Genomic DNA, 288,358 nt, shown 5'->3' on the forward strand with positions numbered 1-288,358 from the left:
CCATTGCAAGTACGTTTACTTAACTGAGCACCATTAAATATTCACGTAGACTTTTCAAGCTGAAAGGGTTTACGCGAGGATACTCGGCAGAGTAGAATATTTATATCGCCTCCATTAGGAAGAGAAATCAGTTTTCCTTGAGAAAAATATGGTTTAATAGAAAAGAAACAATCTGTTTTAATACACTTACCTGTACACCTCACCAAAAAGCCTCTCTGAAAGTCTCTCTCGGCTGACCCTTTCATTAATTGCCATGGTATATTACCACGGGAAAGCTTTAATAGAGTGGTTGATATTTTCCGAGGGGGCGACAAGCGGGAATCGTGTTCCGGAAGAGAGTTAATGGCAGCTTTCATTTGAAGTTTGCGGAAGGGGTGAGGGTACTAAGGAGAGGTAGAAAGAGATGAGGGGGGAGAGTGATAGAGTGCCGAAGTACCGCATAAACTAGAACTCATTCTTGTTGCCTAAGTGGCTATTTCCGTTTATTTTTATAATGAAAGGAAGTAACCTGCTCTACATATTTTTCCCATTTTATTGAAAAATATCATCCGAAGTGACTAATTTATCATTATTATAGTTAATCACGATCATCAAGTGATCGGGGGGGGGAAGATTTATTTTCTTATACGTTTCATTGCATAGCGTGATAGTGGCACTTGTGCATTCATTCCGAAGTTGGTCTCCGTTTTAATGTATCTGCTAAAATTACAGCGATCTGCAATTACAGTGAAATCTTAACGTCGTTTTAATAGTATGAATTGTCACCCACTAAGAAATCATATTCTTTTTTGTAAAATTGTCACTTTAGGGATTCTATTTTTTGATTCGGAAAGGAATTTCATCTATCTACATATTCTAAAGGTTTTGCATAAAAAAATCATGATAAAACACGAGATTAAAGTTAACTTTCCCCATTCACCAATACGGACAGGTCAACTTGATAAAAGTGTGAACGATCTTTAGAGCGAGTACCATTTATCGAAACTCGAACAGACGCTGCAACTCTAGGGAACATATGGTGGAGGAGATTTCGGTTCCAAGATGCGCGATTGGAAGGGGGGGGAGGGACGCGAAGGGACTCGTCGAAATTGCATCGTGCCCGCTCGGTGGCGGCGGCCTCCCCTGACGTTCGATTTTACGCCGGGCAACGCGGTGTGAGCGTTTACAATTTCCCTCTGGCCAGACGTGAGGAGGAGGAGGAGGGAAGAGGGAGGATGAGGCTTGTGCCGAGGGAATAGAAGGTGGAGGCTCCCGACAAACATTGGTTCGGACGAGACTTTGATGGAGGGAAAACGGAGACTCCGAGGTGGCTTCCGTCGGGGAAATTGGAATTTAAGGGTTGATTCACCACCGTCTTTAATCCCAGATGACAAGAGGAAAAGGAAGAAAGGTTGAAGAAGGAGGAAGAAAAAAGGAGTGGATAGCCGCGTGGATTTTTTCCCTTGGAAGGGGAGGGGCTTCAACCCCCGAAAAAAATGAAACGAGAATGGGTAAGGAGGAAGAGGTTTACCTGACCAAAAAAAAAGAAGAATGAGTAGGGAAGGGGAGAGAGAAGATAGGACGAGGACAGATTTATAGAGGGGGCTACTTAATAAAAACTCGAGATAAAAAAATACGCCGGAGCAATGTAAGGAAGGGAGGAGAATGGTGAAGGGTTTCGGTGGAATTCAGGTGGTTGGAATGGACTGCGATCGTCTGAGTGGTCCGTCCTTCTCTGTGTGTTCTTTCTTGTGAGAACGGAGAGGGTGGGGGGGGGAGTTGGGTGAGTTTCGTAGGATTCCGGATATTTGAAGGGAGTCCAGGGGGGATGAATGTAAGAGCGGACCTAAAGGGCAGTCGGGAGCGACGAAGGACGCATGAGTATGCTCCGGAGAGAGTCGAAGGGATGGGAGCAAAAAGTGCTGAATCCTCAACGCGCGGTTTGTGATCCCGTCCCCGTGTCTTTCCCCCACACAAGGAAAACCTCTCGCTCCTCGACGCCTTCAGCACTCCTTCTCTCCTTCTTGTCTCCTCCCATTCCACGCGCGAGAAAAAGGGCCATAAGTCGTGCCGTACCCGGCACCGGCGACCTTTAAGGAGGAGTAGAGGGGGGAAAAAATGAGAAATTGGGGGATTTCTCCTCTCCATCTCCCTTGTCCTCCGTGTATGCGTGTACGTACGTGCGCGCTACGTGTGCCCCGCCGCTATTTTCTCAGCGAGCACGCCAACTCACGCGCGCTCGACACGCACACACAACCTAATTCCACTTCTCTCGCCTCCCATCGGTTCCCTCGCCTCCCATCGGTACCCTCGCCGCAGATGGGATGGGAGTTTTTCTTCCTCCGAGCAATGTCGTCTGTTTTCTCCCTCGTAAGACACAAGACTCCACGGGAGGAGGAGATGGGGTTGGACGATGCTTTCCTTTTACGGATAGCGAAGGAAATTTTTTTTTCGGTTCTTTCGTTTCACCCGTGGGACGGGAAACGTGAAATGCTGGTGGTCCCTTTCGACTCCCCCACCATCCCACACGGGCCTTGTTGTTTTTGGGCTCCAAAAGAGATTATAATCTGTCGATGGCACGTTTTGTTTTATTAACCCCTTTACGCCGATTTGGTCTCAATGTAGTGTCGGCGGTACAAATTTTATTTGGCGTATTGTTTGTAGCAGAGAAACATACGATTCGATACCTTGTCAATGTTGGACTTTTGGCGATAAATATTAAACGAGTAGACGTGTCTTCCCTCTGAAGTTTTCTGGTGCCAAGGGTTCATTACTAATTCCATGGCTCTATAAGGTCTCTCTCACAAAATTGCTGCAGTGGTAGCAACTGTTATAACATACGTATTAATTTTTTCAGTGCTTCCAAATCCTTTTAATGAAGTTTTTGAGGTGGAAAATACTAAATTTAAGAAAGCTCTGAGCAAAAACCGGTTTCGACTCTTTCAAATCTTCTTGTACACTATTTATTTAATGCTCATGCATTGTTTAATAAGTTTACTATATTTTGATATCTTCTCATGTAAAACTACAAAATTTCAGTAGAAATTTAATTAACATTTCCGTTGAAGGGTTTCGTTTTGTAGGATGACTTTTGATAGCTGAATTTTCCGAGAAAGTATAAGAAAAGGTACTTCTTGAACTCTATCACCGATTTATTTTTTCTTCCCTTCAATAAAAATTAAACGGTTAAGAAATTGCCTTATTAGGGCATCTCACGTGTCTTATTAATGTTGAATCGGTCGTATTTTCAAAAGAAATACTTAAAAAGAGTAAGTAACTTATTTGCTTTGGTTAATACACATTACTTCTACACAGTCATTTTACAATATTGAATAATTTGAGTCATTGTTTTCATTGGAAACACACTCATAAAAATATCTCCCTTTTTCTCTAAGTACACAATTGGACAATTTATTCAATTAAAAGGGGCAATAACTATTTAATTAACCGAGCACAGTAAACGTTTACTGTTTGAAGAGTGGAATAGTTTTGGAGTAATTTAGATGGACGTAGATTGATAGGGTCTGATTTTGTACGTCATTGATTTGGGAACCTTACTTTATTATTTATAAGTTATGAAGAATAGGAAATATTTTTTTAAACATGGGAGAAAATAACATCAACTATCAAGGATAATATAATACATTAATCCAATTTTATTCCAGCGCTTGCTTGTGAAACGCTACAAAGTGCTAGTTCTTACATCCAGCGTGTTTCAAAATTACCTCAGTTTACCTCTAGTTACTTTTACTCTCTTGCGTGCGTTGTCCAGATCTTGCACAGCGTTGAATTTCTACTTTCCCTGCGGAAGGAATTGAGAAAGTTGTGTAACATTCAGATGGTTCTCTCCGGAATTCCGCTAAGAGAAAATCAGACTGCAGTCTCCATTTAGGGAAAGCTCTCTAGCTACGGATAAAATAGTTAATTGATCGTCTGCGCTCAAGTTCAACCTCCTGCTCAAAAATTCGTCCTATCGGTCCTGCCGACCGACGGCCGACGTCGCGTCGCGAGAGGTCGCCGAGTGGCATGAACTCCCCGCGAGGACCTAATCAGCGTGCTCTCTGGTGGGGGACAGAAGTGGGAAGAACGAGATGGAGGACGGGAAAGGAGGAAGGAGGTGTTAAGTGACAAATCTTCCTTTTTGACCGCGCCGAGGGGAAAGGGGACGCGGGGCGGCGACACCTAAGACGGGCGCCCGGCGAGACACGCGCGAAAAATTGCATGGAAAGTGTCCGACCGTTTTTAAGGAAGGGATTTTTCTCGCGGAAACAAGAAGGAAAAAAAATGTGGGACGGAGACGAGACGGCGAGGGGAAAACAGGTAGGTTCTTAAGAGAGGAGGGAGGTAAGTTGTGTGAGTGTACAACGACACGGCGTGATGCGACGAGTGTGTTTTCTCAGTCGGTGGGAGAAAGCCGAGGAGGCTAGGCAGGGGGAGGGACAGAAGGTGGGAGGGGTGTTGGTGTTCTGAGGGAACGGGCGAGATGAGGCGATTTTTATTTCCCGAGTGAGCTGTCTATGTGGTCGTTGTTCCAAGGTAGTCTTGGAGGAAAAGGGAGAAGAATGAAGAGAGGGGGCGGGGAGGGGGGATAGGACAGAGGGGAAGCAAATGACATGGCTCTCGAGATCCAAAGATAACGGAACTGACCATGGAGAGGGAAACCGTGGAGCATATTGAGTGATCATTGTGAAGATCAAAGAAGAATTCGAGAGAGGATTGATGAAGAAGTGGTCGTCATTTAATATCTTCGGACTGCTGTCTACAAATAATAATACATGGATTATTGATCGAACTCAAATAGATATCCATAGGAATGATTGGTCATGTTTTAACTCGCATTAGCATGTGAGAGTTATTTTAAATAATGTTTTGGACAAGGTGAAATTCAGGAAGAAATGAAGAAAATCGAATATGCATGAGGAAAAAGAATAAAACCAATGAATAAGCTGCTGTAGGAAATTGCAAATGCGAGTTTACTGATTCATTTATTAATATTATAAAAGATGAAAAATCAAGGCACTTTTTGTCAGCAAGTCATTGAGTTAACGATATGTGAATTACACATTCCACTTACGGCTGAAACTCTTGCTTACCTCTGATGGAGAGTATGATTAATGAAGAATTTAAAGATCGAAACAAATTGAATAATTATTAATGGGCAATCCGGTATCAGCATAGGGAAAGCAATAATACTTATTTATTTAAGAACACTGAGATATATAGAGAAAGAAAAGAGAATTTATGAATTTTATGAAAGAGAGAAAGTACATGGAAGTCATCGATTAGCCTGTGGTAGTAGACCTGCCTACAATGGAACCGTGAATCAAAATAAAATCATATCATTGCTTCCCTCTTAAGAAATATTCGTTTGATAATATTTTTAAATATCTTAGCTTCGGTGCATACCTTTCAAATATGTGCGCCGCTACTGGTTAAAGTCGATGAAACAAGTGTATTAATGCAGTGTGTTCAACTGTAGAATCATGCATATCTATTTCACTACAATACGGGTACATGAATCTTTATATCCGTTTCAATACTCGAAAAAATTGTTCGTGTTCATGAATATGAGTTATTTTGTTAATATTTTATTCGTGTTAGTCTAATTGTGTCCCGAAAATTATCTTGCCCCTCGCACGTTCTGTGTCACAATAAAAAAGCTAGATATTAAATTAGATATTAAAAAGTCGAACCCATAAGAACTGGAAGTTCGATTGATTTTGAAGGAGTATGAAGTGAGTAATTATATTTCTGTTTCGGAAAACTCAAGTGAAACCGGAAATATTTTCCAAGAGCTGCAATTTGTTAATCTCATTAAAAATACATGGAAATCTTTTTCTTAACTTAAGGACATCTGACTGTAATAATTTCGGTTAAGTAAAAATATAATGCGTTTTAAGTATCGGAATATGTCGTATGGTCATCGATGGAATTAAGAAACGGCTAAACAACGTCTAGCCAACATGTGGCCTGTTTCAAAAATCTGTCGATAAATAAATTTCTCCTTTAGCGACAAAGGCCACAGCAATTCGCGATTTTCGTGGAACTACCTAACATTAGATCATTTTCCCATGAATAACAAAATGATAGACTCAATAGTCTCCGACACCCGAAGAGTTGGCTTTGGTTGTACTTGGAGTGAAATGGGAGGGTGGGAACACGTGAGGAGAAGAATGGGTTTGGACAGGCCGAAGGTTAAGAAGGGCGTAGGGTCACGACGGGAGGAGAAGAAGCGAGCGCTTCTTAAGAGAATCCGAAGGAGGGAAGGGGTTGAGGGAGCGGGCAGGTGGGGAAATCTCAAGAAGCGGGCCGTGTGGGGTACGGGGCGAGAGGGTAACGGGGGCGGGAGGGCCGGGAGGAGGGGTTAGGGAGGGGTGGGACGCTCCTAAAAGATACACATTAGAGGGCGGATGGGAGACGGTGGCGAAGGGAGAGATTTTAGGGCAGGAAGGAGGGTGGGGGAAGTAGGGGAGGGAAGAGGGAGAAGGAAGGGGGCGTCCTCTGGTGATTAAGTGAGGAAGGATAATGAGGCGAAGGGACGCGATGACAGGTGGCGAGGAGGAGCTGCGAGTTCGGAGTGGAGGGAGGGTGGCAGGGGGTGAGGGGTCCGCGCGAGAAGCTGGAGATGGGAGAGAGTGTGAGGGTTGGGGATGGGGGTAGGAGGTCCTTCCGGAGGCAATAGAGGGGGGAAGGGAGCGAGCGAGGAGGAAAGGGGCAGGACGGGAGCGAGGGTCCGTGCAGCGAGTGTGAACACAGGGAGTAGGAGGAGGAGAAGCCGACGTGTGTCCGGTTAATAGCGGGTTCAAGTGGTGAAAAGGGCGGAGTGGAGAGATACAGAGAGAGAGAGAGAGAGAGTGAGGAGGGCGGTGATGCCCAAGAAGGACGGAGTTTCTTTTTTTCCACCACGGGTAGAGAGAAAGAGAGAGAGACTCGAGGTGGCTTCCCAGACGAGTATTTTGAGAGAGAAAGAGAGATAGCGCAAGAGTACAAAAAGAATATACACGCGTTTCGCCCTCTTCGGATCATTCTTCCCCTTTTCCCCACCCTAAACGTGTCCTCCGCCGCAAAGCATTGAGCACATTTTCCTTCACGTGGAGCGCAATAAATATGCTTACGTTTGTAGATTCGGCCTGCTCTCCTGCCGCCGACCACTCGCGGTGGAGTCTCGGAGGTTGACCCCGTGACGTTAAGAAGAGATTAGGGTGAGGGAGGGGGGAAGGGGAGGGAGGGGACCAGACGTAAGAATATTCTGCGCTTAAGAGAGAGACCACCCACTCGTTGATAGCTCGTTCCGACACGAAGGGTCTGTTAGACAGCTCCCGAGGGTAAAGGGAGGAGAGAGCAAGTACGACTTTCTTTCGGCGGTTGCTGGGAGACACTTCTTTTCCGAGATATTGCGGAATGTTTTTGCTAATTGACGGAGAAAATGTGCGTGGAAAAGAGTTTGTGTGGAAAAGAGTGCAAACCAGAAAAAGTTCAGTTGTTAAAATGGAGGAATTGGGACGATTGATTCCCAGGAAGGTGCTTCAGATGGGCCTTTTATTTTTGAAGATGTAATCTCATACTTATACTTGTAGTCCATATTTGTTAATTAATTTTATCGTATAAATAGGTGTTCAAACAATATTTTATGCGCTCATTATACTTCAGGAGCAAATTCGGAAGGATAACAACCAAGAGCAAGAGAATCTAATAATTTATTGTTGCAATTATAGCTATAAGAAATACAATTATTAAATATTTATGACGGAAATGTCTCTCAGAAGTGGTTCATTTTCATATTCATTTCTATTAACTTAAATGAGTTAATTCTTATCGAAATTTTCTATGTCATTGTGATATAATTAACCCTGTAAATGTTCTGGAAGAGTAAATTAATCAGGAAATAGTGAATTTTATTGGAATTGACTTAGTGCCTGCGTTTATGAAAACTAACTCTAACTGCAAATACGACTAAACTCAAGATCGCAAAGTCATGAGCCAACAGTAATGTGGTTTGGAGTTAGGATAATATAAATAAAAGAGCTCCCAGCATTTAGAAATCTTTTGCATACCGTTAATAAATTTTAGTGAGATAGTATGGTCACTGCCTTGAAAGAGAATTTTGAGCAGTACTTGGAAAAATAACGTGCTAAACACCAACTAGGGAATGCTTTGCTGGCAGTATATTCGATAGCTTAATTTTGTTTAGCCTGTTTAGTATACGTACTCGTATGTGAGGTACTGCCTTTCCAAATATCAGTTCAATGATCTAAAGTCAATGACTCTGCTTTGGATTGGAAACCATTTAAAGTGTACAATATATTTTTCTCTTTCTTATTATGGCCTCCCAGTTAGCAGAAAATTCAATAATGGCGTGAATATTTTGTCTACTATCATATATTAGCTGTAGGAATGGCTCGTAGAAATATAAATACTTAAAAAAAGATAACTAATTAGAAACCAAAATTTGGTGCGCATGAGCGGGGGACTCCGTGAATTTGACAGTTTCCATATTACTAGGAGTTCTTTGAAAACAAGTTTTTGTCTTGTATGTTTGCTTTCCATTTATCGCTTTTTCTATAAAATTTCTGGGAAAGGACCGTTTATATTGTTTAGAATCATTCACGAGCTGAACATTTTTCCTGGGTGATGACGGCATGATGGTTTCAGCTAAAATCATTTCTCAAATACCTACCTATCGTGCCTCAAGGCATTTATGACTGTGGCCTCATTTTGGTGTGAACGGTGTTGTCCTAAATTGGGTAGGTCATATATGTTTTCTCTTGGGGAGAACAAGTTGATAGGTATGAAAAAGAACTTTTAAATCCATAAATTACTTTCCGTTTAGTCTCTTAATATTTTAATTCAAAGGCCTAAATAAACTTGACTAGAGTCTTAATAATAACCTAGATCTTCGCCAGGTGGACAAAAAACATGGCTTTTTAGCTTGTTCCAAGGAAATGGTTAAAAAAATGGATACTGGAGGGATTTTCAGCGATGAAAAAAAATGTATATAAATTTATCGCCGGTTCCTAAAGAATGTATTTCATTTTCCATTCAATATGCATACATACTTCAATCGATTCATTCCTGTACACCCTTCGTCTACGTCCACGTTCCTCTCCTAACTGAGAAGAAATCAGTTTGTCTAAATTTAATTTCTGGAAGTTGATTCACTTTGCAAATATGACACTATTGTCAAAAGCAATGTTTTACTTGGTTAACACTGTAGATTCCAAATACTTGCATGGATCATCATTTCCAAACGCATTTTCAGAATATACTTTAAAATTTAGAATAATCCTATCCGTTCATCTTTCGAGAGTTCGCACTTAAAGACCTTGTAACATCTTCACAAGATATAACGGATCTAAGCCCCGTGGCAATCTATCTTCGCGGAGTCAATGTGTCGTTATCAGGATCTGTCTCTCTCCAGCACGAGCCACCTACCACACCTAATCTGCTAACATCGTATTTAAGTCATATCCGCAGCCTTTTCCTTAGATCCGAAGGAAGCCTCACGCTACTAGTTAATATGTTCTTTTTTTAGTAGAGTACATGCATTTTTCTTTTAAGTACAGTTATGAAAATATGGCGGGCATCCAAGAGAATTTTATTTACGAAGTTAAATCCCATTGGAAGAATGAAAGAAGTTAACATGCTTTCATTTCACTACATGTTAGTTTTAAGCTTTTTTCATAATTAGCTCTAGTCTTATTTTATATTTGATTATGAATTTCCCTTTCAGCGTAGGCCTATTACTCCATTCTGATAGTTATTACTTCTTTCAGTTTACAGCTCCTCCTTGTATTGTCTAAACCACCTTATCTAGTGTTCTAGTAGTTCTAAGCAAGTCCTATGACATTGGCGGACTATTGGGATAAGAAAAATTAATTTTGTAATTCTTAGTTGTTTTATGCTGAAAAGACCTAAGCAATGATATTAAATGTTCCTAATATTAATAGCACGTAGTATTTGTGAGGAAGTGACTTGAATGGACATTCCTGTACGATACAGAGATTACGATGATAATATCCTCGATGTGCATTATTTTTTTATCAGTTCTATTCCTCTGTGCCTGCAAAAGATCGTTTCTTGTGCTGAAAAATATTTTAGTTTTGGTTACTCCCGTGAGAAAAACTAAAGGCAACAGTAGTGACGGGTGGGATAGGCAAGCAATCGAGAGTCCCGTCGAAATTTTTCATGAGGTTGGCATCTTAAACCTTTCAATGTTATCGGCCACTGTAAACTTTTATTCTTGAAAAAAATTTCGAAACCACATTAGTTTCCCCTCATTTTGTATTTCATCAACCCGTTTGCCCGCGACCACTTTTTCTCATTAGACTCGGGGAAATGGAGAGGTCAGACCCAACGGCCCCGGCGACGTGGAGACGTTTTTATTTCCAAATCGTTTCCCCTGCTACTTTTCTTTCCTTTTTTTAAAGGCAATTTCCAACTCCTGCCTTTCTCCAGACCTCCTCGTCACTCCCTTTCCTCCGTTCTCACTTTCACGGTCTTTCCAGAATCCGAGTGATTCCCATCCCCATCCTATCTTGGTGTATCTCTCCTTATATCGCCCATCATTTTATCGCACATTCCTCCGGAACATCTCTTGCAGCCGGAGTATTTCATCTTTTCTCTTCATCCCTCCCCCTAGCCAAAAGAATTCATTCTTAACCCTCTCAACTTGGCCTAAGTCCATCGTAAATACATAAGCCGTCAGAGTTTCCTGCATTCAAACTCGAGAGATTTCCCCTTTTCCCCTCGGTTCCTCTTTTCTCATTTCTCTGTCTCCTTACCTTGAACCTTTCACTCCCAATGAAGTCATTGGTAGAGCGGATGCTCCCCTAATCTTCATGCTGACTACGAAATTTGGTCTTCGAGGTAGCTCTAGCCGTTTGATTGACTGAAGTCTTGAAAATGCACGGATCCGTTGCATTTTACTTTCACATTTCACCCTCTGGGGAAAGCGAGTCTTCACGAATATGAGGAGACATTAGGCCAGCTGATGCCGACCGATTCTGCAACCGTTCTCATTGTATGTATAATTTTTTTTAAATATTTCGGTTGCTTTTTTTGACAGTATATCTCTAAAGAAACGATTGCGTGAAGACCGTAAGGTGCAAAAATGTTATTCATGCCTCGATCAAATTTAATTGTTTACGGATTCAGAAACTAGAAATAGTCAAGGTAATAGAGAACCTCCCTAATGAAAAAGATACTTTTATCGAGAGCTTTATGCCTGATAATTTACACAGTTTAATTTAATTGCAGAGATTAATTTCTGGAATAGAGCTAAGCTGGCCAATGCCTTCAAATCAAATATTGATTTAAAAACTCAGCAATGACACCTATTCGGTTCAGTCTTATTCCTAGGTCAATCGGCATCACCAAGTGCGGTGAATTCGGGTCTCCTCAGAGATATTGGGACATTATGATTACAGAGCATGGGCCACACTCCTTTTATCAAGGGTGCAGTTAAATAATGGGCCAAAGAGAACGTAAAGTGGTCTCGGGGAGCTAGGAGTGGAACCAAGTGCGTTACTACAAGCATCATCAAGATTTACAGTACTTTAATTTAAAAGTGAGAACGCTTGAATCACGTAGTTAAAGTCAATGTCTTTTCAATATGAGTGAATTTTGATGGTTGTTAAACCCTAATGTCACTGTCATTACATCTGATTTCCCCTCTTGATTGTAAAAACAAATAACAATAACTTTTGACCAATTCTTCTTCTTCGCGCAATACGATACTTATATCATCCAAAACTGCTTACTACCTCGGCATTTTCACGACCCAAACCTTCCTCGCTTCACTTCCGAGAGTAGAAACTGGATGAAGAGAGTATTCAGCGTTACAAACTTTCATTTCTGGAAATCTTACCGCAGAATTATTTTCAAGAGGAGCATAAGGAGTGACCCCCATTTTCCTCTCTGAAAATCAACACACAGCGTCCACTGCGACAACCCCACTCAGCCGAGAGGGCACGCAAGGCCTCCTCTTCCAATGGCCATTTTCTCTTCTCTCTCCCAAACGGATTTTTATCTCTCTCTCTCTCTCTCAGCCACGAAATTCGTCCACCGGTGTATGGGAGGCGTGGGGAGGGACGTGGGTGGAGGTGGGTGTCGGGAGCAGAGGTAGTTGAAGTGGGCAAAGAGAAGAGGTCAATGCGTGCTGGTGGCTCACCTCGGTCCCGTCCCGTGACCCGAAACGTTGTCTACGTTGACCTAAAGGCCACTTACACCTCCTCTCCTTCTTCCCCACTCAACTGCCACTTCCACCAGCACGCCTCACCTCCACCAACTCTTGACGCCGATCCCGCCACACCCTAGACGGGGAGACTCCCGCGAAACATTTCCTCCGCCCTGCGTTAAAAAGAAAATAAAATAATGCACGGAGGAAAATTAAAATAAAGCGTCATTCCAGAGCCAATGGGACTCCACCGGTGTCTGGCCAACTGCCTTACCTTAACTTACCTTACCTTAATTCCTCCCGAATGGGTCGTTTTCTACCACTCCACGTCGCAGTGTGCTAACTTACCTCATGGCCAACTTCGATCCTCGATCGATAAAATTCCGTAAGGCCTTGTTTCAAAGTCTGAACGTAGTTTAAAAAAGTGGAATTTTGCAAATCAGCATCTCTTTTCTGGACATGCGGAATATTTCGGTATCTCCCGACTAATGTCCACGATCACTTCTGCAGTTCTATAATATAATTATATTATTTTAAAATATAATATTTTACTTTATTGAACTCATTAAATCTCTGTTTTAATAAAACCTGGACGAACAAAAATACCATGAGAACTAGGCCGAGAAAAACTTGCCTAAATGGAACAGGTGACCTCCGTATAGCAGGCGAAAGCAATCCCTTTACAACTCGAGTCGGCAAGGATGGAAGATACTCTGACTTCCTTCCTGACTTATATTTACTCTACTTATTTGTATTCGTTTATTTTCATGCGATACCAAATGCAGGCAAGACTTATCTCATTCTTATTTATGAGTGTCCATGTCTCTCTAAAGGTATGTTGCGAGACAAATGGCAGAATGTTGAGCGGACGGTCATTTTTCATGCAAAAAATTGGTGATTCGATCCTCGGCAGTGGTGCCTAGACGCTTAATTCGTATCACGGAGCATTTTATTCGCATGAATCGACAATTAATGGGGATAAACCTCGAGACATCACACACAGAACAGAGGGAAGAACGCTGGTGGTGGCGTGACTCCCGAGCAAGTCCATGGCGTCAGCCACTTTTCATCCAGTTTCTTTCCATTTCACATCCGATCGCTTTCGTTTTAATCAGCCTTCTCTTTAACGACTCGAATGGACGGAAAAGAATTGGTGGAAGAACATATGGTGCCATATTCATATATCAATATTGAAACCAGACTTCGGGAACCGGATCTCTCGTCAGGCGCTTCCGTCCTCTCGAGCGAACACGAAAATTAAATCCCGGAAAGAATGCGGAGCCGATCATTTTGAAGTGTTCTCAGACGCCATTACTTGTCCAAGAGTGGAGTCGTTAATTTTCGCTGTAGCCCCTGCAATTTTCTCAAACAAAATCCCTTTCCTTCATTCCATTCCGTATCATTCCATTCCGAAAGATCTCTTTAACACTCTTTCTCCCTCTTAAGAGTGAGTGCACGATCCGTTTTCTCCCTCCTCCTCCCTCATGCGTGCGTCTTCGAGTTTTTTTTCTCATATTTACACTGCTTTCTCTTTTCCTCGTGCCCAACTTGGAAAAGTCCAAATATTCCCCTGTTCTTCCATCCCAAAAGCTTCTCCTTCGACCGAGAAGCTCCGGCCACGTATCGTTGGTGCATCTTCGCCGTCGCGTGAACACGTTATTCCGAGCGTGTCGCTGTTGGAAAGAGAAACAAGGAGACGAAATCACCCGGACCCCTGTGATGACGCTCACTTGGAATCATTCATGCAAGAATAACCCCACTCCCCCATAACTCATCGTGGAAGTGGCGGAGGGGGCGCGTGATTAGGACGTGTACCCAGCCCCCCTCCCCAAACCTCCTCCACCCTCCTCTCACCCGAGGGTCACCGTCATCGCCGTTCTCCCCATCCTTGCCCCCTTATTCCATTTCGCTTCAAAGGGTCAAGGGTCAGGGGAGACACACGGAGCGAGACTTCCGGTGAGGGGCGGTCCGCGGGGAGCAATGACACTGAGCCGTCTGGATGTATCCACAAACGACCGCATGGATTAAATGCGATTTCGGAGAATATTTTTCGATGGATTGTTTTGAGACACGAAGGCAATGAATTACCTTCGCTCGTAACTCATGAGGGGGGGGGGGAGGTGGTTGTGGGATGGTTGGTTGGAAGGAGGGTATTCTCCTGCGCGACGACAACCCGAGAACGAAATGACCCATCCGATCCTAGCTTCGGCAAAAATAAATCCTCGTCCCGGTGACATTATCATTAGTTGTGCTATCTCCTCCCTATGGGTCAGGTTACGCCTTTTCGAGCCGGACGTGAAAATAATAAAATGAGACGCGAGGAAAATGATCCTCGCTCGAGGTAGGTATCCCCTTCGTCTTGTTCGCGGAGCAAGCTCCGGGGCAGACGTTGAGTCGGGCTGATGTTCGGCGTTGAAGGAAATTCCTTTTAATTCTGAGCGCATGTGAATTTGAGATCCGCGACGAAGGAATTCACAATGATAATGAATCAAGCGGTGTGCGGTGTTTTTATGGTGCCGTCTCATTAAATCCAAGGCCTTTGAGAGAGTCGGCAAAAATAACGGTTTGATTGCTTAGAAGGTACTCGTTGCATATAAAATGAAAATCAAACATGAAAGAATGTTTTGTTGTCCATTGAAAGGAATATTTTTTTAAGAAGCCAAAAAGATGCATTTATCGTAATAGATTTTATGCCTGTTTCTTCAAAGATATCTATTTAAAGTAATAATATTTACTACCTATGCCAAACTTTGAATTCTTCATTTCAATATTTTCGCCTACAAATACTCTTTCGTTATTCACGTTTACCCTACGTACCGTATTGAATTGCGCACGGATACGCATATTTCACGAACCGATTACCAATATAACACGTAATAATTATTTACCGACGAAATCAAGTGACACCTTTTTACGTACATCCCCCTCCTATCCATCGAGGAGCCTATTCATGCATCAACCGCTTTTATTTTGACTCATTTGAAATCGATCACTCCTCGTAAGGAACTTGAGGGATAAAGAATGCGCACCTATTCACCGGAAAGTTGTGGAAAACAAAAGAGGTATGCTCAAGTCAGCTCGGACCTACCTCTGTATGGTTCGGACCGTCTCTCAATAGTTCGCCGTATTTCACCCGTCCTCGGAACAACCAAATGACTAGACGTGCGCGTAACATAAATATTTCCAAATTCTTTCTACCTGAGGAATTCTTCCGGACGGGAGATCTTTGAGCCAGAAAGTGCTGATATTCCAGTCACAAGGGGAAGGGGGAGTGGAGAAGGAAAAAGGCGCGCGGGACAGAAAACATTCTCCATCCCTCTCCACTAAAAACACCCATCTTTCGGGTCCTCCTTTTTCCTCCCCCTCACCGTGGCCCATCCGCCGGGAATTATTACTCGGGGACCATTTGGTGGCCGAGGCAGGAGGAGGAGATGACTATGGAGGGAATAAGAAAGGCAGCTGCTGTAAGGTGGTGGTGAGGAGGAGGAGGAGGAAGAGGAGCTCGAAGGAGATACGGGGGTTGCGCTGATGTTTCCCCATGACCCTTCAACCTTCTTCGGGGTGACGACGGGCCTCGGTGTCCCGCTTTAGGACCGTCTGCTTTGCCAACTCGTTCAGAGGTTTTCCATATTTAACTCAACCACATCCCCTTCTCCGAGCCTCACCGCACGAGGAGCCATTTCCTTCCCTACCAGTCACTCCCTGCTGACGGCAAACCCTCGCCCTGGCTCCTCCCTCGTCTCTCACTTCGCCTTTCGTGCGATCCGGAGGTGGCTGTCGTCGAGCGAGGAAAAAAATATGCTCATTTACTAGTGGGAAACTTACTTTACTAACGGATGGGGAACGCGAAGCGGTTGACCTCCCTGGGTTTCGGTCGTTTCCCAATACCAAAAGGGAACACGCTAATGGAAGGAGAGGGAGGGGGTGAAAGGGTTATGTGTGGGGTTGCGGTCCCTCCGACGTGACTCCGTGCGGTGCGCAAGATTAAAAGTGGAGATCGTTTTTATCGTCGAGGGGAATAGCATAACATGATGAAGTCTCCGTCGGTGTGTCGTAATGCCTCTCCTTTTATGAAGTACGTTGCATTTATGGAGCCTGAGCTTGGAGTGGAATTGGAAGACGTTGACCATTCAAAAATGATGATAAATTCCATTAAAAAATAAGGAAAAATTATTACTATTACGTGAAATGTGACATGTAATAATGATTTTTTAAAATTATTTTCATAAAATCCGATATGTTGATGAAAACGGTGAACAGACCAATAATGTTGTATAAGGAACGCATGCGAACACATCGTGTTTCACCCATCTAGGATATGTCGACATGTAATACAGCTATACAGTGCATACCTTACGCTAATGTTTTTTTTAAAGCTTATATTTCTAGGAAAATAAATTAATTTTATACAAGTTTAAATATACATGTATATGTATACTTGATTGAGAGTTAAGTTCTTTTGTTCCGGCATACGGAAGAATTTAGCGAATACGATTGCGTTTAGAGGAAATCAGGGTAGTCCCAAATTCCAAAATAATTTGCAAAGGAATCCAAAGTGGCCACACATGCATAGTATTCCGGCCTGTCATTGTGTAATCTCCTGGAGTAGTGTCCTTAAATCTGGATTAATATTTCGAAAGAATTGTGAAATCTAAAGGAGGGACGGACGCAAGATTATTTTTGCTATCGCAACATTTCTTCTTTTTTTTAAATTCGCGTCCCTTTCCACTCCCTCGACCGGGTGGAATGGAGAGAGAACCGGAGAAAGGGAAAAACAGAGCCGGGGCAAAAAGTGGGCGGTGTTTGGACAATGGCCAAAAGTAACGAAGGGGAACGTATGGCGAGGGGAAAATGCTTGGCGGTCGGATTTAGAAAAAAAATCCGCTTTCATCGTTCGGGGAGAAGTCTGGGAGGGTGGGGGGCTCGAGGGTGGAGAGGACAGAGGAGGGTGGACCTGGGAGTGTGCCGGCCGCTTACGGTTTGACAAGGGTGGCCCGTTTTGCTCTACGCTGCTCAACTTGCGGAGCCGGGGGAGTAGGAGTAGGAAAAGGCGTCGGAGAATGAAGCGTGCGTGCGATTGCTCGATTGGAATTCCCCGCGAAGGAAAAGTAGTCCGTCTCCCTCACTCTCTGGTGTGATGGAGCGAGGAGGGAACGGAGGGAGGTGGTGCGGGACCAATGAAGAGAATGGAGGCGGCGTCGCAGCTGCCGCGAATGGCGTGCGCGTAAGCACACGCGAGGCGAGTACGGGTCCAGGTGAACGCGTGGACGGTGCACGCTTGGCCTCCCTCCCTCTCCCATATTCCCTGGATCCGGCAGACTCATACCTCCCGGCTCATTCCATTGGAAATTGCTTGCGTGATAGAGACGATCTCCGAACGCCTTAGAAATTACCGCTTTATAATGCGAAGATAGCATTATTCGGAAAGAAATTGCGTCCTTAGCATTTCTTGATTGTTTCACCGCAGAGAAATATGTATACGCGCGCTATTACAAGAAGATTTGCACTTTTAATGTCACTATGTCATTAAACGACCATGAAATTAGTATCTTACATAAAAATATTAAAAAAAAACATTTCCAACTTTTTGCTTGACGAATAGACACGTTTTCTTAATGGATCACCGCACCCTTCAAATTCCTATACGATATATGTTAATATTCTATTCTGCGTGTAAAAAATTCAATTAAATTTTTCAATCACAAATATTGTATGACTATCTTTTATGCCTTGTATTAGTGAAAGTTGCAAAAGCTCAATTATGAATATACTTTTCAAACGCTTACGATTTGAAAATGGAAACTGCATTGCAAATAAATTAGTCTAAAATGCTGAATTTGTTAAATAATATTTTAAGTACTTTTTAGATTTTTTTTACTTTCTGTGACTAAATAGTGAAGAAGATCTCGGGTGGAATGAAATTTAGATTAATTGCGAAATAAGAATAATTTCAGTTTTTTGAATTTTACTCTTCCTGTCCCGCATTACTTTGAACTATTCAAAGTGTTTAACAATGTAAAATTTAATACATCGTCTATAGCTATAATATATTTTATGCCAGTATCCGATTACTTGATTATACCAACTTTGCCTAGAGTACATCTACTTTGTCTGATATTTTACGTGTATCTTTTGTATGAATTTAAGGTCTTACTTTCATGATTTAGAATCCTATAAGCTACGCTAAAAAAGTAGTATTTTTACTTTTAGATTCAGTATACTGGGATTTATCTTCTGTTACGAATAAAATTGTTTAATGATCGGTTTCAATGAAGCAATAGTAAAAAAGAAAATCATATCTGCCTATTTTCATGCAAACATCGACTCTGGATTTGAAGTTGTCCATCACGTTTCTCAAGCGCACTTGTATTACATTATGTATCTTTTCATAATTATGTCACGAGGAAATACCTCCAACCTTGACGTCCCCTTTTGAATACTTTAAACAGTGACAAGCTTTTCATCGTATTAAAAATTCCGATTCCAATTGAACCCGTTTTATTTCTCCCGTCTCCTTCTCGTACTCTCCACTTCTCCCGTGCCGATCATTTTTTTTCTATCTCCTTACATTCCGGAGAACCTGAATCGACGAAAAAAGTTCCATTCTTGAGGAAGCGATACGAAGCAATTGATGCTGCTGCATATTTTAAAAGGCCAAGAAGCATTAATATTCATCCCAAGTACTTCCTTCGTCCATCTGCCGCTTCGTAATTTCTTTCTTCAATAATCGCCCGTTCCTTTTGCCTCTTTCTTGCTCTTACGCCGCGAAGTAAGTGCTCGATAATTTGCCAAAAGTATACCATGATCATATTTTTCTATGCTTCGTACTCGATCCAAAACAGAAACTAATTTACTAATAGAGGCAAACTTTTTGGATCTAGTCCTTATTCCATCAGCGACGATACGTGTGGCTTTTTATTGAGTAAACTGCCATTTAATCCATGGGTAAGAACATGACTCTGTTGATAAACTGTAAATTATTTTTCGCAAAGGGGATCGAGATGTTTCGGGGGCTACCGTACTAGCTTCCCACCTAGAAGGCCCGGGTTCAAATCCCGGTGGTGTTGAATATTTTTCAGAGGTATCTCGATCCCTACTTGAGGTGCTTTGTGGAGGGCACTTTGAGTGAGTACGACGTCCGTCGGATGGGACGTTAAGCTGTGGACCCCTTGGCGCCTTTCGTAAAGAGTAGGCTAATGCCAACGCCGGGTTTCTCACCACCCTTCATCCTTTCCTGTCCATCATTAATGGCGCAAATGACCTCAGATGTCGGCCGCCTCCCCTAAATATTAATACTACTATTTTTCGCAAATATTTTTCTAAAAGACATTTTGGACACTTATTCCAAGGGAAACTATTCGCTGCAAAGTTGACGATTGCAGTATTTCATCATTTTAGCGGGATAATTAACTTTAATGATTTTAAGGGCATAACAAATGCATGATCTTTATATTATAAATAGCGAACAGGGTTTTATGGTCACTGAGTTTGTCGGATCTTTGCAGATTAACATCCCTCAGTGAAACCATGGCCACAGAATACGAATTACAGTGTGAATTATCCCAGCATTTTTTGTGCCCACCAATGTGAAACAATTCCACGAGCCAATGCCTGAGGCTTTGTTTTTTTTATTTAGGGCTGGGAAGTGTTTGTATAAAGGAAGTGTTTTTTAAAGAAGGAAAAGAGTGCGCTAGTTTTGGTAGGTGTAATTACACCGCACTGTTGAAAAAGCGTTCATCAATTTGGGAAACAAAAATCCTCCAGTACACCTTTCTTATTTGAATAGGAGAAGAGACTTTCTCTATACACCGCCAAAGTCCCCTCACTTTTTCATTACACAATGATGATGCGGTATGAAGGCTAATCGATTCTTTTCGAAAAAATCGCCCGAAAGAACCCATATCTAAACAGCATCCACCATCCGAGCAACGGAAAATCATGTGTAATCAATAACCGGTTATTTAAATCGGGGATGAGTCAAATAAATGCTGTGATTGCGATTTTCCGTCTTGTATAATCCACACTTGAAAATTGCTTTTGCCCAAAAATGCCGCTGGCCCAAAAAATCAACCCCTCCCGGACATAAGTCGAAAAGTGCAATTCCCTGTTGGAGGAAATTTTATGGCACCTAAGCTACGCATCTGCTGTATAAGTGTAGTGTATAATGGATTGTTAGTCATGAATAAAACAAGGAGAAGGAGAAAACAAGAGATTTTATTATTTAATATCCCCTCGGGCAACATTCACTGATTCAGCAGATTAAGCGTAAGTGATAGAAGCTAAATGACATAGGTCCCAATATTTACACTCGGGAAACGTAGCTTTATCATTGATTTAATTTATGAAAAATTCATTTGTGTCTTTCAGTGCAATGTTTTACCTGAGATTACCCTAGAAGGGAAACTAAAGTGAAAAGAATCTGAGAAATATTAGAAATGACATTTCATTCGAAGTCACCTGGAAGATGTCGATGGAAAGGAGTACACAGAATTGAAGGACATAGGAGAGCGAAGGTTTTCAGATTGACATTCTTGATTGCTGTTGATTTGCGATGGTATCATACCATTAATATAGTAATGGCATCGCTTGAGTCCATATAATACTTCATTGTTTCTCTCATTCAAATTCTCTGGTTAAATTATCATTTCCATGGCTTCAATGCCGCTGTGAAATGAATTTAGTTGACACAATGCATGAAATCTTAAGGTACTGGAGAGGATACGTTAAGTTTTGCTCCGTCTTCCTTGCTAAATAATCCCGCCCTTAAAAACTATCCGTCTTCTCTGTCCTTCCGAAGGAAAGTTGTGCAATTTCAAAGATATCATCTCCACTTTTTCAACAGACCCCGCAGGTTTCTAGATACCCTCCCCCGTCCCCACCCATGCCCACTTCCTCCACAAATCCTCCAGAATCTTCCTCCGAAACTTCGGCATCTCATTAGCGAGGGAAACAAATAAAAGGTGGAGCTGAAAGAAGGGGCGGCTCGAAGCGGGAAAGAGCAGTTATTAATCTCCGTATCTTTCTCTCCCTCTCTCACCCTCTCCCGCCTTACTCTCCCCCGCTCCGTGCGTGCCATTCCATTTTCATGCACAGAAATGAATCCCTTGGGGGGATAGCCTTGGCGCGCGGCGTGCCCACGGATTCTGTCTATGCTCATCCGTTGTTCCTGTTTTAAAATAGGGAGATCCTTCTTGCCCATCAGTCTTCCCGTGAATGTTCTTAGGTTCATTATTATTGTGAATGAACGAGGCGGCCTTTCGGAACGAAGCAAAAGGGAGCCGAGCCGGCACGTAACGCGGGTCATTGCTTCTAACGAAAGCGAGTTAAACGTTAGGCGTTGAGGTCAAGCTGACAGAGAGCCGTCGTTTAGAAAAAAAGAGTAGTTCGAGGAATTCTCGTAAACCAGTCGTTGATTTGCATGACGGTTGAGTGCGGAATCGCTTTCTCTTTTCATGCGCGCTTTTTTTCCATCCTCCCGCTTTCGAAGAATGATTTCTTTATTTTAATCTATACTCTGTCACCTAAGCTTCAGTGTTACTCGTTCGTAAATTTCGGTTCCCTAATTTTATATCATTGACGTTAGACATCCAGGTATGGCAAGGCTGACGTACCACTGATTACCCAACGTCACCCTACATCAAGGGCCATAGCATAGATCATAAGACCCAATTTATTCCATGAAGTCATCGCTTTTCACCGCAATAACGCCGTCGGCTTCCGTCTTCTACCCCTGTCCGACACCCCCTCCTTGCGGCGAATTCTTCCAACCCCTCCCTATCGTCTCCAGGCAACCCTTTCCCATTGTCTATTTGCCCTTTCGTGGGAAATTCAGCCTTTTGTCTCTTTCTGCCACTTCGCATCCCGCCCATCCGTCCACCCACGTGAGCACACACCCTCTCTCATCCTCCCGCCCACCTACCACCCACGCACACACAAACCCGCTCCCGTTGTCCCGGCATCACCTTCATTCACCTTCCCCCTCATTCCCGCTGTGGAACTCAAAAGAGCTCCTTCCTTCCCCGAAAGCTTTCTTCGCCTTTTATCTCCAGCCGTTGCCGCGAGCGTCACTGACCTCTGCCCTCCCGCCCTTCTTCTCTTACCTTTCCGCTCGCTGGCTCTTCAACCCCTCCTCCTCCCTCCGTCCCTCACACGCCCCCACCACCGCTCCCGTCAGCCGCAACCCCTTCCGCGCCGACCTCTTTCTCTCTCTCCCTAATCCCCCTGTCCAACCCACACACACACACCTAAAGACACACGAGCCCTCTCTTCACGTTTCCTCCTCCTCATTCCCTCCCCCTTTCCGTGCGTATCATCTCCTCTCCTTTCTTTCTTTCTTCCTTGCCCTCTCCGGCCCCTCTATTCCCTTCTCCGCCTCCCCACCCATCCTTCTGTTAGGGCTATTGTCTTGCCTCGCTCGCTCCTTAGCGTGGCGTACTCGTCCCTCCCCCGCGACCTCCTTCCGTTTCAATAGCCGCCCACCTTCTCCCGCTCCCTCGCTACTCCCCACCCGCCCTCTCTCTCTCCTCCGCAGCGTCCCCCCTCTCAATTGTTTCGGCGTGGTTTTGTTGTTTTTCTCCTCTCCCGTCTTCCTTCCCGCCGCCCCCTCCTCTGTCCCCCTCGCCCATCCATCTCCTTCTTTTCCTCCTCCTCCATTTACGATCGCCCTCGACTCTTCCTTTTACGTCGTTCCTTCTTTTACGCCGGCACTTCGTCATCCCCGACGTCCCTCCTTCCTATATTTTGGAGGTGGAGTTAATTTGGTCGAGCCTTATTCTTTTTCGGAATTTGGAGTGGAGCGGTTTCTTTTTTTTTCTTCTTTTAATCTACTTTATTCCTTTCTCATAACTGAAAATTGGCTATTGAAGTTTCGAGGATCGGTCCTTTTAGTGATATTTCTGAGGATTTTCTTTCGACTGAATATATAAAAAAAATGCTCTCTGGTTGTGTTGGCGGTGACCCTAGTGATTCTGACTGATTTTCGTTTGGTGATTTTGTCATTATTGAAGTTCACGAAAAATCTATGATTTGGGATATTTGCTAAGACCTCTGATGACTGGAATAATGATATATTTTATTACTCCTTGTCCTCTGGTCAACACAGATGTATTTTAAAGTTGTTAACTCATGTTAAATAATAAATAGTAAATCTAATAATGGGGCTGAACACAATGACAATATGGTTGCTGCCATTAAGTCGTCAATTGAAGACATGGGAAGCTTCTCCCTTTATGGAGCTAGCCTGAAGACGTGAACTCGCGTAACCTTTTCACGGAAGTAATTCAACCCTTGTCTTAAATGTGGCATTATATGTACATAAATTTGATTTTTAGAAACGTTCCGGGTTTTACCCCAAAACTTCAAGTATGTGCTTAACGAACAATATCAAAACCATATTACATCATTTCAATAGATTGGATTATGAAATTTCTCCGTATTCAACAATATGGACTTTGCATTGTAAGCAATGGAAAAGTCAATATACAACATGTTATACACTTTTCCTTTCCTTGCCCAGGACATGTATTTTATTATTTTTTGTAAGAAAAGCGAGTTCTTGTTAGAATGCGTAAACGTTTTTCCCCCCAGCTTTGCATATCGAAGTGTTGCAATGAGCACTTATTTCACCTTAATCTGAAGTCATGACAAATTATGGGTTGGTGGAATGGCGCATGATCGGGTACTTACGGGGGAGTGAATGCGAAATTCGCGCCACCTCCATCCAGGGGCGATGAAGAGTCTCGTTGATATTGCCCATCATCTTCACCAAACAGACGAGCCCGGTAGGCAACTCCTTTCACGGCCTGACTTAATATGCCGCAAACTCCTTGGATTCATAATGTAACACATGCTAATAAAAATTAGGAGATAACTTTCCTTCCACTCTTACCCCGCAACTAGCACCGTTGCCCGGCTCCCCTTTCTCTCCCTCCCTCCCCATTCCTATGCAACCTCCCCTCCCTGCGAAAGATGTTTCTCACTTTTCCATCTCTTTTATCGATCTTTCGTTCATTCCTCCCTCCTAATAAGGCCCCGTTGCCTTCTCTTTATTTGTCCAAAAAGGTTGGTTGTCTTTCTTCTTCCCTCATTTGTCTTTTTCGACTTCAACGCCGCTCTTCCTTGTATCATTTCGTGTTCTATTTTTTTGCAACCCTTCTTTCACTGTCGTTGTTCTTGTACAAATTTTTCATCACCCAGCTACGTCCACTTTTTTTACAAAATTTTTGTTTTCCATCTTCTCATTCATCACCTCTCACGTTTCCTTTTTATCCGCACTTGAAATTTCTAAAGGGGAACTTACTTTTCGGATGTGCTCATGGAATTTGCAATCGAATGAAAAATAATTTACTTATTTTTCCGATATCTTTTTTCCTCTACTCGTGGTAGAATACCGCTAAGATTTATTTCTGATTTAGGTTTATTTCCTATCGAGTCCTTGCCTATATTCCGCAGTTTTCTAACCTTTTAAATGACGCTCGAAATGTAAGAAGGGAGATTTGGTCTCAATTTCGCCCCAATCAAATTGTTTTTCAATTCATCTCTTTCATCTGCGCTCATTGTCTTCCTCTGCCGCCTCCTAGCGCTCCTCCCTTCCCTACTACCCTCCTCCACCCTCCCGCTTTCAACTCCCGCCATATATTCTATCCTCCACCGCTTCCCCTCTCCACTTTTTAACCCCTCCGCCGTTCCATCATCCCCCTCTCCACCATCTTGGGCTCTTTTTATTTCCTCCTCTGGTGTGCCCACTCCCCCCTCCCAACCCCTTCCCACTGCGCAATCTCTCCTCGGGCTGCTCCGGCCGCCACTGACGTAGCCGCCGCCCGCCGCCGCTTTACCTCTTTGGCCCCCGGGGGCAGGGCGACTCTCGTCTTGACCATAAGAGGAATTGTGGCGGGCGGGCGAAATATCTCCGCATCCCTTTTACCTCTCCCGTCCCTCCCCTCCTCCCGCTCCACCTTACCATCGTCCCCCTTCCCTTTCGCCCCCCACTCCCCAGCATGCATCAGCCCGCGAGCCCTTTTACCCCTTCTCCCACTCCCCACGCACCGTCTTCCATTCCATCTTCCCCACTCCATCACCCACCCACTCCCTCCTTTCCTCCCCGAGTCGTTTCCTGTGCCTTCTCCCTTCTAAAGCTCACTCCTCGCCGTTCCTCCCTCTCCTTCCCCTGTATTCTCTCCCCAACTTCACCCTTCTTCTCCTCCTCCTCTCCCCTCCGCCTGTCTCACTCCCCACGCCCCTCTTCACCTCCACGGCCGCTCCCTCCCTGGAGGTCGGAATAGGATGGGCCTCGAGGTCAGGGCGGCGTCGCGACTTCTGCTCCTTCCCCCCTCCCACCCCCTCCATCTCCCGCCCCGATCCCTCTCCATTTTCATACCTTTCATCTCTCTCTTTCTCCCTTTCCTTTCCCTTCCCGACGGGTATTTATCCTCTCTCTCTCTCTTCACCTCGCCTATCTCTTTCCCCTCCTCGATCTCCCCACCTCCCGCTTACCCTCTCCCCCCCAGTCGTTTGACTGGCTCTAATTCTCTCATTTCTTCCCTATTTTCCCCCTCATCTGCCACGCTTTCCCTCCCACTGAGCACACACGCGTTTTTCCTCCTCATCCCTACACCTCCCCTCTCTTACGCACCAGTCGTGCATATGTATATCCATGTATATACATACACAGACAAAAATTACATTTATATATATGTATATATATATATATATATATATATATATATATATATATATATATAGACATGTTCTTATTAATCTCCTCTTTGTAAATGAACTCGTTGCTCCTCGACGGTGTCTGTCGGTGATTTTGAATGATAAGATGTTCCGCTGAACCTTTGGTAAACCTAAGCGTGCAAGTTCAGAGCGGAGTTGAGCTTTGAAGATGTACGCCAAAAGTGGAATTGTGGCGACGCGACCGTCGTCTTTCATAATTTTATTCATTTCTCTTCCATTTTTTCGAAAATACTCAGCTCGTGTGCGAATAAATTCAACAATTTAAATTAAGTAAGCTCCCAATGCGCCAATAAATTTGACAGGGTCTGAAAGGATGTGAAGGAGCATATTTTTAGAGAAAATTTTAAAATACTAACTAAGCTACCAGGTTCAATGCAACTTTCGTATCAAAGACGAAACCTCATTCCAAATACGTACTTACTGCAGAGATTGGGGATTAAATCAAAAACTGGTTAATGCAATACGTTTTATTTTAACGTACTCGATGCAAAAAGTTCACACCTGAGGGTGGCACTTCATATCTTTTTTCATATATTTCTCTATCTAGGCTTCTCTCTCCTGCCGTGTCTTCCTCGTTGGCCTCGTCCGATGTTTTTCTGCTGTCGCTTCATTCACGTTGACAGTATTTTATTGGCACGATACTGTTTTGGTACGCAAGGCGGAAATCTGTTGTTGCTCCACTGATAAAACGCTTCTTTCAGCAATGAAAAATTATTTCATTCCCTTGTTGCCGACCATTTCACTCTCGTGAGTTTAGATTTTTTTCAGTTTCATAAATCATTCGTTTCATAATTAATGGCGTATTAAGTCGGCCTTTGCGACCAGGCAGTCGAGTCGAGAAGTTTCTCGGGTCATGATTTTTTTTCCTTCACATCTTAATAATAATATACGAGTGGTATGATTTCAAGTCAGTTAGATATTGTTTATTATACCACTCCTAATCCAGAGTCCATATGTCATGTATTGCTGGTCGCCCGGTTATTTTAGTGGTCTTTTTCTCACAACGTTCTTGCACATTTTCTAATATATCAATTTGGCATTGATACTCATGAGTATTTCTTATTGTATTTTTCTTATATTTTTCTAAGTGACATAAGAACTCTTTACTTAAGGATCTTTTGGAAGACGTTTCTGAATATCCGCGTTCCAAGTTCTAGCTAAATTTCCTCCACCTGGCTCAGTTGTCACTAAAATTTCCAATTATTTACGTAAGTCACTTGAACTATCAGTTTGATTTGCGGAATTCTATCGATCCCATTTTTATTTTTTAAAGAACGTAATGCATTCAATCTCAAACCTTTATGCATCCCGAATTACACGTATTTTTTGGTTGGTCCGATTGAGATTAGCAGAGACTCGTAGTTTCCTAGCATAACAAATTCATGCGATAGGCACAGAATACTCACAAGTTAGGAACGCAGTGAAACGAATAATTCTATTGAGATTCCAGGGTGGATATAAAAGAGGGATCACGCTAGTGCAATGCCTGTGCCCTTTCCTCTTCCCGCGCCTGTGCCAAGGGTTTGACTTCACGCTCAAGAATTGTATCAGTTTTTATAGGTCATCCGGTTCCCACACGTAAGTTCCGTGGGAATATAGATGCTGAAAAGTAGGCCGTCCCTAAAAGATTGAATATTAAACTCATGACTCCTTAGCTTTTCTTGTCTAAGGCATACTAATTTTGAGAGCAGATTACTTCCCCAATCACTCCGCATTTGTCCATGTTGGTTTTACGGTATAACTCAACCGGAAACGGAGTACCTGCTATGCGTATTTAGTTCCAAGTACTATTCTTCCTAAAAGAAGAAATAATTTTAATGAGTTTCATCGATCGATTGCTATATTTGGTGCGACTTTTTCTATTCTTTCAGCTCTTGGAAAATTTTGGTTTTTTTAAGCGATTCTAAATAACTGGTAGATTGTACACCTGTAAGTTACACTGAGACTGAAATTTCGCTAAGCTAAGATTCTAAGGAGCAACTAGTGGAGACCGCATTTCTTCAGATATGAAGTTTTAAAAAATTACCTAAGGACCAGACAGAGTTACAAACTACACCAATGCAAAAGGTTCCCAGACGTTGATGCACTCGATAAAAGCTAAAAACTGCATCAAACCGATATTTGGATTGATAACGACTTAAGATTGCTCTATTTATTTTCTCTCCTATTTCAGCCAGTCAATGACGCCTTCAACTCCCTTCTTCCAACCCTCTCTCCCTCACGAACGCTCACAAATTCCGTCTCTACGCTTTAAACATATCGTCCCTTCCATTTTATGAATCATCCCCTTCACTTCCAAAACGCTTTCCTGCCCACAATCCTTTTCCCATCCGCCACATCATTATCCAACTCCTTCACCCAATCCACCCCCTCTCTCCGCGCACTTCCTAGACTCTCCCTCTTCCCCTACCTTCCCTCCCCGACACAAAGACCGCCCGGGGGTGCATGACCCCCCCCTGCCCCCCACGAACCTCCTCTACCCTCCTCTTTTCTCCCTCTTTGGAAGTAGAAATGCCTAAGGCGCTCCTCGTCACAAATACACCCTCCCTCCCAGCCGCACCCCGCCCCTATCCGCCATCTCAGCCCGTCTCTTTACCCGCCAGCATCCACCACCTCCGTAGAAACCCCTGTCCCTCCTCCTCGCCATCCCTTCCCCACCCAAAATGCCCCCCTCCTACAGCGACTCTCCTCCCCTCTCGGCCCTGGAGGGGAAAACAAGCGGCTGAAGAAAGGCCTGGAAAAACTTCGAGGGAGATATTTGTTGTGAGTGGGTAAAAGGGGAGGGTTTTTTGCGGAGGGTCTGGCGGGGGTGGAGGGTGTGGGAACGTGAGGAGACGAGGAGAGGACTCCGCATGGAGGGTGGGGGAGGGGAGAAGCAAGGTTAAAGGGTGAGATTTGGATTGGGTAGGGGTGAGGCGCTGGGATGCACGGGAGTCCCCGAGGGATGTGCGGGAGAGGGAAAGGAGGCGGGTGGGAGGATAATCGGCTTCGTGCGGATGAAATCGCAACCATCCATCGGATGTCCCCGCTCCACTCCACCTGCTTTCGTCGCTTTAATGGCCCATCGAAGACCCGACCGTTTTGTTTGCATTATAACTAAGGGGTCGACGTTGAAAATAAGTCGGAAACCATTTCTTCCTCCCTTCCTCGCCCTCATTAAGAGCGTAGTTGAGAAAACTGTTCGCTACGCTAAGCAATGGAAATTGTAGGGCTGCTTATTCAAAGTTAAATCCCGAGTGCTAATCCGTGGAAAGGTGATTCAAAGTCGAAACGTTGAAAAATTATTATTCCTGATGGTATTCTTTCGCGCACTGAGTTAACAAGAAATTAAAATTTATCAGAGCTAAAACCTTTACAATTGGGTGAATTCAATTCTTTCGCTGGTCTAATTGATTTGTGTTACTCATATCAACTTCGTTATGAATTTTCTCAGGTTCCGCTCTAAGTTTAAACATGCTTGCATTACATGAAATACGATAATGATTTTAGCTTTGCTGAAAAATGCCCCGAAACGGATTGACATATCCTAGGATGTAAGGTGTACCATAAATGCCCTATGGCAAATGGATAATGCATGCACATCATTAATATCGCAGGAGAAAATTGGTTTGGAGAAAAAGGATGAGGTGAACATTTAAAATGTGAAAGATACGGATTAGAGGTTGGTGAGGAAAGAAAAATATGCAAACGGGTTTAACTGTACGCGACGAATCAAAAGGACGATCGAAATGTAAGCGTGGCAAGGTGAAGAAAAGGAAGACGTGCTTGTGGAGGGGTGGCGAATGCGGCGGCACCGGTCGGGAGAAGGGTGCGGTATGTGGAAGTGTATCGGAGGGTTAAGCTGGGAATACTTATCGGAAAGGGGAGGGCGAGAGGAATAGTTTTTGCCGAAGGTGAAGGGATGGAGAGAGAAATGAGGGTTCATCACCGGTAGGCGCTCGAAGGGAGTCCAGTTGAGGATTGAAGTGGAAAAGGAGAGGAGAGTTTAATTCTGAAACGCACGCGTGGAGGATGGCTTGGAGGGAGAGAAAGAGGTATGGAGAGTCGTAGGCGATGGAGTACGGCGGGAGACATGATGTAGGACGGAGAGATATCATCAAACGGGAGAACTGGACGATATCATGGGTCTCTTTCCCAGATTTAGATGAGACGGACCGCAAGCCATCTGGTCTCTCCCTTTTCTCTCACATCAGCGTGCCTTCCTCCACTGCCTCGCCACCCGCACCCCCCAGCCGCGGCATACCTCTCCAATCCCCTTCATCGACACCCCTTCCCTTCGCACTCTCTCACCCTCGCCCCCATTCCGTTTCTTGTTGCTGCTCTCATCTTGATGTCACTGGTATCACCACAATCGGATTGCATTTTGTATCCTTTAGATACCAGAGAGGAATCTGACCTCAGAATCACAAAATATTGTTAATTATCCTTCGTCGTAATTCGTGCCATTCCGTGATATTTCTGGACCCATCGTGGGCAGCATTAATTCAGGATGCGAAAAAATATGAGGAAACGAACTTTGTTTCTCAAATACCGGCCATGAAACAACAAGAATATGTGGCTTTAGGAAAATATTAATTCGGAATCTATAGAGATGCGAAGTCTCAAAATTGGAAAGTGCTTAATGGAAAGATATCAATCATGCAAATCAACTTACTGAATTGAGGGAATGATCCCACTCGCCAACTACATTTGCAGAGCAGAGGACAAGGATAAAATGCATACACACACACTCACACACATGTATATATTATGTATATATATATATATATATATTTATATTTATATATGTATGTATATATTTATATATACTGAGTGTTCTTTTTATGTGTTCTTATATTGTTTGTGGCTAGCCAAGTTTTATATATATATATATATATATATATACGAGGGTCATCCGGAAAGTAGTACCCGTTCGTGAAATAAAGACACAAAAGTAAATATTAACAAACATAAAAAATTTTATTTGAAAGAGGATACTTTAAACTACTTCTCAACATAATCTCCAAGCAAATTAAGGCATTTGTCATAACGTGTGACAAGTTTCTGTATTCCTGCTGCATAGTCCTTCGCCGCCAGCTCATTGAGATACACGAGGGACCCATCTTGCACAAATTTTTGCATAATGCAGATGGTGTTTAACAATTTCATGAACAATTGTTCGAGAAACATTGGGAAAATGCTCACAGATGTCATCAATTGTGACGCGCCGATCGTTCCTCACGAATTCGTCAACTGAGCTCACCAGTTGGTCTGTAATGACAGACGGTCTCTCCGAACGCTCATCGTCGTGTGTGTTCCCCCTCCCCATGTTGAAGTTGCGACACCACCGCCGAACAGACGACTCGTCCATTACATTGTCTCCATACACCTCCTTTCATTGGCGATGAATATCACATGGGCGAACGTTTCTTGCATTGAGGAATTTAATCACTGCCCTCACTTCACAACTGGCGGCGTTCTCAATTTTTTTAAACATTGTAAACAATCACAGAAACAACACAGGCAATGCTAGCGTCACGCAACTTGGCTCAGAGAAGGCAGACAAGCCACTAAAGCTATCTGACCTCGTCCAGCGGCTACTCGCGTCGTCAGCACTTCATGCGGCACGAACGGGTACTACTTTCCGGATGACCCTCGTATATATATATATATATATATATAAATATATATATATATATATATATATATATATAAACACATAAAAAGAACACTCACACGTTATTTCTTGATAATTTCAATGGAATTTAGCTCCGTCTTCATCGGAATAAACAGAAGTACTGCGTATATACAGGTATACATATGCAACATATGCATATATATACATATAAGTATATACATATATATAAATATGTGTGTGGGTATATATATATATATATATATATATATATATATATGCTTTCGTAGACGTAACACGGAAGTGCCGAATAGTACAATACACAGTAACACACAATGTAGAAACACAAAAAAAAAGAAGAACACTCACACGTTATTTCGTGATATTTCGACGGAAACAATCCGTCTTCATCTGAAATTATAGAAGTAATGCTATATATTATAGAAGTAATGCTATATATTATAGAAGTAATGATCTATATATATATATATATATATATATATATATATATATATATATATATATATATATATATATATATATGAAGAAAGGGTGATGTGGATGCTATTGTAATGTTCCTCTTTGTGATCGATCATCGCATGCTGCGTCGAATTCCCACACGAGTGGCGACTGACTGTGCCCACCACCCACAGAGGACGGCGACTCTTCCCACGGACCCCTTCCCCATTTCCCTCGGGTTCCCCTTTTTTCTTCACCACCTTTCCGTCTTCCTCTCCTCTCCCTCTCTTCCCCTTTGTCTCTCCCTCCGCATCCGTGTCTTGTGGGTAAAGCGAGAGGCTGCGTAGCCGGAGGGAGGAGGTGTCGGGCGAAGGATGGAGGGTGAGGAGGAGGTGCCAGAGATGGAAGTCGAAGGGGGGGGAGTGGGGAACGAGTGGTGGACGGTGCTGGAGGGGCGAGGGGGAGGAGACCTGAGATCTGCGCGGTACGGCCGAGGTTCCGAGGGCAAAAGAGCTTAGGGAGGAGGAAAAGAGGAAAATCTGAAAGTAAAAATAATTGGGGTTTAAGGCTAATGACGTTTATACCTTGAGGGTGGTGTGTGGTGGCTACGGGTCTGGCCGTAGCTCTAAGTCCAGGCCAACTGGGAACTAGAATTGCTTTTGTGATGGATACAAAAGACTCACTGCGCACAACGTCATTTTCCCATGCTGACTAGTGCATATTTATGTGTGCGTGGTGACGTGTTAAAATTTGGGAAAGGACTCAATACGTCCTACGAAAAGTTACGAAAATATTGTTGGAAATAAATGAAATGTTATCTTCATGTTAAGATTTTTACTTGAGCCCTTTTCTCCTTCCTTTTTTTCTATCAATTTAAATTGAAATGAGAAGTTAAAGATAACCATAGGGGTTTTACTGTTGGTGAGATACAAAAATGATGATTGTGGTAAAGGTTTACTGCTAGCAAATCGGAAGGAAACTCACTCCTAAGAATTCATAGATTGAAGTTAGTACTAACTCTTTGTCCTAAAATACCATTGAATTATTGAAGGCGAAAGACGTTCCAAATAATGATACTAATTTTCGGGGTCCTAACAATGCAAGGTGGTGATGGATAAGTAGATGAGAATTTCGAGTATGTGTGTATGTATGTATGTGTGTGTATACATTTATGATAGTGGGGTCATCTATTTTCATGCTAGATGCATGTCCCTAATTAAAAAAATGCCAATTTCGCGCCCGATAACACATTTTACGTGCGCATATTTACTATCGGAGAACTTCCGGATAAAAATTGAACATTTGCATATAAACGGTATTTATACGCTGCTCGGGAACAGGTTATGCAGGAAAGGAGCAAGTGCCAAAATATATGCTTTATGAGGTAGACATTTTTATTAATCACTCTTCTTTCCAAAACATACGAAGGACCGCCCCACGTCCCACACCGACATTCAAAATAATAGCAAAATTTAATACAGTTTTACAGGCCATTTGTGATTATAAAAAGTGAACTACAAATGCCAAAACTGAGTTTTACAAACACATTAAGTTTGTAATCGGAAAAGCTTGTTACAACTTTTCGATTTTCAAAAGTTTCACGATTTTACGACCCGTAACAGATGAAAATTCCTATGAATCTCTAAATATATATCCCTTAAATTTCAATTGCGTAAGTCTTCCTCGTGACCCGTAGAATTTGAAATATATATGTGAAAAGAACACATGGAGCATACCTACAGTAGTAATTTTATAGGTTACTGATGACGTGTAGGGGTGAAAGAAACACTATTGTAAGTAAGGATATACGTAGTTGCTTTATGCATCCTGAAACTTAGATGGTAAAGCTGAGAGGTTTTCATCTTAGTCTATCCGAATGATTCCTCATTGTGCCGCTTCCATGTAATTATCCCACGCAGAATATTGAAGAAAAAACATTGAGTGTGAAAATATGGTTTGCGCCGACAAAACCGGTAGCGATTAAAAAAATGAAACCTTCACATCCCTCTGAACCAGACCGAATGAAAACCTTAACTGTGTCGGATCAATATTTTATCCTTTTCTCGGCGGCAGGAGAATATGGGCTAAGGCACTCTGGTCCGCATTCGGCCGGGACGGAAGAGGCCGGCGACAAAAAAGTCATCCGCCACTTCGAGGGAGAAGTGGAATGGGAGGTAGGAGGCGGGGGATAAGCGGTGGCAGAGGAGGGAGTCGCCGCGGCCGTCGAAAGTGTGGCCGGCGAACGAACGGGGTCGCTCCTCGGCGCGCGCCGCCGTACGCAGTGCGAGAGCCTAGCAGGGGGTTTGGCGAAGGGGTGGTGGAAAATCATTTCTCTCCCTCGGGTCTCTTCCCCCCCCCCCCCTCCGTGTGCCGCACGTCCCACACGAGTCCAGACCCGATTGCCACCTCGTTACCACGGATGGGTCGGAACGCCGGGTAGGCCGCTTCTTCCCTCCCCGACCCTTGCCACCCTCCTCCCCCGACCGCCTGCCCCGTCAGCCCCACGCCCACTCTCGTTACTCCACCCGCCACCCCCCGCGCCTCGAACAATAATCCATCTCCCGAGAAAAATCTCGCCCATCCACCCAACCCCCCCTTCTTACTCTCAACGACTGAGAGTCACTTCTCGCCTAGTGGGGGCGCCACCACCACTTCGCCTACCCCCACCGACCGCTCTGTGAGGGAGTGGGTGGGGCGGAGGAGGAGATGGGGGACCTTATTTCTATTCTTCGTTTCGAATGCATATATCATACAGATTTATTTATTCCTCTGCCCATTCTCGCTTCCTCTCTCCTCCCTTCATCAACCCGTCTCCGACGGCCTCGCCTGGGTCACCACTCACCGAATACTTTGCCCCCTGCTGCCAATGCTATACCCCAGTGGACGGTGGGAAGGGGGCGTAAGGGTGGGGAGAGGAATTTCTCCACCCCCAGCACCTCTTCCTCATCCTCCACCCCTTATTCTTCTCCCTCCCACCCCTCACCGCCCAGGGCGTCTCCTCAGCGGTCGGCCCACCCCATCCATCTCTCTCTCTCTCTTCCTCCCCTCTCCTCCCTTCATGCATCCTCACCTAACCCGCCAGTCCCTTAATATCCACCCCGCTCGGGATCTCCTCAACCCCCGGAGTCATCCACCTTCCAGCTTCACTTCGAAGAACTCAACCACCTCCAGTGCCCTCCTCTTCTCCCGGCGGTCCCTTCTCCTCTCACCACTTGCCATTACGGACACCCCCCTGGCCAAAACTATTCTCCTCCGGCCGCCGTTCCTTCTTATCCACGTCCTACGTGCCCCACTCCGACTTGTGCAGGTGCCCGCGTTCCTTTTGTTCTGGAAAACGAGAAAGTGCACCCTCCCGAGCGTGTGTGCGCCGTGACGGGAGAAGTGAGTCGCGAGGATGCCACCGTCTATTCTCCCAGAGTGTATACAACAAATCGAGGATCAGGGGCAAATTATCGCATTTTGCATGTATTTAACCGTCTATCAAGGAGTGTTGTTTCATTAATAAATGTTTCAAAATGTTAAAAAATCTTAAATGAACCACCGCCGATAAGTTCCTGTTTGAAACGACTGTTTTAATGGATCTTCATTATGATATGTATAGAAAATCAAGCCAAAATCTCCGTTGGATAATTCACAGGACGCTTTATTTTTTGTGCGAAAGGCTTTTGTAGTGAATTTTAAGACCAGTAAAGCATTTAAACTTTTGGTGACACAATGGGACGTTTGGGAAGGGATGATGATTTGATATCATCGGACAAAGGAGAAGGATAAACTGCCTCCTATACAGGTTCCGTTCCGGGGAGTGGTGAATTCTGGGAAGGAGCAAAGTTTCATTTTTCGAGAATGAGGAACGAGTTTTCGACCAGATGGTCATTCCAAGTTAAATCCTTGCTTGACCCATGAATAATGACTGATTTGCACCATAGTTCTCTCCTCCTGTGAGGTCAATAATTTTATGTGGACTTGTGGACAACGGATTGTTTGACTTTACACTCCGACTTGCGTTACGCCCTTTCGAACCGTGATTTTCTTTGCCGACCTAACGACGGCTCCGAATCTGACTTCCAATTGTTAGCTGGTCCGTTGAATGTTCATTTGTTTCGTTGAGATCATATCTCCGGCCAGAAGTTTTTGTGGCCAACGGGAAATGCGCTCATCACCCTACCTGACCCATCCGCCGACCCTGCCTTTCGTTTCTTATTACGCATCCTTCGCTCGCCGTTTTATCATTTCGTCATTTGACAAGGTTTAAACCGAATCTAAAACAAAATGTAGATTTTCGTTTGAAATACGTTTGGTTGAAATAAGCATCAGCGGATAACTCTGTTAAAGGCACTGTTACGGCATCTCCCGCAGTTTTTTTGAATTTTTCGCAGTTAATTTCTCATCAATAAGCGGCCGAAGAGATATTATAATTAGTTTATAAGTTATTTCTATACACTAACGATCTTAATACCGCGGTTAAACTAAACTTAGACTATTGTTGACTACAATATGGTATACTGAAATATTTCCTATCAAGGTTTACGCTGGCAAACGATGTAGATGCAATTTAAGAGGAGCGTTTTTCTCAACGAATTTTGCGAAGAAAAGAACAAATTAAAAAAATAATAGTATATACTAATTCCTTATGCTATCAGTCAAAAAGGAATAGCCGGAGCATAAGCTATTGTATGCGTAGGTGAAACCCTTGCTGAAATACTCTCTTGAGAGAAATATTTATTGGACATATGCAGACAATATGTCAGAAATTAGGATTGAAAAAATCTAATTAAATGTTTAGACAAGAAAAAAAGCAATTGGTATAATAAATGGTGTAATGAGGAAGGTTTAATTTATGAATTAAGTCGATTGCAACGGAATGAACCAGATTTGTGCAAATTTGCTATGATAGACTTTATATTTTAGCTCGATAGTTTGAAGCTTTGGACGTAAATTTGATGCAGGATTATTTTCTGAATCTCAAAAGGGTGAAAAATTAAAGTAACGATAAAACAGTACGATTTATTATGATCATAATACCTTGTGAGAGACACCAGAGCGGAAATTCAAAAACTTTCGTTTCGAAAAACGTCATCGAATCACAATACTTATCCTCGAAGCCTTCCATGGAATAATTCCTAAGAACAAGTGGCCTAGTTTTTCATTATTACGAGTCAACAGCGATGCGTGCACAATCACAATCATGACACCTATACAGAGCACCGTGTAGATGAATGAGCGATGATCATTTGAGTTTTTCGTTTTTGCGTTGGGAAAATGATATCCTAAAATGAGAACCGAAACTCCTGTTAATCGATCATTCACAGAATATTATTTTCACACACAGTTTCCGTTTTTGAAATTCGAGCATCATTTTTTCTATCGCTGAACACAAACTTTCGTGGATTATTGTATAAGAGTTTTACAAACATGGTTTACTGTACACTTGATATGGTGGAATGTTTTTCGTATGTCTCAATCGATCAAAGGATGTAAGGTCAGCTATTAACTGAACTATTTCAAAGATGCTGTATTATCAGAGTGCACTCCAAACTTATTAAGCTGAATGCTCAAAATTAAAACTAAACTACCTCGAACGGTCGACTGAAATAACTCCTTACTTAGTTATTTTTGCCTTTCCTACTTGTGTTGATCGATTACTACCAAAAGGGCAATGACCCTTGCCCAACAGAAATATGTTAAAATGAAATACTTCTCCAATGATGCCTTAATTAATGTTCAAGGAGCCCAGCACTCTCTAAATTATGATTTAAGGCACTCGCTTTATTCTCATACGTGACTCGGAGTACATTTTTTCTCAAACAAGACCAGCTAATGTTTTACAGGGCAGATGATATGCCATTATATACCTTTGCAATCACTTACGGCTCAAAAAAATTCGTCCGACTTTATGTCAAGTGCCCTTGCGGTGCTATAGGTTTTAATAGCCCCAAACACCCGCTGTTCTCTGAACAGAACAAGGTGGTCAAGCTCTCTTCATCAACGGCCAAAACCTGTTGTTTCCCGACGTCCGATTTTTTGCACTCGGTTCGAGATGGGAAAGAACTTTCACCCACGCCCTAATGGAAAGACTAGAGCCAAGCAGTCAGCATAAGGGAGGGAAATAGAAGGCCGAGAGATAGTGAATTAGCACCTAGGTGGTATCCATTCCACTCGCTCTCCCACAATCCACGATTCTTCGGCCACCGCCGGGTCCTCTCGCTCTCCTGCACGCACACTCGCCCTCCCCCCTTGGCCGGCGGCGATTAAAATTGGGGCTCGAAGACGCGTGACCAATTCACCTTTCGTGGTTGGTGTGGTGGTGGTGGCTAAAAAAGAGCGGTGCGAGAAAAAAAATAACACGGTTGGGCAGCAAATGCGGGAGAAAAAGAGATCGGACGGTGAAGAAGAGGATTGTGTGTAGGCAGCCGTAAAATTTATTGGCTGCGAGCGTAGAGAAGCGGGGAGAGCTGGGGCCACCTGAGGTGCGGTCGCAATCTAATCAGGGGAAGGTGGCGTAAAGTCGTCGGTTTCGGCGGAAAAATATCATCCGCGTCCTCTCCTTGCACACACACACACACACACACACGCATATATACCTACATGCACATAAGCATGTAGACCTGCTATATATTATTTCAACGGAATGGCTGTCTTTTGTGTCTGAAAGAGAGAGACGGAGGGACGTTTTTGTGTGGAAGGAAACGAGAAAGAGTTTGGGGAGAGGCGGGGGATATGTTCGTGGAAATCCCGTGGGGGCGTGCCCTTCTTCGGAGCGGGACAGTTAAAATGGGATGAAACGCTGTCTGGCGTTTCCGTGACCGGGGTTGTCCCACCCTCTCATGAGAGAGGGTGCAGTGGGAAAGAGAGAGAGAGAAAGATCAAGGAGGGCAAATGAGATTCGTTCGACGCATTATGCGGTCGCTGGGTGGTTAGTCCTGGCGTTTTACGGGGTAAGGTGAGGCCAGAAAGGACAAAGATTTCACGGTTGTCGTTTTGACATATGGTGACCGCTGGTAGAGAGGGGAGAAGGGTAAGATGGGGGTGTATGTGCTAGTTTCTTTAAGGGGGCAAAGGCGGGTGAGGTAAAAGAGGGCCGAGAATGAGTAAATTACGAGATTAGAGAGGGGGGGAGTCCTTGTCGCCTTGGGCTGAACTGAAGCATATTTTTTACCTAAGAACAGCCAACACTCTCGTATAAGCCATATCCACCCACGCTAATTTCTCCAAGTCGAGAGACTGAACACGTTTAAGAAGTTCCTGTTATTGGATAAACAACTTCATATTGTACGGCTGTGTCCATTGCCTACTTTAATTTGGTGTGGTAAAATTCAATCTAAGTCATAAAAATGTGCTGGTTATTACCAAATTCCGAAATAACTTTGGGAGGTTGGGTACAGTAAGCTCTAAGCAGAAAGATTACTTCACTTCATAAATTCCCGCACAAAACTTAATATTTCGAAAATGGTCAACCAATATGAGTCCCGTAGCTAGACATTTCTTAAGGCGAAGGAAAATCAAAAGAAAATTTTGTTATGAAATTGAAAAATGAAATTAGTGGGGTCTTTTTTGGGCCGTATAACGATTTTCATAAATCACCAATCAAGTTCAATCTTTTATTACACACACTGAATCACCTGTCAAGTAATAATTCCTGGAGGTTTTATCTACAATAAGGTATTGAGAATTTCGATCGAGATTAGAGTCGAAGGAAATACAATTAGAAAGAGTTGTATGAGGATGTTTGTGTGCCTGACCAGTCCTCTAAATCTAATTCACTAGCTCTAGATTAAAAACTGTTTATTTGCCATTTTACGGCTTATATTTGTGCGCCATATAGGTCGCAAGTCATCTGATTGCCCATTAAATAGTTCCCGGAGCGTTCAAGTCTTCAAGAGAAAGGAATTAAGTTTCCTTTCCCGAGGAGTAATTAATGGGAATATATTTTAATCTCTTTAGTTATCATATTTTTTTAAATTGCTGTTTTAAAAATTAAGTTTTATTGAAAATAATTTGGACGGCCGAGTCTCCCTTCTATATCTAAGGTAAATGGATTTCAATTTTTATTTTCATGAGATTTAAATTTGTGTGGTTCGAGTTCTCGGAAAGTGAAACATAAAAAAAGGCAAAGCTTTGGTCATTGACCCAAATGGAAAACGGGAGTTCAATTTTCAAGAAAATAGTTCATCGATACTTTCAGAACATCACCCTTGGAACCAGTAATGGTCTTATGCATCCTTAAGATTTGTATGGTTTTTCCACCAAAATATTTAAGGGTTGAGTATTGTTATACTTTCCACGAAGTGCATATATTTCTATCCTGTAGGATAGTCATATTTGCTGCCAGATAGTTCGAATATTCATATCCTCTATACGTTTCTATTTGGCATATTTCATTTCGTATACTTTTTTTAACAAAGTCAAAATAATTCATGAGTTTTGTATTAGAAGCTTATATGCCCCGCCACACACTACTTCTAGCATACACTCAGATTCCTTAAAACTATCACAAATAATTGACTAGCATATGCCTTGCATTATGCGTCAAATTTACGTTTCAAACCAATTTCCATCACGGGAGTGATTTTTCTAGCATAAGCTAATACTTGCAATAAAATGATACATTAACACGTTTTCCATTTTATTACGTGGCAATCCCTCTATGAGGATTAAGAAAGAGAGCGTCCTGTCAATAGTATCGGGGCGTGAATACCAGCTTCAAATTAGGAACTGCTTGTAAAGGAATAACCGAGGAAGGCTATTATATCTTTTCGTTGGACAGGAGGGGAATAAGTGGGACGTGGTCATTTATGTCTCCTTCTTATTCAGACCATCTCAGTGAGGCGATTTTGCGTCGAATTAGTGCTTACCGTCGGGCGTGCTATTTCATATTCGTTACTCCCGGACACGAAGATTCCACCCGCATGAGATTCAGAGAGCAGGACTGACCGGGTGTGGAGGGAAGGAGAAGGAAAGTGGAGTTGATAGGAGGGAGTCGGGAGGACGTAGCGGATGGTGGAGAGATGGAGAAAGAAAGAGATAAAACAACTTGGTAAGGATGAAAAAATAGACGAAGCCTTAAACCGACCGGATGATCTCCACTCCGAGGCGCCAGAGGCGACGGCGATCGCTGGTATTGCGTCGGGGAGTGGTCGCCGGCAGTCCGGTCTCTCTCTCCCCCGCCTCCCTCTCCTCATACTCCCTCCATGTCTATAAGTAGATGGGGAATAAAAGGAGCAAAAGAGGAGAGTACCTACCTTGCCGGCCGCCACCTCGAGACCATTCCTCATTTCTCCATCCCACCCGCCCCATACTACTCTTCCAACCTCAGGCTTGAGGGGCCTACGCCCAAGCCCCCGGGCAATTACCCTCCGACACATTTGCCCCCTCCCAACCCACATCCCCTCTGACTTGCCGTGCCCCCCTCCCTGTGCCTCTCCCATCTTCCCATCCCCTCGAATCAGCTCACTTCCTTCCATTCAGTCTCCTTCACCCTCCCTCTCTCTCCTCTCCGGACCACCTTCTTCCCCCACCAGGCACCCTTCTCTCCCTCAATTTACCCCTCCCTCCATTCCTCCTACCTTTCCCATCTTGCTTCGCCTCCCAGCAACACGTCGACGTCGAGTTCGTTCCTCAGGGCTTCCAATTGTCTCGTCGAGGCGACCATCGCGACCACCTAAAACCCTGAAATCCCGGACGGCCTTATGCATCGCGTTAAGAGAGCGGGTTTATGGTCGTTCTCATTTTTTTATTCGCTTAAGGTCTCTTCCCATTTTACCGCCTCTCTTACCTCCTCCCTTTTTCCCCGCATGAAATCCTCAGCCTTCCTGTAAAAACCGGAGACCGGATTGGTGCCGTGGCAAGAGCATCTGTTGGTTTCTTACTCTTCGGGTTGGAATCTCGACGGTGTAAGATTTTTCAGTGATATTCAGATCTCTTTTTGGATGACGCGTGCACATCAAGAGCAGCTTTCTTCCATGCGTTGTGGCGTGTAACTGTGGACTCAGCACCTTTCTGATGACGCACGCATGCCCATTTCGTGACCGGGTTTTTCACTTCGTCTACTTAAAATATTCTACATGTCTCTAAGCACTCCCGTATCCATAATAGTATAAATACCCTCGGTTGCCGTTTTCAACCTCTTATAGTAATCAAGCGAGGGTCCGAAAACCATGTGAAACTCTTCGTGGGTCTTGAGTATAACAGAGGAAATCTCTTCCTCAATACGAGTGAGTGAAGGGAGGGACAGATCAATCATCAACTACCTTAATTATGTCCTTTACACATGTTAGTTAACTTGCAGCTAACATCACTCAAATGAATGAATTGGTACTCGTCGTCAGCCAAAGAAACTTCCACAATAGAAAATGAATTTCAAGTTTTTCCCATTTTTTTATATCGGACTGGGAGAGGAGGTAGGATTGATGCTAGGAACAATAAGTAGTAACGCGATCACACAGATTGTACACACACACCCCCACATACACACACACGTGCGCTAAATGTGAAGCTTAAAAGGGGATAAAGAAGCGGGATAAGTCGATGTCAACTTGAATCATATTCAGGGGAGTTACGGCTGGCAGTGGAATATTGCGAATATTTGCGTGGCGTGATTTATGGATTTTTTCCGTATTGACCAGAAATAATTCCCCATGCGTCTCCAGGAAAGTTTACCCCTGTTCTTCGTTGCTTCGTCGTGATATTGACGTGGAATTCGCGCTTCTCACGCTGACCCATGCTCTAACTCAACCCGAGACCCGATCCCCCCCTCTTCCTTCCTTCCGCCCCCACCGTCTCTCCCGTTTCGAATTTATTCCTTAGCGCAGCGGGTCCGAAAATAAATTGGTCAATTATTTTCGAATAAACCGTTTCACGTCTTACGGGCGGGTGTTTCCACGCGGGACGCGCCACGTCATTGCCCGATGATGTAGCGCGGTGATCAAACGTAATGACGCGACGGTGGGATCGGGGCCTTCGCGGCGATGGTTCAAATGCCTTGAGTGTGATTGCTAACCGGACTCGTTTCGGCTGCGTTGCTTCTGACATACTGCCACCTCTTTCGTCGACTCATCTGGCAGGCTTGAGAGATGATAATCGGATCCAATGTTTCGGAGTAGTTTGGGAGAGCACGTTAGTGCATTACGCAGAGGGCAGAACACGGCTATGTTAAACCGCGAGGTGATCTCATCGGGACTCAAGGTGTGTATGACAATATATTTTCTGCTTTCCGCATTCGCTGGTTTGATCGAGGGAAGGATATCTTCCTTTGTGAAAAATGAATCATCGCCCCGAAGAGGTACCACAGTGAGGTGAATGGACGCTCACGTGGTTCGAGCTTCGTCAACGAGGTCGGTTCTCTTGTGGGTAATTATTGTACACATCACTCATCATCATCGAAGGCGTTTATGTGTATTATGGATCGTATTTCTAGAATCATTTGTCAATTAAATGGGAAAGAGGTACTGGTAGTGTATCGGTATGCGTGATATCTATAGGAAGTGCTTTTAATTAATTATGGCAGTGATAGAGGTTTCATTTTTTTCTTAGACAGAACCAACTACTTTGGAGTTTTTTTATCTGTTTTAGATTATTTTTCGTTGTATACTGCATTTGTTGATTGAGTGTTCTTTAAATTTGGATGGACGGGCGTTCTGGCTAGCTTATTTGCATGCGCTAAGTTGATTCTGAAGTCTTGAGCTACTCATTCTTCCGCTTCGCAATGGCATTTTCTTAATGAAAATAATGACCTCAGCTAGTTATGAATGAAAAGCTTCTTAAACTGAAATTATTGCTCATTATCTTTGTTTATCTTTGCCTTTTGTTCGCAAATGTTCTTTTTATCGCGCTTATGTGCTGATATTGGGGATTAATGAATTCTATGCGTATGATAGGTCTTCGGAGATTTACTTGGTTCTTCAGTGTAACATTTACAATTAATTACCCTTTCATTTGTGGAGGCAAATTAAAATATTGAATCGCATCCTTTTCCCTGAATATTCAGTTTTAAAGATTTAGTCAAGAAAGTCTCACTCCCCTTTATTTATTTGTAGAGATAATTTAATGGTGCATTCTCATTTTTTTGCATGAGCTCTTTTCAATTACGTAATTCAGTGATAAGGACTACAGCATTTAAATGGGCCTAAAAATTTGCTTAAATTACCCAAAATAAATTAAACCGACCTTAATATAATCCAAGAGAAACGTCTGTCCCCAAAAATAAGCTGGGTGAAAAACGATACCATTGATAAAATTTGTTATATTTAGCCAAATAATTTGACTTTGATCATGAGATTCATTCGTATTGCATCCCCGATGATGGCGGATTCTAGTGTCAACCGATTGAAACCAGTGAAACGTTTTACGAGTTTCAAATGAGAGAACAATAAAATTTTCGACAATTGTGATAATTCTGTACATTTTATCCTTTTGGAAAATGACAATTATTCGCGTAATTGGCTATATTGCGTATCGGCTATTGGTGTCGTGTTAGTGCGCTGATACAGTTTCTAGCATACCATTGGTAGGACAAACACCTTGTAAGCATTTTCAAAATCCGGCCGAATGTTAAAATGAAGCAGCCTCCAGCTTTGCGAAAATCACTCACCGACGACCGCTCCTCCGGCGTTACAGTTTGAATATTACAGGGAGGCATAGCAGAAGACGGTAAAAACCGCTCGCTCTGATATGGATAGATCCGTCCCACTCACCGCGTATCTCCGATGCACGTGAGGGCAGGTGATTCGACCGGTCGCCATTTTGCGGGCGTCCCCGGGGGCCAGGAGGACGGCTCCATACGGAGAGAGGAAGAAGATTGCTGCCACCGCTCTCCGTCCACCGCTGCCGCCGTGCATGCGCGAGGCATCATTAACTCCGTTGACGTCCTCCCGTCGTCATCCCAATCGCACCGTGCCCCGTTCGCCGGATGAAAGGGGCTTAAAGCAACAGCCGCTCATGCGAGCGAAGATCCCTTCAGCCCTCCTCCCTTCCCCCCAGTCTACCTCCGACCCTCCAGATCCTACTCACCTGGCAAGAACAATACCGATGGATTCGTCGTGCGAGTATCCAATGACTCATTTTACCTCTCATCACTCTTACTGAAGGCCGTGCGGCAAATAATCCTCCTGCACATCATGTCTCCGTGTCATCCTTGCTTTTAGGGTCTGAACGCACATTGAATTCCATATTGTCCATGACTTTCTTATAAGTTGTTCAATTTCTAGTTATTACATCAGCGAGGGCGGGAAATTTGTTTTACCTATTTATTTGCATTTTATGTATAAAATTCGGATGCACAATTTCTCGCGAAATAGGCGTAGCGTCAGAAAAGGCCTTTGGTGAGAGTTTTTAGTATAGGCACGCTTTTCTTCATAAATGGGAGATTTTTCAATTGGTTATTGCAGCAAAATGTACAATTCAAAATGTAATGTAAGCATTTGTAATAACTACAAATATCGTTTGTCTTTTCTATGGTTTTGCTTCTACACATTTAATTTATTCTTTAGGAAACTGCATAGGTGTATGCATCACTTTAATTTAAGGTAATTAGAAACCACATCTGTCATCCATCAGCCTGGTATCTGCAATTTAAAAATAAATAATCTCAATAATGTGGTACGTCGCGTATATTTTGAGCGACTTCTAATGGTTTTCATCGTAAGGAGGACGTAGGCTCGGTAACTTTATATGGTGACTGAGTTGTGGTATCTCTTTCTTGAGGTTTGAAATCATTACCTTAGAATATTCTTGACAAAAAGTTTCGTCATTTTTTAGGACAATCCTTAGGAGAAGGTTACACTTTGAGAATTGAATAAACCGTGTAACATATAAAAACTTTGATCTGGAGCGTAGCTATGTACGGCGCGGAAACGTGGTCATTGGAACAGGAGGATAGACGTAGATTGGAGGCTTTTGAAATGTGGGTGTGGAGAAGAATGGAGAAGGTGAAATGGACCAAGAAGAAAACAAATTAGGAAGTACTTGGTATGGTGGGCGAAGAGAGGGGTTTGTTGGGAGAAATTCAATGGTGGCAGGAAAAGTGGATGAAGGGGGTGTTGAGTGGCAGTGGGATGTTGAAGACTGTGATAGAGGGGAGAATGTTGGGTAAACGAGGAAAGGGAAGGAACAGGATAGGGATGTTGGACGGGATGAAGGGAGGAAGAAGGTACTCAGAGATTAAGAGGGACTTGATGTAGAGTAGGATGTTGTGTTTTGCTGGGAGTCACAAAATATTTATTAGGAGGTGTGTCCATCCAAAAACCTACCTAAACCGGTAGATTACCTAAATAAAAAATATATATATTACAAAAATATGTTTATATTGATGTATATATGTATTTGAAATGTGAATATATACATACATTTTTTATTTAAAAAATTGGGTATGAGGGAAAAGAAAAAGAGGCATGGAAGTTTATGAGACATTTATGGACGAAAATATGTATTTATATTAATTAAAAATAGCAATTTTCCACAAAAATAAAGTTAAAAGCGACCAGTTTCAATGTTACTACATCATCATCAGGTCCACCATATCACTCCTGAAACGTCTCTATATATGTATATATATATATATATATATATATATATATATATATATATATATGTGTTATATATATATATATATATATATATATATATGTATATATATATGTATATATATATATATACATATATATATACGTGTGTGTATGTATATATTTATGAAGTTAGCATTAGTGGACAAAGACCAAAACACACAAAAGAGATAAGAATTTGAAAACTAGTGAGTTTCTTTTCTTTTTTGTGTTTTTCTGTATTTCTGTCTTCATCCGCGAGTGCTCACTTCATATATGGTACATAATGATTCACATCCGTGAAACTTTCGCATAATTTATCTATATATACAAATATTGGTCCGAGTCGTGTCAAAATCCGATCTTGCAGACGCTAAGTTACCCATGAGGAAAATGAATAAATAGTAAAGCCGAATCATTTATTCCATTAATGGTGATTATATCTATCGACGAATTTGCAATTTGTGAGATCACATTCTTTTAGTCTTGTGTACCTTGGGTTTATTGCAGTATCACTTGTGTAAAGTATTCCTAAGAAATATTTTGCAAAGCAGGATCACGCTTGTTGTTCTTTACATTTTAGGTAAAAATATGTTCAGTTTAGCAATAAATGTTTGGTGCAAAAAAATAGCAGTTCCATTAATGTGCTCATAAAACCTTATAAAATTGAAGGGACCTCGAAGTGGGGCATTCAAGCGAAATATTTCTGAGCAGGTTAGGAATTTCTGGAATGGGTGAGCAGGACTCTCAAGGCAGCGTCAATGGGAACAAGACGAAGTGCAACGAGTCCACTGCGGCTCTCCTTCTACGGCCCCGAATTGATAGTCACCTCCCTTCGAGAAGCACGTCAGTTCTTCGCTCGGTCCGTGAAACGGTAGCCTTTACATCGTTCCTCCATGCAAACGATACGCTCGCTACGCCTTATTCTTTCCACCTCCTACTATTTTCCTACCCTCTCCATTTTCCTACCCTCTCCATTTCCCTCCCCTACATTAAGGGGGAGGGGACTGGTTATTCCTCGCCAAAGATCATAGTGCAAGGCGGAGCGGATATAAGTATTGCGGAAGGCATGGGTATATCGCCCCATGGCTCCTTATCTAAAATTCCCTGCCGCCCCTTGAAGCCGTTCCAGGAACCGCACTCAATAGCTGGACCATATAGCAAGTGCCCCATTCTTACGGAATGGTTTACGATCGCGGATCGCTCCCATCCTCGAAGGAAGGCCACTGACGGATTCCTGGAACTTAAAACACCGAGCAAGTATCGCCGGCGGGCTGTTATTTGCTCGCGTGTGAATGTGTTTGTGTGTGTATGCGTGCTTGTGTAATGGAACGGCATAATGCCATTGGCGGTAGGCTGCGGAAAAATCGAAGGCGAGGCTGCCTTCAGTTGAGCGGAGGGAGTGAGGGATTTGGATGGGTTGGTTGAGTGGGAGATGGGGGATTTTTGTAAGGGACTCCGTACATGCATGGACGGCGGTGTAGACAAAAGGGGGGAAAGAATGGGAGCGGCGAGAGGTGGAATGAATAAATAAAAATATAGATAAATAAACCTGTGCCGTCCGCCGGGCCGTGGCACCCGTATGGATGTGTGGCTGGTATGCGAAGAACTCCCGCACCGCCTTCCCACCTCCGCCCGCGACTTTATGAACGATGCATTGTTGGATAAAATAGGGAATATATGCTGGCGGCGTTAGTTCGACACGCCTTGTCTTTGATCTGTCGGGAAGATTGCGGATGAAAAGTGTTTCAACTCCCTCCAGCATATCAATTTTCAGTGTCTCTCTCTCTCTCTTTCTCGTTCTCTCCTTCTGTCTCCCTTTACCTCCCCTTCCTCCCTTCCCCACACATTCGCGAGAAGGGTGGGGTGGATGGAGGAGAGAAGGAGGGGGTGTTTGTATGTTTTATTTCTTTTTTTTCTCCACTCTTTCGTTTTTATCGTCCCTGGTTTTATTCGCGCGAAAAAAAGAGAAAGCTCGCGGAGAAGCGTATTTAAAATAGTCCGCCATCAATCAAGCGAGATGGTACCTATGGATAGTTTCCCACTGGTTTATTTAGAGCGAAGGAATATAGTACGGGATGGGGTGGGTGGAGCGATGAGGGGGAGGTGATGTTTAACTTGTTTTGGGGTGGGGTGCGTCCCTCGTTCCCGTAGCCGTCCTCTCTCATCAGTCTCCTCGCGGCGAAATCAAAATAAAAGTAAGCGCATCTGCCAGTTACGGTGCGGGAAAGATAAAAAGGAAACCAACAAGACGGAAAAATTCTAGTAGAGTCATTTGAGACCGTAAATGGATGAACATTTCCTTATCGCCCTTAGACCATAAAGGTGGCTTTTTCATCGTAGTCAGGAAGAGGCTACACGTCACTCGATATTAGGGAAAAGGTAGCAATACGCTTGACCACCTGCTAAAATTTAGTTCCAGATTTAGTCTTGCTACCACCTACATAGGTGTATTGGTATGCCCGTTCAATAGAAACAACAGCAACTCTTGATAAGTGTCAATTCTGATTCGTCAGCGTCACCCAAAACTCATTTCCTTATTGCCAAAGTATGCACACGTTATACATTGTCTAGGATGTGTTGAAACGTAATAAGAAGCATAAAAACATAATTTTATGCTAGAACCCTGTTTATCCTATAAATGCCGCGTTTGTGATATGTTTGAGTTAATGAAACCTTTGAATTAATACAATGTTTATTTTCCTTTCTCTCGATTTTCTGGTCGCGTGACCACAGCGTTTACGTTACCCTGTATCACCCCACCTGAATGAGGGGAATTACATGGCAATTAAAAAAATTCAATGCAACACTCTTGAGGATTTCAATTTTCTCTCGCGCCCCATCTACATTCCCTTTTGAAACCCATTCGCTTGCTTAATTTTGCCCGGTCGATTAAATTATTTAATTGGTAACATTGAGTCGGGGCTGCGGGACTTCCACTTACATGACCACAAGCTCACCCCAGGCCGTGGCGAATGCAAATCGCGTGAAAATCTCACCGAGTTGAAAGCATTTCAAAAAGCCAATCAAAACGGTTTAGCAATAGGCATTTAAAATTTGTGACCGCTCCATAAATCAGATTCCCAGCGTGTCTCCGTCTCGGCGGCAGTTTGTCTTTGAAATTTATTCACGCCACTCTACTTTTTAAATAATCGTGTTTACTCTTCATTTATCTTTTTCCACCGGGGACGAACGGTGCGTTTGAAACATTTATTCCGAATAAATTGCTTCGTATTTCTTTTTCCGTTTCCTTTTCATATCGTTCTTCTCCACTCATACCGCCTCACTCCACGCCCGCTTGAAAGCACTCCCTCCTCCCGTCTCCTCATCGCACACCCCAACCTTCCTCCTCCCCCACGCCGCGCACAGCACGCTCCGTTTGGAAACGGCGACACCTTGACCTCAACCTATCCCCGCCATCCTTCCACTCCACCCCGCTATCCTTCCCCTCCACCCCGCTCTTTCCCCGCAACTCCCACCTCATACCCTACGTGCTCGCCTACCGGAGACAGCAACGGCGCTGCGCCTACCGCACGGGCAACACGCGTATCAATCGTTCCCTCCATTTGCCAAATGGCTCTCTTTCTCCCTCTTATCTTTCTTCATTCTCTCCCTCACTCACCTTCTTCTCTTTCCCCTGACCCATCTTCCATATCTACCGCTCATTTCTCTAATGCCTCGGCACTCCCACCAGGAATCCCCATAACTTCCAACCTCAAATCTCATACTCACCTTAGACCACCTCTTGCAAACTCCCTCACCGGTCCTAAAGCCCCTTGCCCTCTCCAACCACTTTCTCCACATGACCCCCCTCACCAGAAGAGCCACCCACAATACAAGAAACCATCCTCAGCAAGCCCCGTTTACTTTTTCTCGAGAGCTGAGCACCTTCCATTTCTAGATGCATGTCTTTCTCTCTCTATTTCTCCCCTCCCTCCACCCCACCTCAGAGATAACTGAAGTCCTGGCAGCATTTTATGGACAAGCTATGAAGGTGGCTGTATCCGCCGGCGGTCATGTCCTTTTTTTCTCATTTTTTTTGTTTCCTCATCTGCATCCCTTACCCTTCTCTTGCGGGCTCGCTTTGCGTGCCCCACCCATTCGTTCTCTCACCCTCCCAGCTCTCAACTATCCCTCCTCTCCCCTCCGCCCATATGCGATCCGATGTTGCCACGTGGTGTCCCCTCCGGACTTTACCACTCTCGGCGTCGGCTGTGAGAGGTTCTTCCACCGACGACGACTCCCAGCTACCTCAATCTCTCTCGCTCGAAAATCGAGATCGCCGTCCGTTAAAATCCGTCTCGTCTCCGAAATGACCGAACGTCTCCCCCTCCTAAAAAGTCTTTCCTTGGCACCCCGAGCTCTCTTTCCGGAAAGTTCCAAGGGAGGATTGACATTTGCCGGCTTGTAATCCAACAATTCCCGTTGAAAGTTATCGGTCCAATTTTGACTTGATTTATGGTCTAAATGGACCGATCATGATCAATGGGTACATGAATGAGTGGATGAAATCCACCTAAAATAGGGGCGTGCCGAAGTCGGGAGAACATTAGAGTAATGGAGGCCACGAGGAGAGTATCCCTGTCCCATGGATTATTCATGTACTACTGTATAGGGGTATAGGTGAAAAAGGAGAAAATGTTCCTATTGTATTCTCGTGGAATTAGTGGTCTCTTTTGACATTCTTCGAAAATATTTGAAAACTGACAATGATAATAGCATTTTTAAAATAGAAATTGACCAGGAAAACCTAACTGCCACTTCTAGAAAATTATTGACTATACATGGTTCGGATACCTATTAGGAAAACAATTATAAAACGATTTTGATGGAGTGCTGAATTCACGCAGAGGTCCTTTGGGTAAATACGTACATAACAAACCCCAGAAAATTACGTCTTATTTATTATTTTTACACCTATGTGTATACAGATTAAGATTCATTTTGAATAATTTACCTATCCTTTGCTTTAAGAGCGACATATAATACATGTATGTATTAAAATAAATACAATAAAAATAATAATATAAATAAAGTTTTGAACTAATACTTAAGTAACGGCCTGAAAAATAGAGACATATTGCATTGTTCCTTTCAATTCCAGTTTCTACACAGAGCCAGTAATAATTACCAAATCATTTAATTAATGCTTCAAAGAAGATTAAACTTGCTTATATAAATTGCATGGTAATCGTGGATAATGGTCCTTAGCTGCCTTTTTCACCCTATTTCTAATTTTTCGACTTGACAGTAATTCTCGGCAACTTTTCCTGGTAGTACTATACCGTCTGCGGAGCACCCACTAGCATTTACTGAACGGAAACAAATAGCACAGTGATCCAACAGGCGACTGAGATTGTTTACTGGCTGGTGGCCTAGGCACGAGTCGGCGCGTGCTCCATTCATCAAAAGACAATCGCCTAACTACTTCCCCTTCAATCGTCTATTTCCACTCCCATCCCCCGCCAACCCCCCTATCCTCGTCCCTCTTCCCTTTTAGTCTCACCAGGTTCCTAATGCCTTTCAATTCCTTGATTTTCATTGTTGAACATCCGTTCGTTAAGAAACTTCTTCACTTTTCTCTCTCCCTCTCTATCTCTCTATCTTTTTATCTCTTCACCGTGCCACCTGTGAGAGCTCTCTTCCCTGCCTTCGGTGGCAATGCAATTTACTCGACCCAGGGACTCGAGAGGAAATAGAATCAACATGAGCACACGCGTTCATAAACTTAACAGCTGGTATGTCCTCGCCTCCTCTCCAAGGGAAGAGATAGAAAGTGTTCATGGGGGAAATAACTCGTGCTCCTTTGCGATGGAAAATAAAAGTTTTCTTTTTTTTTTAAAGGAAGTTCGCGCCTAGGAGATGCTGATACAACATCCTTCTATGGCAGGCAACTGTAACTTTGCCACGTTTAGACCGCGTCTAACTCACCGCGCTTCTCCCAACTGACATTCGATATCCGGTAAAAAGATTCGTGGACGATCTTAGGAAAAGATTTTACTCGCGAAAAAAAATTCACGGACACGATCGTCGCGAGAGAATTACGGACGTGAATTGGAGGAACGACACGGATCGTACTTTATGTCCTCCCTATAGGTAAATTTTTAATCTCTTTTCCTGCAATATAAAAACACGTCATGCAACGAATTTTCCAAACTCTGAAACCACCAAAACTTGGTGCAAATTCTGACGAAGGAATTTTGGAATTCCTTCGCAAACATTATTTCCTCATAAAAAAACATTTTATTCGACGAGCCAAGTGACTTACTATCTTCCTAGGCCAAAATATTGACGCTCTTTTGAAAATATGACGCAGACAGGTGTAACCTGCGCTTTATGTTCCTGTCCCTCGGGAAACCATAACCGTAGGTCGAGTTCGAGGCGACGAATGACCACCCTTGTAAAAGGTCCGGTTAGCTCGCTAATCTGACTTAGGACTAAGATTCTCACCGGCTTAAGTCAACGGCTCGCTTTCGGAAGGGCTAAAGTGGTGCAATAAAGTTACAATACTCTGTGGAACCATCGTCATAGTTTCATATCTCAAGCTTACATCTTTAGGAGATGGAAATATTTCTCCAGTATCTATCATCAAAAAATAGCCAACCTCTCACCCCCCTCTAACCACCTACTCCTCATCCCAAACTCTCCTCCAATCTCCAACCCCCTTCCCCCTTTGTCCCCCCACACCCTGTACCTCCACCAAGTTCAACGTCCGCTTAATCCCGCCGCCGCCGCTCACAGAACCACCGCCCCCCCCCCCCCCCCCGTCCCTCCCGCACAGCTCCTCCCCTCGCGGCCGCAACTCAATCTCTTCTCTGCCCCCGCCGCCGCACTCCCCAGCACCCCGAGCTCCTCCCCCAACGGGGCGGGCGGCGGCCTCTTCCTCCTCGGGACCACCTCCCCCGCCTCCCCCACTCCATAGCTTACACGACGTACCAAATCCCTTCCGAGGCGCAACACGTAGTTAAGTATAAAAGTCCACCCGACCTCGAAAAGAGATTCTAGTGGTCGGTGGGAGGCGAGTGTGGGTGGATTGGGGAAGGGCGATTCCGTTCGAGCGAAAACATTCTCCTTTTTCCCCCGGGACTCCATCCTCCTCTTCCTCTCAAGTCTGTAGCTCTCTTTATGCCCGTCTCCCTTAGAGTCGTCCTATTTCTTCTTCTTTTCAACCCTTCCCCTAGGGAGATTCATATTACCGAGTCTCAAGTTCAATTTTCAGTTCCGCCCTGCTTCCTGAATATTCTTCCCTCACCCACACTCCTTTGAAATCTATAAACAAATGAGCGGGCCACTCTGCCATCCATTTCCATGCGTTATCGGTACCCGTTCTTCGGTTTTGTTTCCCTCTTCTAACTATTGTCAATGTTATTACTATGCATCGCCTCATGCACATATTTCAATAAGAGGACTAAATTCACTCAATCAATCGATTCACGCTTAATCTTTATCTTGGGGGATAAGTATTGGCACAAGTAATGACTATGGCATTAATCCAGCATACCTGTAATGTATTAGGTGTACACATCTTGTCCTATAAATGCGCATATTTTGCCACAGTTTCCCGCGTTGTAAATATATGAAATTACTGGAATATTTGCCATTATTTTCATGCATCAATACGATTGGGTTAGCTGTAATATGATTTGTTATGAGAACATATTCCGCCACCTTATACTCGTACTACGGAAATTTATCTTTGCTGAAAAAATGAAATACAGTGAGTGATGATATGTTTTGTTAGATACACAAGGATAATGGCAGGCAAAAGTTTGTCCATAATATTGACCACTGTTTCGACTGGCCCACGCGTTGTCTCACCATAATATAATCTTGACCCTTGGCACTTAACAGAAATGAAGACCCTAAACTCCCGAGGAAACTAAATTTAAAGACCACAGACAAGATAAGGGGAGTGAGGTTCCTTGGTCGGTTTGGTCATGTGAGTTTGTTGTGTTCCTGGGAGTTTCCTCTGAGGCTGAAGGACCCTCCCAGGTCCTGCCTTAAAGGGACATAATGAGGGACAGCCGTGGGGACGAAAATAACGAAGAACGGAAAAATAAAACAAAGAAGCGGTTGAAGGAGGAGAGGACAAGTGTGTGTGTGCATGTGGAAGGACGAAGAGGAGGATTCCGTGGAGATTACAAGACTTAAAACTGGAGAAGCGAGTAAGAGAGGGAGTGGGAGAAGCCCGAGAGAGACTTTCACGAAAGGGTGGACTGGAAGGAACCGGAGGGGCGGGGGGGCGTGGTTCAGAAAGAGATGAGTGGGGTGGGGTGGAATCGTAAGGCACAAAAATTTGTGTCTAGGGAATGAGAGGAAGATGTAAGGTGAAGGGAACGAGAGAGATACACTAGAGGGAGTGAGTGGGTTTTAAGCCGCAGAGAGAACGGGGACGTAAGGCGAGATATGTGTTCTGGTCGACTCGGGTTAAGTGGGTGCGTGTGTGGGAGAGAGGGGGAGGAGTTTGGAAGGTTAGGGAATTGGGGGAAAAGGGTTGTGCTGCGGTCGCTAATGGAGCCTCGGGGGGGCGGGGGAGAATGGGGAGGGTAGGAGAAGTGGAGTGGGGGGACACGGCATGGGTTCTCGGGTGGCGTCGGGTCGCCGAGGCTGTGTCCAGTCCGGCGGGTTGGAGAGGGGAGAGGCGCGGTGATATTTGCGACGGGAGGGGAAGGATGAAGCTGTGGACTCGAAGGGAGGGATGGACCGGCTAGAAAGCAATCGAGAGGCGGGAGAAGAAAGAGCCCAACCTGAGTGTGGACGTTAATAAAGTTCTCACGAATAAATTGTGAGCCATCATACGTAAATATGTAAACTTGCTTTTGGGTGTAACTTTGCAGCGGGCATTTAATGGTGACTCGTCGGAATCAATATTAGGGCCCGGCAAATTTGAGTCTTTAAAATTACGTGTTTATCAAGATACGCTAAAACGCACATATTGTTTACTTAATTTTAATAACTACTCTACAATTTTTATGAGAAGTGGAAATAGCATCAACTTCGACTTCCCACTTCTGTTCTCAAACGTATACGGCCTCTGCACACGCCAGGAATTCGACACGTTTGTGGATGAGGCACAAAACATAGAAATGTGTGTTCCCTGTGGTGTCCCTGTGTTCAAGAGAGGATCATTTGCTGGTGAGCTCACTCTTTTCCTCATTGAAAAAATTCACACATCCACGCAATATCCCGCAGGGTGGTGTAGTCCTTACGATTTCTCCGCATGGAATTCCAGTTAAGATTGCGCTTTTATTGCGAAGCAACTGCAAGTATTTGTTACGAAGCCTCCATGCGCTCGATGATTCCTCTTCCTATTTCTACGGAAGTGGTGTGGTGCGAAGGAATATGAGCGTAAATTGGAGCGCTGGAGTCGGTGGGGGATGGTAGAATGGGGACGGGAGTGGTCGGTAGGGACAAAACCAGGACCCCTTCCCCGTCATCGTTAAATTCCCCACGCGATGGAGAGTTTTTTGACCACGTATTTTCGAATGTCCCGCATTATCAAGGTCCATCGAGAAACAGGGACAGGAAACGTGACTCCGCAGAGGGATGTAGGGTGGAGAGAGAGGGGTATGTGTGGCGAGAGCGGGGGAGGGGGACGCGAAGTTAGGTGAAGGCGAAGGTCTCAGGGGGGCCGAGTGGCGAAGCGGTTGAGTGAGGGGCGACGGAGGAAGAGGGAAGGAGGTCCTGTAGGAGAAAGGGGCGGCTTCTCCTTTTTTCTACCCTATCCCAAGGAGTTGCGAGAATGTTGAGGGATTGAGTTTGTTTTTCGTGTAGACGCGATTCTCTCTCACTTCACGGCAGATTTGGGTGGCTTGGAAGTGCTCGAGGTGGGATCTCGGACCGAATTTTAAGCCGCTAAAACAGAGAAGGGTTTGAAGTTCTTTAGCGGTTTTGTTGAGTAACGTGGGGAAGGCTTTCCAGAGGACGACTCATTGTTCCGAACCGGAACTTGCTCGTTGGCATGATGGAATTGAGCATGGGAGTGGAGTCCCGTTGTTCTGGTATCGAAAAAGCCGAAAGAGGTAGAGAGGTCCATAAGGGGTTAAATGTCTTCCCCAGAGCCGCCAAATTTGAAGGAACGCTAAAACTAACAACTCAATGGGAAATTTCATAAAGCAAGCTTTATAAATGCTCACACGAAAGTAACGACAAGAGGTAACGGGTCAATAATCCCTTAAAAAAATAACATGTATTAAAATACTAACGCCTACAATTTTTCGTTATCTGTTTTAATACCTTGCCGTATTTACAGATCATGCATGAATTACCAACCTGCTTGTGTTTAAATTCATATTGAAATGATTCCACCTAGTATAGCGAGTGACAACGTAGTTTTAAAAAATGAATTATTATTTGGGCGGCATCTCGTCCAATGGTATTGCCCCTATTAGATAATTTCGTGAGGTTTTCGAGGAGGGATTTTACTCAACTTCAAAATCAGTAATATGATTTCCTCTTGCGTGTAAGTTATGAGATAAAATGAGGCAAGTTCTTCCTTCACGTCTAGTGGAGCCAACTTTGGACTCTTCCAACGCTTCCAATCCAAGTCTATTTAAATAGCCCTCACGCGTCCGCCTCTTCACTGTTTATTCTGTATCTCTTTTACAGCTTTGGCGAGTTGCGAATCGAGACCATATTAGCATTGCGGCAATAAGTGTTGGTTAACTTGATGATAGCATCCCAAAAGTTATTATTAATGTTCAATGGAAATTTTCCCCGCCTCCACGATCCATCCGGACTCGTATCACTTAATTCGATGCACTCCTTGCTCCGTGTTCGCTATTTGATTTTTTCCGTCATCCTTTTAATCTCCTCCTTTCCTCCTCCCCTTCTCTCCCCTATCTTCCGCATCCAACACATATCAAGTGCCACCGTTTTTCTCTCTCTATCCCCATATTTGGCACTGCCCTTAGCGTCAAGGCACTTGTTCAATGGACTCCCAAAACGGATTGATTCGCAACGGAACAAGTAGGGGCGTTGGGCAACGTCGCCTCTTGAATATCCTGTTATGAGTCGGTGATAAGACACTGGCGGTTGGCTTAGAGGAAAATGTGGTTGCTATATTGGTGACTTTCTCTTACCTCCTGAGTAAAAAAAATGTTTGAAAAGGTTTATCAAATAGTTGCACAATTTATTCACATCTCAAAATTAAGGTGCCTGAAATAAATCCATGTCATGTGATTATTGAAATATTTCGCGACAGAATCACTTGAATAAAGCAAAAATAAATATTATTTGGGATTCACATATAAACAGACGAAGGAATTCATTTTAGAAAAATCTTCTAAGACAGACTAACAGTTATCATATGGTTAAAAATTATTTTGATTTGCAAAATATGCATGTGTAGGAGTTCCCGAGAATTACTTTTAGTGTTGTAGCTCAAATTTATTTTTGGACTTTTGTTCTTGTAGACCCTCATTATTGATAACCAGGAGTAGCACACAGACTATTTTATTTACGATCAGCCAGTAGATGTTTAATTGTCTTTCGGATAGTAATGTGGTCTATTGCTCAAATAGCATTATTTTCCTAGTAAGTAAGGATATCTTAACTTTATATTCCTCTGACATTTTTTATAAGTTACTACAGAGAGCTGTTTGTCTAAACCGCGCAATTTATGAATATCAAGTAGAAGATGATGATTATTATTCTTCCAGGAAGAAAATTAGGCTCTTATTTGGTAGTGACAACATTGCGCTCAAGACATCAATTTATCTTTGAAGAAGCGCTTATTTTCTTAATGAACGCTAAGTCTGACATACGCTTTTAAAAATATAAATGCATTTCATCTCGGTCCGAGTCGTAAAAAAATATGATGTTGTACCGATCATGATATTTACCAAGAAGTGTCTGTTTATTATTCAATGGAAATTTTTTATGCTCGCTGATTCATTACTGGATGGAACGAGCACCTTGTAAATTGAGCTCTTCAATCAAATCCCGCTCAAGGGAACATTATATTTATTTCAGTAGCTGACCCAGCCCTGATTCTTATCGAGTTTATTTCTTACCACAAATACCCGATACGATTGAGCACGTGGGTGAGCTTCCTTCTTTTGATGACTTTGTATTTTACTGCCTTTTTATGGCAGGATAAATTACAACTAAATTTTTATCCCAGGACATAAACTGTTGGAATGTATCATTATTATTTAGTGACAACTTATTCAATGTCTCCTATTTTAGCTCCCGTGTACTTAATTCACACTCGACATTTCTTTTTCTTCGTTCTTTGAAATTGAGATCAAAATACCAGCACGCGTTCATACTTAAACTGAAGAATCTTAGTACATTTTTCGTAACAAATCATCATAGGTAAATCTGATTTTTGAAGTATGGAGAGCGTCATATTGTTTTCAGGTGGTGGTATACGAGACATGCACGTATGCAAAATAGTAAAGTTACCTATGCCGGGAATACTTATTTTAAATGAGTCACGGGGTTCATTTTGAGTTTGGTGGCCCAAACATATTCAATGCAGCCAAGGAAATGAGGCGTTCAGGTTGAGAAATCCCTGTGGCAGCTTGGAAGAAAAATAAGACTGTCGAAAGTGTTGTTTTACTGCAGTGAGTTTTATTGCCGGACGGAGAGACGGGAATATCCTCGGCCGCCGCTTTTATGACCTGGCCCCTCGCACTCGCCTCCATTTCTTTTGATTTCAAATTTCGGTTCTCCCGTGAGTGTCATCGTAAGTCATAACTCTTACATGACCCTCGAATCATATTGATTCATTGCCTTTTTCCTCTCGACCACCCCCCCCCCTTTCCCTACCACACTCACCGCCGCCCCCTTTCGTAGGGGTGGGGTAATTCATGCTTGAATGCGGTCTGGGCCTCTGGGGCGGGTTGCGGGCGAAGGGGACAAGTAGGGATGGGCGAGGGAAGGGATTGGGTGGGGTGGTTGCCGCGGGAGACCTACGAGTGGCGGTGAAGGGCGGACCTTGGACTGGAGTGTGGATTTGCGGTTTTTACGCGCGGAATTTCTTCCCGGAGCGACTCCGCGGAGAGGGAATAAAAAGGAAGAATGAAGACCGCCGGTGAGTGATGCGTTATCTCCTATTTTGACCACCTTGAGTAGGTACAAACCCGACGCCCTCTCGAGATAGTTAAACTCCACGCATTAAAGTCTCTCCCCTTCCCCTCCTCCCTTTCTTTTCGCCGAGATGGTAGGGATGGGAAGGGAAGGAGGGGGAAGGGACCTTTAACGCGTGGGTAGAAACGAAATTGCTGCTTTGGTCTTTTGATGGATGTGTTGGGGAATGAGAGGGGTGGGTGCGTTGTGGGGTTTAGAGGAGATGCAAGGTGGAGCGGGGGAGGGAGAAAGAAAGACCGTAAAAAGTGAGGCATCAAAAGGAGTTTATCGAGTTAATACGTGTCGGATAGATATGGAAATCTTGCTTTAAAAGGAGATATTGTGCCGAGGTGAGTGCAGAAAGTGAGTTCTCCCTGAGCTCTAAGACGGGTCGTTATGTTCTTCAAGCGCTTAAAAGAAAAATGGGTAAGATACGGCCTTTCTTAGAGGTACAGAAAGCAACGTTATTTAAAAGGCGTAAGATTGTTTAAAATTCCAGTTCCACCTCCCGTGTCGTGGTCTTTCGTTCCTGAGCACACGATCATTGGGTTTAGATTGTCACTTCAAGCTGAGAATTCTATCAGCTTTTGATGATGGTGTTTTCATATTTGGCAGGGAACTATCTCCTTAGAACGACCCCACCGGGCCGGCGAGCAGGCGACAACATTTTCGTGTTAAATTTCAAGGCCAGAAACAGTGACTTTGGGACTAGGTGTGATGCGTATATGATTGTTGATATATGTTTTTGAGAAAGTTGCACACGTTGTGATTGTAAGGAATCTATATAAGACTAGCGATGCTTTTTTTAACGGCTTAAATACGGCTGAAACATTAGCATCGCGTCGCGTTTCTATTTACAAAAATCCAACAGAATCCAACAGAATTACTCTTAGATGACAATATTTGCCGAAAATGCATAGATTTAACTTAGACATTTAATGCATAGATTTAAGTCAGACATTTATTTAAATATCAACGTCTCCTAAAAGCTTCAGCCTTATGAGAAATCTTCCAATATTTCTTCCGATCATCAAACTTTGCTGTCGTGTTATTCGCGACGAATTTGTGGTTCGTACTGATGCACGTGATTCATAGAAGGAAAAATATATGAAAATAGTAATTAAAAATTAGACTGACGAGAGGCATAAGAATGGGAGTGGAAGGAAATATGTCAGTTGTTAATTCAAATAAAACTTTAATGTCCGTAATAATTTATAGTCGTTGAAGTTCGTTTACCTTTATAATTTAAAGCCATGTCAATTATTAGAAGAACTCTATGACCTCAACTTAACTAATTAACGGCCTTAAATAAATTAATATGTAGAAAGAAAACTCCGATGGCATAATAAATTAATTAAATATTAATAACACTTTTGGAGTTTTCTTTCTACTTATTTGTTTTGTTGTGCCGTAGAGCTCTAATAAAATAATAATTGAAATATTTCAAGAAAGGAAAAAGGAGAATATTTGAGTCTAGGGGTATGAGGTGGGGGAAGTGGAAGGCTTGGGAGGCAAAGATGGAAAATGAGCGGGTTGCATGGGAACGCCGTGTCCTTTGATTTGACGGCCAACGGGAAGGGGTCCCTAGGGCGACCTCGCCTCGCTCCCCAACACACCTCCCGCCTCAATAGCGCCCCGGGTGAGTGCACTGCGGGAGAGAGGACGGACGAGACGAGAGAGTGGAGGAGAAATGGGATAGGATCGGATGAGAGAAGGGAAAACACAGGCCAAAGAGCGAGGAGGACGGAGTCAGAACGAGAGAGGGAGAAAGAGAGAGAAGATACGCCCCGGGAAATTTAAGGCGTAGTGGAGGGGGAAGGGAGAGAGAGAGGGAGAGTAAGGCAAGAATTGGGTACGTTTCCCACGAAAAAGGGAAATGCTGGATGAAAAGGAGGAAGAGAGAAAGATGGAAAGGCCGTTGCGGTGGAGGAGGAGAGGGGTGGGGAACACGGAGCTTGATGGGTTTGTGATGGGGTGGGCAGGAAGAGGGCCCTGGTCCTTCCCTCGGAGGGTCAAAGCAAGTGGAAATGAGACGCGGGGAGTGTGAGGAGGATAAGGTTATGTGGGATGGCTGGACGAGAAGGGGTGCAGCAGGCAAGTACGAGAGTGACCAAGCGCTTCAAATTATTGCGGCGGTGGTGGAGAAGAAGCATCGGGGAGGACGCGTGGAGTGCGAGAGATGGGAGAAGGAAGGTTGAGGAAAGGGTCGTATGTTTGCGGGGGGGAGGGCAGGTGAGGGAGAGAGCTTGCTGCCTCTTACCCTCGGGGGAGGAGGGGTAGGGACCGGAGGTCGGACCACGTGAAGTTGTGTAGCATTTCCTGAGCCCTCTCCCTCTGCCGCCTTCCCACAATCCACCCATCACCTCACCCTTCCTCTTTTAAATCCACCCTTGCCCCACTCCTTAAACCTTTTCCTTTTTGAGGGATGGGGGAGGAAGAGGGAAGAAGACCCCGTGCTTTATCGGCCCGTCTATGTTTCGCGGTGGAGACGAGGAGGGTTACGACTGAGATAGACAGAGGTTGAGAGGAGTTTTGGGAAGGGGCAGTCAGACCGAAAGGGCAGTTACCGTTCGTCGGAGAAAAAATTAGTCATATTTTCCGTATCTTCCGTCTTCCTATGTGTGTGTTTATATATATATATAATATATATATAAATATATATATATATATATATATATATATATATATATGTAATGTGTGTGTGTGTGTGGGTCGCGGTAGTCCAGGGGGTAGAGCGTTGGACTGCTAACCAGAGGGTCCCGGGGTCGATTCAAGCTTTGTGATTTTTCGGGTACCAGATCTTTCCGCGAAACCATAACCGGCACAGGGTAAGGAACTGGCCCCCCTACTCTGATGTGTGAATTTCACATGCCGTGTAGGGCGAACTCTACCATCACCTACTAAACCGACCTTCGGGTTGATTACTGTGTTTAAGGTATGTATATATATATATATGTATATTGCATATATATATATATGTATATTGTGTATATATATAATAGTATATATGTATATTGTGTATATATATAATATATATGTATGTATATATATATATATATATATATATATATATATATATATATATATATATATATATATATATATATATATATATATATATATATACATGTACACCCACACACATCAATGCATACATATATTCACCTCTCAAATTATTGGAAGAGTGGTGAGTGTGGCGGGAAGAGTTTGCGAGAAATAAATATGTAAAGATTAAAAAAAGGCTTTGTTTTTCGCCCATTTAAGTCTGGTTCCGTCGTCGCCCGGTGGGAGTTGATGAGATGGTCCTTCTACGGCCGATATTCCCTCGGGGAAAGAGGCGGGTAGGAGGGGGAATAGCATCGCCTCCTCTCAAACCCTTAACCCCCTCCTCCGTTATTTCACGCCTCGTCCTCCTTCCACTCGCCACGGGTTCTTCCTGCACGTCCTTATTCTTTTGCTCTTTCCCGGTCACGAAGTATTCTTTTTATTTACGTGGGAAAGGACTGCGTCTGGTGCCGTGATTCTTTTTATTTTGACACCAATGTGTATATATTCGACAGTTTCTTGATGGGATGGCAAGGTGGGATATCCGATAGCATTCACCTTTCGGCGAACAAGGCTCGCCTGAAAGCTACGTCTTTCACGGTTGAAAGATCCCGAGTTCAATATGAACGAAAAAGTTTTTTTATGAGCGAAAAGCGATGAAATGGAAATAAGGTCGAATTTTTGCGCCAAAAACCATTTTAAAGTATGTCGTGTGAAGTATATGATTCTTTCCAAGCATATGTACGTCTAGAAGCACACGTGTGCAGAAAACCCCATGTGATCTCTTTTAAAGTTTAATGAAACCTCTTTTATGTTTTCTGAGAAGAAAATCCGTATTCCTGGACTTTCATTATTTATGATTAAGTATATTTCAGTATTCTGTAGTGTGGTCATTTATTTAAAAAATTATGGAACAGATTTGGTCCCTTGGTATTATTTCTTTCCCAATTTTAATGCTCTATAAAACCCTGCAACATAGCTATAAACAATTGTAATTTGACATATTAAGTCAAGAAAATTTAAATTTTCCTGCCTTTTGCAAAAAATTAGCGTTCTGAAGCATCATACCCAATGGAATTAAAAAATAATTCAATTGCTTGAAACCGATTGTGTTATTCAATCAGCCCGCCGAAATAGGCTGTAATGTTAGGCGGACGGAGTAGGTAAGTGTTGTTAACAAGCTAATTCTTTTTAGAATGCTTTTTCCTATTGCTGAGAGAGGGAGAGAAAATAAACCAAGTTCCTTAGCGCTCTTTCCATACATTTTCGCCTGTCGGAGAAAATATTAGATCCAAGGCTATCGCGGCTCGCCGTAAATCACGTCGTTCACTCAGCAGCCCTCTATCTCGTGTGTTTGCGCCCGCGACTAGGGTAGTCGCGGGCGCACTCCATTCTGATCGTTCTTTTCGCCTCGCAGGTAATTATCCCTATTCCCATTAACAATTCCCACCGTCTCTTGCCGCCATATTCCGAACCCCACTCCACATCCCCCGTTAATTCCAGCCGCTTGCCACCCTACTTCCACGCCGTCCCCCTTGACCGCCCCCGTGGGTACACAATGTATCCCAAGTCGACCCGGGAACGGAGATGTAGTGGAGGGAGGAGGGGATGGGGCGGGGACGGGCCGAGAGGTTGATGAGAGGAAGAGGAGGAAAAGGACGCGAGAGAGACGGGGAGGAGAAGCGGAGAGGGCCAATTTCTTCCCGCGGACCATATATCCAGTGAAGCGCGAGTAAACAACCCATTAAACCCGCCCAAAACCATTAAGGGAAGTGTGCTCATAGAGATTGGCGGGACGGGAAGAAGGCGAGGATGATGAGAGGAGGGCAGTGTGTGCGCCCATAAGTGTGTATGTGTGTGTGTAGGGAGGGAAAGGGCAGGAGGTCGTGGTGGCAAGCAGATGGGGCCGAGAGGAGCCGTGGGAGAGATGGGAGGGATGACGGAAAAAAGGAGGAAGGAATGCCCGGGGTGTTGCGGATGAGTGGGAATGTGGTGGAAAGGAGTTCCCCGCGGTGGTAGGTGAAGAATGGAAGGGGAAAGAAGGAAGGGAGAGAGAGATGGAGAGACGAACGAGGAGAGTGGGTGGCGGCAAGGTGATCATGAGAGTGTGAATCATGGCGTAATAGTGCGAGAGATGAGCACTAAAACGTGATGAAAAAATGCTCTTCCCCCACTTGTTGTGTGGGAAGTTCCGTGGGATGCAGTCCCTCTCTCATTCGCTCCCCTCGAATTTGTCTTTGGGTTATGAAGAGGTGAGGGAATAATCATGCCATTGCAAGAAATGTTTCACACGCCAGTACAAGGAGGAGTGGCCATTTTTTGAGGGGTAAAAGGAATATGAAGGCAACACCATCTTTGGGAAAGCTTCTCCCTCAAATTTCCGTTCAACATTATGTCACGAATTTGGGGATATTCTCTTGTTATGATATCCTTAAAATCTCACTCCTATGTACACACACATACTTTAAAAATAAAAATTGAATTATTATATTCTGACATACATATTGTATATTAGCATATTGGGACCATGAACATTTTACTTCTTCCGCCGTAGCAGTTTAAGTTTTATGTGAGTGAACAATTGACTTGATTACAAATTATATGTATTTCTATTCGTTTTTAAAGCTTGTCTTATTTCATTCTTTAAAACGAAGGAATCAGTTATGTATCTAGGCCAAGATATCTTTCGCGTCAATTTCCTTTTAGCCTTAAATGTATGTATGTGTGTGTGTGTATATATATTATATATTTATTTATTTATATTTATACACATACACATATACAAGTACATGTGTGTATCTTGTGAAAAAGTCTCACAGATGAGAATGATAGTTTAAACGAAGGAATGAGCTACCGCTAGCCAAAAAAAACCCTGAGAAACGCTTACAAAAGGACACTCATACGTATTCCAAATTTTCGGTAGGCAAACAACCTTCCTCTCGGAAAAGGAGCTGAGTTCCCTCTTTCCCGAGAGGAAGGTGGTATGTTTTTCTGTGTTTTTGTTGGCTAGCACTATCTCCCTCATTGGTTTAAATTATAATGAATATGTATAGATATACACACACACACACTTATTTAATAATCTACATAGTGGATCAGACTATCACACTTTATTCTCATGGGAACCGTAGGAGAAGTAGACGCGGCAGCGCGATAATAAGCCTGTCTGAAGGGTGTGCGTGTGTGATCATCATCCGGGAGCGTTTGGAGATTATAGAAGGATTCCGGGGGGCACACCGGAGGGCGAATATTTAAGGGACAGATGGAGAATGTGAAGAATTCGGACTTTCTGAGTGGTGGAAAGCTGGTCAATTTGGTGGTCCAGAAGTCAGACGGGAGATAAGAGGAGGTGATGTAGGGAAATGATAAATAAAAATAAATGTTAGAGAGGAGTAGGAGATTCCGTGAACCAAAAAAAGGACAGAAAATGATTTCCCTCTCCGAACTGACTTGAGTTACGTCGGCGAGCGAGGGCTTAAGTGGGGAAAGGTAGGGGATGGGGTAAGTTTAGGGGGAAAGAAGGTATAATGGAAGAAGGTGGAGAGGAGGGCTTAAGAACTGGACGTTTGGGGGAGGCAATAATGGAAGAGGGAGAGGTAGTTGCGGGGAGAGCTCAGGGGCCAAGGGAAGGGGGATGCTACGTAATTGACGATGTAGTAGAAAACAATCGTACTGAATTAATGACCTGCAATGAGATGGTGATTATTATTATTTGGAATAATTAGAAGAGATACAATTAGTGAAGTGATTATTGATTTATACATCACTTTAACTATACCTGTGTCTCGAATTATAAAGGTTGTACCTCTAAACAATCATCTCTTGCTTGGTTTTATCCATGCATCTGGTTTCTCATTTTTTTTTGCCGTGATGCGTTTAGACTGGAAAATAACTGACTGAAGCGACTTTGTTTTACAGCGTTTTCCAAGTCGAGCTGACTTCAAGGGCCTACAAGTAAATGCAGGCAACAATAGCTACGATGAAACATTTGAAATAAAATAAAAAATGTGAGGTTAAGTTACATAGATTAATAGTGATTAAACATGTATTTTTGGCGCAATATTTTGATCTACAATTAATAACAATAGTGATTAAGAAAGTATTTTCTAAAACTTAACATAACCCTGAATTTATTCAAGAATTTCCAAAAAGCTCACTGAACTTGCGGTGGCTCAATAAGCATGCGGTGCACTCTCCATGAACAATTCTACTTGTAAGAATTCTTTATAATCCATATCGTTAATTATTATTCGAAAAATACCTCATTTAAAAAAAAAAATTCCAACCTATTATCAATGTAACGAAAGTTAATAATTCTCATTTAGTTAAAACAAAAGTAGGGGCATACTATGAAAGATACTTGAGATGTGCAGCATTAAGAATAGACGTCGATCATGTGAGATTATTAATGGAATCGGAAATCCATTCAGGAGGAAATCAAAATCAGTTAGTGGAACTTAATCTCGAAGTCAGGCCCGCGATTCAACCCCCTCCCCTCTCTCCAACTTCTCCAACAAAGTGGGCAAGGGCAACCTACCGCGCTAAACTAGCCTGGCGGCTGGACAAGGGAGGCAAATGACGCATCCATCACAGGCTGGGGCATTCTGTGTGTGTGTGTGTGTGAATTCCAGCTCCGGAGTGCAATCCCTCACAACGCCCGTAAATGGTCACGTCGGGGGCAAATTTCGACATTGAGTTCGGGAATTGGCCCGAAGGTGGGTTGGTCGGTGCAGTCCCACGACCCACGGGAGAGTGAGAGGACGTGCCGGCCGTGCGAAAACGTGCGGCCGGGGGAATGCCCACGCTTCCGCGAAATTCGGGTGCGAGGGATGTTCAGGGAATAGGAGGGAGAGAGAGAGAGAGAGAGAAAGGGGATGGGGGAGTGACTTGGACGGGAGAGAGGGACGGGTGTCATTGCACGTTGGCCAGGGAGGTTGGAGTGGGAGAGAGGCGGAGGGGGGATAGCGGCTCCCGTGCCGCTTAATTGACGGGGAGGGGCGAGAGTAAGGCGGCGGGGAGTTAGGGCTGTGGGCTGTCGGGCGGAGGAAACGGATTTTGGGGCCGAGAAGGAGGAGAGAGGTTGGGAGATCCCTGTGAGGGCGAGGAGCAGCGTGTAGAGCTGAGAGATGGTAGCGGTCGAAGTCGGTGAGATGTATCGGGATTAATGAGATAAAATAATGGCAGGGCACTCCCTTTTTTTTCCTCGACCATCCTAAATCGCACGCCACTTCCCTGACCATAAGCCTTCTCATCCTTCCTTACGTCTCCTCCACTTCCCCCTCACCCATCCTCCCCTGCCCCTGCCCCATTCCTCGGTTTTCTGAAGACGTCGGGGCGATCTATCACAAGAATTGAAGCGCTTTGCGTGTTCAATCCTTCGACCCATTTCGTTCCACGCGTCGCTGAATCTCTGAGATATCCGACGAGTTTTATGTGCGTGGGTTTGTTTTTCTTCGCCGGTAATGATTCAATCAGATGAATTTCCATTTTGCTGCTAAATGGAGACGGCGATGCTTTTCGGATTCGATTACAGATTTTTTGAAAGAAGATAAGAAAGTCAATTGGAAGGAAAGAGTCAATTTGGAAATGAAAAAAAGGAAGAAAAAACTTCGCTAATCTCTGTGGTAAATTAAAAAGTAATGGAATTTCATGTTATCTTTATGCTACTACTTGTGAAGATGATCCTAAGTGTATAACTAATCTATTTGCGTTGAGACCACGAATGGCAATTATCCTAATCTATTGGCGTTGAGACCTCGAATGGCATAATTGACCCATCCTTCGAAATTTTTATTTCAGATATATTTGTAATTGCATCCAAACCGTTGTAATACACGAAGTTTTATTTTTTAAAAATCACAACTGGCTGCAACAATCACGATTTATAGTAGTTAGTTGAAATCCATTTTAAGCTCCTTTTACTTCAGCCTAATAATATGGGTATTAATCATCCTACATCTCAGGAGTAACATTTGTAATGTATTAATTGTACGTAGTGTACACCAATGTAATTTATTGATACAACCACGAACCAGGGCTATCTTGATATAATAAGTATACCAATCCTTGGCAAAGTTTGGTAATTTAATTTTTCTTACTATGTGTTGATATTCCCTTTAAATCTTAGTGTCATAACTTGACATTTGCAAAAGTTACGTAGCCAAGAGTACATCTATCTCTGTGTGTGTTGGCGATTTTTTACAATTTCAGAAATGGATTTAAATTTGCAACAACGAACTTGTATTAAATTTTGCGTAAAAAACGGATTTAGTGGCGCACGGACGTTGGAAATGTTGGAAAAGTGTTTCGGCAACGATTCTCTAAAAAAAACGGTCGTTTACCAGTGGCACGAGCGGTTCAGAAGTGGTCGTGAGTCAATCGAAGATGATGAACGCAGTGGCAGACCATCGACATCGAAAGTCGGTGAAAAAATTGATAAAGTAAAAGAAATGTTGGTCAATAACCGCAAATTAACCATCAGAGAAATAGCGGAGGACTTGAACATTGCCTATGGATCCGCCCAAGACATTGTGGTTAATGATTTGGGTTTCCGTCGTGTAGCATGCCAAAAGACCTCAATTTCATGCAAAAAAGAGACCGTGTTGACGTCGCAAAAGACATGATTTGCGAGGCTGAATCCGATCCCACATTCATCAAAAGGATCATTACTGGAGACGAGACGTGGGTTTATGAGTACGACACGCAATCCAGACATCAGGCAAGTGAATGGCGTTCACCAAATGAGCCGAGACCAAAAAAACCACGTCGTTTTCAGTCAAAAAAGAAGGCAATGCTGACGGTTTTCATGGATTACAACGGTGTAGTGCATCATGAATTTTTGCCAGAAGGCCAGACAGTAAACAAAGAGTATTATTTGGGCGTTATGAGACGTTTGCGTGAAGCAATTCGCCGAAAGAGACCAGAAATGTGGGCAGAAAACTCGTGGATTTTGCACCATGATAACGCACCGTCGCACAGTGCTATCATTATTCGTAATTTTTTGACGAAAAATGCAACAAATACCATCCAACAGCCACCGAATTCACCTGATATGGCTCCCTGTGACTTCTTTCTGTTCAATCGAGTTAAAAAACCATTACGGGGAACGCGTTTTAGCAGCCGAGAGGAAGTAATGGAAAAATCGCAGGAAGCACTGATGGACATACCGAAAACCGACCGTAACTTTTGCAAATGTCAAGTTATGACACTAAGATTTAAAGGGAATATCAACAACAGATGTACCAATTTAACAAAAAAACAGAACTCAAATCGGAACGATGGGAGCGCCACACGGTGGTTATTCCGGGAACTTTTTGATCAAGGTAGTATTCTATCCCGCTTCGACCATTGTACATGGGTCCCGCGAAAATGGAGCGCGGGTCCCACCGGTCCCTTCCCGCCTACCGCCCAAAGTACACAAACGCAGGCCAGCCGCTGTTAATTGAGATATCCAACGAGAGGGGCAAGGAAGAGGGCGGAGAAGACTCCCTCACTCTCTCCTTCTCTTGTTCACACTCGCTCACGCACACGCGAGCCGCACGAGTTCGGAATGAGTGAGGTGGAGCGAGTGAAGAAAGATAGCACGGGGGGGGCGTGCGGCGAAGGTAAACAGGGAGTGTACGGCGAGGGTGGAGGAGGGGGGGGGTTGAAAACAACCGTGAGTGAAAATGGCGAGGGGTGTGAGGGGGGAGGGAGGCGGGGCGTGCGTGTCCAAGGGCACAACAGAGAGGTTGAGTGTGCGGTGTGGCGGGTAAACACGGAAAAGACTCGGTGCATGAAAACTTGACTACCGTTACGTATTAATTTGTACCCGAATGAAGCGGTGGCGAATGTTACGGGACTGGGTTCACTTCAAAGGTTATCGGGTGAATTTAAATTGCGGCGTGTTTCATGGCGTCCAAGAATTTTTTATGCGTAATTTATCGTAATTTATAATATCAACCTGTTCGCTAATGAATACCAATTTCACATTGGAATTTTCCCGCATACCACCAAGATTCAACATCATATCAGAATGATGTCATCGCGTCAGTAGGCAGTGCTTTCAGTCAGTAAGCTCTCTTGAGTCTGAGTGCTGGCTGATATTTAATCCGGAATAATGGATTCAAATACGTTGGAATGCCAAAGGGTGTGATTGCAAAAGCGGTGGTAATATTTACAATTCGTTGGTTTTTGACAAAAAAAATTGACATTCTATTTTGTGCTCCGTACTTGCGATGTTTTACGGGGTGATGAATTTTGCGTTTAGGATAGAACTTCACCTCTAAACACTCATGTACCATCGTGAAAACCTGAAGAAAACGGGATGCAGAAAGATTCGGTGAACGTTAGCAACGAGAAAAAAAATCTCCGTTTAAGAGGGTCGACAAGAGGTGAAGGAAAATGACTTTTTTATGAAACACTCGGAGAACCTAGGGAGAGAGAGATGGAGGTAATGGGCATTCGGAGAAAGTGGAAATATTTGCATGGGATTCGAGCTGAACACATTAATTATTACAGACACACATATGCCTGTACGCTCTCTCGCACCATCACTACACCGAACCTGGGAGCCCATCAACCTGGGACGCGCTCTTGTTGCTCCCACTAATTGTCTTTTCGACCTAAGAGTAGCACTCACTGACAGAGAATGGGTGAACCAACAAAGGCTCAGGCTGAAGCGATCATTTTGAAAGTAGAAATCAACAACGCGGTTAATTGTCTCTTTCCCAGTGAGCGTGCAACAAATATTTTCCCTACTACTGTTTGCTGTTTTTTATCACGCATTTACTCAACATCTCCCTCCGCTGGAAATTCTGATAGTATAATTAATTGGGAAAGTTATCACTTTCACTAATTACGGACGTTTGGTTGCAGAACTTGAGGTGGGGTGTACCGTTCATTATGAGTGGGCACAAGTCAGAAGAGTGGGTAGTGCGACTGTTTTGCCTTCTGTTGAGTTTTGTCAAGTCTCATGGAAACGATTTTCAGCCAACTGAATTTCAAAAGCATCGCGGTTTTTATTCATATTACGAACGCGAAATCTCATTTAACAAAGCTCTCCGTTAACTGTTTCTCCGTCAATTCTTTTTTCGAAAACTCAGGGATGCGTCCTCACCGTTTGGATAATTATGCCGTTAAGCTTTAACTTAGTGCACGAGTGATGATAGACCCGCTGAAGCAAAAAGACATTCCACGAGAATTCCGCAGTGAATACCTTTTCACACAAGCAGCTCATTCTGCATGGTGCTCTCCGCATAGTTTGGTAAGAGCCGGTTTGCGGCGAGCACAAGGCTTTGCGACAGACATGGATACATCCACTTAAGTAGTTGATCTACTACTATAATCCCACCAATGTGACCGGAATGCCCGTAATAATTTATCCCCGTAAAAACCTCGTGAAAGATGATATTCCACTTGGGTTTGGACAGAATTGTTTTGCCATGCTGACTTGATACATTTCAATTAGCATTTGGTCCCCGTATTTTATTTACCTTCCATTTATTGAAACGGTCTCGTTTCATAAATCCAGCGGAGGAATATATCAGAGGAGGTTAATGACTTGAGAGATAAAGTGTGCACTCTAAAAGTATATTCCTATGCAATAGCCGTGAAAGGAGGAAAGGATTTTCATTTGGGTCGTTTGTTGTGGCGCAATCATTTTTCTGAGACAAGTATAAAAAAGTCGATATTCCACTACATATAAAGCATTATAATCATTGATCAGCTAACTTTATAACAGTACATTTATTGGCACACCGTGTCAATGACCAGTATTAAATATATTTACGGTAATTTCATTTCGAAAAAGCGAAATCAATCTACGTATTACAGTCACACAGCATGTAGAAGTAATTTTAGACCTCCTCAATGGTCTTGGCAAGTACCCAAGCCACCACACATCACGGAGTACGTTTGAGAAAAGATACTACCGAGGTATTACGTAGCTGGAGTCACGTTAAATAAACACTTTAATCCCAAGCGTGAAATCCATGTGTAGGATAACCGTAGTTTTCTTACACTATAATTCTTCCTTTCAGATTTGTCAAAATTAAAGAGCATTTAGGTATTTCTCTCCGCCATTATTCGTTTAACTGTGGTTATAACGTGAGCAGCCACATGAGTGCTATTTTAGTGGGCCATTTTAGTCGACTCGCTTTATGTATTTACTCAGTTATCTCTCCAATTTATTCGCTTAGAAATTCTTGTCACAGCTTTATATATTTATATATTTACCCAGTTATTTCCTCAATTTATTAGCTTAGAAATCCTTGTCACAATTAACTTGGATGAACTCTTTTGTTTTATTAGGGGCGAATGTGACCTTCGGAGTGGAGTCGGGGAGGAGGAGGAGAAGTACTCGGTGAAGCAGGAGAGGATGCTCATGTCATCACGGAGCATGTACTCCGGCGCGGGGCCGGTCAAGATGAGGTGAGTGAGTAATTGACCGCGGGAGAGAGGAGAGGGTGATGTGCCGGTTAGTTGCTCGTGCTCGCTGAGTCCTGAGCAACAGCATGGTCCCACGAAACCAATTTACCAATTGTCATATCGTTTAACGAGTCGGTGTTGATACCGGCCTAGACACGGATGATTCAAAGCGCGTACAAAGCGCCGTATATGAAATTACAGCCGTGATGCTTTTTCTAATTAATTCCTTTATACAACATAAGTTTCTTGTCACAGCAAAAATTGAATCAGAGTAAGACTATGTTGTGAACATTTTAATGTGAATCCATACCAATGGAAATTCCAAGAGTGCTGGCATGTATGAAGAGATTTTAGTAGAAAAATATCAAGCATATACTTTACAGGTCTCCTGATTGCTTGAAAGTAATTATCAATTTCTTTAAGCTCGATTTGAGCTCAGGGAGAAAAATATTCGCATTTTGCATCATTAAGTAGTCACCTTCCAAAGTTTATGTTTTGAATGATCATTAGTGAGCAATGTTGCAAAAGAGTGTTGCCTCAAAAATTAAATTTTATTAGTAAGTGAAAGTAGTGAAAAGAGTTGCCGTGAAGTGATATTACAATATCTTTCAAACTTAAGTTTTTCCAGCTATATTAACCCCTCTGAAATATTTATATGCTTTGTAATAGAGAGATTATGGCTTATTAAGATTTTTACTTTTGCAAGGCTTCTCTAAAGAGAGACTTTCCATGAAGAACTGCGCAACTGTATGTACGCCATTTAAAATGGTAGAAAAAATGGCCATCCAACTAGTAACATTTTAGTAATTTTCTAGCATTTTCGTACTGGTTTGTTCGAGTAAGAAAGACACACGGGGTAATTTTAACTTTTAATACGAATGATTGACATTGTGATTTAAAAACGTAAACTAATTAATTTAGGAAAAAATCTGCGTAATATTATCTTGATTCTATATATGAAATTGCAAAATAACAATTCAATTTTCCTTCATTTTTTAATAACGAATATTTGTATGTTTATGTATTAAAGAAACGGTAAAAATTAATGTTGTATAAATAACTAAGTTTTGAAATTTAATTTAATCACAAGAAATAAACGTTTGCAATATCAAAAGTTATGGAAATTTTAAACTCTGCGAAAAGTATATTTGAAATCATTAGTGATCAAGCTAAGCGTGCAAAAAAGCAAAGTTCAAATACTTGTTACGCAATATCTCGAGGGGCAATGAATTTTACATCAACATGGCCATGCTACTGTTTTCCGTCTTTGATATTAAATCAGCCCTAATTGATATTTACAACACCTTCATTCTCACAAAGATTAATTTTTATCGCCAATATTCATCATCATTCCCCAGAAAATTTGTTTTATCTAGTCCTATCTCTCATTAAGTGTTTATTATTCGAAAAGAAATTAAATAGAACTAAAATAGCTATATATCACGAGCGCATCATGAGTTTCTTATCGAAAACTGAACTTAAAACCATACTTACACTAAAATGATGTGAGTTAGTCCACAAAACACCAAGTGCAGCTCGCAGTTCCCAGTGAGTTGGTGTTCTAATCTAATTGATTTTTCTGAAATAAATCCCAGTGCATCTTCAACTAGACTAATAAGAACAAGCCCTAAATAATCAAGTTCGATACAATAGTACATAATCCTTATCCATGAGACGGAAATGAAAAAATTCAGGTTCGGAATTCAAAATCCCGGAATAAGGATTTGCACCTGAGACTATCGACTTAAACTGAGGATACCGCCCCTTGGATTACTTTAGAGGGAGAACTCCTGTTCACACCTTGTATCATATAGATTTTTTCGATTTATATTAATACTCGTTCAGGTATACATTTCGTGTTGTCATCTCCGGCTCCTCACACGCCCCTGCCTTTTTCTATCCGCCTCTCTCGCAGGTTGCTGTCACCCAGCATCTCACCTGCCACCTCGCCCACCATGTCGAACTCCTCATCGCCCACGCCCGCCCCCACGCCCCCCGCCTCCTCATCCGCGGCTTCTTCCTCCTCCACCGCGGCCGCCATAGCCGCCGCATCCGCGCTTTCCACATCCGCCCAAGCGGCTGCTGCTGCTGCCGCCGCTGCTGCTGCGGCCGCCTACAATTCGCACCACGGGGCAGGGGGTGCGGGAGGAGTCCCGCCCGGTACCGGGTCGACTCATGGGCACCATGGACATCACGGGCACCACGGTCACCACGGAGGCAAGGCGGCGGTAGCCGCGGCCGCCGCGGCAGCCGCCGCCGCCGCCAACACAATTTCTGGCATACCGTGCGTCGCAGCGGCTTCCAGGTACACCGCTCCGGTGCACATAGACGTTGGCGGGACGATATACACGTCATCTCTGGAGACGCTGACAAAGTAAGTACTTGGCGTTTTTCATTTTTCCGTTCTTTATTCGATCAAGACTTCTCTTAATGCTTCGGTGCAACGATCCCAGCGTGGAATTTTACAGCGTATTCTAAATATTTATGACGTAGTGACATTCTAATTTCTATGTTTTGTTTCTATTTATCAAATAGGTTCCTGAATTTACATTATATAGCACATAATAGATGTACGTTTTGTACTATATTCGTCACTTCGGTTGAATAACGTCGAACAGATCGAATACACCTTATATTACTTAAGAAAACAAAACCTCAATGGTGATATACAACTTATTTTATATTAACATGCTATGGGTCTTTTTATTATATGTTAGCTTTCATAAATTTATATTAGCGACATAGGTCCTTTTATAACCACTTCATATTTTCGACAGAATGCCAGGCTTAAGAAATATGCTGACGTTTTTCGTAATTCTTACGACTGGAAGATGCTCCCAAGCTGTCCTACTTCTAGTTCAATAAAAAGTCAGTTACACTCCCTTCATAAATTTAATTACTCCTCAGAACATAGATAATCATAAACCTTCAAAAAAGGTCAATGCTATCGAGATTAAGGTGTAACCCGTTAGGTAAAAATTCCTATTATACTCTTGATTGAGATTTTGTGGTTTACCTATTATCCGGAAGATAGTTTTTCAGATCTCTCTGACAGCCGGGTTAAGGTTGGTGCCGTTGATATTAAATTAATCATTGTTGTAAATCACGTTTCTTCCCTTCCTTTTACCTTATTTCTGGTCCTGACTCGCTCTGCTATAAAACAATCGCCTTATCTTCGGCTCCATGATGATGTACATTATTTATCCCCAATAGTATCGTCTTTAATTGCGCCCTCTTCGGAAGACGGCTGCATAAACGATAGATAGCTTCCGCCGCGCACCCACTCAGCGCAGGCTATTGACAGAGGCTTTAGCTGATACATTAGCCTCCCCATTCAGCCCCTCACATCTCTCGCCTGGCTCCTCCGGGTCCAGACTTTATCTCTCTCCGCCGAACCCCCCCACCCACACTCCGACCAATGCTCCCCGCCGACAACTACCGCCTCTAAGAACAACAACGGTCGGCCTCCAGAGCCTCATATCCCACCGATTAAAGGGTTCACCCATCCCCTCTTGCTCGACCGTCCCACTCCTCCACCACTCACTCCCACATCGTATCCCTCGCGATACGCGTTCCGATCGCGCTCAACCCTACTCCATCTTCATCCTCTTCCTCCTCACCTCCTCTCCTTCCTCATCCGTTGACTCTTTCTCCGGGGTTTGCTGTCCCCTCTTTTCTCGTTCATTCCCTTCAAAACCTCCCTCCCATCCACCACCCTCCGCGGCTTCCTCCTGGCTCCCTCCGCCTCCTCACTCCCACTCGATCAGCGCCGCGGCCATAAATCGCTCGGGAAAGCGTCGGTTAAATGGCCGCCCTGCAAACTGCGTCGTTATAACTTGTCCACTCAACGCCCCCGTGTCGCGGCGATAAATCACCACGCATTGCCCCGTGTGTGCGAATGTGAGACAGAGGGAAGGAGACCGGCGAAGGGAGGAAAGGGGCCATGGAAGGAAATGTGATGAGGTGGACCGCGGTCGCGGTGGCGAGTTGGGCGGAGTTTTTGTGCCTTGAAGGGTTATGAGTGCGTGTGGGTGGGCGTTAAGAAGGAGGGGGGGGTCATCTGCGCCGAAACGATTTTAAAATGGGACCGTGGGGAGGCTGTATTTCGCAATGATATTCACGATAGGAGACCACCACTCACACGTAGGCTATGACACGGAGGTTCTCCGAGACATTTATTTCTCCGTCCGCGGATACAATCATTCATAGGGTGAAATAATGGTTCTCCTTTGGATAAACCACAACATTTAATAACAATGACGATTGAAGATCCCCTAGGGGCCATTTTCCGATTTATTAACGTCTGCGAAGGGTTCACCGTATCTGGCAGTACTCAGTAATCAAGCACGGAATAAAACTCATGGAGATAGTGTAAATTGCAGTGAAAAACTCTGATTATTAAGACCAGTCATTCGGAACAAACAGGTAGCTAAGGAAGTAATGTGTTAAATCAAAGTGCATGTGTTAAGACCATTCTGTGAATGATTACTTGTAACGAGCAGAAAAGTTCTTGTCACGTCATCAGTACTCTTCTGATTACTAAGATAATGAAGATCGTGAGTCGTGTAATATCTTCCAAGGTTAGTGGTGTCGCGCGAACATAATGAATCCCACTGTGGCGAAAGACGGGTTCTTTTACAAAAATAATCTACGTCTAGAACCAAGTGAGCACTCTAATGCAATATCTTCCTGTATTCCTCCTATTAGTACCTACTGCTGAATGCAGAATTCGAGAGACTAGAAAAAACCATGCGGTCCCGGATCCATGCGTATTCGTATGGTTTCGTCTCCTCACGCGGAGGTGCAGTTGGGAACTTAACGGAAGCACACGAGCCAATTAGGACGCGGTCCAATAACTCGCACGTCACCCTCGGCGCTGGAATGAACAGAGAGGGTGGGTAGATGATGAGGAGTTCATGCCCCCGAGGGATAGCTCGTTGTAATAACTTGTTGAAGCATGCCGAACCCTGAAGGTCCCTTTCTACCTCTACTGATGATTAGTAGCAGAAAGAAATAGCGCGAACGAAAAATAGATGGTTCACACGATGAAGAAAGCAAAGTTGAAGAATGGTAGTCGTCGAGAAGGGGCGGACTGAGAGAGAAGAAGAAGAGAAGGAAACAAGAGAGGGATAAAAAAATGAATGGCGTCGAGACGGAGGAGTGAGGAGAGTAAGAAAAAGTTTCACGATTTCAGCGCTTGCTATGGCTTCGGAACCTCCGCTCTTCCTGGCTCAATTTTTCCGCATCAAATTCCAGTTAGGACTTGAGGGCTTAAGGGAATGCAGACCCGGCGCTCGGATTACGTGCCTTCCACCGCACCGACTATCTGGCTGAGGGTGGAAAGTTTTTAAGGAGGAACTGTTTTGTTATGCCACCATAAAACTCGGGAGATAATTGCTTCAGATTACGATATAAAGTAGAATCTTCGTTGAAGATAGCTCGTAAGTTCTTAGTCTTATCTTCTATGCATTACTGTGCGGGCCCCATAAAATAGCCGCGTTAAAAGAAGAAATAACCTCGCCCTTGCGGATGAAAATGGGTTTTATCTGAGGAAAATTGCATATTCGGTCGAGGATTTCATTTTTTTTACTTCGGTCATTGTTTTGATAAACGTGCACAGCGATGCATATCCGAGCGCGATATTTCATCGGCACCATTATAACCGAACCCCGTTCCGATCAAAGTGTCGCATTTCGCATTTGATGGGTTTTAGTTAAGCCGGTCGCTGCCACACTGTGTAATGGCGATAAAATGTGAATGATGTGGACTGTTTGCGCGTTTTGCACTTTAGGAGATGTATGAAGCAACGATATTTTGTAACAAGTTGCGCATTACGCTAGCTATCGCCACGCTGATTAATGGTTTTGCACGTCATTACTTTTTCTCCCCACCTCAGGCAACGATAAATGCAAACTGCATATGAGGCAACAGATAAATCTTGCAAATTCAATTGATTTGTCACTCCGCGTCCTATTATTCCTCAGTACTAATGGTGCATTTGCTACACTAGTAATTTTTGAGCATTTTTAAAATCAACGGAATCAATGTCTTAACATGCGGTTACTAAAAATGTTCAACAACTCTTATCTGGATCATTAAAAATTTGAGGAGCAATTTAATCGCTCAACTGCTACCAATACTTTGTGGTACTACATGAAATTCAATAGTTTTTTGTGTCAGTTTGTTGTATACGTTTAAATGAGCGATTTAATCAGAATGGATGCTCTGTTATGCAATCAGGTCCAAGAAAATTCGAAAATATCTGTCGACAAAAAATGATCGGACGTGATCGGAATCAAATCCAACGTGGACCACCAACTAATTGCCAATTTTTAAAATAGTTTAAGGAAGTATGAGGACAAAAATTTGATCCGTGACACGAGGAAAAGCCGTAATGGGTGTGTACAATGTTCATGTTCTCATGCTCGTTTATTTAAGCTCAGAAAAACCTTGGCTTAGCCACCCGCTGATGAAGAAAGATATCGTTCTCTTTTTATTCCTCTAGTGCCCATCTTCCCCCTCTTGATATGAACAAGAATAATAAAAGAACGCCCTTTAATCCATTCACTTTCTATCGGATGAGCCGTCGTGAGTAGGTGGAGTGAATATTGCGATGGGCGTTTTCCTCAAGGTGTCATTGAAGGGAAAGGAGATAAGAAAGCGCTTGGGCCATCCATCCAATCGACGCATCGAATCCAATAATCGACTCCCCAAGCATTTCAAACCGTCCATATTTATCTCCATTCATCATCTATGTTTCATCTTTCTTATATATTAATGCTAACGAAAGGTGCTTACCTATATTCTTCCTCCTTTCCCTTTAATTCCTCTTCATGTCCTGAATATTTTTAGGAGTTCGTCCTGGTCTAAAAGAAATTTCCTGCATATTTCTCACCAACTAAGACTGTGTTATATGAATGCTTTTGTATTGTCTTATTTTTTATATTTTTGGGGCTTTTTTGAAAAAATGCTGTTTCCAAACCATATAATTTAGCTTTAGAAATGGAAATATTAATTAAAATAATCTCTTTGAAATAAAAACATAAAATATACTTAGTCTAAAAATTTGTTCACTGGATTTGTTCCGTCAACAAATTAATAAATTGCCTTTCCTGTTAAGATAAATGATTTTAAGGTAAGGTAGAAACCGCTCTAATTTACTTCCTTTAGGAGAAATCACGCATCCGACTTTCTTAGAGTGAAAGAGATGATAAACGATTATGTAAGAGGCGCCGACTCGATAGCTTCGGAATTTTATCTCTCCTGATTGTCAGCGACTCGGATAAGTACTTTAGTTTCAGAAGTTTCACGTGGTCCTAGGGCAGATTCTCTTTCTCGTTTCTCTGACGAGTGGACTGGTGTATTTGCTTAGAGTTTACCAGCGACAGCGTGTGGTCGCCGGAGACTTCAACGCGCGGGTCTCTACCCTTCTCTCTCTCTCACCCTCCCATCCCAGTTCCCCCGGTCTCGTCTCTTCAACAGACCCTGCTGCCTACTTCCACTCGGATGAAACCATCAAGGTGGGAGTGCCTTCAGAGTGGTGGACCGAAGTGATACCGCAATCAGGGTGGCACGGAAGGGCAGCCGCGGCGGTGGGTGGGAGGACGGAGGGGGAGGAGGGGAGTGGAAGGAGGAGGTTTTCGGGCGTGGCAGATGAGTGACCTGGCGCGGCCAAATGCATGGGCGGGGGCCGTTCTCGTTGCCAAGGAGATGCCGAAGGGCTGTCAATATGAAAACCCGCGTTACCGGTCCTCCCCTATGGGGCACGGGAGTTGGCGCAGATGGCGACGGCGGCCTCTGGCTTATGGACGGACGTTGGAAGCCAACTTCGTGTTCAAAGTCTGAGAGGATATTGAATGGGAGGATATTTATCTCTCGAGGCGAGTTCTTTATTCAAAAAGGTTGCTCACCGTTGTTTAAAAGCGTGGTCGTAAATATTGTCTGTGCTTTAAAAAGCGTTGAGAAATTCCCTCCGTTAAAGAGATCGATATCGGATTAGTTGACGCAATGCATGAAATTAAATTATTTTCGATTATTACAACCATGAAAGGATTAGGGAATTTGGATCTTCTGTTAAGAGATCAATATTGGAAGTCGTTAAAAATGACTAAGGTCTGGGATATACGCGGGAAATGACCTATTCTTTTAACTTCCCTTCTCGAATATTGAATTAGGCTGGTCCCTGAAACTAGTAGGCCGAGCCATTACATATAATCATTTTGGTCTCCATAAAAATCAATTTCAAACACCTTCAAAGTACTAATGAAAAGGAAGACCTTAATTCATTTTAATGCACAATTTTGTTTTCATGCCGCTACAAAATAAAGCCTCTTGTATGTATGCCCTCGGGGATGATTTAGGAATTTTTATTTTCATCAAACCTATCGTAAAAGTAAGACGGAAGGTAAGCATGCCAAGCAAGACATGTCCGTGGCCTCTTTTTTATGCGGGGGATTGGAAACTAGAAGGGTCGATGGAACATAAATCCGTTGACAACATTTATTTTTACGATCCGATCGTAAACATCGAAAAATCGAGCAAATGCCCATGAGCACTCATGATCGCACAATGAGTGGGCACCACCTGGGGGAAGAATGTGTTCGTCCAGAAAGGTAAGGAATAGGGGGATGGGTAGTTTCCTTTCTCTATTCTGTTCAGCATACACCATAGATTAACTTTACCTCTCGAAATAATATTCTTCTAGAATTTAATGACTTCAAATAAATAAATTGTCGACTTATATACCTAATTTTAAATGATACGTATTTACATTCACCATTCTAATCACTGAGCGTCTGCAATAAAGAGAATCCCTCCACAAAAATAAAAAGAGTTCACGCAAAGTAAAAGTGCCAGACTTCTTCATAACACTCTTCCTTTGCTAATACTTCGAAGGTAAAACGTTTTATAATCAAACTTTGTTAATATTTTTCTGCTTATAGAAAATCCTAAAAGTATTTATAACGCCGCAGTGCGCAAAATCACTCACTAATTCAGGAGTTATTACTTCCCACCGTGCTCTCATACTAGCGAGTAGCGGAAGGAAAAGTGCATTGATCTTTGGGAGAAAAATGAACGAAGTGAACAAATGGCGATGGTACTCCTGTTGATACATGAAGAGGGTCAGGCTCCTCTCCCCACCCATCAAAACCACCCTGAGGAAATGCAAAGGAAGCTGGTAAGGAGGTGCCGTGAGGCAAATAAACCACACGTAGAAGAAAAGGTAACAAAGCTAGGGCAATAAAAAAGGAGTAAATTCGAGGCGTGCCGTTGCGTGTGTGTGTGCGTGCGTGTGTATTTAGGGACGGGGTTTCTTTATTTTTATTTTCGTGGACCGGACTCGGGGCCGAGCGAAAGCTAACGCCCATGCAAGCGGGCGGAAGAGGCGAGTACCCGGGTGGTGGTGGTTAAAAAGGAGAGCGGTTTAGCCGGTGGGATGAGCTCGGGATTGAAAGGAGAGAGCAAGCCGTGGGAGGAGATGGGCGGGAGAGAGCGGGGGCAGAAGGAAGGCGCGGAAGGTGGCGGGGAGGGATGTGTGGTGCGGCAGGGCCCACTCTTCCTGATGGGGGTTGGCGATGGTGGCTGGGGGGGGGGAGGGAGGGCGGAGAAGGTGACCAGTCTAGGGGCCGCTCGGGGTGGCGTATGCAGGGGATTGAAGGAGGGTGTAGGGAGAACGATAGGATGCTGCCCTCCTTGTAATGCTATCCTCGGGAGGGAGGGGCAGAGAGACTTTTTATGCGATGTAGGGGGAAGTGGATTTAGAAGGAGGGAAGAAAGAGGAGGAGGGGATGGTGGACAAGGAAAGGAGTTGGAGAGAGTAACAGAGGACGAGAGAACCCTCCGGGTGAAGGTGGTCAGAATGCGTGGGCGAAAAATGAACGTAGACCACACCCACACCGCACATCCCCCCCTTACTCTCGTTCTCCTCTCCTTCTTTCGTCTTCACTCCCTCGAACCTTACTCCTCTACACCCCTCTCCTGCCCCTTTTGTACCCTTCGCTCTCTCTCCTCGTTCCTCCACCTTCTGCCTTCATTCCTCCTTCCCAGTTCTTTGCTTCCTTCCTCCCTCCACCTCCGTGCTTCCTCGAAAATAAATACTAGAGGAAGTAATTCTCTCTATCCTTCCCATCCCTTCTCCACTCCACACCCAGCCTCGGGTCATCGCCGTGTTCGGTCCACCGGGCCGCGTGTGCAGTGGGCGGAATGGGGGCGAGAGACCGGGTGGGCGAGGTGCTATACCTCCGCGAGCTGCTGAGATGTGCTCAGTCCGTCGGGAGCGTGATGGTGCTCTTCTTCTGTCAAGAGAGTGGGAGACTAGGCGAAGATGATACAATCCCGCGGAAACATGGCCGGATCGAATGAGTATGAGTAAGTGAGAGAGAGTAAAAGGAATTATTTTAGGGGTTATTGCGTGAAGTACAGGTTAAAGAAGAAGCAGCACTTTCATTTTTATACCCGTTCGGGGATTAACTTAACCCTCCCCACGGTATCCAAAATAGAGATTTCCGCTAAACGAGCGTCAGGTGAACGTTTTCCATCTCGTGGAAAGAGGCGACACTCTATTGTGTGCGGCGAGGAAGGGATTATCCAAGTAATACCTGAAGCTTTAGTTACCTCAATAAGGAAAATAAACCAAACAAATGAATGCCTCCGAACCGATTTGAGTTGTGCTGCTGTTGAGGTTATATTTTATTTCAATTTTACATAAATTTGCCATGGAATCCTTTTTCCAGGCTCTCTTTCTATTTCCTCATTGAAATGAATACTCATATATTTCCACCGTCGGGCTACACTTCTATCAGAATAGCCCATTCCGCTTATCTATTGAAATTCAGACCTTCTAAAGTCTTCGAAGTTCTGAGAGTGTCGTACTCCGCACTCTCTTACGTAATATATGAGATACTAAAATAAGAGTCAGTTTTTTATCGCCCATCGTGTCATTTTGATTTACTTCCGTTATTGACTGCTTGGATTGATATGCTTAGATTTCAGGTTTATTTTTCAGCACCAAGAAAGGAGAAGTAGCCCGATTTTCAATCTAACAGTCACACGTTTTCACCAACGCAGTTTTTCCACCAAAATTTGATTCCCTGGGCGTTATATTATAGATTTCATGCCCTGCGTTCTACACATCGGTTATATCCGTAACCTCATGCATCATTTCCTCAATGAAAATGACATTAATGCATTTACCATGCGATATGTCAGTCCTGCAAGTCGAGATCCTCATTTCCAAGTTTAGAAAAGGGTCGAGTGCGCGAAAACTTCAGCTATCAAGCTTAATCAATTGCAGAGTACAAATTTATTGGTGCGACGGCATTAAATCCGAGTTTACCGGAGATAAATCCCCGATTAATCGTGAGCTACGAAGAGCCGATTGGGCGTTTTATCTGGAGAGTTAACCTCCCTCCCTCTCTCTCTCTCTCTCTCTCTGTAAGGACATGATTCACGGGGGTGACATTTTTCCCCGGAAAAAAATAGTATTGAATCGCAAGTAAACAGATTACAGTGTGTCAGACGAACGGCGCTAAATAATGTCGGGAGACCGGCTGCTCCCCCGTCATTATAGATGGGTCGAGATTTTGCTTACCCGCTACGCGCCGACGACGTGACAAATTCGCACAATTTTCCCGCCGCTACTGGTGTCATTCAGCATCGACGGGAACTCATTCCGGGAGTAAACATTGTGAAGGGAGTTGGGACTACCTACCACTCGGCAAGCGGCGGAGAAGGACGGGAGACGGAGATGGAGGGAAAAAAAAGGAATATCTCTATTCGTCGCGCCTTTTGTGGTCCCAACCAATCAGTCAGCGAGGTTTTCAGTCGGAAACGCGGGAGCGGGGAGGGCGGGGCACGGAAGCTTTATGTTTCCTCTATTTTTTTTCTTTCATTCCGCTTGACGCTAAGAAGATAAGAGCAAGCGACTGAGTGGTAGTGGGGCATTAATACGGATGGTAGCAACCTCCTCGATTTTAAAAGCTGTTCCATGCTGTCGCCCCTTTTGTAAGGATCGTACGTGGCGGCTAAGAGGTTTGGAGAAGACAAATCTTATACTTCAAGAGGTCTCTGGGGGGCTGGAAGGGTCCCGGAGCGAAGGGGAAATCGGAGGTTACTGGAGGACGTGGAATTCATCATATGCTTTTATTTTAAAATTTGAGATGTGAATTTGAGATGTGTAAAGCTGCGACTGAGCCCGTTTTCTCTTCCTGAAAATACCAAATTTTACAAGTATTCTCCCGCAAAAGAACCTAATTAATTTTCGTGGTCAAGAAACTTATCCGGAAGCTCTACATTCGGTCTGAAATTCGATGCTTTCCGTGGTGGTGTGAAGAAGATTTCGGCTGGTATTGTGCAGAGATGATTGATTAACTGTGTGTCATGAGATAAAGTTGAACGTGGACACAAAATAGAGAAGAGTAGTCGTTTCCTCTAAGAAAAAAATGAAAGAATTGAGCGTTGTCAATAGTCCATAAAATGAAAAAAACATGATAATTAATATGCTGTTAAACGCTTTAATATAAGTGACACGATAAGGGTTCACAAACGGTATATGTGTAATCAAATAATTGATAAATTAAATGAGTCAGCACTTCGTTTTTATTAGGTGGCATAGCTCTCATTTGGCTGTGGTGGAAAATCTTTTTCTTGGTCTCATTAAACTTCTTTTACACTTTGTAACGGATAATCGCATTCAAGACTTAAAATGAGTCCGGAAAAATCTCTGAACTCTCATGCAATGCCGTCCTATTCGAACATGAAGGGTTTATATGCTACCAAAATTCCACAGCCATGGAGTCGTTATAATGCGGAAGTATTACATCAGTCCAATTAACGGGGTGGGAAGCATTTCCGACGTGGTCATCACCGAGAGTGGAGAAGGGGGAGTTAATTGAATTCTTAAAATAATTCACTAAGAAAATAGGCGAATGATCAAATTTTAAAGGGGCCATTGTGAAAAATGGCTATCTTGTTGGCGGGGGTGATTGCTGGCCCCAGGCTATTGGGCAGTGGGGACGAATGATTGAACGGAAGACGAGCCCCGGGAGAGAAATGTATGACTCGATTTAGTGAAACAGAATGAAGAGACGGCGGCCGGTCGAGGATGATGGTGAAAATGGGAGGCATACATCTTTACTCTGGCCATTTCATTTGGGAGAAGGGACCAACGGGCGCTCAAAATTGAAATTTTGGTTTCTCAGCGTGAGTTTACCTTTGTCCGGTAGCGGGGGAAATTGAAGAGAGGGATAGAGAGAAAGAGAGAGAGAGAGAGAGAGAGAAGGGAAGAGAATGCCACATGAGGGGAATTGGTTTACTGCAGTGGCGTAATCATCTATTTTGGCGCCCGCGGTGGCAGACTGTTGATGTACGCTCCCACGGAAAAAAATATTTTCCTAAGGCTTATTGGGTTGGAGTAAAATTTTGGTGGGAGATATTTTAGCGAGCATTTAAATCGATATGAATTAATCAATTGTGTTGCATAATTCCAATTTATATGATTTTAATCGACATACTAATATACCTCTCGGTACATATTTAAATTTCGTCATTTTTAACTATTCATTTTTGTTAAATGTTTCCGTGAATAAATAGTGAATATGGAACATTTCGAATTATTGAATACGACTGCACACTTCTTGCCAGAATAACGAACATAACACCGAAGAAACACAAGATAACGGAGCATGTAAAACGGCTTGTGATCCGATTTCATAGTTTGGTCCTCGGTAACAAATCAACTGAAAGATCCTGCCCAGGAGTTTGACTATTTTGTATACGAGACCTTGATTTTATGAATTTTCCAGTCATTTTATTTGTTTGATTTCCTGCGTGAATTTTATATTTTTTGTTTATGTTATGTATAGTTTCTGCTGCCCAGAATGTTACCCACTTTCTGTATCCACTCCGAAGCAGCACAGATATCAAGCATGGTAATAAATATGCAACACCATTAATGTTATCAAAAATGCCTGTGTTAAGGTTTATCAGAAATAAATAACTTTATCTGCGCGTTTATCCCCAGCAACACACTTTAAATGTCGTCAAAAGGTATAAACAGAAATATAGAAGAAGAAATATTTTTTTCACAACTGAGAAAATTTAAAATCCAGCTGTGATAGCTTTCGTAACAGCCGTCCAATCAAGAATCTACTTAAAATGACACGAGAAGGATACATCAATATGGCCAAGGAAACCAAGCTTGATGAGAACGGTGCAAGTTATTTCACGAAAAAAATTATAAATTTTCATTTTTACTGAGACAGTGGACATATAACATGATGTACCGTCAATATATTGTTAAATTAATTTGAAATTTTTCGAAAGTTAACGCATTAAGATAGCGAAACTACTTTATCAATTTTAAAACTGAGAGCAAGTTATTGTTAAGGAGGTGTCACGTGGATCTTAGGTCAGCGTGACTGGCGCACCTGCACGCCAGAAATTTTCCCGCCTGCGGTGTTAATCTCATAGTTTGCACGCGTCGCACATGATAAATGTAAGAATTAAACAGCACTTCATATTACAGGAGATTTCATCTTCAGAAATTCACTACCTTTTATACGCTGTAGTGGGGCTCGCATGAAATTATTCACCATAATGAGAAAACCAGTGCACTCACGTGCCTCATCCTTCAATAATGGGATTTCAAAATAAAATTGAAGTCAATTTATAAAACTTGGCTGCCTCCATCTTCAGTGTCTCAATTAATCATATGCCCTTGGCTTGAGGGCTACTCTACTGGCTCCCTCGATCAATGTTTTAGTATCTTTTGTCTGGTAAAACCGGAAGACTTTGTGGTTGGGTCTTAAATCTTTTGATAATAACTCCCCCTATGCGACTACCGAAGCATATTTATTTACGCTGTTACTCCTACGAGGCAGGATTAGAAACATTTTTGGCACTCCTCAATCATCATTTACAAAAATCCTCTCACTTGAGCATTTCACAGCAGCTCTTCGCGGTTTCGGCACGGACCACCGTTACTAACACTAAGGCACGAGCTAAACTACCAGGTGCGTAGGAGTGATTTCCACGAAGCGGTGAGAGCAAACAGAGAGAGAGAGACGAGAGGAAAGATTGGGCGTCCACTTAGGCACCTTGCGGATTATGGGAATTAGTGGGGATTGAAGGGGCGTAATGAAAGGGTAGAAGGAAGGAAACTTAAAAGCGCGTGACGAACGGGGGGCGGCAGGAGGGGCGGTTGAAGGGTTCGAGCCAAAGAGGAAACGCGGGTGGGGACTTCACTGCCTTGTGTAAACGACACCGGGGAAGTCTTGAGGATGGGTGGGATAGAAATGGAAGGGATATGGAGGGATGAAAATATATAAAGATGAGCTTTTCGAGCCTTAGTTAAGAGGGAGAATGAGGATGAGAAACGACAAATGTAAGCCCGAGGTTAGGTGATTGTTGGTCTTCAGGTTTGAATGCGGGGAGACCCATGCGTGGGGAAAGGTTGGCTGGTGGAGGGATTCGCGACGGAGAATTCTTCGTGTCGCGTTCGCCGTAGAAGTGGCCGAACCCTCCTCTGAGGTGAGCAGTGGTGGAGAGAGAGAGAAAGAGAGAGAGGGGGGGGAACTCGAGGGTTAGGGGGAGGGAATCTTTGAGGGGAGAATCGGGTTTTTCACACGGGGCACCCGTGAGCTCTCCTTGAAACATCCTCCTTTTGGCTTTTCGGGTCATCATCATTAGTCATTTCGTCGGCTTCTCATGGCCTCCCCCCCTCTTCCCCGCACCTCCCTCCCTCCACCCACCCTGTCCGTCTTTTTTTTTACCCCCTCTTATATAAATGCTCGTTTTGCCTCTTGTCCCCGCTCGCTCCAAACGGGTGGATAACGAGCACCAATTGGAAAATGAATGGACGGCCAGGAAAAAGGAATGATGATGAAACCGCGGTCGGTGTTACATGGCTATTTGGATTCGTATGCGACACGCGATCCGTTGTGTACACGCTTTGAGAAACGCGCTTTTTAGTATCATCATAAAGGAAACTCGTGAATCCTAACTGGCGGTGAAATCGTGGGAGTCATGATACGTGGACGAGGATGTCATTCCACTCCTTATTTTTTTTTGCTTCATCATTTCATTTCACTTGCCAAGTCTTCCTTTAGCTTTTAAGGTTTAATGACTAGATGAAACGGTAATACTACGGGTATTTCGCTTTTCCTGATTCACTTCGGTCACGTCGATTTCAAGTAAATGTAACGTAAGTGTATTAGTTTCCACTGGAGGTGATTTTTTTTGCGAAAGTCGGTAATCTTTATTCGTCGACGCGTCGTGACTGGAGATACGTGGGATGGTCAAGATTGAAAGGAGTGCCGGCGTAATGCATACGGAACGCATCCACCGAAATCCGTACCCGTGGGTGTGATCGGGAAAACGTTCAAAACGAACTTTACCGTTCGGAGCAGCTATTCTGGAATGACTTCAGCATAAATACATATGGAATCACCTACATTTGGAATAAATTAAATTGCAGTAAATATAAGATTACTTAGGTCAGTTATGAATATTCGAAATATTTTAGAATGGAAAATTCAAAGCTACATACTCGATTAACTGCAGCATGTAATAGCACAACACGTCCTGCAAGTTAGCTACAATTTCACAGTCGTGTAATTCTTGCTGTTTACTCAAATAATTGATTTAGAAATAAGGCGACTTGGAAGAAGAGTGAGTTAAATTTCCGCTTACCTCAGGTTTTTTATCCAGGTGATGCCTTTTGGACACTACCAGCAAAAATGAAGCCTTTATGCGTTAACTTAATACGAGTCACGCACATCGGACACAGCGGCCCATCTCGTGACGACCTTTTACGCCATAGTGCCGAACCGCCCCCACTGAATCCCGAGCACCGCGAATGCCACAGGAGAATAAAAGCAGACCACACGTCCGAAAAAGTTTTTCGACTTTGGATTAAAGGTACTGATTAGATGGATCAAGGGCTCTTTTTATTGGGGAGGAGATGAAGATTCGAGGGAATGACGGAGGGGAAAGGGTTGCGCGGGTTTGAAGTCGGGAAGGAGTGGAGGAGAAGGGGGCTCATTGTGTGATAAATGGGGGATGGGTCGGAACACGAGTGCTTGGTTCGGAAGACGGATGGATGGAGTCGGAGAGAGGAGGCAGGCAGGTTGGAATGACGAGTAGGGATGTGGGGGTGGAGGAGGGGTGAGTGACACCGAGGCGAGGGAGGTAGGTGTTGGCGCCGGGGACCCCATGGGAACACCGCATGGGAAGGGAGAAGAGAGGCGGTGGATGCGGGGTGGCGTCGCGGGTGGGATTCGTGGAGTGATTGGGGATACGGGAGGCAGGAGGATGAGAGTGGGAAGCGAGAGGGAAGGGGAGCGATAGATGGGAGGAGAGATGGGCTCGCGGATGTGGTGAGAATTGTAGGATTCGCGTTCCCATTCACTTAGCGGTCTTACGCAGGAATGAAAACTATGAGTTGTTGAATTTTATTCATCATCATGTATAAGTACTCGTATTTCTCTTATAATGAGCCAGAATACTTCATAATATTTTTAGTCTAGGTATAGCTCATTCACATGATAAATTACATTCCGACGTTATTGCCTTTTCATTGATTTTCAAATTGGTGTACGTAAATACTGTTTAAATGTTCCTTTAACCCTATGTTTCCATCTAGATATACATATAGCAGCATTGACTCAAATATTTAGTTCAACTATGCACATTTTCATGAATATGATCCAAAGATTTTAAAAATAGTTTGGAACGCACCATCACTTTAAAAAAATGTAAAAATCATTTCAATATTATTACATCGCCCGTGTACTATTTTCCTTATTTTATTTCACTGCAGCTATTTAGCGTATTTTCACAGAATCTAAGTTCACGAAAAATTGAAATGAGTTTACATTTTTCTCAATTGATTCACACTTTCTTAGCTCTTAAGATAGAATTCAACGACTCATACTTAAGATCCACTAAACTCTTTGCCCTCGGTTTCTTTATTCATTCCGTTTTCGAATATCCTATATTTACCTAACGGAAAATAAAACTTGGTTTCTTCCACTGATTAATTTCATCAGTATTTTAAATATATATATTTTCCAGTATTAAAAATTATCTTATAGAAATGTATATCTGAATTCAAGTTGACTGATTCCATGTAAATTTATTACAAACCCAGTAATATTTTCAAATGACATAAAACATTGGTGGTCTGGTATAATTCACTGTTTACCGTTGTGTACCCTATAAATTAATTAGCCCTTGCATTCTTTGTCTAGGAATTTTGAGTTTAGTTTCTTGTCCTTGCACTTTTTAGCAGAGCATTCGTAAAGCTCATTATTTTGAACTCGGTGACTTTTGGCTTCAAAAATTTGTTAATTTGGCATAGAATCGAGTAATAAATGGGTAAGTTCGAGTCCCATTGCTGGCAGAATTCTTCAGTAATGATCAGGGATTAGCTTTTGAATTATGTACGTATTCTCAGGAGCATGTTTCTCACCAACGGTGGGTCAATTTTATAATGGTCTTTTGTAGGTTCCCCCATCCTTCTTCAAGATCGGCATTTCCTAAAACTGGAGAAAAATTAGCCAAAAATACGTCGTCGACTATCAATCGGCAACACCAATTGCATCCAAATAATCTGTGCATACGCTACCTTTCTTTTCCCTATAATATTGTGCATATAACTCGTCTTCCTTCTAAACTTAAAGCGTTTAAGAGCGGCATGTCACGTTGAACTTGGTTAATGCATTTCAACAATATAATTTTCGGGCCTGTCCCCTCATTCTCATGCTTTTCATTGAAGTGGGACCATAAGCTGGGAGGATGCGTGTAGTACACGAGAAAGGGCTCTTACACTTCTCGAGGGTGAGGTTTAGAAGTAAGAAAGACAAGGAGGGAGTAAGACGTAGTCAGGAAGAGGTGCGGAGAGACTCGGGAGGAGCGAGCGCGGGGCGTGGTGGTCTTAAGATCTCGGGATAAACGAGGATGGCGAAGGCGGGGTGAGAGAGGCAAGGCGTCGTGCGCCATAGGGTGAGAGGGCCCCCCTGGTATTCTCTCCCCCTCTGCTCCCCACCTCTCGCACACCCTCCATCGGATTTCCCTTCAAAATCACCCCTTCCCCATCATCCTCCGCCCACGCCCTACCCAGCGGTACTGGGGCTGGCCGCATGTATGTACCAGATTGGAAGAACCATCCTGTGCTTAGGCGTACCGTACGCATAACACAAATGCGCTCCCACGGATCCGTCGAGTGTTGTCTGAGGGCTCGGGATGTGGGAGGAGCTGAAGAACAAACGAGATTAGAGGGTTTGTGGGAAAGGGGATGCGAGGGTGGAGCGCATTTACCCAGGAGGTGAGAGATAAGAAGTCCTGAAGGAACTCGCTTTTCTCAACCTGAGCATACACCCCTGAGCTCTTGATCAGTAAGCTTTTACTCTTTTTATCCTAGGAGCTTTCAGCACTTTTCACTCCTAATGCCTCAAGCCCATCTGGTGGAATGATTTCAAGGCATTCTCTATTCAACCTCGGACTTCGAAGTGAAGTTCAACTGATTTTTTCCCGCTAAGGTTTTTACGCCTACACACTTTTTCTTTTCCACTTGAAAATTGCTTATAAACAGTTGAAAGTAAACTTAAAATACACCAAAAAATGTAAATTAGTACTCGTAAATATATACCATTTGGTTTTTTTTTAAGGTAAACCGGTATACCTTTACCTATTCGTCTTTTTTTACAGGGGATTAGAATTTTGATTTTAACTGTGTTGGTACAAGTTTAAGCCACGGATTCAAAATGAATTTAAATTTAAATATTTTTAATCAAAATATTATCACATGAATATTCTGTGTATAAAGTAAAATAATTCCAAAATTTAAATTAAGTCGATAAATAAAATACGATTAAAAATTATCCCAATTACTTTACCCATTATATATTTCTTTAGAAAACAATTAGAGGCTTTTGCAATCCAATCTTGTTGTGCCATCTAACATCTCTGAGGAAGTTCATTGATGTAAAAGAACTAGAGCATGCCATTTTTATCCAACAAAATAATCACTCATAAAAAATTAAACCAACCAGCAGCATACGAAAATTGATGCTAACGGATAACAATCTTTAGAGACGAGCCATGTCCTCTGCGGATGGCTAGATGTTAAGTTTATTCTGAGCTTATTGATACAAATAAATCAAGGAATTCTATTTTTTGCATTAGCTGGGAATGTTTGTTGCTGTCTCTGGGTTCAAATTCGTATATTTTCAAATAGTTATAGTTATGAGAGCCATTGAGAAATAATTACGGTGAAACATTTAGCTTGAGATAGTGAGCCATTATGATGTGGATTCTTCTTCTGGCAAGAATTTTTATGAATGAATTTGTATTCATTTTTAGAAAAATAATCCGGTTCTTAATGACTTCAATTAGGGAGATGCAATTTTCGGACTCCTACTTGTATTGTCCGCATCGGGAAATTCCCTTTTAAAATATACTACTTCGCCACTCTGCAGCCAGTGCTGGGGCTACTTTAATTCTTTTAACCATCATATTACTACGCTGAGGAATATTTCAAATGCTTTATCGCAGCGGGCTGTCATGGTATCGAGTATAAACGTTTAGGTTATATGAGCCCACGTTTTGCATCCAAAGTACAACGACCATCAACTAAATGCCCCTGAGTGTGACGTTGAAATTCTAAAAATATTTCGCTTTCACAGGATTTAAAGCTATTACTCGTTCTACGAGTATATAAATAATTTTTCGAAAATAATTTGAAAAGTTACACCTGTTAACTTAGCCATATGGAAAAAATAAAATCTCGAAAAAGGTCAGACTAACTTAAGATAAATAAAGCATGGGCACTTTCGTGTAACAGCTTGTAATAGCCCATATTCTTTTTTCATTGAATTTCTTCTGCAACTTATTACTGAATTACCTGTTCCATTGTTACTTTTAATCGAAATTTATATCGAACCATTAAAGCTATATTTTTAATGTTCCAGTCTGTGAATTAATCGTTAGATATAGGGTGCAGGCTAAAGTCCATATAGTAAGGAATTTGTATTAATTACCTAAGCAATTTAAATGAAGCGAATTAATGATATTATTTGAAAATTGAGTAAACATGACAGTTATTTTATTTAGTTCTTAATATGAAGATTTTTATACTTCCACACTGAAAAAATAATTGTTATTTTGTTGACTTTTGCGCCATGGATGAAGACATTCGACTCGAGTTTCCTCAGTATTTTCAACTCTGCGGCATTATTAACCGTTTGTTAGCAGGATGTAAACGCTTCATCGTCAATTTTGAAATTATATTCCATTCCAAGCTGTGCAACTTGGAGAACTTTGAGTAAAAAATACACTTGACGAAGTATTTTTGGGCTTGTCCCGCGGCACCTTGTCAATTGAGCAAATCCTCCCGCACGTGAAGACCACCGTTCACCAACCGCCTCCAACTTCCGTCGAGACCTGTCTCTTTATATAATCCACTCCCATCTTCAAGCTCTCTCTCTCTCTCCATCTTCCTCGCAATCGCCTCCCTCCCCGCCGTCTACCACTCAGCACCAAACCCCGTTGCCTAACACGAGCCAAAAAGTCTCTTACATGCGGATTCCTTTTGACGTCTTTCGTCTTCCCCAGCCCCCGCCTCCTTTCCCTCGATCCCACAGCATTCTTCCTTCTCCTCCGCCTCCGTCTCTCCCACCCGCTCACACACGTCCAACCTATCTCCCCCACCCTCTACCAGCCTACTCCCACTCCCCTCACTAACGTCCGTTTTAATAAATTGTCCGGTATGCCACCTACCGTTCTCTCTCCGGGGGCAGACATACCGCCCACCGCCTCCCACATCCACAGCGCTGCGACCCGGGGTTTTAGAAAAAAATAATAGTAGATATAAAAAAGGAAGAGTTTCCCATCTCATCCCTCGTCATTCTTTTCCTCAACCCTTCTCTCTCTCTCTCTCGTTCCCGCCCCCTCCCCTTCCCACCGAAGCCTTCTTCGTTCGCCTCCATACTCTCTTCCTCCGCGCAAGAGCTTACTTCACTCCTCCCAACTTGTTCCCCTCGCGCTGATTAATGGCTTCCAAATCGGTCCTGTGTGTTTTTTGAATTGGATATTTTCTTTCCAAACGGATTATTAATTCGTACATTTTGTGAACCAGGTTAGAGTACCACTTACGCCGAGGGAGTGTCTCGTGACTCCTTGGAATAGAGTCCTAAAGCAAGGAGGAGAGGAGCTGTGTTTGACCATTTTAGACATTTTTTTGTGACTAACGTTGAGACAAAACGAGATGAAGTCATCAAATCGGATTGGAGACTTAAAAAGAGATAAAACGGAGTTTTTTTTGGCTTCGCTATTCTGATTAATGATTGTAGATAGCTCTCTTAGACGGAACTTCATCAATATGACCAGCGATGCTGTGGTTTCAGGGGGTCTTCTCGCGGTAGCTCTCGCTTTTATATTTTATGAAGTGTCCTCATTTCGAAGCAAAAGATATAATCAACCCTTTACGTCCTGGAGGCACCATATGCATTTTTAAGCAAATAGAAAGCTGTGCTATGATGTGTTATTTGATCTAGAAACCCCCCTTGGAAAGAGCTTTCAGAGCATTTTCCCACAGAATGGAAACACGGGGAGAATGCTTGCGGAAATGTGATTTCTTTGCGTCAGCCACAGCTGCTGAATTAAATGTACGAGTTTATGACGTACCAGTAGAATAAAATCCATTTCCCTTCCCGGAGCAAGTTGAGCACAAATCTCTCGGAACAAAACTCGGACATGGTTATCTCTCAACCCCTCGCTTCAAACAGCCGCTATTCCACTCGATCTCACCACCAAAATGACTATAACGACGCAGCTAGAACAAATAATGAATGTCGGTGTTCGCCAAAATTAATTGTAAGAAGTGGGATCTGAGACTCTAAGAAAACTTCGGGTCCGCTTTCTAAGACGTAGCACTAGACCCGGAAAGTGGTAGGGGCAAATATGCCGATGATGAACGACCACGGGAGTCAACAAGTTCATTGAAAAAGAAATGCCCCATCCTCTTTCATCTTCCTCTCTCATTCCCCCGTCTCTGCCCTAACCCCGCTAATATTTTATATTTTCCCTCTCACATCCATGTAAAATGTCTACAATCCCTCCTTCCCCCCGCCTCCCCCCTCCCGAAGAACCTACTTTCCCACCTCCCCCCTCCCACCAAATGACTTTTCCTCCCTCCTCCAAACCCTCAGCCGTCCTGTGACTAGCCCTAGGATAAAAAGGTTTATCACACTCTCGGATCGTGAAAAACATTTCGGAGAGCCGCACTCGCCCAAACCAGCACATTTGCGCTCACTCGTCCGACTCCTGAGTGAACGAGGAAAAGGGTGAGAGAGGGTTTAAAAGGGAAAAGGAGTCGGACTGGAAAGGAATCTAGAGAGTAATAGAATCAGATGAGATATATTTATGAAAGGATATTTTCATATCTCGCTCCGAAGGTAAAACTCGTTCCCTTCATGAGACTGAGGAGGCCAGGACCGGCGCGCGCGTAGGCGGGACGCGAGAAAGTTACGAAACGGACCCTCAAGCAGAAGGAGGGGGGTAATGGGGGAGAGGAGGGTTAAATAGGAAAAAAATGACGAGTGAAAAAAGTCAAAGAATTTACGAACTGTCTGGAGGAGGAGGGCAGGAGGAACCTTGGGGACGCTACGTCCCAGGGTTATGGGGGACGGACAGGATGGGAAAAGATGTGGACTGGGAGTGTTAGTATGTGCCGGACCGCAAGGTATGGAACTGGACGGGGCCTACGGGGGAGGCGGAGACGCTAATGGGCCGGGCGAGCTAGCGGCGGAAGGGGCGTGGGATCGTTTCGGTGACCTGGTGGTAAAGGAGGCTTGTGCGGTCGGGTGGGGGGATGAATTATGGGGAGGGAGAGGAGGTTATTTTTCGGTCCGGGGGATCGCGATGAAATGGGAGAATTCAGGGAATCGAAGGAATTTAAGGAGTGGATTTTGATGCATGCGGACGGGTAGACAAAGGCACCGGGGTGGGAGGAAATAGAGTCACCCTCTTCGTCTCCTCGGTCGTAGCTGTTAAACATCTTGCGATCACGAGTGATTTATAAATGTGACGGGAGGGGGGAGGAAGTGAAATGTTGGCGGTGAGTGTTCTTTATTCTACGCGCTCGTTGGGCTCAGGTAACATTGGGCGGTTATTATAAACCCTTGCCTGCTATCCCGAAATCGAAAGTAGGTATACCCTCGTCCCCGAGGCAGACAGACATCAGGTGTGTGACCTTCGGATTGACCGGCGGGTATCCCACCCGTCAGGGTCACCCGGTCGTGGGCGAAAACGTAACTTGCCCACGGTGCGGGGGAATGCTAGATTGAGCGATGCCCATGGGAGGGCCGTCAAAAATCCTCACCTCAGCTCTCTCTTCATGGTTGGATTATTTATTCACTGGTTAGGAATACAGCGGACTGATAAAATCCTCTAAAAATTCATCGGCCATGACTCGGGCGCGTGGGAGACTCACGGAGCTGGGAGACGATGACAAATGTGGATCTTCGTTTTTCTCTGTAAATGGCGGTTTTTATTTACCGACCGACACGTCACGAAACGGTAACTAAAGCATTTGCCGCTTTAAGCCTCAATCAACGAGCAAGAATGGTAAACATGAGCAGCCCAAATAGGAGTAAAATTTCTCCGGAACGACGTCTAAAATTTAGTATCTGCCCCTTGAGGAATTTTAGGTTTGGAAACCTTTTGGGCGTTCGTGTTGGTGTAGCATATGTGTAAGCTTGCATACCTTTCCTTTTCAAGACGTTTCCTTGCCTCTTCCTCCGGAGGGAACGAGGAGGAAGCCAGAGAGAGAGAAAGAGAGAACGAGAGAGGAAAAGGGTGGAGTTTTTAAGGAGGTCTGGATCGGGCGTGAGGCGTATAAGCAATTGGACCGAGGGGTGGGAGTGGCCCGGTGCGTTACATTTTTTTGGAGCAAGAGGAAGCGAGCGGGTGGGAGGGATGGAGTGGTGGAGTGGGGGGCAGCATAAACAAGACACCGGAGGGGAGTAAGTGGTAAGGGTGGAGCCCCGCGGGGGAGAGGAGGGATCGGGCAAGTGGGGGCGAAGATTGGGGGTGGAGATATAATCTACGAGAGAGAGAGAGGAGGCGGGGTTGGGGGGGAATTGCGATGGGAAGAGGCCTAAACGAGGCGAAGCGGAGAGAGAGGGGCGGGAGGGGGAAGAGAGAGGATGAGGAGATGCAGTCGACGGAGGGAAGGAGGGTATGCCGAGGAGGAGGGAGTTTTTAAGGGTGTTGGCGTTGGAGACGAAGAGGAGGTGAGAGAGGGAGGAGGAGGGTCGCCGGTAGGGTTATGGACCAGTGGGCGCGGGGGTTGGGCAGGTAGGGCGGGAGGGGGAGGGGGGGCGTGTAATTTATGCGGCGCTGGCTCGAGGGCGGCGGCGTCCTCGTGAGCGGCCGCGGGGCCGACGCTTGGGTGAGAGGAGGACACCCCCTCCAACCCCCAATCCTCTTCCACTCCCCCCCCCAATGCTCAACTCATTCTTCGCCCACCCTTCTACCTTCCCCACACCCCACACCTCCGGTCCTTTGGGAATCCCTTCGCAACTCCCCTTGCAAACACCCCTTTCCCCCTTCCGCCCCCCCACCGAAACCCTCCAAGCTATCGCCCACGCACATGGACCACGCCGTCCCACCGCCCAACCTTCCCCTCTCTTCACTGTAGCCCTCTCATCCCCCTCCTCTCCCCCCCCATCCTATCCCGTGCCCCGTCCCTCTTCCCGCCGACACATTTCGACCCCGAGGCATCAAAAGACGTTTTGAAACGAGAAAAAAATGAAAGCGCGAGGGCCCAAATGCGATGTATTCACCCCCCCCCCCCGACCAAACCCCCGCCACACACTTGCGGTTTCTTTCCTTTCATTTCCTCTCTTTGCCATTTCTCTTCCTTTTTCGGTTTGGCGACTGAGCTTTACTTTTTTTTGGATTCGACTCAGTTTCTTTTTTGATAATTCCAATTCTTTGTTGTTTTAATTTAACCTTGTTACTGTCTTGTTTCGATCTTATATTCCACATTGGAATGGAATCAAAGTGGAACCTTAACGTTCCTAAGTGATTACTTTGGTTTTTCAGCCTCTTGATTGATTTTCAATTTCTATTACTTGCGGTTTCACCGTGTTGGTTATCCTCGAGTGAATGAATCTTGATAAGGCGGCTCTACTCGCTAACTTCATTTGAACGAGAAGATTTAGATTTTCTTGATAAGCAGATACTTAAAAAGTGTTTCACGGCGTCGTAGATCAGAGGAAGCCTAAATTCTCATGTGAAATGTATATAGTATATATGTATGGTCATTTATTTTTACTTGTAAGGCAAATACTTGCGAATGGGGATAAGATAATGGGCATTCCGAGATATTTTCAAATATATACTTAGTACCTGTCTTACAAATATCTGTTGGTTGTTACTTTTGAATGGGTATGATGTTTCTATCACACGATAACATAGTAATGTGATGAAAAAGACATAGGCGGGGGCAAATCATTGGTTGTGAAATCACATTAAGGTTCTTATAGTAATAATTTTTGTAAGACTTTCGCAAGAATATGAAAGCAGACTTAATGTGACATTGCTAACAGAGGGCCGACTCGTCTTGAAAAATATGTCGTTCGTGGTATTTAAACAGATAAATGGAGTCTCTACGCCCTTGGACTAAACCTAAATAATGTATTTCCAGCTCGTAATTAATTGAATCTCGAGAGCACATGCTCAGCCACCCGTTGCTCGAAATGGTTTCCTTGAAAAATATGTCACTATCCCCGGTGGACTGGATTTTTTTTCTACCGAATCGAGGTTTGAGATGGAAGGAATTAGAAGGCGAAGGAGAGGGTGAATGTGAGAAGAATAAATCGGGCTTGAGGGCGGAATCCGGTTCCGAAAAAAATTTCATAAATATATATATATATATATACATATATATATATATATATATATATATATATATATATATACATACATTTATATGTATGTAGATTTTTAAAACATAGAATCACAATGAATGCACACTCACATGTGTAGTTTTGTTGTGTTTATATAATTGTACCGCGTCGCCGAAGATCCATTCCGAAGAGATATATATATATATATATATATATATATATATATATATATATATACGAGTATATGTAGAAGCACTCACAAGAGCAATATAACATTTGGACGGCACAATAGAACACAAAAATAAAATAGATGATACGTAAACGGACGCTCACATTACAGAAATTCTAGGTTTTCGGCCTTCTCTGAGGCCTTCTTCAGGTCAGTATATATATATATATATATATATATATATATATATATATATATATATATATATATATATATACACATATATAATATATATACATATATATATATACATATATATACATACATATATAATATATATACATACATATATAATATATATACATACATATATAATATATATACATACATATATAATATATATACATATATAATATATATATGTATATATATATATATATATATATATATATATATATATATATATATATATATATATATATATATATATATGTGTGTGTGTGTGTGTGTGATTTCGTCGAAGTAACACAGTAGTATTGAATAAACAACTTGGACAGCAGCAAACAATATAAGAACACATAAAAAGAACACTCACATGTTATTTCTTAATAATTTCGACGGAATTTAGCTCCGTCTTCCTCAGCAGAAGTGACCAAAGAGTCGAAGCCTCGTGTTTCTGTGTGTTTGTGTGCCCGCAGGCCCGTCAAGTGTTTCCTTCCTAAGAATACTTTCGAGCTGAAAGCGATATCTATTCCGATATCCGTGCGCATACATATGTAGTCCGACGGCGCAATTTGCCGTAAAGGAGTCCCCGTATCACTCTCCACCACTTTTCTTTGCCTCCAATCTCCCCCTCCTACCTCAAGCGAGACACCTGAGTTATTGAAAGGTAATGAGTGGCTGAGTGCTCTATAAGTTAAAACCTGAGAGACTCATGCAACAGAGATAGCCGAGTAGAAGAGATACGGACCGTAATAGAGCCGATTGTAATGGAGAGGAGAGAGACAGCGCGGGAGGGAGAGGAGCTGTTGCGGGGGAGGGAGGATGGGCGGGGGGTATGTGTGGGTGGAGTCATGGAGATTGAAGGAAGAAGTTCGGTCGAGTGAGAAGGGTTGGTCGTCTTGGACGAGGGTCGGCGGTTATGGCCATTGCGTGCGTGGGTGTGGGGTTTGTGGATGAAAAGGTCTGGAATGGCAATGAGAGAGAGAGAGGGTTTTGCACTGCGAGTCCCGTTCGTTCAGTTTCAGGCCATTAAACTCCATTGGACTGCGGTTTTGGGGAAATGGCATAAGTTGGTTGGAGGTTAGGGTTGGAGTGGGAAGAGGGTTGGTTTAGAAGAGTCCTGGGAAAAGAGGTCGGTAGGGTTTCGACCGGACCGTTCGAGTGAATTGGAGAGAGTTGCGATCCGCCACCGAACGAAATGAAAGAAAAAAAACGCGAAAATAATCGCGCCATAACGAGTGATATGCGATTTTCGCCATCTTTAAGTGCCTCCGCGGAAATGGACACCTGCGAATGGAACAGGGATTGTGGACTTCTTAGAGGGTGGGGCCCCCTTTCCATATCCCTGTGCTACGTCAAGAAAGGGATAGTAAAATCTCAGGGTTTTCCACTCTTTGACTGGCCAACGGAGGGATGCCCCGATGAGAGTGAACTTCCCATTACCAACCGACGTGCTTTGATCTGAAATGGATGCTCTGAATTTACTGTGGATGATCTCAGTTATTTACTACGTGCTATCTCACTCTTGCCTTTTATTACTGGCCCCTGGAAAATTATTGGCTTGCTACTCTGAGCGGTTTGCTCTTAAACGGTGCCCGGATGTAAACTAAGTAAAGCCCATTTCAGAAATACAACTTAGGAAAATACATGATTTTCTACGTTTTTAAGCAACTTGTGTGCATGACTCATGAAATGTACTCCATTGTATACGCGTAATAAAGGGATATTTACCCTTTTGATTTCGTCACGTACGCAGCAATTGTTTCGTTCCGTCGTATATTTTTATCATTAAATCATAGAGCCACGGCGGACATTCCCGATGCTGACTAATGGCTCATACCATTTACGTAACTCACATATAGTTTTAACAATGTTCCATATTCAGAGATATTTTATGTGTGGCATGATTTTTTAAGCTGAAAGAAAATCGTAGTATTCATTCTATTTGGGAGGTATGAATGGTCTCCACGATTGATATGTTTCGTATTACTTTTTTCAAACGGATATCTGTAAAAATCCAAAGAATAATGATATTCCTTTTTTTCACTTCGAGCGTTTATCCCGCGCGTCAATGCTTCTCCTGAAAAATAACTAATAGATAAATGAAGAACTATGATATTATAACATAAATATTTGGAACAGAAATAAGACGCCGGCCTCACATTTGAAACATTTCAAGAAGATATATTTTATTTAAATGCTTCCCCATATATTTGTGGCAGTATGAAATTTTCGGAGGCCCTAATCTGAAATGCAGGCCTTTTCCATGGGTGATAGAGGCTTGCGCGAAGCAATAAAGTTTTGGCGATCCCTTTTTTAACATGTTATTATTTTTCCTCCCCTTTGAACCGACCGCTTCGCCTTTGTACTCTTCTTGTCCCGAACGGCACGTCGTAAAGAAGACGCGATTAAATCAACGGAATTCTTAAGAAACATTTCATTTCTCAGGCACCTGAAGAAAACAGAGAGCTGATATCTTTTTCATGCCTAAGGATTACGAATACACATCACACCCTCAAGTAAACTTTCACCATTCATTTAATCCATCAGTTTAGATATGGTAACAAGAAAATCGGCTCTGGTTTTCTTCAACACTGGTATTTATCAAATTGTCCTCAGTTATTCATTTGAAGGAAACTGTTCCAAAGCTAACTTATTATCATGTTTAAATAAAATATGAGACGATTAACAATGGATCGCTATCTTTAAGTTTGCGAGGAGTTATGATTTAATGAAATTTTCTCCGTCCCGTCACACAAGTATTTCTCCTTGTGATTCGGAATAGCAATCTGTGAAATCCTTTCATGCCATCACGTTACTGGTAGATAAAGTGAGTTAATATACTCAATGCGTCTCTAATGTGGCGAATAATTAAGTAGCACCTTCTCGGAGTTCAGTTTCCACTCTGAGCACTAAGAGATGAAGATATCAACCATGAAATTTGATACCAGGATGATTAAGATTTGTCAAAAGGAGTAATGATTTCATGGATGTGAAACTTAATAATTTCTTTCGGTGAATACAATTTTTGACTGTGAAAGTTCCCCCAAAGCATCTTTATGTATCTCTCATCGCCGAAATTCTATATGTTGGCTGAAACTCTACGAGGTGTTGGCATTATCATTTTTTTAATAATACCACGAATACCACGCTCTGAAGTTAACCACTTCTCAATATTCTTATTTTTCTTGTGGCTGAGTGATATTTCTCAAATTTTTATTTGATTATATACTGTTTCATCATTGATCAGCATATATAAATACCTTGAAATCCAAGCCCTTTACAATTTTATTTAATATAATAGTTGAGTGTGAATTATGCAAATAGTTTACAAATTAAGTAGTGTTGTCGTAGTATGTGAGCTATCACTTCATAATGCTCGTCTCTGAGAAATACCCTCAGTACTCATCACTCACATCACCTTTGACCTTCTCATACCACACTCCTCATTACTTAATTAACTCAGTTTCTCACCTATTCATCATTCCCAGTGTTATGGGAATGTCTCCGAAGGCAAACTCTCATCTTCTTTCACAACCCACCCCTGAGGTCTCTTTGACGTAGGATTAATTGGGGAAGGTGGCAGTGCAGGCTGATTTGAGAAAATAAGCCCTTTGCATAAACTATGTATATTTATTTTGCATTTAGGTGCAGATAGGTGAATCTGAAGTTAGCCCGCGATATTTATGGTAGTGAGATTCTGGTACACCGCATGCTGATTAATCATAGCACGGCACCATGGGACGTGTTCTCTCCTCCTTTATAATCAGAATATGCCATTATGCACTGTAGGAGAATAAGCAAAATACACGTATTCAAGTATAATACTGAAAGAAACAAGTCCAAAATTTTGCAAGATCGAAATACCTTTACTTATATGCCGAATATGGGTTTAGAGGAAATGGAAATGGTATCCTCCAATAAGGTAATTTTTGTGATTCACGGTTATTTTCGTGGTGCCTTCTACCGCATAATCAAGTGAAAATTTATGCCACAGAAGCCACGTCGTAAATTCTTTTTATTGACGAAAGAATACATTTACTTAGCCGAATAGTTTCATTTATCCTCCATTATTCCATCAGGCTGCTGGTATTTTTCACAAATCGAGGCCCCCACCATCGAGGTTTACTGCAGCACACGTGATAATTACTATCTGAAGAAATTGAGTAAGCGTCAAAGTGACCCCTTCCTTCTTCTTCTGAGAAACCGAGAAAATGCGGCGGGCTTTACCACTTACCAGTTGGGTACATAGTTTTCTTCTGCCCTTCATCCACTTCGACACCCTCATGCAAAACTCATTCCTCCATGCGTCCCGTCCCTTGGTCCCCCCACACCGCCTTGCCCATTTACCTGGCGCTCTCTCCCACCATTCTCTCTCTCCACGGTCCCGACGCCTCGGGGGCGGGCTCCTCCCCTCCCTTCCCGCCCCCACACTCCTCCTCCCTCAATCCCATCTCCTCCGGCGTCGCACATAAACAACATTCCACCCGCCTTTCCCACAACCATCGCCAACCTCCCCCATCCCACCCCCGTCTCCCCCTCTACCACCGTGGTCGCCGCAATGGCCCTTCCGGCCCTTCGAAAGAGAGAGAGAAGTACGCCCCCACGATCCCCCGGCCAATCTCCGTCCCCTCCCACTCCTCTCCTCCCGCTCTCTCATTACCCCGCAACACTTCACGACCCTCCCACTCCCTCTCTCTATCCTCCCCGAACCCCCACCTCCAAACCTTCTTTTTCCTCTTTTCCTCGTTTTTTTCGCTCGTCCCATCGACTCACAACAGTCCCCTCCCGGCGTTAAAAAGTATAATGACAGTGAGAGAGGAGGTGCGCCCGAACCGAGTTCTCTCTCTCTCTCATCCGAGGTCGTTTTTCTCTCGAAATATTTTTAAATTAATTTACGACACTCTTTTATCAGAATTCTCTATGGGATGATCGTTGTGGTTTTTCCAAATGAAACACAATGGGAGTACGTGAGAAAAATGCGTGAATTACCTAACTTTAGGGGGGGCTGCGTGTAACGCTTCATTGAGTGCTCATCAGTGTTGGATCTAACCTCGAAAGAAATAGTTAATGATTTACTGAAATAATCAGTACTTCATGGATCTAAGCCATCACCATTTAATACCAATTATTATTGCATAGCTAAATGTATTTATCTGGTATGCTGTACTCTCATTTCTTAACGTCACCATTATGCAAATAATTTAGCAATGGAAAGAAGATAGCATTTTTTATTTTCTATTCCTCTCATCGATAATTTTAAAAACACCTGAATAGTTTTTAACCATAGATTTGGTACAATCAAGAATTGTTAGCATATTTGCTGTAGTATTTGAATGGATTAAACGAGAGATAATTATAAACAAAATTCTCATAGATGTATTATTTTGCCAATTTAGACTCAATACATTTAATTAAAGAGTTGAAAATGTGTTCTCATGTGAGAGATCATTCGTTCATGTTTACTAAACAGATGCTTGTTAGCGAAAAATTAAACCATTTGACGCATATGAACGAAGTGTGATGTCGCTGCCTTTCATCTTGCCTATGTCTAAAACCATTAGAAATGAATTTTGAATTTCGTAATATTTTTACGTTCTTTTTTTCATTGTTTCAACTTCTTATATTGATATTTTTTTACTCTGGTTTGTGAGGTGTAATGTTTAAAAAGATAATTCTATCTTTTTTTGTCTCCCATAAGGTGGTGGTGGATGTCGATTAAGAGAGAGAGAGAGAGTTTGGTTGTCTGATTTACCGTCTAGGGCGGTGCCCCACATTTCAGAACCTAATAATTTTATATTTTGCCAGTCGTCCCTAACATTTTCTCCGCCGTCTCCGCCATAAGGCAATTTCTTCCGGAGATAGGCTTAGCTCACGTTTGAACGTCACGGTCGATTTAAAGAATAGAGAAAGTCAAATGGACAGTTCCAATTTCAAAAATCTTCCTGCTTCATATCTACGAATGATATCTAACTTTATCATGTTTTTCCCTCTCTAACGGGTAATAAATTCCATCATTCTTTGACGGTTCACATTGGTTGACAATGCCGCTAATATATTCTACTTTGCCTCTGCATTTAAAAATTGAGGGATTAAACAGGTAAAACTTCGCCTTTTTGTGTATCATGGTGTTACACACGTCAGTATACATTTCTTGCTTTTGATTTTTTTACGTTTCGGGAAGATACAATCAAATGACCTCAAAATATGATACATTTCAAGTCGTTAGGGTTCCGTTACCTAATATATCTTTAAATAAATGGAATTTCTAAATGATATTAGGTTAATCAACAAAATTAATTGTGACCAAAATCATTAGTCAACCGCAATATTGTATTTTGTGTATAAGATAGATATTTTTCAGCCAATAATAGCCGCAGAGAAAGTACTTCATATTTTATTTTGTCTTTGAGGCAGCATTAATTGACCTGCCATTTCCTATGGTTAGGACACCCTCAGGATAAACCCAATTCGAAGCTTAAAATTCTACTCAATATTTGGGCGTCTAGTTATTTTTGGATACTCACAGCTTGAGGGCAGCCATGTTGTCGTATTAACGTCGGCCACCAAAGTATCAGTGACACAAATTCCTTCATGGTGGCCTGAGGCGCTCGCAAGTGTCATCTACCTCTAAAAGTTGCCATGCAGTTTCATATTGCGTTTATCAATCAACTACGCAGTTCTGCCGCAGAGAATACCGATAAAATTCAATGGATTGCATTTTTATATCTGAAAATTCGTACTAGATCACTATTTTAAGGGAATAAACATATCCTTTCTACTTTATTTTGCATGTTAAAAATTTGTTATAGGAGGTCATAGAATTATTGGTATTCATAATCATTGATCCCGGCCACTTTTGATTGGCAACGTTAGGAGTTTATCGGATCCATAACAGTAGGCACCTCATTAGACGAACGGTATGATTTCAGGTTGCAAGGAACTTGATAGCTGTCTTGAATCTGCCTCGCATCTCTTCCAGAATAGGTCGAGGGTGCAAATCTCGATCCCGTCTCGGAGAGATTGCGTTTGGCAGTCTGCTGCTTCCAAGCCATCCCTCCCCTCAACCTCCCTCAACCTACAGACAATAACCCATCGAAGGGCCTCAATGGAATATGACGTCGTGCCCCCTCCCGGCGCAGCTTCACCTTCGTCACAGCCCTTCTTCGCCCTCCTTCGCCTCTTAGCACGCACCCACCCCCACCCACATTTTCCCATCCTTGGCGATTTTTTCTTCCCGTCGCCCCTCGCGAATCTCCCACCTCCGGACACTTTTGTCCCTAGCGTTTTCCTTTTCCCCCTCCGGGACCCGGGGATGTGGCGTCACGACAACCCCCTCGGGTCGGCCGGGGTCACACGAGTGAACGTAAATTGGCTCACGACTCACCGAGGTTCGCCTCCTCCTCTTCCTTCGGGATATCTTCCTCCTATTCCTCCCACGATTCCTCTTTCCTTCCTCACCCCCCACATACTCACTCTCTTGCTCTCACACTTCGTTCTTCCCTCGGCTATCTCCACCACATTCCTCACTCTTCCGTCGCACTAATATGCGTGTGTGTGCGTTGGTCTCTCTCTTTCTCTCTATCTGTATCATTCTTTTTATTTTCCAATTTTCATTTTTTGTTTTTTTCCCATCTCTCGATACCACTCCTCGCTGGTCTCACCTTTCTTATTCATTTGTTTTCCTTACATACAGGTCCTGTATCCTGTATGTGCTCGGTAACCGACCTCAAGTCTTCTCTTCCTGCTCAGTCGACGGTTCCCTCTTTGAATTTCTTTTTTTTTTTTTTAACTCTCCGGTGGTTTTTATTTTATTTTCGTGTTGCAACTTTTTGAATAATATTTTTTTAATTCGTAGTTTGATTTAGTTTTTTATTTGCCATATTTTTATCCTTCACATCTCATCAAACATTGATTTATTGAGGCACGCCCGATTTCATCACATCAATATTCGGTCTGTAATTCGTTCTTTATAATGTTTAGGTAGTTTTAATTGCCTTTAGCACAGTCATCGAGGAAAATATATTACTAAGTTTTATGAATATGCATGCTGTTATTATTCCATGGATATTTGTTCATATTTATGTTACAAACATATTTCCTTTATTGGCCCAAGATACTTTGTTGATGGTTTTCAAATTTTACACTGACCTCACTCTTACCGTGCGAATTGTTGATTTTTACTCATCGCATTGATTGTAACGTCATTTGAAAACTTTATGCTACGTGACTGTGGTGAAATACTTTGTAGCCAGGTAAAAGTGAACGTGCGGTACGAAAAAAGGATGCAAAGATGAATTTTCCCTTTCTTCATTGGTAATCTTATTTATTTGCTCCATTCAAATAGCACGAGAATATCATTATATTGTGATTTTGGTGCTTAAGTTTGACTTTAGTCAAAGAAACCGTATCTGTGCATCAATTACCAGTTATATTCCCTATCTCAGTAAACGGCCATGGAAAAATCAATATCTGAAATTAATGAGTGATTTGAAACTTTCCTTCAGTTGAGAAATGATGATTTATAAATGGGATTATGAAATTTTTTGTGGGAGTTCAAAATTCCAACGAAAATTGGTGCAAGGGTGTAGAAAATTTTTTCTCTTGCAACGTTAAAAAATCTTTTTGAACGGTGGGGATTCATCCGTGCGAACAAAAAATCAAAATATGCCATCAAACATCAACACAAAATACCTGTCAGTAGCACTGAGCACATCGCCGTTAGTAATTTTTCGCAAAGCACGCGGTGAATTTGTTAGTTTCTCGTAAAATAAAAGAGGCGATCGTGTGCATGAATATTTAAAAACACGTGCCGGCCGTCTTCACACGTTCGGATTGCGTGGATACCCACCTCGCCGCCCCTCTCCCCCACCACCCCGAATCCCGTCACGCCCTCCCTTTCCTTCCCCATCCCTTTAACCTGAGTTTATCTCCATTCCGCGTCCTTCCCCCTTCCTTCTCTTTCTCCCCTCCCAGCTCTCGCCCCGTGGCGGCAACTCCCACAGGCGCGGACATTCCGCCGCCCTCGGAATTCCTCCAGCCGGTCGTCCGTCTGTCCGTCCATCCCACGGGGAGTGAAGAGAGGAGGTGGAGGGCGGAGCGGGTGCGAAGGGAACGACGGAAACTCCTTCCCTTCGGAGAGAGAACGAGCGGAGACGGCGGCGCGAGGGAGGGCTGGCGGGCGGCTAAGGGAGAGTGGGACGAGGAGGCATCGCCCGAGCGCGTAATACGGCTGCCTCGACCTCGGGAAATACGTTTTCATTTATTTCCCTGGGGATTTTTACGACCCAAGCCGCCTGAGGGCCAGGGGGGGGAGAAGAAGGATAAGGGTATGAGTCGGCTCGTAGGAGGAGGAGAGCGAGGCGTCCTCCCGATGGTGGCGCTCGGTTTGAAGGAGTTGCCCCATCGTCCTCTACCGAAAGGGATGCGGCGCGTCGCTCCTACCCACCCTCCACTCTCCTTGCTCAAAGAGTTTTCTCCCTTTTGCTCTCGCGGCGACGACTAAAATGGTCAATTTTATTATTTTTCCTACCCCCTCATCCTCCCACCTGTGTTTTGTCTTCTTCCACTACTCACCGCCTTCCCGACAAAAGCACGCTTCCTGGGAGGGAGTATAAGAGAAATGATCCCCCGAGATTTACATAGTTCTTCTCTGACTTCCTCGCTCCTTTCTTTCCGGCCGCGACTTGTAGGGGCTGGCCAAATGTTAGTGCTCATTGTAGTCTCTTAGACGTGTGTCCACACTCTGCCTCTAACGTATTCATTCTCTAATATTTTCTCATTTTGAGCGTTCACAATCTCAATGCACTTTTTAATTAGGTTCTAGAATATACCGTTTGGATCTAATCGACAATTATTTAATGGGCTTTGGTTGACCCCATTTCCTAATAGTAGATAAATAAATTATTGATTTCTTTTTTAAGCACGAAGTGAACTTAACTGACTCTTCTGAGCGCACTGAAAATGTTGGTGGAGGTCTAGCTAATTTAAAGTCCGCAAATTTATTTTATAAATTAAGTTACATAATTGTTTTTTCAGCTTATTAAGAACCCGTTAGGTTTCGGATCTCGAAACTCGTGTTGTGGCTAGTCTACATGATTCCAAAACCCGAATAATTAAGTCGCTGTCAAAACGTCCACGCCCATGAGACCCTGGAATCTGTGATACAAGAAGCCAACCTACCAATGGCTTTTTTCACAAGGCATTAGATGAACGTAGCTGGAGTTCAGGCCATTAAACAAGCTGACCTCTTAAAATGGGTTTTTTCTCTCATACCTCGATTAAAAAATTGTTAACAACCTCCATGTTTGTAAGAAAAACTCATGACGATCAAAATTTAATCAAATACGTATTCCACCTCTAATGAAACCTGTAACTACGCTCGCTGGACAACACGTGCCCTTTAATCTAATTTTGCGTTCAATATGGCAGGGCCACTTGTAGTATTTTTGAGTACATTTCTTTCTTATTTTGTCTATTAAGCGTTTAGCTATACTCAAGTCGCCACAGTGCTTACTTGATTTACTTACCTAGACACGCTTAAATGGTTCAGGCTTCGTCGAATTCTTTTCGCGTTTCGTTTTGTCTGTGCTTCACCTTAGTTAATTTATGGATGCAATTGTCCCCATTAAGCGTCATCATTAATTATGCAGGATAAACTCCATTATTTTACATACCGTTCTCAACTTTTACAACCCAAAAATAAAACATGAGAATAAAAAGTGTATATTCATTAGTTGAGTTGTAGTATTTACCGCAAAATGTTATTTACAAGTTAAGATTGTTAAAAGGACATCACTTGCAATTCTTTTCTCTCAATAATAACTATTCTGGCAGAGTAAAAGTTTTCTAGTGAGCATCACCGCGTATTACGTATTTATATTGCGCGAAAATCCCATACCCTGAAATATACACCAAAAAAGAATCACTTTTTACTCGACACTAATTTTTTTTATTCATGTATGCGGGAAAACAGAGAAATGCCGTCGTTACATACAGTGAGGGTCCGGAACAGTTTTATTATTTCCTTCGTGGCATAAATAATCAGTCATAAAGGAGAGGATAAATGAACATCACAATGGTTTTTGTGAGCAGAGGAGAAGCGATTTATACTTACATGAGTTATAAAATAAATTGTCTCTCACGGGCATTTTCCGTGCCCCCGATAATGTAGTCTGGAGACATTTATAATAGGAAGAAAAGAAGATCTTATCACCGTCAACGGCGCACTTCAACTTTATCGCCGTAATGGCCGCCCATCCAATTCAATTCCCTCAGAAATAAATTAGACTTCCCACCCCTTCGCTCCTTGTTTACAGAATTGAGATCGCTCACAAATTCCAAAGAGGACGCACCAGCACCAGATTTATTCACGCACATGAAAGTACTCGCTGGTCGCGTTGGTTCAGGGGGGGGCTGAGGAAGGGGGAGGGCACGCGCGTGGGACGACGCATGAGGGGAAAATTAGCGATTGTTCGCCCGTGGGTCGTTTTTGGGGACAGCGGTTTTATGCGACCGCTTTCTTCTCCTCTTCTTTTTTTTCCATTTCATGGAGCGGTCATATTTCTCCCGATGTTCCCGCCTAACTGAAACTCGCGGAGGAAAACGCCCTCTCACATGAATACGCGCGCACGGGCCCATATCTGCTTAAGTTACACGAATTCAATTCAGTTGCGGCCCACGCCGCGTCCGGTTCCTCCCCGCCTCCCCCTCAGATCGCTTGCTATCACCCCTTTCAAATTTCACGCACGGGTCTGAGATTCTTCCATTGTTTCCCCTCCTCTACTTCACAGAGTTTGTTTTCTGCTTGTTGTCTCTCTATGATCTGCGGCGTGAGCGTTTGTTGTCGTTGTGCTTGATAAGTTTTTAGTTTGTATGATTCAACTTCTTATAATTTTAAACACAACTGAAACGCCGGCAGCCGATTAATTCCTGAAACGGTTCTCAGTAACGACCAGTATATCTTTTGGCCAGTGTCAATATAAGTAGAGCATGGAGCCTTTGATGCACGTATTGAAATGATGCAAAGGAGAAAACATATTCAAATTAAGGCAAAAATATATAATATATTAAGTGTGTATTGTGTTCGTCCTTTATATGTGTTCCTATCCCTTTTCCTTATATCTGTTTCTGTATATAGTACCTTGATCAAAAATTTCCCGGAATTTATTCAGAAAATTAAAAATACAAGTTTATTCATCTAAATCTATATTGTCCCCTTCAAAGTAATCCCCATCGACTGCAACACACTTATGCCAGCGCTTGATCCAATCCTCGAAACATTTTTTATATTCGGTTTTCGGTATGTCCATCAGTGCTTCCTGCGATTTTTCCATTACTTCCTCTCGGCTGCTAAAACGCGTTCCCCGTAATGGTTTTTTAACTCGATTGAACAGAAAGAAGTCACAGGGAGCCAAATCAGGTGAATTCGGTGGCTGTTGGATGGTATTTGTTGCATTTTTCGTCAAAAAATTACGAATAATGATAGCACTGTGCGACGGTGCGTTATCATGGTGCAAAATCCACGAGTTTTCTGCCCACATTTCTGGTCTCTTTCGGCGAATTGCTTCACGCAAACGTCTCATAACGCCCAAATAATACTCTTTGTTTACTGTCTGGCCTTCTGGCAAAAATTCATGATGCACTACACCGTTGTAATCCATGAAAACCGTCAGCATTGCCTTCTTTTTTGACTGAAAACGACGTGGTTTTTTTGGTCTCGGCTCATTTGGTGAACGCCATTCACTTGCCTGATGTCTGGATTGCGTGTCGTACTCATAAACCCACGTCTCGTCTCCAGTAATGATCCTTTTGATGAATGTGGGATCGGATTCAGCCTCGCAAATCATGTCTTTTGCGACGTCAACACGGTCTCTTTTTTGCATGAAATTGAGGTCTTTCGGCACCCACTTTGCTGCTACACGACGGAAACCCAAATCATTAACCACAATGTCTTGAGCGGATCCATAGGCAATGTTCAAGTCCTCCGCTATTTCTCTGATGGTTAATTTGCGGTTATTGACCAACATATCTTTTACTTTATCAATTTTTTCACCGACTTTCGATGTCGATGGTCTGCCACTGCGTTCATCATCTTCGATTGACTCACGACCACTTCTGAACCGCTCGTGCCACTGGTAAACGACCGTTTTTTTTAGAGAATCGTTGCCGAAACACTTTTCCAACATTTCCAACGTCCGTGCACCACTAAATCCGTTTTTTACGCAAAATTTAATACAAGTTCGTTGTTGCAAATTTAAATCCATTTCTGCAATTGTAAAAAATCGCCAACACACACAGAGATAGATGTACTCTTGGCTACGCAACTTTTGCAAATGTCAAGTTATGACACTAAGATTTAAAGGGAATATCAACAACAGATGTATCAATTTAACAAAAAAAACAGAACTCAAATCGGAACGATGGGAGCGCCACACGGTGGTTATTCCGGGAACTTTTTGATCAAGGTAGTATGAGTATATATATATATATATATATATATATATATATATGTACACACAATTTCAAGTCCCGGTCTAGGAAATATTTTTATATTCGTGATTTGCCTGACTCCGCTATCCCCAGCTCTACTGAGCTCGTCCTTTATGTGTGTTCCTATCCCTTTTCCTTATATCTATATCTCTTTGAATGAGTATATATATGAACATATAGATATACGGTTTATATACATAAGGAAAAGGGATAGGAACACATACAAAGGACAAACACAGGTGAGGTGAGGTAGGCGGAATATGATATATATATATATATATATATATATATATATATATAATTAGATAATTGAAGATGTCTTAATGACTTAACGCCATTAGTATCCTCTTGCATTTTCTTTTTTACTTTTAAGTCAAAAATCCCATTCGTTCAGCTAGACTACAGTTGGGATCCCTAACGGCAAAAAGGTCTTACTCCATCCCTTTTCCTTGGCATTTGGCTGTACTATGTGATTGAGAAAATATTTTTTTTCATATTTTTTAGCGAAAGGCTGTTGTCTCTCTCAGATATTTTTTGCGGAATGCAGAAAGATACCGTTGAATACTCTTCCTGTTAGCTTTTATTTCCGTATTACAAGGTATTGATCAACCATTGTCATGCTGAACATTTTGAATGATTGCAACAAAATTAATTTAGGACCTAAGATATTTTTATCTCATACAGATACTCATTTTTATATAATTTTTTAGATGATAAATACCTGAGAATCTAAAAGATTTACTATACATTTGGAATTGCGTCCATGCGATACTAATTCTACCTCAACAACTCCATCCATTGGGCACCAAAGTTTCAATCCTGTTGGAAAGAAAGTTTTTATGGATCACGATGAGAATGTTGAATTGGTTTGTTTTCTTATAATTTAATACTTGAGTTGTTTACTTTATTGAGCTGTTCGAAAAAAAAAGGATTTCGCTAATCCATTTTTCCTCCTGCACGCGCGGTGTTCATTGGAAATATAGTACTCTCGTAGATTTTCGGAAATTTCATGCTCAAGAAATACTTGGCACACTTTTCATACATGCGGGACAACATACTCAGTACTGGTTCTTGATGTTTTTAGTTCGTACAGGGACACTTGACAGCCTTCGTTGTAGGACACGGAGGACGTAAAATATCCCGAAGTCCCAAACAACTACCAGCGCGCCTTCCCCCTCGACTCTCACTCTAACCCGCACAAGATCACCTCTCAAGAAGTACCTCCTTCCAGCCCCATTCCCATCTACGCCCTTCCCTTCTCATTCACCCTCCCCATCGTTCCACCGCCGAATTTATTTCCATTTGGCGCCTGACCCTCTTTAGAGGTGGCCCACACCGGGTGAGAAACCATAAGGGATAACGACCTTGAATGAACTCGACTGCCCTCAAACACATCTCGGCCTATCTGCAGCGTTTTAAGTGTCCTCCTCGGGTCCTCTTTCCACCCTCCTCCCACCATCACTTCACCATCACTCCACCATCCCTGACCGCCTCTCCCCGCCCTCCCCGCTTCATCCTCCGCTCTGTCATGTTCCCTCGATCATTTCGTCCCACCGCCTTCCGTCGCCCGACCCTCCCCGAATCCGACCTTGTCCGGTCACGTCGAGGATGGGAGACGATGGCCCCGTGGCGTGTAGTGAGCGGAGACGGAGCGTGCGTACGACCGAAGAGAGACCGACGGGCGGTGGGAAGGAGGGATTTGGGTTTATCATACATTTGTGCACTGCGTCACGAATTCACTTAAGCCGTTTCATCTCTTTGTTTCCATTTTATTTTTTGCTGACCGAGGTATGCTCTTCCAGACGCGACAGGAATGCATACCAAGCGAGGCGACGGCGGGGACGCGACCGACAGAGCCCACCGGGCGTCCCTCCCTAGGGTCATCCCCCGTGGTGGAAAGGGATTGAATTATGGAATTTAATCACGAACCGTCGTAATTTTCGATAATTTTGTTTTTTTTTATACTCCGGAGTGAGAAAATCGAATTATTTTTTGGGTCTCTTAAATTTAAAGGCTCGTAAAATATCTGAATATAAAATGTCAAAGTAACAATGAGGCGAGATAAATAGGTAGCCGGCATTAAACAAACATGGAGGAAATATTGCAAGTGATAGTTCAGAGGGCGCTGCTGTATATGGGTGAAAGAGGCAAGACCGGAATCGATTTAGAAGGGAAGATATTGAGAAAAATTAAACCGTAGATTGAGAGTTCTGAGAAGAGTGGGTTGATATTTATCAAACATAAAAATCACAGTTATCAACCTGAAGGTTTGTTTGATGGATGTGAGGTCTCAGACTCGCTAATTACAAAGCTAAACGGCCTGTGAAATTCACACATCAGGTTAGGTGTCCTAGGTCCTTTTCCTCTGTCACCTATGGATTCCTAGGAAAAAGGGGTAACCGGAAACTTCGACAGCTTGGTTGAAGCTGAAATTGCCTATTTATTAGGCATTTGGTTCTAAAGATATTAGAAGAAGAAAAGTCATAAAATAGAGAGGCTTTGCATTCTATAAAGTATTGAAGCCCAACATTTCATTTAAAATTCAGCGTTTCACCAAAACTACTAAGACAGGTGCGATTGAAATAAAATATTATGTGCCGTCAGTAGTTTTCTTCTTTTCATTATTTAGTCACATAATCAGGAGTGACCGTTGCGCCAGAGTTACCTGCCTTGCGAATTATCTATATTTAAAATTAATATATTTAATTTACAGTGCTAAATAATACCTTCCCTACAGCATAATGTCGTGCTAACTTTCTCATTAGCGTGACGTGAAACATTATCGGAAGGAAATTTCATTTTATTTCAAAGAGTGGCACATTAATTGTAAAAAAATCTGTTTTTAGAACTGTTGCATAAATTGCGTGATGATATCATTCAATATAATATGTAATATGATGATGTTTGAAGAAAAAAGATAGGGGGTATTAGTGGTAATATTTTTCTCAAAGGTAAACAACAATTCTTCTTTCAATATATCAAGTTGTTATACATATCAGGCATTTACCGAATCTTCTACATTATCTTTTTACAATTCTTCTGGTTTCGAAATTTTTTTATCAATTAGTTGTTCAATTTAACTTGGTTTGAAAGTGATTTTTAAATGCTCGTTTTTTTAGGTATACAATAAAGGGCATTATGAGTCATTCTGACCATGAAACTAGAATTTCAAATTGGATGAGCAATTGTGAAGCAGATTTTCCTCTCAAAAGAATATCTAATAACATTCAAGCCCGTTTCACATGAGCTAGAAATAAATTTCATTTTAACCCATTGATATAGGGAAGATGTCATATCCTTCACAGAAATCGATCAAATTCATAAAATGCCTTCGCTCATATCGAAAGGTGCCTCCGGTACCTCCGAGTGTGCCTGTGATAGGAAAACGCTCGTCTCATTTTGCCGGAGGTACACGACGTGTGGATGTATTATTTTTCGTGGAGACGTCGGCCTTATTAGGGAAACTTCGGCTAGAATACATCGTGTTTACGTATAAAGATAATATTTTGGACGAGAAGTTTTTAACAACATATTCATGAGGAATTTATCGATCAGAAGATAACCAGTGAAAGGCATTACGAGCGGTCGGAGAGAGACGGAGAGAGAGAGAGAGCATTGGAGAAAGGTGAGCAGATAGATATTGGACGTTGAGGTGAGGTGTGAGGTAGAAAGGATCTTAGAAGCTGAGATGAACTTGGCGCTCGTCCAGATACAGGATAGTTCGATTTCCGCGGCGTGGATTGCTTTGCGCTTGGGCAGGAATTAGACACGGTCCACGGGAGAGGCAAATGCTAGGCACGGGTCTCCCATTGCCACCGCCGGGGAGAGGAAAAAAAGCAAAGATAAGGCATAAAAGGACAAAAGATTGCTTCCCATTGCACTCGGGATTCTCTTCTTCCGACGCGTGCACGAACTCCGTCTTCACGTGGGATTTAGGGTCGGGGAATGGTAACCACGTGTTGTGTGTGCGTGCGTGCGCGTATGTGGGTGTGTGCTGGGGTGGCAGGAGTGGGAGGAGAGAGGGTAGTGGTCGTTGGCAAGCAAAACGAAGGATAGGAGAGCGATGTCGGTCGTGGAACGGATTGTAATTGCGTTTGGCGCTCGAGGGGAAGAAATGAGAAAGAAAGGACAGAGTGTTGGATGGCTGTTGTCACTCGGTAGACCACCTTATAAATACTCCCCTCTGCACTTCTCGGCTCCTATCTTTCTCTCTGTCCTCAAGCCTTCCTCTCTTTCCCTCTAATGTGCATGCTCTAAATTTATTCTTTCTTTTATTCCAAATCAACATATTGTTGTCCGTACAGTGGGACAGAAAAATCCAAAAACGGATAAACGTCTTTCCTTGTAGAGTTTACTTCCATCTGGCATGATTGCATTGGTTCGTGCAAGACCCTAGCGTCATAAAATAGCAGTGGAACGCATCTGGTAAGATTATATTAATTTGTGTCTGATACCAAAATAGTCACTGTAAAGAGGGAAGACACAATGGCGTATTTTCATCTCTTTAGGAATCAAATCATGCATTCGTCAAAAATCTCTAATGACAAAAGAAAAAGCAATATATTAAAAAATCGCTGCGTCGCTGTGTTTATAAAACCGAAGTATTAACCTTCTGACTTGGACATTTGGATAATTTATCGATCAAAGTAAATATATATGAATATTATTCTTTCTGTGTCATCGTCTAAATATTTTTATTGAATGAATATAAATGAAATTACTTGTAATAAGAAACTTCTAAGAGAGTATTTCAAATCATTGGAATAACGTGTAACCTTTTAAGATATTTAAAGGAAAAATGATCCCATTTCCTACCAAAAAATCTTTTACGATATGCCGAGCATTTAATACGTATTGCTCCTCATCCAAGTCGGTATCAAAAAGCGATATCTAAATTAAGCAACATTCGCAAATATTTTTCCCTCTAAGTTATCAGTAAATTGTGCCTAAAGTTCCTAGACGAATGACTACATCATTTAAAAGTATCATATACTACACTAGCATCAACTAAAATTTGGTATGCGACGAATTTGTGCTTGTTTTATGTATGTTCAGAGTAATTCATAATCAATCAATCATTTTATTTTTAAAGTATTTTTAATGACAGCCATTTGTTTAAAATAAAATACAATTCAGTTTTAATGGAGAAAGTGGTATAAGAATTTGAAATACCTTAATACGATACTTGTTTGTGAAATATTAGGAACCACTGTACACGATCATTATTTATGCATTTATTCCCAACGTAGAAGTAGTTGCGTAGGCATTGAAGTGGAGTTTTATGTAGTGTATGATTTAAAAGCGTCAACTTAAGAATATGGGACTTGAACTAGTGATTTGTCAAGTATTTACCAATGCATTTGTGTTTGGTGAAAAATGTTATGATAGAAAATGCGATTAAATGTACTGAAAAGAATTTTCAATACACTGAAGACATAAGCCGTGGTTTCCACGATTTTAAGCTCAGCGATTCATAGGTTATGTATCGTGCTAACACACACACACGCATTTGTGTGTTATATATATGTATATATATATATATATATATATATATATATATATATATATATATATATATATATATATATTTATATATATGTATATATACAACTACTTTTTTGAAAGTCTCACGGACGTGAATAATACTGTATAAAATTTAGCACTAGTGGACGCAGACAAAAACATAGAAACACCCAAAAAAAAAGAAACCCACTAAGTTTTGAATTTTCGGTGGTCGCAGCCACCTTCCTCAAGGAAGAGAGGGTTAGAACTCTGACCCTCTCTTAGAGTTATAATCCTCTCTTCCTTGAGGAAGGTGGCTGCGACCACCGAAAATTCGAAACTCAGTGAGTTTCTTTTTTTTTGGGTGTTTCTGTTGTTAATTTCATCCCGTTGAATAAAACCGGTTAAATTATATTGGTGCCAGCAAAAACAAACTCAAATACCTCCCTAGCTCCCTGTCAATGCCTCGCGCCCTCATACCCATCGATGCCTATTGCGTGCTCTCTTTCTATTTTCCCATCACGACTCCAAACTTTATGCAAACGTGCCACGAGGAAAGATCGGCTCAACTTCCGCCAGCCTCCCGCGCTGGACCGCGGCCAGGTGGAGCGCACAGAGCCCGCTAGGCCAGCGCTTACTCGTTCCCGTGGGCCGTACCAGCGCTTATGCCTCGCGGGAGAGCAGGAGGAGGTCAAAGGGGTTAATGACGGATGACGGAATTGGCGAAGGAAAGAATATGTAAGGGGATGGGATTTGCAGCCTTGGCGGAGAAAACGTAAGGTATTCAATTGCTTTGTTCACCTGAGGAGGAAGGCGTCGGTGGAGGTAAGGGAAGAAAGAACGAGTATGCTTGGCATGCTCTTTCAGCAGCAGTGGGTTGAAGGGCCTGAGTAGCGCACATTTTGTATCATTTCCACGCACGCATTTACTTCTCTTTTGCCCGGCGATCAATAAATTTGTTAGAACCCACTACGAGAACGATTTCATTCCTAGATGCCGAAGAAAAGCGACGGGAGTTTCATTTCACAATGTGCAAGTTTTTTATGGTTCGTCAGTGAGCGACATGCTATATTAATTGAGTTAATTCCAGATAAGTAGTGCGCGTAATGCCCAACGTTCAGCTCCCTCCGTCCAAAATATAATTTCATCAGTTTCATTTGGTTAGGCCTTGGCTGAAAATCTCACCTTTGGCAGGAATATTTTATTTACAGATTCCTGACAAATGAAAGGATAATCCTCCATAATTAGATACATTTGTCACGTCACTAGCATAGTGGAATCAGCTTCCGCCTCTGTGATTAACTGAACACTTAACTATAATAAACCCCCTGTAGATGAATTTCAGTAAATATTCCTGGATTGTGGTAATTTCGCAAAAACATCAGTCAGTAGACATAAAGCAAATCATTCCACATTCGTGTTGGCTGAATTTGATAATTTTCAATCCCTTTTCTATTTGCCCTAACGCTATTATCTTGTGCACGCAAAGCACTATTTCGTTCCAGTATGCATGTGTACGAAAAATGGATTCTTAGAACTTTATCCGTAGATAAAGGAACGGCATAACTTAAGTCAGTTGTATAAAAATTGCTTGAAAATTAATTTGGGAATTAATTTATAAAAAGGAGTCGTTAAAGGAACATCATACACCCAAGTAATGGCTTAATGGCTTACGGTGTGGACTAATTTGTTTCTTCATGAATAATTCAATACTTATTGAAAACCCATTGAGGTAACTAATATTGTAATTCGTAGTAGATTTTCTTGAGTTACTTTGACGCCCTAAAGAGGCATAATACGAGGTTTTCGGCGTGCATAAACTTTCCGTCGCGAGACCAATTTTAAACAATTAGTGCCACTGATGATGATGCACCATGCCTTATTCTTGTCCGCATAAGGTGTATGTGGTGTGTCTAAAACCTTTCTTTATCTTACTCTTTGAGTCCCTTTTTGATTCTCACTAATTTAATAATGCCCCGTCCGCCTCCTATACCCCTCCCGCAGACTTGACTAATGATGAGTTACAATGTCCGGAGCATTTGTCATCCCGATGCTGCATTATAAAGCCGAGACTGGCGTCCTCCGTTCTCTCGCCCATGCCTTTATATTTCCCCAATCTCTTTATCTCACCATAATGGGTGGTCTCGTGTCTTCGACCCTTGTCATCTTTCTGGTTTCCTATTTCTTTCGCTGCGGCGAACCTCCGCTATTTCACCCATATGTGCGCTTGAAGCCTGCTTAGTCCTCTCGCTAGGACGATCTCATCCCGCCAGTGGAAAGGCCAATGCTTCTTCTTTTGATAAGCGATTATAACTCACTCTGCCAATTGAATGATGACCCAGCAACACATGACACCTTTACCGAGCTTTTAGGGAGAGAATTGCATCTTTGAGTTTTTGATACAAGTTGAACTGAAAATAGGGGGATAATCATTGGAAAGTATACGGATGTTTGCACAATAGGCTATTTTAGCATTTCAAATGGTGGATATTTAAAAGCCAATGCGGTTACCAATGACGGAAAAAGTAACCCATAGTTATGTCTGGTTTATTAATTAAGTCATTTCATTGTTCTAATCTCCTGAATACCACGCTAAGAATCGGATCAAAACGGAAATATTTTGCTACAACCACTTAAAATAATCGACCGAAATCTTCATTGTCCAATTACCGAAACCATAATCTTTCAAACTTCATTAAGATGAGTTAGATTAAAATCAATTCATTTGAATTGGACAAGTTAACTCTGTTTCTGAACTCCTTTTTTTCTTTATAACATATGCATCATGCTACATAATTATGCTTTTCTTTGAAAAGAGAAGTGATTATAAATACAAGTTAGTTACAATTCTAAACATCAGCTTAAGTCAAAAATAAGTCAAATACCTTGAAAATTGTCAATTTCTTCAAATAATGCATTGCGATTTATTTCTCAGGGATTTAATAAAATAGAAAACTTAATATTGATGTAGAGTTTTTATCCGAGAAAGGCATGTAAGGCCAAATGGTGGTCGTAAGTACCCACGTAAGGAGCCCAATGCATCACTCTTGGAGACATCCTGATTTATCATGACAGCCGAAAACCTCCAGAGCCAACCCCGAAGCCATTCTCTTGTTCCCCAGCCTCCCCACCTCCCACACGCCGAGACGTTGCTCTCACACACGAGCAATGCTTTCGCTTCTCGGCAATCAAGCCAATTCACGAGAACAATCGCCGCGGGAACATTAACCGAAACACACAGCCGTCCCCTCAATTTTTATCACTCGCTCACTTCCCTCAACTCTCTCCCACTCACTCACTCCGACCCTGGAGCCAATCTCTCGCCCCACACCCTCTTCTCACGGTCTCGGCTCTCAAACTCTTGGCTCTGGGCGAAAGAAATGGGAAAGAATCAGCTAAGGTAATGGAGATGGACGGGTCAGAGAGTGAGGGGAGAGGAAGAGAGAGGGGAAGGGGTGGGGAAGCAAAGAAGGCCGAGGTTTGAAATTTCCCATGCCTCGGGCCCTACTTGAATGCAAACCCTTTTCCTCGGCACCCTTCTTCCGAGTCCTCTCCCACGATTTTCGCCCCATTCTCGTTCGCCCGTCCCTTGAGTCCTCATGACTGGTCGAATCGAGGATTTTTCCCTGCCAGCTTTTCCCTGCCCACTATCCCCTTCCCTCCACGTATAGTTGCTCCTCTCCAGATCTCGGACTCTACTACTCTCTCTCAGTTTCCAATTTCACACACACAAAGCTGAGAATCTTTCCCCATTCTTGGTGATTTCAATGCGCGGGATATCACTGATGTTTCCTCATTCCGGTGATTTCAATGCTCGGAGATACCGTCGGCAGGAGGGGGGAAAATTCTCTTCGAAAGTCGCTCTTATTACTCTCCCGTTATCTCCCCCGCTTTCAATACCCTATCCGATTGCGGCCCTGCGATGCAGCGGATCTAGGTGTAATTAGCGAACTCCCTTCACCATGTTGCCCTCTTCTTCTTCAAGCTGTCCAACGGATGAAAAATACGACGTTGCGGTCTCGGTTTCTTGCCTAACCCTTCTTGTCTTGTCTCGTACACCTCAGCTTTGTAAAGCGTTCTCCTTAACCTCACGTCTTTTGCATGCAATAACATTTCCTTCCCCCTCTGTACTCGGGGACGACAACTGTCAAATTCTGTGAATTTTGCTGGACGGCATTGATTCCAACATGATGGAAAATTTTTATTTTTGAGGGAAATACTTTTTTTGCATCGACTATTTGTGATTTGGCTGCAGGATTATATAGATTGGATATGTTATTGGCCGGTTTTAAAATCTATCTTTGATTTACAAGTATTTACAATAATTTTGCTGAAACTCTCAAACTTGCATGATGGTTCGATTTCCATAACGTGTTATATTGATAGAATTGCCACCCGCAATAGAAATAGTTTTTGTTTTACATTTTTACTGTGCATACAAAGTCTTGGAGTGAATTAACGAAATATTTGAGGATCGAATTTTTCAAAGTCCCTGCACAATTTTATAATGGTGTGATAGGTTTGATTATCTCTCTTCTTCCATTGTATTATAATCGTCCCAATAATGTATCATAATTTCTAGCTCTATTGATACTTAGACCAAATTTTATGATGTTATTCATATATCTCACATACTGATGTGCTCATTCAATTCATCAAATATTCTACGTACTCCGTCTCTTTACAAATCATCCGGTATCCTCTGATTTTTTAAGCAGGCGAGAATATCCGACAGATGTTCTTTTTCTCGTACCAAGAGCACAAATAGATTCATGACTCTAAGATATAAATTTTAAGATAGTTATTATCCTTTCACTAAAAGGGTAGGAGAGGGCCTGCCACATGCTGAGCCATAAGTTTGCAAAAGTGATCCACATCTTACAGCGCCTTAAGTACCCATCAAAATAATTTTACAGCCCCATTTTAGACTGGTTAAAATTTAATTGAACTATTTTTAGGGCTTTATTGCATCTAAAAACAGAGTCAGGTAGGCAAAACATTTAGAGACAATAGTCATCATATTTCCAGCGTCCACATTTAATATGAAAGTGAGTTATTTCCAAGAATATTATAATCTACTCCCGTTTTGCGTTAAGGAGTTCAGCATGCTCTACAAATTTGGTTAGAATTTAGCTGTGTTATTTTTTATGTTAATCTAAATAAACCGTTCTCATGACTTTAAACAAGCATCTGAACAATGCTTAGGTAATCGTCTTAAAAATTTGTTCATCATCTTCTTTTCCTTTTGTACTTGGACGTGGTTTTTCCAAGTTCTGTTCAAACTTACTTTTAAACGTCTCTTAGAAATATATACGAGTATATTGAAAAAACGACAATGGATTTGATCTCTTTTGTGGTATGCTTTTAGATTTATTTATCAATTCTTTTGCTTACATATGAAGAGAATTATTTTTGGCCAACAGAAAATGAAACTATTGGCATTATTTCAATTAATTGCCTCCTGTTGTATGGTTAGCTTTCGCCGTGGGACAGGCAATAATTAAAAAGAAGGTAGAATAAACATTCTTGAATAGCATGCATTTTATCTTAAATCACAATTATCACATCCTGTTGCAATATGGAGAAGAAACATGATGTTTTCCCTTCAATTGTGTCATTTTGATGCTATATTTGATAGATCACCTTTCTTTCTAATTCATTTATCCTGTAACTCTCGTGACTTAAAATTTCTTCATGATTTTTCACTCAATTAAAGACATACTCGTTAAATGTGCTGATTTCTCTCTACAATAAAGTGTACAAAGGACGGGAACAAATCACCTTGAATGAGGTATGAGCACTTAGAATCTTCTTCAAATATGAGTTCCAAATTCCACCGGCATTGTTCTTTATTTAGACCTGCCATTTAACCTGTTAAGTAAAAGAGCATTAAAGTGGCGTGTAATAAAAATTAGGTGGAGTTACGAAGACTGTTTACTCTCTTCTCTTGCAGAATGCTCAACATTGCTTTGAAATCGAGCAAAAAGTTTGGCCTCGTCTTATTATGCCTGCTCAAAGACAGTTGACATGCTCTTATTAGTGACGCTGCAAAATAGCTCCTTGGTGATCCTAAGCCACCGTCGGCTATTCATTTCCCAACTAGTGCGGCCAGTCCTTATTTTAGAATTTTTAATTATGCCTTCGAGACGAACCCCATCAATAGATTCACTTCAATCTGCCCGTTGCCCAATTACCTTGACCAGTCAAGCCACCGGCTTTTTCAATACGGAGTCGCCTCAGGCTATAACGGCCAGCAAGGATTTATATTTCGAGGACTGGGCCATAAAATTAATGGACGATTTTTTCAAGAGCTAAGAGATGGGATGAGATGTGAGAAGACCAGGCATATAAATTGTCCTTAACTCGAACGAAAATTCATTTGTTAAATACTTGAAGAATCCAGCGGCTGTATTCCCCTAGGGCTTCTGCTCGAATGATGTTGCCATTGCATGCAGCCAGTGATGTCTCTAACACCGACGAACACTTGCCGCTATCTCTCTTGATGGCCATCCTGTCTTCTCTTTCCGCCCGCAAGATAAATTGTTGGTCGGAGAGGAGGTGAGAGCAATATTTTCTGGATGGCAACTGCGTGAAAAGTATTCATAATTATCCTGCACGCAAGACTTAATTTTCTGAATTAAAGAGGAGGATATTTCCGATAGATTGTAACTCCGAAGGTATAAGTTTTCTCTCGCTACTTTGAAAATATCTTATTTATTTAAAATGAAAACATTACACGATGAATATTTCTTACACAAAAAATAAATGCTTCATGAAATTGATTAATATCCTGCATGTTTACTGAAACCAAGAAAGGAAAGAAAATTTAACAAAGATTGAAACCTACTTCATGCCGTATAGAGGGTTTTTATATTCCAATTGTATTTTATCATAATCAATATTCTTCATGCAATCGTGATTTCAGTGTTATATGGGTAAAATAGCTTCTGGTCTATCTCTCATGCTATCTTTTTTCATATAATATCAATTTAACAGACGAAGGTGGCAAATTGTGTGAATAAATTAATAATTTACCAAACTATCCTGCAATTTGCTCTTGAATGACGGTTAATCAACCTGTACTTACATTTGTGTTTACGTATATATAACCTGAGATCGTAAACTCAAAATTAACAATGTGTATGGCACCGTGCCTAGTAGGCATTTTCTGCCATTTTAAACTTCCGTTTAAATTTATTTCCCTCATAGGTACATTGATCTTTTCCTAAAACACGCATTTATAATCACGTTATCCTGAAAATCTACGGACTAAAACGAACTAGTACGGACTAATGTCGATTCAGAGTGAAATTAAGACGGGTGCAAGGCTAGTCGCGAAACAAAGGAAGACACAGAGAGAGAGCGGAGGAAAGAGGGCTGTGTCTCGCAATATTCCCTTTCTAAGGGATGAGATACCGTCTCGCCTCCCCCTTGTGATGCTAATGAAGCAACGACGCGAGGATGAGGGTGGCTCCGGGGTGGCATCCGTAGAAGGATTCGATGACTCTCGGGCTCCGGCTTGCCCCCGAGGGAGGAGGGACTTGCCGCGGAGGAAGGTGGGGTGGAAGAGCGCGGGTGGATAAAGGAGAGAGAGGGAGAAAACTGGGGGGTGGGGTCAAAGGCTCAACGACCCGAGTCACGCAAGTCAGTGTTTAACCCCATCATATTCATGATCACTCTGTAAGGAAATGGCGGTTGAAAAATGTCAGCCCCAGTTCGTATCTCGAGAAGAAATCTTCGGGCTGCTCGTGATCGGAGCGTCTCTCTTTCTCTCTCCTATGCGTCGCACGCGTGAGAACACCCGTGGAACGCTTTCTTTCTATCTCTCTCTACCTCTCTCTCGCAAAGAAGAGTCGATACGTCGAGACTCCCCGGATGTCCCGAGCCCCGCCTCTCCCCGCTTCTCTGTTTCGCTTCGTGTCTCCGCCTCGCTCTTTGCGCTCTTTTTCCGTCGCCGGTCGCCCTTCGAGGGGAGCCCTCAATCACAACTTGCTTTTGGCTCGAGCAATCACGAAAGAGATGGTGTCCTTCACGGTCACCGATTGACCTAAAATTTACGAATTCTCTCTTTTGTCCCCCGTCAAATTTGAAACTTGATCTCGATGGTATTAAATTCGCTAATGGACTGTAACAACTTCGTTGAAGTGGCACAAATGAGATCCTTAGACTCGTCTTCACGTCCTAGCAAAATAGTGCCGACTATTAATTCTTATTATAAATTTTGATACCAATTTAAATATTCTTGAGAATTAGTTATGTACTAGGAAGCACCGAAAAGAATGCATGTTTTGGCATCTCCACCAGCTAAATCACCGCGGCATTTTACGTGTCCAATTATTGAACAATTCTCTGTGTTAAAATGTGGTCGCACACCTACAGTCTGAAGTTATATCGAAGGAATGCCGCCCCGAATATTTTGAGCCCTCATTGGCTCAGCAGCACCATTTGGAGATTCTTGCCTTCACTATTAGAAATAAAGGCACTTTTACATTTAAAAAAATACATTACCTTCACAATAGATATAAATTACCCACCGGTTTAGTATGAAATTAATGTATTGGGTCGGGGATTCATCTGTCTTGAGCAATTAAGCTGTTTTATGGTGCCATCGTTAAAATTTTTGAGCAAAATGAAATCGAGATTTTTATGCCTTGGTGAGTCCAAACGGGAGAGGCCCTCCTCTTAAATCCCCTCGTTCCGAATCCAGAGACATTCGGTATTGCATGGCCTCTGAAATAAAAATACCTCTACCTCCCACCGCGAAAGAGGACTGTCACGAGTATAAAACGAGAAAGGTACCGCGTGAGGGTGATGGGAGGATTTCGAGGGGATAAGGAGTTGGGAGATTGGAGGGAGAGAGCTAAGGAGACCTCGTATATATGCATTTTTTTATCGGTCCATTCAACTCCTTTAGAGCGAAAAAAGGTACCTATTACTCTTCTCTGGTAGCTGGAAGTTATCTTCAAATCGAAATTTACAACAATCCTTCCAGGAGTCGTTTTGGCTCCCGGGGAGCCGGGCGGGGGCTTCGTGAGTGGTGGTAGGTATGAGTAGGTGCTCCACCCCCACCTTAAGAGGCGGGTGACTCGCGGGGAGGGAGGGTCGTTGGGCTGCGTCGGAGGGACGGGTGGGGACTCGGGAGGGGGGCTCTCTAAGGGTGGTGAGGACTCGCTGGCAAGTTCACGCGAACGCCACCATACAGGTTTATGAATTATCACCCTCGTGCGCGAGGGAGGCATTTAGATGTGGAGGTATTGTCCTCGTTGGAACTTGGCGGCGAGGGGCCGGCTGGGCCTCGAGGGTGGCTGGGGAATGGGTGAGTGGAGGAGGAGGCGGGACGGGGTCCGGTTACTGAAGTTAATTCCACCGTCGGAAACCTCTTACAGAGTTCATTCCTTTCCGGAGTTGCTGGAACGGCATTTAGACCTGACAAAACTGAGGTTTTATTGAAAGGATAGTGAGGAATGCTCGCGCGCATCCCTCGTGCTAAAGCGGATCTTCGTTACGGTATTTAATCTCGGTTTTTATCGTAGCAGTTTTCAATTTAGCCTTTTCCGCATTCTTGAATTTCGGGGTGAAGAGTCAAATTTGGTTATTCATGAAGTTTCACAGCATCCAACCCACAAGAGGTAAGAAGCACCCTTGTGTGAAAGGGGACTTGAACCCACGACCTTTAGCTTAGAGGACGAATGCGTAATCTACCGACTTTGACTCGGTTGGCTTGCAATTATTATGGATCGATGAATGTGCAAAAGTTCATGGCCCGAGAAAATAATAGGTTAGAGGGACACTTGTCAAATTACCATTTAACTAAATTGTCTTCATAAGCTATGTTGAAATAATTAATGTCATAATGAAATACACTATTCAAAATCGACGGGGTATAATTTAATCTAATATGAAAAGCTTTCAATAACTGCTTGTGGAACGCCATCTCCCTTAGTTTCTTTGATTCAACGATCACGTACTCACACATTTAAGTTTCTACGAATACTCGCGCTCTATAAATTGATAATAGCGTTATTTATACATATTTGCGGTTAATAGTTTGGATTGAAAGTATAAGGAATTCCGAATCAATGGTAATTTTGAACGTTATTATTATTTGAAAATTAAGACATTAGCCTTACACGCATAGAATGAGCTTATTACAACTGGTTTCTCTGCAGTGTAGGATGCACGAACTTGTAACTGATTAATTGTAGCGTAGCTAATTGTATTTACCTCATTATGCGTGAGAAAATCTGTGTTCTACGCAATATATTTCAACCTTTCATCTGCGGTGAAATTATCATATAGATGAATTGCAATTTCATGACAAATTCATTAACGGTTCAATAAATAACTGTAGCTTTTATCTATAATTAGACAGTTTCTCATCGCAGGGGAAACCATATTAACAAATGTTCTTCATTTTTGGCTAGAATAAAACATATAAACAGATAGTCTATAAGTTGTGTGACTAAGACGCTAACGTTGGCATTTTTAACTGCTCTAAATATGCATTTGAGAAAATATGCTTTATCTTCTACCCTCAATTTTTGGGAACAAGCGGATTGAATGATGCATATTATGAAAATTTTCCATTTTTGATTTTTATAAGATTATATTGGCATTTTTAAAATTAATCTTTTAGTGCTACATTTTTATAATTATATGTAATGATTCAATTGTAGCATGCATAATTTAGGTCACTTTTCATGCCCAAGAAATTATTATTATAATAATATCAATTAAAGAATGAGACGAAGGGCTAAATATTAAAACGAGTGGCGCATCGAAAGGGTTTTGAAAATCTCAAAGTTAGACGGTAAAATTATTCTAAAGATTAGAAATGAATAATGATTCCTTTTTCGTGTATCCCCTGCCTCGTGTAAATTATTGAAATTAGCATGGGATGAAGCATGAAAATGAAGAAACAGCTTTGAAAAATTCATTGTCATCACAGCAAACATGAATCATACCTCCTAAGATGGGAAATATTGCTGTGTGCCGAAGACTATCTCGAAGAATTTTTACTTCTAACGAGTGCTTACGGGTGAAGTGTTGAATTAATATCATATTGGAGCTTCCATAAACTTCAATGTCTGCGCTGGACAAACCGCAACTTTATATGGCGCTGTCGATTTATCTTAAAGGGTTATCAAAGTCCACTTTCGCGGAGCACCACTTAAAAAGGAAACTTCACCTGGAATATAATTTTTGAACCAGCTGTCATCTAGGAGGTTCTAAGAAATCAGCGAACATTTAAATCACCCTCGGGATGTCATGGAACAAGTGTTGAATGCTTGCACCTATATATAAAGCAAACTCAAAACATAATCACAGATGCTAAATAAACCCAACCCCCAACAAATTGAAGCTTCTGTAGCCACCATTTTATGGTTCATCATATTATCAGTTTTTCTGGCATGCGTGGAAAAATATTTTTCTCCCAAGTACCGTTGTGGTAAATTGTTTCAAAAATTACCTTTAACATTATAGCAATTTACCATTTCTATTGGTAACTGATTTCCAATGAAATTCAATCAAAAACCTTTATTTTAATACGTCCACCATTTTAGCATGGCCGGTGTGGAATCATTCCCTGCTATGCACTTTAGTTTTCATTCGCAGTGTGCCATGTTGCTGTTGATGGATAGAAAAGTTACGAGAAGTGAGAAAAAGTAGATAGAGAAAAAAAAGAGCTTGAGAAGCTGCTTTTTTTGATGGACGCTGGACCGTACGATTTAAACTAAACCACGTGGTAAATTTTAGTTCAGGAATACCGTTCATATATGGGTACTTGTATATCGTGCATTAACCGACGTAGCCATTTAGTCATTCAAATGTTACTGTTACAAGACGCAATGACTGGCTCACTGGTGACTGAAAACCATGCTATTTAACTGGGAAATAATAACCAAATCCTTTCTTGTTTTTTTTCATTTCTCGGGCTCTGGATTAGTAAATATTCTTGACAATTCTGACAATTCGTGATGGATTGCCCCGACCCCACGCCATTTTTCGAAGCCATGGGCTCGCTTAATTGAAAATTTATCTACAGGTGAGCGAAGTCGGGCCGTGGAATCCGGGGCTGCCTGTAGATTCAACACCGTCTCCAACTCTCCCCCGATGGCATCATTGCCTCGGATGAGGAACGGCAACGCAATCGCAATCGCCTACGCACTCAAGCATCCGTCCGTCATCCGAGTAACTACTCGCCTCCGCATGTCCAAGAGTCCCTCTTCATAACAGCGGATCGTGTGTGCCACACTGCCCAATCAACACCTCTTGATGGTTAGCTCCTATTAATTATGATGGTATTTCCAGATGCTCGTGGAATCTGCAGCGGTGGATAGGTATTAGGCTCGCATTGGAGGGTGTGCAACCGGAAATTGATGTCATTGCTCTCGATTTGGAAGGACTAAGCGAATGGAATGATCCCCGCATGAGCACCAATCTCACTTAAAACCAGGCGACCGCCTGAAGAAGGGAGATCTCGCCACGTACTCGACGATGATCTCTTCTTAGACGGATCCTTACCGGATAATGACTCAAGTGCCCCTTTACATTCACCGCTAATGGTTACGTTTCAGTTTATTTCAGAATTATTTCAACTAGATTCCGCGGCATGGCAACTAACTTAAGTGGATGGTGTGATGGAAAGGCGAAAGAAGGGAAGGGCTGATAATAACAATATTACCATTGCGCAATTCCTGTACCGTAAGATGGTTGGTTTAGGTCAGCAAAGCACATCTTTCCCCCCTTCATGGTTCAGTTCAGTGTAGCACAGTTCGTACGAATGGCAACATTGGTTCTTAGGCAAGAAAGAAGGAGATTGGGAGGAGGATATATTAGATGAAGAGGGTGTAGGCCTTTGGGGGAGAGGAAGAGCGAGGGTGAGAGAGGATGGGCGCATGAGGGGAAGGTGAGGTGCGGTGAGAGTTGACGTATTGTCTGTCGGTGTTGAGGGCCTCATTTGCCGTCACAAGGGTGTGGCCTGGGCGGGGCTTATGGGACGAATGGTCTCCTAAAGCGATCGGCTCCGTTGAGTGGTGGTCAGGGGGCTAAACAACACTCACTTGTGCCTATAATCTATGGAATGAAATTAAGCTTTGTTTATGTTTTTTATCTTTGGTGCCTCTTGCCTGCTGTTCGGATTGCTTTCTCTGGTCCTCATTAGATCCACGCATTATCGATCAAGCTTCAAAATCTCGTTTCGGAGAGGAGAAAACCTATTAGTGACCGTCGAAAGCGGCAGTTATTCTACTTGGAAATGGGATTTCAGGTCCATATCGTTTCCTACTGCATATAAATGCGTGACTTTCATCCTCCGTTGGCGGATGAAAGTCTATTGGAGATCCATATGAGAATCTTTTAATCAGGATAATATTGTATTACATTGTGGAATACATACCTTTAAGAAGAGCTCTGTCCTCTTAAAATAGCTTTGAATTTTTCCTCGAGTCATGAGTTATGGTAAATTATCAGCCACTACTCCTTCACTCCGCGTTTAAACTTATCACGTAACAACCTAATTTTTGACAAACAAATAAGGAAGATGTGCCATTTGTGAGATTAAATTGTATCAGCTCCCCCGTATTGGCCATTTATTATATTATATTTCAATTAATTTTGAGGGTAACTTTTTCCTATCATTTTTTTCTTCCAATGACTTGAAACGCTTCCAATTGTAACTTTGTTAATCTTTTCCACCCCTTTTTATGCAGTGTTTTCAATTGTGTTTAACTTTGTCAAACCTCTTAAATTTCATAATTGTTTTAGTTTACATGAAAAACATGAAACGAAATTCATGTAACCGTACTTAAAGAGAGCCAAACATAATAATTATAAATATGCCTTCCTGTCCTTTTCACAATTTAATCTTTATTATTTTAAGGCAATATTGAACGGCTTAAAGATCATTATACGTCGAAAGCGAAGAATCATAATTTTCACGCACATATATTTTAAAATATAAAGAATTATTTAAAAAATCTGGTCAAACAGTTGAATTAATACAGCTTACATGAACTTTTATCATCTTAATGGAAATAAAATTCTAAAATTCACGGATTTAAATTTTAAAACGAATGGAATAATTTATTCCTTGAATGAAATCATTCATGTCCAGCAGGTAGTAGGTCTAGGATTGTAGGTAGAATGTGATACGATTTTATCCCATAAATGAGAAGAAAGGAGGCAGTAGAAAATAAAGGTCTGTGAATAATAATTAGAAAGCACGAGTCTCACGGTAGGTAGCTGATAAACTGTGGAAAGTCCCTTTCCTTTTATATTTGGAGAATGGCTTTTACCTTTGGCTTTGGAATCGGCAAATTACCAGGAACTCTAGTTTAGGATTTTGTCCGGCCGTGGATATTAAAGAACAGAGGATAGGGGCAGTGAAGCGGCTGCCAGTTTCTCCCCTTTCATCGAACCATTCCAAGAGAGTAACGATTATCGTCATAAAAGACGGGCCTAAGTTTTATAACAGCTCAGTACCCAAATCAGACCAGATGAATTTTTCTTTGCAGATTGAAGGCAAGATTGGAGCGAGGAAATTCCTTGCATTCGATACACAATGAGCTTTGCTTGGTCATATAAGGAGTCGTTTTAACTCAGGGTGTTTTCATTTATACGTTTCCGAGATGGATGTCGTCGTTAAACGGCTTACGAAAGCGAAATACCCCTCTGAATGGAGCGAAAAGCTGGCAGATGGTTATAGGCACCACTCCATTCGCATTGTCTTGCCTAATAACTCCAATTACTGTTAAAATCGATCACAAACTTAAGATGGAAAACTTGAGTGAAAAGATTGGCGAGGAAAAAAAAATAAAAGTCGGCTACCGCTGGCAGTTTTGCCTAATAACGCCGTCATTGGACGTTTATAAGAGCAAAATCCTGGATGAGTAAAGTTTCAATAATGAAAATTGTGAAACCTTTTCTGTTTCCGACGCATAAAACATCGGTTAACCTACTACAAAGCTCGGGATAAAATTAAACCAAGCGGTCCATCGTTTATGAATGCTATAAATCTATACGGCAGTGGTAGTTTTTTGCGTGTAGAACTTTTAAAAGTGGCCTGGTGAGGTAATTATCCTCGAGAGATCCATGTTCCAATTAAAAGGATGATCGCAGAGCGAGCAACTTTGATTGATGAACCGCTGAAATGTCCTCTTGAATATTCTTTCGGAACAAGTTTTGCACATAATAATTCACCATGCAAAAGATTTATCGTCGACCCCTCCCTTCCTCCTCGCTGGTGCACTTGGTTGGTTTCCTCCAGGACTCACATTGGCGCGGGAAACTTATTAGAAATTAGGAGGGGCCGAGTGTGCTTTTTCATAAACGTCGCGAATGTCCAGGGCACTGTCGTGACATGGTGTATGAGCCGTTGGCGGAGCCAGCGTTCATTTCTATCGCTTTTAATCCCTTAGAAACCTCTTTATTATGGTTGATTTTTTCCTCTCTCCCTCTCTCTCCGGCACCGCACGCGATCCACCTCCAACACTGCCCGCTCCATCTTTCTTTCCCCGCCGCCGCTCTCGAAGTTTCCCCGGATCGTCCCCGCCCTCCTATCTTTCCTCCGCCCCCTCCGCCCACCCTCCGCGGACCTCTCCCTCTTCCCTTCCCTGCCCCTCCCACACCACCATTATACAGGGTGTGACGTTCTAGAGCAGCATCGGTCCCTGTGGCACACTGCATCTTCGTCGTGCGACAGGTGGCTCCACCGGGAAAATTTAAGTTTGAAACGGTTATCGCGCGGAGAAGGAAGGGAACGTCTGGGACTAGGGAAAAAGGAGTAGGCGTAGATACAGCGTACTACGTGCCCGGATTTTAGACCAAGGTAGGAAAACGAACCTACCGGAGATTTTTAAAGGGGCGACGTCGACTTGCCGCAGTTATCTCTCTCGTTTGTGTTAATTAAACGTCAGTAGGGATGTGATCGCCTTTCTCGTTGGACCACACACAGATGGCTGAGTCGAAAAAGGAACAGTATTTTTTTTCTAACGTTTGACATGATGTGTATGAAAAAAGATAAGGCATTTATTTGAATGCCATCGTTTATTGCGCGAATCTAAATTGACACCAGCTCTATCAGTCAGGATTAAGTTAAGAATTAACGTAATTTTTCCTTTATTTCCCCTGGTGTTTGTTGGATATCGGAACTTATTCTTGAAAAAAATGGTTAATTTTTTAAATTATTTTATAACCTTTGGTTGGTTACAGTCCCGAATGAAGTTCTGCATTTTTATTTAAACCTTAACCAAGAAAAACTTACTGATATAATGCTCTTAGAGATGCATTATTTTTGGTCATATCTCCACCGAAATATTTTAAATCAAAATTTTTGTTAAATGCTTCGATTGCGTGATTATGACGTGAAAATTAGTCTCTTGACTCGTAAGTGGTTAAGTAACAATATAGGTACATCCTTTCTCATCAAAGGGATAAGAATTGAATAATACCTACATTTCATTTTTTTAGCTATATAATAAAGCAGAAATTAGCAAGTCTTCAGTTCAGTGATTATTTCGATATAAGGTGTACAATTTCGCTAAATTTGGACTATCAATGTTGTATTGCGTAAAACGTGTGCAGTTATATGTATATCTCTACTCGGATGTATTTTTATGCGCCTACCAAACTAAATGTAATTTTATCTGTGCATACGGAAATCGTAACTGATGAAATTAACGTTCCAGGACTTTACATTACATTACATAAAATTGATTCAACAGTTATAACAACTAATGGCATGTTCATTCTTATTATATATGATAAAATATAGCTCAGTAGGCATCAATGTTCATAAATGTATTTTGTTTTTAAAAAGTGGGTATTGAAAACACGTGTTAGCAACGATGAAGCAGAAAACCTTTCAATGTGTTGATATCAAAGGCTCGGTAGCGATTTTGAGATACGCCCGTGAAAATTATTCATCGCGCGACTCGGTCAGCATTATGCATAGCCATGAGAGCAGCCGCCTTAAGAGCAGCCGTTAGCGAGAAATATTATATCAAACATTCATAAAATTGTTTTCACCGGCCGCGCAACGGCAGAGACGGGTGCACTCACCCCAGCAAAATGGAATGACTCGGAGGAGGAGCAAGTCTCCTTCAGAGAACAGGGAAGCAAAACCCCGCCGGCAGCGGTACCTGCTCCCTCCTCTCTCCCTCCCCCCTGGGGGTTCGCGTTCGATGGTGACGACGAACGTCCGGAGGAAGACTGGGAGAGGAGTTAGTGTGTGTTTGCTTGTTGCATGCATGTTCGAGTCCCCGTTGTTCGCACCCCCCACACCCCCTTCCACACACCCCAGAGGCTCTTGAGCGTTCGCCTCGTGATGAGTCCGTGATGGGATACGGCCCCCAGGGTCCGAACGGGCCGAGGGATCGAAGTGGAAAGGACGAGGAGGGAGGAAGAGCGGCGGCCAAGTGGATGGATTTATCCGAAGGGAGAGCGGATGGCGGCGGTGCGCGCGGACGACGCGGGGAGGGATAGAAAAAACCCGTGGGGTGGGGGAAATGAACCTGGTGCGGCGGAGGGGATATCAGTGGGAATAAATCGGCACCCGGGGCACCGGAATGGTGGCGCGGAGGGGGTGAGGAGGGGGTGGTGGTCGAGCCGAGGCGGTGGGAAGGGGTTGGGCATTGGGGTAGCGGGGCCGCTGGTGGACTGAGCGGCTGGGGCGGTGGGCTGTGTGGCACAGCCTCATTATGCCCATCCCACCCTCTTACGAAATGCCCCCGGGGGAGGGAAGGGGGAGGCTTAAAGGTGGACAAGACGATGAAGGGTTGGGGGGGTGAAGGTGGGGGGGACGGGAAGGAGCCGGAGTGGATATCGCGGTGGGCGGTGGGTGGGACAGCGCTTGGGGAGGGGCGGTAAGGGGCCCGGGGAGGACGAATCTGCCGAGGGCGAAGGGGTGGGGCACGCCCCGTATTCCACTCCTCCTCCGCACCTGCCCTCCTCGCAGCCTTCACCTGCCCCGGCGAGGCGCCTGGGGCAAATGCGCCCCGGCGCTGCCCCACCTGGATGTTTCCTCCCTCCCGCCAGCGCCGTTTCTCTCCCTCCTTTCCTCCCCCCACCCCCAGAGGCCATTCCTTCACACATATACCCCACTCCAACTATCGCTTCCTATACTCCTCTCCCTCCCGCTCATTCATCATCCCTTCCTCATTACGCTTTATTATTATACCCTCGCATACCTTCGGACCTTCTTTCGGCGAAGGACAGATTAGTGTGGTGCTCTCGAGAATTTCGCGCACTTTAATGCGTTTCGAAAGAGGGAGAAGGGTGGTGGTGTTGGAAGGTTTCATATAGATGCATTGGATCACATAAGTCAACTTTCCGGGGCGACTCCTCCTCGGTCCATTTTCTTTTTCTCTCACCTTCCTCTTTCTATTCCTCGTCCGGTCCGCCTCTCTCCACCAACGACGACGGGTGGTGGAGAGAGGGACGGGAGAAAGAGGGTGCCACGTCCTTGTCAACCCCACGGGGGTCCTCTGCCCCCAGTGCGTCACGAGACCTCTTCAGGACCGCACGTGTCTCTTGCTCCTCACGAGAGATGATGACGACCGCGGCGACGTTATCCGCGGAGATCTGAACGCTGGGGAGTCTCCCATCCCCCCCTCCAACCCTCGCCTCTCCCCGCAACTCCGCTCCTGTCTCTCCCTCCTCCCTCAGTCTCCGCTTCTTTCCTGCTCTCTCTTTCCTATCCTCCGCCGAATCCCGCAACATTGACCAAGGAGGAAAATTTGCTGAGAGTTCGTTCCGAGGGTGTCCCCTGTTGGAAGCCTTCTGAAAGGGAGCAGGTTCACGCGAGTCACTGTGAACCCCGAAGCTCTCTCTCCTCCATTCGTTCAACTCTAAAAAAGTTCCTTCACTCGAACTGCTCTGTCGCTATCCCTCATTCTCTCTCTCTTAATGTCGATTAATTATTGCATGAATTATATATGATATTATTTTTTTTCACGAAATTTTTAATAAGTTGGAAAATTGATATATTTAGGATGATATGTTTGATAATTTTATTTTGTGTCATGCCGAAATTTGGTCGCTAATAGCTAATAATGGCCACTGCTGGCAATCTTCTTCAAACTAAAAATCAGTAAATTACATGAAAACAGAAGCTTATTTCGACTGAGAAATGCTTATACATTTTTAAATTATTATTTGCCATATAATGCTTATTTACTCTTTTTAGTTTTTGTATTAATCTGTATATTACCAACATCTCATCTGTTCCTTGAGTGGCATTGAGGACCGAGGTAGGCAGCTAATCGAATAGTATTCATTACGTTATATCCTCGTAATTGGCTATAAATCCTGTATTTTTCCTGCTGTGTCGGCGTAAAGATTGAGGTGGAGAGTTTACATTCGTAATCCCATCGTACGTGATTGAGTTGCTTTGACGAGACACGGCGTGAGTTTTCATCACCACACGGTCACTCAGATAGATCCATGAGATAGCTAAGAGGATAATTTTGCTCTTCAAGAGAATTGATTGTCAGGTTTAGAGACCGTTGGGAAAGGGAAGATTTATGGTGAAGTAGTGTTTTCAAACTAGTAATTTTATAATATTCGGAGTCAAGAAGTTGAATGAAAATGTTTCTTCTTGGCCTTTAAACTGTCGTAAATACACCGAATACTTTTGCCTTCTAATTAGCATTTAAGTTAATTGGTAAGTACTAGAATCCAGAACATTTAAACAAATTTAAAAGGTTTTGCTCTATGTGTTTCTCTCATGATTGAGAGGAAATGAAAACTTCGCTTCTTTTGAAAGTATCTCATAAAAGGAAAAGGTAATTTTCTCTCCGTTAGAGAATAAGAATATATCCGGAATGACTAAATGGGTTTTAATGTAATCAGTGATTTCGTAATAGAGAACATTTCGTCAATCTAAGGAAAATGTTGGACTTTATTTCCAGGAAAAATTCTAATAGGTCTTATATAACGTAGTATCTCATATGATTTCTCTTTTTAGGGTCCATTATGATTTTTTTAAATAATTGTTCCGACATAAGATTCGCCATTCGGCCCGAAAAACTTTCAGCCAGAGAGACCGAGTACAAGCCTGGGCTTGACCACAGCTATACGACTCGTAACCCACACAAGTCAAGGGTCCTTCTCTGAAACTTGACATATTTGCGGTTAGGTCCAAGGAGGAAGCATCGGAGTGAACATGAAAGAGACTAGGGGAAAGATGGAGGGCGAGACGAAGTCGGCGGAAAAAGACGTATTCTTTCTATCATACCTAAGGCATCGCTTTCGGACGGGGCACCCAAAGTATAGGGTATCGGCGGATGGGAAATCCGGAGGCGGTTAACAAATGAATAACGCATTCGACCACGCAAAAAATGACAAATGATATGGATCGAGCAGGGCGAAAACCACGGGCGGAAGCTTCCTCCACGCTAATTGACAGCCCCTCAGCCCCCGTTCCCGCATTCTTATTCCAACGTTCGACGCACTCATTTCGAAAGCGTCTCTCATTTCTTTGCCCTCCGCTTTTATTCGGAGATTACGATCTCTATTCTCGCAGAATCCAATTCGGAAAGTGTCATTTGCTCCTCTGGGGCCGGGGAGGTGGGGGGGAGGGTGAAAGGGGGAGGAAAGGGGGCGAGGATTTTTAATACTCGGGCATTTCTTCTCTCAAGGTTTTTTTTTGCTCGGAATTCACGTTGCACAACTTGTTCTTTCGGAAAAAACAAAAAAAAGGACCGAGCCAGCCCCCCTCCCACACGCTTATTTTCCGCTCATTTCCCTCCACCCTCTCACATGATTCGCATTCGATTACCACATCCCAAAAGGTCATTCGTATACCTGCAGGCCTGCATCGGGAAGTATTTCTAAATTACAAGCCCGCCCATTATAATTTATTTCCCCTAAAGGGATGAGTCAAAAACCGACCGACTACGAAAACGGACCTCGTTTCATGATTTAGAGCGGATAGATGGGTCCTCAAGGCATCATAAGAGTAATTTTCTAGCATTTATATAGCATGTAGTTTATAATACATTTTAATGTTAACGTACTAGCTATTGGTTTCCTTGGTTGAGAGCAGTAAAGACTTCCTATCCCGCGGCGTTAAATAATATTGAGTCGTGATTTTACATCTGGGCTTCGGTGTGTGTTGTTTCAAGATTTATTTCAATCCCCGCAACATAGAGATAAAAGACTATAATGGCGTGTGAGTTCAAAATTTCCTGTCCCTGCAGTGCTATTAATTTATCATTACCAACTTTCGTGATCGCATCATTAACTATTTCATTATAATTGGCTGCTGTTGCTATTAACGTGCACTGAGTGTATCTTGGTAGAAAGAGGATTTGATTAATTGCATTACTTGTAATAAAAACCCACAATAAAGTAATAATTCCTGTCAACATGTCCCTTCCTGACCGTAAATGAGATTCATTCCGTGGGGGAATGAGGGATGAGCTACGGAAGAATTGCGTGGCCCACTGAGGGTAAACGATTATGAGCAGTAATACGCGTTGGCCACCCTCGAGGTATGATTGTGATGGACGACAAAGAGCAATCGCCCTGGATAAGTTACCTCCCTTCAAAACGCTCAGTCACCCCACCTGAGCGAAAGTAACGCATTGCCTCCGCGTCGGCGGCAGGACTATGGCGGTATCGGCTAGAGGGTGATGGTCTGCCAGGTAAGGGAGGAGGGACTAGGGGGCGTAGGGTCGGGAAGGGGGGGATTGGAAGGAAAGGCCGTCGGCTCGGAGAAGGGCGACGGGGCGTCCCCGGAAGGGATTCCGTGAGGAGTGGCAGCGGCGGTGGGGGGAAGGACCCGAATTCCACGCTCGTTTCCCGCACGCGAGGCTCGCGATCGTGCCCCGCCGGGAGACATATGACGTTCTCGAAGAGAATCCGACATCGCTGGGGTGAGCATGAGGGGAAGGTAAAAAAGAATGGCTGAGGGTACCCTGAACATAGTAAATGGAAAACGCAGCAGCAGTTGGAAAGATTAGGAGAGTAAGGGATGGCAGCGAGAGTGGGCGTAATTCCTTATAATAGTTGAATGAAAATTTTCTATAAGTAAAAGGTATATCAAATAATAGATGTTAATAATATAAAAATACCAATAAAATTAAAAGAAAGTGAATTACAGTGTGGATATAATGCCCGCATTTTGTATCCTCATTTGCTTGTGATGAAAATAACGACATTATGAAGAAAGAAAGAAGGAAGGGAGGGAAATGAGGCAAGGAAAGGAGGCAAGGAAAGGAGGCAAATTCGGAAGAAGCCTACGAGAGTGAAGAATGCCTTCAGACTTCATTCTTCTAAGTCTTTAGGTGAGGGTCATTTTCATGTACTTGAAGCCATCAGCCTTTGGCTAAGGAAGAACCTGAATTAATGTGCTTTTTTATATTTTCTATTGTTAAATTATGACCACTGTTTGAATTTTTGGGATAATAGGAAAGATACACAATAGTGTTAAAAAATTATCGATTGACCGTTCATCCTGGATAAATTAAACAATATGCGGGAGGATGTTCGCCTTAGAAGCTGGTGTAAAACACAAATCGTTTACAGCTATGAGTGTCATTCCGATTTCTAAAGAAGTGTGCTGAACGTTAGGACTGAGTGCATGATATATACCAAGGCAAAGGGGGAGTGACGTGTTAAAAGCAGTAAACAAAAAATTCTAAAGCAAATGTCAATGTGTATACCGAAATTAAAGTTTCAGGATTAGTGACCAAAGACATTTTTATTTTTATATGTTGGCTGTATTTAACATCCCGAATGAAAAAAGCCCGTCTCTAAATGTTTTAAGCAAATGACAGAACGATGAGGAATATTTACACCAGTTGTGAAAGTTACGTCAGTTTCTCTATGTGAATTACTCGATCGTAGATATTGTAACTTTATCGCATCGGAAAATGCATTACATCTAACGACATCTGTGCTCTTAGATAAGTTCGAACACGGAATCTTTGGGCCATTCGTGTGACGCGCGGTGCTTACATAATCCACCGCGCTGAACTGGCGGCCGTTGGGGGCATTTTGCCCGGGTCGTAAATGTGTTTTCTTTTGCAGTCACGCGAGTGAGCCCGCGGCACGAAAAGGCCGCCATCCTCGACTCTGTGCTCATTTTGTCCATCGTGGAAGAGATTTTGAGCATCGGTCGAAAGTGAAGGAATAATTCATGTCGTTGAATGCGATTTTTATGAGCGGCCATCTGAATGGAGAGCCGACGACACAATGACTCCAGCCCGCGGGGAGGAGGACGGGCCTTTTTAATGCGTGGGCACTGCCTCGGAGCGGCTTTACTTGCTTCCACGATCCGAAGGACTGTTCTTGCCGCAATTCCAAGCCCCTAACCCCTGCAGCTCATTTTCCTTTCATCTCTTCCTCGCTGGAGTTCTCGAACCCTTGCGTCCTCCATTCCCCCAGCATCCCCACAAACAGTCTCAATCTTCCACCCTCACACCCATCCGACAAACCAATCCCCGAATAAAAACATTCAAAACCCTTTCCACTTACACCCCACATAATTCCCATCCCCCCTCTGTCTCTCTCTCTCCCTCCCTCACTCCCTCCCTCCCTCCCTCCATCCCCTCCTCTTTTCCATTCCTCCTCATCCGACAAGGAAAACAATCCCCGCGGCGCGTCTCGAACGGCGGGTAGTTAGGGAGGGAGAAGGAGGAAAGAGGGGTGGGAAAGGGTTGCGATGCCTTTCGGCCCGGAATGAGCCCCCATACCCTTTTTCGTCCCTCCCGGTCCCTTCGCCAAGGGAGAAGGGGACTGAGAGGGGAGGGGGTGGCGATTATTCGCGAGGGTGGTAGCCCAATGGCCGCCTCATCAATCCTCATCCTCCTACCTCCATCCCACTCCCCTCCACCTCATACCCCCGCTTGACGTTCGTCGTCTTGGAAACGGAGAAAGGTTTCCCCTTCCACGCTCTCGCCTCCCTCCCCCGTCCAACTCTTCCTCGCCTCTCTCTCTTTCTCCTACATATACAGACTTCGCTCCTTCCCTTAATCCTGGTGCCAAGCCGAAAGGTGACTCTCGTCCTTTGACTTTTCTTTCCGCGCGGGGTTTTTCGTTTCAATGAAGGAATCTCACATTTATTCTCACTTCTCCACATCTGAAGCACTCAACGATATTAAAATTTGGGCTTAATATATGTACCCTCTAAATATAAGGCAACCCCGAACTTTTTATAGTCAAGAATGGAGATAACGACGCAATTCCTCCATGCGGTATCAAAAAATTTTGTGCTTGCGCAGTAGAGGAGAAAGATTTTGATGATTCAAGGGATGAGGTTTTGCAGTCGGTGTTCTGTTAACTTTTCATGCTCAGGAATTTTGATTTTTTGCCATGATATCCGAAAAGTTAAAACCAGTGCTGTTATGTAATTGTTATAGCTATATGAGGAAAACAAATTTGCACTTTTCCACAGATTTATTTGTAACGTGCAACGGTTTTCAGTTCATCGAACCATCTTCAGGTACAAGACCTCACGGTACAAGTCTTCTACCTGAAGATAGTTCGAAGAACTGAAACTCGTTGTGCGTTACAAATAAATCTGTGGAAAAGGGCAAATTTGTTTTTCTCATAATAAAGAACTTCCACTACATCTCGCCTGAATCAGTTTTTTATAGTTATAATTAGGCCAAGAAATGTTTCAAATCACCCATATCTGAAATTGGCCGCAATGTTGTGAACCTCGCCATGCATATCTACCTTCCCAAGTGAGAAAATATCATTCAATTTACAACAGGGTAGCATGGATTTACCTTTTTGCTTCCTTCTCTCTCTTTGCTGTACTTCTCACCCTCACATTTTTCCGCATAAGGGCTCACTTTCAGGGGTCAAAATCTGTGCAATGCCACGAAAACACAATATGGATAAATAACATGGGGTGTTAAAACTTCACCCGTGAATAAGGACAGGAAGTACGAGGGAATTTTAAGAATGAACAGGTTGTAATATGCTACCATTTTTCTCTTATCGTGTGGTGGTCACGATGGATTCGAGGGGAAAAATTCGTAATCCCATCTTCTGCTGAGTTAGTTTTCTCCCTCCAAGTTCCATTCCCCCTAATTGTGCCATTAATGTTTTGTCTAATGGTGTATTTTGCGGTTATTGTCATACATTCTATGAGACATGTTAAATCTTACTTTTGAAGCCTTTGTAATGAGGTAACTGTAGCGTTGTACATCTGAGTATTCGTGTCTCCAGAGGCTCTCTTTACCGAGTTGTTAGTAATTGCTCTTTTCTTGTGTTCATTCGAGGAATTTTCTCACTAACCGGGCCGCTTTTCTCTGTAGTTACTTCCATATATAAAACGCCGTCCCTTTAGATAGTCCCCGTGTGCTCACAACATGTCTGTTTGAAAAAATCATCCCTAGGCTGTGAGTATGATATGTAAATTCACCCAAGCCCTTCACATTATCAGCGTGTACCAGAAGTACGTGTTTGTTTCACTTTGGATTCATTAGTTTTGAATCAATTTCCGGAATAGTGGTAGTAGTTTTAGGGATGGCGACCAACAGCTAAGGTCATTTGTACCATTAGGGTTGGATGGGAAAGTTGAAAGTTTGGAGAGAAACCCGGCGTAGGCATTTGCCCACTCTTAACGAAAGGAGCAAAGGGATCCGCAGTTTATCATCCCACCCGACGGACGGTACACTCACTCAAAGTGCTCTACTCAAAGAACCTCAAGTAGTGCTTGAGATACCACTGAAATATATCTGTCACCTCCAGGATTCGCACGCGGGTCCTCAGGGTGAGAAGCCAATACGCTAGCTTCCTCACCAACCCGATCCTCTCAACTTCCGGATGGGTTTAACTTGTCCCGGTTTATAATTTCAGCAATAGTGTTTCATGCTTTGCCTCCCAATTATAATTATCACCCCCGCAGTTGTTACCAGGAGCGTTTTCGGCTTCCTCTTTCAATTTCGGATAGCTCTATCAAAACGTTCTCTCTATCGATCGTAAGCGGAGTCAATCTAGCAAGATCGAACTTCGTAAATTTAGGGGCTGCCCCCAATCACACAACGCGCCACGGCGCTCGCTCACATCGTGTCAACGAGACAAGGGTGCACCACATAGGACCGCCTCAACCCAGTCTCCCTTTTGGATGCCTCCCACTCCACACAAAACACACAGGGAGGAAGGGAGGAGACCCGCGCGAAGTACAACGTACCCCTCCCGTCACGAGTCACTGGGTCTCCCTCTCTCTCTCCTGCTAGATGTGCCGACTACTCTCCGGGGACCCTCGGTCTCCAGTGTTCGTTCGTTTCCTCCCCCTTCCTCTTCGGCCGGCATGATTGCCGAAGGGTTGGCGAGCTGTGCCGAGGGAGCGGAGGCGAATGGCTTGCAGTGGTGTGTTCTAAAAGGTGGAGGGGGGTGGTGTAGAGCGGGGGTTGAGGGGGGAATGGATTCTTGCCTCACAGGAGATCGCTGCGAGGGATTGTTCGCGGTGATTGGAGTCGTGCTTGCGTCGATCACGAATCTTTCCTCCCTCTCGCCCCCTTCCCTCCCAGCCCCCCCTTTTTTCTGCTTCAATCTGTATCCCTTGGTATCCAGTAATCATGGTTTAATTGCCGGACCGAGGAGAATGGGGCATCCATCCATCCATCCCCTTCCCCCTTTTCTTCCTCGCGGGGGCCCCACTGATTGGGCAGACGGGGGTTTGTGCTAGGGCAGATACGAGTCGACTTATTTGAAAGGCCGCCCAGTCAAAGGTTTTCCGCTCCCTGGGATTTTTATTTGCCCCCGAGCTAAATAAAGTGACCCTCAAAAGGGATATTTGCGCACAGCTGACATTTTAACTGGGGGATGATATTACTTTTTTACTTCTCCACTCTTAAAACACACGAAATGCACTTAATGTTCACATTTATTGGCTTTTTGTACCATATAAACGCGCTGTTAAGCATGTGACTTTAACCCAGATTTTTTTTTGTTAGCAGGGAAATAATTTTCAAAAATGTACATTAAATTGGCCTAATTTAATTCAGGTAAGTTGCCAGTAATGTTTTTTCGATAAATTCACGTGAGTGAATTCAATTCAGCTGCTCAAACCAATTAAGCTTCAATATGATTTTTATGGTGCCTCATTTCATTGGTTTTGAATACCAGAAATCGAAATTTTGAATTCGAATGCCCAAAATATAGCTCAATTAGAAGCGCATTTCTCTTTACTTCTTGATATTCAAATGGTCTCCGATTAATGGTACTTTTCAATGATTGGAAACTCATAAAAAAATATGACTGCACTCCATACAGTTTTATGATGGTTCATGGTGTTAAATCCTTTTCATGGTCCCGTTTACTGCATTCTATGTCGAGCATTACTTTATTTTTTTACATTTACGAAAATTTTGTAACCCTAAGAACATAAATATAGGTATTTCTCGTATATTAATGTGATATTTACAGTTTACGACTCAAATTAATTTGGAGTTCTTATTCCTACTCCCCTGTCGCCTGTATCACATTATCGCATCGCTTTACATCGCTACTTCCGGAACTAACCTTAAACAATGTATTTTTGGCAGCTCGGTGCGTTTCTATCATACTTATCTTATATTTCTAATTATCCTTTAGTTGACGTAAAGTAGTGCAAGACTAGGTAAAATGAGATTGAATGTTTTTTTCTTTCCCGACAAATACTTAGCATTTACTTCGAGTACGAAGTCACATCAGATAAACCCCTGAGCATGTAAAACCGAGAAACACGCCATTCAGACCTCATTAACCAGTTCTTCAAGTAGCAAAGAGCTGCCCCTTTTCTCACTGTAAATTAAACGTAATCCACTTCCACAAAGAAATACATGATGATAGTTACTATTTTTTTAAAATTCAAAGTGGAAACATTTTCTCTTTCACACTCCATTTCTCTCTCTCGCTATACATCATTTATAAATGAATGTTTCCTGTCGTCCGTTACACTCCGGCGTCGTCGTCACCTATGTTTTACGAGTCGTGACCATAAAATCTCTAACTAAAAGATGCCATCAAAATTGCGCCGCCCCATTGGGTCATTGATGAAGTCCGACCGCTTCTGCGGTGGGTCCTGATCTCGCAGGGGTCTGATCCCACTCCCCCTCTCAATTTTTTTCTTCTTCTTTAAGGAGACTTGGGCCCAGCGACCTCTTTTCAGAACAGCTTTCTTTGGCAACCGCGCGGTATGCCCGCTCATTAACACTACTGAAGTCAACAATTTAATGGAGGTGGACTTAAAAAAGGCGAGAAGATGGTGATTTACTATGTGAGCCCAACTGGATTGGCCTGTTACTCCCGTCTTATTTAGGGACGACGTTATCGAAAATGTCAGCAGACGAATTATGGCAGCGTTGAAAATAGTAGGAGTATCCAACGGAACGAAATGAATGGGATATTGATTGAGTAAATTTTGAGAGCGCGTAAATTACTGATAACCTTTCAAATTAGTAAATATGTATCCCTCCCTTAAAACGCTGTCCCCGTTGTGTAGCCTCACAGCGCGAGAATGGAATATAATGGAATGACAAAGCTACGCATTCTAATTTTCAGAAGATTCTTCCATAAAGAATTCAATACCCTTGTGTATGAACACCCATTAGTGGTAGGCTCGAAAACGAAGCAAGAACCACGGACAGCTTCGAGGAGGAAGTAAACCCGCCCACGCCCCATGAGGTGAGCAGCGAGTTGTAACAATGGAGGAAATTAGATGACTCTCGACCGACCGACTGAAATTCATGTATCTCTATATAAGGGAGTGAGAGAAGAGGCGAAATGAACGCAAATCGAGGACGCACCGTGTTGGAAGATGGGGCGGCGGGTGATAAAATGTGGAAGCATCAAGCCGAGGGCAGGGGAATGTGTCAGACAAGGAGGCCGTGGGCGCTATCAAACAGCGCCTTGGGCCACATGATTTGTGCGTCTGCGGCCGCCGTCCGGGCGCCAGCCAGCCCAGCCGGTATCCCTGTCGTTCATGTCTCCCAAGAGGAGGCGAAAGAGAGAAGGAGAGAAATGGGACTGTCTCACTTCGAAGAATAATATTCCCTCCTGCCTTTTTTTATGAGCGCGGGGGGAGTGGTGAGGGAGAGGAGGTGGGGAAAGGGAGTGGCCGGCTGTTCGCGGAGCGGTCAACATTTTGAGACGGTGGTGATAACATAAATCGTTGGGAGAGGGGGGTGCCTAGAGGGACTCAACAGAAGGTACATACGTTCGTTTTAATTCGCCCGGGGTTTGATATTTCCCTTACTCTCTCCCACGAGCCTCGAAGACGTTTGACCGTGTCGGCTTAGTGCGGGGTCGAGCTTTAGAGGTAACAGGGACTCCTTTCCGTGTCTTTCATGCCCAGAGCCTTTGATGAAAAGATCAGTTGGTGGCGGAAAATGATGTGTAGCGTTTCGAGGTTTGCTTGGGGCGAAGGGGCGACGCCTTTGCACACGTTTGAAGTTCGAAAGGAGAATTGGAAAAATGTTCAATGAATGTTTTATGGACCCTCTCCCGTTCGCCAATTCTTCTCCTGCGGATGCGCCTCGGGTATCGGTCACCCCTGCCCCCGCTCTCTCTCTCGATTGCATTACCAAATCTGTTTGCCATTGGTAATGGGTGATTTCAAGGATTTTGATGACGACATAACGCTTTTTCCCAGAGGGAGAGAGATCGAGGAAGCCTAGTTGCAAAACTTTCTTAAAGTTCCGAACGCTGAGAATGTGTAACAGTAAGAGAAGGAGAGGATGTGAGGAAATTCGGCAGCATAGGAGAAAATTGTGTCGTCACTGTCTGAGAGGACGGCATATCGTCTCCTCTCGTCCACCTCGCTTCTTCGCACATGATCCCACTCTCCTCAGCCTTCTCGCCCTAGCTTTCCAGTTAGGCAATCACTATCGGATTATTTTTTGCCTTAAGTGGCGCTAGCAAATAAATACACGTAGCTCTTAAAACATTAAGGGTCAAAATGAATTTAATGCATGTGAAATGGAATCACATTCTTGCCTTACACGAATGAAAATCGTCTTCGAAAACTGAAAAATTGTCTTTTTTTAATGCCTCGATATATTGATAGAGAACAAAAATGTATAACATTCACATATATTCTCTGAAAGAAGGGTTTAACTATGAGGAAGGTACACCTAGGTATTTTAAAACTCTAATCAAATGAAAGTAAATGAATCCCGGCATGTTATTGTAAAAAGTAAATTGATAAAAAACCTTTGGTAATTAATTAATTGGTTAATATAATTTAGGACGTTACAACTCAATAACGGTTTTATGATATTTCATGAATACTCTAAATCGATTTGCAGCAATATTAATAATATTTAAATTATGAAGAAATATTTTTACACAGTTTCAATAAGCTACTGGTTATTTTCTTTGAATAGCCAGACGACAAATATCGAATGGAATTGCGATTTCAATTGAAACATTTTTATTTAATAATGACATTTAAAAACTTTGAGTATATTTACCTCCATTTGGCCGATCTAGTTCCTAAAAACTGCATTTAAGGTATCTTAGGAACTCAATAGGAAGAGAAAAACCATTTTCTTTTTCAAGTGTAAGGCATGACCTAATTCTGGCATACCTCGCCATAGTCCCGTCTAACGTCAAGCCAATTTTGTTTCCATTACGCGGAGAACATGCAACTTTAGCTTTCCATTTCGGAGCTTAGTTACGCCCCCTCGTGGCAAAATCGACTCGACAATGGCTCCTTGGTGGAAGAACAATGGGACAAAGATTCTCTATTCTGGCTCCATGCTCAAAATTTTCGCCGCTTTGCTCCGCCTGTTTCATCATTAAAGTCTATTCTCTCGTTTCACTATCGGCACTTGCAACGGCAGAGAGTAAGATAGAAACTTTAGCTCCTCATGAAAATTTACATAGCAAAAGTTCTACTCCTATCAGCATCAAAAGTTTCCTTGGATGGTCATCTTTGATGAAATTTTGAAATAAAGTACTGTTTTTTTTAATTACGCAGGTTACGGTTTTAATAGTCACATTATGGTGAATCCGGGGAAATATGTATATTTTTGAATGGGCATAGCAGCAAGTATAAGTCGTTATTTCATGTGATGGATCCTATGTTAAAGCATTGATACATAGACAATTAAAACTTGTCAGAGCATAGATGTCTTGAGCGCTGTTTAAGGCGACCAAAATCAAATATTCTTCTTACACTTTTTCGTTCATTATCAGGGTAAAATTAATAAAAGTTTCGAACGTCTTAGACACATTTCTCAACTCTAAGGGATAATTGCGGCAGACTTTGGCACCCCAATGCAAGGAAGTGGTGGCGGCATGATTAAATTTTACTTCATTGAATCAAGTGATTTTTCTTCAACCTTAGATAAAATATGAAAACTTAAATTGCATATAATTGATTCTATGGTGATCCATAAATACAAAAAGGGAACAATGAAATGAATAAAATCTAAATGAAAAAGTTACAAATACTATTATGCTTGTCTTCAAAGTAGAAATTTCTCGTTCTCTCCCTCATGATTCAGCTCATCAATGTAACCTTCGGATGAGCGGATGACACTTACGATTTTTAAATCCATAATGATTCACAAATTATTCCGACATCCCGCGAATCACGGGAAAGATTTTGGAAAAACGTTTTGGTGTTGTACGTGAGAATTAATTTAATTTTCAGTATTTCATAGTCTACACATAGCATCCCAAGCACTATTAATTTTAGTATGAAACACCTAACAGACGTTTTCATTCGTCCCAGTTGTACCCGTGCGTGATTAATTAATTTTGTAATGCTCTGAAGGATTTGGATTTCGCCTAAACTCTCGCAAGAGTGTGAAAAATGATTTACGAGGTGCATCTTACATCCTTAAGCGGTACAATGATTAAGAAATGGACCGCGAGTGCCACCAGGAGCTCCTTAGGCACAGTGGACGTGCAGAAGAGCTAGAGGCACTTCACATGCACGCTATTCTCACCGCCACTCTTCGTTGCGACGACGTGAAAGAACAGTTTCTCTACATTTCTGAAAGGGATTCATGCGTCAGTTAATTCACAAAGATCTCCGCGGATCTCTCTCTCGCCTCATATATATAAATATATATATATATATATATATATATATATATATATATATATATATATATATATATGCAGGCATGCCTTCGAACTGCCGCCCTGGAACGCCCGGAGGAGATCTCTAAACACTTTTTCCCCATCCAATGGCAGATTAATTGGAAATGCCACTCTTAGCAACACCCATCTTCTTCCCCTCCCTCTCCTTCTTATCCTTCCCTTCTCCCCCGCCACCCTCTCCCTTCGCCTTCTCATTCTTTCCCCGATCCTCTATATCACCCGCCTTCAGCCCGTGTCCCGCCCCGCAGCTCTTCTCTTTAAACCATCCACCTACACGGACACATATACGTACGCAACGTTCTTACACTGGAGCTGAGGGCGGCGTTGAAAAGTTAACGCAGGGCAGGGTGAGAGGGGCGAAGGAAAAACTGCGAGCTCGTCTCCGCGAGATAGCGGGCGGAGTAGTTTAAGGCAACTGAGGTGAGAGGCTGGAGGGAGGGCGAGGGGAGTTGGATGGGGGGGGAGAGGGGGTTGTGATGGGCCTGGATGTACACGGAGGGAAAGGCCTGAGAGACCCGTGCTATTTCCCCTTTAATTAGCGGTCAAGGAGAAACAAACAGGCCGGCCGAGGGTGGGAGGACGGCCGGCAATGTGCCAGAGGCCTCCGCGCGCATCGGCCGTACCGGGAATCACTCCCCCCGCGCCAACCTCGCTCCCTTCCCCTATCGTCCTCTTCTCTCCTCCTTTTGGACTTCCCAAACCTCCTCCGTCCCACCCACCTCTCCACCCGTCCATTCCCTCCTCAACCTCCTTGAAAACTATTCCCTCCCCTTCTCTCCCTTGGTCTTCTCTTTGGCCCCTCCCACCGTACCGAGCGTACGTACCACAAGTAAATACTAGGTAACGCCCTGCTCCGCCATCTCACCCCTGATTCACCCCAGTGCGTCCCACGCGCCCCTCTCCACTTTCCTGTTAACGGGAGTGACGTAGTTTTTGTTGATTTGGGTACCGGGTTCGTATTATTTTATTCCTTACTTTGTTTCAATCCTTCGAGGCAGTCATCCGTTGCTCGAAATGTTGAGTGGGCGAAGTGATTCGGGCACCTGAGGGACGATCTCAACGCGGGATACGAGAGATCGGGACGGGCAGGGAAAGAAATGCAATTAGCCGCTCAACATCACGACTCTTGAATTTATGAATGCGTGCTAATGCAAGTGGCGAGAAACTCGTTAACGGTGAAATGTCAAAGAAAAACACGTCTCTGGATCGTTAATTGGTGTGGAAATTTTTAGACCTCGCGCAATCTAAGGCAATGATTAAAAACGGTGAGGAAGTAAGGGGTTTTTGGCAGCTTTATGGTTTGAAAAGAGAGATTGAGCTTGATTTTCAAAATGTATCTCTGAAAATGAGAACAGTTTTCTTACTTTGGTGGTGAAATGCAATGTTGTAGGTTTACATATGCAGTACCAATGAAAATACCTCAGCTTGGAAAGTGGTCTGTTCAGTTAACTTATCACGTTTTAGCTGTCTAATATTCTTTTATTCTCCTTCTCGTTAATCAGTTAAACTGTTTGGGTTATAGCTAGTAGACGGGAGCCTACTTTAATATCAGACATAAATTGAACTAGAGTTTTTTATAAAAAAATGGGGACTCTCTTTGTAAAAAAATGTGGCAGTAGAAACGAAAAGAGTTTTGTTTTACGATCATATTCCTTTTAATTGATTAGAGGGGGAAAAATAGCGTCGGAATCGCGATAAATTATTTTATGGCATGATTTTTAAGCAGTATTTTCTTCTTTGAGGTGCCTGTGTATAATCAATCCTCTTCGGTTTGAATGATGTTTCCGTAAGGGTAGCCTTTGATGGAAACGAGGAAAAAAAATTGGAAACAATGACGCAAGTAAAACTTACGTGCCAAGTCGTAAAAGTTGAGAACAGCGTTAATTGGTCCATTTAGATGTTAATCAGTTCGTTTTCCCCCTGCTGAACCTAGGAGAGGAGCAGTGAAAAATAATTCACCGGTGATGAATTCTCGGGCATTCTATTTCGAACGAGTTAGGTATCTTCTCATCTTTTTTTTTGCCCCTCTAAAAAATAAACGTGATTTTAAGTATTGAAAGGACGGAATATTTAACCCCATCAAAGACTCCCTCTCGACCGCTGATTTCATTAGGCCAGCTTCAAGAAACCTCCATGGAGACTCTTGAAAGAGTAAGTCCCTTTCTACATTTATTATTCTACAAGTCCAAAGTGGAGGAATAAAAATATCTCCCCTTGGCTACGCGACACAAAGGAAGGCTGGAAGAGATCTTGACGCTGATCTCGATAAATATTTCCGCGGATATCCATTCATTATTTCTCCGCTTAATTTCTTTAAACCGCGCATGCATAATAAACCAGCTCTAAATGCTCTTAAAAGTTAATCAATCATGCAAAAGGAGTGACGGTAAAATTTATTCCTATCTGAAAATGGCGGGAGCAATAAAGATGGATATGTGGCAAAATTTCACAGATAAAACCTAATACCTCAATTTATGCTCGATTATCAATTTGAAAGTCATGAACGCGATTAATTGTACGCATTTTGGCCTCATTATTCGGGAAGAGCGTTTTAAAATCGGCCGCGAGCGGGTCCCTCCTCAAAAAGGAGACGCACCGAGTGGATTTCACACAATATTAAACCTTGCTCCCGAACAAATCGTAATGTTTTTCCCTCTTCTGCGGCACTGCCGTCAAACTGGTCTCGGGTTTTTTTTATTGTTCGGTGCACATTAAAGAATAAAAGAAATAGTATAATTGAGTGGAATGCGGGGGGGAGGAAAGGGGGAGATAAGTGAAAAATTATCTGCTTGCCTCGTCTGTTTCGATATCCGAGCGCCTCTCCATTTCGCAATTCCCCCTCCCCTCTGCGCTCCCCTCGTCAAAATGAGGAAAGAATAGGGCGGACACTGAGCGGGGGGATGAGAGCTTTTGAGGAGGGAGCGAAGGAAGGGAGAGGGAGAATCGAGAGAGAAGGCGGCGGTGCGGGGAGGTTAGGGAGGTGGGGAATTGGGGAAAGGATCCCTGATAACCCGAGTTGAGACTGGGTTAAAAATGGTCGGGTCCCTTCCACTTCACCTCCCCCTCACTTTTATTGGTTTAAAAAAAATAAAGGAGGAAGGCTTTTTTTCCTCTCCTTCGGTGAGGCGGAGTGACATGCATTGAAGCCCGTCAATTAACGAGGCCGCCAACGGAGTCGGGGGTTTTATTTTTTAATGGCCTCGTCTTTCCCACTCTCTCTTTCCCGCTCTTCACCTTTTCCCTCCCCCATTCCCCGGCATCTCTCAAACTAGGGGACTCCGGTGTTTGTACGCAAAAACGGACTTCTCCTCCTCTCCCCTCTCGCCGTATCATCCTACTACCCTCCTCAACCTCTCCCTTTCCACCTCGTTCTCAATTCTCCTCACTGTCGTCACATGCCCCGTTCGTCCCTAAGTCCCCTCGTCGCTCCTTTCCGAGTTTTTTTAAATTTTATTTTCTGTCGGTCCCCTGGAAGTGTGAAGCGGGAAACTCTTCCTCTTTCCCTCTCTCGTCGTTGGTTCCACGTCGTCTTCCCCGTCCATGTCGGCCTCCTCTCTTCCCTTCTTCTCTCCGGTTGCCATCAGCCCCGTGTTGCGAGTGGTAATTATTCTCTGCCGCCGTTCCCCCTCCACTTTTCCCACCCTCCCGCCTACTCGATACAACTCGAGGCTCCCACCCGCGTCGCTCCCGAACCTCCGACTGCGACCTCAGTCTTGCACCCCTGGGAGAGGTCCACGTGCGAGGTCCTCACCCGCTAGTTGGAGGACCGCGAGCCTAAGTTCCACCCCACCGAAGTGCCAGCGCTGGTGGCGCTCTCGAGTCGATAATCAAATGGATGATCTACTTTGAACTATCTTAATTGTTACTGGGCACTCAATTGACGTCAAATTTCAGGATCAAAACGCCGAATATTTCCAATATCAGAAGTATAATTTGTGTTTTTGAACGTTTGCTCCCAGTTTTAACATTTTTTGGTATCGTAACTTTGATTGGCTGACTTACACGCAAGTTTTTCAAAATTTGGGTGAAATCGTTTTCCCTCCGTTTTGCCTGCTGCCTTATAGTCATGTTATCGAAAGTATGCCATTATAAACATAAGATGCTGGAAAATGTACCTTACTGAGGCATAGAATTCCTTCATAAATAATTACGGAAAAATAATTCTAATCAATTAAATAAACCTTTTTCTTCAGTTTAGTTATACTCCACTCATTTTGGGTATAAAATTGACCGGGTAATTCGATTAATAGAATTTCTCTACTTCTTCTTTATCTTCTCTATTTGTTTTATCAGTAAATCTCTGAAATGAGGGTCGTAAACTAAATCAATTTTAAGATTTTAATGGTCGCCTCATCTTCAAATGGAAAATGTTTTCACCATTTCGATTCAGAAAGACACATAATGATTGTCCAAGGTTTGGTCTCATCTCCGAATGAATTCAGTGGCCAAGAATTTGCCACGCGCCTTATGGTTGCTCTATGATATCCTCGGTTTCATGGCTTAATTGCTCCCCTGAATTTTCGCTTACAAACATAGTTTCCCTTTTCCTTGAGGACTTGCCCTCTTTCCCTCTCCATTTTCCTCGAAATCCTTGGGCTGTTTACTTCTTCTCGCCGCATCACCAGCGACACTCTCACTCGCCCTTCACGTACTTCACGAAATTAAATGATTCAAAGAAGACTCGGAACAATTCATCTCCACTCTCGTTTTCCCTCTCTCTCTCTTACGAATTCTTCGCAGCCTTAACAACTTCCAGTCGTAAGTCTCCTTATCCCTCCGCCCTCCTCACCCGACCAACTCAGGCCCTCTTTCGGCATCCTCCCTTTACTCCACCCACCTCGTCTCCACGTTCTCGTCACCCACTCTAATCTAACAACTCATCCGGCCACCCTGCCCTCCCCACTCCTCAACAACCCTTCTTCCCCTCCACCTACCTCCCCCTTTTAACAGACACCCTACTTGACCTTCTGCTTTGAGAATTTATCGCTGCCAGCGAGGCTGGCGCAACCGTCGTTCCGACGTCACCACCGACGTCGAAGTCTCCGGCGGGAGGAAGGAGGGTCCAGTGCGGAGAGGGTGCCGGGGGAGGAAGGCAGCAGCCTACGGGTCCATCTCCTTCTCCCTCCCCCTGGCTCTCTCCTCAACAGCCAAGTCCCTCCTTTCAGCCTCCCTCAGCCGTCCCCCATTCCACCGAAGCATCGCACATGCAATTGATGGCTTCGGGTGGACCGTGAACACGGGCTCTTTCGGGCTCCCGAAAGCGCCACCCATCCTTTGCGAGGTTTCCTGAATTTATGGTCACTCTTTACCTTTATATATATATATATATATATATATATATATATATATATATATATATATATATATATATATATATATTCATCTCCTTGTCCAAATCTCTCTCTCCCCCATCTCCCTTCTCCTTTTCTCCCACATGTGTGACGGGTAATGTGGTCAGAAGGCGGTAGGTGGGAGATGAACGAACGTTGCCATCCTCGGCTCCTTTTCTCTCGTGCTCCCATTATTTTCTTCCCTATTGAGCTCGTGGCTCGACGTTGATGAAGGACCATCCCTTCTTCTGTTAGCCTCTTACACCTCTTTTCCCTAAATTTCCTCGCACCTGCTACTTAGTTGTTTCAATTTTAAGGTGCTACTTGGCTCTTCTTGTAAAAGTAACCCTTACTTACTTAAGTGTCAAATGAATACATTGTAGCTAGCAGGATTAGAATGGATTGCAACCCTTCGTTGGGAGATCATTACTAAAGCAACGGGTCACCATAACACTATGGAAATTAACAGATATTGAAATGGTAATTCATTGCTAAGCAATGAGTAATGAAAGTAGAGTAGAGGCTAATTTCCGTCCAGCCTTGCGCGGTAGAATTCCCTATGTGATTTATAATATAATTTTCTTCATTTTCTGGTTGCAGAAAATCTATTTCATATCAGCCGCACATATTTTATCAAAAAGCTATTGAGACTCAATATTAGATGGATAGAAATGTCTTTCTCAAAAATTTTGAACGACATTCTGGAATGAGTGAACTTTTTAAATAAGCATTTGATTCCCTTGAAAAACTTCTCTTGAAGTTTTAATGCAAATAACAATGGAAATCATCGTCAAGTTCACACATTAGTCCAAGTGGCCAAGAAAGTTTTATCTTAAGTGTGCTTGGAGAAACGATTTGTGTTTTCCCATTTTTTAGGCGAGGAGAGTCCTTAAATGATTTGTTTCCAAGCTCCTCCTACAGCTACCTAATACAACGTAGACGTAAATGATGATCACGTGTGAGTAGAAGGGTCAAATTATTCTCATCCATATGTATTGATTAATGGAAAACTTTTACAAACCAGAGTTACAAAGTCACACGATCCGAGTTTCAGGGCATCAGAATCATTATCAGAAAGAAGGAAAGAAAATGAAGAGAGAGGAGAGGCTCCACTCGTATATCACTGCTTCAAGATTGAGGGAAAGGATTGGATAAAAGGAAGGAGCAAATAAGCAAGTTTAATTTATCCTAATCACTGTTTTTTATTCTGTAAAAAACAGAAGTCATTGGAAAACTTACAAAATTACTATTAATAGCCGGTTCTTAATGCCTTTGATAATACCGTAGGAAATGTATGATCTACCTATCAAAGTGTAAATAGCTACATCAGGCAATTAAATATGATAATTGTTAGTTTAAATTTTTAATTGCGGCCTTAGTTTAATGCCTCATAAGAAAGGAGCTTTTAAACTAAGAGGAGTTTGACACCCACCAGAGGAATGGCACTTCAACTTCTGGCCTATTCTTCTAGCACTTGAGGAAACAGGTTGCGCATCCCAGCTTTGGAATTTCCCCATCGAAAGGTCATAGATTAAAGAGTCGTCCCCAGAGGAACGAAAGCTCTCACCATCTTTCATCTGTTCCCGCTGCGAGAGAAGAGCTAATAGTCAGTCGTACGATGCGTCGGAGTGCACTCCAAAGATCACGATTTCTAAAACACCGGAGCCTCCTTCGTCAAATCGTTCCGATCTTCATAAGTGGGTTGACCGATTTTGTTCCCCAGGTTTTTCGCTACATCCCGAAGATTTCATCCTTGCTCCCATTCTCTCACCTCTTTTTTTATTGTTATTCATCGTAAAAGCATTTGCTTCGTGATTTTGACAATTGTGATGATTCCTGCCGAATTCGCCGCTTCTACCTTTTTTTTCATTCTAAAATCAGGATTCATTCTCGCGGAATTCTCAACACGTTCGGGATACTCTGCCAGGAAATTGCTCAAGTCTTTTATTTCATTTTATTGTACAAGTTAATGTCAAAACTCTAAATATTTAGGCGTTTCACGAGAGAGAATCGAAAGAATTTCAATTTATGTCCCGTTCCAGGCCCTGAATGCGTTTTCAACCAACAAAATTCCATAAAATCCGGAAGGGAAAATAAAATCTTTTGATGGCTCTTCAACATATGGCATCATCATTAACTTAACCCCCTCTTCTTCGAGGTGAAACCTTTCTTTGAGCTCACTCATGCAATTGATGTGCGTCTTCCGTGATATTATCTTCCTGAGGTGGTGGAATCTGTAAATAAGTTACTTTATTCGTATTACCTTCCCGACGTAACACGACACCCGACCCATGTCATATAAAAAAAATAAATTCAAAAGAATGGGAATGTTTCGGAAAAATTGTCTGACAGGCTCCGGTAAAGGATTATTAAAAGATCGTTTAAGTGGCTATAAAAGTCTTTGGCAATGGCTGAATTGCTAAAGTCTTGAAACCACTGGCAATAAAGGCACTGCCATTCAAAATGTTGGTCCATGATGCATTTGATACACCTGACACCAAAGAGCCGCTTCTGGCCGGTCTGACATTTTGTAAGCATTCAGGAAAGCGACGTTCAGTAAATGTCACGTTCCATTTTTCGTACATGAGGAAACTTGGTAAATTCAATAGTTTAAGGTTCCTTAAAATATAACTTTCCAGTCCTTCTAGTCTCTACGCCAGGGGATTTATCCAACAAATGTTTCTCTTTATTTCCCTCTTTGTTTGATTCAAACGGATTACATACTGACCCCGGAAATGTAATAAAAATTCTTCAAATATGCTGGTCCTTGATCATCTTAAGTGCCTGGTAGTTTTTTTTATGTAAAGCCATGCCATCGCTTAAGAAAGAGATTGGCTATTATTAAAAACATCAGAGTATTTGGTACGACATTAGTGTAGCTGATCAATATATTTTGACGTCCCACAATTTTTCTTATTCGGCCCCATACCTTGATTATCTTGTTATGCTTCAGATGTGGGCCACGGTCTGTCTCGTAGTCGACCATCCTCCAATAAACGTTAGACACAGATAATACAGGGCGATTTCTAAATCGTGATCGCAATATGTCTCAATAGTTTAATGCGCAGTCATCGGAGTCCCTTCAGGCCTTAGCGCCAATACTACCTCGTTCCCATCCCAGTCGCAAGTGCAATTTTCGCCCGCGTCCCCGATACCCCCCCCTCTTCCCTCTACACACCCTCCTCTCCCCCGGGGGCTACCACCCCTCCCGACGAATAGTCCATCTTGTCCCCCTTCTTCCCCCTCTATGAGGTCATAGGGTTGATTCCCGGAGTGGGACTTCGACTCTCGTGATTCATGCACGGCTATTCGTTAAAATGATTTCCAAACAGGTTCCATATCTTTCACCCGCAAATCGACTCGCGGTCGTTTCACACGTCCCTCGCGGGAATGCACCAGTGGTACGTAAGCAATTCGTTCGGAGCTACAAATTGTGAGAGCAGTGATATTTGATTTTGTAAATTGACAAATATAATTTCCATACCGGCTGCGACGAATAAAAACTCGTTCCACACGGGGTGAAACCGCTGCCGATCCAATTTCCTGTGACTTTTAATGCGTCCGCAACATTTTATCCCCTTTGAAGATTCGGGGAACTTGTCGGAGCCAATGTTACCCAGCAGCGTATTTTATGTCATGGAATTCAATCGTCTTACGAAAAATTTCTCTTTCAATTGATTTTCACCCCAACTAAACTGCATTTTTGTTTTCCCTCGAAGTCTGATGATGAAATATCAAATACCTTATTGGATCTAAAATAAGAAACTATAGTCGTGAAGGTAACTTTGTTTTTATTATGTTGACTGTAAAATTGATTGAAATCCTGCCAGATTCATTGAATAAAGCATTTAATTTACATGCGTTTGCTATGGATTCTTTTCAAATACTTCTATGAAGCTCCGAAAACATTCATTTTTTTCGTGTGTTGAAAACCTTATAGTAAAAGGGGACGCTAAGTAGGTTCTAGAGGTAACGCACCTATCGTATTACGTAATAAAATTTCTCACGTAATCACTCCAGCCAACTTTCCTCGATGAAGTGGATCCCAATTAGGTCTGCATGTCCGTTGCGTTAATCAGATTATTTTCTGATTTTCTAATCCTATTATGAGTGGCACTTCAGGTAATAAATCAAATCATGATGTTCGTGAGCGTTTAAGTTCCAGCGCTAACAAGAGAGGGTTGGGGAAGGGGACACCTTCGTGCTTCCATTTTTACGTTATCATCCGGGAGAGTGTGGGGCTCTTTCAGCCCCTACCTAAGGCAAATCACTCATCCTTTCGTGAATGAAGTACCTCCCAACCTAACCTAGGATCGTGAGAAACATCATGTTATGTCTATCACCCGGGCACCAGGATCTCATTTTTCGTCTGCGTGTCCAACGAATTTCAATGTTATTGACTGTGTTGTTATTTAGGTCAGCAAAGAGTGAGTGATATTTTTGACATTCTCGGATTCATTATTTGAATAGAGGTTTTCATTCATTTCATAGATCGTTGATGGCCAGATTTCTTATTTTACATCCACATACTTTAATTCCACGAACCTTTTAAACCGATTCCTATCGGTCATCGCATCGCATTTATTTGATGTTCAACGAATAATAAATGGGCGTAATAAGGCTCTAAAAACTTAAAATATATCTTTTTGTGATGTCAATATTGTATTCATCTGTTAAACGAAATCAATATATGAAAACAACCAGAATATATAGCTTCTTACGCGGAAAATAGAAATACCTTTGTTATCTAAATGTGATGTTCGCACAGTACGTATTTTCTGCTGTGAAGAATTTGTCGTTGATATAAATGAGATCTAAGTTGGAATTTAAAGTGAACTCATCTTTCTTTTTGCGAACAAAATTCCTTGTTGCGTTTGATTGCCACTAGTTAGCATGATGCCTTCATGTAATCCCATGTAGCTACTTTTATTTATATTAAAACAAAGATGGAATAGAACTTTTCTACAGATGTTTATTCGTATGGCGCGTTTCCCGAATAACGGCATCATCAGGTAATAAGAAAGGCGGAACACGCTGGAACGCTTCGTACCAATATGTGTCTAATCTTCGTACGGATGAGTGGAAAAGTAGGTACTACTGCTTTTGCTCTAAAGTGGATGTCCAAAAATTCCACGAAATAAAGTCCGAAGGATTTGAGTTTACCAGTCTCTTTCCTTACTATTCTTACACTACTATTAATGTCATGTATGCGAGGAATAAACCCCTCAGCTAAGTTAAAAATGCAAGATGAATGTTTGTCCTAACATTCTATGAAAAATAATAGAAAATTCTATTTTTTCCATTTGTAAATAATATTCGTATTTCCATTAAATGTCTAAAGTTATGCTTTAAAGTTACTTTTTTTCTGAAATATATATTTTTAGGTAATTGCTAAATATAGAGTGTAGCACTTAATAAAAAGTTATATTTGTATTTATTTCAATATATTATTCAGTGGCATCGTTTAATAATACTCTTTAATTTGCATAAAGACCTGAATGAAAACTTTCGTATTAAATAATTCGTTATCATTCTCTTTTCTAAACAGGTATCCGGAATCCAGACTTGCAAAGCTGTTCAATGGAAGCATTCCCATAGTCTTAGACAGTCTCAAACAGCACTACTTCATCGATAGAGATGGCAGGATGTTCCGACACATACTAAACTTCATGAGGAACGCCCGATTGCTGGTTCCCGAAAACTTCGCAGACCTCGACCTACTGCTGGAAGAGGCGCGTTATTTCGAAATAGCACGTGAGTATGCATTGGAAAATACACATTCACTGACTGAGTTCCCTATATTTCTCCTTCCATTTGTTTAATGATCATTTGGTTTCTTGGTGACAGTGGTGTACCTTAATTTAACAACACTATCATTAAGTTTAGCCATTAGCAAACAAATTTGCAAAAAGTTTAAAGTTTCTGGCCTCTTATTTTCTTCTCTCAGTTTAGTCGTAACACAAACAAAGAAGCTCCTTAAACACTTAATTTAATTCGAAGTTATAGATGAATACCAAATCGTTCTAAATAGTTATTATGTGAATTTTGATGAGAGAGCTAATTTTTTAAATATGCATGGATTCGCAATTTTTCTGTTTACTTCGTTGCCTTCCGTCTAGAAATCAGCCCATTCGATACATGTATACATATTTTAACCGCGTGGTAATAACAGTCGATTGATATTTTTACAAATGTAACCATAGTATTAGTTAATTAACATGTCGAAATTGGCGCCAGCTGCTCTTGTTTAATTAAAATTGCCAATTAAATTAGCGCGCCACTGCGCTCCATCTCGTGTATTATAATTACTGCCTCGAATGCATCGGTGGATTTTCCCTTTCGAGGTCAACCTAGCAACGAGCTCCTTTTAATTTATTCCGATATTTTCGAGAAAGAGTGGGGTTGTTTTGAGAGGAGACTGGCGGAGTTTATAGATGGTAAAAAAAAGGTAGCGCCAAAGTAAAGAAAGTCTAGGGTGCACCGGAGTGAAATTAGCGCTCGGGAAACGTTCCCTCTGAGATACCCTCGGAGGTGGAAGTGGCGGTGGCGATCATTGCGTTAGTTTGCGACACGGCCACCGGAGGCGGTGTCCCGGAGGTCGGAGGGTCCTAGGAGAGCCTGAGAGAGAGAAGGATGGAGGGAGTGGGAAAGCGAGAGAGACGGACGAGGCTGACTATATATACTCGATTGGGGGCGCCAGGGGCGGTATAAGGGAAAGGATGGGGGCGAGAGGAAGGGAGGGTAGGATGGGGGGAGGGAAATAAAAGAGTCCTGGCGATGGATACCCTGGAGGCAACCTCATCACTGATGGGGGTCGTCCATTAGGTCGGTCCGAGCGAAAATGCCAAAGTGACGGCGGGCCCATTAGCGGGCGGAAAAATTTCGAGATTGGGACTCGCGGTAGACGGTGGGGGGTGGGGGAGACTGGGAGTGGGAGGTTGGACTGCGAGCAGGTATCGGAGTGGGGAGTGGACAGAGGACGTTGTTTGTTGGTTACATGAGAGGCAGTGGAAGGGGAGCAGCGAGGGGACGGTGATGGAACAGGGCAAAAAGGGGTGAGTTTCACGTCCTTAATCGGCCATACAGAAATGGTGCCTTTATATTGTCGTTCATTCACTCAATGAAATTAGTGGCGGTGGCAATGGATTAATGAATAACAACCGAACGAGAGAAATCCATACCTCCTAATCTGTTAATTGGTCATCGTGATCGCGTTCTGGGCTGAGATAAATGAAAAATGAGTTGGGGTTGGTAGCATAAATTGTGGCCGGTTGCTCACAAGTGCCTGGTATCTACATTTGCTCAAAATCTGGAACTCGTGAAACAAATATATACCTAGTCAAAGACAAGGTAAGGATGACTTTTCACCAATTTACTACAAAACAGGTAAGATTAATGCTGTTACCGAAGTCAGACATGCATTCTTCCATGCATTATGCTGGGGAAAAAACTTTGAAAGATGGAGACCGAAAGCCATCGTTGATAATTAAGCATTTTGTAATATATCACAAATCTTATTATTCCGATCAATTTCAACGCCAGAGTGCCAAGGTAATACTACTTTGAAAATATCGTCGTGGTGTCGAAATCGACAAGCAAAATATAAATAGTTTGGAAAATTTCCAAGTCTCTAATTACCAGCAATTGGCTCTTGTCACTCCACAAGAGTGGGTGTGCATCAATTACTTAAACGGATCTTAAATCTTATCGATATGCTTCGAGATTTTTGAAAGGATAGCGGGAAACATGAAAGGAATCAGAATGAATTGAGGGACAAGATTTTGAGAGGGTTCAGAGTCAGGAGCTTGTGGAATGGCGGGCATGATATAGCACGGTGGGCGTATCGAAAAGGTTCGTGGGAACTGGAGTGGACAAACAAATATGGGATGCCATCGTCAAATGTGCCACGAATCATCGATGGCGAAGTCGAGAGATTGCATTTAACGCAAGCTCCCAACATCGAGTCCAGCTTGGGATCGTTTTGATTCCTATTCCACTTACCTGAGTCATTTTCGCTCGCACCTTCTTGATCCTTGACGATCTAAAACCATTATAGACAATTTTTTTAAATACTCCCAATCAACATATTGGCCAATGTCACTTAATGGTCCACATTATTTCAGAATTTATGGTATATAATATCACGAAGCTTTGCAATAATCAAGTCGGCGAATGATTGAAAAGACTTTCGCATTGTAAAGTTTGATTTTACTCATGAGCTCTCGATAGTATTTGTGGGGCATAAATGACTGCAGCATTTATTAATATACGGGGCAGAGCAACGCGTCGTCTTCCCTCACGCTTGACGGATCTGTTGCAGTCACGCTCAATCAAACAGGCTATCATCGCGATCAAATTATTACCGAAAGACAGTAGCCTTGGATTGCTTTCTCTCCTCTGTGCTGCGCAAAGCGAGTTATTGCTTCAGAGGAAAGAGTAATAATTATTTTGTTAATGATTGATGATAGAATCACAAGAACTGTAGACATAAGATCCTCACCCATTTGGCAATATCACGCAATTAAATATCCTCCGCAGTAACTGTCATATAGTATGAGAATACACATCTGGAAATCTTCATGTATTCCTGAGCCCGCGTCATATACATTCAACCGTCTATCTCGACCACGTACTCACCCAGACACCCTGAAAACCGGAGTCGCGACTCTGGATGATTTCCCCAGACGTTCCTCCAGTTTCCGGGCATTCAAAACGTCCCAAAGCCAAAAAAAAACGTACCTCTCACATTCAGCGGCCCCGAGCGCCTTTTGGCTCCCGCTGAAGAGGTGAAAGAGATGAGAGAGAGAATAAGGGAGGAGTGGGGCACTGGAATGGGGAGGAGGAAGTGGTACGTGGAGAAGAAATAAGGGGCATGCCGAAGGAAAGTATGAATGAATGAATGAAGGAGATGGAGAAGTTTGAGGTGGGAGGCCGTGGTAGAGAGGCGGTTGCTTGATTGGGAGGTTAAGCCAAAGAGGAGGAGACGGGGGAGAAAAGGTATATAGAATGGGGCCCGAGGGGGTGACGACCGCGAGGCGAGCGGATCCGTCTCGCGGAGAAATTGTTCGTACGGTCACGATTCGCGGGCGGGAGTAAAATGGGGATCGATGGTAATTGCGCAGTTTCCAATAGTGATTGTTCCTCTCTCTATCTCCCTGCAAATGCTTTCTCACTTGTTTGTCGCTCGCGCTCACAAATTCCCACACATACACATGTGCGTTCGCACTCGGAACTCACACTCAACAACGTAATAGTCCCTCATTTTTTAAAATGTCTGTGCGAATATTTTGTTTCCCACTTTTGCCGGTGTGCGTCGAGTTTGTCTATCAATATTACACTTGCGCTCAATGTGCCTCTAACCAAATCAGGTTGGATTGCCTAGTGTATTTTTTTATTTAGGCCCACAAATAAATATGTAAAAACGTATATATTTTTGGTTACTTTTCAATTTGTTTAATGAAAGTCGCATTGACGTAAAAATCTCATGGGTGCAAAAATACCCCTCCTTAAAAACTCATAGTACTACTTTTCGTTTAACAACATAGTACATATCTAATTATTTATATAATCTCATGTCAAAAAAGACAAAAAGCATTGTTTTCACTTTTGATTTGCTCATTCTTGCCTTTTTGGGCTTGGGGTACTGGTCGGTGTGCCACTCAGAGCTTTGGCGTTTTGTTTTTGGGTCGTATTCAAAAACCCAGGTCTTATCACCAGGGATGGCGTTGTCCAAATAATCAGGTTCACTTTCATTCAATACGTTGCAAAAGTTCACTTGAAATTCCCGCTCGGTTGGTTTTTTCGTGACACGGTCGGCGCGCAGAGGTTTGCAATAACTAATGTCCTGCCACTTGCACAGCTTAGGGAGCACTGAGACTAGTTTTTTGGCAAAGCTTAGTGTGTCCCCCTACCTACTCCAAGTAATTTGATCTCACTTCGACCAATTGGAGCGGCGCGGGAAATTGAATTGCAATACTTTTGGAACATACCGTGTATTAATGAACCTACACAAATACGTATATTAGAATAAATACATATATTCATATGTGTATATATATGTATGTATATATATATATATATATATATATATATATATATATATATATAATAATGCGAAATTCGCATTTATCTTCACGTAATTATTGCAAAAGTACCAATAAACATGATTATAACGAAAACATAATACTCGTAATGTACGCGGTCACCGGATTTCCTCATATATGGCTTTAAATTACATATAGTATTGCATTCACTTTTTAGCAAATTGACTGTGGATGAACGAATTATGGCTTAATATTTTCACTGCCAATTTTAGTGTCTTTCTACACCATACGTTTTTCAAAGAGGGAACTTCCGTTGATTTCTTTAGTTAACTTTTGTCATCCCAGGAAAATGAGAATCTGCAAATAATTCATTTTGTCTCCCCTGGTAAAGTAAATATGAAATGACTTCACCTTTATGTAAATGCAATTCGGGAGTCAATATATTTTTCGAAGTATTCGAAAAAGTGTCTTCATTTGGCCGCAATACAATTTACCGCAGTTGCCTACTAAAACAACTTAATTATTAATGCTCTTTCACTGCAGCCTCTTCACTCTCAGACCGTTCAGCCATTTTAAGTCCACGTGGAAAAAGCATTCAATGCAAATAAACTCGTATCCGCTGTTCCCATTTACTGTAAGATTTAAACAGTCATTTTTACGTCTACTCTGGTAAAAGATATGATTTTTTCTGCCAATATTCCGAAAAATTTATGGAGAATTTTTCCCTTTATCCAGGACTAGATGGTTTACAGTAATTCAAATACAAACAATCAAATATCTTTGAAAGCCTGTTTGCTCATTTCCTTGCTCCTGAACTTTTTACATTTTCTTAACATTTTTTTGCAAGTTTCATTTAAATTCATCACGGATTATCGTACAGGAGACTGAAATTATTCCATCTTTGCAAACAGAAAAGAGGCAGGAAGTGTGGAAAAACAATAACTGTCTAAAATATCAATGGAATTAGAGCATAGTGAATTGGCAAGATCGAATGTCATTTTTTACTAGCGAATCTGTTTTTTTAAATCCGTTTAGCTCAGGATGTAGTGGACAGAAATTCGGAAAAAATGAAACCGTTTACCATCACGATAGGGAGACCGTCATGCAATGAAGGACATTTGATTTATTTAATTGAACTCGAGCCAATTGTATCTGTTTCACCAATCCTCCTTCCTCATTCAAAAAATTTAACAATTACTTCCAGAGTTAAATTTGGAGTTCAAAATGTAACCTGTCATCTACTTTTACAGTAGGAATATTTGAAACTGAAAATATATCGACATGGTTTGCTTCCCTTAGCTATAATTTCTCAACGGTATGAACCATTTGGAATTACTTATCAAAATTTTAATGACTTCACCTCAAGACGCGCAACAAAAGTTGACAGTTGAATAAAATATGTAAGAAAACTTCTTGAGAGTAACAGAAGGCAAACACTAAAAGCGGTTAGAGCCCCTTAAACATTCCCCCGCCCATGTGTACACGGGTCTCCTTCCTTTCCCCACCACTCGACTCACTTCCTCGATCCCCCTTCTCCTCCATCCTGCGCATTCCCAGCGAGTTTTCGGAGCACCGCGAACGCTCTTTTAAAACCCCCTCTCCTTTCTGTTCCACCACCCTCGCCCCGCGCGCCATCAATCCCCTTTTTCCCACCCTCATCCCTTCTCCCGTCCTTCCCTCCCCCTACGGCTCGCTCGCTTTGTATAATTCTTCCGATCTCCGGAGCACCCAGCTCCCCGAGCCTCTTGAACTCTTTTAAGCCTCGCCGTCCTCCCTCTGATCTTCCCGCTCCCTTCACGGCCTCCTACCCCCTACCACCACCCTTCAACTCCCTCCCCCCATCGACCCCCTTCCAAACACCGACCGCCCTCCATCCTTACACCGTGGAATCGCGAACCCTCGCAGCTCGCCTCATTCCGCCGACCCACGACTCCCTCCTTCCTCTTCATTCGAGAGTGGGGAGGAAAAAAATTAAAAGAAATGGAACTAAGGCGAATCATGTGGCGGGGTTTTACCCCAGGAGTGGGCGGGGGAGAGAGGATCGCGGCATTTTAAACTCGTGCCCCGTTTCAATCTCGCGTTCATTCCAATCGGAGTTCCCTTCGCCCCCACTGCTCCGAGCCTCATCGCCCCCGTCCCTCTCTCGCCCTCCACCCACCTCCCATTTCCCCCTGAATCCCCGAGACCTTTGAGAACAGTTGCTTCTCTTCAAGGAACCCCACGTCTTGACGGATTTAGGTGTACGATAACCTCGGCGATAGCCGTGGGAGGAAAGGGTGGGACAGCGTAAATGCTCATCTTTCCCAAGTAGCTGGGTGGGTGTTCGAAAAGAGGAATTAAAGAAGGGTTTAAATATCATCGTCGGTGGGATTTTTGTGAAAGGAATGTGTAATAATTTAATGAATATATTATGATAGATTTTTTTATTTCCAAGAGCAAAATCCATCTTCTAAGGATTACCATTGAAATATGGACTGCGGGAAGTTCTTTTTTCAGCGTGAATCCACCATTTGATAATTTTCATACCATAAAGAAAAGGTGATGAGCCTGGATACCGAGAAATATATCGATACCACAAATGCCATGTACACGTATCTTTATCATTTGCTTGTAACTGAACATCATTTAGTTAAGCATCGTAAAATGTGAAGTATTGTACCCGTTGTCGTCCAGATCAAAAATTCGTTGGAGTCCATTTGCCTACCCCGAAATTCCGATCGGCTGACGCTCATACGATATGAATTTACATTGCCGTGCGATGTTAAAATTCGTGACAGCCTCACATGGCAAGATAGGTATTCCCGATGAAAATAGTCCGGGAATCACGGATAGGGGAGTCGTGTGTGGTCAGCGAATGATGCAGCGAATGTGGCGACAAACGGGTCATGTGAAGAGAGCTGGCGAAAATGACGGCGGCGCCAGGGCGACCTGGGAGCAGTGAATCTAAACCCTTTCCCTAGCGGTGAGTTTCGCCATTCGTTAGTGCTACCGTTTCTTTCTTCGCCGCCGTTTCCTCGTGTGTCCAATCGTCCGATGGACTCCCATTGCCGTCCGTCTCCTCCGGAATGCGTTGTGCCCCCTAAGCGGCCTATTCCGTGAGTGAAATAATTTTTGAAAATCATTTCACTGCCTTTCCAAAATTTTTAGCATCAATCCAGACATCAGTTCCTCATATACAACTTTGCCATATCTATCGAGGATCTGATATTTCCGCGGTGAAAACTGTGAATAGGGAAAGGAATTTGAAGGCCGTGTTCGTTCAGGACTTTACACTTTTGGTTAAATTAGTTGTGAAAGATAAAATGGAAATGCGCCTGGTGGAAAGCTAAGACTTTGCCTCGGCAAGCGCGGTGTGTCTAGGTACGCATTATCGTCATTGACCTAGTGTACATAGCATCCCCGCTTAGAACGACAAAGCAATAAGAGATATTTGATTAAGTACAGGAATCGAACAAAGCCATCTTGTCATTATTTTGGGTTCAATTTTATTGCCAAAATCGCTAATGGCCCAATTAATCCTGAGTATCAGAGCGGAGGAAAGTGTAGCACACTGCTAATGTCGATTTATTTAGTAAGCTCTCGTGAAGCAACAATAATGATCGTAAATATATAAGTTGAGCAGGAATTGGTGGCCATGAGAATTGTAAATGAATTTGGCCAACTAAATTTCATTAAATCAATCCATTTATGACACTCATTCCTCCCCGCGCTAAAATCGATCTCATGTTCTTCCGCGAAGTGACTGCTTTTAAATATCCACTTAAAAAATTACGGGAAAAGACGTTGAGCATATTACTTCAGTGTTTTATTATGAGCCATGATGGAGAACTTTCTTGAGCTGAGCGAGGGAAAAAATAAGAATCACTGATTAAATTTGGAGATAATTTCACCAGCCTCTCAGATAATCAAGGATAAAAATATATGGAGGGGGGCATAAAAAATGAGACACCCAGACAGATGCAATCTTGGTCATTTCGGGCGGGAAGGCCCAAAGGGGCAGGTGCGCGGAATGTAAACTCGTTCTCCGGCGTTGGATGTGTGGGGGCCCGCCCGTCACGTCCCCCTCATCTTCTCAAGTGATGATACCCGCTTCCGTGGCTTCTTAAGCTCAGCCCTCTTCTCTCCTCCAAGGACGGCAACGCAAGGATGATCATTGTCTTCCCCCTTGCATCTCAACACTTTTATTTGTTTCTTCGCTTTGTAGCTATGTGCTATTTGGAATCGAAAATAATATTTTCAGTCTAATCGTCACGAATCTTCAATGTCGACTACCCGGTTTTTTCAGCAGGGTATAAAATAAGATGCTCCGACTACATTACACTTTCTATGTAATAATTTAGTAATAATTTGAATACACATTGGTTCTGCATTCAAGTTTGAAAGCGTAAGGCTGGGTTAGGGATCGATACGGTCTGAGGCGTAGCAAAAAGGGAATATTGATTTTTTTTCCAGTACACGCGAGTTGTAATGACTATAATAAATGGTTCACTGTCGAAGATTTGCAAGTTTTAGAGTTTAACCTGTTACAAAACGCTAGCTCGTACAATAATTTAATCAAGTATTTCCAATGGGTTTATAAAGAAATAAGTTTAAAATTGCTTTGAAAAACTGTAATGGATAACCTTTATGATATCATCTACTATGTATAACATTATATCGGCTTGGAAATATTTCCTATCTCGAAGGACTATATCTTCAAATTTGTGTTGGATTTAGAGGCTAAAGTTATAAATAATGCACTCGCTGTGTATCCATCTACATTATACCATCCTTAAAGCAAAATCATAAGTATGCATTTTAACACCCTCTCTCCTCTCTGTCCCGCAGCAATGATCCGGCAGCTAGAACAACTCCGGAAGGACCGCGCCAGGACAGCCTGCAAGGCCGCCGCCGTCACTATGGGCGCGGGTGCCCTCGTGGGGCGCGGGCCCCGCGGTCTCCGACGCCTCGGCGGTGTCCCCTTCAAAAACCACCACCACCGGGGTGTGCCCTCGCTGGTGCATCGACACCGACGCCGGCGCCACCTCGAGGGTGATGCTGCCGACGAGGAGGACGATGAGGATGACGACGAGGGCGGGGGCCGTGGGGGGCAAGTGGGTCGGGAGGGGGCCATGATGCTGGGCGCCCCGGAGGATGTGGACGAGGACGAAGACGGGTGCGGCGTGCGACGGCGGGGAACGGCAACAGTGAGGGTGTCGGGCGCCCGAGGCGAGGGGGAGGGCGGCGGGGGCGGCGCCGGCGGCCTCGGGGGTGCCGAGTGCGGGGACGGCGATGATGACGAGTCGGCTGAGGTGACGTTCGAGTGCGTGGCCCTGCATGTCAGCCCCGACCTGGGCGAGCGGGTGATGCTCTCGGGGGAGAGGGCGCTCATCGACGAAGCCTTCCCGGAGACGAGCCAGGCGCTCATGGACGTGCGAAGCAATGTGGCGTGGAACGCGGCGGCCGGCGGAGACCCCCGCCACGTCATCCGCTTCCCGCTCAACGGCTACTGCAAGCTCAACTCCGTGCAGGCGGTCACGAGGCTTCTCAACGCCGGATTCCGAGTCGCCGCGAGCAACGGAGGCGGCGTGGAGGGTCAACAGTTCTCCGAGTACCTCTTCGTGAGGAGGGTTTATCCCTCGTAGCTGCTCTGAGGGCTATGGGGTGCCCTCTGACGCGGTATCCCTTGGGCTCGCCGGCTCGGACTTCCTCTGTAGGAGAGAAGACCACGGGAGGAAATTTCTTCTTAACTGACGCATGATTTGGACTCCCGGAGGTGCTCTGTACCGTTTCCTCTTTCAACTGTACGAAGATTATATCCATGTTAAATGAAACCGCTCCTCTACTACGCAATCACCTCAATCCGCGCTCAAAAACACGCTTGCTTATCATGCGGAGAGAAGGTGTGTGCAGGAAGTTTCTAAATGAATTTCCGCGACTTCGGAGATGTGGAAAGGAGGACCAGCGGTTGAGGAAATATTTCGACTTCTCCCGGCGTGTAAAAATTTAAATGAATTTGTTTTTATCTGTGAATTCGCTATTTGTTGCAAACTTTCGACCTATTTTGAGGTTTCCGTGTAACCAGGGAGGACATAGCTCTTCACTTAATCCAGTTGCATATTTTTTAATCTCCTCTTTTCGGAGAGGATCAACGTCAGAAAATCCCCTCTTGACAGAAACGTAAGCGAAGCTTAATGTTTATGACCGTGGGAATAACGGGGGAAAGTTTTTGATGAGAAATAGCATGTACATTACACATGCATATATGTACATATAACGCACAGACACATATAAATATATATATATATATATATATATATATATATATATATATATATATATATATATATATATATATATATATATAATGCTCTTGAATCCATGTGCATGTAAATGATACCTGTGTATATAATAAATATCGTGTGTGTAGAGAGCGGGGTAGAGAAAGGGAGAGAGAGATAGACAGGAAGGGAAGATATATATGATATTTATGTAAAATGAAGCTCTCTTCAATGACGCCACGAACCCCGCACACCCGGGGGCAAACCTCTATCGATTCCACAGCGATGCCCTCCGGATACCTATTCCCTCAATCCCCTCTACCCCCCTCGCGCCTCTTCTCTCCCCCCCCACCTCCCCCTCTCATATTTCCTCTCCCCCCCGTTCCCACCACAACCCCAGGGGGTAATGTGAGTAGGGGAGGGGGCGACTGAGTCGGAGGAGGAGGCCGCGGAGTTGCGGAGGGGCTCGGTAGGGTCTGTGTGTTGGGAAAGTGGACGCACATTTCGTTCCCTGCACCCCTCCGACCCCCCCCCACATCCCAATTACGAGTACAACCCCCGGCTCCTGCCCCTCCTGTCGTCCCACCCCTGAGCCACACTCACACACACACACCACCACCGCCGCGCCGACCCCCCCTCCGGCGGCAGCCAACTCATTTCAGTCGGCAAATAACGAAGCCTTTGCCCGGGGCGGATGTGGGCTATCTCCCTCTCTCCATCCTTGCCCCCCTCCCGCCTCCCACCCCCTCCTTACCTCTTCCACCTCCCCCCCCACCGATCTCCCTCTCCACCCTCTCCGACACTCCCGCCTCCCTTTGTCCTATCTTTTTGCCCCGCAGGACTGAGGTCGGAATACATACGACCGCCACCGACTCCCCCCCACGGCCTCCCTCCCCCACCTCGGGCTCCTCTGCCATCCCCCAAAAACTTCACCTACCCTCCTCCACCTCTTCACCCCGCTCCTCCCCGTCTATCCCCTCTTCTCCCCCCGCCCCCACGCCTTCGCCTGCCCACCCACCCGTCGATTTTATAATGGGGACTGGATGGGCGAGAGGGAGGGCCAAGGGAGTGGATAGTGGGAGGCCAAGTTAACAGGAATATTTCCATTATAATTGCTATCATTAATAATTTTATTGTTATTACTCAGTCCGCGGAATAAAAGGGCAGGAGGACGCGGGACGGGGGTCTGGGGATGGGAGAGGGGATTTCGGGGGTTGGGGCGTTAGGATTCCAGGCTTCCAGGCAGGTTTGATCGGGAGCGCACAGGATGAGTGAGAAAGGACTCATTTTACTCTCTCTCTCGCACGTTTTTGTGTTTTTTTTAGTTGTTGTGTTCTCGTACTCTTTTTTTTCTTTGTTTCGATGTTTCCATAATTTTCATCATAAATATCACGGCAGAATATCACTCCGCTCCACGAGACGTATATCCCGTTTTGCAGCAGCGGCATTATATATTATTCTCTTTTTTTTCCTCTCCAAGAAGCACACATAATATTGTTGTATTGACGTGCATCTTTAATTACTGCTTTCCAAACATTCCGCTGTGCCATAGTGTCTAATATTTTTTTTGTAACCATTTATCCTTTTCATTAATCCAATAACATACTTGTGCCCCGAAGATGAGGGCATTGTAAATATTTTTTTGAATAATACTAATAATGTTTTTTATAGAATTTATCGAGCAAAGAGGAGATGAGTGTTAAGCAATATGCTCGGTGGGCGAATGCCCTTGAGGTACGATCCACCGTAATGTTAAAGGGTGCTCCTAATAGCAGCAGCGATGAAACCGCTGTTTTCACAAAGTTGATCACAAAAAATATCAATTTTTTCCCGGCAAAATAATATGGTATGAAAAATGAATGTGAAAATATGAAAACATTTATGAGGGTCGATCCTAGCCGGGGTGGTTATATTTGAAGGATTGAAGGATAAGATCCGCGGATGGAAACGCGAAGGCTGTATTTTTTTAATAGCGATCGACGGCATGCCGTAGCCATTAACATTCAAAAACAACGGGACCAATTTATTAAGGAATTGTTTTCTCTCAACATCTTAGGAAAAGTGAGTGTCTCATGATTTTCTCATAATACGCCAAGTGAATAATAGTCACGACGATTCCAAGTGTTCATCGTAGTAGCAATGGCATTGCATTCCAACGGCCGGTGCATTAGCTGGCGACTTGTACAACGAGAACATGATACCGCGTACGGCTCAATATTTACCAATCCGTTGGATTGTTTGATGGGAATTTTTATCTACGTAAAAAGTCATTTGTGTTTAACTGTGATCTGTGAAGTCATCAAAATAACTGAGATAGAAATTCCTCAAAAATTTTTAGGAAATATTCTGCTGTTTCAAGTGATTATGGATCAAGTACTTCTAGTTTTTTCACAATAAGCATTAATTCCATGAATGGAGCGTTTATAAAACTTTGGCTCAGTAATGTAGGTTGTCAAGTATTTAAACGCTCTTCTGCTTTCATGTGCGTTCATTCGAAAAGTATTTGTTCATCACGGTTTTAAAGAAATTAATCTGCACATCCAATAATGTTCATAATCATTTTAAATAGCCCTAATATTTTTCACATTTCAAGTATAAACATTTATGGCAGACTGCTGTATTTTAAAGGAATTTGGAATTTAATCATGAATTTAATCATGTATTTAAAATTAATTATCTTTCTCAAAGCACGGAAATCGTTTTGCAATTAAGCATTTGAACAACTGAAACATTTATATTTTCTTGACATCGTCAGTGTTCCGCGTTAAAATTTATTCAGATTCGGGTCGTTCATATTATTTCAAAATGTTTATATTTCTTTTCTACTCCCATGTACTTATTCTCTTCTCCATTATTAATGTTGAACTTGATGAGTCCATAAATGGTTTTACATTCATACTAAATTTATTGCTGATGTTTCCAGAAATAAAACATTAAGAGAAATGCGGTGGCGGTTGAAACTGATGGATCTAATACAGGGAAATGTGTGAATCGAGTGCTAAGTGATTGAACAATTGAAACTCATGGACTTGTAAAATTCCTACTATGAGTGACCCAGCGATCGCAGACAGAAACGCTCAAGTGATATGTCCTTGACTCAGTAAACCGGAGGCGTCAAGAATGTTCACGCATTGAAATCATTAGGAAGCTGGAAATGAGGGAACATCACACCGTCAATTTCGAGTGTGCACGCTATATCTCTTTTTGTCAAACCCCACACTGAGTTCTGAATCGAATAACATTCATTTAATTGATGGACGGTGTGACATGATATCTGTAGTGTGGGTGAATGATTCCTCATGTTATTTAGGGCATCAGCCCTTCAACGAAACTCGGATGTCTTTACTCCTGAGATTAATCGTCATTAGTGAGAAGGAAAGAAATGAAAAGGAACGCAATTGGTTGGAAACTTGGAAAGGGTCTAATTAAAAAAAATGTGACCGAGACGCTGTGCAAACAGACTGAAATTTTCTTACTAATAAAAGTGATATTTCACAGGTCTCATTTGTATATCTGTGTGTGTTGTTTAAATTGTTGACTAGCACCTTAAGGATTTTATAAATACAAAAATGTTATTATTAGAGTGCCAATGTGTGCCAAATCTGTAATTACAAATAAAATGCTTAAATCTCTGTGGTACGCCTGCATATTTAATGATTCATTTATTCTTTTTCCCCACTTTTTTCCCTATTTTAAATTAGCCTTATCAAATTAATCAAGTCCCTTTCTTCAAAGAAGAAGCGCTTGGGAGAAGAGAGCGTAGAGGACACGCAGCCGCTGATTCCTGAAGTCTCCATCTTAATAAATTTAATCGCAATAGCTAACTCCCGGTGCTCTATGGGAATGGGTACGCCAAGCGTATTTCCATGATCCCGCATTTGAAATGAACCCAAAAATATCCCCAAAACGCATAAAACCCTCAAATCGGATTTGAGTGTAAAAAACTCATGGGTGTGAATTTTCTTTTTGAGTTAAACGTTAATTCCCTGCCATCTGGTATGACATCGATTTTCATTCGAAATATGTATTGGTCAGCGGCATAATTTTATCACTTCTACAGATGAAGTAAGTGCAGCCCTATGTTTTGCGCTTGATCTCACACGTAGCCACTGTCGTGTTTCATATGGGATAAAATAAAATTATTATTTGGAATTATCGAAATGGCTGCTAATAATTTTTAAGCCGGTGACAATAAACAAGAAAAGAATTGAAAACTTTCTTTGGCATCCCCATTCTGCTTGCTTATATCCTGATTGCAACTTCCATCGCAGGTGATTTTTCTGCCTAATAGGAAAAATCTTACGCTGCCTACAGTTTGTTTTCCTTAATTTAATTGAAAGCCCATCTTTCTAATGTAGAAAGTAGACCATCGTCTTGGTTTTATTCTTGTGCAGATGCTATCGTGTAGTAATTGTTAATACTCTGCTCCATACAGACTTGCATCCTTGTTCATTCTTTCTCCTCTGTTGCTTATATAAATAATATTCATTACTCGCTTCTTCTTAATTTTCCCTTCGGGTTATCAACAATAAAAACCCGGAAAATCATTACGAGGATTGGTTTGAGAAGGTTTGAGCTAACCTCGAAGTTCCTCGAAGAACCTCTTGCGCGTAAAAATCACGCATCAGTGTAGGAGTGTCAGCTCCTTTCCCTTTTTCTCTTGAGAATTTCAAAGAATAGAACACATCCAAAAAATATGACAGCTTATCTAAAGCTTGAGTGTCCACGGACATCAATTGGAATGGAATCTCCCCGCACAGAGCTCCGAACTCAATCGAAAACTCTGCCTACAGAACAATACAACAGTACTATTCGGTATGTTAACATGAAAAGATTTTTTTACGTGAAATATTATTTTTTAACTGGTTTGTTTTATTATTTGAAATTTGTCGGGAAATGCTCCATGTAACATTCATAAAATTTTTATTTGAATGGGTAAATAGTAAACCGAGGAATCTAAGGCTGAAAACTATGAGTGGATAGAATGCCGTTACGTTTCTGCTCCAGAAGTAGCATGGTTTTTAAATACTATAAATCGATTGTTTTGATTAAAATTGATTGCGGTGATAAAGAAACTCATTATTCGCTCTAATTTTCCACGCGAACGTATTCAGGGATTTTTTTCGAACATTTCGCTGAAGCAATTGGATAGCAAAATAATGCATTATAATGTTTCACAAGCGTCCATTAATGGAGAGTAATAAATCCATATGACAACTCACTCTGCTCAGCGTGTCTTAACTAGCATACATATACTTTCAGGTCAACAAAAATGCATTAGATCCCTACTCCGAAAAGAGAGATATCGTGAATCGATTAAAGCGAAAGAGATGCTATGTTCTTTTGCAGACTGCTGACGAGTGCCTGAAGAGAATGCTTTACGCTGTAAAGATCGGTTGTCTGAATCTATCGGAAGAGAGCTTTGGCCGCATTTCAACGCTCTCCCCTGCACTAAACAACGCTAGCGGGCGAAAAACATTTCGGTGATACCTCGTGACTCTAAAGTTTAAACGCTTTTATCCTCCACCCCACCCTCACACACGCTCAGCAATACCGTCACTGCCCTCCCTCCGGAGCACCAGCCGAACGGCGAATCCCAGCCCGTCCACCCCTGTAGCTCGCCCCGCCCCAAATTACTTCCGCTCCTCTTTTTTTAATCCTAGTCTTTAAGCTGGCCGCTCTCCCTACTTCTCGTCACAGGAATTTTGGGGCCATTAAAATGAATCTTCGATGAGCCCAATGAATCAAACATTGAAAGAGATGTAAGGGATGCCATGGCTTAAGGCCCCTCAGGGCGGTCGCTCTTTATTGTGATAAAATGCCGTTCACTCTCTTTCCACTAGGAACGGGTGCGGGCAAGCTTGGGAGTTGAAATCATATCTTAATACCGTTGTCTTGGGTAAATTTTTTATCCAGAGTTTTAAAATATTTTTTTAATTTACTAATTTTTCTATTATTTTTTTATGTTCCGAAAGAAAGAATGAAAGCGACTGAGTTCATCTCAGGTACTATCCAGACTCAATTAGGAATACGAATACATTATTTAAGAGTAAGGAGAACGATGAAATAATTTTTCCAAATTATGGCTTAGATTTCCGTAGATTACATTTTTACAATATTCGGGTGCTTATGATGACGAGAAAATTGTAAAAATTAAATAAAACTTTCCATAACGTTCCAAGATTTATCAAAAAATGAATGTAATTGTGGAAACAATAATGGCATCCTTTCTAAAATACTTTAATTAAAAATTCAGTTGGAAGTTCTGGCCATAGTAAATAAATTAGGTAATTATTTTGTGTTCCTGTTCCCGAGAGTCATCTGGTGTTCTTTGCAATGATTTTTCCTCGAGGCGGATTCATTTCAGGGAAGAAAGATACATGGTCGTAATCTCTCTTTCTTAAGTAACCGGCACACCAAAAAACACGTGAAGGGAAGCGGAAACGCAATGGGGACGCCTCTGCGGCTTATCTTTTGAGGAACTTCGCCACCTCGGCCGGGCACTACTCAGAGAGTTAAGAAGAGGAAAAGGGAAGCCTGAATTTGATCAACCCAAAGTTGCCATTTTTTTACTCCTTCCCTTTTGAAAGGCCAAACTTCGCTGGTTCTCCATGCACACTTCCTATTGGGGCTCCCGCCATCAAAGACTGCGCCTCTAAATATAGTATATATCACCCGCTCCTTTTTATGTCGTTGAAAACTTCGACAGATTGAGACGGTTGAAAAATTAATTCGAGCAAAACCAACGGACTCTTTGGAAGAATATCGCGTTTCGGATTGGAACTAAAGCATGGAAAGGCTTTCAAGAGAAGCATTAAAGGACAACGTGGGAGGGTGTGAGGGACGGGAGAGAAAAGCAGGAGATCGAGATTAAGTGAGAGATGAGGGGGAAGAACGGAACTTGGTGGGGAGCAAGGAGGAGATGGAAGGCTCAAGAGGGAAGGAGAAAAATGAATGAGTTTGAAGAAGCCGTGGCGGTAGAAGGAGTTGATGAGTGAAGGATTAATTGAAAGGGTGAGAGCGTCTACGTAATGTGGAAAGGCATTAGCAACTATGGAATAGGTATGGCAGTAGAAAATACTTTCATGTGGCATGATTCATTCTACGTGATTTAAAATATGTACCATGAGTTTTGATGACAGAAGAGTATCAAAGAAAAGTAAATTGGTTTCTTGATACTAGCCCTTGAAATGGTTGAATATTGTTGCATTATAAAAGGAAAATATTGTTTGGCAATTCACAATGACTATGTCATACTTTATGTGGGGAAACTGTTCTTAGATTCAGCATTATGACATTAACCAGGAAATTCATAGATGTCGCACAGCATGTTACCAGAGCTAAAGTAGAGATTTTGACTGAAAGCACTCCCTCGTGCTAACCCAAAGGTCGCACATCGCAGCCTTGGCTTGAGTATCGGTGTTGTGTAAACATGTGTTTTAAACCCTGAGAACCCAATGTCAGGCTGAGAACTACTTATTGGGATCATATTGGCATCACTTTGCCGCCAGAAAACACCGCAGGAACACCCATTACGTAAGTGATAAATACTCGAAACAAACTTCATTCTTCAGAAATATACTTGGAATGGTAATTTTGAATACGTGATGAAAGTAAGTTCACTCCGTATAAAGGTTACTAATAACAATGGGGTAACTTTACGAATTTGATTGACTCATTTTCAGAGAATTAATGTTATGAAAGCTTCAAAATGAACCAATTTCCACGATATTCTTACTGGATATTGGATTTCTCACATTTTTTACATTGAATGCGATGGTATTTTGGCAAACTAATACGGATTTTATTCCAATGCAACAATTTCAGAGTGTAAAAATCATTCGCCTTGACTGGGATTCGAACCCAGATCCCTCAATATCCGGTCGAGTGCTTTAGCGGATTTTATTCACTTCTGTCGACAATAGTCATTCTATGTACATTTTTAAACACTCTATAATATAAGGTCCATCTTAGACGGCGTTCTATGTACCTATGCTAGTCACAATTAAGTGAGAAAAATGAAGTAGTTACTCACTTAGGAAAGTATCTTTAGTTTTCTTACCCATCGGATCAGTCAATGGCATTATACATCTAGATTCTTCTCACCATATTGGTAATGTATTTGAGCCCATATGTGGTCTGATTTATTTCTCCAATCGGCAGGGAAGAGGTTAAAAATGCAGGATAGGAATGGACGAATAGGTCACCTAATGGGGAAATATTATATCTACAGATTTGGATTATTGGAGGCATGAAATTATACATCGCTGTCAAATGTCGTGCACCATTGTCCCTTGTTTTACTCCGGTAGCAGATCTTTGTTTGCGGAAAATTATGATAGCAATGGGCGACTTTACACACGAAGACTCACGTATCAATAATAGAATTCCTGATCTTAAGACCGCCGAAGGGAGACCTGGGTTGGTTTCTGGAAGAAGAACGGAGAGAAACGGAAGGGGTGGAAGTTGAGTAGAGGGTGTGAGGTGAAAAAGTGATTGAAAGGGGTATGTCGAAGGAAACAGGGAAAACAAGACATTAGAATTCGAGCGAATAGCTATGCTTATGCGGCGGGGGTTGAGGGATGGAGGAGTTGGCGAGGGATGGAAGAGGGTGGGGTTTGAGAGAGGAAGGAAGACGGAAGGGGGGGAGTAGAAGGCGAAAGGGGGATTGAGGAGGTATGAGAGGTCTTCTTTTAAAAAAACCGCACAAAAAGGGACATGATAAACACGGCCGGTTGGGTCAAACAACTCTCCCGACTCTGTTAAGAAGGCCCGGCGGCAGTCCTTGTGTAAGTGTGTGAGAGAGAGAGAGAGAATGGGACTTGTGGGAGAGAGGGATGGAGAAGGCGGTTGGCATAAGGCGGCTCCGTTCAATCAACGTAACTAGGTGATGTCCCCGGAGCGCGTGTGAGATCATCGCCCTGCGAAGTGGCTTCCAGTGAGGAAGGAAGGCGCGGCTACCGGTGGATTTGGCGAGTGGAGAAGTTGGAGGCGGGGGGTAGGGCACTGGCAGTGAACCCGGCCAGCAGGATGGAGGGGCGGTAGGTTCGTGCACATGTGAGGAGGAGCTCGGGAGGAAGTTTTGTCTGTGTTGATGGATAAGTCCAGTCCTCGAAACTAGAGGACCCGGAGTCGACTCTGGAAGACGCGTGCGTCGAGGGCGAGGGAAGAAGAAGCAGACGTGACGTGAGGGCTGGACGATATTAATGACGAGGCCTTGGACGGTGTGTCACCCGTTTGGTGAGTTTTGATCAATGGTCCCATTTTAATATTGGATACATATTACCACTCTGATTATTCAAATATTTAATTTTTTGCCGCGCTTTGTTTATGGCACGTCGAAGCGTTTGGAAGGGCTCCAGTGATTTAAGTGTAAAAAGAAATATGGGTTATGCAATGTGTCCCGCGTCGTATTGCTCATGGTACGTTCAATCATCGTGGAAATATTTGTTGGTTGATTTAAAATTAAAATATGAAAATACATTTAAATTAATTTTCGATGCATCTTTCCGTATTTTTACGGCTCCTTTTTTGTACAAAAGGGAAACGACGTTTCGCAGTTCTGTCACGCGAGTATTAATCATTTTGTAAAACTGTCGTAGGGATGAATATTTATCAATAGATTGAAATTTATAACTTTTATTTAATGTCACTCGTGCGCTGCGGCAAAAAAACCTCATCGACAGTAATCGACTGAGCGTCATATCCAAATCGGTCGATGCGATTTTTTGGGTTTTGGAAATATAACATATTTTATCTGACATATATGTTATAAGCTTGCCCTTGTGATGAAAAATTTGATTTTTTATTAGTTGATGTATGTCCGCAAATATTTCATAAAAATATTAACAATATTGATTCCCATGGTTTGTAATTTGTGATTATAATAATATAATACACCGAAGCTAATGGCATCAAAGTAACATGTAGATAATGAAACGTATTAGAAATGGTCTCAGTTTAGCTTTGCTAGAAGATAGTAGTTTATTTAACTGACGTCTTCATGCTATAATATATAAATCCTGACAATGGTACCCTCTCCGACTTAATTCGTCGGCATGAGCAACATTTTTAAAAAACATTTATATTGAAGTGCCCTACAATTCGTAATGAAGTACGGCATTAACAGTCAAAGGCTAACCTTTATTTATAACATATAATTCTTGTTTATAGTATGCACTTAAAATGAGTTTATTTTATCGGTACACCAACTGCGATTGCCGATTCAAGCGCTCTTTTTTTTAATATGGGAGACAATTTCCGGGAATATTTATAAGATTTGAGTGATTTTTAGTGTGCATTCTTAGAAACAACGATGCAAATTGAAAGAGTTTTCGTAATCTAATGTAAGGAGTTGAATGAAAAATTACGAGGGTTGCTGTGGAATGTTGTTAGGTAATCGATTATGAAATTGTTTAAAGATTTCCGAAATGCTTATTTAACTCATAATATTAAGGTGAGATAAATATTTTTCAGGAAAAACAGCATTAGGCCATCCGATTCAAATAAACATTGCACAGGATTCCACATCCCAATTTTAAATTACAAATTGAAATTCTTGCATAAATTGTAAGGATGTCTCTTTAGCAATTGTGCTGAAAATGTATTATTAACCCCATCGTACCACGGTTTGAATGACAATAAAATTCGAGAGATTAAGTGCAGAACAGATAGAGTTAAGATGCCATTTTTCCAACGAACGATATGGGATCAGAAAAAAAAAAGTTTGTCTGACCGTGCTAGGGGGCAAAGATGTTTTGGGTCAAGACAGACGGGTGTGTAATCACCCCCCTCCAACACACCTTAGCGATGGCTTGTAGGACACTAAAAAACAAGCAATTCAACTGCCAATTGAATAGTAAAATTGAAGAAAACGCTGAATAAGAATGCTTACGGGACATTTCGAAGGCTGCTGGCCCCTTGCTAAGAGAAAAATACCTTGTTAAAGCGCGTTAAATCAGGCTGTCCTCGCTGATTAGCGGTGAAATTCTTTTTATTGTGTCATCTCTTCAAATACTTCGCCGTAACATTTTCTGTATCCACCTGCATGAACCTCACTCCATATGTAATGGGCATGAAAAAATGATGAATCGTAACAACCATGTTGACGTCATTTAGTAACTGATATGTAGAGAGAATTCAATCTCATACTTTTGAATTGATGTATGGTCATTTATGAGTAGACATCTACGAAATTACGTACGATAACCGCAAACATATTTTAACATATTATTTACGAAGCCCTCTCTACTGTTATCTCAATTAGCTTGATTTCCTTCAATCTGGACTATTGACGATTTTTTTCGAGATATCCGGATCGGCCGAAGACTTAAGACGTATGCATTGTACATATGCATGGTCCTTTTCTTTGTCCAAGTAGCTGGATATTTCACTCCGTGTCTGATTGTCGATGTATGCCTTGTTAATAGCACGCCATGACATTAAATAGACATTCTGCGTATTCTATCCATTTGAAAAACTACACAAGAACCTATCAGAACCTTACAGCAGAGTTTAAGGTTTGTCTAATACACCAAACAGGTTTCAAGATAATTAGAGCTGATGGAAATATTCAATATGACGAGGAAACAGTGACAATTTTCTCAGATAATTTCCCGCAGCGCAATGTATCGCTTCATGAAGTGCGTGAAGATTTTAAGCTCTTGCTTCTTGGTTTCTCCCCTCTTCAGTATTATTAATCAGGCGCTAGCGTACCGGAGTGGGAGGTCGAAGCGAATTCGCTCCGCTCTCACATTTAGATGTTCCACAAAGGAAAGAGGCTGCAATAATGATGAATGGATCCTCTATCATTTAATTGATTAAAGGTTTTGCGGTCCATTGACCGAAGGAATCGGGTTTTCGGTGGGATAAACCCTTACGCTCGACACTGTCGAAGTATTTCGATGAGACGAAGAAGAAAACTTGGTGAAAGGCCAATACCGGATTTGGGCCCATCCCCTCTCCCTCTCTCCCACTCATAAGGAAACCCACTTCCTCATACCAACACTATCCCGTTTCTCAAAAATCAAACAGTCGCTCTCGCGCTTGCCCCCTCCCCCCCCCCCCCCAAGGACATCAAATGGAGCATGAAAATCAAACGCGATTGGATTTCAAGGTCACTTGCCCCGCCAGAGGGTACTGGCTTCGAGACTCCTTTTAACCCCCTCCTCCCCATCTGCTCCCCAAGCGTCTCCCGCGAAAGCCCTCCACCATCCCACTCCTTCCGCTTTCCTCTCGCCCTGCCTCATATGCGGGAGGGCTGGATGGTGGAGTGTGGGGCGTCCGGCCACCTTTCGCAATGCAAACGGGCCATTCAAAGTGCCCACTGGACCGAGGAAGATACATATCGGCGGGCGTAGGTGGTGGGTGGGCGGGCGGGCGGGTGGAGTGAAGTTGGGTGTTTACATCTGATTCACCCCCTAGGACGGGCGAAGGGAAGTCTGCGCGGGACTCGAGAAAGGCGCACTTGTACCTCCCTACCTTTCTGCCGGGGAGTGAAGCAAGGGGTGGGTGTGGGACGGGGCAGCGCAGATACCGAGAGAGAGTAATGCAAGTGACGAGGAAGGAGAATGCTGATTAAATAATCGAAGTGAACTCTTTGAACGGAGGTGAGAACGTTCGCGAAATGCAAATGCGAAACGGAGAGTTCTCTCCGGACCCGGAGCTTGGAAATCGGTTACCAATTTTTCTCCACTTATTCAATGCTCGTTTTGAACTTTACATGAAGTCATGGCATTTGTGAGATGTAGAGATTTCTACATTGTAAAAACGACCATGGTCTTGCTGAATTGAGCCATCCGTGAAAATCTTGAGCATTGATTTTCGATCAAAGTACCATCCTAAACTTAGACAAAAATATCTGCGATATTTTATGGTTTTCTAAACAATGAACTATTTATAAATATTTCCCTTCCTTTGTGGAAACTGGTGTTTTTATTTAGCCCTTAAGCTACTTACTCGTACTTTCTTGAACTATCTAATTGGTCGTTATCTTTTTTCTCTTGGTTGATGAGGCGTGATTTTTTTAACATACGTTTTTCATATTCAAACACAATAAAATGGAATGGAAGTAAATCTTATGCACTTATATAAGATGAGTACACCAGCAAATCGTTTAATGGTGGTAATAGGCAGCGGAGATAACATTAAGCAAACTCACTAAATCAAGGGGCTTTGCATTACGACTGTTCATTACGTGTGCCTGTTAATTAGAATTTATATTTCAATGAGATTTCAATAAGGAAATATATAGCCCTGGAATAATGGAATAGAGGATAAGAGATGACGTATATTATAAAATAGCATTTAATGAAGTATCTCAGAACGGATCAAATACTTGAATGAACCTCCGTAAGAAAATAAGAGAGGGTGTCACTGTCAGAGACAGATTCAAGTAGTCGTTTTCCCTCGCGCGATACGCTATCATAACAAAATTGAACCCAGCCCGAAAAATAATAACTAAAATTTAATAAATTAGTCAAGCACACTTAATTATATCATAATTTATGTGTATGGACGTGTACGTGTGTGAGTAAATGTATATAATATGCATTTATTAATTCATATATTTATGCATGTGTGGCTGGTGCCCTAATACATTCCACTACCGGCTGGCTTGCGAGTTATTGTGTAGATATAAATGTGATACTCAAACGTAATTTGAGAAAATAATTTTGATTACCGAATTACTCTATGGCATGAATATGAAAAGTCTGGAAAATATTTTACTCCAATTTGAAATCCAGTAATCTGTCAACCAGAGCAGAAAGTGTTATGAAGTTGAACCAGAAGGATGCCCGCAGAAATCCGAATAAAAAGGATGGCAACTAAAATTTCCACCTTTGGCAATCAAATGGAAGTGAAGTACTCATCAGGTTTATTTCCCGCCTCCGCGGGGTAGCGAACACGGGCCTTCGGCGTGGAACGAGCGAATGGAACAGAACGGGGGTGATGGATGGGTGCGGGGGAAGATGGTTGGTCGATGGGGAATGTACGACAAGGGAGGCGGGGGAGGAGGCAGTGGACAATGGGCGAAGGCATTCTTGTATCACTGCTAGTTAGAAGGCGGTGGGGGTCGAGTAGGGGTGATCGATGGCAACTGATTGTTCATACGGAAAGGAGTTTGTGCACTACATGGCGAGGACCGAAAAAGAACGCATTCTTTAAGGCCTACTGTCCGCTCACATGCAGCGAGCGAACGCCAATTGTTCTCGAACAGAGTTGAGGATCCAGCCGGCATCCTTTAGATTTCGAACGCATTCGGAAGAGTGAAAGATACGTGACTTTAGAATGAGCACTATTTACGACGTCCTCTTTGATTCACCTCCTCCGAAAATGAAAGAGCTCAAGTACAATATCCTGAAGCATTCCTTTTCTACTTTTTCATTATTCAGATAAGTGTTTTGTTTACCGAGGTTACAATCGGTGCTTCGAATTCTTCCCACCTGGGGAGAGACTATTCTTTGTCCGTATGAATCCTCACTTCACGGTGGAATGCAGCGCGTCATCGTTGCAATCGCAGGTGGACCTTTGTGGCTATTGTAGTCCTACATGCGTCCAAAGCGTTTTAATTTTTTACGCTTTCCGCTTGTTGCTTCATTCCCTTTTCTTAGATCGAGTTTGATCAGACAGCATTTGGCCCAGCAATTTTTGCGTTTCATCAAATTTACATCACCTCATGTTACACTTGACTATTCTTTCGTGATGAGAGTTTTAAAAATATTTTTTTTACTTAGTATAATATACGTAGTTTAGTATGATTCTCGAGATCTTGTGAAATTTTGTCCCAAGTGATTGATTTATTAATGGCTTAACTATTAGTTTAGCATTAAATAAACGGTTGCCATTCAATTAATGGCACTAATACCTCACATTTAATTTCTTATTTAAGCGATTTCATGTCTGTTATTAAACGAATACAATCGAGACGGCAGATGATGTAGCAAAAATATAAGCTGAACTATTCTTGTATTTCGAAATAAATCATGAAACTGTGAATTAAAAATACATCATATAATTGGAGTGAAATTAAAAATTTCAAAGTGGATACAGATGTCAGTTGTGAATTTATTCGTGATTGAAGTTTCTTTGCCGTGGGCACTTAGGATTGATTGAGAGAGAAACAAAAGTTCAGTTCAGAACGAAAAACTAGCTTGCGTGCCTTCAATTGCCAAACAATCGATATTTGCAAGGGGATTAGTGAATACATCTTTTCAGATTTGCGGTAACAATCAATTCTAATTGATCTAACTGTGGAATTGATTCCCAAACATAACTCCTCGAGTATTATCCGACTACCTCAATAATTTGAATTTTAATAAAATATTGGACATCAATTTCTAATATTCCACTCCCTTGATTCTAACATTTCAAGCGTGAGGTCACGTGACAGGAGAATAAAAGTGATCGTGCGTATGTTTCCGGCATTGGAAACAGTGATGGATTGGGTATGCGCACGAGGCGAGGAAAAATCGGTGTAATTTGTATCCCTTTTCTAAGTCTGACGTAGCCAACGTGATAGAGGTCAATGTTCTATCACTACTAACTATTTTTCATCCATGAAACTGAGCACGTGATATTTTTAACGCGGAGAAAACTAATTAAGAGTTAAAAGTTCCATATCAGAAATTTGAAGTTATAATGAATGGTCTAGAATAGGTGAGTACAGTTATGAAAAGTAGCAACAAATGAATTTTATCATATTAATTCTTCTGTCTGCGCAGCATTTTATACGCATTCTTTTACATGTGGTCGTCACAAGTCGGTATTGCTGGTCTTTGCTTCGTTCAGCCAGGTATATCATATCACTAGAAGTGAATGTGACTGTTACAGCTCCGAAGAAAACATTAATTATGTACCGTAATCGCGTATGCCATGGCCACACTAGGCTTGGCTAATTGAATTTCCAAGAAAAACGAAAAATGATCCAATAGGATTTAACTATCAAATTAACTGTCGTCTGCCTGAGCTATTTTGGCCGTTGTGGGCAACGTCTTGTTCTAGTCTGGCCCTTTTCCCAAACTTTCAGAGATAAATGTTGCTAAATTATATATATGTACACATTATCATAGCATTAGTTTACCTACCTCAAAATGATTTCAAATTTAATATCTCATCTGCTCAATTCTAACTCATATCCCGTATCCGTTTGTTACAGGGTTTTCATTAATTCTCTCGTTAAATCCTCTTTGGTTAGTTAGTGTTTCCAACGTTTATTTAACCTAATTAAGTTTTACGATAATTATATAGGAAATAAAAATCCAACCTCGTCTTTCATAAAATGAAATTCAAATCTCATAAAGTTTTATAGATATTCATAATCACGATGAGTCACATCAGATGGATTTAGTTCAGGGGAAAACACTGTTTATTTTACCACGCTTGACAGCATATTCATTGCCAAATTCACACAAAAAAGGACATGAAAACGATTTTCCTCTCATTACTAATGAGAATTTCCCCGAAGACTGAAATATTGGTGGCAAATCTATCCGTCACATGTTGCGCATAGCTTCCGAATAGCAAATGGGAAGAATATAACGTATGTCAAGGTCTTTGCTGATGCTTGCGCGTGGAGTTTCACGAATTTTAGGCGAAGACAATATTTGTGCGGAATTCGACTCCTGGCACACTGTAAGACCATTGCCTACCTGTAATGAAATTCCCGGGAGAGATCTTATATCTGATTTCAATTACCTAATTTCCTCGGTAACGACTTGAAGCGCCATCAATTGATTGGGTTGCCAGTCCTTGGAGGATAATTCCGATGTACAATGCACCCAACGCTCCTTGAGATACTGCCAGCCAGACTCCCTGGCCTTTCTCATCAGATACGCGCACATTTCTTGGTCGGCCGAGAGGGAGGGGGAGAGAGAGATTGTGGCCGGCACAAAGGCGTAGTTTGCGCGCGCGGAATAATCGGAAAGTGCCACCGCCGTGCCATCGATAAGGACAGAGGAGCTTGACGGTGGCAAATTGGTCTCCTCGGCAACCGACATCGCTCAACTCTCGACTACAAATTAGGACGAGGGGTGGTCCACGAGGGTGGATTTTGCCCGGGGGTTGGGGGGGGGGTCGAAGGGGTCGGGCCGAGGGGGCGGGGAGGACAGTGGGAGGCCTTTGAGAGCGGTGCGGGGATCGGGAGGAATGAGTTGGCGGGGAGGAAAAGGGGGGAGGAAAGGGGTAGGGGTACAACACGCAGATGCATTCCCATAGATAAGCTGCAATGTGCTTTTCACGCTTCGCCGACATACCCCTTCCTTTCCCACCGGCCCCCTCTCTCCGCATCCCTTTCTCCCGCCGGTATACACACGTATGCACTCGCCTAGCTTTCTTCCCCCCCCCCATATCCTCTCTCCTTCTCTCTCCTTCTCTTCTATCTATCTTTGTCCCTGCGAGGTCCCTTACAAGAGCACCCCTGCACCGCCCCCCTCACATCATCTCCGGGACACTAAAGGTGGTTTACCCAGTAGAAAGATCGGGATCCGTGAGTGAAGGGGGGAAGTAAGTGTCCACAATAAGGAGAATCGTTAAATTCCAGGATTCGTTCGCCGCACGTTAGTGCAAAATGGGATTGGAAGAAGGGAAGAGGGGGACGTCGTGGGGGAGGGAAATATATCCATCCTTTGGCACTACAATCAAACAATGGTGAGTGAAAAACGACGAGTACGCGCGGGCGCCGTGGTACGCTCGCCACTCAAATTCGTCCCGTCCGCTCTTCTCCCGGAGAGGCTCTAAAAACGATCCCACCGACAAATGTGACCCCCAACCTCCCCCCCCCCCGGGGTATAATGCATTCGTGTCCGCCCTGGTGGAGGGGCGGGTGTGTGTTGGGGTAGGATGGAGAGGATGGCCATTAGGTCCGCGCGGTCCAATCCACGTCCCCAGCAGTCTTCTTTCATCGTTTGGAAAACGAATCACCTGCGCAAACGACAGCGGGGTGACGCCGAAACCACAACATCGAGGGAGTTCTTGAAACAGCGCGTCCCTGCTCTTCAACCAGTTCGTTGCACTGCCTCGTGTTTATACGTGGTTTCAATCATCGGCAAATTGATTCGCGGACTCATTACCGTAAACAAGCCACCCGGGCCAAATGAAAATTGTGGGTCCTTCGTTGGTGAAATTTGATGATGATAATGGTTGAAAGTCTTTTGAAAGCTGTCGTGCAAGCTTGACCGTTATTGGTCTATTGAATTAATTCATTTGAACAAGATAAATTCAAATGTTGGTGAAGTAAAATATTAAGTACGGTTTGATTTTAAGGTAGAAAGCTCTTCTGAAAGTTTTCCAAAAATAACTAGGCAGCCTAATTCAAAACACATCTGTTAATAATAAAATGACTCCAACTCCATTTTGTGGTTGATTTATCATTGAGTTAATTTATCGCGAGTTCAACGTACGGTAAATTCAAATTTTTAAAAGGATTTTACTAAAGAAATCAAATGGATAATCGCACAAGTGAATAGGATGTAGAAATGGACTTCAATGTGTTTCTGGATATTTGCTTGGAGGAAGTAGGATCGAAGAGAGAGTGAATTTAACAGTTTTTCGATTAAGGTCGCGGGAATTGTATGCGATGCACTAGCGATGAGTACGTTATATCGAACGAATACGGGCGAACAAATGGATAGTTGTAAGCGATCGATGCAAAAAAAGGGAATGGCTTTGGAAATGTCTGAACGTATCTTATCTAAACGCAGGAGCAATGACAGGATGCACTGACTGTGCTTCAGTATCTGAGAACAAGAAATACATCTTACGAAAGAAAACAATGCAAAAGTCACCTCGCAAAGAGTAACTAAGAGAAATGAGGTGTCTAACAGTACATGGTCTGTACTGAAGATTACTGTCTTTCCATCCGTAGTGGTATCTATCTTTCGCATGCAACCCCACAAAAGGGAAAGACAATGGCTGCGAGCGAATGGTAGCATCTATTTTATTTTTTATGGGATATTTATTAATATTCATAATTTATAAATTTCATAATGTAGAAAAATGGCACCCTTGGGAGAGAAGGTTATTTAATATGACATACATCTTATTCTCAGTCAAATTTGTTTAATAGTTTTAGGATGCAACATCGTATGGAAAACCTAGGAAATCATCTATGTTTTTAAAACGCCGCGATACGGTAACAATACTTTGCTTTTCATATCACCCATATTTAAAATACTACTCATGTTTTGATCGTCTATTTGATAGGATGTAGACGAATGCGCTGTTTTACAAAATATTATGATAGATAGGATTCATATTAAATTGCACAGAGAATGGCAAGACTTGAGTTGGGTACATTAGTGTTGCTTCTGTTCAGCTTTACTAACTGAATACAATATATGCAATATGCCTCATTATCCCGAATTGTAACTTTCAATCTTTACTGAAGCAAATTTGTTGGTAGTGTAGAATTTTCTCCACCCTTTAGCTAATGTATTAAGATGTAAACATTATCCGTCTTAAAAAGTTACTACAAGAAATAATTATATTCAACATATTATGCTAATATTAGTTAGCTTATCGCAATGAAAAAAGGAGGAATAGAGTAGAGAGAGAGGGATATTGGAAAGATTATCGTAAATTACTATTAGTATAGAAGGCATGTCTTTTGTGAAAGAGACATTATCCATCCATTATCTTTTAGTCCCTTTGTCAGCCTGCGATCGTTTTATCCTTGCAAAAAGAAACTTTGGTTTCACTCAGTAACTCCCATCGGTTGGATTAAACCCTTTTGTTTGTGTTCGAATGTCCTTAGGCCAAGTTTTCGTTCTCCGATTTCATTTTCATTTCAAACTTTCAAAGTTAGCTCGACGGATAACTTCGTATACTGTCTTTAGTTTTTCTGTACTCTGATTAAATATTTTCCTCCCATTCAGGGAGTTGTCTTAGTCAAACGTTTCCTCCTCTATATTTTTCAAATCTCATTTTCTCCATCAATCGTCTCTGCCTGAATATTCCTCAGAATCCCCATGGATCAATCCCGAATATCGATGCCTACATTTGTAATTCATAAGTTTGTATTCAGACGTTCATTTCCCAACTTGCATGTTGTGGATACGGTATAAGAGGATTTTATTTTCCCCAATGTTCATATTTGTCGTGACAAGTGAACAAGAAGAAAGCTTTAGATTCCCGCAACACCAACACGACAATCCGGAAAGTTCCGCGAGGGAGTATGGCGACGGTAGTTATGGCACTAGCTATTCATACTTAACTGTGAATCCATAGATGCATATAAATATGTCTACATTTGCTTATGCACTCATAAATAACCATATACCTGCATTAATCATGCAAAAAGGATTGTTTGACTTAATCGGTACATTTTGTTTTTAAAGGAAAATATTTGTGTGCTTGAGAATTTAATTTGGCGTCATAATAATCCTCTGTGAGTCATACGCTAACTTGAGTGCCCCGTACCTTTCTCAAAGTGTAACTTAATAGCTCTCTTCGTGAATGAACTATCCCAACCTAACTACCCCTGCATACCCGTCAGGTATAGTTTCTTCTCTTGGCAGTTGCTGACACTTCTAGCAAATTTTCTCTTGACCTTGACCAAATCCTTAAGTATTGTTTTTTCCCATGGAACGGAATAAAACCTCTCCCTTGTCGCTTCATTGCAATTACCTACCACCTATCTAATGAAATCTTATTTCATTAATATGACCAATATATTCTTATAATGTATGTATCCCAGGAAAGGTTTTATTCAAGTCTATTAGAGTATTTTACATTATTACATTGAGTATTTGACCTATTCTGAGTTATTTAATTCCATCTCATTGCAATTATAATTTACATCTTTTCTTTTATCCTAAACTCTTGTATTACACGAGTTATTATATTTGATTGTAGCCCATACATTCCTTATATCACTCCGATATCTGATCTAACTCGCTAGAAATTGCCTCTGCAATCTGCCGATCTCAAAATTTCTCTATAAATCACTGTCATCTACAAATAATCTAAGGTTAATGTTTACGTGGAACATTATTTATTTATTTAATATTTCATGTGTGTCATAAAGTGTACTCAATAACATTATTAACCTACACTGTTGACTTGAAGAACATGTTTTCAATAAGTTGCGTTAATTCTTCATTAAGTTCCTTCAATATTTTAGCGGGTATTTCTTTCAGATCTGGGGTTTTGTTTGTTTTTTTTATATTTCGGAAGTGTTTGTGTCTTCATGGGATGACGATATGTCTCTCATGAACTCTTTGTTTGGGCGAGATACGTACTTATTGTTGCGCACTAATGTTTTAGCTGTACACGCTATGGCAACAATTGTTCAGAATATAGGCCTTGTTTGCAACAGCTCAGCAGACAACTTTGCCTGTTTCTGCCTCTATAAATTTTATCAAAATGGATGGTTATCATCTAAATATTTCCAATAAGTTTAATTTTAAAGGTACTTAGAGCTTTGCGCACTATCTTATTGTTCTTACTAGGCGTTCTTTAAGTTTTACTCCTGAAGTCTCCATTATGTTTTCGTCAATGTGTTTAATTTTATTTCTAAATTTTGGGTGAATTTTTCCTTTTCTTTGTACCTTCAACACCACTTTAAATTCCCTGTCATGCCATTTTCGTTCCTCATTATTGTTTTTAATTTTTTATAGCATTAACTTTTCTATGCCATGGTGTATAATATGTAAAATCATTTTCCAAATGTGTTCTGTGTCAGTGCCCTGAGGTTTCAACCTGAATAATTGTATGTTCATGTTTTCATCTCTTTTAAAGCTAATTATTATTCCCCTAGTTGAATAGACTTAAGAGGATACTTTTTATCCATTTCCTTAATCACTTTCGTGAACTTTGTATGTATTTGTACAAAAATAACTTTTTGGTCGCTATTTCCTCCGAAATTTCAACACTTGGGATACTTTATCGGGTAATATTCTAAGAAGTTCTTACAAGTACTTTGCGTGTATATTAAAAATATTATTCATAAGATTTCCGGTGGTCTTACAGCGGAGTAAGTGTTTTCACAAATCTACGGCAGATTAAAGTTTCCGATGATTAAAAATATACTGTTTCCATGTTTTGTGAAGATCGTGAATATTCAAGCATAGAACTTGGCGAGACGATATATGTTGGAATCTGGGGGTCTGTAAAATGAAGAAATACATAAAATTCTGTAACAATAATCCTTCACGTAGCATAAAACATTATCAATACCGCATGGTAGCTGCTAATTTGTGAGTTAACTGCGATGAATACTCCTACACCATGTCTATCAGGCACACATTTTCTGAAGATGATGAAACCTTCGGAAAAACCTCAATATCGATATCTGCTCTATCTTCTCTAAGCCAATTTTCCGTTTCCATGACGTTTGCCATTTGCCATAAATCACAAATGATGTCTATATTATAACATTCATTTCCTTTGCTTCGGCAATTTAATGTCAAAATGTTTATTCTAACTATAACTTGTGTTTGCAGGTAGTGTGAATGGAAACGTACTTCGCACGGATGCCGTTATTACCTTTTTTCTGAGAGCTGTATGCGCCTCCTTTGATTGCTCTTAAGAAGTTTTCTTTAGTATTTACTGCTTGAGAAAAATTCCCTATCTCTTAATTACCAACTCCGCTAAACTTAACTCGTGTGTTTGTGTATACTGCGCGCTACTTTCTGATATGCCTCGTTCGTATAATGAACTCCTCAACGGTTGAGAGGTTCCCTAAAGGTTCCAAGGATAGGTCGAAATTCAATCAAGTCCACTTCGATAACGACAAAAAACAATTTTTCAATACACTATTTATACCTTCAGTACGGCTCTAAACCATGCCCCAAAGGTCAACCCTTAGGATAATACTGCAATGAATGTATAAACCGAGAAAATATCGGGCACTTGAGCCTGTCGGTGCCGGTTTATATCTCTCTTACTTTAACCCAGTTGTAGAATGTATCAGTACGAACCAGGGCCACGCCCCAAACATAGCGCACAACTAATGGCATATCTTACTATCTACCTCTATTGTGCGTAAAATTTACCCTAGTATAAGGGTATCGTTCAAATAAGCACCATAGAGTGTTTTTTAATATTGCTAAGAATAGTCCACTTCTAAATGCACGGTGGTGATTTATTGATTACCTAAGTATTGCTGCGTTTCTATGACCAATCTAACACAGCACACAACAATAAATACTGCATTTACTTCCCGCTTTCCTTCATTTCATCAAAACTACCCAATTCCATTCATATCTATTGTTACCCGACCTCTACCTCGTATATCCAAAATACTGCTCTGTTACACAGATTTTAGTAGTCCATTACCACTCAGCATACCACTCAGTCACCCCCCGCCACACGCCCTTGCGGCGGCTTGCGGGGTATTATGTAGATGTAGTATGCCCTGCAATAAGTTTGTCTACCATCTTTGATTTCTTACAAGCAGGCTGCTCTCCGATCCAACCATACTTGGAACTTACCCTTTTATTTTTTCCGTCCATTTCGCTTTTTCAATCCTTTTCTACAACCGTTTCTCAAACGCCTGCAATTTACGCTTACTCTCTTTCCCTAATGACTTTGTTACCAAGTTGCAGTTCTAAACTCCATATAAAAGCGGTTTCATTAACCTTACTATATGTCTTTAGTTATGGTCACTTTCATCAACCCCTTCTACTTTGTCAAAGCTTCTAAAAGGGAGGAAGTTGGCCATGGAGAACAACTATATTTGATGATCCTTTTTGACACTCGAATTATTTTAATACTTGTCAGTCTTTGAGCTCAAAGTAAGTAGATCTAAACTTTTTTAAATCAGTCCATGTCCAACTATACGTCAACAGAAATTGTTGTCTAGGATCATTTTAGCCAACACTGCGTCCTTCTGGCTAACCACTCCATTTGAAACTCATTGCGTTTTTTTGGCAAGCACAGGTGACTGAATTAATCCTTTGATGTGTCATATTTTATCCAAATATAATAACATCAATCATCATTAACCCGGTTAAAGTTATACCTTTCTTGCACTTTATTGCCTACCACCTCATTGCTTATATTATTTGGAATATAAATTGTAAAATGTTTAAGTGTCGTCCATGGGAATCTTCCCAAAACAACATGTACCCTATCTATTCCGACGCACCCACTATCATGTATGTTTCCCGCACTTGCATCTCTGCAGACACTTGGAGAACCCTATCCGCAGACGGAATCCGTCCCACCCGCAGACCCGCCGTTCGCTACCCGGAAGGCAGGGGAGCGTAAAGGGAGGGTGGGAGAGCTCAAGGGGTTCACAAAAAGAGAAAATGTGGCGGGAAGCGATGGAGAAGCGGGTGGTATGGGGGAAGGTTGGGAGGCATCCCGAAGCCCGGGAGTCAACAATACAATTGCGTCATCTGGCATTGGTGAACTCTTGCCTTCCAGTCTTTGTGTCTTTACGTCTCGCGCTGTCGCTCGCGATGGAGAGAGAAGAGGTCGAGGGCGGGGGTGTGTTTGGAAATCTCGTCGTGACGCCCCGCTCTCCCCACCCCATTCCCGACCTTCCTCCCTCTGCTCGCCAGTTTCCCCGCCACTTGGGAATGGTGAAAGGCTGGTGGCTGTGATGGAAAGAGCAGTGGAGAGAAATGGACGGGGAAGGGGTGTACGAAGGGGAAACTAGAGTGAAGGTTGGAGGGAGAGGAAGAATATAGAAGGTCCCGAGGGAAATCGCAGGAAGGAAATGGCGAAGAGGCGGAGGGGGTGGGATGAAGGAAATGCATCTAGATAAAGAGGGGATGACCTCGGGAACTGAAGCGGTGGCGGAGGGTGGGATTTGGGGGGGGGCAGGGGAAGGGAAAGGGGAGTTTTAGATGGGAAGGCGGATGTGGGAGGAAAAATCGACTCGCACAATGCTCGTGGAATCGTTTTATTTCACCGGCAGCGGGCAAAAATAATAACGGACGAATCTCTTGGCGGAGGTGTTGACAACGGTTCAGGAAAAATAACGTGGGATGAATGAGGAATGCGGTCAAAACGAGTGAGTGGTAATGTATACTTTTTGTTGTATTCTAAAGAGAAATGAATGCTCTCCACGCGTAAATTTGAGAAACTAGGGAAACGATGACATTTTGAGGACGGCACACAGATATAAATGGAATTTGTGAAAGTGTTATTCTAAATAAAGGAAAACAGCGAAGGTAATCACAGTAATTGGATGGACTGTCCCGGATGAATGAACCTCCACTGTAAATTTTGTATTTCGACAGATGCTTAAATACTGTTTTGATTCAATTTTTTTATTTGAAACGTGACCCAAAAAGAGCTCAACCTTTTGTGAACTAAATATGCCAGATATTAATGTCAGTACAATGCAGAGAGATCATTTAAAGTTTGATGAAAAATAGGAAAATTACTAGCACAACTTCAAAAAAACTCGGCGCATGTAGAGAATGAACTAAGAGACGAAATTACGTTATCTAGGTTAGATTTTTTAAGTATATTTTCAATGAAAGTAATGAATGGTTATGAATAAAAGGAATATTCACTGTCGGGATAAAAATAGTCAGGAATTTAAACGTAGTATTCATCGAAAAAATATTCCGGCTTGTCAGGATTATGGAGCAATAAAAAGCTGATTATTGTGGAAGTTTTGGGACCCCAATAAGAACGTATGATCTCATGGATTAACTAAAAATAGAAATGAAATTAAAAATACTATCCTTCATAATAAAAACTATACTTTTCGTAACTGCGAAAATAATAGCTGCAAAACTTGCCTATCGCGTGATGAACCTATGAGTTAAAACCGAGGAAGAGAGATTTTCATTAAGCAGAACGATATATTATGCCCAGTAAAATAATTGGTCAATAATTTCCCAAAATAGTGAATAACTGCAATGTTTAAATTTTATCAATTCTTGTAACACATGTTCCGTGGCCGGTAGCGGATCTCAAAAATATTAGCGCTTGGCGTCATTAGAGTGAAGTCTCCAATAAAATCTGAAGAAATGCACATCGATCAACTTCCGGAAAAAGAAATGCATACAACCGTACAAATAAATACGCGGATGGGTACATGTAAGAATAGTGGGCCAAGTAAAACAGCCAGGAATCGCACTAATATTAGACCTAATATGGCAGAAAGGATCGTAGGAACATTTGTGGTGCTGCATTAGAAAAACTTAGATTGCATCAAACGAAGAATGGGAAAATATTCGATTAAAAATTTAATGAGAAGTGTTATTTTCTGCCACTAGATCTAACCGTGAATGCATGTTGAGAATTTGGGTCCCTGTGCCGAAGGACATAATTTCAGGAAAAAAGAGTAGACAGATTAAACCTGCCCTCCTCTTCTGTCTTCCATTTCTCCTTCGGTGGGTGAAACAGCTTAACGCCATCTTCTGTCGAAAGAATCGTGGCACTGGGTTGCATTAACCCCCCAAAGATTTCAAAAAGAATTACGTTTCATCGATAGCTTTAGTAATTAGAGCATCGAAAGTCGTGGAAAGTAGAAAGATCCGTGGTTCAAGTCCCGGTCAAGGAAATATTTTTGCACTTGTGATCTGCTCGATTCCGCCTTCCCCATCTCTCCTGTGTTACCTCATCTTTTACATGTGCTCCTATGCCTTTTCCTGATATCTATGTGAATTTATCCATGGGAACGGCTGTATCAATTATTCATCCATATGAATGAATATTTTTTCGCCATATGGTGGGTTTTCCGTTATTGAATGTAGCATATATAAAGATGAGATGTATATATATATATATATATATATATATATATATATATATATATATATATATATATACACCTCAGTGAATGAAGGGATCGGAAGAAATCTGGAAAATAATTAATTTGCACTTAAGAATTTGTCTGACAGTTTGTAACTTAGACTTAAGAGAGCAATTTGGCATTTTTTTGACGAGTCAGGATCATACAGACCCATTTTACTTCATATATTTTCCATCAACGATAGATGAACTGTGAGTTATGATTACAAGTAGTCAAATCGCTAGGTTTCCTTCGTAACTAAAACAATCCTAGAGAAATTCAGAATATACACCACTCAACAAACGATACCCGATTATATTTACAAAAGTCAGATAGGGGTAAAGGATTTCTTCGTTTTGATAGCATTTTAATAATGCTTTTTTATATATCTTTCCAGTATGAAAATGTTGATATTTTTATGCGTTTTCATGAAGCATTTGAGTATTTAATGTTCTTTAAAAGAACCTTCTGTCATTGGTTTCTCTGACATTTATTCGAAAATGACTCATGTGATGATAATTTCGTCATGACTGTAATCTGAAAAGTAAAAATTCAATATCGAATAGTCACTGGGAGAGAGTTTCAGAGAAGGAAATAAAATCATGGAAAATAAAGTCTGAATGGGAATGATTTCTGAATTGAAGGAAATATTAATTCTAAAATCGTGACCATATAGGATTCATAAGCCACTGAACGTCTTCATTTCCATACTATCCTAATTATTTGTATATCCAAAGAAAGAAGCTTATTCGTAATATATGATCATAGCTATTTACGTTCTTCAGAAACTAAGATGGGATATAATTAAGTTTTAGAGAACGTATTAAGCACTTCTGAAGGTTTACAAAATAAAGGTACTTTCACTTGTAAAAGGAATCTTAGTATTTACCCTTTGACATTTCCCAGAATGTTACGCAAACAATTTAAGTTTATTGCGATGGCCGAATATTCATACAGTTTCAATTATTACTCCAAAAATAAACTCTTTCATAAGGAATGCACTTCCCTCCTTTTCCATTGAACTTTTACCATCTGTTTATAAAAGGGAAGGCTTCCTTCCCTTTTCTGAACAACTCCTCCAACTACATGTACGAGTTACGCGATCGTACTTGGCTAGTTACGTCTCCACCAATTCCTTCCAAAAATATGTATCATTTTATGTCAAAACCATTGAAATATTACTTTCAAATATGCTTGGAAAGGTAGCATGAACTTTAAGTGTTTCCACCTGCAATTAACGGTGCTGCATTCCATTCTTTAAATATTCCCTTATCCGTTTTATGCTAAAAGAAATACGCGCCCCCGGATGTTTCATTTATCAGTTGTGTTCTGGATTCCTCGTCTTTAATATCCCTTAAAAAGGCAAAAAGAAAGTTGTTCCTAATCAATTTTGTGCTGAAAAAATGTTCCTATCGGAGAAAGTGATCATTTGCAAACATGACTTTGGTGAAATCATCCACATCTTCATTTAACCCTGCGGCTGGCGTTGGGTTTTTCAGCTCTTGTGTGTTTAGTGTTTATTACCATTATACGACTGTAGAGCTCTTTCTGATAGTTCGAATGGAGTCAGAATTATTTTCTAATGTTTTGGTCACGAATTTTAGAATAGAATATTCAGTCGAAGGAATTATGTCTTGCGCTAATCAGCTTCGCTCGCATTGATTGACAGTAATGGTGGTATATTTTTCATGGTAGAATTTATGGTTACAGGCTTAACTTTATGAAATCGATTCCTATTGGAATAGAAAAAATGGGTGACGTTGTGATTCTACAGAAAATTTATTTCGATAGGATCCGGGTTTCGACGTTCAACGTCATCTTCATCTGTGGAGGGGTAGAGTAAGTGCAACTTCGTCGACTATCCCTCAAATCGCGAGTTTGAATGTCACCACGTATGTTGGTTATTCTTCTTCCTAACGTGATTTTCCATGATTGGATTTCATGACTGAAAAGGTGTCTTCTTTTTAGTTGCCTTCAACATAGTCACTACAAACCATTCTTGCCAACTGTTTCAGTTCAATCGTTCACATGCTGACGCATTGCAATTTGTGGAATATTTTATTGAAAATTATGCATAGCGATTGCGGTTTTCAGCGTAAACTTAAAGTTGTGTGTACTACCGGTGCCCATACATTTCCGTTAAAATTAACTCCATCACCTTTACACATGAATAATTTTTTTTTGAGAATTGGCATGAATAGAGTGGGCAGAATAAAACATTTGGCATTGACTCACGCTTTTAGAATCGTTCGGTGGGAGTCACTGGGTTCACAAACAATCGGGTGCAAAATTGAGTAAACGCTAGTTTGGGTAATCCTCATAATCCATTGGCAGGAAGACCACAATGGCATATTTAAAGGACAGAGGCTGTGAAAATAACACACGAGAGATTATACTTTGCGTGCAAAATCGTTACTATTACGCGATAATTAAGGATAAAGCATCAGCACAACATTCATACTACTCGAAAATGAAACTAATATATCCATTCGTCCTCAAGTTTTACGATTTATCATTGATTTCCCTTAATTGTTAGTGCTGTAACACATTGCATTGCAATCACTTGCTGAATTAGATTAAACTAAATAAAATTAGATTAAACGTAGATATGAACAAAATTTAGCGAACAAAATCCCTAAGTCCCTGTCTTTGATATCCAAAAGGACTCTCGAACTCCCTCTCTTATACACCCAGTGCTCTTCCTTACCTGTGACCGTTATTTTACTTTACCTCAGCTGTCCTAAACCAGGAGGCCAAAATGATAACTCTTAAAACTTCTTAATTTATAATAGTACACTATTATCAGCAAGCAATCGGTTACAGTACATGTAAAATAATAAAATGATCCACATGGGAAAAGGCATCTCGAGAAAGGGAAGTTATCTCTGGAAATAATATGGGTTTCACACCATGCATGAGGACGCAGCGGAATGTCGAGGGAAATGATTCCAGGCAGATAACCGTATGATCAGCGAATTTATGCCAAAAAGATGGAGAGGGAAGGTGTGGATGTCGTGTGGATGAGAGCACTGTTAAAGAGGTAAAGGGAAAAATAAGAAGGGAAAAAAAGGATAAATAGTCGGATGGCCTAGGTCAAATTGAAATAACGGAATTTTTAGGCACCCAGAGATGGGGACTGGATGAGAGAACGGACGAGGAGGGGGAGAAAGGGAAGGAATAAATGGGAGAATTAGGATGAAATAACAATAAACAGGTCTTAATTAAAAATAGCAATTTTCCACAAAAATAAAATTTAATGCGACCGGTTTCAATGTTACTACATCATCATCAGGTCCACAGATCATCAGGTTTAATGTAGTAACATTAAAACCGGTCAATTTATAAAACACCTGATGATGATGTAGTAACATTGAAACCGGTCGCATTAAATTTTATTTTTTTTTTTTTTTTTTTTTTTATTTTTGTGGAAAATTGCTATTTTTAATTAATCATGATATTCCACCATATCACGCCTGAAACGTCTCTTTTTAATAAACAGGTCGGCGTCGGCGCGTGGGAGAAGTGGGGTGTAGGGAGCTGGGAGGAAGACGGGAGGGAGGCGGGTGGTGGAATGGGTGAGTGGGGACAAGTTGAGAATGTGTGCGTGCCGAAGCATAGGGGAGACGAGATATCAGACGGGGGCGGCTAGGAGGACGCCCGGGAAGGGGCCGGCTGGAAGGGATCCCGTGCGTGTGTGCGCCTGCGGATGTGTGCGTGTCGAGCGAAGAACATCACGGGAAGGCCCAGCGGGGTTGAAGGATTAAAAACTGGGAAAAAAATTTAATTGGGGGAAGGAGCGACGTTACACCCCCTAGTCTTTGCCATATAAATATGCAGACACACATAAGTATGTATGTATGTATGTATGTATGTATATATATATATATATATATATATATATATATATATATATATATATATATATATATATATATATATATATATATACATATATATATACATATATATTACTCACACACATCCATACACACGCACGCACACACAAATAAAAATATGCATATGTGCATATCCCCAATTGGTGTGTCCCCTCCTTCTTCCGGCTTCATGTACTGATATACATACATACACACATTCACACACAGACACATTCACATACACACATGAACTTGTCTCTCCCTCTCTCACTCCCGCTTTGAATCCTCCCCACTCCTTCCTTTCCCTGTACTGAATATCGAATATCCTTTTGGGAAACTGGAAGTACGTACGACGTGGAGTGTTAGGAGGGGTTAAAGGGATGGAACGGAGGGGGTCAAGGGAGGGGGAGAGACCGTGGGAAAGGTTGAGAAGAGTGAGAGAGAGAACGAGAGGGCTGTTGGGGGAAAGGGTGGAGGGAGAATGGAATCCAGAGGGCGGGGAGGATGAGGGTTGAATTGGGTGGAGGGAGGCTGGAGGAGCGGAATATCGCGAGGAGGAGTCGGGTAAAGGAGAGAGAGAGAGGGAGAGAGAGAGAGAAAGGTTGGAGGGCATGCCGAAGGAGAGAGAGAGGGTGTGGGCGTGGGAGGGTAAGGAAAACGTAGTGAGGGGGGCGGTTTGAGGAGGCAGACCGTTCTAAGAGGCGGGGTGTAGTGAGAACGAGGGGTGGTGGTTACGGGCGGCGGAGGAGGGGAAGTGGTGGGAGGCAGGGGCATGGGGTGGAGGGAATGGAGGGGGGAGAGGAAGAGAGGGGGAAGTGGGAGGGCAGGACAAACTGAGTGTTCCCTTGAGCTTGTTGCCATGGTTACACTGAACTCAATATCCCCGACATGGAACCAATTGGAAGTTGGCCCGAGGGTGTAATGGTACGGAGAAGTGGATCGAGAGGGAGGGAGGGAGTGGGGCGGAGGGGTGTTGGTGGGGGGGTGAGTAGGGGAAGCGGGAAGGAAGGAGGGGGTAGGTCGTAGAAGACACATCCCCGTGAGGAGGGAGAAGCAGCGTGTGGGGAAAGGCGCGGGCGGCGGCGGAGCCCTGAGGGGTCCAGAGGGTAGGGGGTGGCGGGGGTGGGGTGGGGAAATTAGAGAGTGAGGGAGGTGGTGGAGAGCACGAGGGTGGCGGGGAAGGACCTCGGAGCATAAAGAGAGCGGGAGAATAGGTGAATGAGTGGGCGGGAGGAGAGGATGTGAGGTCCCGTGGAGAAAAGGGCGAGGGAGGCGTGGAATAGGAAAGGGGTTATAGGTGAGCCTTTAAGGAGCCTAGGGAAGGAGGAAGGGGCGAGATGGAGGAACGTGGGGTGTGAGGGTTCCCTCGTGAGAGAGGGTGAGAGTCGGGGGAGGGAGGGGGTCGGCGGGAATTTCCCCCGGAGGGTTTCGGCGGGGATAGTGAGGAATATGAAACCCTTCATGCCCTCTTCCTATTCCCCCTCCTTATCCCTCTTTCACTCGCTCCTTTTTCCGATCCCTTTCCCATCCTCCCCGAACAATCCCTACCCCTGAACTACTCCCCTTCCTCCCCACCGCGAGTATTATTTCTTTCATCCTCCGTTCCACTTCCGCACCTACACACTTCGCTCCCAACCCTCCCTCTCTCTCACCTCGCCGTATTCCTCGCGGCGGCGAACCCCTTCGCCGTCCTCGGCCCCGAATGCCTTGGCGCAATCCCGTAGGTATTCCGTTTCGCCTCGCTCTCCTCTCTCGCCTTTGTTTCGATTCCCTGTCTTTCTCTCTCCCTCCCTTCAGAAGCCACCCCCGCAACCCCTTCTCGCCCCCGACCCCCCGCGCCGGTCGTTTCGTGTGCGGCTGTTTAAGGAAATAGGAAGGTGGGGCTGAGGAGGATGGATCGGGAGGTATATGAGGGGATTGGTGCGTTAATGCGCCCTCCAGGCTCCCCTACGTATGACTCCCGGGTTCGAGTCTTGTTTTCCCATCCTCCGCCTCCGTACACCGGAGCATCCCTTCCCATCTGTTCCCTCATCTCTAATCACCCCGCCACCTCCCGCAATCCCCCTATCTCTCTCTCTGGCTATTTCTCTCCGTCTCCGCAACGTTTGCCCCCCTCCGCGGGTCTCTTTTCTCCCGAGCCTTCCTTCCCACTTTTACTCGCTCCCCCCTCCCCCGCGAGTCGTTTCGTTCATTTCTTCGAACGATGTTTTAGGATTCGCCGCGCTCGCTCTACCGCGTGACATTGGGGTCGCCATTGGGAAGGGGGTTGTGAGAAGGAAGGAGTGACTCCGAATGGTGGGGAGAGGGAGGGTGGCCCTTTCGGCCTTGCGTTGGGTTGGAGTCTGAGAGGGGGACATATCCCTCTCTTCGACCCCCTCCTGCGGCGCATCTCCTCATATACCACTCGTTCTCCTCCGTGGGATAAGAGAACAAACGAGTCTCCCCTCTCACCTTGCGAGGGAGATAAGCCGGCGCACTCTTTTAAGAGGTCGACGTTATTCCCTGCGAGACGGGGAGGGTAGGGGTTGGAGGGAGACCCTCTGTCGAGTGCGTCCGTGATGGGTTCGTGAGGAGAGATGGTGGGGGTCGGCGCATCCCCCGGCACCGCGGTCAGGTGGGGGAGGGGATTAAGACGGTCGAAATGCAAGCGGCTGGAAAGGGGATGATGGGGAGGAGTGGCGTGCAGAAGGGGTAGCAAAGTGCAGACCAATCGTTGTGTGTGTGGAGATAACGGAATTCCCTTTTCCCCCCGAACCTCCAGGGCAGCCTTCCCCACCCTCTCTCCCAATATCCATCCAGGGACGTCCCACCGCCTCGCCCTCCTGGGTGGTAAAATGTATCATCTCGCCTTATCGCTCGCTCCTCTCCCACGATTCTGGTTATTTTTGTGCTCCAGTCCTCGCGGTCGGACAAATTGAAGCCACTTGCGCAGTTTATTTCCTTCATTTCGTCGAGTTTGCGGGCAAAGGTGGGCCATAACCTTCTCTACAAGTTGAATATGGTTTTTCCCTTCTCTTTTCCCCCCCGGGGAAGGTGAGATTACCGCGGAGTGAAGAATGCGCTCCTTAAGGCTTCAATTTATAAATTTCGGACGTTAAAAGTTCCGGCATTCGACTCAAATGATGTTATTTTTTCGTAAATAATTCTCAGGAAGACGACTTATGAAACGCTGTCGAGTGAGTTAGAAATATTTAAAGAGAAATAATTAATTTTAATATTTCCTCGGTAAAAGTTGATTTTAAACTTTGTGAAAGCAAATTTTTCAGCATTTATGGTTTTCATTTTAATGAAATCCCAAGAAAAGTGGTGTTCCCTTTGTGATTTGTGAAGATGCATGTATACGAGTACGAACCTCAACTTAATACTCTATATATGTGGACTATTAAGGTCATCTCCGTGACAAATGACACAGATTGCGATACGTAAATAGCACCGCTTAACCAGACACTATGAGTATCAAATGAAAAGGTAAAGCTAATTGATGGTTTATTTTAAAGTCTACTTTAGGTAAGAAGTATGGTCCACGCTAAAATCTCAATGTTTTACAAGGTTTTTACGAGTGCCCTTCGTCACCTCTTGTGGTTGTGAGAGTTTCCGATAACCGATAATATGCAAAATTATCGTTTTAAATATTAAAGAAAGATTTTTGCGAACAAATTTTGATATTTTGAAGTGGTTATTTACAATGAAAGGTGTTTCCTTTTGGCGATAGTAACGGTAAAAATGTGTATATCTTAAAAATGCAAAGGCAGTAATATATTTCATTTAAATAACTAACTTTACGAGTGTAACTTCAATATCATATTATATCAACTTCCTCTTATGCAGATAGGTAAGATAAAAGGTGGCATATGGGTATGCTTAGACGGTATAATAACATCCTTCGTTTTTTTACCAGAATGAAAGACGTTCCTATACAGGTGGACTATTAATTTTTTTGCAGCTAGATTATCAGCGATGAGTGACCCAGAAGAGCATTTATAAGATAGATGACCCAAGCAAAGAAAGCTTTGTGCCAGAAAAAAGCTATTGATTGGTAGCGCTAGATATTTTTTTGCTGCAATTTTTTAGCAGTCAGCGACTTCTCCAAAATATAACTACCCCATTAGCAACAACCAATAAGTCAATCAATCAATCAATCACATTTTTTACTTGTTAAGATAGGTACTGTCAGCCACTTTGGTTTGCAGCCTTAATCGGATTTGCAGAAGTCAATAGCTTTTTAAAGTAGGCTATTGAAAGACTACAAATAGGTGATATTTTATCATTTCAATTGGTTCCCTTTATTTTTAGTGCGGTTAAGTAAAGATTAATTTCATAAGAAATCGAGAGACGAGGATTTAATGTTAAAACTAATACTATATACTTGCATTAAATGCCTCAACTTAGGATACGAGGCATTTCCTACTAGACAGTATCAAATCCTTCGATATTTATAGTTACATTCTAAAATATTTTTCGAAGATAACAATTTTATCTGTAATATAAGAGCTATATATTTCAACATTTAGGTATTGAGGTCATTTTTCTGATAGGTGTGGTAGAATCGTTGGCATTGACAATTTTTCTTTGGTATTGTCAAAAATATCGCCTTTGACGGCCACGAAGGCCACATATTAGCCTGAAATATAAAGGAATACAAGTATATTTATATTAATGTAATTTTTAGTAACAGCTAATAATGAAAATGAGAATGGTATCTTGCATTGCTGATGATCAAGCTTTTATTTTTCAGTCAGCCTTTCAAGCATTCCTAAGTGTATTGGAAATTCAGTTCAATACGTATGGGATGAGAATAAATGTGAATAAAACAAAGGTTATGCTATTATCCAAGAAGAGACTGGCTAAGTTACACGCTTAAATAGGGTGTAAAATGTATATCGAAAGTGCATTGGAACAAAATTTTCAAAGTAGTAGGGACAAAAGGGGAAGAATTACGTCAGGCAAAGAAGTGTTCACAAAGAGGAGAGAATTGATGACAGGGACGCTGAATAAGGATTTTAGAAAAGGCACGTAAAAACATGGAGCGTGGTTATGTACGGCACGGAAACATGGTCGTGGAGAAAGATGATAGGCGTAGATTGAAGGCTTTTGAAATATGGGTTTGAAGGATGACGGAGAAGGTGAAGTGGACATAAATGAAAACAAATGAGAAAGTGCTGGGTATGGTGGGGAGCAGGGGGTATTATTGGGAAAAATCATAAGGAGACAGGAAAAATGAATGCGAATCATGTTCATTGGCAATGGGATGTTGAATATAGCGATAGAGGGGAATATGTAAGGCAAACGATGAAGGAGCAGGAATAGAATTGGGGTGTTGGACGGAATGAAGGGAGGAAGGAAGTATACGGAGATGAAGAGGGGCTTGTTGTAGAGTAGGATGTTGGGTTGTGTTTTGTTAGAAGATAAAAGAGAAATATTTGGTTGCTGTGTCCATCCAAAACCTACCTTAACCTATATATATTACCTATAAAATATAGATACCTGGCATTTTATTCTACTATGCACTTTTTTACTTCAGAATACAGTCTTTTTACAGTAACACAGTTTGGAAAAACGCGTTCCTAGAAAATTGAAAATGTTTTTCCTTTCGGATATAATAAGTGTCATTAAGAAGTCACACCACTGACAGTGTCTTTCAAGTTTATGGTTGCTAAAAAGCACCAAGTTTATTTCTTGGGTTAAAATCTGTAGAACCCATTCCTATTTCCGTTTAAGATTTTTGAGAAATACTTAGTAGCCGGTCTGAAGCCCAAGGGTGTGTGAGGGTGCAAAAGAAAAGGAAAGAAGACCATCTCGTGAGCCTACAACCGGCTTCGAGCGCCAGCAAAAAGCCAAGCTTAGATGCTATCTTCACAGTGGAATCCTATGAGATTTTTTTCAGGAAGAGTTTAAGACCAACGCATGCGGTTAGCTATACTAATCTATGCAATCCCCTTGCCATTGAGGGTCATGAATTACCCGGACTCAATGGAAAAAACCACAGAGTTGAAGAATGAGCAGTACTCTTGGAAACTAGATAGGAGGTGAAAGGCTTATATATAGATGAATGGAGTAAAATTAGTTGCATCGCAAAGGATGGTACATCTATATTTACATTTTATTATGCGAGCCTTTGGCGTAAAAATGCATGCCAAGTTGTTTTAAGACACTTGCACGATAAAGGAGAGGAATCATTCTATAAATAGGACATTTGTGGTAATATGGTTATCTTTCTCTTTATATAGTACTTGGATGGGAAAGGGGAAAATCTTTGTATATATAATCTGTTTTATATGCTGTTTCTCTAATTGCTCTATCTCTTTTGACTTGCCCATGTAGTTCGGAATTTAGTGGAAGCATCCTCTTCCGTGAAACGTATTAATGCTTCCTCGGGGTGGTATTCGTAATATACATCTATTGTTGCGAGTCTGAATTCGCAATAATCAAACTAATGAGAAGGATTCTACGAAAATGGCGATATTCGGGAATGATACTTGTTTATATTCTAAACTAAATTCCGATTCCCAAAATATAGCAAAATGCTACTTTTAACAAATAGTAGATACTACAATTGCGTGGAGCTCTCTACATAACTACTATATATGATATACCATACGACAGTTAAAGCAAACTTTAAGATTCAAATTTATCAATTAACCTGAAGATGTTACGCTGTAGCGAAACCTAGGTCGTAGTAAAAAAATTCTATGTGGAAAAGCAAAGTGTCTTCTTTCATCATGAAGGATTTCCACCATGTTGCGTCTGGAACTGTGTCATTCATCATCATTTAAAACTCTTTATAAAAACGTTCTATAAAATTTATTTCTAGGAGTGCGATACGAGGACATAAGCAGAAGGAGACAATAGGTAACCTAGAAGCGATTTAAATTTTGTCGCAAAGTTAAAAAAATAAATGAAAAGATGAAAATCAAAAGGTTTAGACCGAGTGGCTAACAAAGACGAAGGAAACAGACCATTTAAGAGGGAATGAAGGGGAAGAGGGTAGTAGTCTGAGAAAGACACGTAAAATTGGAAGAGGTAAACTCATTTAAAACCTTCCGATGCATATAGGTTTAGTAAACATGTATGAAATGAAGTAGAGGTGAAAAACTATGAATAAAGACCGAGGATCGACATTGAAAATCGAATGATTAGAGACGCTAATTCAAGAGGGGAATATAGTGACGGCAGGGAATCGGGTTAAGGAATAATAATGTCTGGTACTGATAATTATTTGATACGAATTCTTCCTTTCGCGTTTTAGCCATTGGTATGCTAATATTAGATGATAGGTCTTTTGACACACTGTGTGTAGCCCATCTTGGTAGATTTTAGCGTTGAAATCTAATCTCAGTAATAACCGAGAGAAAAAGAGAACATTTTAAATCCCAAGACAATAAGAACAACCTCTAAAATTATAATATTTATAGATTTAAAATTCAAAACCCCATTTTGTAAATCATCCTCCAATCGAATTTGAACAGCTAAGCCAGTCATTATTTTTTAGCTGTGTATTCGTAGGCGGGGAAAGTAATAGTCCCTACGGGAATTCATCTACCAAATGTGGAGTAACCAATGCGAAATGGCACCTATTCTTAACGCTTTTCCTTGAATCTTTATCCAATCAGTCAAGCCTGATGAATTCAAGTATATTTGATTCAAGAATATTCTTTAAATATCTCTCCCAGTGGAATTTTATAAGCAAGAGCCCTAATATTCCTGATTAATTGATTAACTATGAGAAAATTGAGTAATTTTCTCCCATTTTGTAAGTAATGAATTTTTTTCTTATTTATTTCTGTAAAAGTTCCTTTTTCTTCGTTTTTTGTGATTTAATATCAAAATCCTAAGTGCCACTTGAGTAAGTTTGAGACCGCTATCTTCAAGAAATATTGCCCATCAGTATTACAGTAACTTTTGTGGTGAGTCCGGGCCAGAATTTGTAAAACTTGGCGCTTCACCTAAACTTCCGATCTCTTTGAGTGTATCATTTAGGAATTCCTCAAGAGACCTGCAGTGAAAACTATGGTTTTAGTAAACACTGAAGTGAGGAAATTTACTTTATAACTGAGATACACCGCGAAAACTTCAACTAATTGACCTTCGTACTCTGCCGTTTTGCCAACTACTCGTAATTGATCTCACTTACTGTGCCGCCGGCAAATAATAAATATTTTTTTTCTTCAGTGTTATCATAAGTCAACAACGTGCAATTGGATGTGAAGGGGTCACGTTACCCTTCCTCGCGCCACGTAGAATATTTTCAAAACAATTTTATGAGGTAAGATGTTGAATCGATTTATTTTAATTATAGTGTAAATAAAATGCCTAATCCCATTAATTAGTGAGGCCCAGTGAATCACTGATTGATGTCATAAAAATGTGCATGTTAATCAATTTATAGTGAAATAATTAGTCAAAGATTAAACTGAACTTTTGAAACATTACAGTTACTGGAGTGTAGCTATTTCCTGTTTCTGTAAATACAACAAATCCTTACTGTCTATATCTACATCTACATCTACTTAATACCCCGCAAGCCGCCGCAAGGGCGTGTGGCGGGGGGTGTTAGGACACCACCCGTAATTTAGAAAAGAAAAAGAAAAAAAAAACCGCATGCAATAACCGCAAAATCATATATCCACAAAAAAAAACATGGCATACATTCATGCATGAACACTTACACCCCACACACATGCAAACACTCAATCTACATCTTACATACACATGCACCTGAAAGTATACCTAACAGCTTTGCAGTGTTTAAACTTCGCTCCGACTTGTAAATTCAATGTTTTCAATATTTCTAAAGTTACTTCGGTTTCTTACTATTATGATTTCTGATTGTTCGGGGGAAGAATGAGTATTTGTATCTATCTGTACTGGAATCTATCTCCCTTAGTTTATCTTTGTGGTCTGATCTACCTAAGTGGTGTGGGGCCATTATAATTCCTTCAGTGTCATAAACTCGTTTGTTCTGAACCTTTCTAAAAGTCTAAGCCTCGCTTGTTCTCTCCGCACTTCAAGTGGTTCCCAGCCTAAATCCCCTAAGAGACCTGTCACACTTGTGTTCTTATCATAACAATTTTTAACGAATCTAGCGGATTTTCTCTGTACTTTATCTAATTCTTTTTGCCAAATTTTCTCCCACGGATCCCAAATACTTACGGCATATTCCAAATGAGGTCTAACTAGAGCAAAATAACACCTCTCTTTAACTTTTTCATTACATTTCCCCACCACCCATTTAATGAAGCCAAGTTTCTTTAAAGCTGATCCGCATATTGTCCTGATATGTGCTCCCCATGAAAGGCGTGGTGTTAGAACAACCCCCAAATATTTAACTTGATTTGCCGTAGTCAATACTGAACCCTCTATTTGGTAGTTTATATCCTGTTCCTCGCTTCCTTTATTCCAAAATTTCAAAACTGCGCATTTATCTACGAGTGTCTCGTATATTAAGTGTTAATCCCCATTTATTGCACCATTCCGAGATATTGTCTGAGTCTCTAGAGAGTAGCTCGCGATCTAGTTGGCTCCTTATTTCCCTGTATATCACCGTGTCGTCAGCAAATAACCTTAGATTGCTACTAACGTGTGTGCTTAAGTCATTTATGTATATTAAGAACAGAAGAGGCCCTATTACACTTCGATATGAATGAACACTTCCCAAAGAAATACCCAATGGGGTAATTGATTTCAAAAATATTTTTATAATTAAATGTTATTTCATGATAAATTTATATTTGTGGACACTTTTCTTTAACTTAAGTCCTTTCGTGTCCCTTTTCAACTAAATAATTGCCAAAATACACTGCCATATGGGCTTATGCCAATTCATGGCTTCTACGTTGCTAACTTAACTAATCAACCACATTTATTTAGATTGAAATTAAGTAAATGTAATGATTAATAAAACGGTACCTATACCAGCCTCTCACATTGGTCCTGTAACACGTTGAGTCACGACTAAAATCCCACAATAGATTATTTAAATAAAACCTTGACGTCTGTAAATGTAACTGACTCTATCAGCTACCCGCCTACTTGCCTTTCTATCCCCGGTCTGCTTTCTGTATCTCTTTTATAATTTTATTTTAGGATGTTCCTAAAAGTATGAGAAAAATGGGCAACTCTTGCGCAAGAACCAATAAAATTTCCATTCCGATGCCCTTGCTTATTACTCATGTATCTCATTCATAGGTCTCGAATACGGACCCTTATCCTCCAAGAATCGCGTGTATTCAGCAATACTTATATTAGCTTTTCTCTCAGCTCTGCCCTTTCATTAAATTTATTTGAACTGAAGGTTAGGTGATCTGAAAATAAAAGAAACATGTTATCTGTCCTATTTACTTATCTATCAATTCTGGCGTCCACACATCGACGATGATTACGCAGATTGCCAATAAACTTAGGACCTCATTAATGTCTCATAAAAAATAATTGATGTCCTTATAATGTGAAAACGATGAAGTTGCAAGTTATGGACTGATGTTTGAGTGGAGATATATTTCCCATTCTCAGCACCCGATCTTCAGTCAACTCTTGAGTCTAGTGCAAAGAATTCTACTCAAAAGTTTATGCCTCTGTAAATCACCTATTATAGTATTTCTCAATGAAGATGGTCACATATTTGACCAAAATAATTAAATTTTATTCCTTTAATAAAAATTAATTGGTTTAGTAAATTCAAATGCTGGAACAGTAAATGCTGATACTGTCAATTATAAATATAATGCAACTGGTAATGGTAGTATCACTCAACTATGCAATGATAATTGTACACTAATAAAAATAGCCGTTTAAGCCCTCGAGATTTGTCTATTGATTAAATTAATTTCATAGAATTTTCCCTTTACACTAAATTTTTCTCTCGCATTTGACAGACGGTGTGATTACCACCATAAAAGAAGAGCTAGTTTAACTTTTTATGTGACTAAGGCATACATGTGGGCCCGCTACTAGTCGCTTGTACATATCTCAATGAGCATGATGGTCCAGTTATAATTATAGAAGAGTAGTAAAATGGAGTTAATTATATCATAATTCCCAGAAGTATTCCGCTGTAACAGGAAATGTTTTAGTAGACAACCTCGCCAGAGCAAATCGGCGTAAAACACAAAATAAATTACCTCCGTTTGAAGGGAATTCCTACACCGCAGCGTCAAAGTGGTCATTGCCTCTTGTATGAGTATGAAGCCGACCTTGCACCTCGGATGGAAGCAGGAAGATTAGCCACATTCTTTAGCTCTATTCAAACTTACTCAAAAGATTTTGCTTTTTCCTTGCCGACAAGGATAGGTGTGAAGATACGCCGCATGCGTGACGCACGGTGTTCATCTCAAGAAAAAGCAAGCCGTGAGGTGCAATCGTAGGGGCGCGCTGTCTGGAGTAAGAAACATAGCACAATAAAGAGACACGTCACACTTTTTCTTTTTTCATTAGTCATTAGCCAAAGAATCAGAGAAAATTGTTTGGACGTGGAATTCCAAACTGGCCAAGAATTAATATCGTTGCAATGTTTACAACAAAAATTAGGTGCAACTAATTGTCTGAAGAATCCACTTGATTAAAATACGGAAATATTTGTAAAAAAAATAATGTATTGTTTAGTGGCAAATAAAACAAATTCTTGTGAAGTGCTTGGGTCATGAAAGTTTAGTAAATATATTCAATTCGAATATTGCCCAAGAGAAAATGGTGTAGGTTCGATGAATAAAAATTATGGCTGTAATGATGAGCGAAAAAATAACATTTCAAGAATGGAATACTTTCGCAAGACTAGCAAAATTTTCTTCATTAAAAAGAATCACGCGCATAAGAATTAATTTAGTCATTCAGCATATGAATTCGCAAGTTAGTTTTTTGATCATTCTGCGCTGGTGGCCAGGATTCCGATTATTACAAAAAAAGATCTTTGGTAGAAGAAAGTAGGATCCGTTATATTCCCCCTATAAAGGTCTCATCCCATTCTCCACAAGGGAGGAGGGTTTTATTTAATGACTTTAATTACAGTGAAGATTCGGATTTCATATTATTGTAAACCCCCACTCGTTTCTCTTTGGTTATTTAGTAACATTAATAACATTTAGTAACATTTAATGAATTAGAGCGCACATGAGTGTGGACAAGGGAGGAGAATTTTTTAGACGAGGCCCTCTTTGGTACCAGTGTCTTATGCGGGGGTCATCAGGGATGAGAGGTCAAACCATCGTCATGAAAGATCACCCATTTCCGTATGAGGAAGAGGCGTCAGTGTCTGAATTAAAGTGTCCTCTCCGTCTTTGGGGACACAAAGAGTATATAGGATGCAGATTATGGGGAAAGAAGGCTGTCTTGAAGTTTGAAATATTCCTTTACGGTCTGTTGTACCACCATTGCGGAAATATTTCACGGGGAGAGGGATTCCCATTTCACCAAGAGAGTTGTGTTTGTTTTTCTTTCCTTAAGGAATTGTAATTTAGTGTTGATTAAAATAGTGAGTAATTACACACATAAACGCCAGAGAATAACTTAAAGTCGCAACGGAAACATGAGAGTTTGATCTCACGTTGTAGAAGAGGTCGTTTTACTCGAAGTAATCTGCATTTATGGGAAATACCTTGGAGGAATGGTCCTGCGATTCCAGCAGTGTAATTTCCCGCTATTGAAAAAACTAAAGAAAAAAAGACGCGGGGTATACCAAAAAAATTCAAATAGCGAAGCAGAAAACTAATCTTTCATCCAATAATTGCCTATTCCAGCGGAGTAACAGAATCGTATTCTGCCAAGATAGGTGAGATAAGTGGCTCCCGCGGCTAAGGCCTCAGATTTACACGATAAAGTAGGTTGCGCGTGGGGGGAACAAGCAACAGTTTCTGGATCTTAACAGGTCTTTCAAGGCTTTATGAAATCGGGACTTAACTTTGGATGGTAGCCTCTCTCAGAATGGCAAAATTGAATTCGGGGATCATGAAGTACTTGATAAAAGTGGTTTTATCAACTAGGACTTAATTCAAATCCAAATATTAGACGCCATTACTGACCGTCAATGGAGATTGCATTTTGTTTGTTTTCGGCACAAATAGTTCTGATCGGTAAACGACAAGGAATACATGCTTACTGGGAAAAGTGAGTTGGGCGAACAGCATGAGCAAGAGGGAGTTCAGATTTCCGTAGGATTCCAATAAAATCGGAGCTGTATCGTGGATGAGAGTCAAGGGGAATATCAAACGGGACACCTGCGAAGGAGTTGCCGAGCATTCGAATGCATCAGGATCGGATGACGACCCAGGAGACGGCGGCTCTTCGTCGGCACCTCTCGCGACTCTCTCGATGTGCCAGGGTCATTCATCCGCCCCCACACATTCCCGCAATCCGCTTCACCCCCCTCTCCTCCCCAACATTCCCTGTTAAGTGGCTCCGTTGTCTCACCAGAGGAGCGGATAAATGCGCTCCTGAGACTCAGGAGAGGAGTCCGCAGCCTTTTGATGCTTTTCGTGACCCCCGAGGACCCCTCGACAACGGCGTTCGCTTCCTTGTCCTTTGACCCGCACACCTCCCCCCCCTCCAGCCCTCCCTTCCAACGGTTTTGCTTAACCCCGCGTGCCTCGCCCCAATCGGTCTGTGTCCCTCCAAGCTCTTCTGTTACCGTTGCCGCTTTCAACTGGAATGAAGCAAATTATGATACACTTAATGCTCGCCGTGGGATTCGCATTCCTCTTCGACGGCGCTTCTTTCTCTTTATCCCTCTCTCTCGGGGTCGGCCTGTCCCATCTGCCGTTTTGTTTGTCTCTCTCTTCACCACCACCCTCCCCCTCTCCCTACCGACCTCTCGAGGAATTTTTCCGCAGACACACTTTTCCGTCGTGGTCCGGTGACTCGACGCGCCATCCGTCACGCCGGCAAGATCGCTGGATCCGATGCTCGCTGGCAGATAAAAACGTGTTCTCATAAACGTTCGCTCCGGACATCCCCGCGGTCGGGCTTAACGCTCGTTTTAGCGCGTTATCCCGTGATAAAAGAGGCGGGTCTCATGAGGTGTGAAACGAGTGTCGTCCTCGAAAATTATTGAGGAAGCACGGATTCCTCAAGTGCGGGAGATAAATTCTGGGAAGGGAAGCATTCGCTCTTGCGGCTCATACGGTAGAATAACAGTAGGACCTGAGCGCAGAGAATGTCAGTTATGGCCCCGTATACTCAGAAGGTTTAGGTAAATAGCATTACATGTACACCAGACAGTATTTGAGTGGATTTTAAAAGTTTGCTGATTTACATTTTATTATTAAGTTCAAAATTAGCACCTGAATCCATTACTCGAAGAATTAACGTATAAATCTAGATATTTTTTAAATATAAATTAATATTTTCCAGTAGCATCTACGAAGGATCGAATTGTTATGAAGTTCACTGTCGTTATATCTAGTTTTGAGGCACTCTATAGTTAAAAATCAGAAATAATCTAAAGAAAGTGATGGCTTTGAAATGAAAATATTTATATATTGTTTGAATCCTCAATTTGTATTTTTGGGTTAAAAATATTCATACTCTAAAGACAACTGATAACCATATTGATACAAAATATTAAAACATCACTAACACAAAAGGTATCCTCAGTGCATAGACTCTACTTTTCACTTTACAAGTCTTTGTAAAATGTATTAGCACGCCTGAATGTCACCACTATGAATGAATAATTTATATATTGAATTTGAGAGAATAAAAATTAAATATTTATCGGAGTACTAACCATTTTATTTACCGCTAACGTGCTACCTGAGTTAACTCAATGAAACATGTACGGGATATGCACCAAACAATCAATATGATATGAAAATGTTTTTTTGCATATATATATATATATATATATATATATATATATATATATAGTAGGCCCAATAAAATAGTTAATTCTTTTAATTAAAAAATATACGACTACTCTTTGTTGAACTTCCCTCGTGTATCGCAACGTACTTTGAATCAGAAGATATAAAAATAAATAAATATTATGTCAACGTGAAAGCCACATGTTAAACTTTTAGGATTATGAAAATTGATATTTCAATCATTTTCAGTTATGTACATAGTCAAACATTTCTTGGACTTAGTGAGATACTATTCACAGAATATTTGCCTAAACCATGTGTGTCATATATATTAACGCATTTTTCGCTAACTGGCAGTATGGGTATTTAATAAATGTAGCACAATTTGTAGTAAATGGAACATTCATTCTGGCGTAATATTTTTGTTTCCTTTTATTTTGAATTTATTTCCATTTGAAAACAAAATTCTTTCACACATCGCGTATTAGCATTCCACGAAGACCTAATATTTTAATTTTTAAGTAAATACCATACCATGGATTTTTAGAGTTCAGAGAAGTGTTATCAATGTGCTAACATGATTGGGTAATATGTTTTTGGTGAAATAGCAATACACTCTCCGTTCACTTATTGCTTCTTTCTTTATTCCTAAGTGAAAAAGCGCGCTGATCTTAACCTGAAAAATGAAACCAATAAAAAACGTGCAAAGACGGGTTTTACTAAAAATTGAGCCAGAATTTTGTTGCAATGATAATTTTGTGTTCTTTCAATGACGATACACCGCAGATTTTAAAATTCAGGCTAAATACTCTTCGGCAAATCTCTCCAAGGAATTCTCGTGAGAGTTTGTCATGCATGTACTCGTATATATTGTGGGCAGTACATTATTAATTTGGTATGGCACCATGCTAAACACCCTAGCGATGACTTGATGGTAATATATATCAAATAATCAAAAGAGGTCTTTAAATAAATATATAGAGACACCTTTTGAGTTTTAAATACTATTACTATTGGCTACTATAAAACATAAAATTTTAAATAGCGTGGGGGGTAATTGAGTCTAAGACTGTGAAATGCCATTTCAGACTGTTTTCTATTTGCACAGGATTGAAATTAAGCTAATAGTTTCCCTACTCTGTGGCATGAACACGATGCAGATAACCGAAACTAATAAACCCGAATTAATATTATTAAAAAGAGGGAGGGCCATTTCACATCCGTTTACCCCAATTCGTTATATATATATATGTAAATACATGGGGCACATAATTTAAGATTGGTTCATTATCGGATCGAGCTCATTAAGACATTAGATAGCGTTCGAAGTACGCCCATTTGGGCAGCACCAGTTTCGAGCTCAATATATTTTGGCAGATAATGATAGGATGGGCACTTCTCCAATCACGAAGACAGAGGAAGAAATATTTATGACATTCGAGGAAAATTCCAGTGTGAAGCATGCATAATGCATTATATTATTTCGTCTGCAATGTACAATGATTTTGCAAGAAGATGTGAGCGATGAACAATCTGCGAGTGCAGCTTTAGTCTTATTCAGAGCTTAAATCTCAACATAATGCTCATAATTTGGATTAGAGAGGCGAAAAGCATTCATTATAATTGAAAACATCATTATAATTTACATGGCTTCTTTTGACAAATTTGCATATTTTTTTCCTTTCAGAGATGTGGGTCAGTCTTATAAAGGCACTGGGTGTTCTTTTTTACTCCCGACAGCGATGTGCGTAATTATTAGGATTCCACAGTATAATGGTAGATTGGAGCACTCGAACACAATAATTGTAATAGGCTTCGTAAATTATGTACTTCATTTGCTCTTTTTCCACACAAAATGTGTAATTACAACAAAATTGAGATTATTCGCCTCAATATCAATTTTTTGCCATTTTAGAAAACTTTCATATAAATGCACGTATGAATAAAATGCTTCTTTCTCTCTTCACTATCATTTCTACGCTCTCTTGTGGTTCAAGTGGCTCATATACGTAGGTGCATTTAAATACACATGCAGAAAGAATTCATTAAAGTACGGATGTGCACAATTACGAAGTTATTTCTCGTTGTTTTTGAGTATCGTTAATTCTAATGAGAAATATTGCCAAATAAAATAAAACATAATATATTTACATATTCGTCTATTATCATTTATTTTCTTCTTATAAGTGCGTGATAGTAATTTTTTGAAAAATAATGTCACAAAGCTATACAGTATTTTGTGAATTTAAAGCTAGGTCGTAATTGGTGCCGGTACTTATGTTTAGCAATATTCACTCAATATAGGTAGGTATCTGAATCGTGTGGAAGAGTTTGTGGGAACAGTGTTGCTTTATGAATTGATGCATCAGGTATAAATGATTGATCTCATCTGCCCAGAAATTTAAGTAAATTAATGTTTTAATAAGAGTGGAGAGTTTTCAATAAATTATGAAGAAAAATTAATGAGTGCCTCAATATCTAATTATTTTAAATTACTCGTTTTGGTTTTTTATGTTATATTTTCTTTTTTCCTGTAATTCCTTTATTTCCATCGCTAGATAATAAAAAATTAGGCTTTCAAGGCTCTAAGCTTATCCATGTATATGCACACGTCTATGAGTCTCTTCACTTATGCAATGATAAATCGCAAAGAAAAAGGTTGGTTAGCTGAGGGTTTTGGTGATAAGGCACTTGCAATACCTCTCGTCATGTCGCCTTTCTGGTAATTATACCTGTATTTCCCTTGGGAATGCATAAGCACCATTCGATTTATCGTAACGGTGATCAGGAAAACTACCCACCTGACCACTCTCGAGTGCGTGATTTTGCTCGTCGCAATTTTAAGTAAAGGTTGAGCTATACCCGTATGCTCTTAAAACCACTCTACGAATTACTCATCCATCTCATCCGTCACTTCCTAACACTCTGCTATTCTATCACTGACTTGAACCATTACGTTTCCTAACTCCCTCCCTAAGCTTGTCATGATTTTACTCCAGTCTCCCCCTTTGATTCATGGATGTTCCAATACCTTACCACCGCATTAAATACAATTATCCATTTTATGGAGTATAAATCGATATAAACAAGAAGGAACTTTTATTTCCATTTTAGGCCTTTCTTTCTAATACTACGTACCTACAACATGCCCTCAAAACTTAGATTTCTAATGCCAAAGTGTTTCCGTTTTGTTCATTTTTTTGGACAAACTAACATATTGGAAGGCTAATGCCGATCAAGATGTTGGAAGTGGGCTATTAAATGGATGGAAATCTTGAGAGTGACGAGTTATGTGTGTAGTTTTCGCCCTTTTTTGTCCTCCTTCGGGAGTAACGGGATTCAAAGATATCCTATGCCTTGTGATGTTGCTACTAATCCATTAATAATATCGGCGTTGAAATAACTAAATCACTATCACTTCTCTTTATATACGCAGAGGAAAGTTTCAGAGGGGCAGGAAAAATTTATTAATACTATCATCATAATTTACATCAAATGTGGCTTTATACCGTCTGTCTATATCCGTAGGTTGTAAATTAGCAATTTGCTTTTTGTGATTTAGACGATGCCCTCACAGGTCATTAAGTATGAAGATGTTTTTGTGAATGAGGAACGGGAGCTATAAGTTGGCTGACTGGCTGCAATGGATAGAATGAAAGTGATAATTACATGCGATAGCAATTCGGAATCATATTTGTTGACTTTATGCATTCATTCGGCTGACCGCAATAGATGATGAGGAATAATTAGAGGCAATTCATATATTTCTATGCTCAAAATCTGCGGAAATATGTCCGCTATCTTTTGAAAATTACATTTCCGTAATAAACTGGTTTAATCACGCGAATAAATATTCACAGATCATAATTAAAATTATTCATGTGTTTGAAAATGTGCAAATATTGATGAAACGTTAGTACTTCACCTTTTTTGTATTAATTTATTTCTTTATCCTATCCATCAACGTCCTCTTTTCATTTAAATAATTGGTGATCAAAATATTATCATAAAACTGCCGTAGAGTGAATCAATTTAAAATGTGGATGGGCTAAAGCAATGACAGCCACTTTGCATGTCCATAATTAGTGTATACTCATTAATGCATTTTTTTTGAGATTACATGTCAAGTATAATGAATTAAATGTTCAGAAATTATTTCTCTTTAAAAGAAATTTCAACTTAAATGCAATTTCTTCAATCCGGGGTTTATTTGCTGCAGCTTCCAATTCCGTCCTCATTCTCTAAGAGGCAACCCAACATCATTTTTTAGTGTTACATTAACACGGCACACTATTTAATATTAGTTTCTTACAATTCCTAGTCATGTGTCCTTTATTTTATTATGCTAACATTATTCCTCAGTCATCTACCTATGAGATTATACTGTATTGGTCATTCTTCGGCACCTCTCTCAACTCTATGATGGTACGTCTCTTGACATGCCCGGCCTGTTTATTTTTCTCAGGGTTTTCCAATTAGCTTAAGCAATAATAGTTATCAAGTTCATGCTAATGTTATTTTTTAATCAAAGAAACATCACCATAAAAGGCTTATATGTAGAGTTTGTATAAATAGTATCCGACGAATTGGATCATATTTTGGTTATGTTTCTTCAAACACTGGCACAAGGGCGGTGACATTCCTCCTCTTCTTCGCGATTCTAAGATTTATGAAATATGCTGTATATTAACTTGTAAGTACGTATATAAAAATTTTTGGTTACAATTTTCCCTAGTTATGCACGCATATCACTACTCCCTGAGGCGAATAAACATAATTGCTAACCGTGATACTCCTGATCATCTTTCGTGCCGAAAATGCTGGCATGACATAATTGATTTCCATTAATTAAGTATTAAGTAGGCATTCATAAAAAAATTAATCCACCGGAAATGATTATTTGAATCTAATATATCAAGTAGTCTCCTCGTCAAAATGAAGCAATTTTCATTAATATGGCCTTAATGTTTCTAAATAATTCTTTAAGGGACAAATCAAGAAACAAAGTAGACAACAAATGAGTGGGACAGGCAATGTAACTCACTTAATGGAATTGAAGAATCAAATAAATAGGAACCAAGCTTGAGGATATTCATTTGTTAGAGGTACAACTGAAGGAAATGAAAAGCAATATGAGCAAGACGAAAAGATAGAACAGGCCAAATAATGTTCCCTAGTCCTAATAGCTATTGCGATGAGCTAGGGTATAGAACGCATAGGAAATAATGAAAAGCTGAACTGATGCAGTCAACCTTTCTTCAGAATGAATGCCATGAATTTGAAATAAATATTTTCTGGTGAACCTTTCGATTCTGGAACAAATTTTTTTAAGGAAACACCACCCGCAAATTTTCATATCCTCACATAATCAATAAAGGGCACAATCAAATTGTGGCAAACCTATCGTTTTACTATTTTTGAATAATTTTTCATAATTCTTCAATAGGAAATTCTTTCATGGGACTCCGTGAGCTCCCACCAGAGAAATAAAATGAGGGCCTTGAATTGTGAAAATATGTAAATGGTTTAACGTTCCAAAGGGTCGCAGGGACTCCAAATAGTCGTTGGTCAAACGCGTGCACCGCAGAATCCAAGTCCACTCCCCCCTTCAAGCGACACCAACGTACAACTAGGCTGCGCTCACGATCGCCTGGTGCACAAACGGGAAGTCAGTTTCCTTTCTAACCCCGTATGAACATATGCATGTAATCGAATAAGTCGACTGGGGGGACAGATGAGTGGGGGGTGAGGGTGCAAGCCTCGAGACGTGTACTTTTCGAAAGCAGCGCGTACCGATGGGGTCGAATGAGGTGAGGAGGGGAAGGGGACGGAAAAGGAGACGAGTTCGCGTGGGTGCAATGGGAGGAGGAGGAGAGAGAGGGAATGGAGGGAGAAGGGTGTGCTGGTGGAATGAGGTGAGGAGAAGGGAGGGAGGATTGGGGTGAAAAGGGGGCTCCGCTGCGGGAGGATGGAGAGGGAGTCGATCCCGTCTCAAACCGACGGAACACCACGACTAGTCCGCGTCGTCTGCTGGAGGGGAAAGGATGCTGGAGGATGGACTACGAATTAGAGCACGCGTATGTCTCGAACGTAAACCTCCAAGGACAGTGAGAAATGCGAAAAGATTGTAGCCAATGGCACAATTTAGAAACTCGGATTCTCGAAGCTCAAATGGCAGTAGTCGGTTCGCTTCGATCGTTGTCATGGCATTTTAATAAGCTTCCTGAGAGGGGAATTAAAGGAAAATGACCCCTCCGCGAACGCTTTTGAAAGGTCTCCGCAATAAAAAGGGGAAAGCGCAAAACCCGAGCCATATTGGAACAGTGTTCTCTCTCTTTGTTCTGGCACCCAGATCACGACAAGAATGTCATATCGACGACAAAGTGAAAATGAACTCTAAATTGAAGACATGATTTTGAGGTGCAGTAAGAAGTAAAATCAATTTTCTTAATATTTCATTTCATTTTAAAACATGTAAAAGATCTCAAATTTTTAAACACATTTCTTGGGCATCCTCTATACATTTTTGTTATGATATTGAATGACTGTTGTTCATTTACGTGTATGTCATAATCCTCATGTCACAAGCAGTCGTTGGTTCTTGCCACAAATGACCAATGGTTTAACTCTATTCCATTACTTTTTGACAGTAAAGCTTCATCATTCTCCATTAACATTTTTTTGCAAAATACTTGTTAAATCCTAAATATTTAACCAATTGTTTATGGTGACGCATTAGAATTTTACTTCATTTGGGTAATTATGCAGTTTTACTCTAAGTTCATTAGGATTTCACGCATGTGGTGTTCATAAAATTTATCATAGTTTTCTTTTTCTTTCTCTCTTTTCCATCCTTCGTTAGATTATTCGAATGTCTTAAGAACGTTTACGGCGAGTCATGAATAAGTTCTGTTACCACAGCGATGGATCCGTATTAGGATTTAAAAAAGAGCAGAAAATATTTACTCTACTATATGCATGAGTACGTACGTGAGCGCTCGTTTTAATCCATTAGTTCCTTTTCAAATGTTTCTCATTGAACGCATACTCATATTCTATTACTAAGCCATCACCTCGTATTTTTAAATACGACTAAAACACACAATTCATGCATAAATAATCACTCTACCAAAAGAAACGTTCCCGGTTGTAGATTTTTAGGATTTTCATAAAATTAAATATATTTTCTAACTCTCATAGTTACACTTAATTTGAAAATATAATCGCATGTTAATGTTTTACATTTTTTGCTTGAACGAACGTCGAAAGCAGCCCAAGTCGTACTATACCGATAAAGCTTCCCAAAATAAAGGATTGCGTATGAATTTACAGCACTCAGGCACACTATTGTGAATATAGCTTAATCAGTTCCAAGAGTTTTATTCTGACTCCGTAGAAAATTTAGTGTCAAATTTAAGCTAAGAATGTTTTTTTTCCTTGCCCTATGCAAGGGCAATTATGGCAAAATATTATGTTGAGGCACAAAAAATTTAACTGTAACGGAAGTCATCTCTTTTCTTTGAATGGGGGATCGAGATGGTGCGGGGGTTAACGTACTGGCTTCCCACTTAGAGGGCCCGGGTTCAACTCCCGGCTGTGTTCAATATTTTTCAGAGGTATCGCGATCCCTACTTGAGGTGCTTTGTGGAGGGCACTTTGAGTGAGTACGCCGACCGTCGGATGGGACGTTAAGCTGCGGACCCCTTGGCGCCTTTCGTAAAGAGTAGGCTAATGCCGACGCCGGGTTTCTCTCCATCCTTCATCCTTCCCTGTCCATCCCTTATGGTGCAAATGACCTTAGTAGTCGGTCGCCTCCCCTAAATACTACTGCTACTACTTTTCTTTGAAACCTGTGCAGAGCTTTTCAGTTAATTTGTCTAAATTTATGGCTAGTTTGTTTGAAATTTCTTTCGTAAAATATTAATTTAATGACAAGTTCAATATTTCAGACATACTATATTATTTGCCATTTATATGGTATATTTGGTTGTAATAATAGGTTGACAACATGTACGATCGATTGTCTTGCGCCTCCGATTAATCAATGTCTTCTTTGAAATAATTAGATGTCAGCACATGGAGACAGCTTCATTTACGGGCAAACTTACCTAGGCCATTTAGTACCTCCTTTTAGGAAATTGGTGGAAACCTTCTTCGGGAACCATATATGGCGTTATCATGCCACCTACCATAATAGAAGTCTGAAGCGTGAGTGGCTTAAGCTTCAAATATCATGCAAAGAAGCCTTGCCTTTCTACTGGATTGTGCCACCGAAACGCAATCGCAGGTCACGCGTTTTGTCTCTGAGGCAAGTACGAGGCCAAAGAAGCATTTCGTAACTTTAAGAGGTGAAAATGTAAACGAATGTGTGTCACGTTGCAAAGCTAATAGGATTGTTATGTGGCCTTTGGTGAAATAATGAATTACAGGCAGCCCCCTCGACAGAATCGGGCACAAATGAGCTGAAAATTAGAGATAGAACATAAATGAAAACAAAAATAAGAAGTTTATAAGTAAAAAATGGGCTGGGCTCATGATTAGGAAATATTCAATTTATCTTCCATATTATCTTCCCTAACGAGTTTGAAATCGGAACAATCAAGATGGCATTGGAAAATCCGGCCCGTCGACCATTGTAGTTGCCGCGGTTACTGAAGTAATTGTGATGGAAGAATATGATGGTGGCTATTGGCCATTATAATACGAATATGAAAAATGAAAGGAGATTAAGGTTTTTTTATATTATTATCAACACTTTAATCTCATTGCACTTTTAATTTCACAATGATCTCCGCGGAAGATGAGCAATTTTTCTCGTAGAATGGTACTAGGACACTTATTCAATGATAGAATGTTACGCAGTATTAATATATTCTCCGACCTTATGACGAAAATGTAGCAATACATGACGAGAAAATTTATTTGAGCTCGGATGAAAAACATTTCAAAGTCAAGAAAAATAATTTCCATTGAAGATATTGCCTAAACTATCAACATTACTGGCTTTATAGCGTCATAAATTGGCACCGAGTTATGTTTCGTTGTGGCCCATACTACTGTCGTGTTTCAGTGAAGATAAATAAATAGATTCGTCAGTGATTGCGATATTTAATTTTATCATTAGTATTCCCCGTTGCGCTCAAGTGATAGTATGTCGCTCACTATCATTTTACATAAACTTTTTTCCGAAACAAATACAGTTCTACTTGCTCTACTCATGACGCATGTGGGAGCCATCGGCGATTATCGGGTTATCGTCTTTCGTGTTCATATTTTGACCAACGATCATCAGCACTAAACCCTTCCTTAATAATGACAGTACTGAACAGATTATTAAGAGGTGGATGTCATAGTAAATATACTTAAATCATCTAAAGTAATAAAACTGTCCGTGCTCCTCATAAACTCGGATTCTTTGGTTCGACCGTATTTTTCGGAATACAAATTCAGTCCAACTACTAAGATGAAGTGATCAAAGATTTATTTTATTATTAAAAAGTTTTTAATGTCTGAGCAACAATTTTTACTCTGTCATGAGTCAAGGAATCATCCGACACATGACCTTTATTGGAAGGTCGACCTCCAAAGACGACTGGAGATTCGCGGTATAGCGCGGGTCAGCCGACCAAAACACTGGTCTAAACCCATACAGAACTCCCATTCCTGGGAGAAAATCGTTTGCGGAAACCCTGCGAGGCCACAGAGAAAGTCGAATTCTTATGCCGAATGCCGAGACTTGATCCAAATCTCTCATCAATTTGATTTTCCGTTCGGAAAGCTAAGCAAAAACTATCAAACATTAGCAGTCGACAATTGACGAGAGGATAAATTTACCCTCTCCACCGCCTACACCTCCTCCCCTTCCTCCTCCTTGCCTACAATCCGAGAGGAAATGGTGGAAATCACGTTTCACGCTCGCTTTGCTCTGTTCCGCTTAGCGCGCTCGAGCTCCCTGTGCGCCATCCGCCTGTGCCGAGTCAATTAAGCGCGGCGACGGCGCCTCACCGTGCCGAGGCACGCCGAAAAGGGATCGCGGGGGTAAAGGGGAGGGGGCTCGCGAGCGGGCGAAGGGGAAAAGGGGATCTAAGCAGACAGAGAGACACGTACGCCAAACAGACGACGTGGGGACACACACCGTAGCAATCCTTCCTCCGCCCCGCCCCCCTAATGGGATCGTCTCGAGGAGAAAGAAGACGGCGGTGGTACATATAAAGCGCGTGTAAGGGCTTATGGTCGAAAGGGGAGGAGAGACTGGGTGGGGCGAGTGGGTGGAGGGTGGGTAAGAGATACGGCCATGCGGCGCACGAGGCAAAGAGTGTGCGTTAGTGGGATACCCTTTCTTGTCTTTGCGATTTGCCCACAAAGGCACATGCCGGCGCCGCCTCGCCGCGGCCACAGGGCCTCGAAGGGAGAAAGAACTGGGACGGGAGATCTCTCTCACTGTGCGAGAGGGGAGGGAAAGGGGGGCCGTGGTGGGTTATGGAATGAGGAATGAGTAGTGAAGACAGTGAAGGAATTGAGAAGGGCAACTCGTGGAGTAGGGCACATGCACACATACATGCAAATATATATATATATAATTTTCACATTTATATATATATACACACACACACACACACACACATATATATATATATATATATATATATATATATATATATATATATATATATATATATATATATATATATATATATATATATATATATATTTACACACACGTTCACTCATGTATGGGTGTGTGTTCATATGTATGTATGCATATGTGTGTATGTGTGGATGCAAGAAATGATTTATGTCAATTACAGATTCAGGTGTGATGTTGTGGAACAGTTTCATAATAACAGAGATGAAGACTACTACATTTTTCCACTAAATAAAAATTTATTCACGACCGGTTTCGATGCACTACACCCACTGCACCATAGTGAGAGTTTCACTTGAAAATGATGTAATGCATCGGAAATGGTCGTGAATAAATTTTTATTTGGTGGAAAATTGTAGTAGTCTTCATCTCTGTTAAGATGGTTTATTCTATACTATATTCTTCTGATTCCTCTGCGCCATCTCCCTCTCTCTCTCTCTCTCTCTCCGTCCCGAGGTATCAGAGGGCAAGGTTTTGCCCTCGTTCCTCCCTCTCACTCCCAGATATCCTTCTTCTCCCTCACCTCGTCCCATCCCTCTCCCTCGCGCCTAAACCTTCCTCGCCCCCCTCCCGCCTCGCCACACCCCGCCAGACCCAGGCGTAACAGTCGCCGCCGCACTAGCCCTTCTCCTAATCCCCCCTCTCATCCCCAGCCCCCTTTTCGTGTGCCCGTCCCCCTCTCTCACTTCCTCCCTCCCCTCACCTTCGGCCTCCTGCTCCTCCTCCGCCCAGACCTCCCCGCCGCTCCGGCAAAATGCTCCGGGCGCCCTAACCCCGCAAGTCTTCATTTTCAGACAGGATGAGCGCGGGGCGGGGAGGAAGAAGGAGGGGGACTTAGAGAGAAGGGGAAAGGACTGAGAGGGTGTGCTGGGGAAAGGGAAGGGGTTGTCGGTGAGGGTTTTTGGGGAGGAAGGTTGAGGGGGGGGTAAGGGAAGGAGGATATAAGGGGTACCGGGGCGGCAAAAGAGAATGTGTGTGTGGTGGCGAGTGGGGATGGAGTGAGTGTGTGTGAGTTCGGGGGTGGGGGGGAGATGGGTGTATACCAGGGGTGGGGGATATGCGAGGGAAGGGAGTAAGGATCGCCGCGTTAATCCAGCTCGCCCTCCACCTCGCTCGCTCCCTTTCGGGGCCTTACCCTCCCCCGCCCGGCCGTCCTCTCCTCCCCCGCAGCGGCAGCCACTCCCTCCGCCGCCGTTCTCCCCGTACCTTCGGGGTCCCGCTGCCTCCCTTCTTATCCCGTTGCTTCATCTCTATCTGTATACCAGTCCAACCCCACCCCCCGCGGCTTCTCCTCGTGCCCATCTCCACCCTCTCTTCGCCATCCTCCTCCCAATGTGCCTCCACCTTTCCCCATTTCTCCCATTTTCTCCATTCCGTCTTAACTCTTTATATATATGCCTTATATCATCTCTCTCGTTCTGCAGCTATCCTTCTTCACATCCATCCCCGAGTCACCCCCCTTACTTCCTTCCTTCTTCCCACGTCGCTGATCCCCGCAATATCTCCGGAATGTGTAGTCAGGTTCAAAGGAGGAACCGGTACTCGTGAATTGTCTCCGAATGATTCTCTCCTCTTCGTTTCCACTCTCCTACCTCCTTCTCACTTCCACGATGGGAATGACAAGACAGAATCGTAGATGCGAAAGTGTCGCGCGAAATGTCAATATGATATAATTAATTAACTTCTATAAATCAGAATATACGGCTGGAAACTTTGTTGCGTTGGCGTGATCAGGGCTTCTATGGTTAAGCGTCGTGGTCTGATGATGCTTAAAGGCATTGAAAGCCGGGTCGAGCTAAATTCCATATTTCAAATCTGTAAGCGTTTAAAGAATAATATACTAATACTCTTTCATTTTCGTTAGTCCTCATAATTAATTGAGTATCTTAATCACCGTAATGGCTTTCAGTCGCATAGTTGGATGAGCCATTACTTACCATCTCTTCAGTCGCTCTAAAGTTCACTCCCAGGTCGTAATCTCCCTATTATCCACCGAGTAAACTGTCTTCTACAAAACATTTTTCATCCTATCCAATCTGCAAACATGTAATCATAAATATTTTTACTTTTCTATAACCTTAAAAAATTCATAAGACCTCATGACGCTCGGTCATTTGCATCCTTCCGTTTCTAAAAGGCATTATCATAGTTTTTTACCCATGTTTCCTAATAATATTTCGCGTAAGTTATGATAAAATACATACTAATAGTTTTTAATTTATAATATTACACTGAAACTCTTGTCCATAGGCTCTGGGTATACATATAATAACCACTCAATGAAATTGCTTCCATTCGCATTTATTGAGCTCTCTATGCCGCGGTAATTCTTCCCATAGCTTTTCCCCATATTCAGTGTAAAGGACCTAATATGGGATATGTATCTCGTCCGTGTAATTTATTTACATATCCCATAGTAACCTTTACATGTCCGACTCTTTCGAATCAATATCATCCCCATTGTTCAGTGTGAGTGCAAGTCTATCATTTTTTAATTCGTATCCGTCATCCACTCGCCGTTATTCACACACGCACACACAAAAAATATGTATATGACAATACATATATGCAAACCATATATATTTACATTATATATATATATATATATATATATATATATATATATATATATATATATATGTATATATGTGTATATATATATATATGTATATATATATATATATATATATATATATATATATGTATATATATTTTATCATATTCATACACACACACACACACACATATCAAGAAAGCATTAGCGAACAAAAGACAGAAACACACAAAAGAAAAATACACACATTCCGTATTTTCGGTGGCGCTGCCACCTTTCTCAAGGGGGAGATGGAAGGAACTGACTCTCAATTCCTTCCATCTCCCCCATGAGAAAGGTGGCAGCGCCACCGAAAATTCAGATTACGTGTGTTTTTCTTTTGTGTGTTTCTGTGTTTTTGTTTGCTACTACTCTCTTGATATGCATTATCATTCACATCCGTGAGACTTTCACGTAAGATGGCATTTAGGGAATTAAAATCAAGTGAGACCATTGGGTGTACAAAATTCCCGCCGAACTGCTTAATAGTCTGGGAAAACGTGGAAGGAAGAGTTGTTTCCGCTTTAATTCGTAGCATTTATGTGGGAGGAATTTGGTCAAAATATTTCTTCAGATCAGTATTAGCTCCCATGCCAAAATGGTAGAGGCAATCTTATTTGAGAACTAGAGAAAATAATAAAAAGAGACGTTTCAGGCGTGATGTGGTGGAATATCATGATTAATTAACAATTGGCAACTTTCCACAAAATAAAATTTTAATACGGCCGGTTTCAATGTAACTACAACATCATCACCTTATGATAATGTAGTTACAATGAAACCGGTCGTATTAAATTTTTTTTTGTGAAAAATTGCCCATTTTTAATTAATAACAAATAGAGAAAATAAGTTTGATTTCGCACGCTACTGAAACGTATTCTTTAGAATAATCAATTAGAAGATTGAGAGGATGGCAAATGATTGCCCATGAGATGATCAATTTAGATTTAGAAAGGGGATAGGAACGCGAAATGCATTAGCAGTAATGAGGTCACTAATAGAAAGGAAGATAGAGTGCGTTAAGGGGCATTTCTTTGTTTCACCAATTTTGAGGGAGGTGGTTGATAGAGTGAATTGTTTAGACTCAATGATTTTATTTCATTAAATAGATTAATATTGCAGGGATAGGCGACATCTACACACTGTACATGTCTGAGCCTGCTCAGATAGGAGTGGCGGATGAAGGGTCGGAGTCGGTCATGTTTGGAAGAGGAGTAAGATAAAGGTGCTTTTTAGCGTACGTGTGGAGGGAAATGTAAAAGAATTATAGGCAGAACAGGAGATAGGAATGAAAGTTGTCAGAGGGCTTATGAAATTTACCAGATTACGGTCAATCACGCTATCCAGTCAACCAATCCTTTTTCATCTAATTGAAATTTTTTAAATCAATTTTATTTTGCATTAGTCCGAAAAAAACACTTTACATCCGACTTGATATAAAATTTGAATTAAAATAATAATATAAAATTTTGACAAAAATACACCATAGCCCTAGACGGAGGAAAAACTACCTAGGCGGGAGCTGAAACCGTGACCTAAGGGTTTGCCGGCGAGGACGTTACCCACGCCGCCCCCGGGGCCGGCAAAAATGGCCGGCCGGCTTAATTCAGTGCGATAGATATGGGATGAGAATCAAAGAAAACTAATCAAAGGTGATGTGGATTTCCAGATAGAGGAAAACTGATTTAAATATTATGATAGGAGTTCATGAACTGGAGCGAGTGTAACAGTTTACCTATCCTGGACGTTTCAAAGTGTAAAAATCATTCGCTTGATCTAATGTAATTATTTGTAATGATAGGCGTAGATTAGAGGTTTTACAAATGTGGATTTGAAGAAATATGAAATAGGTGAAATGGTCAGTAAGAAAATAAACGAGGAAGTGCTGCGTATGTTGAAAGAGGAGAGGTTTTGTTGACCGAAATCTAAAAAAGGCAGGAAAAAATAAATATAGATAATTTCGATTGGCAATGGACTTCTAAAGATTGTGATATAGGGTGAAGGTTGGTTAAATGAGGATGGGTAGGAAGAGGATAGCCATGTCTGACGTATTGAAGGGAGAAAGGATGGGGAATCGCAAAATGGCTTATTGTAATATGATCGCTAAGTTATGTTTCTTTAGGATAGGCAAATAAATCTATCACTGTGTCGTTGCTCAGTCTGTGTATATCCAAAACCTATCTAAAACGGTAGAATACCCAATATTATTTATCATAAAAGAATATATATATACAACATATATATATATATATATATATATATATATATATATATATATATATATATATATATACGCTATGTATGTATGTGTATGTATGCACGTATGTTTATGCGAGTGATTTATGTGAGTGACTCCTTGTCCCCTGATGAAGGTGGCTATGACAACCGGAATTGAAATGAGTTGGTTTTGGTTAATCTTTTAAAAAGATCATTTTTCTTTTGAATATATACGTGCGAGTACATCAAGCATTATAAATATATGAATAAATAAATAAATAAATATATATATATATATATATATATATATATATATATATATATATATATATGCCCGCCCATACAAATGCACGTGTAAAGAGCAAGACTCCCCATTTCCCATCCAGTCTCGTCTTTTTTGTCCGCCTCTCTACGCCCCTTTGCTTTCCCCCTAACCCACACACCTTCGCCTTTCCCTATTGCCCCCCCGTCCTTATCCTTCTCTCTATTTCCCCCTAATAAACACCCATCTCTACTTTGCGGTCTTTACCTTCCCTTCGCCGTTATACTCCTCCCGCACTCCACCTCCTTTCTCCCCACCCTTTCCCCATTTTCTTCATTTCTCCACATCAAACCTGGCCCCAGGGCTTCGGTTCCTCTCCTCCTCATCCTTCCCCCTCACACTCCGTCTCCCACTCCGCACCCTCCGCCTGCTTCCCCCGCCCCCTCCACAAAACCCTCTCCACCCCACCCTCCCGTCATCGTGTGCCCCGAAGCCATCCACCAGCTCCGTACCCTTTCCCACCAGCCTTTCCCTCCATCCCATATCGTGTGGTCTTAAATATAAATATATGTGTGTCGGCTCAGCAGATACACATACGTATCGTGAGTGCTTGCATGTGGTACATATGTATCCATAGGTACGTAGGGCACATGCACACGACTGTACATGTGTATCAACACTTGCATTTATTTCCATCTTCTTTCCCCTTGTCTTATGGCTCTTTCCCGACCTTTCCCCCTTTCATTCCCGACCTCATTACCTTCCTCTCCTATCCCTTCCCCAGGGTCTTCCATCGCTCCCCCCCCCCCCAACAGCAGCCTCCCACTCCCCTTCTCCGGCTCACATAGGCCTCCGAGCTATCCCCAACTCCTTTTCCTCCTCAATCTCTCTCCCGCACCCTCTCTCACCATCTCTCTTTCTGCTCCGGTTGCTGCTTCAGTCGATTTTCAATCCCTTTTGGTTGGTGTGTACTGGGAAGTGAGGAAGGAGGTTGAAGGGGGGAAGGGATATAGACGGCGGGTGGGTGGGTGGGGAGTTTCGCGTGAGAGAGAGACGGAGGGGCACGGAGGGAGTAGAGGATTTCCGGAGGGGTGGATGACTGGAGGGGAGGGAAAAGGTGGGTGAGTTGAGGGAAAGGGAGGGGAGGGGGGGGTTAACAGCAGGGACTCCATTATGAGCTGTGGTTAGTATTGTTCCGAAATTAATCGGAAATGTTCCGGAGCATTAGAGGTGATTTTCGGAGTCTCATTGTGCCCCGAGATCACCTCATACATATCTTAGGTGGATAAATAGAGTCGCTCGGGAACGGGGTGAGGGAGAGAGGGTGGAGTGGGAGAGAGGGTGGAGTGAGAGAGAGGAGGAAGGAACGAGGTAGACGGGGAGGGAGTAGAAGTGGAGTCGTTGGTAGCGAAACAAACAATATCAGCGTTTTCGAATGCGTCGTTTTCGTTCAAAATTAATCTGCTCCGCAGCCATTACTATTTCAAGAATCCGGTGCGTTCGATCTTCAATGGAGAGTGGGAGGAATTGTGGACGCGGTGCGGGAAAGGGGAGGGAGTGGGGAAAAATGGAGCGATCCCCCGTCGTCTGTTTGCAATGCTGTGCCAATAAAACTGGAATAAACCTCGTTGATTCACTTTGGAAGTTTTCGGTCGATAGTTTTCCACCTTGTGTCCCCATGGTGGCGATTTATTAGCCTGATGCTTACTCGCCCCTGCTCTCTTGAGCAAGCATATTATGCCGTGGCATTGTCCTATGTAATAGATTGCAATCCTATTAGGATGTAATCGACGCGTCACTTAATTTTCTTAGAATCCTGGTTTCAAGTCAGAGGGAATGCTCCTTCGGTTGTTGTAATTAATTTTGCGGAGAGCTTACTTACACACATAGACAGGGCTTAAAAATCACGGAAAGTAACATTATTTGTTGTAGTTTAGATCTATGAGCGGCTGTTCTACCTATACTATAAATTTGGAAAAAGCCTGATAAATATCTAAAAAAATCGTAGAACCTTACAAGGTATTGTCCAGCCGTTTTAAATCGTGTTATAAATTTTTAAAACACGATATACGTATATAATCATGTAACATAGTAATGGGTTTTTTTTTCATTTTGCAGTAAGTCGTCATTGGTCTTTAAATTATCAAATTAAACGGCTTTTTAATTAGGGAGGAATACTTAAATCATTCTTCTTTTCTGAATTGCAATGCCAAAATCTTTCATTTTATGCATACATAATTTCAAAATGTTTGTAATCTCACCTGAGTATGGTACTTGCCAATCTCTTGTCAATTTGAAGCAAGAAAAATGGCGCAATTATGCTACGTTGGGCTACTTATCTCTGCAGAATCCTGTTCAAACAAGTGGCGAAATTGGGAAAAGGTGCTATTTTACAAAGGTGGAAAAAAATCACCGATTTGGGGAGTAGTTCTCGGCATATTGTATGTGGTCTAAATTTCTTATGTAAAATGTTTATGATCTAGAGATACTGCCTTTTTTAATTTTGTAAATTAGACTTCATTCATGAGTAACTCCTCCCCACAAGATTTACCTTTTATTTCATGGTACACTTCTTATTTATCCCCTGGACTTAATTTATTTAAGTACTAAAAATGCAGTCAGATTGGTTATATTTTTCAGCTTTCATTATATAAGTTTATTTATTTAGACTTATGTAAGTGTGGGCAAAAAATAAGCTATACTGACTTCTTTACGAAGAACAATGCATTAGTTGATTAATTTACTTAATTTTTGTATTTATTATGCTATCATGCTTTGGAGTGCTTTTATTTTGAAATAATCATGTATCGCATTCAACTGCTTTCAACTGACCAATATCATCTTCATTTTAAAGAGTAATAGTAAAGGTAATTAATAAGGCTCATGTAATTATCCATCAAAAATCTATGAAAGCATATTTATGCTAAATATTTATTTTTGTATTGATTATAGTATTTTTATATAAATTACAAATTAACACCATTGTTACAATTACAACTACTGTGTAACTTACTATCTTTTCCATAGAATACCATTCTGTATTCAATGGTAAGTAAATTAACAGGATATTAAAGGCATCCCAGCATGTCAACTAAACGTCATATATGACGTTTTTAAATGCAAACTAAGTGATAGTTTTTTACCGTTACCAATTTTAATTAGAGTCTAAAAACATTGCTAATGAATCTACTCTGGTTTGTTTGATATATATTTTATGAATGCCACAAGGTTCAAATGACTGATGACTAGAATATTTTTGAAAAGCATCTGCCAACGGCATGGTAACATTTTTCGTACTCTCCGCATTGAGTTCGTAAAAATAAAATATAAACAAATCTTTAATCTAAAATTTAATAATCTCCATAACAGAGATGACGGTTATGAATAAGCTTTATGTCAACTCAGCTGTGATGTGAGAAATTTATAACTGTAAAAGGTTTTACTATTTCATTGAGTGTAATTGATATATAATACTTTTGGTAAACTATGAGATGCCTCTATTAATCTCGGTCGCATTGCAGTTGGCATGAATACTTTATTTTGAAAATTCAACCCAACTTCCTATTAATGACTACTTCATTCAATTAATGGTCACATTTTAAACCACCATGTCCGTGAGCATTTGAGATTTGGTCACAGTTTATGAAGCCATGACACTATTCAGTTCCTGCCACTAATTCTCTTCTAGTAGTGTTTAAGGTAGTACGTTTGAAGGCTATGGTTGCCCCTGGCGAGGGATTTATTTTTATTCAAAAGATTCAAGAATGCGCGTGCGTAATGCGCTTACTGTCTTGTCGTCAGTACCCTGCGTGTGTGGATGACTAGAGTGAAGTTCATTATTCCGAAAATCGCCACTTAAGATTTGAAGCTAGGTTTTACCTCATTTTTTCATCGCCACGTTTTGTGTCAAACCTCATTATGACCTAAGGAGCTCTTCTACTTAGTCCTTCATCATTTTATAGCACAGAGGACCTCAGAATACCTCTTCCAAGGTCCTTTATCCCACTAAAATTGCGCTATGATATATGCTAAGGGACGTGACGCGAAATACCTTAGCCAGCACCGCATCTGAGCCAAGAAAATTTGATCTTTAACCTGTGTTTAGGTAAGTATATTGCTCTTCCTCGGATGCCAATCAAATGCATATATTTAAAAGCTTCCACGGAGGAAACGCCGTACCCTTGCCAAACAAGCTGACTTGGTCTGCAGCTGCTTGGGAGTTGGGAGGCTGGCACGAGATATCGACAGCCAGACGAACGCTCCGGCTTACGAGAGATGTGAAGCGGGCGGGCCGTGAGGTGGATGGGAGGGGGGGGGGCCTTCTTCCGCCGTCCGCCGAGATGACGAGGACCCGGCGGTTATATCACAAAAAAATCGGGGCGAAAGGATGTTTCCCTCCTTTCGGATCGGAATTTCCCAATCTTCGTCTCAAGATGGGAATATAATAGGAGGGAGGAAGAGGCGCGTTTCCGAGTGAGAAGTGTGGCGGGAGTTTGGGTGGGCAAATGCTGGGAGCGTGGGTGGGACTCGAAGGGTGGGAGGAGCATGATTAGCCCCCAAGGCGCGTGCAGCCAGCAAGGCATCGCTCCGCGCGCATCTCTCCCGCGCCCTCATCCTTCCGCCTTCTCCACCCACCCGACGTAAACGCATCACAGCCATCAAGAGGGCGGCAGAGGGGGGAGGGGGGGTCGGTGAGCCGTGGAAGCGTCTCACACACAAAACGTTCTCGGCGTTAACGTCAAAGTATCATACGAGGAAATCTCCGGGCCCGCGCCTAACCACCCACCCCCCGCCCTCATCCCCACACGCCTTCCTCTCTCGTTCCCTTCGCCTCCTCCTCCTAATCCGCCTCCACCTCCGGCTCCTGCCCCCTTCCTCCCATCCATCCATCCATCCCCCCATAGGCTGATTTCTCCATTCCCTCCCCCTCTCTCCCCTCCCTTTCCGTTTCGTCCCTCTCGGGTTTACGCGCGTCGCGCCGTCCTGTCAATCCCGAATCGCATGATCGAGTGGGAGTCCCGCCACATTCCGGTTCCCGGATCACCTCTCCCTCGGCCTCCAGCCGCCCCGCGCAGTTGGAAACGGTTATAAAAATTCGTGCGAAGGGGCGTTGCTTCTGGCCAATCGGCGATCAGTTCCCAACGGTGAAGTCTTGTATAGGAGCGCTTTCTTCTAGTCAGGCGTTGAGATGATCGCTAATTTAGAGGTTAATGGCCACACCCTTCAGCTGACTTGCTTTTATCGACTCAATATAGTTATAGTTGTCTGGAAAGACAGTCGACATTTGTACCAATAGGATTTGACGGATAATGTGACAGTGATTGGGCCCTTTTGATGATTCAAGGAATGGGCGGAGAAAAATTCTCGGTGAGCGTTTGAGTAATCCTAACTAAAGCACAATTGGAAATTGTGACATAACGTTCAATCTAGGATAAAAGAGTACTGAGCGTAAATTTTCATCGGTAAGACGGTTTTAAATGAAAATATCCCACATAAATGTATCAAGTATTTGGCCCTCTAAATGATTTTTCAGTAGAAGTTACCTTGAATTTATACCCCTTCAACAACCGACTAGTAATAATGCGGCCACAAGTGCGTTTATGTATTTTTCTCGTTCTCCCAGACGTTAGATCCCGTTCCCCACTTACATTTTCGCCCATTCGGAAAGGAGAGAGTGGGTAAAACTTTTTCCTCTCCCTGCCCAACAACTTTTACGGTCTCTTATTATTTCAAAGGCTCCTTTAAAAAGTTGTTTCTTTTGGCCGCCACGTCAAATTTTTTATGCGCCACCGCCCTTCATGGCCAGCCCCTATATCGACTCGCAATTAGCTTTCTAAGTGTATCAATATAACGAAAACTTAGACGAAACTTATCGGTGCGCTCGTGGACATTGAATTTCTACGTGGAGGGGGAAGACTGTTTCGGGAGTGTTTAAGTGGTTCAAGGGAGGGGCGAGATATTTTTCTAAGCGCCTGATATTTTTGAGGTAATGAAGAGGGAGGAAGATAGGAGAGTGGAGGGAAGGATGGGTGGGTGGTTTGGGAGGGTTTGGAACTTTGTTACCAAAGAGGAATCATTTTGTTTCTTTGACCCGTCGAGGAAATAACAAAAGGGAGTCGCAGTGGGAGAGGAGTGGAAGATATAGGTGAGGATGGAGAGAGTTATACCGGAAGAGGTGGGGATGGAGTTATGATTGACGCGTGGGAGAAGTGGGGCCATATGGGAACACGAGGCGGAGAAGTGTGTTCGGAAAAACATGATGATGAAAAGTCTTTATCCCTCAAAGGGAAAAACTGTGGGCGTGGCTGAGACGTGAAAAAAATGTAAAGCTACGGAAACAGGCTCGCCCTCTTTTCATGGGTGAACCCAAGGGCGAACAAGAATGAGGTAATTTGTGATGAAGCAAAATCCTTGGCGTAATGATGGAGTTAAGTCCCTCTGGTAAAATAAGAAAAAAACCGCGAATATGGTGTGTGATGGTAAATGCAATGAATTAGGTGCGTACTAGGTTTAGGCAAAGTGCATCGAACATTTCCGGAACCAATAGTGGGATTAGCTTTCGGAATTATGTATTATATTATGCATAGAATATATTACATATATTAATATAAAGTTACCACTTTAACTAACGGATTTGGACCTCGATATATTATTTACAAAAAATCCTGCCCATACTGTCAGATACATTCCTCAGACCAACATACGTACACCTCAATCATGTCACCACCTTCTTCTGCACTCATTTAATCCGTAAGATTCGAAAGGAACATTAGCTTACTTCGCATAATAAAAAATGATGAATCCATATTCCTTCTCACTCCAACATGGTCTTCCGTCTGTTTCAAACGTCCAGATAATTTTCGCGACATAAACAAACTCCACGAGATCCCACTTCGCCCCGCAAACTCCCTCCTCTGTATTTGTCGCCCGCTAACCACCCAAGATTTAAATTCTACCATCTTTACCGCTACACAGTTTCTTCTCCCAAGTAAATATGAAAACTCACTTGCGCTTAAAGAAAGATCATTATACCACCTTTCTTTTTACACCGGAACATGCGCCAGCATCTTTTCCATCCGTTTCAGCTTTCACCATCACTCCCTCAAATCTCCGACAGTACTTGATAATCCCATTCCTAAACATACGGACACTCACAATCAGTCCCATGATAATTACTTCAATAGCATTCCTCCAAAAATCAGTAAACAGCATTTGGGTGTGAACCAAGTTAACCGCCTGGTAAAAATCAAGCAAATTAATGGTCACCATTCCTTCCCCACCACCCCCAAGACGCCCCTTATAACGTATCTCCTTCAAACCCCTAAAACGACTCCCTCTCACATTCACCCTAATAATGTCACTCTTCTACGTTCGGTAAAGGCGGTATGACCCGTGAAAGGTAAAATACTACCGGGATTGTATCTTAATTTTTGTATCAATCGTTTAATAGTACCTTTATATACATTTACAGTATGTTTGTTGTGGCTACTCGTCATTTCCCCTCAGGAACACATAAGGGCAATCAAAAGGTTGGTAGATAACGAAGAAAGGTGCGAATTCCAATCAGAAAAAAGTTTCAGCCTTAATGATTCAACCTTATGGACTTCAACCTTCGACATTTTTGGTCCATGCTTCAACGTAATTATTACTGAAATCCGCGGGGGCTGGATGTAACCAAGTTACTCGGGTCTTAGGCCAAAAGATATATATGTTTGTGTGTGTGAGAGAGAGAGGAGAGGTGGGGGAAGCGCGTTTGTAGTCCATTGGCTACTGACCAGAGGGCCCCCGTTTGACTCTGCGAAACACCTCTGGGCACCCTCAGCTTCACATCTAGCCGTGTGATTTTTAGCTACCCTGTTATGCAAACTTCACACTCTGTTGGGCTTAGTTCTAAGTGAGCTCTACTCTGTTTACGTAAATATCACCTAGAGGGATATTATAACTAGGAGACCACTCAGGCCTGGAGCAGAGGTAAATTTAAATGGAGACTTTAATGAGTGTACCAAGTGTATTTTAACGAAATTTATTATATCAATTAATCTGATTGGAGATTAATTTAAAAGCAACAGAATTTAAATTACAAAAGAAAGTATTTAAAAAGCAACTGCATCCTAGAGAAAAATTATGAGTTAGAAACAAAAATTACGCCAGAGAGATTCTCACTGTGACATATATTTAATTTTGTTAGTTTTATTTTCGGATAAAAATTTGAAACATAGGCACGAGTTCCGCTCTATTTACCTCATACCCTGGATAGTATGGGGTACGGTAGTTCAGGGGTAGAGCGTTGTAAAGCAGTTGTTGGTTCGATTCCCAGGCCAGCCGAATCAGGCACCACCTCCAGCTCTTCCCAAACGTACGATTTTTTTGGATACCAGATCTTCCTGGAAAACCAGGTTAACGTACTGTGTAAACTCTACCATCACCAACCAAAACCAATCTTCAAGTTGCATACTGTGGTAATGGTTTTTTATACTTGATAGGGGTGAGTTCAATTGGAATAAATTTAAAACTTTCGTATTATGTTTCCTAGTATTAGAAGATTGCAGGTAAAAGTCATATATGTGCAATTACCACAGTTATAATACTACGAGGGGTGTTCAGAAAGTAACCTCCGTTTGCGTGTAGTGAGCAAGGTAATTGGGGAAGCCGAATATTTTCTGTATTGGCACACACACACACACATTAGGGCAGTACTCCTCGATCTGCAGTGTTCGGGAGGACGTGCCGTGTGTCGTTTGTTTACAGTAGCGAGTCAAAATGAACAATACAATTGGAAATCCCGCCAAATCTAAAATCTGTTTAGTGATAAGGTTTGCACTGGCAATAAACTTCAAAGCTGCTGACATTCATCGGGAAATTTGCGCTCCGTTCGGACCAAATGTGATGAGTGACAAGAGTTGTGCGTCAGTGTTGTCGTTCGTTTGCGAGTGCACACAAATGTCCATGATGATGACGGAATTGGCCGCCCATCTTTGGTGAACAAATAACTTCACCAGAAATTTGACGAAAAGTTCGTGAAAACCGGTGTTTTACGATATCTGAAAAATTAAGAAAGTTGTCCGCAGATTTATTTCTACGACTCTTTTGCATGGAAACAACACATATGTACGTGATGATGACGGAATTGGCCGTCCGTCTTCGGTGAGCAATGAGCTTCACCAGAAATTTGACGTAAAGTTCGTAAAAACTGGTGTTTTACGGTATCTGAAATATTTAGAAAGTCAGTTGTCCACAGATTTATAAGACTCTGTTGCATGGAAGCACGACTGAAAAGTAAAGCTGATACATATTTTGCGCTCGTTTTCACGAGTAACTTGAAGATACCGTCATGGGTTGACTGTGATGTCAGACGGCAGAATTTTATGCTGAAGGAAGTTGAAAACTAGTTTAGAGATATGACGAATGCTTATATCTGTCTGGCAAATATGTATAAAAACAGTAGAGATATGTAGTTTTTAGATGATAATGATACATTTTCTCTATCTATCCAGTTATCCTGTATCTATCCAGATACATTATCTGTATCTATCCTGTTTACAGCATAACAGAGGTTACTCTTTGGACAGCCCTCGTAGATTAGGATAAATCTTTAAGTAACACTCTTGGGCAATATTGGTTGCATTTCAGGGAGTAAAATTCCATATTCCTCAAACAAAGCTAAAGGTACACTACGAGATATTTTTTCATTATATATTTTATAATGGCATTACCATGCCGGGTAACTTTATTATTTAAACATTTCGATAGCTGAAGAATGTGATTTCTGGAGAGATATTTCTGAAATTAGCCATCTAAACTATCATAAATTAAAAAATATCATATAAATAAAATATCATATGAATGAGTGAACTTTCAACCTTTACATTTTAAGCGGAATACCAACCCCTGAAAATGACATCATTTTGAGGTAAGCAAATCATCAGGTCCATCAGAGAGACTAGTGCCTGTGGGCGAGCACAATGTGGACCTAAAATCTTATACAAAGAGACCTCAACCTTCTCTAGTCACCCCTTCAAAGAACCATCCTCGATATAAAAGAGATTGAAATCACAAGCGGTCATAATTTTGCCATTTCGTTGTATTTTTTCTGTCTAAATATTTACGCATAAATCTCAGATAAAACTTCCATATTAGATCCGTAATATAACCTAAGTGGTGTAAAATCCACCAACTTTTCTATGAAATTCATTATTTCTAGAACCTGCTTCCACAATGCCCCAGATTCATATACTTACCGCACATCCAATGGCAGTGAAAGCCTCTCTATTTTAACCTACTTCTTTGGCCTTCGAAATGATCCCATGTACAAATCACGAGGCTTATCCATATTTAGCTCACTATAACCCATCAACTCTACTCGATTCTTTACCGTTCTTTGAGTGACCCCCATTCAAATACTATTACCAAGTCATTTGCTTGGAAGTATTTTTTTGGCGACACAAATCCCAATTTTTTGCTTACCCCCTCGAGATCACCATTCTATTCCATCTATCGCCGTTCCTTCTTAAAACACTTGTTTTAGCTCAAATTTTACCTTTATTTTCATTCATCTAACCACACTAATTGTTTAGGCATCATTTCATTCTTTTGCTTACGGTAGTACGCCGACCCGGAGCATTTTGGTGCCAAAGATGGATACCCTTCCTTTGTGTGTAGTTATTCTCCTTGGGCATAACAAATGAACTATATTCCAAGGAAAGAAAAATTTTACAATTCTTTGATAGGAAATTATTTCTGTCGTCCAAAGTTAAAATAATATTCTTACCGACCTGAAAATATACGATCCGTAAAATGCAACACTTTAACAGCAACATTCTATATTAATATTATCTTACAGGGAATAACTGGAGTTTTTTCATCAAAATAATTTTGCAATTAAGGACAGATGTGAGACGTACCCTGGTTATTTTCATTTTTTTAATTAAATGATAGAGGAAATACCAGGATGGAAACCCCAAAGCTCAACACTCCACCAGGTTTCCTAGTGTCACTGTGTCTTCGGTCCATCCTACCCGATTCCTTTATATAATACACCCATTTCTTTGATTCTGAATCATTGTTTTAGGTATGTACAATAATTATGTGTCCCCTTATCGGTATATCCCCTACCTGCCGATTTGAACTGAGGATCTCTTATTTTAAACTGAAGGAATTCAAATTATTAGACGGATTTCATGGTTGGAATAAGGCTTATACTCAATCAACATTGCTGGAGTCAAGATAATTTGTAATTAAAAATCTTCTCTCTCTTTTGAGGGGTTTGAGTTAATAACTCTTCTTTGGATAAATTGACATAATTTATTTTAAAGTCTTAAGTTTCACAATATATTCAATTTATAGGGAAAAGGGTTTAACCAATCCTAGAACAAAAGTGGCGCTAATGTTCGATGCAGGACTCGAACTGGCGACCTTACATTTCCACTTGGATTCATCGAATTGGATTTGTAATGCAAGCTCTGATCAAATCAAATACATGGAAACTTCATGTATTCAACAACACTACCATTTCGTAAAATATTTAATGAGGGTAGAGATTCCTCTGGGATCAAAATTGGCAACTCGGGATAACACTTGTTCGTCTACCTTAGAAATCGTTTCTGACAGCACGCTCCATTTCTCTCGTCAATCAGTCATATCGATCAATATTGATTTATTAATATCTTTTCCTGGAGTGAAGAAATTATTTTCATTAAAATAAGACCTTGGCAATAAATATGCCAAGTTTCAATTTTAAATAAAAAAATGCCAAAAACTTCATTATTCATTCAAAAATTGCCCCCATAGTAGAAGCCTACGTATGTCGTTCTAATTACAGCCACTGTTGCTGTTAAGAGGATTTGATGCCCGGACGGTGGTTTTCTTTGACATTTTTAAATAAAATGTGGCCTACTATTGATATCAAACCCACATTTTGAAGCAATAAACGCCTCGTAGGCTGAATCCGAGTCCACATGCATCTGGAAAAAACATGAGAGCCTTCACCAGACTGAGCCTGCCGTCAAACACATTCATCTAGGACCCCACAAGATATTTTTTCTGCAAATGTTTTCGTGTAGTTCTCCGTCGCAGGAAAACCTAATGCAAGTCGTATTCAAAGAAGTTTGAAAAAGTAAATAGGATATTGGACGCCGTGACGTTCGGCGGAGGGCGTACGTGCCGACAATCAAAGGCGGAGGACTCTCGCCATTCTTCGAGTTGTCAGTAAAACGCGATACGACGAAATGGTTCGGTTTGACGGATAAGAAGGGTTAGTGAAAGGACGAGGAAGGTGGGATGGGAGGGCGAAAGAAGGGAGAAATGCTCGGTTAGACTGGATGGATGACGTCCTGAGCGCCGGCATCGACGCATAATCCTTAAGAGTTAACGGAAGTTTTAATATGAGTATCTGACGAGTGGAGCGTAATAGGAAGGGTGAATACAAGTCCAATATTGGCATTCGTGGGGCCCAGGTAAAGAAACACGCTACGCGCATTACGTACTCCTTTCCTTCCTCCCGACTCTCCATCCTCCTCTCATCCCGCCCCATACCCACTCTCCTCCCTTCACCCCTCTTACCCTTTGCTGCCTCGTACCTTTATTCCCGGCGTTTATGATTTTTTTTGGGCAAACCCTTTTTCCACATCGCTCTCCCACCGCCCTCTCTCCTCCTGCCGTCGACCCATCCCTCCCTCTCGCTTCCTTTTCTCTTCAGCCCTTGAAACCGGCGAAGGAGATAATTAAAAGTTGGCTGAGCTCTCTTTTCTGGCATCTGAGCGCACTGGTGGCGGAGAGGCGAGAGGGGCGGTGGGAGAGGAAAGAGTGAGGGTAGGTGGGCTCGGATGCTTTACTGCTAAGGGTACGCGCGGAGGGGTGGGTGAGTGAGCGAAGGAGTGTGTGTGAGAGAGAGAGAGAGCGAAAGAGAGGAAAAAAATAGTTTTTCTTTGCATATCAGAGAGAAATAGCACTTGTCTTTCCCATGCTCCCGTGCTTCACCCTCTGCCCTTCTTCTCTCCTCCCCCAGCCACTTCAACGAGTTAGCTTTTAGCTTCCTCGTTAAACCGCGTCTGAGGAAAAAAAGGCTTTATTCTTCCACCCCCCCCATTGGAATCGACTGACCTCGCCATACCTTAATAGACTACTCTCCGAGCATCCTCCTCTCCCCATCTCTCCTGGATAATTTTCTGATATTTCCGATTATTTTTTATCTTTCTACATCTCTAAAAAATAAGCTCCCTAACTACCCTCCCTCCTGTGCCGACAAGAACCCTTTTCCGCTTTGCTGTTATTGGCTTTGGAGTGAACCTATTGGGGCATGATCAGTTTCCAGTCGTGGTGGACGTGCTAGAAGAAACTTGGTCCTCTCTACTTAAAAAGGTGTTTTTAACTACCATTATTTGTTCTACCATGTTCTTTTTATAATTATCATGCTGGTTTTAGAAGATATTAGTTTTTTTTAATAGGATTTGATGAGCTCATTAGTTGACTTTATGGGTGAATTTGATGTTAAGGATCAGCATAAATTTGATTAACTGCAATGAGTTACAAATGATTTGGCATACTTATCGTGTATTCTTTACTTGTAGATTCACGACTCTGATCGATTGAAAATAATATCAAAGGCTATATGTAGCATATATCTGTGTTTATGTTTTCGTGGAGTGTATGGTTTATACAAAAATGCCAAAAGTAAAACGATTTTTCGAAAATGCCCCAATTAATGTGTTAATGATTGAAATTTATAGTCAACTTCATCATTTTCTGCTCCCTAACCCAGCACTTGCTTTTGATATATTTTGATCATGATCATGAATAAAAACCTATGGCATTGAGTTATATAAATAAAAGTTGATTTTAGCTTGATGCTGATCATGTGAAAATCTGGAGCTTTTCTTAAATTTGGGTTAAATTTTTAAATAAAAATAATGATACCACATTCTACGAAAACGTAGTTCTTTGAACATGCTATCTCATTTCCCCATTTTGCATTTTCCTAATTGTTGCACATTTCCCCCTGAAATTCAGGCAACACCTCAATCACAACCCCACGAGTCGAATGACTCTCGGGAGGAAATCCTTTTTTATACATGAACATTATTTTACGGAACTTAATGTATCTGAGAGATACAGTATTTATTAGAGATTAATAATGCAAGAACCAGTTCGTATTTTATGCATAAAATATGGGAGTTTCAATGATCATTACGTATGAACTACGATGTACTTAATAAATTTTTCTAAGAATATTTCTTCTAAAATTTATCCCTAAAAGGTGTACTCATTTCAGATTGACAACATTTTATCCAATATTTTCTGGTAAATATTTAATATCCTGATGAATTAAACCTATTCCGATATTCCTAATTCAAAAATAGTAAATAATGACTGAAGTGAATTACTTCAATTGAAAATATGAATTTCTATTTTGCATACGAATTAGTTATTATTGGAAAACAAAATTATAAAATGTATGAAGAACTTTATCAAATCCTTCAATATATGTTCAATTTAATACCCTAGCCAATCGTATATTATGGTTAATATTTAAAATTCCCTTAATATGCGACAGTATATTTTTTTAATTACTCTAAAGAGCTGCCTAGCACAGTTACTGTTTATGTCCATGGGCTATCCTCAAACAGTTAGGGGTATAGTATCTTAGTAATCCCTGAAATCACTGAAGTACCGCGGGGATCTTGCTTCATATCTTATGCTTTAATGACCTCACACCTATTCACAAGAGGGACATCAAAAAATGATCAAAACTTCCTCACTGGATCTCATAACGTTTATTACAATTGAATATCTGAAGTCAATTAATTTGACAACAAGCGGGTGTATTCGGATGGCGTGGGGATATATCCTTGGGTAAGAAATTCTAAAAATACAATGAAACACACTATTATGGTGCGGTTAATTATGGCTGCCGACAACCAAGAGGCTACCAGCTACCCGGAGGAACGGCTAGCAGCCCTCCCCCATATGAGAGAGGATAGAGGCCAACCTGTTCGTTAATGTAACTCTCATTTCACCGCGGGCATGATAACATTACTGCTCAAGTACTAAGATATTTTTATTCCAAGAGTCCTTCCTTTTTAACTTTTATTGATTTAATAACGTGGGCGATGGTACCTCCATTTAAATCTTAACCCTTTTGAATAAAATAATATTATTCGAGCGCAACTGACCCTGAAGTGTATATGAAGCGTGTACACAAAACTAATGGCTATGATTTTAATTTCAAATCACTCCAAATATGTGGAGAGTTAAATAAATTAAAAGCTTATAGTAGTAACGCAAGTGATAAGTTTAATGAAATGGCCCAAGGGAAGAATCATATGGAACGGTAGTTACAGAATAATATTCCAATTTGGAAATGGAAATAAAGACTGCAGTACTATTCTGTGGAAGAGAGATTCAACGCAACTGTAAGGATTCTTCAATGTTATGAAAGAATTGTCATTATGAAAACTTCAAAAATACGGGGAGAAAGCTTAGCGATAAACTTTTAAAAACCTACCATGCACAGACTAGGACGACAACAAGCTAACATTTGTGCATGAAGATATCGATAAAATAATTTTTTAAATATGGGGGAAAAAAATAAGCAATCCTGAATGAGCGGATTTTATGTGTGTATTTAGGGTATACCATGAGGAAAAACTACAAGAAAATAGGTTCAAGGGAAATGTAATGAAAGAGGAGAAAAGCATTTTGAATTTGGTCAAAAAAATACAAAATAGTGATTACCGGCAGGGTATTTTGGTGAAGGCATAAGACTACGTAATGGTGATATAACGATATATCCTTTTCAAAAAAAATTCAAGAATCTTATCTGGGGCCAATGATCAACGAAACGCCAGCAGTAATAATGAAAAAGCTGAAGACATTCAATCTTGATACAATTCTCTCAACTTATCCGTGATAGATATACAAAAGGAGAAATATACAAATGCACCAAGGGAAAAGTAATCCCAATACTAGAGAAGTAGGGAGCAGATAATTGTGAAAAATAGAAAACTCAGCCTTCCGACTTATCCATGCAAGATTCTTGCAGGATAAGTCAAAGTATCCGAATGGGACCTCGATGTGTGTCCGTATGAATTTTGATGAAGTAGTATGATAAGGAATATTATTATTTCTAACAAGCTTTCGATATAGGAGAGTATATAGGAATAACGACTGACCTTTGTTGTATTTGGGTGTCTCAAGAAACCTTGGGCAACATGAATATAGCCAATAGAATAATACTACGGATTATAAAGGAAATTGGTAAAATTTACGACGACTTAACACGCCATGATTCGGAAGAGAAATTCGAGGGAAAACGTGATAACAAATGTGGAGTATATACGGATTGAGCTAAAGTTAGTCAGGGTATTGTTTCCCATCCTTGAATAATAATGCATACATCGACAAAGCAATATATGAAGTAAAAGTACATAATATGAAAGATCACGGAGAAAGGAAAATAAGACTGTGGTGCGTGGGCGAAGTATTTATATTTGAACAAAAGAAAAAAATACGACAATTGCTGTAAATGTAAGAAAAGTTGAAATAGCACCGCTCGAAATAAATAAATAAAAATGACCATAATGGCTCGTTTCCGATGCGACAAATTGATATTCTAATGAAATGACAGATGGATACAAACAATCTTACTCCTTCTGTAACTGGATACCCAGTGAAGGAAATAGCTAGAGGTTGAACGCAGAGTATAGCTCTAGCCTGAACAAAAGTAATCGGTTCATAAAAGCATATGCATTTACTTGCTAACTGTTTTGATGCATGGAATTGTGCATCATAGACAAAAATTATATATTTCCTGGAAAAGTGAAGCTACAGATGATTTATTGTAATGAAATGGACATGAGAAAGGACTAATTAAGAAGACCGGCTAGTGGGTAGAGAAAGAAGTCTGTGGTGGCACTGAGAGAAAGCAGTCTGATAAGGAGCATCTTTAGGTGGAATAGTTTACTTGAATACCCTGATGAAGGAACCAGAGAAAAACTGCAACAGAAGAAGGCAAAGGATAAATTAGAAGTTTAAAGATATCAATGAAAGAAACCATGAGAGAATGAATGGTTAGCACAGAAAAAATCTTAAAGGGAAATCTACAAATTATTCCTAAGAGCTACGATGATGATGAAGAAAAATATTTGATGGATCCATGATAATCCATTTAAGACTAATGATTATCAGAATTACTCAATATCTAGCAGGGATGTCAAGAAATTAGCCTCCGTTTTTGTATAGCATGAGAATTAGTGAGGGAGCTGAATGGTCGCTTCATTGACGCACACAGTATGTCGGCACTCCACAAACTGCCGTGGTTGGAAGGTCGCGCCGCTTGCAGTTAGTTCACAATGGCGAGGCAAAATGAAAAGTACCATCGAAATTCCCGTCCTTGCGCGAGGCCCCGCCCGTGTCACATCACCGAAAGACGGTATGGATCAGGAGAGGGAACTGTGAGGGGACAGGCGGCCTGTTAGATGGGACTATCGTCTTAAGGAAGGCGACGGCTTCTCGCCATGTTCTCCCGAGGATGAGCGGCGACGGAGGATGGAAGGCATCAATTCGGCAAGTAAGAGGGGCTGAGGAGAGGTGCGATAGGGGGATGGGGACGAAGAGGAGGTGGTGGGGGAGGACGAGAGGCGTCGAGTCGAAAGGGGCGCCCGAGCGCCGGCGGTCCCTTCAACTCCAGGCGTGGGCCCTCCCTCACCCTCCCCAATCCCCCGACCCACCCACCTCCTGCCCACGCATCCATCCACCTCCCGTTCGCTCGCAAACCCATCTCGCCCCCTCGCACAACTCACGCACACACTCACTCCCCCCGCCCTCCCGCAGGCCCCTTATCTTTCCTCACCCCACACGTTCGCAGGCGCCCCCCGCAGCGCTCCTTAAGCCGCAGCATCCCTCGTCTCCTCCTCTCCCGCTAACTGCCACTCCAAACGCTCACCCTACCATCCAGATCCCTTTTCCCCTCCTCTGTTTCTCCTGCTTGGCCGGGAAGTTATCACGAAACCTAAAACTATTCCATAGCTCCCTTTCAGCCTGAATCCATTTCAGGCTCCCAGAACGGAGGCGATGTCTTCCTTGCGAATGATCCTCCCGGTAGTGAGGTGGAGAAAATTTCGTGTCCATTTTCTCGGCGAGGAATTTCATGTCTGTTTCCTGCGGTGCTCGTCGGTCCACGGTTGAAAGGTGGATGGGATAAGAGGAATTAAGGACGGCGCTGATGTTCTTACGTCAACTCAAGTAGTTTTAACCCCGTCTCGGGCTTCCGTACTCGGGGATTGTTTGTTGTAGTTCCCGTACTCTTGGTCAGCTGGGCTTAAAATTGTCATCTTCATGCGTCCTTGTAGTCATTCCAATACAAGCAATTATAATCTGGCTATTGTATTGAAGTATCTAAGGAAGAAAAACTGTTTCCGTATTTGGAGGAAAAGTAAAATTTATTGGAATTTAGAAATATAGCAATAAGATTCGAGATTTTAACAGACTTTTCGAGCTATTTATCAAATTTATTTCAAAATAATTTTTATTTTAAATGTTAAAAAATGTAATTGTGAATAGATGTAGCTTAAAAATTTGCATTACTGGTAGTTGAATCACTTATTATCGTCTTTTAATAAATAATCTTTGAAAAATGGGCGTAAAAAAGGTCAGATAATTTTCCGAAATTAGTTAAATATAATTGAAATTTTATCCTTTCCCTCTTGAAAAACTCGACGTTTCCCTCCCCACTTCTAGGAAGCCTTCGGCATCGCGAATGTGATAATTCGCCATCAAAAGAAATAGAAATTTTGTTGATCTGTCGAACAAACCAATTTTGTTGCAGAATGAATGATTTACCTACCTAATTTAAAAGGTGCAGTCCTTATAGCTACAGAATTTTCTCGAGTGTGGAAATACGTTGTCCGAGAAACTATAAATATTACAAAGATATTTTTGTTCATTCTTTGTAGGAATGGTGATTAATTATTTTTTGTTATTGACTGAGCTCTTTCTCCCCTTTATCTCTCCTAGTTCCCACCTCCATCAAGCCAAATGCAAGAATCGGTTTATTTGCCCAACGCCAACAACAATCAACATCGTAACGCCCGAGGCAATATTTTTTGAAATTGAATCAAAAAGAGAAATATTCTATATCCAGAAGAATATTGCATGTTACTAGGATTTACCCTGACGTTTTTATTATGAATACCCGATTTCAAATACCCTGTCGTCTTTTTTTTGTACTTCCCTCCGTTGCTCCGCATCAGATACGCCTCTCCTTCTTCTGCGTAAGGCATTTCATATGCCCTGGGAGAATTCATCTTTTGCTTCGTTTCTCTTTTCTACCTTTTTGTCTCAACTTCTGTTTTTGATTGCTTCGTTTCCACAAAGATGATTGGGAGGTTTCATTTGAGCATTCCAAATTTTTTTAATACTTTTCATTCGTGACAATGGTCTTGAAAGATGTATCGCCTATTTCACCCCATGAACGTTCCAAGGTTAAACGAGTTTTATTTTATAATGCTTAAAAAATTCTACCATGGAGCAATCCAACTTTACATTCGTTTAGTTTTCTTCATTTTTTTGCGCATCAACCTCTGGGTGAGGGAAGAGGTTTCGTGGAAAAAAATGTTATAAAATGGGAATAGTATCGAAACACGGAATTCAAAGGTAATAGAGCTGTAAATGGCAAGAAACTTTTTAGTGCATTTTTTACCTTTTGACCGATAGATCCCCAAGCATCTCATTAACATATCATGCTCGTTGTACGGATGCAAGTGTGTGATTTTTCTTGGCTTCGTTTTAATCACTAAATATTAAAAATTTTGTAAACCTAATTACGTAAGATTTAATTTGGCTTATGATAAAAACTGAGCTTCAATTTTTTTTGGTAATAATTTTATTCACTTGAATTGATTTTATACCACTGAACTTGGTAGATAACGCACTTACTTGTACAGGCTTTAACAATCTTGCGTGGTAAGTTAACTCCATCGATGCGGGATCCTATTTCATTGTTATCGTAATGTTTGGGCTTAAGAGAATTTTAGCGACCGCGAAGAAGACCATAGTCTGATTCCAACGTTTCGGCGTGCTAAATTCCATGTCTTGCATTATCAGCTAGCGGCTGTGTTGTATCTATAAAATATTCTTCAGATGCGTAGAATTTAACAGTTCAAATTAATTTTATTAATCCATAATAATATGTTGAGTTGACATAATGGTCTCCATGCTCAAAAGACTGTACTTTTCCACAGATTTTTATTATAAGGTACAACGCGTTTTACCGACTTGCAGCTTCATTAGGTAAACTTTTCTTAACAAAGAGTGTGATAACGCACGATTGCAGCAGTGACTTTGTCCAAGAATAATATTACACATTCTTCAAAAAGGATTAAAAATGGACGACCTCGAGCAAATGGAGATGGGGGGCTCTTAGCAAGCCCCTACGCGACCCTTTGTAACGAGCAATTGTTCCCGTCCCCCGCCTCACTTCTTTCCAACCAACCAACCCTTAAACGCATCCGATCGCCCCCTCCCTCTCAGGCCCTTCAGCCCCTTTCCGCCTCCCCTCTGTCCTGAGCGTATATATTCTTGCAATGTTTGTTAAGAAAATTTGAACCTGATGATGCCGCAAGTCGGTGAAACACGTTGTTACTTATGATAAAAATCTGTGGAATAGTATAAAGCCTTTTTAATATGGATATTAAATACTTCCACGAAGCAAATCCTGAAACAGTAGAATATAGAGGCAATGGTCGTTTGAAATTACAGTCTTTATAATACTGAGGCCGTAAGTTGAAAAATGAATCATTGGTTTTTACATATATATAATGAGCAATATTTACTCAGAGTCAACAAAGCATTAACTCCGGATATTAACCAAGCATGAGCAATGTCTATTTTCTTGGAATATTAATATTTTTTCTTTAAATTGTACCTATATCTAAATATAACTTTTATCATGGTTGATGAATAATACCGTCAACAAACTACTCAATGTCAAGTAGTGATTGGTAAGTGAGAAATTAGAAGTCCATGAGGGATTGAATAGAACAACAAAGTATTATAAATTCATGTTCATTGTTCTTTGTATCGCGTATTGAGTATTAGTGAAACGCTAATGTGGAGTATCGAGTTACACATATCCGATTGAAGTTCGATGTTGAAATTACTAGGTGAGGTATCTCAGATCCTATCCGAAAATATGTTATTTGAAGACATGGGCGGGCCAGAGAAATATTTTGTCTTGTTGATAAAATAATGAACGACATGGTCTCGCAATTTAAGACTATCGTATCGTCCCGATATCGCTGCATTCGAGTAATTTTCAATAAGGGAGGCGGAATGTGCGCCATGGTATTATTGTGTAGCACAAAAAAGACGTATCGAGCGATTTGGCTTTGCGGATGCGATTAAACGGAAGAAAGTATTCCATTAAGTTGTGAACGAGAAATTAATAATTTTCTGTGCAGTGAGGTAAAATTTAAGTCCTGTCACTCGGAATTTGTAACCCGAATTTCAAGAGCAATTAATTAAAGAACACATTTTTATTGTGGAAAACTATGATTAATTCCTCGACATTTCGAGACCTTATCATTTCCATCTACTCAGTAGTTGAAAGGTAATACGAATGGGAACGGTCCCAATCTCTTGGGGATTAGGATGATTGGGGGTGAGGGAAGCTAATGCAATGGCTTTCTATTCTGAGTGGCCAGGTTCGCGGGAGAGCACTTTAAGTGGAGTACGCCTTCTGTCGGTTGGAGCGCTAAACTGTGAATCCCTCAGTCCCTTTCATTGAGAAGAGGCTAATGCCGATATCGAATTTCTCTTCAACCTCCCTCAATTCCCTGAATCACTTACCCCATCAAATTACCAACCAATCCCTAATTCTCAAATGGCCTTAGCTGTTAGTTGACTGCCCAAATGATTTTTTCTACCATTATAAAACCTTGTAGGTTCCATATACCTAAACCTACAAAGATTTCACGTCACTGAGTCTGGGAAATGCTAAATAGTATGTAGCTTTGTTCAGCACTTACAATAATTAGCTAATAAAACCATTTGATTGACACATATTCTCAAGGAAGACAAGAATGTGCTGATAACAGTATCTAAATGAAACATAAATAAAACAGTGTCTTGCCTCACTTGATGGAAAATCTTCATATTGAAATATCAATTAAACCACTTGGTTTTTCCACATTGGAAAAGTTTTTTGCATAGAAAAATTTTTGATTTTACTCTTTGAGTTTTCGTTATGGTATAACATCATCAGGTACCTGATGATATTATAGCATAACGAAACCTAGGTAATAAATCAAAAATAAAATAAAATTTTTCTATGTGGAAAATCCAAGTGGTTTAATTTCTATTTCAAAGTGTTTAAATGTTTGATTTTTTATGAAGGCCATTAAAATGAGTATGAATTCCAACGGTCTGGGGAGACAGTTGTCTTCTCATTTGAAGTATTTGGTCACTCATTTTATTATTGTTTGTTATAAAAGGCTAAAATGGTGTCTGCCAAAAAGTTGCCAATTGGCGAATGCCAAACACACATGGGCAAGGAATGGTGTATTTCCATTGAGTTCGTCGAGATCACCAGGGATTGCAGATCTGCGTTCTGAATGATTTATCAGTAAGACTAACAAAGTCTGGAAGACATCGACTTCGTCGAGTATTTTTATAGCCATTGATTGGGAACTCCGCGCCCTTTCAATTACTTGATTTTCCACATGTAAGCTTCACGTGTCTCATTAAAATGCCCCTAACTACCTCGCATCTTCTTTGCCAATTATTTGGACATAATATAAATGAAATGTTAAACTAACACAAAAATGCTTTGTTGAGTGTATTGAAGCAGTAAATACAGCCAGTTAAAGTCCACAGTCATTGATGTTACTAAGGCTCAAATTCCTTGAATTTAGCCCGAATTTTCACTGTATGTTTTAAATTTTTGCTGAAGCTTAGTTCTCCATGTAATCTGTTGCCGTTTAACTGCCTCGCAAATTCGAATCTATTTTGCGTGAAATTACTGAACGTTAGTGAATAGACTACCAGCAAATGAATGCACATTTCAAGGTTCTTGTTTCTACGCCCGTAACGTGCATGGTCACTTCTCTGGATAACGTTCCAACTGTTTTTCTGCGATACTAATAATAGACACTTAAGCGACTGAAGATTAACGACTACGGAGAGGCTTGCCAATCAAATAAAATTAAGAAAATAAACAGGTTTTAAGCGCTCAATGGCATTTAATTAGGGATTTTTTTTTGAATCCCACAAAATGACCTGCGGACAAAATGATCTAAATGTAAATGAAATGGCCACAATCTCCTTTAATTTGAACTCGTTAATTGCAATAGCGCTATCCTGTGAAGCATTCGATCGATTTCAGTTTCAATTGGAGCACAGTTGCTCTTTCGCGCCATTCACCACGTTTTTTTGCTTTTCTGATTATTTATTTTTATATATTAACCTCTGTTCCGTCATTCCATATGAAGTGACAAACCATCACATCTAATGCCTGCTGGAACACATGTTTTTGATAAAGGGAAGAAAAATACACCTACGTAAGGCGTAAATATTTCTTTTTTGGGTAAAGTTCCACATTTTATCTTCTGCGCCTGAATTATAATATACGCGAAGATACTACCGTACCCTACCACATTTAACAGCTTATCCTTGACGCCAGATAACTTGGTCTTAAAAAAATGTTTTTAGTAATCCTCTAAATGTGACGTCATTGGAATATTCAAAAGAACAAACGTGAATTAAATGTTTATTGGATGAATGCGATTTTCTGAATTATAATAACAGTAACTCTTAGCTTTGCCAAAAGAAATTCTACTCTGAATACTTTCCGGGGCCAATCATAATTGGTGATTTTTAAAATTTTAATTTTTGTGGTTAGGATGAAAACGAATTCTTCTTCTTGTACTTATTCACTTAGGCATTCACAATTATTTATAATTAATTTAATCATCATATATATACATTTACGGGTCGCGGTAGTCCAGGGGATTTACTGACCGGAGGGTCCCGGGTTCGATTCTCGGGCGAGTCTCCGGGCACCTACAGCTCCACCCAAGTCCCGGGTTCGATTCTCGGGCGAGTCTCCGGGCACCTACAGCTCCACCCAAACTATGTGATTTTTCGGGTACCAGATCTACCTCGAAAAACCATAACCGGCACAGGGCAAGGAACTGGCCCCCCTACCCTGATGTGTGAATTCCACACGCCGTCGGCCTTAGTACTAAGTGAACTCTACCATTACCTACCAAACCGACAATCGGGTTGATTACTGTGTTTATGTTTTATATATGCCGTTATAAATTAGAATAAGGGGATCATCGAAATCGTAGAAGCAAACAGTTACGCTACTTAAGCCTTACTTACCGACTGGTTACTCATCAATGGCTACAGACTACATCTACATTATACCCCGCAAGCAGCCACAAGGGCGTTCAGCCGGTGGGCTAGGTCACGAGCCATGCAAACTTTCTGGAGTGGAATTTTTTCTGTCTTATAATTTTCAAGGATCAATGTTTTGAGGACATATCAGTTCTATATTACAGTATGCAAATTTTGAATGTCCGTTGCATTATTTTACCAACACATTGATTTACTTTCCAATACCAACAGTTATCATACACTGTAGAATTTACGTACTAAGGAACGGGTAACTTTGGCTCTTTGTTGCTACATGTGAAAAAAGTAGCTTCAGTTTTTCAAGTGCTCTCAAGAATGCCCGCCTTCAATTACGAGAACTGCAGCTGTCGTGAATATTCTACTCGTAATTATACGGACGGACTGGTCGACAGACAACGGCTTGTAAAGGCCAAATTAATATGCCAGAGCATAGCCCTTGAAAAAAAACGCATTTGGAATAGTGTAACTGTCCATGAGAAAAATATTTTAGACAGTTTTCACCCTTGGAATATGTAATATTTCTGCTTGATCGGTGTTAGATGAAGCTAAAAACGATTTCAAAACTCTCCTGCTGAATTTAAAAATTAATCCCAGCTGACATGATTTATTAGTAATCGCTAATGTTGTAATCAGGAGGTTAGATAGAAGTTCAGGCACTATAATATTCAAAATTTGCCGGTAAAAATGTACAATTGGAAAAGGTAATAGGAACGAAAGAAAAGCATTTATTTTATTGATTACATGAGCTGAAGTCTAGTCAAAATGAACTTTTCGCAGTAAATATTTTAAATGAAAATTGTACTTATTATATCCTTAAATAATTATTGCAATGCAAAATTAGATGATAATTTGAAGAAGAGCCCTTTATCTTCCTGCTAGGCATATGTTTATTTTAAATGAAATACAATCACTCCTCAATAGAATTTACAGGACGCATCAAAAACAAAGTATCTCAAACTGAATTATATCAATGTCAGCCCTCCACCAAGAATAATTATATCTTTATGATTTTAGTCTAGGCCTTGAGGCAAATTAATTGCTTTGAAATAGCCATAACATTTGATTATGAATCTCTGTAAACTTTGAAAAATAAATTAGGATTTTAAATCAAAATAAATAAAATTTGGCGATTTTGAATTAATCAATGCAAATATTAAAAAGAGCATTTGTGTTTATTCGACTAAACCTCCGTGATCCAATGAATATACTTACTTTTTTATTGGTATATTGAGTTCGTTTTATTTTTAGTTTATACCATTTATGTGACTAATCACGGAGTCAGATATTAAAATGTACGTAGGGCTTGGTGTAATCCGTCTTACAAGAGTCAAATAAAAACCTTAGAAGTCAAATTAAATTATGTGATAGGTGCTAATGTGTAGAATTAAAACCAACGTAATAGTTAGAATGCATTACTGTGTCTCCTCCAGCAGCCGATCCGAGATACTCCAATAAAATGATAATACATTGCTCCCACGAGCAGTTTTTGACACTAATTTTGAAAGAAAATTGGTGAAGCGATTTAAATTTGGATCATTTTTCCATGCAAGTGGAGGTACGATATACGTGTCTTCATATCACAAACAAAATAAAGGAATACCAAACCAAAGCCTTTTAAAAGATCAAGTTTAGAACAGAACCTTGGAATACAAGAATGTAGCCTCTTTCCACAATACCTAGTTGATTATCACGTCAGTTGCAAAACAAACGCCTTCAACGTCAGTTTCCGAGCGTGGCACGGCTCGTACATCTGCAATTATGATATTCGCATATTTCGTGAAGTCACGGATAACCAATCACCGTGCCTAATCAGAAGAGTATCACAGAATTTGAAAGTGCTTGACACAACAAATGAACAACACACTAGCCCTTCTTTCATGACCTATTTTTCAATTCTCTGATTTATGTACTGTTTCTGGGTGAACATCATTACAGGGTAGTATACTATGAAATGTCATATTCCAAATTAATCGGCTTAAGTAAACTAATAAACTCCGTCAAATATCTCAATCGGAATGATCTCCAATGTTTGTAGCGGATGGGTAATTAGCGCTGTCTCGAGTCTTCATAAAATACCTCCACCTCATTTTTAAAAAGTAATTTCTTCCTTCTCCGCCATAATAAAGATTCTAGGGATAAAAAATAATTAGCAACGCTACCTGACGTCTTTTGCATGCCCCACGTGCCTAGGTTTTATAAAATCATGAATAAACCTTTGATGTGGAAAAAACACGTTTCATGTTCGAAAACCTGTATAAACATATCCAATTCGCGTTTGAAAACTGTGTTTGCAAATTTAACAATAACATGATAGGTATCACATCAAGAATATGAAAGGTCAAACTTCAATTTATTGTTAGTCATGCGCCCATTGCCCATGAAACGTGGATTTTGAGTTCTAAGATAAATGTTTACAAATTATAATGAGTTAAAAATAAATCTTATATTGAATATTTGTAATCTTATAACCAACATTAATTATGAATATATTACAATTTAATGGAGACTTGCGCGAAGTTGATTATTAGGATATTTTAATCATGTAAGATTCATACTTTTTAAAGACATTTACGGAGGTGGTCCATTGCAGGATTTTCCTGGTTATTTTCCATGGCTCATTAATTTTTAAGCTATGGGACACACAAAAAGTTTCGGTGTTTGACCCGTGTCATCCGTGTAATTAAGATTTAGGTCATTGCTCTGTTGAAAGATTTTTGTCATACTTTATTCTTGCAGGAGAAACAAGCGCATTTTGAAGGCTGGTTACCCTCGCAATCCACTTTGATTTCCGTTTTATTAGTTTCTTTTCCATTCTAGAAAACTGAGCGATATGTTTCTGGATGATTTTCAAGCAAAGTAAAGAAATCCCTGCGCAATTATTCATTGAATTAACTTCATCAATGAGTTTCGTGTTATTACACTTCATGAAGTTAAATACCTAAGGGTCTACGTATTTAATCTATTAGTGGGTATACATTTGTGAATATCATCATTTACATTTCTGTTCATGACGTTCCCTTAGTTTCGAACGATACGAATTTAATATTGAGTTTTATTTTCTAATCGAGCTACCTGATATTTTTCTAAAAAAAATTGACTGGCATGACTCTCAAGCATTAATTGATTATCATATATTTTTGAGCATGTTTTTTAACGTAACCCTTTCCTTCATTCATAACAAAATTCTAGACATATTATGGTCCAGGTTATTTGTTAATATGTTAAATGTTTGTAACACTATGTAATTTTTGTGTTAAAATAATACGCGTTTTATTTTTGCACCATATAAAAATATTATTTTTTATCCATATATCTCCATGCAAACATGATTGAAATTGTGAATAATTTGTGAAATCTAACTCGTGAAATTAGTTCAGCTTTCATAAGAATATTCTTCATCATAGAACATTCGCCCACTAGTAATTATAGCGTCAGCTGTGTTAAAATTTACCGTTACCAACAATAGATTGGCAAATTTTGTTTTCACTTTTCACCACGTTATAAAGGAATATAGCACGTCATATTTTTTAAAATCCATTAATTCTTATTCTCAAAACTAATATTCAATTACGAATAATTAATTTCCATCGCAAGTATAGAATACGATTCCTTGTACTTACAGCCTGGAGTGATCTAGAGCTACTTAATAATTGTCATGATCATTTTGCTTACGTATGTACTTCCTGTATTGCAATCGTCATTTACTTGTTTTAATTTTAAATTAAGCTTTCAGTTGCTAAGCAAATATAGCAATGTGGCGTTCTTCAAGTCGTCAACTTTTATGAAAGGTCTCTGAAATAACTCATTTTAAGGTATAATTTTAAAATGGTCGGCATTGTGTCTTTGAAATTAGAGGATTTATGAACGTTTAGCTGATCCAATTTTCCTTTAGACTTTAATTTTATAAAAAACTACCACCCACGATCATCATTCAATTTGATGATTCAGGAGGGATTATCAATAAAAATATCAATAAAAAGTTGAGCTAAGGAAAATATTTTATAAACAATTTATCTTGGGAGCATTTTGAATAACAACAGTTTCGTAATACTTAAAAATTAGAACATCTTTGTCCTAATGTCATAAAAACTATAGTTTTTAAACTGATTCAAGTAAATCGAAAAAAATTGCAAACTTTCACTTCATATGGTTGATCCTGACGAAAATTTAATTATATAGTAGTTATTAAACTTTTACATAAATTATTTCGACGCATAATATGGTTGGTGCTCACTTCAACATTCGTTATACTCGTATGTACCGATAAAATCCTAATCTTATGCGTACGGGCATAGGTAGACGGACCACAAGAAACGTTGATAAAGTCAGCAGGTTACCTCAAAACATATGTAGACGTATTTCTCTGTGAACTCCAATGTATTTTTCAATAACCAAAGAATTTTCCCTTATTCTACCTTGGATAATATCAAAGTACTTATTGGAGTTGCGCAAGAGAAACATTTCTTTGAATTAGAGAAATCCTAAATGCTTGCTTGATAAATGAACAAAAAGTACATTCCTTATATGTAATACGGAAAACGAACATATAGAATATGAGTATTGGTAATACGGAAAGTAGAGCGAACGGCTATTGCTGTGGGGCATGGGTTTAAACCTGGTTGCTCCTTCTGAACTCACAGAGCACTGGGCTGTTTAATTTACCAGTATTTTCTAAAATCCCTGTTATCCTCTTAACTCTAACGAACGGTTTTTGGTTCCGCAAACGGAATAATTATATAATTATCTTATTGCGTCAATTCAAGGCGAGAAAAGGAACATTTTGCTCAGCAGTAGTAGTGTAAGCACAAATATAGAAGGGAAAGGAAGACACGCTTTCGGAAAACCAGGAATAGAAATCCTGGAATAACAGATGAGCGAGGAAATCTGTCTTCACTTGTCATTTTCTGCGGTCTTTGCAGAATTGGAGACCTTTAATAACGTCGAAGTATTGAAAAAATTTCAATGAAAACGACAGAAAAATAAATTTTCAAATTCACAAGAACAAAATCGTATCAATAATTATTGAATACGAAAGAAAACATATTATAGCAATAAAAATCAGTCAAGGAAGTTGTTCTAGTGCAAAGAGCGTGGGTTTAAATCCCGGGTGATATTTTCGAAGAGTTACGTTTGAATTGCATAAATGTGGTTTGTAATCCTTGATATCAGAGTTAAGTGGCAAACCATTTAGTGGTACAGGATTGGCCCCTCTACCTCCAACGTATAAATTTCACTCTATTTCAGAATGATGTCTGTACTCCGATATCAAAAACAGTTCTCAGGAGTGTAATCATGATAAAATTGGAGAGGAATTTGAGCAGTAATGTTTTGTCGTATGTCCCTGGTAGAGTCAATGAAATAAGCACAATGAGTAGCAATCAGAGGAACAAAAACTAAGGATCAGATTAGGTTAGAGAGTATATTAGGCAAAGAGCTAACTATAGATACGAGATAGATAGATAGACGTCATTATTCAGGTGAAATTGAGACCGTAGGGTCCATTCTTCCAGAATCGGGAAAAAAATTGAAGTGCCCCGTTTTTCAGTTGATATCGCAAAATTATCAGAGAATGGATAGGTTTTGCTGTCATTCTTGACCGCAAAATATTACTTCATCAGTAATACTTGTAAATGATTAAGAAGAAAAGTTAAATAATAAAGGCGAAACTTAGTGACTGAACGTAAATTTACTTAAAGTATAGGAGCTAGAGTAAATGGAATCTTACAGTTACGCATACAGAAGCAGCAGAACTTGTGGATGGAATAAGCTTCCACGACACAAGCGCGGAATCACTCAAGCTGTGGAAGCCTGCCAAGATCCAACTCGGTCGCTTAAAGATATGGCCATAAGCAAGAAACCTTTACGTGCGTACACTTCCGTGAAATGTGGGTGGATTTAGCGGTTACGATCAAGGCAGAGGCGAGTGAGAGATAAGAGCTTAGATATCTGGGTCTGTAGGCATATTCTGAATATCAAATTGACTGGTGGTTTCAGAAAAGAAGAAGAATACGGGGAATAGATAAGGAAAATTCCATGTAAAATATTATGCTGAAAAGAAAAGTCAGATTGGTTAGGAGCAATTGAATGCGCATTGGGTTTGTTGTTTTTTGGGTACGTAGATCAAACAAAATATCATCTAAGAAATCGTAACAGAGCTAGTACTGAAACACTTTAGCCAATCAATCATTCGATTGAAGGAAGAATGAATGAATCAAAGGTACCTTCCCTTAAGTTCAGTTGCACCTTCTTTGCGCTGACATTTGTGACAGATTTATGTTGGTCCAGAGTGAAAATTGGCTTCCTGAGATTTTTTTTAGATTTCTTTCCTGAGGCTCTGAAACTGACAATTAACGTGAATAATTGCTTTACTAACACACCTGCTTATCTTCCACCAGAGAAAGACCCTACGGAAAAGTAGCTGCAAAGGTTATTCTAGTACTTTGTACTTTAGCATTTTGAAATATTCATTTTCATCTAATGACCTGCCGTATATTAAATTGAACAAGCTTTGACTACCTAGGTAGCATTTCGACGTATCATGTGTATGTTAACTAATAATAATGTGTTGTAATGTTGAACTCATGGTCATTAGGGATTTTATTTCCCTATCAAGATACCGGTCATACCAACCAAATAGAGATTTCTTAAAATTTTCTGTTTTAATTTCATCTGTTCCTTGTATTCTTCACAAACTTCTGAAATCTATGGTAACATAGAATTGAAATTTATATTTGAAGCAAGTTTGCGTTTTAACGTTAGGCTCATAATTCATTTAAAGAGTATATGAAGTATTAAATGGTCAATGAATAATTAAAATGACAGATATTCATGACAATGTACGAAAATTCCAATTCATTTTTACTTGGATATTGGAAAATTTAAGTTCCCAAGTTTAGTTTCAATAAACAAACAACCTTCATTATTCAAGAAGTTCTCTCGGGTTTCCCACCGGGGCAGGTTGCAGTACACCGACGTTTCGAAGGCTGACTCTGCCATCGTCTTCAGGGTGAAGTGCTTTCAACCTTCATTATTTCTCCAAATCATGGCTCATTAAAAACGCCTTGAACTTGCAAGGGAAAAAGTTTTTTCACTGCCAGAGTGGCAATTAAGTGAGAGGGACTTCGAGTAGCAGGGATAACTGGGTCTCTACATATCAATTGCCTGATTTTATTTTCGCCCTCCAATGCCTGAGGATAAAACTTACTTGCCTAATTTTGTATACGTTGCGACCAGCAAGTAATGTGCTCCTCCCGACAGATTTAGAGCCCCATATTCTCAGATACAATTTTAGGAGAATTAAAGTTGAAGTTGTGAGGTGTTTTTGTTTATTCACAGGTCTTCTATATTCAGTATCTTCCATTTCTGGAATACATTTTCAATGACAAATCTACGACTGGAATATGTACAGTTGAAATTCAGTGGGGAAAGTAATAATTTAAAATTGTATGTTCTTATATTTTGTCAGCAGACCATTGCAAATGTGTAATTTTAATCCCATAGCATGATTAATTTGACTTTGAGAAATAACACCTGCATTATAAATAAAATAAAATTTTATTTATATATTACCTTATGTTTTAAATGATTTATTTTTGTTCATCTGCAGCGCTTCAGCGAAACTTCATTCATAGAGTTTTGAATATATCTTATCTGGTTTTCATAGCAATAGCTACAAGAAAAAAATTACTAGGTGATTTGTCTCGTAGAAAATCTTACTTTTGCTGTTTATTTATGCTTTCAGGTTTTAACGTAGTTATCATAAGTTGATTAAATCGAATTTGCCTCTAACCACAGGTCGTTGATTCGCACTCTTAGCGTCTAAAACAGAAAAATATTGATGCCAAACAAATTAACATTTTGAAAAAATAACGTTAAAATTTCAATGTATCAATAAATATCGTTGAAAATGTAATAATTTATATCATTTTGAGACCAGTGAAATCCGAAGTATAAAATCAGAAAAAACCTAATTCAGAGGTTTCCTTATTGTCAGCTGGTAGCAAATATATATTTTTAGAATTACGCCAAAAGATTTTGCCTTATGGTCAGACTATTGGTGGGGACGGAGTTTTCACAACTATGTGATTCTGATATTCTCTACTAAAACAATAGTGGCCGAAGAAGATTAAGTTGTAATAGTATTGAAATGCTTGAAAAAATATATTTTTCGCCCAATAAGTATTCTTGACATTTAAATGTAATTGATTGAAATCATAAAACTCCATTCTACGCCTCTTGTATTTTCTGTACTGATTGAGTGACTTAGATTAGTAGATTTAGATAGATTAATCAGATATAGATATATAGTATATATATATATATATATATATATATATATATATATATATATATATATATATATATATATATGGCGCTCATTGAACTCACACTAAACCCAAGGCTGCATTCAAACACGTTTTACACAGCCAAATGGTTCATTGTTTTCTGTGTCTTTATCCGTATGACAATTTAAATATCCTGCTCCTGCAGTGCCTTAGTTCAAACGATATTGAGATATGTTGAATTAACTAATTTCAAATAAGACAACCAATGGCCAATGGATTTGAGCATGAATTGTAATTAATGAAAAGTAAAACTTCATTCCGGTCGCTGGCATTCACATCAATGATTGGATTTTCTCTTTTTCCTTTTCGAAACGATCCTAGGTTATGCGAACCTCAGCCTGCCTTCATAGTCTCTCTCACGCCCGCGTGCAAATTAATTGGAATTAATGATTACAGTACCGAAGATTGCTGACAGTTTTAGTTCAAAAAGATCAATACAAATGATTAGCGAAATAAAAATTAATCAGCATCATAAATCGCTAAGCATATAACAAGCATTTTAAAGAAATTGGTGCAACAATTAAGGGAGATCAACCCGTTGCGATAAAGTATCTCCTTAATGTAAAAATCAACAGCAAAAAGTCTGCTCGCCGCAGTAAAAATAAAATCCTCAAAATCGCAACGGATCGCAAACATTTTCGATCTGGCGAAGGAAAACAAGAGAGAGAGAGACGGACTCAATTTCGATTTCCACTACCACTCCACCGCGAGATTACGGAGCCGATAAATCATCGTGAGATACGGGAGGTGAGATTAGAAATAATTAATGAGTTACTTAAATCCATAGTTGTAATGAGTTTCCTTCGGGAAAATTAATAATAAATGAAGGGGGAAATAAAAAGGAGGGCGCATTTAACTTTTTGAAAGGAAGAAAAGGAACACAAAGCATTTTACCCCCTCTCCCATCCCGCTCTTCGATCTCCTCTCTCACTCTCTCCTTCTATCTCTTTCCCTTAGAGAAAATTGCCCCGATAAACGGAAGAGAATGAAAAAGGCAGGAGACCTCTCCATCGCGTGGTGTATCTCCGTGATCTAATTTATCAAGCGGAGGAATACGCGCAGGAATCCCGTGCATACCCCAATCCGCCCCCTCCGTGAGATGGAAGCCCGTTGCGCGATTCGGAGAGCGAGGGTAGAGGAGGAGGAGGAGTGCCAAGAGATATGAGGAGGGTGGGAGGGAGAAGAGGAATGGAGCGAGGGAGGTAGGTGTGGGTGAGGGGAGCAAAAAAATCTGTTATTCGGATGAGCGCCCGTTCGTCCTTCCTGCCTTTTCCAATCCAGCTCTTGCTCTGAGAGGACGGCCGCGGACCAATTTCGCTCCCTCCTGGATAAAGCCTCTTTACGTACTATGTATCGAAATCCAATCAACCTCTTTTCTGCTGCCGAGAAATGCAAAGATCGGAGCGGCAGATATATAACCCATCAACATGGGTGGGTGGGTGAGAGAAAGAAACATCTCCTCCCTCTCCATTTCTCTCTCTCTCTCTCTCCCTCCCTCCCACCCTCACCCTCCCGAGAACCATTTTCCTGGCTGAGACGAGGAAGTCGTCGCAGCTAGACAGCTCAAGCCTTCTCTCTCTCTAACCGTGTGTTCTTTTTGAGATCACGAAAAAAAAAATCGGTTTCATTTCGGATCGAGAAGGATGTTTCGAAGCTCGGGGTATGCCCGCTCGCTCCGGGTTGTTTTTTTTCGTGCAGTTCGGCGGCGAATAAGGGGCGGGTTCCGTGCGCGGGACCGATCAGTCATGCATTAAATTTAAGCCTTTGGATAAACCAAAGTGGAGTAATTATTTCGCTCGTGCTAAATTGGAAATTTAGTGAGCTGCTCACGACCGTTTACAAATTCTCGTAAGTATCACGTTTCTCCCATTTTGCTTCGTGTGGCGGTCCGTGAAATGTTGGGAATATAGTGGCAAACGTAGTTAATGTAACAAGTACGCGGCATCCTTTTGTTGGCTACGTGTATATGTGTAAGTTTGGGCTGTAAGAGTATCTAGACTAAATATGCTACATTCAGACCACGCACTAACTTGTTTCTTCCATTCAAATTCATTTTTCAATAATGCCAACTATCTGGTATTTACGTAATATCGTAAGTTCGTGCATGATCTCGTAAATTAGAATTTTTAGAATGAATTAGATCTCGTAAATATATGAATTTGTTATTTAATTAAAAATATATGCAAGAGATACTGAACGAAAAGTGATTCTCACATTTTATTGTTTGTTGGAGGTGGAAGGGATTCCTTTACATTAAGCTCAGGATCAAAATGGATCTGACCCTTGCTCAATACATGATGTATTTATGAGAAACACTTCTCCTGACGAATATAAAGCCATGCATAAAGCAATTTCATCCGAGTAAAATTACCCTACTTGAAAATTACCAATTTATATGACAGTGATCTTTTTAAGTTTTTTAACATTAACATCTAACCCTGCGACTGAATCCGATGGCCGAGACATGCGCGATTTGAAGAAGTACATATATTTCTTCGAGCCTAGTCACCGCCCTCAAAATTCTAAAAGACGTCCTAGATATTGAACTTTGCCGTAAACATTGATAGTGTATTTCCTCAAATGGTCCAATATGTTTTCATTGCAATCAATATTCAAGTTGTTTACGTTTTTCTCCTCTTACTTTTAAGTTAAGCGTGGGAGATAAGAAATTATTTTCACTCCTGACGCACACACACTTTCGTACGACATCATTGGGCATTTGTGAATTAAATAATTTTAGTATTTCACTGAATCTCTTTGAATTAATCGCATTACCATGAACACCATACCCTAGCCATTGGAAGTTATTTGGACTCTCTTATCTTATTATTCAGAAAAAAAAGGACGAGCGTGTCGAGGCAATTCAAATTTATGCCATAATTATTTTCTTGCCAGGGAACAAAATTTTTTTTAATGGCGTGAGATATTACTCTCATTTTAATCCTCCAGCGGAGTTAAGCGTTTTCTGAATACTATCTACGATCGCTAATCCATTTTCTTTGTCAGGGGAACGTTAGAACTTATACTTTTCGCGGACTACGTACGCCCAGGGGGCAAGCCATAGATCTTATGCCCATGTATGGCCTCCTTGGAATTGATAGTAATTCCTTTTGCATACGTTTGGCCCAGGGCTATCGGTCGGGAGGGAAACCAGCTTTAATTAGCCCCTAGGGTGATTGAACTTCCTTCGCTCACGCCTTCTGGCTGGATTGGACGATATGCATCAGACAAAGTGGTCGTTAGCTGTTATCTTCATCCCATTCTGCTAATTACAATCCACATTCCCATTCGAGATACGCAATTCGTAATTGGGATGGGAGTGAGAAAGAGGAAAATAAAATTCTCCTTAAAGTTCGACCACGTCAGCATCCCAGCTCACTTCTAGAAATGTATGTAAAGATCCCCCCTTCATCCAATTTAAAGCGAGAGTTCTTTATTTCCCCAGCGTCATTGTTATTACGGCAGCCCTGTAATGATTATGTGTTAGACGCCCGAGAAAATAATTTATGCATCGGACGGAAATGATGGATGGATAACATGAGTGTTTGACAGCATTTAAAAAACTATTTCCGCCCTCTGAATAATTGCTAACGATGTTCGCTTAGTGTAAAGAATTCTCATAAATAACTTATGAGTCTTTTTTTTCCATTACTGTGTGTTATAATTACGGACGTCACTGTGAATTCAGGGAAAAGCTTTCTATCATGCAACACTGAAGATGAGTTTTTTTTATGTTTTCACAGTTAACGTAATTTAATTTCCTTTCAGACACCCTACCAATATTAATTTCTAAATTTTCAGTCCAAGAAATAAATTTTTAGCATTTGAATGTATTTATACATAATAAATGGGCACAATATATCATCATGTGTATTGATACGTAATTGAAGCTGACAGAGATCATAAAATTTGCTATTTTTTCTGTCTTGTTACACAGAATGGACGGTGCGGAAGTGATGAATGCCTCCCCATCAAAATTTAAAACTTTTGAAAATTGAGAAGCTGCCTGAAATCCTTTAGAATAAGTTCTTGAGTACGAGTTCATATATTGGTATGCAATTACCAATCATCTCTAATCTACTTACCATTTGGACGAGCTAGAAAAAAGTCTTTCAAAAGGGTAATCCTTTTTTCATAGGTTTTTTTTAATTTAAACGAAAATTCTCGTCGTATTAAATCCACGCTCGTGGAAATTAGAGCCCAGCAGACATAGAAAGGTTTCATTAGATAGCTCAGCTCTAAGATTCGTATTAATACCGTTTCCAGCAGCTGACAGGCCACTTTCAAAAAAGTGATTTAATGACGCTAGTCTTCCTCTAACATAAAAATAAAACACTTTATTTATTGGCCCCTCAGTCCTACTGCCGAGCCGTTAGGACGGAGGAGATTCCATCTCAAACGGAAAATATTATTGCCAAAAAGATCCCGACTCTCGCGAATCCGGAAACACGGTCGGGCGGCAGCCATGTGCAGGATTCGTCTCGGGAAATCGCTCCCTCCAAGTTTCACCAATCCGGACCATCAATCCTCACTCCTCGGGTCAAACGTCTCGATGGTTTTTATGGCACATATCCCCACACTCCGTCCCTCTCGGGGCGCCAAAGGAGAGAGCGTGCGACTCTTCCGCAAGAGGCCGGCGGGCCGGGCTGGATTCACGGGTGCAACCGACCTCTGAGAGCGCGGGAGGAGTCCTCGCAGAGGCGTCGGACCCCTCCGCCCCCCTGACTCCCTCTCGCCACCTCCCTCCTCCACCCGGTCACTATCGTGCATCTTATCCCTGGGCACTTAAAAATTCTACATTTTCCGAAAGTTCTGCTCGAATCTGTGCGACGCCCATTCTAACAAAGTACTGGAGATCGACCCTACAGGTCGTCGGCGAAGTCAAAACAATTCCTGTTCCCCCAGTGACCTAAATCATTCTTTCCTCCCTCACCCATTGCTGGGTGAATACTTCCTTAAAACTCTCAATCGTCGTTGTGTTATTTTCCGATAAATATTTTTAATGTAATAATGCAATTTCGCCCAACAATTTTAAATTAATAGTGTCAAAACCAAATGAATCTTGTCATACAAATGCTTTGTGAATAATAATGTTTTACTTCATTATTATACCTTATCCCAATTATATTTTCTCACTTATTTATCAAACCTAATTACCTTCTTGCGTTTTTGTCAAGGGACGGCTGACGCGTTTTAACCTTTGCAGAAAATTTTACCTTATAATGAAAAACGAGTGACTGAAAGCTGACCTCGGTAATTGTTTCGATTCAAAAACCATCTGGTGGTACAAAAAAAAACAATAAAAATTAATGCAGACCTTTCAAAGATAGTTCAGTCTAATTGCTACTGCTCTATATTTATCTTTTTTGTTCTAAAATCGTAAACTAAATCTTCCTGGATTGGATTACCCAACAAATCAACCACCTTTCAGGAAATTCCAACTTCGACCGCCATTCTAAAATTTTAGATTTTTCACGACAATTAAATGCATCAGCCATCCTACCACTATTTACTCTTATTCAATTTCTAGTCTTCCTGAACGTGCCCAAACTTTTCATACGTGAATGTATAATTTTATGATAGAGAGCTACATACGGCTCTAACGCACCCTATGATGTTGGATTCCTTGTACATTTTATTTTTAACTATGAATATAATTGGCATAATCCGTCAAATGAAATCACCAAATAACAGTTTCAAGTTTAAATAGGTGGAATTCCTTCATGATAAGGGAAGTGAAAAAACCTTGCTATTCCACATAAAAAAAGTTTAATATCATAGGTTTAATATTTCAGAAATCAAAAAACTAAGAGTGCCAAATTTATATCCCGTAGACTCTCCGTAAATAAGGCGCCTGAAATATCAAGCATATATTTAAGGTTAACCTATTTCTTGAAATTTTTGAATTTTAAAAAAGGATGACTCTAATTTTTTACAATTATTTTAGGGTAATATTAATTAAACAATCTAGTTGACCGCCCTTTGACCAAGCTGGAACTCTTGAGCATTATATTCGATGAAGAGTTTTCTCATTGTGGTTTCGTACACTTTTACTTATTTAGGTCATTTTCTTTTCGTCGAAATTCCATTCACTCTATTTCGGGAATATGCCAAAGTTTTCAATACATTAATATGGGTGAAACAAGGGAAATAATTTGATTCAGCATCATTCCACTCGGCATGATCATAAATAATAATGTTTATTCGCCATGCTTCTGACGTAAATTAGTGGGTGTGGGTGGAACTGTTTAAATATAGTTGCTAACTCAAAGAGGACCAAATCATTTTAATAATACTTGATTAACTAGTAATAGGAATATATTATATTAAGCGATATGGCCTCAAACTAGGGACCCGCTAAATTAAGTTTAAGTTACAGGGAAGAAATAGCAATCCACTGAAGACGAAATGTCGCGTAATATTATTACTCTCACCATAGCGAAATTATTCACTTGTAATTATTTCTCAAATGAATCAATACATGTGGGTAATGAATGCATAAGTTCATTAAGCAATGGAACATTATTAAACACTTGCACTCTTTGGTGCAAATTTTTTCTCAATTTGACGGATAATAAATATTAAAGGAAACAGGCAAAGGGAGCCCTCAGAATACTGGGCAACATCGCGTTGGTCATGACTTTGTTCGGAGAAGGTGATTTGTAATTCAACTGGACAGGACGCATTCTGATATTTAATTTTATTATTAGTACTTAATAGTTTGATAAATTTTTATTACTTCGTTCAAGAACTCTTTTTCTTATAAAACTGTATTTTCAGATGAATACTGAATATTCATTCACTGTGCCCGCCTTTATTATATCTAATTCAGCCCTAGTTCGAAAAATTGGAATGTGATACCCAAATCCTCAACCAGAAAGGTACCACATCCTAGTAGTTGCATTGTTATATCTCCTCAAAGTCTATACAATCATTTGAGTACGATAAATCTGATAAGGAAAATTCGTGGAAACACCAATATTATGAGTATATAAATCAATTCAGAGCTTTACATTTTTTCTGAGGTTTGCGAAACGATAATTTCGTCTGACGCAGTAAATATTACTTCTATAAAATATCCAATTATTCGCTACTCACGTTTTAGTCACGGTTGGCTTGCGTCATTCAAAACTGCCCACCGTGCGTCCAGTTCGTGGTGTTTGGGAAACGGTTTTTCTGAAATTTTGCCCGATAAAATCGAATGAGAACACCACGCCCGAGGAAATTTGCTGCATACTTTTGACCACGTTGACGGGAGCCGTCTGCTGAGGGATCTTCACCCCGTTTGAGGCTCTCTATTTGTTGCGAGCGGCGAGGAATTCGGGCAAAGCATTCGTCACACTCGGGAACCCCTAAACTGAGCGATTATAAGGTCGTCACGGTCCTTCTGAAGTTCGTTGGCGTGCTTCATTTACACGAGAGTCTGATGATCAGCCAACTAACTTTTATTTTTTTGGGTGGGAAATGTTTCAAAGGATGAATATGTCAAATATTTCCCTCTGTCCCTATAAATGTGTAAAATTTTATGGAGAGTTACATATCTTGGTCGCGTTTGTGTTTAGGAAATGATAAAAACTATTTTCACGACAAATAATGCGAAATATAAAAAAAAAGGCGCAAAGATCAATTAGTTCATGAGTCATTCATCATTAGTTGGTTTCCTCTTCCTGCTTGGCCTTCAGGGTGATACACCAATTCCTTGTCTATGTGCGCTGCATGTTTCCAGATACATTTTATCACATTTCTTATGAGAGTTAAAACCTTGGTATCCCCCCCCCCCCCGCCAAGGTTCTCCTAACGAGTGGTTATCTTATCTCTAGCCTAGAGAAAAACGCCTAATATGATTATTCTGGATAATCGACTTTTTTTGTGTGAAATGGATGTTACTCCAGGTAACACTATAAACTTTAATTAGCTCACTTATAGGAGATTCCCTCATTGGGGTGCCGTGCGGAAAGCACTTCTGGTGGAGTACACCGTCCGTCGTATAGGACGCCAAATTGTGAAACGCTTGGGAGCTATTGATTAGAAGAGGCTAATACCGGATTTCTCTCCGCCCATCCCCCATTTTTGTAAATCATACACCTACCCAATTATCCACCGGACCCTATTGGTGATAATGACCTGGATGCTGGCGGTTACCTCCTAAGATAGACCACCAGAAATACCATAGAAGAATGCTAGCTTTTGCACGCTCATGTCAAACAAAACCCTCGATGCACAGTTTCATGGTATTCATTGTTTTAGCATGATTCCAACAATAACTCTTATTGTATAAGGAAGAATTATATATTTTATTTATGTAACAGAAATGATAATGGAAAAATGTGATGGCAATTCTTGTTACAAATAAACTATTGATTTCGCATAAAATTTCCATCGAATGATGAAGCAAAACTGTGGAATTACTAATTAATGATGATTTGAGCACTTCCAACTCAGAGTTAAATTTTCAATGAAAGTACTAACTTGCAATTTCCGTATTTTCATTGAAAGATGTGAAGATTGAGTAGCATTTTGGAAGGACCTTATATATAAAAATATGATTGCAAGATTGGGGAGATGAAAAAATCGTATCAAATTTTGTTTTGCGAATTTAAATAAGGACTTATGAATGATGCGGAAAACTAGGCGTACTCTCCTTGGTAACAGCATTATTTTATATTACTTTTTTAAATACAGGCATGGTACAATTATAACCGAGGATATCCTTCATATTAGGTTTGAGTGGCAATAACTGAGAGTGCACACCCAGCCGGTGAAAAGTTCTCCATCTGATTTCACCCTCGAGAATGTTTGGATGAGAAAAGGAAAGAGGAATGGAAAATTCTATTTTTCGAACAGAATTGAGACATTTTTTTCGATTTGAATTTTAGTCGAACAGCATGTAACTAACTAAATCTGTTTAAATTGAGCAACATTTTCTCAAGTAATCCGAAATTTATTTTCGACCTTTTTTTAAAATGATATTTACTGGTTGACTGGTTAACTGTCCACCAACTTCACTATTCTAGAGTTAATAACTATACAATGATGGAAACATATGCTTCTTCAATGTTCATAAATTAGTATTTAATAACTTCTCATTTTGTTATTAATAATAATGAATACCTAAATATTCAGTTGAATTTATTCTTAGCAAATCTCGGGAAAGTGTTTCAGGAAAGCACCATCTTCATTGTCATAATTGCATATCTTGGGAAATGTTAGGTTGATTTCTGGCAATTAGCAAAGGGTATCATGGCTGTCCAAACAAGCCTAGTAACAGTATTGCTTGGTCCACGGTCACCACTGGCCTAGTTTCAACTCAAAGAGAGAAACACAGAGATCATACCGGATAGATATCCCTCCTCTAACTAAATTGAAGGATGTGGAATTAGGAGAAATTCAAATGGGAATCCTCTCGGACGAGGAGGGCGAGAGGGTTTTCGGAGGGAAGAGAGAGAGGAAGGAGGGAGAGAGAGATAAGCGCCAAGGCGATGAGATAAGGAGGTAATAGAGACGAGATTGCGGTGGAAGCGCTCTGGACGGAGAGAGAGGGAGGTGAGTTTGAGGGAGGGAGGGAAGGGTGGGATTTGGTGGGGGGAAGGAGACCTAGGAAGATGGAGAGGGTGGACAAGAGAGAACTCGACTCGAGGGCGCATTTCATCACGGACGTGAGATAAGGTCAAAACGCGTTAGTTCCACCTTCGGATGAGAGGTGTCGTTAAATTCGCTTTATCAGGGAAGCGTGTAAGACGGATGGTCCCGAGATGGGACGGGGGGGGGGGGGGGGTGAAGCTAGGTTGCAGGAAAAGACGGTCTGTCGGGCGGTGTTCTACACCACCGTCTCTCCATCTTTTACCCTTCCCCCGCCCTCTCTCTCTCTCTCTCCATCGTGTCTCTCCGCTTCGGGAAATTCGATTTGGGAAGGCGGTGGGAGGGGGCGGGGTTCGGCAAGCGGGAGGGACGAACGCGAGGGAACTAGGAGGAAGAATGGGAGGGAGGGAGCGGATCCCTTTAAAAGATTCGGGGTACCATCAAAGGGGAAAATCATCCGGGCGGCTGTGGCGGGAAGAAAGGAAGGGGAGAGGCGGAAAGGAAGAAGGCCCTTTGTCCGCTGTTGAAGATGTACACACATACATATGTATATATATATATATATATATATATATATATATATATATATATATATATATATACGGAGAATGGAGACATAAAATGGGATGGTGGATAAGATGGGTTTTTATTAAGCTTGTAAATATTTGAAGTTCTTATTTTCTTTCACTCCTGCGTTTTTTTTCCTCGGCAAACCGACGAGGCGGATGCTTTTGTAAGGAGGGAATGATGATGACACTTAAGTTCCCTTAGGGAGTTTATTTTTGCCTTTTCTTCTCGTTCATTCGATTCCCGAACTCCCCGAGTACCCCTTGATGTTCCTTTTGGATAATTTCGCGGGGCACTTAAATGTCTCCTGGAGTGAGGTCTCGGTCATTCAGGGAGGGGCGGAAGGGCGAGTAAAACTGCAGCATAGCCACCAAGGAGATCATTTTGCCTATCGAAAAGAGTGGAGAATTACGGCAAACGTGAGTTATTTGTGGGGATGCTTCCCTTGAGCGCACTTAAACTCTCGTGGAGACTATTATGAACTCAAAAAATAGCCGTGGAGCAATGGACAGGGATGCCGTTAAGGCTTTTCATAGCTCACAGAGGTACACATTAAAAGTTCTCAGTCATTCCAGTATGTATTTGCATGGCCATAAAATAATTTATTTAGCGAGGATTCATGAATCATACTACAAGCATATTCAAAGAAAAAACTATTGAATTAATTCTGTAGACCGGGATATGAAGCGATGATAGTTTGTCCTCAAGATATACCTGCTGACGTGAATAACTCAGCAGTTGTGACACCCTAGATAAGTGCTTGTCTTTTGATACTTGAGTCTGGATTTAACTTCTGTGATGTTCCTTTGCCCCCAAAGGTAAATATAAAGGTACTGCCAAAATATATTTTCCCCGTTGAAATATTTAGGGTGAGGATTAAAGGTTTAAACTCCACAGTTCATAAAGAGTTTCAGAATTACCACGCGTTTGGTGACTTATTAAAGCATATGCGCGATGTCATTGCACGCTCAGGTTCACCGAAGGTAAACCACCAGCTTTTTGGTTACATGACAGTTTGAACGACTTTTTGTCTCAGTGCATCAATCTCCTAGCATGAAATAGGCCACTTCATGACAAATCTACTCCTAACAATGCCTCATCAATAAGTTCCACTTCTATTTGGACTACACATCCTTGATTCAAAAGGCCTGACTCCACTCAAATAATAAAAGCCTAACGAGAGGTGAGCATAAACCCGCAACACAGGACCCGTATAAGGGCTTGCCATTAAACAGCAGGAGTGAGCTCTAGAAAATCGCCATTAGATACGTCCTAGAAAAAAAAGCATAAGAAGCAAAACGCATGAAGCGGCGTAACGTCTTACAAGAACGAGAGAGGAAAGCGTGAGCTACAATCGTGACGGCTGAAAGGGGGCGCGTGGGCCGTTTTTGTCGCGGGTCGAGCGTGGAGAAGAGCAGAAGGGAGAGGGAGAGAAAAATAGTGGGTGGAACAAAAGACGGTCGTCCTGCGCCGCCGGGGGCCATGTTAAGGCCGAGAGGAAGCGAGGGATAGAGAGGGCTTTTGAGTGAAAGAAATGGCGAGTGGGAAGTTTTCGAAAGAACGGGGCGCGGGGGGGGGAGAAGAGTAGGGTGAGGGAGAGGGAGTCCGGAGTCGTCCTGGGCGTGGGCCGCGTGAGGAATCACTTGATTTTACGGCTCCTCGGCGCTACTAAACTCCTTCCCCCTCGGAGCGCTCGGCCCAATGGACGGCGTGGAGGAGGATGGGGGGACGGGAGAGAAGCTGAAGGGAGGGCGCGCCGCAGGAGGAAGTGAAATGCAACGAGGAGAAAAACAGGCAGTTATGGGAAGCACGGGAGATTTTTCAATGCTGTCCCTCGAGCAAAAGTGTAATCCTCGTGACGTCCATTTGCAAAATCCCTCGTCCCCTGCTGGACGTACATTAATATTTCATTCCCCCTTGCCGCGGGTGATTTAAAACAATCCCGTTAGCGATTGGCTCTGAAAAAAATGCATGTCATATTACAGTTGGTCCAATCAGTATTTTGAGAGAAGCTATCATTGGTAGCTTTCTCGGGGCTTTTATTTATGTGACGACGAAGTCTCTATTTTGGATGATTACTTTAAAAAAATTATATCCGGGGGCGTTTTAAGGCAGTGAAAACTTGGTTATCTCAAGATTAGTTTGTAGCACCCCAATCAATTTATTACGTTTTCTAGCAACCTCTTCATTCATTCATGGTTTTCTTTGCTAATTTATTCGATAATCTGCTTATATTCATAAAGTGTGGAAAATCACAATGTTTTTTCAATTATTATCGAGGTATTTATAAAATAAGCCATCTCTTTATGCATTTTCATCATCAGAAGCACCAAATTTCTGATATACAAAATATCCCGCAAGCCACCACAAGGGCGTGTGGCGGAGGTTGCTAGGTCATCACCCGTAAAAGAAAATATAACCACTTGCAATTCACGAAAATCTACATCCACAGAGGCGTACATCGCATATGTATTCTTTTTAACTTACACGCATGCAAATACATATACTACATACAATTTGCACATGCACATGCAGCCTCAAATACACCCTATGTTTACGCAGCGCTCACTCTTGTCCTTACGCTTAAATCAAATGTCTTTACTTAACTTTGGTTTCCTAATATTATTATTCCTGATTTTCCCGGATAAGAACGAATATTTGTATATATCTGTCCTGGGGTATATCTCCCTATTCTTATGATTGTGGTCTGGCCCACCTGAATAGTGTGGGGCCATAATAATTCTTTAGCGTCATTGTTAAACTCCTTTGTCCTGAACCTTTCTAAAATTCAAAGTCTCGCTTGTTCTCTTCGTATCTCAAGCGGCTCCCAGCATTATTTTCCTGAGGCCGGTGAAACTCATCTTTTTATTGTGGCAATTTTTGACGAATCTGGAGGATTTTCACTGGACTCCATCTAATACTTTTAGCCACACTTGCACCCAAGGATCCCAAATATTTACGGCGTATTCCAAATGTGGCTTAACTACAGCAAAATAGCACATCTTATAAACATTCTCATTAAATTTCCCCACCACCTGTTCCATTAAGCCGAGCTTCTTTAAAGCGGATCCGCATGTTATCCTGATATGTGCTCCGCATGATAGGTTGGTGTTAAAATTATCCAAAAACATTTAATTTGATCTGCTGTAGTTAGCACTAAACCCTCTGTCCTGCTCATCACTTCCTTTGTTCTAAAATTTCAAAACTGCGCATTTGCCTACATTAAGTACCAATCCTCATTTCTTTCACAAATCCGATATTGCGTCTAACTCTCTTAAGAGTTGCTCGCAATCTGATGGGACCCTTATTTTCTTGTATACCGCCGCGTTGTCCGCAAATAATCTGAGGTTGCTACTTACGTATGAGCTTAAATCGAAAATAATTCAAGAATAGAAGCGGCCCAATTACTCTTCCCTGGGGGACGCCCTAAGTTACATCCACCTCCGTTAAGCATAAACCACTTTCAAATTATAATACATATAGTATATGTTTATGCACTATTTATTGACTTACAGGCTATTGCTACTTTTCGCCATTTCCTGACACTCAAGGAAAAAATTTTATCATGATTTCAAGTATGCACTAGATTTATTTGTGAGCTGTTTTTATAATTTTGGCCGTTTCCGGATGCATGAACTTTTTCAGATCACTCTCCATGCAGGCTAATTTTACCGAGTCGTGGGCTACCCTTTATTTCGAACGTATGTTGTGCATATGCCGTAAATATCTCATACATTCCCAATTTTGTTGTATTAATAACAAATGTGTGATTATCTGATGTCCACTTACAATTTACTTAAAACATTTTAACAAACATGATTCTCAGATTTGTTAGCTTTTCCCTCACGAAATACACCTTTCGAATGTTGATGCGAAAAAATATTGAAATGTAAGAGCTGAAATCACAAAAGAGTGCAACATACGAAATCTAATATATATGGTTGGCCTGATGAACTGTTCATTTCTTATATTTATGGTTATTGGAGAATTATGTTTGTAATAAGTGTCTTCTTTGGGGCAAAATTGGGACTGAAATAACTCTTACTTCCACTTTGTCCCTTGTCAAAGTTAAATATAAACTTATGAATTTATTTGCTGCATTCAGCTTCATTATATATGACTTAAAATGCATCTATGCATCTACGCAGAAATCTGGGAATTCCACATAAAATTGAGACACACAATGCATTGAATATACAATATATATTGAGAGAAATGCACAATGCAAGATACGTGGAAACGAAAATAAAGCAATCAGATTTATTACTTTCAAAACTTTTTAAAGAGTATATGGGTTAACCAAATAGACATGGTTCAAATCTGAAAATTTCATTTTCTCTCGTTATCTTGAAACCGAAAAATAGACAAAATTCCCCGGAAAAATCCATCTGGGATCGAATCTAGAGACTTTTTCCTTCTCTGTAGGAAATCACAGGAAAAAAGTGAAATATTTTCATGTATACCATGAGCCTTTGGCAATAGAAAACAAAGTAACTTAGGGGCAGACGTGCAGCCTAAACTGTAATATAAACCAGAAACACAGTAATTAACCCGAAGGTCGGTTTGGTTGGTGATGGTAGAGTTCACCCTGCACTAAGCCCGATGGCGTGTGAAATTCACGCATCAGAGTAGGGGGCCAGTTCCTTTCCCTGTGCCAGTTATGGTCTCCCAGGAAGATCCGGTACCCGAAAAATCACATAGCTTGGAAGGAGCTGCAGGTGCCCAGAGCCTCGCCCGGGAATCGAACCCGGGTCCATCCGTTTAGTAGTCCAACGCTCTAACCCTAGACTACCGCGAACAACAAACTACAATATAGTTAACAAATTAAATTACCTCATTTTTATTAACAATTATAACTTTGATCTAATTTTGTAAAAATAACGCTCACATTTGTTTGTAATTTATTCAAAATTTCTAACGTATTTATCGTACTTTTAAATGTATTGTTATTCTCGCCTTACTTGAATTGAATTAATACAGATTGAACAATTTACTTTCGCTGTCACTGATCATTACAATTGTATCACATGTTTTATAGCACATTGCATCTTCTAAAAGACTAGTTCTTAATTGTAACCCGTACCTAATGCAATTAATATTAAAAAAATAAAAGTAAAGCAATTCAATGGCAGTAGCTCATCACATTTAATTAATATTTTATAGACAGCTTTTTCTTTCATAAATCCCTCAGAGTCGCTAAACTCAACCCGTCTTTATCGGTACATGTATGATGACCTTTCCAATCGACAATATCTGTTAAGTGCGTCTGCGAGCACAACAACCGACCGTAAGTTAAGCCGAGGACATTAAAAGGTTGCCGACCCGCTTCCACCCGGCCCGAATCCGTGAATCGGACGCTGATATTTGGGGAAATAAACGTTGAAAACCGGTCGCGTTTCGTTCTTCCCGGAGACGTGAAAATTTTCCCCACGGACGACGACGACAGGGGAAATAAAACGAAGCCGAAAGGATTGCGACCCGCGCTCCCAAAACTCTTGACCCCAAGGTGCGACGTGGTTTACGAGCGATCGGCCCACGAGGGGGATGGACGCATGGATAGATGTGCAAGTGGATCGGGGGCGGGTGCACGGGGAGGCAGAAGGTCACAGATGAAGAGGGAAAGAGAGATATACCTATATATTTATAAACAGGGAGGGAGGGAGAGATAGAGGAGGAGGCACGGGTTCAAGCAAACGAACCGCCGCCGTGGGATCCTTGAGGGCAGAGCGAATGGAGATAAGGTATTGCGGGCGGATGACCCCATAGGACCGCATCCCCCACCCCTTCAACTCCCCGCTGCGACCTCCCAAGACCTCCACCGTGCCCCTACCATTTCTTCGCTTTGGCCGCTCCTTATGATCTCCTCTCTCCCTCCCTCTCTGTTCCGCCAATTCCGCCCCCTCCCTCTCAATAGAATCCACACACAAAAGCACCCACTCCTCCCTCCCCCTTTCCCCATCCCTCCCCTCTTCCCTTCCAGTCCCTCCTACTCTCTGTGCGAATGCCATCCCCCCCTCCCTTCCCACTTCGCCCTCCCTCGCTCTTTTCCAGAATCCGATCCGCTCCCTCCTCTCACCCTTCCCCATCCACTCGATGCTTCGCTGATCTCAGATCAGATACACACACCCATCGCGCGGCTGCCACCCCACCCTCCGTCCAAGCGTTCGCCTTTCCTCCCCCTCCCCCACCATCGCTCTCCCACACCCGAGATCGCCACCTTCCTTACCCTTTCCCCCTCCCCAAGATCGCCTCCTCTCCCGCACTCTAGTTCCACAGGATCTTTTTTGATGGTACTCCACCGTGTGAACCTCGACCATCGAATAAATCCCTCGAAAAGTAATATTAATGCATCGTCGATTCTTTATGTTCATGCTGATTCATTGATTAATTTGATTGAAAATTCCTCCATATCCATAAATCTGTGACTGCAGTTGCATCAGCAAGAGTAAATTGGCTATTTTGTGAGCATCAGAACAGAGAAGTTGAATCCATAGAAAATACCCATGCTTATTATCGAAGAAAACCAATTGTGTTTTTCATTGAACTTTTTTCAGTCGATGCGGTAACGTTGCTTGAGTTGATCTTTTAAAAGAATATGGTGTCTCATTGGGGTCTTTTGTGGAGCTATGGGACTTGAAACTGATTTCATTTGAAATTTCTCACATTAGAAGATAATCGTGTAGGACGCGAGTCAATATTTCCACTAAATCCCGCTAAAAGTTTTTAGTTTTGAATTGATTTGGCTTTATATCACGCATAGCAAGGAGCATCGCTTTAAATTATGCAGTTAGGCTTCATACAAACTGGTTTTGGCTAATTCTAGTAGCACCGTGGGTACCTTTTGATTTGTGGAAGAATTAACAAACATAATAGTCCTAAACAAGGCCTTTATCGTGCTCTATACATTGATGCATAAATACGCCAAAGTCAACCTTATACTATATTTACTTCGATTAAAGGGGTCCTTAACAAAATCTTAATGGAAGATGAGCTTTTCAAAATTTCATATAGTGACAGCCATAGGTTCAAAAATTTTATTTGTAGGTTTTTAAAACCAGATTATTAAATCGCTCATATATTTAAAAATGTCAATAATATCATAAATATCTTCATACAAACGATCATATATCATCGATGTTTTGATTTTCCTTTCCAGAAAAGAATTCAATTCTTTATTATCTTTATAACACTTGATTTGCATTGCTTGTTGACTCATTATTCATTCCTTTCAAGAATACCAAACCGTAGAGAAATCTCACCGGTTGTCCTCTGACGGTACTCACAGGTATTCGAGTAAACATAAAAAACATGCCTACGTCTAACAACACTCGGACACATAATCGGGTGTGTTGGGTTTAGGAGATATTGGATTATTGATAGTTGTCAGGAATATTTTTACTCTTTTTATTTAATGCATATAAAAATAAAGCCAAGGATATAGGTCTTTCTCAAAAAATATTTGTTACAGCCTTCCTTAGAATTCTGCTGTTTTGACAAATTTAAAAAAGAATTTTCAAATGAAAATACTAATACCGAAATTCGTAAATGATATCTTTCAGAATACAATGGTTACAAAATACAAAAATAGAGATGCTGTTCTGCAATGGAATGGTGTCCTGCAATGTGATTTTTCGGGTACCAAGTAATTCTAAAATACCACAGTTGGCATTGGAATAATAACTCACCTCCCTATCTCACCAATCGTAACTCACCTCCGAATAAATTGCTGTAGTAATTAGCAACGTCAGTGTGAAGTGCTGCCCTATTTTTTTAAAACTAGTAATCAAAATCGACGCAAACTTGCAGTAAATATATGAATATGTTGAATTAAGCAAAACAAGAAGGGGTAGTGTTATTCTCTTTGTGATATTAACGGGCCATTAACACTATTGTGCTTGAAAATTCATCTGGAAAACAGCGGTAAATACTGTTAATTACTGCTCTGACCCTTGAAAACTCTCCTCATAGCTCAAGAGTCGTAACCTCGCCGTTTTCCTTCCACCCCACTCTCAAATCTCCCATTCTCGCCGCGCTTTTCCTCATGTCCTTTCTTCCCATCCCCCTCAAATCTTTTCCCCCACACCCCTTCCCCTAATGTTTAGGTACAACACTCGTTCTTCCCCCCCCCTCCCCTCCGACTCTTTTTCTCATGGAACGTGAATTATCCACTTCCTCCGCCTTCCCCTCCCTCCTCTTCCCGGATTTCGACGCGGGCCTCTTTTTTTTTGTCGGGAATGCTTCTGGGGACTGTGCGACGGGAAAAGGATTTTTGGGGTCAAGTATTCCTCTTTTCCCTTCCCGTCAGTCCTGTCTCCGAAAATGTTATTGCCGCAAATCGCCCGACCTTTTGAGTTGGGAATGTTGACCTCCCCATCCCACCTTCTCGTCCGTCTCATTTCGGATTGAGTCAAAGCTCGCATCCGGATTGTAGCATTATACTACACTGGGGTGGGCGAAATCACCTTCCCCACAAAAATGATTTCGTCGACGCCCGAAGTGATTCACGACGTGCTTTTGGGGAGTCGATAAATACTCATGCTTGAAAGTGCTCAAATGTTTATGCGATAAACAGTTCAACATGTGACTGTTCCCATACGATACCTCCTGTCTCTGCTCGATCTTCATGTCAAATTTGCGCATAAAAAATAGCGCTGGCAACACTAAATAATCGTAGGAACATTGTCTAGTTTTATTTCCAGTAACAAATAAGAATTTTAGGGCATTATGTTTACTTTAAGAAAAACATTTTTCCGTCTGGAGAAGAAAACACTAAAAAAATCGTTAGACTGTAGCATATACACAGTGAAACTTCATGCGGATAATGACATTGTCATCCTTTTCGTAACCCTACCACGCTTGTCTAATGTTTCCCCCCATCACAGTCTACATCGGTGCTGGGAGCTGGGGCATCGCTCCAGAGAATGGGCTTCGTCGGGATGGGACAGGTGAAAGGCGCCTGGGCGTCGCGAGTGCCACGAATTATTATTTGCCACATTTCCCCGCCATATGCTTATTATCACAGTTGTTCCTGCGTTTCCCTTCGCTATCGCCGGCCCGTAACCAACCATATTGCCGTCGCTGTTTGAAGCGGAAAAATCATGCAGAGAGGCGAGCGGTGAGCGAACTCTCTGGGGTTAATCAGTGTTCACTGTTGATTTAATCCTCATTCTTGATTGGTCCAGATTTCCTCCGTCACTCGCATTCCACACCCCCCTATCACAATCACTTGTTTTGTTCGTGAACCAGTTAATACTCGCATGGCAAATACGAGTTTGCCATGAATACCCATACTCAAATAGGAGTCTAACGAGTCTTGAGTATCTCTCCGTCACTTTTCTTTTGCCGCAGATTAACGCAAATGAATCATGAAGCTGAATGTTTGCGGAAACAACCGTGTCCCTCATAGCCAATGCTGCAATTACCTCAGGTATGCATATTGTTGCTTGTCCAGTGTATATTGCAAATTTACATATGCTCTTCGTGTTAATCTTTATTTCATAAGCGTGCGAGTGAAATTAGTTAATCTTTATAGTGTATATTTAGCTCTTCATAGGTAACATAAACCTTCGTTGCCAACGTTGAAAAGGGAAAATTATTAAATTGTCTCAATGAAGAATACAGCCTTTTCTCATTACTGAAAGTCCCTTGCTCATTTATAAAATCCTTACTGTTTTTAGAGGCCTCTTCAAAAAATCAACCTTATCGTTAATAATTCAAGCTTATAATTTGTTCTAATTTTCAGATGATGATTATCGCTTAAACTGAAAAAAATATATCTTACTTATTTGAGTTTTTTTCACTGTGAATAAGTTGAATACACCAACTAGTTACATGCATGCCATTTACTCTGTTATCCCTATATTTTGCGATTTTTTTATTATTTAAGGGAGTCATGGTAGCCCAGCGGGTGGTCTACTTACCGGAGGGTCCGGCGTCTATTCCGAATGACGTTTCTCGGAACCTTCAGCATGACCCAAGATGAGTGTATTTTCGGGTACTAGTCGTTTGGGAAACCACAGGCGGCTATTAGAAACGAGCGGGCCCCTCTACCATGAAGTCGTATGTTATAGGGCTTAGCATTATACTTTCTCCATCCTAATCTATGACAAAAAAACTTTCTGTTCATTGATGTGGTTTTTCATTAGTTTTTCCTTTGGTAGTCCACCAATTAAGGTAGATTTGATAAAAACTGTACACTTGCATTTCTTAGCCTCTCCTAACGTGACAAAACAAACAAGTTGAAAACAAAAAAATTTTAACTAAAACGAGTTTGCGGTGGAATATTTTGGCTATGGATTCCTGTGTACGTTTTTCACTCCTTACAATATTTAAAAAAAAGTATATCATAATGAGGTAACAGACCCCACCGTACAATAAACTGTTCCTCACTTCTGCACACATTTTATCTCCCTCCATTAGCCCCAACATTTCTCTACTTTTCTTAACCCTAACTTGCTTGTCTAGCGTTTTCAACCATCACAACATCCCATCGCCAATCAAAATGCTTATTCTACAAAACATAATATATAATTCAATTTAATTTTTGGTGACACAAAAAACATACCGTAGTGAATATCTAATTGAAGTCAATGATCAACCATAAATAATTGCTTAATTTTGTGTGGAAAAAACAAATGTTTAACTAAACTGAATTCTCAGTGGAATATTTTGGCAATGTAATTGCTGTGTGCGTTTTTCACTCCATACCATCTTTAAAAAAAAGTCTATTACATCATAACATTCATGACTGAGACTCAAATTCGTGTCCGCATCATTCATGTTTACCAGCGGGCATGTCACCCACTATAATATCCGGATGGAATCAAAAAAAAATATTTTTAAAGCTTTATATACCCCCCAGCATGTGTAAACTTCCATTCGTCCAATATTCATGCTGTAGGGCTTAGTATGCATATTTAATGGCATACCACATTATAAGCACAGGGAAGGGCCTACCTACTTGTGTGAGAAGATATAATCATATAAGCTCATCTGTCCCTTACAGTATTCACACGGTAACCAAGTTCTTTGCCGTAACCATACATAAAGAAGCATTAAAACTTCTCAGCGACCCCCTCCACAAAATCTTATAAAGTAACAATTTTGAAAGTGCGTGAGATATTGAACGAGCCAGTTGGGAAGCCACCTAGTGTGAGGAGGAGGGAACTTATTTAATCCCATGATATACGATCAGTACTTAAGCCAGTATTCTACTGTCCAGTAAAACGTGATTCAGTACACGCTTTCTTTACGATCACTATGGAAGCACTGCATGGCGGGAATAACCGGTCATTTACCTTTGGATACCTATACAGCTCCTCCCACGCAATTCCGTAAGTTGAAAAAAAAATGGCATCCAGGAGCTTTACTGCCGCCGCC

At 41.6% G+C, this 288,358-nt stretch overlaps 1 protein-coding gene across 1 annotated transcript; it reads left to right on the forward strand.

Moving 5' to 3' along the window:
* The first annotated feature begins 72,960 nt into the window (after nt 1-72,960).
* Nucleotides 72,961-172,369, forward strand: twz (BTB/POZ domain-containing protein twz). The gene is made up of 6 exons (XM_071588375.1): nt 72,961-73,024; nt 74,937-75,046; nt 75,284-75,395; nt 162,251-162,456; nt 171,573-171,619; nt 171,890-172,369. The coding sequence occupies exons 1-6, from the start codon at nt 72,972-72,974 to the stop codon at nt 172,367-172,369; spliced, it is 1,008 nt and encodes a 335-aa protein (XP_071444476.1). The 5' UTR covers nt 72,961-72,971.
* Nucleotides 172,370-288,358: the final 115,989 nt, after the last annotated feature.

The sequence above is a fragment of the Hetaerina americana genome, unplaced genomic scaffold, assembly GCF_022747635.1.
Source record: "Hetaerina americana unplaced genomic scaffold, ioHetAmer1.1.p SCAF_3, whole genome shotgun sequence".
NCBI lineage: Eukaryota > Metazoa > Arthropoda > Insecta > Odonata > Calopterygidae > Hetaerina > Hetaerina americana.

Excerpts from the sequence above, each read along its gene's own strand:
- twz (XM_071588375.1), top strand. The coding sequence starts at position 72,972 with ATGCTCATGTCATCACGGAGCATGTACTCCGGCGCGGGGCCGGTCAAG. Across the intron at positions 73,025-74,936 it reads GCGGGGCCGGTCAAGATGAG|GTTGCTGTCACCCAGCATCT; the intron begins GTGAGTGAGTAA and ends CCTCTCTCGCAG. Across the intron at positions 75,396-162,250 it reads TCTCTGGAGACGCTGACAAA|GTATCCGGAATCCAGACTTG; the intron begins GTAAGTACTTGG and ends TTTTCTAAACAG.